Source organism: Symphalangus syndactylus, chromosome 5, assembly GCF_028878055.3.
Source record: "Symphalangus syndactylus isolate Jambi chromosome 5, NHGRI_mSymSyn1-v2.1_pri, whole genome shotgun sequence".
NCBI classification, from domain to species: domain Eukaryota; kingdom Metazoa; phylum Chordata; class Mammalia; order Primates; family Hylobatidae; genus Symphalangus; species Symphalangus syndactylus.
The window spans coordinates 134,293,963-134,537,755 of NC_072427.2; the positions used below are offsets into that span (position 1 = coordinate 134,293,963).

The window sequence follows — 243,793 nt, forward strand, 5'->3', positions numbered from 1 at the left end:
TGATTTCACAAATAAAATATTTTTAAGTATTTCATTGAATTTCATTTTATAATACGTAATAACATAACCAAGTAACTTAGCTTCATAATTCATTTTAAAATGCTTCTTTCCTTCTCTCTGGCCTTGAAATGTTCTTTGAAGCCTTTTATTTCCCTCCCCTCCAACTGGGTACTTTTTGCACTGGGCTAGTTTATCTAATTATGTACTCGTTTAGAAATTACAGGGGCTAATCTTGAAATAAACCCAGCATGGAGATCTGGCTGTGGAATCTTCCCCATCTAGAGATTACCTCAGGCTGGTTCATCTACAACACAGCCATTGTCAAGATGATACAAGTTTGTATCAGACTGACAATAACTCAAGATAGCCATTGGAACAAGACATGCACACTCTGTCCCTTATGCTACTCTTGCATGTTTATCATACCAAGTTTTCCTTCTTAATTCCCTTACCCAGACCCAAATTTGATGAATATGTTAATTTGCTTTATTGCAGTAATCATTTCACAGTGTATACATGTATCAAAGCATCATTTTGTACACTTTGAATATATACGATTTTCATTTGTCAATTACACCTTAATAAAACTGGTTAAAAAAAGAGAACTTAAAACTCAGTTGAATGTCATATTTTAGCTTCATCACCTCAATACCAATTCAGTACTTTGTCCTGGTTCTTAACTTACTCAGCTTTGATAATTTGGCCAAGTCTCTTTCTCTTTTTAAAAAAACATTTGATATCTTTAGGGGTACAGTGGCTTTTGGTTACTTGGATGAATTGTATAGTGGTAAAGTCCATGATTTTAGTGCATTAGTTACCTGACTAGTGTACATTGTACCCAATATATGTTTTTTTAAATCCCTAACCCACTCTTCTTCTCCCCCTTTCTGAGTCTCCAATGTCCATTATACCACTCTGTGTGTCTCTGCATTCCCACTTATAAGTGAAAACATAATGCAATTCTTTTTATGGCTGACTAGTATTCCATGGTGTATATATACCACATTTTATTTATCCACTTACTGGTTGATGGGCACTTAGCTTGGTTCAACATCTTTGCTATTGTGGATTGTGCTGTGATGAATATGTGCATATAGATGTCTTTTTGATGTAATGACTTCTTTTTCCTTTGATACTGCTGGATAAAGTGGTAGATCTACTTTTAGTTCTTTAAGAAATCTCCATACTGCTTTTTGTTATGGAGTTTGTACTAATCTACATTCCTACCAGCAGAGCATAAGTGTTCTTTTTTTTTTTTTTTTTTTTTTTTTTACCACATCCATGCCAACATCTATTGTTTTTTGTTTTTTTTTTTTGTTTTTTGTTTTTTTTTCTTTTGAGACAGTCTTGCTCTGTTGCCCAGGCTGGAGTGCAGTGGCGCAATCTCGGCTCACTGTGAGCTCTGCCTCCCGGGTTCACGCCATTCTCCTGCCTTAGCCTCTCCAAGTAGCTGGGACTACAGGCGCCCGCCACCACGCCCGGCTAATTTTTTTGTATTTTTAGTAGAGATGGGGTTTCACCGTGGTCTCAATCTCCTGACCTCGTGATCCACCCGCCTCAGCCTCCCAAAGTGCTGGGATTACAAGCGTGAGCCACCACGCCTGGCCTGCCAACATCTATTGTTTTTTGACTTTTTATTAATAGCCATTGTGGCTGGAGTAAGGTGGCATCTCATTGTGCTTTTAATTTGCATTTCCCTGATAATTAGTGATGTTGAATTTTTTTATATGTTTTTTGGCCATTCGTACGTCTTATTTTGAGAAATATCTATTCATATCATTTGCCCACTTTCTGATGGGATTTTTTTCCTTGCTAATTTGTTCAAGTTCCTTATAGTTTCTAAACATTAGTCCTTTCCCAGATGTATAGTTTGCAAATATTTTCTCCCATTCTGTGGGTTGTCTGTATACTTTGATGATTATTTCTTTTCCTGTGCAGAAGCATTTTCATTTAATCAGATCACATTTATTTGTTTTTATTTTTGTTGCACTTGCTTTTGGGGTCTTAGTCATAAATTCTTGCTCTAGGCCAATGTTCAGAAGAGTTTTTTTTGTTTTCTTCTAGAATTTTTATGGTGTCGGGTCTTAGATTTAAATCTTTTATCAATCTTGAGTCAACTTTTGTATATGGTGATAGATAGGGATCTAGTTTCATTCTTCTACATGTGGCTATCCAGTTTTTCCAACACCGTTTATTGAATAGGGTGTCCTTTCCCCAATTTATGTTTCTGTATGCTTTGTCAAAGATCTGTTGGTTATAAGTATTTGGCTCTATTTCTGCATTCTCTTTTTTCTGTTCCATTGGTCTGTGTATCTACATTTATACCAGCATCATGTTGATATGGTTACTATAGCCTTATAGTATAATTTGTAGTTGGGTGATGTGATGCCTCCAAGTTTGTTCTTTTTGCTTAGGATTGCTTTGGCTATTTGGGCTCTTTTTTGGGGCTCCATATGAATTTTTGGATTTTTCTTCTAATTCCATGAAAAATGATTTTGGTAGTTTGATAGGAATTGCATTGAATCCATAGGTTGCTTTGGGCAGCATGGTCATTTTTGCAATATTGATCTTTCTAACCCATGAGCGTGGTATGTATTGCCATTTGTTTGTGTCATCTGTGATTTCTTTTAGCGGTGTTTTATAGTTCTGCTTGTAAAGATCTTTTACCTCCTTGGCTTAGTATATTCCTAGGTATTCTGTTTTATTTTATTTTTCCAGCTATTGTAAAAGGAGCTGAGTTTTTTATTTGATTCTCGCTTGGTCATTATTGATGTATTGCAGTGCTACTAATTTGTGTATATTGATTTTGTAATCTGGGACTTTATTGAATCCCTTTATCAAATCTAGGAGTCTTTTGGAAGAGTTTTTAGGTATATGATCATATCATCAGCAAACATATATAATTTGACTTCATCTTTTCCAATTTAGATTCCATTTATTTCTTTCTCTTGCCTGATTCCCTGACTAAGACTTCCAGTAATATGTTGAAAATAAGTGGTAAAAGTGGGCATCCTTGTCCTGTTCCAGTTTTTAGGGGGAATGCTTTCAACCTTTCCCCACTCAGTATGATGTTGGCTGTGGGTCTGTCATACATGGCTTTTATTATTTTGAGTTATTTTCCTCCTATTCCTAGTTTGTTGAGGTTTTTTTTTTATCATAAAAGGATACTAGATTTTATTGAATACTTTTTCTGAAATCTGTTGAGATGATTATATGGTTTCTGTTTTTACTTCTGTTTGTGTGATGAATCATATTTATTGAGTTGAATATGTTGAACCCTCCCTGCATTTCTGGGATGAAACCCACTTGATCATGTTGCGTTGTCTTTTTGATGTGCTGTTGGATTCAGTTTGCTGGTATTTTATTGAAGATTTTTTCATCCATGTTCATCGGGGATATTGGTGTGTTCTGTAGCTTTCTTTTTCTTTTTTTATGTCCTTTCCTGGCTTTGGTATCAGAGTAAAACTTCATAGAATGAGTTAGAGAGGATTCTCTTTTTCTCAGTCTTTTGGAATAGTTTCAGTAAGATCAGTACCAATTTTTCTTAAATGTCTGGTAGAGTTTGGCTGTGAATCTGTATGGCCCTAGACTTTTTTAGTTGTTGTGACAATTCTTAAATTACTGATTCAATCTCATTGCTTGTTACTGGTCTGTTCAAGGTTTTTATTTCTTCCTGATTCAAGCTAGGAGGGTTGTATGTTTCCAGGAATTTATCCATTTCCTCTAGATTTTTCAGTTTGTATGCATAGAGGTATTCATAGTAGGCTCGAATGATATTTTGTATGTCTGTGGTGTTGGTCATAATGTCTTCATTTTCATTTCTAATTGAACTTATTTGAATCTTCTCTCTTCTTTTCTTGGTTAATCTAGCTAATGGTCTGTCAATTTTGTTTATCTTTTCAAGGAATAAACTCCTTGCTTCATTAATCTTTTGTATTGTTTCTTGGTTACAATTTCATTGAGTCCTGCTCTGATATTTTTTATTTCTTTCCTACTACTAGCTTTGGGTTTCGGTTTGTTCTTGTTTTTCTAGTTTCTTGAGGTATGCTGTTAGGTTGTCAGTTTGTGATTTGTCAGACTTTTTGATATGGGCGTTTAGCACTATAAACTTTTCCTTCAGCATTTGCATGAAAGTTTCCTCATGTGTTTGCTGATGTATAAAATAACTCCTTGCCCTAAAATTATAATCCTCTGCAAGTTGATAAGGCATAGAAAAACCTCGGATTACTTGAGAATGTTTATTCTGCCTGGCCTATTTAATTTTGGCTTACTTAAACCCATAATAATAAAATATAATCTTTAATTAAACATGCAAATACTTAATAATGCTAATAACTTTAAGTATTCATTATATAACAATGGTTTGCATTTATTTTTAATATTTTTCAAAGTGAATATATTTTAGTATCATATCAGTGTTTTTAAACGCTTTAATGAGGTATATTTGATATACAAAAAAATGCACATATTTAATGTATACAATTTGATGAATGTGAATGTATGCATAAACCTGTGATATCATCACCACAACCAAGGTACTGAATATATCCATCACCTCCAAAAGTGGGTGTGTGCATGTGTGTGTGTGTGTGTGTGTGTGTGTTTTGGTAAGAACACAACATAAGATCTATCCTCAACACATTTTAAAGTGCACAATACTGTATTGTTAACTACGGCACTATGTTGTACACAAGATCTCTAGGACTTATTTATCTAGCGTGACTAAAACTTTATACCTATTAAAACTTTGTACCTTTATACCTTTTGAAAATAATTTCCCATTTTCCCTTTCCCCTACCCCCTGGCAATCACCACTTATTCTTTGCTTTCATGAGTTTGATTATTTCAGGTACCCTATATAAGTGGAATCATGAGCATTTGTCTTTTTGTGACTGGCTTAGTTCATGTAGTGCAATAACCTCTAGGTTTTCCTGTGATGTCACAAATGGTAGGATTCCCTCCTTTTTTTTAAAGGCTGATTAACATTCCATTGCAGTGTATACTACATTTTCTCTATCCAGTCAACTCTTCATGAGCATTTGTTTTGTTTCCATGTCTTTACTATTATCAATATTGCTACCATAAGAAATAGAAAAATACTTATTATGAGGAATTGGCCTATACTACTATGGAGTCTGAAAAGTCCATCTGATATCTGTAAGCTGGTTTATATATTTTCTATTTACATTGTTAAAACCCCATACAGCTTTTAATTTCTTTCACTGTATTTAATTGAATTGCTTGTCCTATTTAATTGTGATTTATAATTATGTAGTTGAATCTACTAAGCAAGGTATATTTAAGGAAGCCTTGTTTCAATTTTTTTCTCTGCTCGAGTCTCTTTATCCTTCTATAGGATACTACTTAACACACGTGTAACTATATATACTTACGTATTTTTATAACTATATATAGATAATTGACCCTTGCACAATGTGGGGGTTAGGAATGCAGATCCCCATGCAGTCAGAAATCCAAGCATAATTTTTGTCTCCTTCAAAACTTAACTACTAATAGCCTACTGTTGACCAGAAGCCTTATCAAGAATATAGATGGTTGATTAACACATATTTTATATATTCTATACATTGTATATTGTATTCTTACAAAAAAGTAAGCAAGAGAAAAGGAAATGTGAAAGAAAATCATAAGGAAGAGAAAATACATTTACTGTTTATTAGTGAAAGCGGATCAGCAGAAAGGTCTTCATCCTCATTGTCTTTATGTTGAGTAGACTGAGGAGGAACAGGAAGAGAAAGGGCTGGTTTTGCTGTCTCAGAAGTGGCAGAGGAAGAGAAAATCCATGCATTAAGTGGACTCCTGCAGTTCAAACACATGCTGCTCAAAGGTCACTGTATAATATTTTCCCCTTTTTCTTAAATAAATGATAGATTATGGCCAATGTTTTCTACCTTACATTTTTAAGTTTAATGATAGACCCTACAGGTAACTCTGTAGTATTATGGTAGATATAAATATTTAACAAAATGATTAGGGGAAAAGCCTAAAGTAACATCACAAATAAAATTGCAATCACTTGTAGACTTTTGGAATACATGCCAATGGTCAAAAAATGTTACCACATACTATGAAACAGCTGTTTACTAAAAACTCTCATAATTGGTAATCAAAAAGTAATGTTTTAAGCATTTACATCCTAACATAATGATTTGGTGTGTGTGTGTGTGTGTGTGTATGTTTTAGTGGGCTTTCATATATTTTATAAAATTGGTAGGAGTTGCAGGTTGATAAGTAATGTGTTAGTTATACTTTTTCCTCATTGAAATAATGTGATATGTTCTCTAAGTTAGTATTGTCACACAGAATGTCTGATTTCCAAAAAGAGATTACTGATAATAAGAGGATTATGTATTTTATTTCTTTATCTTAATTCACCTGTATGGACGACCGATGTTATGATTTTACTACCAGACAGTAGGTGGCACTGTAAGTATGCATTCATTAGAGACCAAATTAACTTATAATAAACTCCAACACGTAATTCGTATTTAATACTTGAAGTTGTTGCACTTAATGTTGTTCGAAAAATGGACCATTGTCTAATGTCTAGAAATATATTTCTGATATATTTAGAATGTATATCCAAAATTTATTTGAAATACTTTCAGTTATAGCTATTAAAGGTGTGTGTGTGTCTACGTGTGAGAGAGTAGGAAAATATTATGTTACTGATACTTCAATACCAAATTATTGTTTAATTTAGTACAGTGAATAATTTTAATGAGTCAATCATTTCAGTGTTACATTATCCAAAATAAAGACTGAGTATATTCCTTAGGCGCTGACAAATGAGCTACCTTTCCGTCAATTTTTAAATACTGATTTTTAAAAAGGAAATCAGGCCAGGCATAGTGGCACAGGCCTGTAATCTCTGCAGTTTGGGAGGCCAAGGCAGGAGGATAGCTTGAGGTCAGAAGTCCGAGAACAGCCTGGGAAACGTAATGGGATCCAATCTCTACAAAAAAATAAAAATAAATTAGCCAGGTGTGGTGACATGTGTCTGTAGTCCCTAGGAGCCCAATCGCTAGCCACGATGATGCCACTTACTCCAGCCTGGGTGACAGAATGAGACGGTCTAAAAAAAAAAAAGAAAGGAAGAAAAAAATCAAAGCAGATTTAATGTCAAAATTAGAATTTTGTTGGTCTTTTTAACTTTTATTATGATTTTTTTACTTTGAATTTTTAATGGTGCTTTAAAAAATGTTACCACTGACCTCCATGTTGCTAAATCCAGTTTTCAATTCTCAGACCTCATGATATTTGACATATCAACAGTATTTCACACACAGCAGATTTTTTTTTTTTTTTTTTTTTTGAGACAATCTCTCTTTATTTTCTAGACTGGAATGCAGTGGTGCTATCTCGGCTCACTGCAACCTCCACCTCCCAGGCTCAAGTGATCCTTCCACCTCTTCCTCTGTAGTAGCTGGGACTACAGGTGCCTGCCACCACACTTGGCTAATTTTTTGTATTTTTAGTAAAGACAGGGTTTCACCATGTTGGCCAGGCTGGTCTTGAAGTTCTGACCTCAAGTGATCCACCTGCCTCGTTCTCCCAAAATGCTGGGATTACAGGTTTGAGCCGTTGCTCCCAGCCCTACTCTTTTCTCTTGAAAACATCTTTTTTTTCCTCCCTTAGCTTTTAGGACACCACACCCTTCTAGTATTTATTCTACATCACTGACCGGTCCTTCTCTGTTTTCTTTGCTTTTTCGACTTCCCCTGAATCTTCTAATGTTGCATGCCCCAGAGATCAGTTCTTGGTCAACTTTTTTCTTATCCACACTCATTGCCTTACCGATATCATTCAGATTTATGGTTTTAAATATAAGTAAACTTTTCATGTTTTAAGTGGAGTTCAACAGCTTCAGTTGTATGAAAGGAGCTATTACAGTATTTTAAGGGGAATCTGATTGCAAATCCAGTTACATTTAAGTTCCACGACATCATGAGATGTGTTGTGGTAGCCTCTGTGTACCACCATTCCTATGGTGAAGATTCTCAAATGCATATCTCTAGCCTAGACCTCCTCTCTGAATTCCAGACATAAATTCAACTGCCTACTTGGCAATTCTACTTGGATATCTAATTAACATCTCAAATTAAATGTGCCCAGATTTTTTTCCCCACCACCAAACCTCCACCTCAGTCTTATTCAGCTCAGGTAATGTTAACTACATATATTTTCCATTGCTCAGGGCAAAACCATTGAAATCTTTCTTGACTCTTATTTTCAACCTGCCAGGAAGTCCTATTGACTGTACCTTCAACATATACCCAGAATCTGACCACTTCTCACTATCTCCACTGTTACTACCATCCAATCAATTATCACGTTTCACTTGTCATTGCACTAACCTTCCAACTAACCTCTCAACCTCCATCCTGACTGCCTTACAATCCACTTTCAACACAGCAGCCAGAGTTGCTCTCAAAATGGAAGTCAGTTTATTTCACCCTTGCTCAAAATTCTGTAGTGACTCTGCTTTTCATGCAGAATAAAAATCAAAGTCTTTACAACATACTCTAAGGTCTAACATGAGCTAGTCCTCATCACTTCTTTAAGCTCATCTCTTACTACTACTCTTCCCTTCTCTCACTCCATTTCATCTACTTCAACCATACTGGCCTCTCTTATTGTTCTGCAAACATGGCAGGTGCATTCCTATCTCAGGGCCTTTGTACGAAGTATCTCCTTTACCTGAAAGGCTTCCCTCTTATTCTTATTTATTTATTTTTTTGATAGAGTCTCACTCACTCTGTTGCCCAGGCTGGAGTGCAGTGGTGCAATCTCAGGCACTGCAACCTCTGCCTCCCAGGTTCAAGTGATCCTCCTGCCTCAGCCTCCCGAGTAGCTGGGATTACAGGCCACCACGCCTGGCTAATTTTTGTATTTTTAGTAGAAACAGCATTTTACCATGTTGGCCAGGCTGATCTCGAACTCCTGACTTCAGGTGATCTGCCCGCCTCGGCATCCCAAAGTGCTGGGATTACAGGTATAAGCCACTGTGCATGGCCATCCTCTTATTCTTTCTGCGGCTTGCTCTCTCCCCTCCTTGTTCACTTCTCCTCTCACATTGAGGGGTATAGTGAAGTTACTACTTACAGTTTCAAACTTTGTCACTGGCGCCAGCATCCCATCTCTCTTACCCTACTCTCTATTTTCTCCAAATAATATATCATCTTTGGTATAATGTATGTATCATTTTTATATATTATATAAAGATATAAATATATTTTAGAAATAATATAGATACATTTATAGCTAATATAGGAATTATATAATGGCTTATATTTATTATTTTCTGCACTAAAATATAAGCTTCATATGAACAGAGATTGTCTTTTTGAATCACTCCTCTATTAGTGATTAGAACAATGCCTAATTGTAGGTAATCAATAAATATTGTAGGTAATCAATAAATATTTATTAAACGATGAATAAATGAATGAATGAATGGTGGGAAGATAGTACACCATAAACTTTTCAGTATTCAGGGTCTCTAAAGAATGCTTAGAGCCGGGCGCGGTGGCTCATGCTTGTAATCCCAGCACTTTGGGAGGCCGAGGCGGGCGGATCACGAGGTCAGGAGATCGAGACCATCCTGGCTAACATGGTGAAACCCCGTCTCTACTAAAAATACAAAAAATTAGCTGGGCATGGTGGCGGGCGCTTGTAGTCCCAGCTACTCAGAGAGGCTGAGGCAGGAGAATGGCGTGAACCCGGGAGGCGGAACTTGCAGTGAGCCGAGATCGCGCCACTGCACTCCAGCCTGGGTGACAGAGCAAGACTCCATCTCAAAAAAAAAAAGATTGCTTATATTGTTAATTTAGAAATGATCACTTGGATTTTTAAGGATGATTCACTGACAAAATAGTTGTTTTTTTCCTTTAAAGCTGATTGAACCAGTGGTGGACTTAACTAGAATGAAATTTCTAAATATTATACAGCTGGCCTAGTTAAAAATATAATTCACACAGTTTAAGGTATACTAAGAAGGTGTCTAAGATTTGAGAAATATTTAATATATTGAATATCTAGATCGCCCAGTAAGAAAGGAAATTGACATTAATCAGGCTATTAACATACAAGTCTTTCACATACATATTATCATTTACTCCTTGCAACTCTGGGATGTAGGTATTGCCCTAATTTTGCTGACTTGGAGGTTTTGGCTTGGGAACATATAATTACTTGACCACCGTCACATACTACTTGGGAGCACAGTCGGGATTCAAATCCAGTTTTGATTCCTAAGCTCACGGTCATTAATGACGTGATTCTGCCTCACTACACTTTAAGAGGAAATATATTTAAATCTTTAACAGAATGTATTTGTTGTGCCAAGACCAAGTACAGGTAAATAAAAAATCAGATAGACAAACCGGTGATTTATGAACATTTATAGCCCAGAGAGACCTCAACTTCTAGACCCACCTCCAATTTCAACCTTGGTCCAGGATCAATTTTATTTTATTTTATTTTGATTTAGATAAGAGATAGATTAAAAAGAAACACCGATGTTAGGTCCCTTCATACTCTATACCTGGATAACTGAAGGTAGTGTTTTTCAAGTCCTATTGTACATTCAACTCTTTAGTTCCATCTTTAAGGACAAAACAAGGTAATCTATAAAATAAAATCAACCGGACCGGGACATAGTCAATTTGATTATTCTGACCACTCTGGCAGCCAAGCTAGATTTTGGGTTGATTCCCATAAAAAAATTAACCTATCTCCTCTCCTAAACTTGGATGCGAAAAAAGAAATAGAACAAAGTTCTTCTGTCTGAAGTAGATTCTGCTTCCGGTCCCAGCCTCCGGATGATAATGACTCAAAGGGCAAAACATAAGCAAAGTGCATGCAAAGGTCATCTGTTGTTTTGAAATGAAATGAAATCACCTAACTCACACATCTGCTCCCCACCCCTGCTTTCTGGACACGGCTAATGATCAAACAGAGCCCAGATTCTCCCCATACCCGTTTTGTGGCAATACCACCAGGGAAAGTGTTCCCTTGGCACTTAAGCTATAACTCAGAGTCTCAGAAAGTTCTTTTCTCTCTCATGCCCCAGTGTTAGTCGAGTGACTTTTGAAGCTTGAGGATGTTCTGCATGACTTTTATTTTGAGATCACATGTCTTGACACAGCTGGTGAGTGTTAATGACCAGGCCACAGCGCTCAGGTCTGCACGTCCACTCTCCCCATTTCCCAACAAGGGAAACATCCTGGGTTGTGGTTCTCACAACACAAAGGAGACACTAAAGCCTTAGAATAATCCTCCGTGGGAGAGGAGCTATTTTTCAATTTGGCTCGGGACCAAGTGCCAAAAAAAAGTAAAACCATTGATTACATATTACTCCTTTTGGCCAAAAAGCAGAAATTACACAAACACGCAGGAACAATTTACTATATTTCTTTCCCACATTCTGTATTTTCCCCAGATATATTGTTTAAATTTGATCAGTTCTGCAAAAGATCCCATGGGAATAACACTTCCCACATGAACAGCTTCCTTGCTTATGAGAGTCAATTCAGTTCTTGGTGGCCTGAAGGGCCAATTTAAGGTTATGTAAAGTAGCTGAGTAGCTGAGAAAATATAACACCAGAAGTCCTCATGTGCCATTCTGTGGGGGAAGGGAAAAGGGAGAATCGTAAACCCCCAATATCTATGAGGGGGTTCATACTATTCTTGCTCATGCCAGCACAAAGCCCTGGTGACACAACAGAAAAGACAAGGAGGACTGAGATATGATGTGGTGCAGCTCAGATCAACAACCACGTATCATGATTGATATGCTAGGAATTAAGCTGAAGGTTCAAAGGCAAGTTACATTCAATCTTTGCCATGAGCGTCTAGTAGAAAGAAAGGGCTGTAATTTAAACCTGGTACCTCACAAACCAAAAGCAAGAATCACACCTACAACAAGGGGATATTATCTATCACTTTACAATTTCTTTCAACACAGTGATACTACTCTTGTTGGCCACTACCAATCACAGGGATAAAACAAATTAGCAGTTTCAGCCCCATATTAATGAAGCATCCAAAGCAATTGAAATGGAGCAGCAGTTTACCTAACAGTAGGAAATCATTTATTTTGTTATGTAGTTCTGTTATACTCCTATGAAATTCAAATTATGTTCCCTGCCAAACAGAAAAAAATTTGGTGTATGATAAAGTTGGAAGGGTTCGGGGAGGTTTTCTGTTTCTTTGTTAAGTGTTGTCTTAGTTATTATATTATCAAAGTCCAGTAGGGCTCCCCAGCCCTCGTATTTCTAAGACTGAGGAAGATCTGATTCTTATGCTATGAGGAATTACTTTACTTCGCATAAAACCTTGATTAGCTATCTTTTGAGCAGACTTCAACCTATAGCAAAGCCTATTGAAGAATTTATTGAATGTTACTATATGCCACGTTCTATATTAAGTGCTTTCTATATCCCATCTCTTTTACTCTTTGTAACAATTCTGAGAAAGTTAATATTATTTCTGTTATTCTGGAGGAAGAAATTGCTAGAGGTTACCTAACTTGCTGAAGATTACTCATCAATTAACCTGTGATGGAGTGGTGGAGCCAGAATTCAGAGCCAAAGTGTTGTAAATAATGGCCAAATACAATGAAATAGTATTGTGCTCAAATTTTGAAAATTCATCAAAAATATAATTTGTTAACAATAAGGATTTTTTACTTACGTGTAATTGCTGAGAATATATTTGCATTTTCCAGAGTAGCCTTGAATTTTACAAAGCTTTTTTTTTTGAGACAGGGTCTCTCTCTGTTGCCCAGGCTGGAGTACAGTGGTGTGATCTCAGCTCACTGCAACTTCGGCACCCCCAGGTTCAAATGATTCTCCTGCCTCAGCCTCCTGGGTAGCTCAGATTAGAGGCATGAACTCCTGACTTCAAGCAACCCACCCACCTTGGCCTCCCAAAGTGCTGGGATTACAGGCCTGAGCCACTGTGCCTGGACAAATTTTGCAAACTTTAATTCCACTTGAAAGAACAAGATTTTGACAATGTCAGGTGAAATATTTTTCTCAAACAAATGATTTGGGGGAAAAGGCTGGATAGTTAAGAACAATGTGTGTTTTTTTATCTTTCTTTTTCTGGAAATTAACCAATACATTCTCATTGACATGATTTCTGCCAAGACATTTAAAAGTACCATAAATATAGAACATGTATGCTCAGTGGAACAGACAGGGAAAAGAGAGATGTTTAAGTAGTGCTGGTGGAATGGAAAATAAGAAACTAGGCATGCATGTAGAATTAGGTTATATGATTCAATTAGCCTCAAAACATAAAACATGCTTTTTCTCTTGTTATGCCTTAATAACCTTCTTTATTCTTGTTCTAGTTCATAATTTGCTTTTGCATTGTAAAGAAAGTATTTTTGTAGAAATGCAGGTAAGAATTATTTATGCAGTAATAAAATTCTACAGAACAAAATTTATAACACACACATACACATATATACACCCACATGCATATATATATATACATACATATGCATATATATCATTTGAAAAGCATATAATATCAAACAAATCATCTTTGTACATGACCTGAATTATCACCATTTTTTTCTTTCTTTTTTTAGTTTGTTTTTGTTTTTGGGATTTTGTTGTTGTTGCTGTTGTTGTTGTTTTTGAGACAAGGTCTTGCTCTGTCACCCAGGCTGGAGTGCAGTGATGTGATCATGGCTCACTGCAACCTCCACCTTGTAGGCTCAAACGATCCTCCCACCTCAGCCTCCTGAGTAGCTGGGACTACAGGCATGCCACCATGCTTGGCTAATTTTTGTATTTTTTGTAGAGATGGGGTTTTACCATGTTACCCGGGCTGGTCTTGAACTTTTGGGCTCAAGCAGTCTACCCACTTCAGCCTCCCAAAGTGCTGGGATTACAGGTATGAGCCACCACATCCAGCTTGTTTGTTCTGTTTTTAATACCTACTAATGTTGGAATGGGAATGGCTGCAAGCAAACTCAGTCTCAAAGTTTGTTTTGGGAGGTCTATTTAGTTGTGCGTCACTTGGTTTATCATCTCATTTCAAAGCTTTTGTAACATTAAAAAACTAAACTTCATTTTGAGGTTCTATAGCTATGAATACCTGTGTGATTCCAAAGCATAGGGAAAGTGTATGTTTATTTTTATTTATTTATTTATTTATTTATTTATTTATTTTTTGAGACAGGGTCTCACTTCTGTCACCCAGGGTGGAGTGCAGTGGCGTGATCATGGCTCACTGCAGCCTCAACCTCCTGGGCTCAAATGATCCTACCGCCTCAGCCTCCCGAGTAGCTGGGACTACAGACATTCAACACGACGCCTGGCTAATTTTTGTGTTTTTTATAGAGATGGTGTTTTGCCATGTTGCCTAGGCTGATGTCGAACTCCTGGGCTCAAGTGATCCACCTGCTATGGCCTCCTAAAGTGCTAGAATTACAGGCATAAGCCACAGCGCTCAGCCTGTTTATTGTCATTTTAATGGTAATGGTATCAATGACCTTGTAATGTAGTTAGGTGTTTTATGTCTAAGGAGATGCTCCTGTGATATTTAAATTGAGATTAGAAGGAAAGTCTTCAGCAAAATACTAGCAAATCAAATTCAGCAGCACAATGAAAAAGATAATATGACATGGTCAAGTGGGATTTATTCAAGGAATGCAAGGATGTGCAACATATGCAAATAAATAAACATGATATATCACATCAACAGAATAAAGGACAAAAACTATATAATCATCTCAATAGACACATAAAAAGCATTTGATAAAATTCAACAACCCTTCATAATAAAACCTCTCAACAAACTCATAATAGAAGAAACATACCTCAACAGAGTAAAGGCCATCTATGACCAACCCACAGCTAAAGCTAAAATCATACCAAATGGGGAAAAGCTGAAAGCCTTTCCTCTAAGAACTGGCACAAGACAAGGATGCCCACTTTCACTACTACGATTCAACTCAATACTGGAAGTTTTAGCCAGAGCAATCAGGCAAGACAAAATGAAAGACATCTGTACTGGTCTGTTTTCATGCTGCTGACAAAGATACACCCGAGACTGGGTAATTTATAAAGAAAAAGAGGCTTAATGAACTCATTAAGTTCCACGTGGTTGGGGAGGCCTCACAATCATGGCAGAAGGTGAAAGGCATGTCTTACATGGCAGCAGACAAGAGAGAAAATAAGAACCAAGTGAAAGGGTTTTCCCCTTATAAAACCATCAGATCTCATGAGACTTATTCACTCCCATTGGGTACTTCCCACAACACATGGAAATTATAAGAACTAAAATTCAAGATGAGATTTGGGTGGGGACACAGCCAAACAATATCATTCTGTCTCTGCCCCCTCCCAAATCTCATGTCCTCACATTTCAATACCAATCATGCCTTCCCAACAGTCCCAAAACTCTTAACTCATTTCAACATTAACTCTAAGTCCACAGTCCAAAGTCTCATCTGAGACAAGGCAAGTCTCTTCCACCTATGAGCCTGAAAAATCAAAAACAAGTTAGTTACTTCCTAGACACAATGGAGATACAGGCATTGGATAAATACAGCAATTCCAAATGGGAGAAATTGGCCAAAATGAAGGGCTATACGCCCTGTGCAAATCTGAAAACCAATAGGGCAGTTATTAAACCATAAAGTTCCAAAATGATCTCTTTTGACTCCATGTCTCACATCCAGGTCATGATGATGCAAGAGGTCGTTTCCCATGATCTTGGGCAGCTCTACCCCTGTGACTTTTCAGGGTTCAGTCTGCCTCCTGGCTGCTCTCATGGGCTGGCATTCAGTTTCTGTGGCTTTTCCAGGTGCACAGTTCAATGATATATAGATATATCTATATATCATTCTGGGGTCTGGAGGATGATGACTCTCTTCTCACACCTCCAGTAAGCAGTGCCCCAGTGGGGACTCTGTGTAGGGGCTTCAACTCCACATTTCCCTTCTGCACTGCCTGAGCAGAGGTTCTCAATGAGGGCCTGACCCCTGCAGCAAACTTCTGCCTGGACATCCAGGTATTTCTATAAATCTTCTGAAATCTAGGCAGAGGTTCCCAAACCTTAATTCTTGACTTCTGTGCACCCACAGAACAACACCACATGGAAGCTGCCAAGGCTTGGGGCTTGTACCCTCTGAAGCAACAGCCCAAGCTGTATCTTGGCCCCTTTTAGCCATGGCTAGAGCAGCTGAGATGCAGGGCACCAAGTCTGTAGGCTGCAAACAGCAGGGGGGCCCTGGGCCCAGCCCTGGAAACCATTTCTTCCTCCTAGGTCTCTGGCCTGTGATGGGAGGGGCTGGGCTCAAAGATCTCTGAAATGCCCTGGAGACATTTTCCCCATTGTCTTGGTGATTAACATTTGGCTCCTTGTTACTTATGCAATTTTCTGCACCTGGCTTGAATTTCTCCTTAGAAAATGGGTTTTTCTTTTCTATCACATCGTCAGGCTGCAAATTTTTCAAACTTTTATGCTCTGTTTCCCTTTTGAAAACTGAATACCTTTAACAGCACCCAAGTCACATCTTGACTGCTTTGTTACTTAGAAATTTCTTCCACCAGATACCCTAAATCATCTCCCTCAAATTCCAAGTTCCACAAATTTATAGGGCAGGGGCAAAATGCCACCAGTTACTTTGCTAAAATACAGCAAGAGTCACTTTTACTCCAATTCCCAACAAATTCCTTATCCCCATCTGAGACCACTGCAGCCTGGATTTCATTGTCCATATCATTATCAGCATTTTAGTCAAATGCTGATTTGACCAAGTTCTCTATGAAGTTCTACACTTTCCCACATTTTTCTGTCTTCTTCTGAGCCTTCCAAACTGTTCCAACCTCTGCCTGTTACCCAGTTCCAAAGTCGCTTCCACATTTGTGTATATCTTTACCGCAGTGCCCCAATCTACTAGTATCAATTTACTGTATTTGTCTGTTTTCATGCTGCTTTTAAAGACCTACCCAATGTGGGTAATTTATGACAAAAAAGAGGCTTCATGGACTCATAGTTCCACATGGCTAGGGAAGCCTCACAGTCATGGCAGAAGGTGAAAGGCACATCTTACATGGCAATAGACAAGAGAGAAAATAAGAATCAAGCAAAAGGAGTTTCCCTCCTATAAAACCATCAGATCTCATGAGACTTATTCACTACCATGAAAACAGTACGAGGGGAACTGCCCCCATGATTCAATTACCTCCCACCAGGTCCCTCCCACAACACATGGGAATTACGGAAGCTACAATTCAAGATGAGATTTGGGTGGGGACACAGCCAAACCATGTCAACATCCAAATTGGAAAAGAGGAACTAAAATTGTCCCTCTTTGTAGATGACATGATCTTGTATTTAGGAAAACCAAAAGACTACTCCAAAAAACTCTTAGAACTCGTTAAAAAATTTTGCAAAGGTGCACAATACAAAATCAACATACATAAATTAGTAGCATTTCTTTACACCAATGATGAACTATCCGAAAAAGAAATCAAGAAGACAATTCCATTTACAGTAGCCAAAAAATATGAAATGCCTGTGAATTAATTTAACCAAGGAGGTGAAAGACCTTTACAAAAACAAAAACAAAAAACAAAATACACCAAAAAACAAAACCACAGAATGCTGATGAAATAAATTGAAGAAGACACACACAAAACATGAAAAGAAGGCTGGGCATGGTGATTGATGCCTGTAATCCCAGCACTTTGGGAAGCTGAGTCAGGCAGATCACTTGAGGTCAGGAATTCAAGACCAGCCTGACCAACGTGATGAAACCCCATCTCTCCTAAAAATACAAAAATTAGTTGGGCATGGTGGCATGTGCCTACAATCCCAGCTACTCAGGAGGCTGAGGCAGGAGAATCACTTGAAGCTGGGAGGCAGAGGTTGCAGTGACCCGAGATTGTACCAGTGTGCCACTGCACTCCAGCCTGGGCAACAGAGTGAGACTCTGTCTCAAAAATAAAAAATAAAAAAAGGAAAGACATCCCATGCTCATGGATTAGAACAATTAATATTGTTGAAATGACCATACTACCCTAAGCAATCTACAGATTCTAGCAATCTCTATCAAAATATCAATGCCATTTCTCACAGAAATAGTAAATATCCTAAAATTTGTATTAAACCATAAAAGAGCTTGAATAGCCAAAGCAATTCTGAGCAAAAAGAACAAAGCTGGAGGCATCATACTACCAGAATTCAAAATATATTACAGGGCTATGATAACCAAAACATCATGGTATTGGTATAAAAATACACACATAGGCCGGGCATGGTGGCTCATGCCTGTAATCCCAGCACTTTGGGAGGCGGAGGTGGGCGGATCATGAGGTCAGGAGATGGAACCATCCTGGCCAACATGGCAAAACCCTGTCTCTACTAAAAATATAAAAAAATTAGCTGGGTGTGGTGGTGCATGCCTGTAATCACAGCTACTCCAGAGGCTGACGCATGAGAATCGCTTGAACTCAGGAGGCGAAGGTTGCAGTGAGCCAAGATCATGCCACTGCACTCTAGCCTGGTGACAGAGCAAGACTCCTTCTCAAAAAAAAAAAAAAAAGACACATAGATCAATGGAATATAATAGAGAACCCAGACATAAATCCACATATTTACAACCAACTAATTTCTGACAAAGGCACCAAGAATATGCACTGTGGAAAAGACATCGTCTTCAATAAATGGTGATGGAAAAACTGAATATCTATATGCAGAACAATGAAACTGCATCTCTATCTCTCACCATATGCAAAAATCAACTCAAAATGGATTAAAGGTTTAAATGTAAGACCAGAAACTATAAAATAAAGTTATACTAGAAGAAAACATAAAGGAAATACTTCAGGACATTGATCTAGACAAAACTTTTATGGCTAAGATCTCAAAAACACAGTCATCAGAAACAAAAATAGACAGATGAGACTATATTAATTTAAAAAGGTTTTGCACAGCAAAGGAAACAGTCAACAGAATGAAGAGACAACATGTAGAATGGGAGAAAATACTTGTAAACTATTCATCTGACAAGGGACTAATGTTCAGAATATACAAGGAACTCAAACATCACAATAGTAAGAAAACAACCCTTTTAAAACTGGGCAAAGGATAGCCTTGGACACATAGTGAGACCCTGTCTTTGCAAAAATAAAATAAAAGATTAACTGGGTGTAGTGGTACATGCCTGCAGTCCCAGCTACTTGGAAGACTGAGGTGGCAGGATTGCTTGATCCTGGGAGATGGAGGGTGCAGTGAGCCATGGTTGTGCCACTGCACTCCAGCCTGGGTGACAGAATGAGACCCTGTCTTGAAAAAAGAAAAGTGGGCAAAGAAAATAAATAGACATTTCTCAAAAGAAGATATGCAAATGGCCAAGAGACATATGAAAAAAAATGCTGAACATCACTAGTCATTAGGGAAAAGCAAATCAAAACCACAATGAGATGTCATTTTACCCCATTTAGAATGGCTATTAAAGAGACAAAAAAATAACAGATGTTGGCAAGGATGCAGAGAAAAGGGAACTCTTATACACTGTTGGTGGGAATGTAAATTAGTACAACCAGTATGGAAAACGGTGTGGAGATTTCTGAAGAAACTAAAACTAGAACTACCATATGATCTCACAATCCCACTACTAGGTATTTATACAAAGGAAAGGATATCAATATACCAAAGGGATACCTGCATCCTCATGTTTATTGCAGCACTATTTACAATAGCAAAGATACGGAATCAACCCAAGCATCCACCAACATATGAATGAATAAGGAAAATGTGGTATATATGCACAATGGAATATTATTCAGCTATAAGAACAATAAAACTATGTCATTTGCAAAAATATGGAGGGAACTGCAGGTCATTAGGTTAAGTAAAATAAACTAGGGACAGAAAGACAAATGCAAAAAGTCGATTTCATGAGGTAGAGAGTAGAAAGATAGATACCAGAGGCAGGGAGGATGTGAGGGTGGGAGGGGCAAATGAAGAGAGGTTGGTTAATGGGTACGAACATACAGTTGGATAGAAGGAATAAGTTCTAAAGTCCAACAGTAGAGTAGGGTGACTATAGTTAACAATAACATAATGTATATTGAAAAATAGCTAAAAGAGAGGATATGAAGTGTTCCCAACACATAGGATAAATACTCAAGGCCATGGATACCCTAAATACTGTGACTTGATCACTACACACTTTATGCGTGTAATAAAATATCACGTGTACCTCATAAATATGTACAAATATTATATATCAATAAAAAGACATAAAAATAAGTTAGGTGAGAAGATTTTTTGATTTGGTTGTACAGCAGCCTCAGGCTATGACTCAATCATATGGCCATGTGAAAGGAACTGGTTCACAGGTGGGGGAAATAAACCCAACACACAGAAAGATGAAAAGGTGTGTCTGTGTGAGTGTGTGTGTGTTTGTGTAAGAGAGAGAGAATTAATGTGCCCTTAATTCCTGGTTCTATTCCCTTAGGGACCCGAGGCTGCTCTGATGCCTATAACAAAATACCATAAACTGGATAGCTTATAAAAATCAGAATTTATTTCTTAAAGTTCTGGAAGCTGGGAAGTCTACCATCAAGGTGCCAGCAGATTTTGACATCTGGCAAAAGCCTGCTTTCTGATTCATTGACGGTGCCCTCTTGCTGTGTCCTCACATGGCAAAAGGGGTGATCGAGCTCCCTGAGGCCTCTTTTATGAGGACACTAGTCTAGTCCTGTTCATAAGGTCTCTGTCCTTACAACCTAATCATCTCCCAAAGGCCCCATCTTCTAATACCATCACTTTGGGAGTAAGGATTTCAATGCGTGAATTTGAGGGACATAAACACTAGTCCAGTGCAGAGTCCTTTTACATACAGGGATCTTTTCATCGCAAAGGCTGAAGGACAGTCTGAAACTCACATTCTATAACTAAGAAGCAAAAGACTACACACAGGGTATTGCCCCTAGCCTATGAAATAGTTTTCAGACGCATATTAAATGGCTGAGGAGAGGCCATGATAATAATTTAACTAAGAGGTAAAGGCCACATATTCTAGTTTGCCCAGAAATTCTCAGATTATACCACCTGTCCTAATCTCCTGTCTGGATTAGCATTTGTCTCAGTTTTTATTTTCCAATTAAGCATTATTATTAATAGTTGCAGTAAAATAATCCAGCATGGATCTGATGTAGCTCCACTTTTCATTTCTGTTTTCTGCACTGGTCCTAGGTAGTGTGTGAGAAGTATGAGCAGTGAAGATTCTACTTCACGGTGTGATTAAGTGTGAAAGACAGCAAGCAACACACTGTCTGTCTTTTGTAACCCTTCCCACATGCAGTGTAACTAACACTTCTCTTTAAATGGCAGTATACACAATGCCTAAAGGTGCATATAAAGACAAAAAAATCCTGCAAGTCTTCGATGGTGGTAGAGAAGTGTTCACACTCACTGCTCTTGCCACCACTAAAGGACCACCAGTCTATGCCACAGTCTGCAAGAGTCAGGAAGCTGCCAGACCACCAGTTGCTAGGGTTAGGGTGAATTATAGGAAATCATAGCTTAGGTCTGTATCAAATATATGCAGGAAATTGTAATTGGGCAGTCTTCATTTCAATCATATATAATGCACTGTTTCTTATAGTATTTTTTGGTGATTTATTGTATAGTAGAAATTTGCAACTATTTATATATTATTGTTTGGTAGTGTTTTTATATTTTGTCATAATATTTAGGCAATAGTGAGCTCCAAAAGAAAAAAGTGCCTATCTTTTGAAAAATTAAATACTTAATTTCTAATTATTAAGAAAGTTCACAAAGGACATGTAATTTTGAAAAGATGTTAGCTGACATTTACCATCACTGACTACCTGAAACCCGAAAGACACAATCTATGAAAGGAGAATCAGCATCTACTTCAAAACTGAGTCATTATTTTAAGAGTAATGTGCCTGAAAGCAACCATTTTATAAATTCAGCTGTAATATGTGTATTTCATATCACTCACGCAGATCAAATAACTTTTTGTTTTGTTGTGTTTTTGGCTTGCAAGTTTTGTTGTGCATATTTGAAAAGGGAAAGATAGTAGATGCTAAAATATACATAAATGTATTTTAAGTGAATATTTTATTTGTTGACAAATAAGAACAAAGCAGAATGGAACATTCCATATGAGATAATTATAGGTATCTTTGGAGAAACTATACCTTAAATACCTTCTATATATGAAATGTTTAATAAATAAATAGATGCTCAAAATGCAAAGCTAATTCCTTGTATTTCCTTCTATCAATCCTATCCTCTTATTGACTTGAAAATTTTTTTAAATACTGAAAGATCTTCGGAATTTTTAAAAGAGATTATACAAGCTTTTTAGTGTGCCAATAATTTTCTAATTTAATTTTATGGGTTGAATTCTTTATCTATATAGATATTTTTCCTGGCATTAAGCAAGGAATCTAGATAGAAATTATCTTTTAAAGAAGTGAAGGCTTACTTTTTAATCGTAGTTTCAAAATGTCTCTGTCTCTGTGTATGCATACACTCAGGTACCACCTAACAATTTTTCGGTCAATGACGGACCACATATAAGACGGTAGTCCTATAAGATCACAATGGAGCTGAACATTTTCTATCACCTTGTGACTCTGTAGCTGTCCTAACATTGTAGGACAATGCATTACTCACGTGTTTGTGGTAGTGCTGGTATAAACAAACCTACTATGCTGTTAATAGTATAAAAGTATAGCACATAGAATTATGTATAGTTCATAATACTGGATAATGATCATAAACAACTATGTTACTGGTTTATATATACACTGTACTTTGTATCATTATTTTAGAGCATACTCTATTTGTTAAAAAGGAAAGTTAAATGTAGATAGTCTCAGGCGGGTCCTTCAGGAGGTATTCCAGAAAAAGGCGTTATCACAGGAGGTGACAGCTCCATGCATGTTATTGCCTCTGAAGACCTTCCAGTGGGACAAGATGTGGAAGTGGAAAACAGTGATATTGATGATCCTGACCCTGTGTAGGCCTAGCCTAATGTGCATTTTTGTGTCTCAGTTTTTAACAAAAAAGTTTCAAAAGTAAAAAAAGAAACAAAAATATTTTTAATAAAAAAGCTCATAGAAAGAGGATATAAAGGAAGAAAATATTTTTGTACAGCTGTACAATGTGTTTGTGTTTTAAGTGTTATTACAAAAGAATTTTAAAAGGTAAAAAATTAAAAACTTTATAAAACAAAAATTTAAAGTAAGCTGAGGTTAATTTATTATTGAAGAAATAGTTTTCTTTAAATTTAGTGTAGCCTAAGTGTACAATGTTTATAATGTCTACAGCAGTGTACAGTAATGTCCTAGGCCTTCACATTCATTCACCACTCACAGACTCACCTAAAGTAACTTCCAGTCCTGCAAAGCCCATTCATGGTAAGTGCCCTCTACAGGTGCAACACTTTTATCTTTTATATCATATTTCTATGATATAAAAGATCATCGATGATTGTACCTTTTCTATGTTTAAATATGTTTAGATACACAAAACTTAATATTGCCTACAATATTTGATAGAACAACATGCTGTGCCACGTAGTACCCTAGGAGCAATACGCTATACCATATAACCTAGGTTTGTAGTAGGCTGTATCATTTACGTTTGTGTAAGTGCACTTGATAATGTTCACACATGGTTCACTTGCCCCATGATGCATTTCTCAGTATGTATCCCTCTTGTTATGTGATGCATGGCTCTGTGTGTGTGTGTTTGTGTGTGTGTGTGTGTGTGTGTGTTCATGTTTAAAATCAGACTTTTAAATTATGAATCACTTCCGAATTCTTTGGAAATCCAAATGAAGCAGACTAATTTTAAAAAGAAACATGTCAGGAAACTTTTTCATGAATTTAACCAAAGGAAATAGCTAAGGCTGATAATTACATGTAGTTTGTTCATTGCCTAAGCTCAAATAATAATTGCTCATATTTTTATTTTTCCTTGCTTATATAGTATAGATTTGACTGAAGTGTGCCAAAATATGTTGCTGAAGAGGAGCACGCCAAACATCTCGCATACAAACTTGCTCTTATATTTCCTCTTTTATGTAAGGATCAGTGATTAACAAGTCACGGACTTAGTCACCTCAGTTTGTCGTCTTACTCAAGAAGATAATCTGTCCCGATAGATTATCAGTGGGTCCTGGTTCTTTCTGCATCCCCTAGTTAAATCTCCCCACAAAGTTCAGATTTCTTGCATGCTATGTGTTAAGCAGGAACATTTGCAAGTTAGGATAGCATAGTGCTATAGTGGCCTAAAATCTCCCCAGTACCCAATGAAAGTAGGCAATAATAATAACCACATTAAGCAGAGCTAAGAATTCACCAGAAGAAACCAATTAAGGAATAGAGAATGACATCAGGACACACATTTCAAATTCTTTATTTTTGAATAACAGAAACCGAAGTTTCTGATGCCGTGACATTTTTTTCCCAGCACCCTCATCCAAGAGCAGTACTGAGGACAAAAGAGGAACTGATAAGATCCTAAGAAGCATCACCAACATCCTTCACTTTGAAGAGAAGCTGGCTAATGCAGTCAGAAGGCAAGAGAACAGTGCAAGGAAAGAATCCATGAATACGTCAAGCTAAAGCAAGAATAGAAGCGCCTGCATCCCATCTGAAGTCCACAGTAGAGGCCCCATGTATTGGTGAGAGATGGAGCAAATGAGTTATAATTCACAAGAGTCACACACTGATTGGAAATAAGGGCCTCTAATATAGCGTAATTAACAACATCTCAGAAGACAAAAGAGAATCTACGTCCTGAGCAGGTATTTCATTCAGCCCCATCTGGGTTCTCCCCCTTCTTTATTCCACACCTTCAGACTAGAGCAAGTACAGAGACCACCTGGTACTTCCGTTGTTGGTACAAGGAGGTGGGGTGGGGGTGAGCGGGGAGAACTAGTGTGGGATAACTGGGAAGAATATTTTTACTATTCCTCTCCAGAAAAATTTCAAAACTAATCGTTTAGGAAAATGTCTCTTGAGTGGAGAAACCTTCGAGATTGGTTTACAAATCTGTTTCACATGAACAAATAACCAAAAAAAGAATTGTGACATTAGTCCTCCAAGTGTGTCAATACAACATGGAGATATTTTCCTAACCCCAAAGAGTGTTAACGCTCTTTCCCACAGTCACTTTGACTTTTCTGACATCTCATTCTAATCAAATTGTCATTAGCATCTGTTTTAAGCAATAAGACATTCCCACGGCAGCAAAAAGTATAATGAGTTTTTCGTATGGAGAATGTAATGGAAACAAATGAATTGAGGAAAACAATCTGACAACTTGAAAATTCTTGGGTTTAGAGAAAAGAAATACTTTGATCAATGAACATAAACCTTATTTTGTAAAGAGGAATGTGAAAGGAAGAAGAACGAACCAGTAGCAACATTTCAGTTATTTTGAGACAAGCCTCAACTAATGCTTCTTCCTTATTGTCCTTTCCAGAAACTTTCTCAAAATGGAGGCAGCTTTATAGACTTACTCTTTATTGTCATTAGTGGGTTTTTATTCCCAGAAGTAATGTGGCAAGACAAAAAAAATTCCTTAGTAGAGGATAAACGTAGGTGTCAAAAACTATTGGACAATAACCAGTGTCTCCCTCCTGTCTTTTGTCTTTGCTGTTATAGCCACTCAAGGGCTAACACTGTGTGTACCTCCCATCACCACTTGTGTAAAATTTTACCCATTCCCATCACCACAAGAAGAACTGAAAGAGGACAATAACCAAAAGATTGTCAGTCTGTTCTTTTTAGATCAGGTCTTTGATGACTTTCGACAGTTAAGAGCTCTCCTCAGACCAACTCAAACATATGTTATTTTGGCTCCTTTAAAAACCATCCTGTAATATTGTACCCAAAATAATTATGCCCCCAAAAAAGACAAAGGAAGAACTGGTTTAGCAAAAGGCCTTTTAAAAAGCAAAAGCATTCTCTTTAAATGCTCTGAGATGTTGACTAACACTATAGAAAAATTTTGTGGAATCAAGATTTAAAAATTAAAATGTCAGAGGTGGGAAAATATCTCAAAGATATCTTGCATATCTCTAGTTTACTTATGTGAAATATAATTTCTCTTAATTATATTCCTTAATTTATTTGCTTAGCTGACATTTAGAAGTCTATTAATTTCCGTTAAGCACTGGGTATGGAGTTCTGAACAAAATATATGGTCTCTGACCTCAAACAGCTTCAAATCTACTGACAGAGAATAAAACATTGTTATGCAAATAACTATGTAATCTGAATTTTGTAATATTCAGTTATTCCAGTTGCATGGAATTTATTATTTTTATAGGTAGCCATACCATTTATATAGTTCTATGAGAACTAATACTTCTAAGTCTATTTTTACCTCGTGTACTTTGGGCCATCACTTTTCCTATGCTTCTAGGAACCATCTTAACATCATGTTTACACCATCTCATTAGGTCTTTGCCAGAATTTGAAAGCATGTATGTCAGGAGAATGCTCTCTTATTCAAATTTATGTTCCACCCCTTTTGATCTAGCACTCTCCGAATCCAGCGCCATGTGAATTTTCCCAGCTTCTGCCAGTATATGTTGGCTAGGTCCTACAGTTCCTTTGGGGTAGAGTCCCTTTTCTTCTTCTTCAGGATGTTCCATTATGTTCCAGCTGGGCCATTATTGTCCCAGTGGCAAGGAGGGGAAGTTGGGGAGATCCTCATTGTAGCTTCTGCTGTGCTGCAGGGGATGACCTGTCTGCATTATCTTCAAGTAAAGGGGGAATTCAGACTTTTAATAGAAAGGAGTAGATCACTTCTGAGTCTCTCAAAGAAGGGGAATCTGGAGATTCAAGGATTTTGGATGTCACGATTCCATGAGTCAGGACCCCATTCTTTCCCATACAAGGCTTGATCTTGGCACAGCAGGCATAGCAGCAGAACTTGAAGTTCCACTACTCTTATTATGTGCTGGGCTTGGTCTTCAGCTTTTATTGCCCACTAACTGTAGATCAAAATATCTTTTGCATGGTACAAAGGAGGTACCCTGGCTAACAAACTTAGCTTTTAATGCCAATTAATCACCCTTATCATTTAATTTTTTCCTAAAGTGCCCATAGAATATAGCATCCAATTTTTCTGTCCTTATAGCTATTACCCAGTATTTTTCAAATGCCAGAAACATCACACATGCCAGCGTTCTTTCTTTCACCAAAATATCATTGCAGTTCACCATCGATGAGTTTTAGCAGTAGCATGGAGACTTTATGCCAGGGACTATCTGTATTACTTCTCAGCCTTTTGGCTAAGATCAAATGCAGGGACTATCTGTGTTTCAACTATTACCAGTGCTGAAATCCTCATTACCAGCTGAGTGGTGGGTAATTGAACTTCAAAAGTCCATTTTAATGTCTGCTTTCTTGACTCCACTTCTGGTACTATTGGTACTGGTACTATACTTCTGGTAATATTGCGTGGTTAGTTCCCTATGAAGCAGACTCAGAGATTGCAGAACAGGAAGTTCCTTTGGAAATGCTCTCGGAATCAGTATGTACGGAATGGAAAAGCAAGACAGGAGACAGGATTGGGCAGAGGAATAAATTGGGCTGCAACATAGTCTTAACAGAGGCCTCAACTGTTCTGAAACCGGGACAGATAGCCCTTTAGAGTTGTCTCAACTTAGGGCAAAGGGACAGACATTTATGTTTCTGAATCAATCAGTGAATATAGACCACGCTTGGAAGAAATCATGACCATTGGGGAGCTGGGACTCTTCAGAAGAGGCACTCACTAAAGAGAACTGATAGCTGGGCTATCTGCTGGGAATCCTCCCAGCAGTTAGGAAAATAAATTTTTTATTAATGAAGGATATATTGGTGGTACACTGTGTCCATTACTGACAGCATGAGGAAACTTCTGGAAATATCCCATTTCAGCCAGGAATGTGGGTATCTCAGTCATTTGAACTGCTGTAACAAAATACTGTAAACTAGGTAACTTATAAAAGCCAGAAATGTATTTCTCACAGTTCGGGAGATTGGAATTCCAAGATCAAAGCACAGGTAGATTCAGTGTCTGGTGGGGGTCCACTTTCTGGTTTATAGATGGAACCTTCTTGCTGAATTCTTACATGGTGGAAGGGATGAGTAGCTCTCTGTGGTCTATTTTATAAGGGTACTACTCACATTCATGAGGGCGCCATCCTTATATCCTAATCACTCCAAAAGGCCCTACCTTCTAACACCATCACATTAGGGGGTTAGGATTACAGACATTCAGACCATAGCAGTGGGCAAAGGCATGTGGGGTGGCTGGGGCTATCTCCAGTACTCTCTGCTTACACACGCTTTAATATCATTCTCCTTTGCAGTAAATGCATCATGATGGCAAAAGGGTATCTATTTCTATGAAGCGATCTCCTGTTGGGGCACCAAAGGGGATCTGCTTTGGCTCCCTCATTGACATACTTACTTTTTTTTTCTATCTCAAGAACACTTTAAAATATTTCAATCTTGAGAAAAGGAGTAGGACCCTTTGAGTCTAACTTCTTCCTGCACCCCACCTGCATCTTGCCTTCCTTTGGAGTTGATAGCATTACTTATGCCACATTCTCTGAGCACTCTTCACTCTGAGTTGTAGAATAGCTCCACTGTCAAAGTCCACGAGATTTGCCTTGTAATTTGTAAATGGTATTTTGGAGTTTAGCAATGTCCTTTCTCCTTATACAGTCTGGCTCTTAAATCAAGTCTCTCTGTAAAGAGTAAATAATAAAAAAGCTAATGAGATAATCAAAGCTGATTAGGAAGTGCATAGTTCCCTGATGCCCTAAAACCCATTGTTTTAAAGGATGAAGAATCACAAAGAATCGCAGTGTAAATGAAATGAGCGTACTTGTGCTTAAAGTTTTCCAAATATTATACCTGATATAATAGTAGTTTTCCTAACTTTGTAGATATATTGATATAATAGACTTAAAATTTTTAAATTATTTGCACCTTCCCCCTATCTTTGCATTTATTGTTATCCTCCAAGTGCTAAAAACAGCTTTCTATATGCACCACCCTCAAGGGTTGGGTAGATAGGACAGTGTACAGCAAATAAGCTAATTAAAATTCTAAATGAGACTTGTAAATCTATGGCAGAAACAAATAATCTTGAAAACATAGCTTTCATTTGTGAGAGCAAGGCTCTATTGAGAGAAAAAAGGTAAGTGAATTCTGACATGACTGAGCCATTATGACTTGAAGAAGATTATTGTATATATGACATGACACCAAAGAATAAGTTATATTACTCGCAGGAACAGAAAGAGATGAGTTTGACCAAATGAAAGAAGAAAATAGAGGTGATGTATTGAGAGGTTAGAACAAGCTGGTTTCTAAGAAACATCCTTTCCTACCCATTCCTGGAATGAAAGAATTGAAATCCCAGATGCATTTGAAAGCATTAAAGAGCAAATGTTAGCCATTTTCTGGACTCTGGAAAGTGGCCTAGGAGACCATAAACTTCACAGAGAAGTTCCATGTCAAACATTGTGCCTTACAGGTAGATCAGCAGTGATTGAGTAAGGTGACTAGACTGAGGGGTCTGAGGGTAGACTTACAGAGCCATAGTCAGCTCGAGAGATAGATAGACATTATCAATTCTATCCATTACTCCTTTCTTCTTTCTTCACAGGCATTGAAAAAAACATTTTCCCCTACTCTTGCAATTAGGTGGACTATATCTTAATTTGATCAATAAAATGAGATTGGAAGTGTCTTAGTCAGTTTGGCTGCTATAATAGAATACTGTATACTGGTGGCTTGAATGACAAGCATTTATTTCTCACAGTTCTCAGGCTGGAAGGTCCAAGATCAAGGTGCAAGCATATTTGGTGTCTGGTGAGAGCCTTCTTTCTGGTTTGCAGATGGCCACCATTTTGCTGTATCCTCACATGGCAGAGGCAGAGAGGAAGTTGGCTCTGGTCTCTTCTTATAAAGACACCAATCCCATCATGAGGACCCCACCCCCATGGCGTCATCTAGATATAATTAGCCTCCATAGTCCTGACTTCCAAATATTATCACTTTAGGGGAGAGGGTTCCAACATATGAACGTTGGGGGACACAAACATTCAATCCCTGGCAGTAAGTGATGCTGTATCAATTAGGGAGCTGATAGCAAAAAACCCAAGGTGATTCTCCAGTCTCTCTTCCCCTACCATAGTGACAGAGAAGACCACATGGTCTAGATAAGATGACTACAAGTTGGTTGGCAGAATCTTCCTCAGCATGGCCTCTGAGTGACTGCATAGTCACTCAAAGACCCACTACAGCAGAGGCCATGCTGAGGAAGTTTCTACACACCAACTGAGTGACTATGCAGAGTGACTAGGCTTCTGAGTGACTATACAGAGGCTTCCGGAAACCTCAACAGACATGGGATGTGAGTTAGAAATAAACTTTTATGTGTTCAAACACTGAGATTTGGAGATAGTCTCCCTTCCTTTCCCTCCCCTCCCCTCCCCTCCCTTCCCCTCTCCTCCCCTCCCCTCCCCTCCCCTCCCCTCCCCTCCCCTCACCTCCCTTCCCCTTCCTTCCTTTCTTTTCTCTTTTCTTTTCCCTGCAGCATAGCCTCTCCTATCCTAACCACGGGCAAGGACAGAATCTCCAACCTTACAAATGGCAGAAGATTGGAGGCCCTAAAGAGACCTGAGGTTGGAATGAGTAGGATTTGGAGTGTATGAACTTCATGACCAAGGACCACAGAGAAAGCATAGACTCAGCAGTAATACTGGCCTCATGATGGCAATAAAAAGTCTAGCTGTGATCAGCAACACTATAGCTAAGGCAGAGAACCTCTTCTGATTGCAGCATAATATGTAAGTTCTCTGGAAATTTAAGTTTACTTCAAGAAAAGGGAGGAAAAGCACAGATACAAAGGAAAATCTTGAGTGATTGAATTTAAATACTAAGTTGATTGCTTTAAAATCAGAAAAGAAGGTATGCTGTGTCATCGCCACGTTCTGCTACAGAGACTGTTGTTTGTCTGCCCCTATATCTTTCTCTTTCCTGATGCCTTGATCTTATTCAGCACCATCAATGAAGTGGAAGTGGAAGTGTGTAACTTCTGAGAAATTTTCATAAAAGACAGCTGGAGGGTGCCCTTTGGCCTCTCTGCTACTTCCTCCTTCCTGCTGCTTAAGATGCAGATGCAATGCATTTGTAAGCACTGTGGATGGGAGAGCTCAGAGATCTTTGTGGGTCCCTATGACTCCAGGAAGCAGCTGTATCAGGCCCCAGCTGCATCCTCTAATCGTCATTAAACTTGAGAGCATAAACCTGTGCATTTAAGCTTCCATAGTAGGGTCTCTGTTCTATGCAGCTGAACCGAATCCTAACTGATACCCTTTCCTTCTCTTGGTTATATGGCAAGCAATTTCAAGAATCAGAAGCCACAGGAAAGTAGCAGCAGAATTCTAGGTAGAAACCACATTCTGAAGAAGGATCTCAAAGATAACAGTGGGAAAGATTCTTTGTCCTGTGCATTGGAAAAGACAAATTCTCTAAGACAAACATTCACTGTATTTTATTACTATATTATTATTATTATTTTTGAGACGGAGTCTTGCTCTTTCACCCAGGCTGGAGTGCAGTGGTGCAATCTCGGGTCACTGCAGGCTCCGCCCCCTGGGGTTCACGCCATTCTCCTGCCTCAGCCTCCTGCATAGCTGGGACTACAGGCGCCTGCCACCTCGCCCGGCTAATTTTTTGTATTTTTAGTAGAGACGGTGTTTCACGGTGTTAGCCAGGATGATCTCCATCTCCTGACCTCGTGATCCGTACTATATTCTTATAAATAGGAAAATTATCCCTTCCAAGCCAGTTGCTTGCATCCTGAGAAATGTAGAGCTCCTTATGCTAGCATAAAATGGTGCGTTAGTAAACCAAAATTATCCAGCATCAACTAATATGATAGTTGGACTTGCAATCCAGGAAGCACATTTGATGAAGTGTTAACTGTCTAAACAACAGTGAGGCACAGGTAAGTATGGGATTCCTAAATGTGCTTCAGCAATATTTTTGAAATTTTGCATTATTTAACACTGGAAATAATCTTATCTAATTCTTCTATATAGATTGCTAGCCTGCTAGGTAGGAATCTTTATTACACTAGAATCTTGTCTTATCTTTTTGCATACTCTTGTGGTTAAAGTGATAATAAAATTTCCTAACTGCATGAGCAATTGGTTTAATGCAATTGGTTTAAAGCAAGTTAACAGCTTCTAGAAGACTATGGCTTTCCCTCAAAGGAGTCTTTGTGAAATTTACAAGAAAGCTAAGAATCAGCTACTTGCTTCCATAATTTAGACAGGCATTGACAGTCTCTTTAAACTTTATTTAAACATGCAGTGAATAATCAGAATAGAAATGACCAGAGGTATTTCTTTTCCTCTGTGGTGTAAGAGACCGAAATGTGTCTTTCCATCTTTTTTTATCTTCACCCCCAATTCACACACATTTATATGATGGGTCAAAATATTTTAACATATGTGCAAATATGTGTGTGTGTTCTTAAACTTTTTTTTTTTTTTCTTTTAACTTTTGCTGACCTAAGAGATTCTAACTCTGTCTACCAATCTGGCAAGTCTTCTTTCCTTCACCCTCTGTGAATAGTTCTGCTTTTTGCCACCTGGGTTCTTCTGAGCTTTGCAGAATAAGGAAAAAAGTGACAGGTGCAGGACAAATAATATGAAAGACTGGAATGGAGGAAAGAAAGATGGAAAAGAAGAGGGGTCTTTGTATAAACTTCACAGTGTTCGTGAAATAAAAGTAAAGACATAGAGTTATTCTGAAATTACTTTTTGGTAGCTAGATTGTGTAATTGTGAGCAATCAGTCTTAGAGTTTAATAAGGTCATAGACTTAAACCGTTATAACTCTTTAGAGAGTCCTCTCTAAATTAGACCCATACTTCTCAACTATTGAAAACCCATGGATTAACACAAAAATTTTATGACCACCCACTTTCAGGGATTCTGACATGGCCCTTGAGGGCGTAGTTGAAAGTCACTGAGGAATCTATGTTTTCTCACCAGCCAAGGCAATTTTGTCAAATTTACTTTCTGTAGATTGTATTATAAAAATCAATAGAATGCCTCTTAGATGTATATAGGTGTCTTATAACATATTGAATAGTATATGACCTGTCATGCAAAATGTGGATGTCTTCCTGCCTTTGTTACTTTAAATGGAGAATCCTGCTCCAAATCTGAAGTGAGTATTGTAGAGAGGATCCTAGCCAACCACCTGCAAGTTAAAGAGTAAAGTAAGTAAAGTACTCTCAGCTGTAAAATGGAGCTGTTTGGATTTGGGAGCATTAAGCAGGAGAGGTGAAAAGTAAAGACAATACTGGAAGGAAACGGCTGACTATTGAGACAAGAGTTAGAGATAACTCTGATTGGGTAGGTCTCACTGAGTGAAGTAAGCTTTGCCAGCAGCTATCCCCAACACCAAAGGACTGTGGGATTCGCAGAAGTTTAGTAGCTCTAGCTTCTGGTATGCAGAAGAATTCCTCAAAAGTCTGTGTGCACCACATCCAAATGTCAAGTTGCTTCTTTCTACATATATTTGAATCACATACCTTATTCTTACGACAAATATTCTGAAGAATTAATTATTTCATTTTCCTTTTTCTTTTGAGATGGAGTCTCACTCTGTCACCCAGGCTGGAGTACAGTGGCACAATCTCAGCTCACTGCAACCTTCGCCTGCCGGGTTCAAGCAGTTCTCCTGCCTCAGCCTCCTGAGTAGCTGGGATTACAGGCACATGCCACCATGCCCGGCTAATTTTTGTATTTTTAGTAGAGACAGGGTTTCACCATGTTGGTCAGGCTGGTCTTGAGCTCCTGACTTTGTGTTCTGCCCGCCTCGGTCTCCCAAAGTGCTGGGATTACAGCTGTGAGCCACCACGCCTGGCATTATTTCATTTTTCATAGCTAGCTAAATAATGCTGTTCTATGATAAGATCTTTCTAAAACTTTGTGTGTCACTATAAAAGGCACGTCTTGAATTAAAAAATTTGAGAGATAGAGTCTTCATTTTTTTTCCATCCTATGTATTCTCTCAGCAGTTTGGTTCAAAGCATATTTGTTAGGAGTCAATGCTGCACTTGCTGCTAGAGATATGGTAATGAATAGTACCCTAGCCCTGGCATGTAGAAATACTTTTAATGTGTAAATAACATATTTTTTTTCCACAGTTAACTTTTCTGTTAGTTAAATTAGGAAAATTTTTACCTTGTCTCACGAATATCCAGTCTCTCAACTCAGCACTAGAGGGGGCAACACTGCAGAAGAAAAGCTATGAAAATGTGAGCTTCACTATTATTATAGCAATATTGAAAATCACAAAATTTCAGAAAAAAAAATATGGTTGAAAGGTGGTAGAATGTCTAACAGTGTGTGGAGGTGAGTGGCTAACCTGTCAGTAAAGCACCTTTTAAGTGAAGTTAGGGAAAGCTGGAGATACAGCTTTGGAGAAAAGTCTTTTTGAGGGATTTTTTTCCAAGAATAGGGCTTGTAATCTACATTAAACAGTATCTAGGAGACTAGGAGACATCGCTCTCAAAGACTTTACTGCCAATATTTATTGACAAGTGCCACCAATAAGCAATGATAAGACAAGAATAAGTGGGTAGAAACATTTTTGGCCACAAGCAATACAATTTTGACCTGGGCAATGACCAGACCCTTGAAAACACAGTACTTTTAGAATGAATAACTATATAATGCACAGGACATGCTGTGTTATTTTCTGATAAGAACTTTTTGAAAAATTCAAAAAATTTTGAATGGAAGACAAAGAATTATGCAAACATTTCAGTACTGAAGACAGAATTATAACTACCGTGTCCTAAGTGCCTGTCCTTGGCTTTAAATATATTGTTATGTACACTTTATTATGACCCTAATGAGGTAGGTAGTTCCAACTGTATTTCTCATATTGGAAAATAGGCTTAATATAAGCCAAGTGTTATAGAAATAATTATTGGATCATCACACTATAATATATTTATGTAATATATAATACTGAAAATAAGTAACATTAACATTCATATTGGTAGTCAGGAATATGATTGGGATTGATACAAAAGATGGCTAAATTTATTATTTGATTTAATATAAAGACCTAAAAATGTGTATTATCTAAGAAAAATTTGTAGCTTTTGGCTTTTGACATTTAGTAGAAATATTAATCATTCAGAAGTAAACTATATATCTTATTACCAAAATAAAAGGCTTAGGTCATATTGTTCTTGAATTTTAAAAGTGATGGTTTAAATCTTAACATACTTGAGCTAATACGTAGAAGTGCTTATTATCAGAAGTCACTTAAACCCTATAAAGTCCCTGTAATTCCTTATACCGATTCAAGTGGTGTTGATATCACTTTCTTTGCAAGGTTTTATGTCATGAGTGTGTTGATGTGGATAATGGGATGTGATGTACCAACTTAGATTCTTTCCAACTCCCTGGTGTTATTGCTTTTGTGTAGGACTTGCTAAACTAATAGCTGAGAACAAAATGCACTGGGAGTTCACCTTTTAATATGAACAATGTCTGCTATTCCCCACTCGTGTAGTATGAGATACCCACCATTGAGTTCATAAAATGGTGGATTCTTACAGCACCCTGAAGGGTAAAAATTGTCACTTCCTTTTTTTTTTTTTTTTTTTTTGAGACAGAGTCTTGCGATCACTTTCTTGAGAACACAATTTCTAAAGCATATAACTTCTCCCCCAACCCCTAGATTGAAGGAGGCACTAGATTTATATATTCTAAAATATGAAGGGTTCTAAAAATTGGAGAATGCCACTGACTTTTCATCTGGAGACTTGTGAAGGCAGAAACCCCACTGCCAAGGAGATCCTCTGATGCCAGAAGCCAGCAAAGCATGAGAATATCACAGTGTTCCTATGAAGATGAGAGCTGAGGGCCACTATATCCCAGTTCCCAGAGTTCGTGGAGGCTAGTCCTCAAGATTCCACACAAGAGAGCCAAGAGTTGAACAGAGGGACAGGAGCCGCTCAGATTGCTCAGGAGAATGTACACAGAGGAAGGTGTGTGCACCACTGATGAGGGGTCAGGGGGAGATGAATGTTGATTAGAAAATTCCATATGCCACCTACATGGAGACCCCACATCCCTAGAGACAACTGACAGACTGAATCTGATTGAGAACACAGACTCCCATCCCTTTGAAAGCACCTACTATGACTTTTGTCTTTTTTTTTTTTTTTTTTTTGAGACAGAGTATTGCTCTGTCTCCCAGGCTGGAGTGCAATGGCATGATCTCGGCTCACTGCAACCTCTGCCTCCCAGGTTCAAGCTATTCTCCTGTCTCAGCCTCCCTAGCAGCTGGGATTACAGGTGCGTGCCATCACGCCTGGCTAATTTTTTGTACTTTAGTAGAGACAGGGTTTCACCGTGTTGCCCAGGCTGGTCTCGAACTCCTGAGCTCAGGCAATCCACCTGCCTCGGCCTCCCAAAGTGCTAGGATTACAGGTGTGAGCCACCGCACTCGGCGACTTTTGTCTTTCACCAGGACCTTCCATTCCAGGGGTCAGACCAGGGATGGCATCAGCGGCAGAAGCTTGTGAGGAGGAACAGGATTGGAGGTAGGCAGAGAAAATCAGTGAGGCGGAGGAGGACAGCATGGGAAGATGACCTAAATCTGCAGAGTACATGTTTCCATAAGATTAGGTGACAAAACTCAGTGGGCGGGATGGAATTCAGGAAGGACGGAAGCAGTGGGGAGCAAGGGTTAAGAGCACAGGCTGTGGAGCTGAACTACCACATTTTGAATCCTGCTTACTCCATGTACTAGCTATGGGACTCAGAGCAACTCATTGTCCCTGCACAGAGAGTTTTTGAGAGAATTAAATGGATTAGATAGTGTCTTGAATATAAGAGCCACGCAATCCATGTGAGATCTGATGTCAATGGTGATGATGGCACAAGTGGGCACACTGAAAGTAAACTTGACACCAGTTATGGGAAAATACATTCTAAGTTTGTACATAACTGAGTTCCAGTGCTTGATCTACATCTATTTCAGTGTTCCAATAAAGCACCATGTAAAGTTGATTATTAATGAAATGTCCTTTATCAACTGTATAGTGTTTGCAGTTATATGTTAACTGAAACTGAGCTTATAAAAATAATTACAACCAAAGAGTTGTTGTTTTCAAACCAAATAGAAACATTCTTTACTTTTGAAATTAAATCCCCAAAGGAGATTTAAATTTCCCATCTTGTATTGAATCAAATGTCCATCATGTGCACTGTTATTTGTAAGATGAAATGTCCACTCTTTTTGCATAGCAACCAGACTATTTGCATCTGGTCCCTGCCTGCCCATCTAACCTCTCATTCTAATGCCACAGTATCCATTCTCTTGAGTTTACACAGGATCTTTGTTCTGTTTGGTGACACACACACACACACACACCTTTGCTTCAGGCAAATGTTTTCCTCAAATATAATTGAGGAGACACCTTCCATGAATCCCTTATTCATGCATTCATTCTTTCACCTAATAGCTCTTGAACACATAATTGTTTTAGGTATCATTCCATGCCCTCAGAGTAAAGTGACAAGATAGACAAGGTCTCTTCTCTCAAAGATGTGGCACACTAGTGCAAAGAAACATAATAGGAAAACAGGAAAATAAGTAACATTGACATTGATATTGGTGGTCAGGGAAGACTTTAGTGAGTGAAAATTTGCCAGCTGCTAGAACATACATTCCATAATTACAGATATTTTTGTTTATTCTGTTCACTGCTATATCCCTACTGTCAGGAACATCACTGATTTTCAGTAAACACTTTTTTGATGCAAATGTGAATGCAACAAAGAAGTTTGGGATGAATGCAAAAACAGAGCAGAGTGCTCCAGGCAGAGAAAAGAGCAAGTGCAAAGGTCTTAAATAGGTGGAAGGAGGTTGGCATGTTTGAGGAAAAGAAAGAGAAGAGGAGAGACAGAGGAAGAGTAGAAGGAAGTGGGGTTAGACAGGGAGACAGGACTTGGCATGAAGGACTCTAGGAAGCCACTGCGAACAGGGGGAAACTTGCACGTACTTTCCTCGTAAGTTATCATGTTGTGCTATAATTTCTTGATCTACCCTATTGAGTGTGTTTTTTTCACTTTGTTATTATTATTTGCTTTTTATTTTTTTTGTAAGCCGCTTTCATTGGGTTTACATTTTTTTCACTCCTGATTTTGATGTTTAGATAACCCATTTTTAATATTTCCTCATCTGTAATATATGAACATACGCTATAAAACTCATCTAAGGATTGCTTTAACTTTATTCTGTGTTTTGATGTGTAATGTTTTTGTAAAACATAAAGTATGTTTTTATCATAATTAAGATTTCTTCTTTGAGGCTGGGCACGGTGGCTCACACCTGTAATCTCAGCACTTTAAGAGGTCAAGTTGGGAGGATCACTTGAGCCCAGGAGTTTGAGACCAGCCTAAGCAACATAGAAAGACCGTGTCTCTACAAAAAAAAACTTAAAAAGTAGCCAGGTGTGGTGGTACACCTGTAGTCCTAGCTACTTGGGGGACTGAAGCAGGAGGATCACTTGAGCCCAGGAGTTCAAAGTGGCAGTGAACTATGATCACATCAGTGCACTCCAGGCTGGGTGACAGAGTGAGATTCAGACTCTAGGGAAAAAAAAAAAAACAGATTCCTTTGACAAAGTTTTAAAAGTGTACTTTTAAATCTCCAAGTATATGGACTCTTAATTACCTTGGTTTAATTTTTAATTTTGTTATGGTAAGAAAATGTGCTTCTGCAAGATATATAAATTCTGTGGCACTTGTTAAGATTTGCTTTGTAGCCTAATATGAAGTCAATTTTTATACAGTTATGCTTTACTTAACAATAGAGATACGTTCTGAGAAACTCATCCTTAGGTGATTTTCTAATTGTGTGAACATCATAGAGTGATCTTCCACAAACCTAGATAGTGTAGCGTCCTACACACCTAAGCTATATGTATAGTCTATTTCTCCTAGGCTACAAATCTGTACAGCATATTATTATACTGAATACTGTAGGTAATTGTAACACAATGGTAAGTACTAATGTATGTAAACATACCTAAAATAGAAAAAGTACAGTAAAAATACCGTATAAAAGATAAAAAATGGTAGACCTGTATAGGGCACTTACCATGAATGGAGCTTACAGGACTGGGGTTGCTCTGGGTGAGTCAGTGAGTGATGAGTGAATGTGAAAGCCTAGGACGTTATTGCATATTACTGCAGACTTTATAAACACTGTACATTTAGGCTGTACTAAATTTATTTTTTAAATTGTTTCTTCAATAGTAAATTAATCTTAGCTGACGTTTTTACTTTTATAAACTTTTCAATCTTTGTTTAACTTTTTGACTCTTTTGCAATGATACTTAAAACACATTGTATAGCTATACAAAACTCTTTTCTTTCTTTATACCTTTAAAAGCTTTTTCTATTTTAAATTTTTTATTTTTACTTTTAAAACTTTTTGGCTAAAACCTAAGACAAAAACACACACATTAGCCTAGGCCTACACAGCGTCAGGAGCATCAATATCACTGTCTGCCACCTCCACATCGTGCCCCACTGGAAGACCCACTGGAAGGTCTTTAGGAGCAATAACATGCATGTCATCTTCTACGATAACAATGCCTGCTTCTGGAATAAGAAGGAAGTTCTGAAGGAATTGCCTAAGGATATTTTACATTTAGCATTTTTTTTTTTAATAAGAAGTACACTTTGAAGTAACTATGAAAAGTATAGTAAATATATAAACCAGCAATAGTCATTTATTATCACTATCAACTACAATGTACTGTACATAATTGTATGTGCTATACTTTCATAGGACTGGCAGTGCAGCAGGTTTACACCAGTATCACCACAAACAGGTGAGTAATGCCTTGTGTTATGATGTTACAATGGCTACAATGTCACAAGGTGTCACTAGGTGATAGTAATTTTTCAGCTGTATTATAATCTTATGAAACCACCTTCAAATATGCAATCTGTCATTGACCAAAATGTTGTTATGTGGAGTATGACTGTATATATTCTTTGTGTCCCTCAAATAATATTTCTTTATGTGCAATATAGAAATCAAGTATGTGAACTGTTGTTCAAATCACCTCTTGACTCATTTTTTATCTGTTCTATCAATTACTGAAGGAACTGTTCTAGAGTTTATAATCATGATTGTAGACTTGTCACTTTGTCCTGGTAATTGTGTCAGTTTTTGCTTTTCATATAATTGTAATTTATATATTGTCAGGTGCATCTACAGATTTATAATTAACATATTTTTCTAATGAATTGCTCCTTTTATCATGGTGTGACAACCCTGTTTACAAATAACAATGCTTCCTCTCACCCAACTGCCTATTTTGTCACTGCCACTATCACCTGATTAGCTGGCCCACACATATCATTCTGTTTTTCTACTTCCTGTATTTTACTTTGTGTCCTTTCTTCTCTCTTCCTATTGGATAAATGATGATTTTTCAAAATCTCCTTTTATTATAATTGTATGGTGAGAATGTCAGAGGCGTCTAAACCAGAGTGACCCCATCTTGAATAAAGGCTGGAGAAAGCAAGACCTGCTGGGTTACTTTCCCAGAAAGTTAGGCAGTCTTGATCACAAGATGCTTCTTGTTGAAGAAACAAGTTAATGGAAAAAGGCACTCTCAGTTTAAAATAAGTTTTGCTCTGCCTGGAGCAGTGGCTCACGCCTGTAATCCCAGCACTTCGGGAGGCCGAGGTGGGTGGATCGCGAGGTCAGGAGATAGAGACCACCGTGGCTAACATGGTGAAACCCTGTCTCTACTAAAAATATAAAAAAATTACCCGGGCATGGTGGCGGGTGCCTGTAGTCCCAGCTACTCGGGAGGCTGAGGCAGGAGAATGGCATCAACCCGGGAGGTTCATGCCTTGCAGTGAGCTGAGATCGCGCCACTGCACTCCAGCCTGGGCGACAGAGCTAGGCTCTGTCTCAAAAAATAAATAAATAAAAAATAAGTTTTGCTCTAAAGATAATAGTAGTCTCATAAATTCTTTCTGAAATTAATAATTACCAAAGAGAAAATAATATTAACAGTCTGTCACAAGCTAATCACAAGCCTTTATAATAAAGTACACTGTTCTTATCTTTAATATCCCATATAAGCAAGAGTTACATTTGAGGTAGGGGCATTCCTCCTCTTGCTTTCTGAGGACACTCTACTCTGTATTGGAGTAGTTTCTAATAAGCTATTTTAACTTTATTGTACACTGTGACTCACCCTGAATTCTTCCCTGCATAAAATCCAAGAACGTGCCCTTGGGGTCTAGGACAAGGCCTCCTTTCCAGTAGTAAGAATACCTTAAGTCGTTATGCTTCAAGTAGATAAATCTGTAATGTTCATATATTATGTGCAGAGGATAAAGATAAGTGGTATCTTTCCTCTCCTCTCAGACAATATCTAATTGGTAGAATGCATTAGCTCTCATCTCTGCACTCTACTCACAGGTCATTGCTTCTAAATTTAATCTTGCTTTTAAGCACCCGTGTTTCCAAATTAACCATGTTTGTTATGGGGATTGTTATTTTTTTTGGAGTTGATGCTAATTTAGTTGAGCCCACATATGTTACCCATTGTTGGTTTATTCCACCTTGTTTCTTGCCTCTCAATTCTTCCTTCTGAGGTCAATTTCTTTCTTCAATGAAAATTTATTGTATTATGAAATCTCACAGTTATCATCTGAAAATGTCTTTATTTTATCCTCCCTGAGCAATATTTTAGTTAATTTACCTTATGTTGACAGTTATTTTTCCCTTCGAAGACATTATCTTGCCATCTTCTGGTCTCTGTTGTTACTATCGATAATATATTCCTAGTAGTTTAATTCTTGTTTCTTTACAGGTTATCTGTCTTTTCTCTCTGGTTGCTTTCAAGATGTTTTCTCTACTTTTGTGTTGTGCAATCTTTCTTTCATGTGGATTTAATTTTTATTTACTCTACTTAGGAATTGTATGTTTGCTTGTATTTCATAATTTCTGTAAACTCCTTATACATATTGCCTCAGAGAGTCCCTTTCCATTTCTTTCTTCTCTCTTCTTAGGAACTACTGTTAGATCTATGTCAAACCTTATCATTATATCCCTGTATATATTAAACTCTCTGTCAAACTTTCCATTTTTGGTTCTCTCCATCTGTATCCTGGATAATTTATACATTTTGTCAAGTTATTTTTCTACTACATGAAGTTCTTGGTTGCATTAATACATCTTATTGTTTCTGCAGACTGTCTCAGATGAATTTTTTTCCCTTGTACATATCGCAATTATTTTCTTGAGTTTATCTTTAGAGGTGCTTGTTTATTTTCCTGTGGGAATCCCACAGCAACGTGTTGGGTCCTGGTCCTTCGAAGCAGACGTGTGAGATGAGGATTCAGAGATAGTTTCTATTAAGGAGGTTCTCTAGAGGAAACTGGCAAGAGAGTGGAGGAAGACTGAACAGAGATGTGGAGGAAGCCAAGCAAGAGTATGAGCTCAGGCAAAATCGCACAGAAAGTGATGTCAGGCTTAACCTGCAGGGGACTCTAGTAGGTTATGCCTTAGACTCATGAAAACAGAGGCAAGGGAGCTGCTGAAAAACTTAGGGTGGGGGATGTGTCTGGGAGGGCAGTCCTCTGCAAAAGGAGACTCAGTAGACGCTGGCTGTTGGATGGGAAAGCACACCATAAAGGGAGTCCCCTACCCCACCCCCCAAAATAGTGAAAATGGGCCCAGGGGATCTGGGTGAAGCATTGGACATTGAGATTATCCACAACAATGACTCCCAAGGGCAATTTTGCATTCGATTCTGCCAGGCACTGAAGAATGTAACTGGCTAAGAATCAACATTGATGTTTGTTTTCTCAGCTTGGGGATTCTCAGATACCATGTGGGTTTCTATTCTTAACCTGTGAAAAGTGCAGGCCAAAGGAGCTGATTTCTTATTAACGATTTGTTTTCACCAAACAAATGAAGCCAAGTAGAAGCCAAGGTAAGCTTGAAGGTTAGGTCCCTGGGCTGCTAAGCCATTTTTTTCCTTCCTAGCTTCTCTTTATATTGAGGATACAGCTCTTCTGGGAAAGGCCATTAGGCAAAGTTTCAGTTCCGAACCCTAATCCCCCGTCCTATGCAAGGGTTAAAATCCAACCCAGGTATTAGCTAATTTAATTATCCCTCCTCCTCCCTCTGTATCACCCCCTAGGGCTATCATAGTATAAACTCTATACTTACAACCCTTTGATTCTGATATCTAGCTATTTCTTTTTCTTTTGAGGGAGCTCAGCTATGCATCAACCTCTTCTGTAAATCCAGATTTTCTAGGAGTTCATAGTGTGAATGATTTTTCACGTAAGCTTTTCTTCTACATTATGGAAATCCAGAGTCCTAATAAACTTTTGCCTGTTCATTATGAGAATATAAGCCCCTTGAGGGTAGGTACTATGTGTTTTGCTCTCCATAACTTGGATCATGTAAATTGTAAACCTTTGATGAAGATTTGTCAAACAAATGACTGAGTGTCTAAGAAAATATCTTCCTTGAAGAAACAAACATTATTTTGTTAATAGTCCATATGTGAGACCACAAAAATTTAAATATAGATATGTGAAAGAATAGTGCCAGGTACATAATTGTAATAGTGGCTTAATTTCTCGTACAGAATAAGAACTCAGTGATCATTATTATTTCTCAGTCACTAGTTATAAAATGAGTTGAAAGTAAAAATGTCTTGATACTTTACTATACACATTTATTGCTAATATGTTCACTTTCTCATAAACTCCTTAGTCATCAATGTTATTTTAAACAATCTCATGGAGTGCCTGTATTTTTCAGAACCTACATTGTTGTAGTAATAGCCCCATTTCAGAAATTTTGGTCTAAAACCTGAAATACCTTTTATTCCTTTGCTCTGGTATCTCACGTTCCAATGAGACATGAGATTCTGATGTAGAGAGGGTGAAAAAAGGATCTCATTATTTTGATGCTAATGATATGCAGACACTTCTTGATTACAGTGTGTATCATTGACTATAGCAAAATCAATGGAGCTTCAATGACATCAACTCTCATTTCCCAAAGCATGTTATTCTACTTTAATGAGTTCTCCCCTTTAGTCTCTTATCTCTACCCTTATTGTCATTACTCTGGTCCATGAAAATGAAGCAACAATCTCATAGCTGTGAGATGTCTCTACCTTGAGTAGGTCTCTATTCCAGCATCCAATCTGCAGGTCACAGTCAACTTAATCTATCTAAAAACAGTTTTAATTATGTATTTTTCCTGTTTAGAAATCTTCAATTTTTTTTCCTATTTCCTCATGAAATAATGAATTCTTTAATCTGTCAACTAACGTTTTCCTTGACTGCAATCTAACCTATTTCCTTTCTTTCTTTTTTTTTTTTTTTTTTTTCTCTTCAGATCCTCCCCGAACTCTGGTCAAATTGAATCTATCACTATTTTGATTCGACTACAGATTCTTTACCTTTGCTTATGTTAGTTTTTTTGTCTTGAATGCTCTTAACCAAATGTTTCAGTTATGCTCAGTTTTGTAATGGTGGGAGCTCAATAAATATGTGTGATATCAGTTGTTTCTTGAATTAAGTGCAAACCCTTAACTGCATATGATCCTTAGCTCAATTTGCCTAGCATTTAAATAATGAAATCATTGAAGCTCCTATGGTTTTGCTATATTCAGTGATAATCACTATAACCAAAGAGTGTGAAATGCCTTTAACTCCAAAAAAAAATGAACTCCTTTTTCATGCTTTCTACATTAGAAAAAGCTCAGGAAACTATGAATCTATGACTGTACGTGTTTGCACACTATTCTGCTTACAGACTTCAGACTATGTCTGTGAAAGGGCTCTTCTTACTGTTATTTTGGTTTTCTGCTTACTTAGTCCTTCAACTTTGGATCTTTTATCTTGTCTTTCTTTCAAATGAGGTTTTTTTTTTTGTGGGAGGGTCTTCAAATTCAAACTGGAAGTAAGATTCTTATCCTTCTAGTCTTGGTTTGGACCCTGGCAGTCTTGAGTGAACCCTAAATGGCCCCGATTGTTGAGATCAGTGATGGAGGAACACTGGAGAGAGGGTGTAGAGAACACTGTGAGATTAAAGAGTTCTGAGAATGGAAGTGGAGAAAAGTTGATATCCTCAAGAAAGATAAACAGGAAGAACATATCACCACTATAGCCAGAGGATGAGGTGAACACATTTGTATGCTCTATGGCCTACAAATGTATTTTATTTTGGTAGTATGAGAGGAATTGGCAAGGGAAGTCTCTCTTTTACACTCTTTTTTCCTGAAAAATAATATATGATTTCTAGAATAACTGAACAACTGAAACACAGCTTTCCTTGGTTTTCATTTTATTCCAAAGAAATTGGAAATTCCTATTTGCAGAGTGAATGACTGAAAAGAATAATGTCTTGAATTCCGATTTTTTTTTCTGTACTGCTATCCTAAAAGTACTGACACAATTTTGCCCCTTCTAATGGCTAGTGAAAATTACCATTGTCCTACCTGGTAACAGCCCATATAAAGCCGTGCGAGAAGAAAGTAGGCTTTGTGCAAGAAAAACTTTTTTTTTTTTTTTTTTTTTTTTGAGACGGAGTCTTGCTCTGTCACCCAGGCTGGAGTGCAGTGGCGCAATCTCGGCTCACTGCAAGCTCCGCCTCCCGGGTTCACGCCATTCTCCTGCCTCAGCCTCTCCGAGTAGCTGGGACTACAGGCGCCCGCCACCACGCCCGGCTAATTTTTTTGTGTGTTTTTTAGTAGAGACGGGGTTTCACCGTGGTCTCGATCTCCTGACCTCGTGATCCGCCCGCCTCGGCCTCCCAAAGTGCTGGGATTACAAGCGTGAGCCACCGCGCCCGGCCAAGAAAAACTTTTAACAAATCATTCAAATGCAAACTGCAGGACCAATACTGACCTCTTCAAGCTATAGTTCCAAAATACAAAGCATGATTTTGACTTTCTTAAATGTAACTTGCTGGACTGAAAATATTCTAGGGTGGTATTTGTGTAACACATAACAAAATCAAACAGAGAGAAGCCTCAAGACTATTTATAAGGAGTGTTTCATGTTGATTCTGCCCAGTTGGGAAACAGACTTACAGCAATAATGGCCATGTGGGGCCCACCGTCCTGCCAGGAAGAGTTCTTTAACGCTTTATAAAGACAGGAAAAAGATTTGTTGAGAATAACTCTATTTACACTGCCAGTGATAATTGTAGTCAGTGTCTTATAGAGATAGTTATGATTATGCTATATAAAAAGTATCAGCTATTCAGTTAATTTCTGATAATAATTTCCCATTCCTCAGAAATCAGAGAAAACTCTTAGGCAAATGTAGCAGGTATCTCAGCTTGCCCTTACGTGAAGCCATGACCATCCTAGGATATAAGAATATCTGCATAAACCTGAAATACTAGAGGGCCAACACAACAGTCTGTTTTTCCACTAAGAAAGAACTCATTCTATAAAAAAAGGAGAAAGTGGAAATACAGAAACTTGGAGAAGTCCAATACGTTGCTATCAATAGATGATCAATTAGACCAGCCATTCTCAATCTGAGAGCAAGAAAGCTGCAACAAAAAAGTAAGTAAAATCTCAAAAAGCTGTTGTTCTATAACCTTCATGAGACACTGAGTCCTCTTAGAAGTGATTTTATTGATGACACAGGGACAGAATGTTAGCAATGTTGACGAGTTGTGTTATTGATATGGGTAATGATAAAATGCTGGTTTCAGTGCCTTCTATTCTCTGGATATAAAACATCAGAACTCCTGAATAGAAGTCAGAACCCTCAGTCTTGGGCTATGTAGCATCCTCAGGGGTAGTGTCTGGGAAGTGAAACTGCCAATGGTTTGGCATAGCTACCACTCTTAACTTGGAGCAATTAGACGCATTATCCAGTGATCTAGATTAGGAGATAGGAAAATTGGTAGAATCCCCGATGGTAGTCAACAGCATGTTATTAGAACTCTTGTGAGACACCCACTGGATATTCATAAATTTATTCGAGAAGAACTTCTGGGGGTTATATTGTTTGAGGAATAAGTAGGATTACAGATCTTTTTTTCTTAAATAGTTGTTTTTATAACTTTGTTCTTAAATTTGAAGTACTGCGCCTCAGGGAATGAGGGTTACGTATTTAGAATCAGAATAATTATTTCTCTTTTTTCTTTTTTTGAGTCATCCAAGCTCTGTGTGTCTGTGGCAGACGCTAAGATGTACTGCTCAGATCTCCCTTCAAGAGGGCTTTCTACCCAGCTATGAGGAAAATAGTAGCTGACAATCTCCCACAGTTGGCTTTCTTAGGATCGGCCTTAGCTATTAATTAGAGGTCAAGTTCTTCACAGTATGCCCCTGAGGCCAACGACTGAGCAAAGTGGTGTTACAAGGTGGTATGAACAAGGGCTTAACTTTGGACACACTGCTCTGGAGCTCCTGTTGTGTTGGCAGAAACCTTGTCATGTTTGTGTCATGGTTTGAAAGCTCCGAATTCTACTTTCTACGCTTTCTTTTTAAGATATTACTTCTCCAATAAACTGTTTGCACTGTTAACTCATGTTGACATTTGCTTCCTAGAGAATTTAACAATGAAGAAGACTGAAAAAACACATAATGGAATGTGAAAACAAAAGTCTTTCAGTAGAGCTCGGTGATACCAGGCACCTACCAGGCAGTCCTCTCCCTACTTCTGGGTGGGTGGGAGACTTCTGAGCAGTCACACACAGAATGGAACAAGCACAAAGGATGGCCCTGTCGCCCATGCTGGAGTGTAGGGGCACGATCTTAGGTCGCTGCAACCTCTGTCTCCTGGGTTCAAGCAATTTTCCTGCCTCGGCCTCTCGAGTAGCTGGGATTACAGGCACCCACCACCAAGCCCTGCTAATTTTTGTATTTTTAGTAGAGATGTGGTTTCACCATGTTGGCCAGGCTGGTCTTGAACTTCTGACCTCAAGTGATCCACCAGCTTCAACCCCCCAGAGTGCTGGGATTACAGGAGTGAGCCACTGTTCCCCGCCAATTCTCTGTCTTTTGTGGTATTGATTCTGCACTCTACAACAAATACAAAAAAAAAAAAAAGAAAGACATAAGGGCCCACTTCAAATGCTGGTCCTACTTTGAGCATCGTCTCTCCCTTTACTTCAACTCAGAATTAAAACTTTTGATTTTAAGAATTATCTAGCTGGTTTTAGCCACATTATTTTTGCAAGTCCAAAAATAAAATGCATTTAAATGAATTTAAATGCATTAAATTTGTATTAAACTAAGAAGCATTCATAGTTTAATACATATTTAAAGTAAATCATCCTGCAGTGTTCTGAGAGAATCTTAAGAGTTTGGTTATAGACCACTAGTAGAAAACATAGACTGTTTTCAGATAACTTCTACAGTGAAAACTACTTCTGGGTCTGGAATATAAATCAAAAGTCTTAATTCTGAGTTGAAGTAAAGGGAAAGACCATGCTGAAAGTAGTAGCAGCATTTGAAGTGGGTCCTTATGCATTTCATCACCTACAAACAGCAATACTTAACTCTGGAAGGGTGTTGCAAAAGAATAAAGAGAGACTAGCACAGTCGGAAAAAAGTTTTGTGTATTTTCCCATCCTTTGACGAGGTTTTGTTGTTATTGCTTTTGTTTTCTAATGAGGACAGGTATCAGATCCTCACCTTTATAATTCGTATGTCAATTTTCAGAGATGGGTTATGTCCACTGTACTATTTACTGTTTTCTTAAATGGAGTAAGAGAGATCTTACTCCACTTAACTTCCTCTTTGTCTTTTAAAATAATGACTTGAAATATTTTCCCTGGTGTTTTTCCAGGGAAACAAAAAATTCAGCGAGAGATGGAAAGAGAAAGAAAATTGTGGAAAATGTTTTAAGTGAACTTAATGTTTCTTTTAATGCTTTTTACTTTCCTTGCCAAATTTAAGCCCATGACATCTTGACTAAGAGACTAAATATAAGAAAGCTCCAAACAAATGGAGCCTGGTTATAATATGGTCACATATACCTATATTATGTTTTGAGAAGGGATCTTTTCAGTGCAACAAGTATGTACGATAAATAAGCACAAAATAATAATGTCTTACAATTTTATGGTGTTTTACAGTTTGCCAAGGGCTTCCACTTTAATTTATTTTAATCTTTTGTAAAAATACCCAAAAGGCTGAACTGCTGCTTTCGGGGTTTTCAGAGGCTTCAGCAAATGAAGAAGACTGAAAAAACATGTAATGGAATGTGAAAACAAAAGTCTTTCTTGAGACCTTAAGACAGTAGAGCTCAGAGATACCAGACACCTACCAGGCAGCCCTCTCCTCGCTTCTGGGTGGGTGGCAGACTTCAGAGCAGTCACACACACAGTGGAACAAGCACAAAGGATGGGAGTGAAGTTATAGCACTTCCCAAACTTCACCTCCTGATCTTGCCTCTCCCCCTTTAAATTTATCAGGCATGATGCAATATTGTCCACTTTGTCTTTTAAACTGCAGGAGACATGTATTAAGCTCACAGACTGATCTCCTTAAGTCCCCTCTCTCACAACATGGGGTTAAGAGGAAACTTCCCTGACTCTTCCTTTTTGGGAGAGTTCTATTTAAAGACTCTTCTTCAAAAGTCCCCTTCAAAAATCATCTTCTGCATGCTAATCCTTGACTCCTTTGCCCTTGTGGGCAAGGACATTTTAAGAATTATCTAATTGGTTTTAGCCACATTATTTTTGCAAGTCCTGCAGGGTGTTCTGCCTCAGTTTGATATATAGTATCTGTTAGTCTCAGTCAAAACTTCTATTTTGATAGCTTATTTCAAATAAATTTTTGAAAACCTAGTGGCACCCATGCAGTGCTTATGCAGAGAAGTAAATGCCATGAGATCTGGTTCTCTACCAAAATCGATGGTCCCCACTTCAAAATTCATCCTTGATATTAAATACATGGCTTCACATCTCAGAAGATCATCACTCAACATTTTTGAGCATCAACTTTGTATAAGCTAATATAAAATTCTACATTCACTTCTGATCTTCTAGATGCTAAGCCCAGACAAAACAAAAATATTTAAAATAATTTCAAATATTTGAAAAACATTGAAAAGTCACATTTAACAGTCATTAAAAAATGGGACAAAGTTTATAGCAACGTGTGAGGTCTTTTAATACTTTCTTAAAAACAAAGGCCTTTAGCTGTTCCCTTGTCTTTTGAGCGTACCGCTAGATTATATTTTCCAGCCCCATTTGCAGATATGCACGACTGTGTACCTAGTTCTAACCAACAGAATATGTGTCCCTTCTGAGACAAGGTATTTAGGGAGACTGTGCCTTTTTCACACTCTCTTTTCCCAATCATTCTCTGAATGCCTTACTACCATGCCCCAGACATTCTGATTTAATTCAGATGGGGTGTAATCTTGATATCAAAAAACTTAAAACCTCCCAAGTAATTCTAATTGCAAAGCTTGGGAATGACTATCTTAGGGGATAGCAGAGCCACCAGCTGGGGGAGTCAAATGGAGGAAAGCCACATCAAGTCACATGGAGGAAACCCAGCTGTTCATCAGAAACATAAAACTTGATCTACAGTAAGAAGACTTTTGAGGTCTCTGAGAGAGTATTGTACTGATTCATATACTTAATAAATCAGCAAAAGGTACAAGAGGAAAATCATAATGCTAAAGATTACAGGTAGGTAAATGATATGCAGTTGCTTGTATTGCTTTTGCTTCTAAAAAAACTTTATATTAACGTATAGTATGAGAAATAAAGACATTTCTACCATTTAATTAGTAAGTCTATTAGTAGTCATGTGTCAAAAAATAACACAAGCAGATGAGTATAAAAGATCTCTATATAGGCTTATGCAAAATAGGAAAAAAAGTAAACAATTTAAATGTTCACCTGTTGGCTGGCTTTCTACTGATCTTAGAATAAAATCCAGGATCTTTATTATGACCAAGGCCCTGACTATTCTGTCTCATATCACCTCACTTTTCCTTGCACTAACTATATTTCAACTACAGGCCTTCTATTGGTTCCTCAAAGGTACCTCCTTCCTCTGCAGGGCCTTTGCATATGCTCTTTTGGTTTAGAACATGAGTATCTTCCCAAAACCCTCTTAGCCTTTACCTGGCTTTGTCCTTCTCATCCTCTAAGCTGCAGCTCCAATGTCATTTCTATAGGGAAACTTCTCTGATTAGATCTAGTCTTGCAATAATACAATCTCATCCCATTCTGTACTTTCCTTTTTTAGTACTTACCATGATTTCAATTTTAAAAGTCTTTGGTATTATTTATTTAATGGTTTTCTCCCTTGTTAGACTTAAGACTCTAGAAAGACAAGAGGTATGTCTAAGTTGCTTCATGCTATTTCCTTCTACCACATGTGAGTCACATGGTGGGCACTCAGTAAATATTTGTGAAAAGAATACATTAACCCAAGTCTTAATACTCTTTGTTTCAAGAAACAAATGATTTCTGAGGTTTGTGGCTGATAGAACCAAGAATAAACCTGTTGATTTTCACTACTTTATTTTCATCAAGATCTAATGAACTGTACTTTCTCTGGCTTAAGACCGATAGCTGTTTCCCCAAATGAATCATTAGAGAAGGAAATGCACTGTTTAAATGGTTTACATTTGTAATAGAATAAAAAATTGTTATTACGTGACCAAACTCCTGTAATCTCTAGTGCTTATCTAAGCGTATTAAATGCCCTCAGGATCTGGTTCCCAGATTGGTCTCTGTGATCTGCTATTCCAGGAACAACATCATGTTTTTTTTTTTTGTTTTTCTGACTTTAACCTTATGTCCTTTTATAGCATTTCCTAAGGAAGTTCATCTGTATTCACATCCTCAATAGAAATTTTGAATATTAAGTATTAAATGTATGTGTATGAGTTGGTATTCCAAAATTATAAGATACATAATAATAGAGATATACATCTTAATTATGCTTTTTGTTTTGTACAAGTGAGTATCTTTCATTCCCACAAACTGTCATTTTTGGGGAAAACTGCTCTCTAGTTTCTATTGCTTGACTCATGTTAACTGTAGCATGATTTAGAACAAAGTTCATTGCTTCAAAAACAATTTGTCTGTCTCAGGATCCTGTTGGGCTCACATCTACAAGTGTCCTCACTGATATCTCTCCATAAACACAGCTTGTTACTCTTAAGCTGGATAGTTATCTTCACTTGGATCTCTGCTCTCGTTCTAATGAGTTATGGATGGAACACTACCAAGTTTTCCATGAAAGTTGCTATGGGGCAGTGGGAGCTGAGGTGTAGGCTTGCTTGATTTGAGCTTGCTGGCTTTTTCTCCTTTGTCCTCTGGGTAATCTATGTTTGCACTTGGGAGAAGAGAAGGAAGGAGTAGCAGCCACTAAGACTGCTGCCTCTGGAGTGTCTTTATTTGGTGAGGATTCTGCTGCTGTAACTGGAGCCTATGCTAAGTGGGGGAAACACTGCAAAAGCCATATCAAACGTGGTGCTACTACTGCAGTTAGAGAAGAAAGGGTTTTAATACCAATTTAATACCTAGTATGTGTGGCAGACACTGCTAGATCCAGAGTTAGGTGACACAGAAAATGAGATATCTGGGAAGAGTGTTGAAACAGGACAGAATTCTTCAGAAAGGAAAAGTAGAAAAGGATTACTTAGACAGATGAGACAAAGTAAGGACACTGAAGTGGTTAGAGCAGGGGTGTGCCGGGGCTGTAAGTGGTAGAGTTTGGTTGGAATATAAGGAATCAGTAAAGATGGGCAAGCGTTGTGAAGACTTTAAATGACAGAGTGACAACATCAGTGAGTCATGGGAGGTTTGTGTGTGTGGTAAAGCTGTAATTGGAGTTGTATTCTGGAAAGATTAACATGATATGTACTTGTAAAATGGTTCAGGTGGGAGAGGCCAATTAGAAGATTGATACAATAATTAATGATTGATATAATAACTAATAACTAATGATACAATAATATTACTAATACAATAACTAATCTAAAGGAGAAAAGAGACAGAAAGGAAAAGAAGAGATGGAGGCCAGTCATTGCTGAGTGTATTGTAAATGATTGACTATTTGTATAAGAATGGAAGGGGACAGAGTAAGAGACAGTAAGTGATGAATTCAAGACTAACTCCAAGCAAGGCTTTAAGTCAGAGGCATCAGTGCAATACATAGGAAAGTTGGAGGTGGAATTAGTTTAGGAGCGGGGAAAGAGAAGAAATAGACTATGGGTAGTTTAAATTTTTATTATGCCTCCAAGGCACTCTAATATTATAAATTTTATTTAAGAAAAAAGTTTAGATTTTACCAAAGTCCTAATGATATGTAGACATTTTTCTTGACCAATATCAATATTTAGGTTTTTCCTACTGTCCTTCAAAATAATGCCTAACCCTCACTGTATTTGTGAAGCAGACATATTCTAATTACCTGCCTATTTATCTCTACTCTAATGTTCTCTATGTTCCTTGCTCCTGGAAGGCAGCAGGAAAAATTCTACCATATCTGCAGTGCCACTAAGCTGGTGTGGGTGGTGGAGAGGAATGCAATTATTTATCTTTTGTTAGTTTCTTCACCAATGCCACAGGGATTATTAAAAACTTAGCTTATAGAATGGAAGTGAGGTTGGGTAAGACGGTTTGCCTACCTAGTACTAGGCCCATGGTAATTGCTCAAATTGGCTGTCGTTATTGTTACTTTTCATGAATAGAGTAGTAAATCCTTGTGACTTCCAAGTAGAATCATAAAGACAGGATGGTTTTTTACTCTTCTTTTCTGGCTCCTTCTCCAACCAGGTTATCCATATAATTGTGTCATTTCCCAACTCAGTCAATTTTTACCTAAGTGATAAGGATGATTGCTTCCACTTTCTTCTTCACAGAATCTGGATAAAGAAATTGCTGAAGCAATCTGCCAAAGGAAGAGAGGCACTAACTACTTGTGTGGTGAAAAGTTTGATTTTGACTGTTTAAATGGCTATTTCTCTAGTGCATAGCTAACTCAGTAAGGAAACAAAGATCAAGATCAAATTATATTTTCCGTGGCCCAAGAACTATGTTTGGCATAATGATTCTCCACTATTGCCTGTATTTAAAAGTATTTCTGGGAGCTATCGTGGTAAAGAATCAGTTGTGAGACCATTATAGCATCATGTTTCTAAACTGTGATATGTGACTTTGATACTTTATGCAACAGAGTAATCATGAAGTGTATTCCTGGTGCACTGATTTTACTTGAAAATATAGGAAGATATACCTCTTTCCATTAAAGTCAACTCAGATGTATAATTTAGTAATTAAATAAATATTTATTGCATTCAGGCAGAATGTCAGATGCTACAAAATTCTGATTTAGAAAATGGACATGGCCCTTTCTTGGTGGTAGTGGTGGAGTTATAGGATAAAGGGCCAAATTTGAATCTACTTTTAAGTTGAAACACAAGATGATAAGAAACATTGATCTTGAGATGGGTTTCTTTGGATTCAACTGTCAGGTTCATGAAGATATACATTTGTTCTCAAATGTTGAGGGTAGCTCTGTGGAACAGCTTTGGAGAAACATATGTAAAGCTGGAGAAGCATGAGAGAAATATGATCTGAAGTTTTGTTGAGCAGATGTAGAGTTTTTGAGGTTCCTACTCTGCCTGTGAGCTGCCCTGGCTGTTAGAGGTTGGTTGTCTTTAACAAACAGATAGTGTCTTCAATGAAACTAGTGATTAGCTCCTGGCCCAAAGAATACTCTTTGCCTGTGGCCTTTGAACACTGGCAGAGCGTGAATAACTTTCTCAGTCTTTTTTTCTTCACATGTGATAATCTCTGTTTTTTTTCCTTTTTACTTGACATGTAATGATTGTAGGTATTTATGGGCTACTGAATGATACTTTGATACATGTATATAAGGTATAATGATCAAATCAGGGTAATTAGCATATCCATCACCTCAAAAGTTTATAATTTCTTGGTTTAGGGAACTTTCAAAATCTATCTTTCTGAAAATATAAAAGAAAATTAATTATGTCAAACTACATTCATTCTACAGTGCTATTAAATGCTAGAACTTATTCCTCCTATCTACCTGTAGATAGATTTTCTAACCAACCTTTCCCTATTTCTCCCCCAGCTGCCCTTCCCAACCTCTGGTAACCACAATTCTTCTCTCCACTTCTATGATTGCAACTTGTTTTTAGCTCTTACATATGAGCAATAACAATATTTATCTTTCTATGCCTGATGTTTCATTTCACATAAGGTCCTCCAGGATCAACCATGTTGCTGCAAATGAACAGATTTCATTCTTTTTTATGGCTGAATAGTATTCCATTCTCTACATGAACCAAATGTTCTTTATCTATGCATCTGTCGATGGGCATTCAGGTTGCTTCCATATCTTGGCTATTGTGAATAGTGTTATAATAATAAACATGGGAGTGCTGATATCTCTTCAATATACTAATTTTCTTTCTTTTGCTTAAATACTCAGTAGTGGGATTGCTGAACCATAACTAAACTAGTTCTAGTTTTAGTTTTTTTGCAAAACTTCCATACTGTTTTTAAATTACTATTATACTTTAAGTTCTAGGGTACATGTGCACAATGTGCAGGTTTATTACATAGGTATACATGTGCCATGTTGGTTTGCTGCACTCATCAACTCATCATTTACATTAGATATTTCTCCCAATGTTATCCCTCCCCCAGCCCCCCCACCCCCTAACAGGCCCTGGTGTGGGATGTTCCTCTCCTTGTGTCCATGTGTTCTCATTGCTCAACTCCCACTTATGAGTGAGAACATATGGTGTTCAATTTTCTGTCCTTGTGACAGTTTGCTAAGAAAGATGGTTTCCAGCTTCATCCATGTCCCTGCAAAGGACATGAACTCATCCTTTTTTATGGCTGCATAGTACTCCATGGTGTATATGTGCCACATTTTCTTTATCCAATCTATTATTGGTGGACATTTGGGTTGGTTCCAAGTCTTTGCTATTGTGAATAGTGCCGCAATAAACTTACGTGTGCGTGTGTCTTTAGAGTAGCATAATTTATAATCCTTTGGGTATATACCCAGTAATGGGATTATTGGGTCAAATGGTATTTCCAGTTCTAGATCCTTGAGGAATCACCACACTGTCTTCCACAATGGTTGAACTAATTTACACTCCCACCAACAGTGTGAAAGCATTCCTATTGCTCCACATCCTCTACAGCATCTGTTGTTTCCTGACTTTTTAATGATCACCATTCTAACTGGTGTGAGATGGTATCTCATTGTGGTTTTGATTTGCATTTCCCTGATGACCAGTAATCATGAGCATTTTTTCATATGTCTGTTGGCTGCAAATGTCTTCTTTTGAGAAGTGTCAGTTCATATCCTTTGCCCAATTTTGGTGGAGTTGTTTGCTTTTTTCTTGTAAATTTTTTTAAGTTCTTTGTAGATTCTGGATATTAGTCCTTTGTCAGATGGATAGATTGAAAAATTTTTCTCCCATTCTGTAGGTTGCCTGTTCAATCTGATGATAGTTTCTTTTGCTGTGCAGAAGCTCTTTAGTTTAATTAGATCCCATTTGTCTATTTTGGCTTTTGTTGCCGTTGCTTTTAGTGTTTTAGTCATGAAGTCTTTGCCCATGCCTATGTCCTGAATGGTATTGCCTAGGTTTTCTTCTAGGGTTTTTATGGTTTTAGGTCTTACATTTTAAATCTTTAATCCGTCTTGAGTTAATTTTTGCATAAGGTGTAAGGAAGGGATCCAGTTTCAGCTTTCTACATATGGCTAGCCAGTTTTCCCAGCACCATTTATTAAATAGGGAATCCTTTCCCCATTTCTTGTTTTTGTCAGGTTTGTCAAAGATCAGATGGTTGTAGATGTGTGGTATTATTTCTGAGGCCTCTGTTCTGTTCCATTGGTCTATATCTCTGTTTTGGTACCAGCACCATGCTGTTTTGGTTACTGTAACCTTATAGTATAGTTTGAAGTCAGGTAGCATGATGCCTCCAGCTTTGTTCTTTTTGCTTAGGATTGTCTTGGATACATGGCTTTTTTTTGGGTCCATATGAAATTTAAAGTAGTTTTTCCAATTCTATGAAGAAAGTCAGTGGTAGCTTGATGGGGATGGCATTGAATCTATAAATTACTTTGGGCCGTGTGGCCATTTTCACGATATTGATTGTTCCTATCCATGAGCGTGGAATATTCTTCCATTTGTTTGTGTCCTCTTTTATTTCATTGAGCAGTGGTTTGTAGTTCTCCTTGAAAAGGTCCTTCACATCCCTTGTAAGTTGGATTCCTAGGTATTTTATTCTCTTTGTAGTAATTGTGAATGGAAATTCACTCAGGATTTGGCTCTCTGTTTGTCTGTTATTGGTGTATAGGAATGCTTGTGATTTTTGCACAATGATTTTGTATCCTGAGACTTTGCAGAAGTTGCTTATCAGCTTAAGGAGATTTTGGGCTGAGACTATGGGGTTTTCTAAATATACAATCATGTCATCTGCAAACAGAGGCAATTTGACTTCCTCTTTTCCTAATTGAATAGCCTTTATTTCTTTCTCCTGCCTGATTGCCCTGGCCAGAACTTCCAATACTATGTTGAATAGGAGTGGTGAGAGAGGGCATCCTTGTCTTTTGCTGGTTTTCAAAGGAAATTATTCCAGTTTTTGCCCATTCAGTATGATATTGGCTGTATAATTCAGTATGATATTGTCATAACAGCTTTTATTATTTTGAGATACATCCCACCAATACCTAGTTTATTGAGAGTGTTTAGCATGAAGGGCTGTTGAATTTTGTCAAAGGCCTTTTCTGCATCTATTGAGATAATCATGTGGTTTTTGTTGTTGGTTCTCTTTATGTAAAGGATTATGTTTATTGATTTGTGTTTTTTGAACCAGCCTTGCATCCCAGGGATGAAGCCTACTTGATCATGGTGGATAAGCTTTTTGATGTGCTGCTTGATTTGATTTGCCAGTATTTTATTGAGGATTTTCGCATCAATGTACGTCAGGGATATTGACCTAAAATTCTCTTTTTCTGTTGTGTCTCTGCCAGGTTTTGGTATCAGGATGATGCTGGCCTCATAAAATGAGTTAGGGAGGATTCCCTCTTTTTCTATTGATTGGAATAGTTTCAGAAGGAATGGTACCAGCTCCTCTTTGTACTTCTGGTAGAATTCGGCTGTGAATCCATCTGGTCCTGGACTTTTTTTGGTTGGTAGGCTATTAATTATTGCCTCAATTTCAGAACCTGTTATTGGTCTATTCAGAGATTCAACTTCTTCCTGGTTTAGTCTTGGAAGGGTTTATATGTCTAGGAACTTCTCCATTTCTTCTAGATTTTCTAGTTGATTTGCACAGAGGTGTTTATAGTATTCTCTGATGGTAGTTTGTATTTCTGTGGGATCAGTGGTGATATCCCCTTTATCATTTTTTATTGCGTCTATTTAATTCTTCTGTCTTTTCTTCTTTGTTAGTCTTGCTAGTGTTCTATTTTGTTGATCTTTTCAAAAAATCAGCTTCTGGATTCATTGATTTTTTGAAGGGTTTTTGTGTCTCTGTCTCCTTCAGTTCTGCTCTGATCTTAGTTATTTCTTGCCTTCTGCTAGCTTTTGAATGTGTTTGCTCTTGCTTCTCTAGTTCTTTTCATTGTGATGTTAGGGTGTCCATTTTAGATCTTTCCTGCTTTCTCTTGTGGGCATTTAGTGCTATAAATTTCCATCTACACACTGCTTTAAATGTGTCCCAGAGAGTCTAGTACGTTGTGTCTTTGTTCTCATTGGTTTCGAAGAACATCTTTATTTCTGCCTTCATTTCGTTATTTACCCAGTAGTCATTCGGGAGCAGGTTGTTCAGTTTCCATGTGGTTGTGAGGTTTTGAGTGAGTTTCTTAATCCTGAGTTCTAATTTGATTGCACTGTTGTCTGAGCGACAGTTTGTTGTGATTTCTGTTCTTTTACATTTGCTGAGGAGTGTTTTACTTCCAATTATGTGGTCAATTTCAGAATAAGTGTAATGTGGTGCTGAGAAGAATGTATATTCTGTTGATTTGGGGTGCAGAGTCCTGTAGATGTCTATTAGGTCCACTTGGTCCAGAGCTGAGTTCAAGTCCTGGATATCCTTGTTAATTTTCTATATTGTTGATCTGTCTAATATGGACAGTGGGGTGTTAAAGTCTCCCATTATTGTTATGTGGGAGTCTAAGTCTCTTTGTAGGTGTCTAAGAACTTGCTTTATGAATCTGGGTGCTCCTGTACTGGGTGCATACATAATTGGGATAGTTAGCTCTTCTTGTTGAATTGATCCCTTTACCATTATGTAATGGCCTTCTTTGTCTCTTTTGATTTTTGTTGGTTTAAACTCTGTTTTATCAGAGACCAGGATTGCAACCCCTGCTTTTTGTTTGCTTTCCATTTGCTTAGTAGATCTTCCTCCATCCCTTTATTTTGAGCTTATGTGTGTCTTTGCACGTGAGATGTGTCTCCTGTATATAGCACACCAATGGGTCTTGACTCTTTATCCAATTTGCCAATCTGTGTCTTTAATTTGGGATATTTAGCCCATTTACATTTAAGGTTAATATTTTATGTGTGAATTTGATCCTGTCATTATGATGCTAGCTGGTTATTTCTCCTGTTAATTGATGCCGTTTCTTCATCATGTTGATGGTCTTTACAATTTGGCATGTTTTTGCAGTGGCTGGTACCAGTTTTTCTTTTCCATGTTTAGTGCTTCCTTCAGGAGCTCTTGTAAGGCAGGCCTGGTGGTGACAAAGTCTCTCAGCATTTACTTGTCTGTAAAGGATTTTATTTCTCCTTCACTTATAAGGCTTAGTTTGGCTGGATATGAAATTCTGGGTTGAAAATTTTTTTCTTTAAGAATGTTGAGGCTGGGCGCGGTGGCTCACGCTTGTAATCCCAGCACTTTGGGAGGCCGAGGCAGGTGGATCACAAGGTCAGGAGATCGAGACCACGGTGAAACCCCGTCTCTACTAAAAATACAAAAAATTAGCTGGGCGCAGTGGCAGGCGCCTGTAGTCCCAGCTACTCGGGAGGCTGAGGCAGGAGAATGGCGTGAACCCGGGAGGTGGAGCTTGCAGTGAGCCGAGATCGCGCCACTGCACTCCAGCCTGGGCGACAGCGAGACTCCATCTCAAAAAAAAAAAAAAAAAAAAAGAATGTTGAATATTGGCCCCCACTCTCTTCTGGCTTGTAGGGTTTTTGCCAAGAGATCTGCTATTAGTCTGATGGGCTTCCCTTTGTGGGTAACCCGACGTTTCTCTCTGGCTGCCCTTAACATTTTTTCCTTGTTTCAACCTTAGTGAATCTGACAATTACGTGTCTTGGGGTTGCTCTTCTCAAGGAGTATCTTTGTGGTGTTCTCTAAATTTCCTGAATTTGAATGTTGGCCTGCCTTCCCAGGTTGGGGAAGTTCTCCTGAATAATATCCTGAAGAGTGTTTTCTAACTTGATTCCATTCTCCCTGTCAGTTTCAGGTACACCAATAAAACGTAGACTTGGTCTTTTCACATAGTTGCATATTTCTTGGAGGCTTTGTTAATTTCTTTTCACTCTTTTTTTCTCTAATCTTGTCTTCTCGCTTTATTTAATTAATTTGATCTTCAATCACTGATATCCTTTCTTCTGCTTGATCGAATTGGCTATTGAAGCTTGTGTATGCTTCACGTAGTTCTTGTACTGTGGTTTTCAGCTCCATCAGGTCATTTAAGGTCTTCTCTACACTGTTTATTCTAGTTAGCCATTCATCTAACCTTTTTTCAAAGTTTTTAGCTTCTTTGTGATGGCTTAGAACATGCTCCTTTAGCTCAGAGAAGTTTGTTATTACTGACTTTCTGAAGCCTACTTCTGTCAACTCGTCAAACTCATTCTTTGTCCAGTTTTGTTCCCTTGTTGGCGAGGAATTGTGTTCCTTTGGAGGATAAGAGGCATTCTGGAGTTTGGAATTTTCAGCCTTTCTACTCTGGTGTCTCCCCATCTTAGTAGTTTAATCTATCTTTGGTCTTTGAGGTTGGTGACCTATGGATGCGGTTTTGATGTGGATGTCCTTTTTGTTGATGTTGATGCTGTTCCTTTCTGTTTGTTATTTTTCCTTCTAACAGACAGACCCTTCAGCTGCAGGTCTGTTGAAGTTTGCTGGAGTTCCACTCCAGATCTTGTTTGCCTGGGTATCACCAGCAGAGGCTGCCGAAGAGCAAATATTACTACCTGATCCTTCCTCTGGAAGCTTCATCCCAAAGGGGCACCTGCCTGTATAAGGTGTCTGTCAGCCCCTGGTGGGAGGTGTCTCCCAGTCAGGCTACACAAGGGTCAGGGACACACTTGAGGAGGCAGTCTATCTGTTAACAGATCTTGAACACTGTGCTGGGAGAACCACTGCTCTCTTCAGAGCTGTCAGGCAGGGATGTTTAAGTCTGTATAAGCTGTCTGCTGCCTTTTGTTCAGATATGCCCTGCCCCAGAGATGGAATCTAGAAAGGCAGTAGGCCTTGTTGAGCTGCAGTGGGCTCCGCCCAGTTCAAGCTTCCCTGCTGCTTTGTTTACACTGTGGGCATAGAACCGCCTATGCAAGCTTCAGCAATGGCAGATGCCCCTCCCCCTGCCATGCTCCAGTGTCCCAGGTCCAACTCAGACTGCTGTGCTAGCAGCGAGCAAGGCTCTGTGGGTGTAGGACCCACCAAACCAGGCACGGGAGGGAATCTCGTGGTCTACCAGCTGTGAAGACTGTGGGAAAAGCACAGTATTTGGGCAGGAGTGTACCGTTCCTCCAGGTACAGTCACTCATGGCTTCCTTTGGTTAGGAAAGGGAAATCCCCCGACCCCTTGTGCTCCCTGGGTGAGGCAATGCCCCGCCCTGCTTCAGCTCGCCTTCCATGGGCTGCACCCACTATCCAACAAGTCCCAGTGAGATGAACCAGGTATTTTAGTTGGAAATGCAGAAATCACCCATCTTCTGCATCAGTCACACCGGGAGCTGTAGACTGGAGCAGTTCCTATTTGGCCATCTTGGAAATGCCTCTCCATATTTTTTTTTTAATGGCTGTACTAATTTACATTTCCACCAACAGTGTATAAGAGTTGCTTTTTCTCAGCATCTGCTGCAGCATTATTATTTTTGTTCTTTTTGATAGTAGCCATTCTAACTGGTATAAAACGATATCTCATTTTTGTTTTGATTAGCATTTCTCTGATAATTAGTGATGTTAAGCATTTGTCATATACTTGGCCATTTGTATGTCTTCTTTTGAGAAATGTCTATTCAGATTTTCCCCAAATTTCTAATTGGATTGTTTGTTTTTCTACTGTTGAGTTGTTTGAGTTCCTTGTATATTCTGAGTATTAGTCTCTTGTTGGATGAATAGTTTGCAAATATTTTCTCCCATTCTACAGGTTGTCTCTTTACTCTGTTGATTGTTTCTATTGCTATGCAGAAGCCATTTAGTTTAATATAGTCCCATTTGTCTTTTTGCTTTTGTTGCCTATGCATTTGAAATCTTAGTCTTAAAATCTTTGTTGAGATCTGAAGCATTTTCTCTATGTTTTCTTCCAGTAGTTTCATAGTTTTGGGTCTTACACTTAAGTCTTTAGAAAATTTATTTTTGTACATGATGAGAGACTAGTTTTATTCTTCTCCATATGTATATCCAGCTTCCCCAGCATCATTTATTGAAGAGGATATCCTTTTCCCAATGTATATTCTTGGCTCCTTTGTCAAAATTCAATTGACTATAAATAAGTTTATTTATTTCTGGATTATCTAATTCATTTCATTGGGCTATGAGTCTGTTTTTATACTAATACCATGCAGTTTTGGTTACTATAGCTTTGCAATATACATTGACATCTGGTAGTGTGATGTCTCCAGCTGTGTGTATGTGTGTGTGTGTGTGTGTGTGTGTGTGTGAGATGGTGTCTGACTCTGTCACCCAGGCTGTAGTGCAGTGGCACAATCTTGGCTCACTGCAATCTCTGCCTTCCAAGTTTGAGCGATTTTCCCACTTCAGCCTCCCAAGTAGCTGGGACTACAGGTGTATGCCACCACGTCCAGCTAATTTTTGTATTTTTTAGTAGAGACAGGGTTTCACCATGTTGGCCAGGCTGGTCTTGAACTCCTGACCTCAGATGATCCACCCACCTTGGCCTCCCGAAGTGCTGGAGTTACAGGTGTGAGCCACTGTGCCCAGCCAAGCTTTATTCTTTTTGCTCAGTTTTGCTTTGGCTATTCAAGGTATCTTGTAATTATCTATGAATTTTAGGATAGGTTTTTCTGTTTGTATGAAGAATGTCATTTGTATTTTCATAGGAATTACATTGAATCTGTAGATTGCTTTGGGTAGTATGGTCATTTTAATGATACTAATTCTTCCAATCCATGAGCATAAGATGTCTTTCCATTTTGTGTGTTTGTCCTTTTTGATTTATTTCATCAATGTTTTGTAGTTTTCATTGTAGAGATTTTTCATTTCATTGGTTAAATTTATTCCTAGGTATTTTATTATTTTGTAGCTATTGTAAGTGGGTTTGCTTTCTTGATTTCTTTTTCAGGTAGTTCATTATTTGCATATAGAAAGCTACAAATAATGTAATTTTTGTACATTGACTTTGTATCCTGCAGTTTTATGGGATTTGTTTATCAATTCTAAGAGATTTTGGTAGATTCTAAGATTTTCTATATATAAGATCATGTTATCTGTAAGGAAGAACAATTTGACATCCTCATTTCCAATTTGGATACCCTTTATTTTGTTTCTCTTGCCTAATTGCTCTGGCTAGGACTTCCAGTACTTCTGAAAACTGAATCCCCATTGTGTTGGTATTAAGAGATGGGGCCTTTTAGGATGGTCATGGGTGCTCCACTCTCATGAATGGATCAGTACCTTATAAAACAGCTGGAGGCAACTAGCATAGGCCCTTATGTAATTAACACCCTTGAAACGTTTCTAATATTAATCTGATAAGCTATTGTCAGAAATACTACAAACGTAAATAATCTATTCAAAATTACTATTATACCAAAGTGAAAATAATTTTACTATTTTCTGTTTAAATAAATAAAAAATATAGTTTCTGAAATATTAACTGAACAAAAGTATGAGTCACTAATTGTGTGGATGTTTAGATTTTCTGAAATCAATATTTTTAGTAAATTTGAGCAATGTTAGAGACAGGCTAGCCCCCTTTGTTTTACAATGAAGGACTGGAAATTCCCGTCCTACTTACCAACTATATTACTTTTAATACTTGATATCATTTATGTTAATGGTATCCCACTCTTCTTTTTTACTGTTTCACCATGTCAGTATTTAATTTGCACAAAGAAATAAACAGCGTATCTGGAGTTGGCTGGGCCAATTCAAAGAAACCAGTGCTCATGAAGTTAATATCACTAAGATTTATTAACAAAGCAATGAAAAGATAGTGTCATAGATATGCTCTAGATAAGAATACTAGCAGGCAAGTGGATGCTATTGCTTCCTAATGCCTCTTGATTATTTACAGAAATGCATCTGAAATCTGGTGATGAATATAGCCTACTTGGAATGAGGAACCAACCCTCCAGTTTGGAGGAGTCTTAGTTTCCAAGGCTTATTGTCATTAAGCCCAGGGAGGGCTCGATAGAGCCGAGCAAGGTAGTTCTTTGCTATACCACAGGGACATACTTCTGCGTTCTATTCCTTTCTGCATCACTTGGCCTATAACAGCACCACAGAAAAATAAAGTGTAAAAAAAGACAATTGTGGAGATAACTCAGATTTCACTCATCACATATTCATTGATTGTCTGTTGTTTTCCAGATAATGTAATTGATATTGAAGTTACAGGGTTGAAGACGATGTGGTTCCAGCTTTTAAAAAGTTTAAAACTTCATGGGAAAAAAGACACATGAATAAATATGATATAATGTCCAGTTCAATAAAAGACATAACTACCAGCAATCATGGGAGCATAGAGAATATAATTAACAAACTAGATTCAATAGCTGGACAAGGAATTGAAAAGCATTTCAGACAAGTGGAGCAAATGCATGAACAAAGATTTAGGTGACATGAAAATATAATTCATGGACAGTAGGCATTAAGCGTGCCTAGAACATAAGGTAGCTGGATGATCTTAAAAATATGACTGAAAAATTATAGTGAAAACTAAAGCATTGAGCTTTTATTGAGTAGATCAATCTTTCTTCAAATTTAATAGTGCTAAAAATCACCTAGGATTCTTGTAAAGCATATTGATATTTGGTAGGAGAGCTCCTTCTCCTGGATCAGTAGATCTAGGCAGCATTGGGCCCAGGAATTGGCATTTTTGGACAAACAGGCAGATTCTGGTGCTTCTGATGAAGGCCATTGGTGGACCACACTTTGAAAGATTGGGGCAGAGTGTTATGATGAGATTTGTGTATATGACGATGATTCTGGATCTTGTGGAAGAAAGGCAAAGGAGGACAGTTCAGCCATGGAAATGCCAGTTTGAGGTGTAAAATAGTCTCATCAAGAAATAAGAGCATGAATTAAGGCGGCAGCATCAGGGATGGGGAAGGAAAAGAGAGAAGTGATAGGTAAATCTCAGAGGCATTTATGTTCAATTGGATGTGGGTGCTGCAAAACTGATTCTGAGGTGTCTAAATTGTATGACTACTACAATTGTATGACTATTACAGGGCTAGTGGCAGCATGGACAGAGATAGGAAATTACAGTAGTTTGGAGTGGTGGGAGTAATAAGCTCAATTATAGACTAGAGAATTTAAGGTACTATATTAGGACATTTTTCTCCTAACACAGAGTTCCTCTTTGGTGAGCTGAAGCAAAATGAGGAATCCACAGGAATCTTGGCAAAACTGAAGGGAAGACATAAGCTGCTGGCCTAAATTACGGGACACCAGTGCCATCTAGACTCTCTTGGCTCTCTGCAGATCTCCTTTATTCTCTTTCTATTTCTCTCTATCAGGTTCAGTCACCTAGGGAGAAACTGAGCTCTCTTTATCTTCTCTATTTTCTTTGCAGTTCCAATTTCACAATATTAAGGAAAGACCCTGACGGTCTAGCTTTGGCTGTGCACCCGTTACATGTCAAATGAGCTGTATTTAGGTGCCTGGAATAACAAACTAACATTGCAGCTCCTACAGAAACCATGTATTAGGTTGGTGCAAAAGCAATGCCATTTTGGACTATGAATTTTAAATCATAATTAGGCTCAAACACATCTTTATTAATCAGAATTAGAACAATTGCAATCAACACATTTTTGCCAACGAGAAATAAGTTTGTTTATTCTTGTAGCATAAAAATCCATGTTTCGGGATTCAACAAACTCTTGGAAGCGTTTTCTGCCTCCTGCTGGTTGTAAAAGCATTTTCTCTGTGAAAAGTTGAGATGCTTGAAGAAGTGTTAGTTGGTTGGTGAAAGGTCAGGTGAATATAGCAGATGAGGCAAAACTTCATAGCCCCATTTGTTGAACTTTTGAAGTGTTGGTTGTGGGACGTGCAGTCGGGCATTGCCCTTAAGAAGAATTAGGCCCTTTCTGTTGACCAATGCCAGCTGCAGGTGGTGCCATTTTTGGTGCATCTCACCAATTTGCTGAGCATACTTATCAGATGTAGTGGTTTCACTGGGATTCAGAAAGCTGTAGGGGATCAGACCAGCAGCAGACCACCAAACGGTGACAATGACTTTTTTGGTGCAAGTTTGGCTTTAGGAATTGCTTTGGAGCTTCTTCTCAGTCCAGCCACTGAGCTGGTCATCATATAAAATCCACTTCTCATTGCGTGTCACAATCTGATTGAGAAATCGTTCGTTGTTGCATAAAATAAGAGAAGACGCTTCAAAACGACAATTTTTTTGATTTTCACTCAGCTCATTAGGCATCCATGTATCGAGCTTTTTCACCTTTCCAATTTGCTTCAAATGCCAGATGATCATAGAATGGCCGGCTTTGATTTCTTCAGCAACTTCTCTTGTAGTTGTGAGAGGATCAGTTTTAATGATTGCTCTCAGTTTTTCATTGTCAACTTCCAATGGCCGACCACTGTGCTCTTCATGTTCCAGGCTTTTGTCTCCTTTGCAAAACTTCTTGAACCACCACTGCGCTGTACATTCATTAGAAGTTCTTGCACCAAATGCGTTGTTAATGTTGCGAGTTGTCTCTGCTGCTTTACAGCCCATTTTGAACTCAAATAAGAAAATTGCTCGAATTTGCTTTTTGCCAAACATCATTTCCATAGTCTAAACATAAAATAAACAGTAAGTAATAAATCATGAGAAAAAATGATGTATAACATAACCACATTTATTTAAGAATGTATTCCAATATCAGATGGCAAATTCCAACAATGCAAAAACTGCAATTACGTTTGCACCAACCTAATAGATCGAGAGAGGGAAAAAGTCCTAGGAAAAAGATGCTGGACAGGTAATACTCTAGTATTTACCAAAGTGCCTATAGGACTTCCATTTATAGAAGTCGATCTTGAGAGAAGAATAACTAAGGGAAATATTATTTGTTGAATGCCTTCTGGATGGCAAACATTGTATGTGGTACATAGTTCATTAAGTCATCTCAACAATCGTCTTAGGGAGAGACAACATTATCATACCCATTTTCGGCTGGAGAAATTGAGCCTTTGAGAGCAGGTAGTGACAAAATTTTCAGGAAAGTCTATACTTTTTACCATTTAACCATATTAGCTAAAGCCATGGGGGTGAATAAGTTCTCTTCTGGAAAGTATATAAGGTGATTTTCTTTTGAAAGAGAAGTGCGGTGGCTCACACCTGTAATCCCAACACTTTGGGAGGCCGAGATGGGTGGATCATTTAAGGTCAGGAGTTTGAGACTAGCCTGGCCAACCTGGTGAAACACTATCTTTACTAAAAATACAAAAGTTAGCCAGACATGGTGGTGTGCACCTGTAATCCCAGCTACTCGGGAGGCTGAGGCAGGAGAATCGCTTGAGCCTGGGAGGCAGAGATTGCAGTGAGCCAAGATTGTGCCTCTGCACTCCAGTCTGGGTGACAGAGTGAGACCCTGTCTCAAAAAGAAAAAAAAAATAGAGTCGAGAATGGAACCAATATTTAGGAATAAGTACTGAAAGAGGAGTCACTGAAAGAAACTGAAAAGGGGTTAACTATGACAAGGGAAGAAAAATTTGATGTGTTCAAACTGAAGGAAGCAAAACTTTTAAAAAGGAAGAGTTAACGAAGATTATCAAAGTGGTAGAGAGAAGCCAGGCCAAAAGAGGCTGCAGCATTTGGCAATTAAGGAACTATTTAGTACAGTTACACTTCCATAATAATCTTGTTTGCCGTCCTGCTGTGACTGTGACGATTTAGGCACCCACTGTCTCTCACCTGGACTACTGAACATGCTTTCTGTTTTGTATCCTTGTCTTCATTCTTATCTCCATCAATTCATCTTCCATATTGAATGAAAAATAATCTTTTAAAAGCAGGGAACTGATCATAGCACTTCACACTTGCTTGGAAAACCTGAGAAGATATTCCACATTGTTTAGCTTGAAATATATGCCCATCACAATCTCCTAGCAACCTTTCTATTAATAGCTCACTCTAGCAATCTTTCTATTAATAGCTCACTCTGTCTTTATTTATGCCACATTAAACTACTCAAAGTTCTCTAAGCATGCAAGGTTATTTCAGCTTCTGTGCTTTGGCACATGCTCTTCTTCCTGCTAGAGAGACTTGTTGAGCCTCCTTCCCCAACATTGGCTGGTGATGAAAAGATTATATATCTTGATTATGGTGGTAGTTACATGGCAGTATACAATTGCCAAAACTTAAAGAACTGCCACCCTAAAAAGATTATATTTTATTGCATATAAACTTTACCTAAAAAACCTTAGCTAAATAAATGTTCTAAAAGTATATATTGATAATCTCCAAATATATAGCAATTAAAACAATATATATAGCAATTTCTAAATAACCAATGAGCCAAAGAAAAAATTTCAAAGAAAACTGGTAAATATAAAGTCAATGAAACCAAAAGTATTTTTAAAGCTAAATAAAATGGATAAATCTTCAGCTAAACTGATCAATAAAAAAGATTGAAACTACAACTTAGCAATATTAGGAATGAAAGAAGGGATATCAATAAAAATTCTATATACATCAAAAGGATACGAAGGAAATAGTATAAACAACTTTATGCCATGGTATTCAATAACTTAGAAAAATTAAATAATTTAATAAATAATTTAATAAATAATTTAATAAATTAAATAATTTAATAAATAATTTAGTAAATTAAATAATTTACTAAATTATTTAGTAAATTAAATAATTTATTACTTTTTTAGTAAATTAAATAATTTATTAATTATTATTTAATAAATTAAATAAATTAGAAAAATTCAATAAATTAGAAAAATTTAAAAATTAAATTAGAAAAATTCTATATACATCAAAAGGATACTAAGGAAATAGTATAAACAACTTTATGCCATGGCATTCAAAAAATTAGAAAAAATATACAAATTCTTTAAAAGTCACAGGTTATCTAAACTGACAGAAGAAGAAATAGAAAATCTGAGTACCATCATGTCTAGTAAAGAAATTAATAGCTGTTTTACAAGGAAAATTCCAGGCTTTCATGATCTCAACTTTTAATTCTACCAAAAATTTAAGGAAGAAAGAATAATTAAATAAAATTATTTCAGAAAATGGATGAGGAGGGAAGACCTCCAGATTTATTTTATGAGACTAGCAGAATACTAATATCAAAATTGGATGAAGACATTGCTGATAAAACAAACAGAAAACAACCCCTAAACCACAAAAAAAGAAAGAAAAGAAAAGGAAAAAATGTTCTTCATGAAGATAGGTGAAGAAATTATGAACAAGATATAAGTAAATTGAATCCAGGAATATATAGATGATATCATCACCAGGGAAAACTTATCCTTGGAATTCAAGGTTGGTTTAATACTCAACAATCAAACAATTCGTTTTGGCCTATTAACAGAATAAAGGGGAAAGAGCTTAAGATTATCACAATATATGCAGAAAAAATTTTTTGACAAAATTGAATAACAATTCATAATAAACTCAGCAAACTATGAATAACAGGAAATGTCCCTGATACGACAAAGTAATCTATAAAAATCCTAACCATAATATCATATTTAATAGTGAAAGACTGAATCCTTTTTCCTCTCATACTGAGACCAAGTCAATGATGTCCACTCTCATTATTCCTATTCAACATCATACTGGAGGTGATACCTAGTGTAACAAGACAAGAAAAAAATACTGATGGAAAAGAAGCAAATCTGTCTTTATTTGTAGATGATACCATCATGAACATAGAAAATCTTAAGGAATCTACAACAGTATAGAATTTATGAAGTGAAGTTAGCAATGTTGCAGGATACAAAGACATTACCATACTAATAATGAACAATTAGAAAATGATATTTAAAAATACCGTTTACAGTACTATCAAAATCACAAAATATTTTGAGATAGACTTAGTGAGCTATGGTATATACAGGATATATACACTGAACACAGTTGGAAACATAGCTGAGAGATAAAAGAAGACCTAGCTAAAAGAGTGACATGTTGTATTCATGGATTGGAAGACCCAAGGTTGTTAAGATGTAAATCTCCCTAAAGTGATGTACAGATTCAACACAATCGTAATAAAAATATTAGTGGAATTTTGTAGAAATTGACAAGCTAATTAATTTCAAAATTTATATGGAAATGAAAGGTGCATTGAATAACTCAAGTAATCTTGAAAATGAAGAATAAATTTGGAGAACTTATTCTACATTATTTCAAAATTTACTAAAAATCTACAGTATAAAGCAGAATGGCATAGGCAAAAGAATAGACATGGATAAATGATACAGAACAGAAAGTACAAGAGGAGATTTATATGTATGGTCAAGTTATTTTCAACAAATATACCAAGGTAATTTGATGGGGGAACAGATTGCTTTTTCAAAAATGAATTTTGTCTACACACAAAAAAATGAGAAAATGAGCCTCAATGCCTACCTTATACCTTACACAGAAGTAAACCAAAACTAGAACACAGAACCAACACAAAAGCTGTGACCATATAATTCCTAAAAATAAATTTAGGAGAATATATTTATGATCTTAGGCTAGACAAAAATTTTTTAGAGAGGAAAGTCAATGCATTAAGCTATTGAATAAACAAATAAAAATTGCTAATTTGAATTGATCAAAATTAAAATATTCCTTAAAAACACCAAGAGCAAGCCACCAATGGGCAACAAGTGTTCTCAATACATATAGCTGACAAATAACATATGCATAATACATTTTTTAAAAAGTAATAGAAAGAATGAATAAGACCTAGTATTTGATAGCACAGTGGGATGACTGTAGTCAATAATAATTTAATTGCGTATTTACAGATGAGTAAGAGTATAGTTGTTTTGTTTGTAATACAAAGGATCAATTCTTAAGGGGATGGATTTTTCCATGATGTGATTATTATGCATTCTATGCTCAAATTAAAACATCTCATGTACCCCATAAAGATATACACCTACTGTGTACTCACAAAAGTTAAAAATTAAAATTAAATATATAGATATATTTTAAAAGTTATAGTTCAATAATAAAAACATAACCCAATTAAAACAAGATGGGCAAACGTCTGAACAGATGCTTTACAGAAGAAGTGCATTAGTTTTTTATTGCTGTGTAAGATACTGCCACAAACTTAAGTGACTTCTGACAATGCCCATTTATTGTCTTATAGTTCTCTTGGTCCAGGTGGGCTTGAAGGGGTGTTTTGCTTAGAGTCTCTCGAGCAAAAATCAAGGTGTTGACCAGGCTGGGCTCTTATTAGGAGGGTCCAATTTTTATTTGGAGAATTCACTTTTAGGTTCATTCAGTTTGTTGGAAGAATTTCACTCCTCATGGCTGTAAGAATTTCACGCATTTCGTTGCTGCTTGTTGGCTGGGGACTATGTGCAGGTCTTGAGGCCACTCTTAGATCCTTGACCCATGGCCCTCTTCATCTAAGGAACAGAGAACCTCCCTCACACCAAATACTTCTCATTCTTCTGCTCTATCCGAATTTCTCTTCTACCACCAGCCTGAGAAAACTCTGACTTTAAAAGGGTTTATGTGATTAAATTAGGCCTGGATAATCTGCCTACATTTTCTTTTTTTGGCTTTATCAAAGTATAACTGACGAATAAAATTTTATGTATTTAAACTGTACGACATGATGATTCAATATACATTGCAAAATGATTATCACACTCAAGTTAATTAATGCATCGATCACCTCACATAATTGCTTTTTTAAAATGTGAGAACACTTAAAGTCTACACTTTCAGCAAATTTCACGTATACAATGCAGTATTATTAGCTATAGTTATATTGTACATTAGATACTCAGAACATACTCATCTTATAACTGCATGTTTGTACCATCTAGCCAACTTCTCCCCACCTCCCCTGCTCCCTAGCCCTTGGCAACCACCATTCTACTTTCACTTTCTATGAGTTTGAACTTTTCTTGTTCTTTTTAGATTCCACACAAAAGTATTTGTCTTTCTCTGCCTGGATTATTTTACTTAGCATCATGCCATCCAGGTCCACCCATATTGTTGTCACGAATGGTAAGATTTTCTTCTTTTTTATGTCTGAATAATATTTCATTCTATATGTATATGAAATGTATTTACAGACATATACAATGTATATAAGTATATATGTATATGTTTTATTTATCCACTTATTCATCAATGGACAGGTTGTTTCCATAGCTTGGTCATTGTGAATAATATCGTAAAGAACATGGGAGTACAGATATGTTCTCCTTGAGAACTGCTCTTTGTTTCCTTCGGACATATACTCAGAACTGGTATCACTGGATGGTGTGGCAGTTCTGCTTTTAATTTTTTGAGGAACCTCCACACTGTTTTATGTAATGGCTGTACCAATGTACATTTCCACTAACAGTGCTCAAGTGTTCCCTTTTCCCTACATCCATATCAATACTGATCTTATCATTTCAATAATAGCCACCCTAACAGATGTGAGGTGATTATCATGGAAGTTTTAGTTTGCATTTTCTGATGATTAGTAGTGTTCACCACATTTTCATATACCTATTGGCCATGTGTATGTCTTCTTTGGCAAAATGTCTATTCAAGTCCTTGGACTGTGTTTTTTAAATGATATTGAGCTGTATGAGTTCCTTATATACTTTAGCTGTTAACCCCTTATCATATATATGGTTTGCAAATATTTTCTCCTATTTTGTAGTTTGCCTTTTCATTTTGTTGTTTCCTTTTTTGTGTGCAGAAGCTTTTTAGTTTCATGTGGTCCCATTTGTTTATTTTTGGTTTAGTTGCCTGTGCTTTTGGTGTTAAATCTAAGGAATCATTGCCAAGATCAATGTCAATAAGATTTTCCCCTATAATTTCTTTGAAAATTTTTATAGGTTCAGATATGACATTTAGTTTTTAATAAATTTGAGTTTATTTTTGTGTATTATGTATAATAGGAGTCCAATGTCATTCTTTTGTTTGTGAATATCTAGTTTTTCCAACACCATTTGTTGAAATGACTATTCTTTCCTCATTATGTGATACTGACACCTTTCTTGAAGATCAGTTGACTATATATGTATGGGTTTATTTCTGGGTTCTGTCTTCTGTTTCACTGGTCTTTGTGTCTGTTTTTATGCCAGTGCCATACTGTTTTGATTACTGCAGCTTTGTAATATATTTTGAAATCAAGACGTGTGATGTCTCCAGCTTTGTTCTTGTTTCTCAAGATTGCATTGGCTATTTAGGGTCTTATTGTGGTTCCATATGAATTTTAGGATTTTTTTCCATTTCTGTAAAAAATGCCATTGGGGTTTTAATCAGGATTACATTGAATCTGTAGTTTGCTTTGGGTAGTAAGTCATTTCAACAGTATTGATTCCTCCAATCCATGAACACAGGATGACTTTTTATTTGTATATATCTTCAATTCTTCTTGCTTTTAAAAATTGATACATAATAATTGTCATATTTATGGGGTACATGTGACATTTTGATACATGCATACAATATGTAATATTCAAATGTGATTAGGATAATCTATCAACTCAAATATTTGCCATTTCTCTGTGTTGGGAATATTTAAAATCTTACCTTTTAATTATTTTGAAACACACAATAAATTATAGTTAACTATAGTCACTCTACTGTGCTACTGAACACTAGAACTCATTCTATCTAACTGTATTTTTGTGGTCATTAACCAACCTCTTTTAATTCTCCCCTGGCAACTCCCACCTGGTTCCCAGCTCTGGCTACCATTATTCTATTCTCTCGCTACATGAGATCAACTTTTTTAGTTTCCATGTATGAATGAGAACGTACTGTATTTCTCTTTCTGTGCCTAGCTTGTTGTAGCTAACATATTAATCTCCAGTTCCATCTATGTCACTGCAAATATATGTTTTCAGTTTCTTTCATCAATGTCTTATAGTTTTCATTGTACAAATCTTTTGGTTCTTAGTTAAATTTATTCCTGAGTATTTTTTTTTTTTATGTTACCGAAATCGGGTTGCTTTCATCATTTCTCTTTTAGGTTGTTGTTAGGGCATTGGCCACAACTGATTTTTGTATGTTGATTTTATATCCTGCAACTTTATGAACTTTTTTATTTGTTTTAACAGTTTTTTTGGTGCAGCTTTTAGAGTTTTCTGCATATAAGTTCATGTCATCTGTAAATTATACTGCTTCATTTCCAATTTGAATGTTTTTTAAATTTCTTTTTCTAGTCTAATTATTCTGGCTAAGACTTTCAGTAGTATGTTGAATAGAGTGATGAGAGTGGTCACCCTTGTCTTCTTCCTGACTTTAAAGGAAGTGCTTTCCAGCTTTTCATGATGAATACATTGTTAGCCATGGGCTGGCCATATATGACATTTATTATGTTGAGGGATATTCCTTCTAAATATCAAATTTGTTGAGAATTTTTATTATAAAATATGTTGAATATTTTGCAAATATTTTGTATCTATTGAAATGATCATATGATTTTCACCCCTCATTCTGTTAATATGGTTTTTCACATTCATTGATTTCCATATGTTGAATCATCCCTGGGATAAATCACTGTTGGATTTGGTTTGCTAGTATTTTGTTGAGAATTTTATATCTATGTTCAGCAGGAATATTGACTGATATTTTCTTTTCTTGTAGTTTTCTTGTCTGGCTTTGGTATCACGGAAATTCTGGCCTCATAAAATGAGTTTGGAAGTGTTCCATTCTCTTCAATTTTTTGGATGCAGTTGAGAATAATTAGTATTAATTTTTCTTTAAATGTTTGGCAGAATTCCCTTGTGAAGCCATCTGGTACTGACTTTCCGTTGTTGGGAGATTTTTGATTACTTATTCAATCTCCTGACTAGTTTTAGGCCTCCTCAGATTTTCTATTTCTTCATGATTCAGTTTTGGTAGGTTTTGTGTTTCTAGTAATTTATCCTTCTTTTGGGGGTTATCCAATTTATTGGCATATAATTTTTCATAGTAATCTGTTGTGATCCTTTGTATTTCTGTCACATCAGTTATAATGTCTTCTCTTTCATTTTTGAGTCTTCTCTCTTTTTTCTTAGTATAGCTAAGGATTTTAAATTTTGTTTATCTTTTCAAGAAATCAGCTCTTCATTTTATTGGTCTTTTGTTTCTCTTGTCTCTATTTTATGTATTTCTTCTCTGGGCATTGTTATTTTCTCTTTTCTGCTAATTGTGGGCTTAGCTTGTTCTTTTTCTAGTTTCTTGAGGTGTAACATTGGGGCTTTTTTATTTGATATCTTTCATTTTTCTTAATGTAGGTATTTATTGTTACCAAATTCCCCCTGTACTGCTTTTGCTGCATCCCATAAGTTTTGGGAGGCTGTGTTTCCATTTTCACTGGTCTCAAGATTAAAAAAAAAATTATCCTTTGATTTCTTCTTTGACACATTAATTGTTCAGGAGTATGTTCTTTAGTTTCCACATATTTGTGACTTTTTCAAGATTCCTCCTGTTATTCATTTCTAATTTTACACCATTTTGGCTGGAAAAGATAGCTGGTATGATTTCAATCTTCTTAAACTTATTAAGACATGTTTTGTGACCTAACATATAATCCATCCTAGAGAATATTCTGTGTGTACATGAGAAAAATTTGTATTCTATTATTGTTGGATGGAGTGCTCTGTACATGTCTGTTAGATTCATTTGGCCTAAGATGTCAATTCCAGTGTTTCCTTATTGATTTTGTGTCTGAATTATCTATCTATTGCTGAAAGTGGGGGGTTAAAATTCCTTAAAGTTGTTACATTGCTGTTTACTTCTTCTTTTAGTTGGGTTAATATGTGCTTAATATACTTAGATGCTCTAATGTTGGATACATATATATTTACAGTTGTTATATGACCCCCTTATTGTAACATCATTATATTTTTTCTCTTGTTGCATTTTTGAGTTAAAGTCTATTTTGTGTGATAAAAGTATAGCTACCCATCCCTGCCCTATTTTAGTTATCCTTTGCATGGAATATATTTTTCATCCCTTCGTTTTCAGCCTATATGTGTCCTGAAAACTGAAGTGAGTATTTCACAGGCAGCAAATAGTTGGGCCCTTTAAAACATGTATTTAGCCATTTATCGAAGTATTTATTGAAGAATTTAATCCATTTACATGTAAACTAATGATTGCTATATAAAAACTTACTATTGTCAACTCATTGTTTTCTAACTGTTTTATAGTTTTTCTTTCTTGATGTCTTTTTTTGAGATTTGATAGTTTTCTGTAGTGGTATGCTTTGTTTTTTTTCTCTTTATCTTTTGTGAGTCTACTACAGGTTTTTGCTTGGTAGTTACCATGAGGTATACATAAAACATCTTGTAGTTATAATAGTCTATTTTAAGCTGACAACAACCTAACTGCAATTGCTTAGAAAAACCTCTACCCTTTTACTTTCATGACAATTTGTGTTTTGATATCATATTTTTATATTGTATATTCATTATCAAATTTTTTACATTTAGTTATTTTTAAATATTTTTGTCTTTTAACCTTTATACTAGAGTTAAATTATTTACACACCACCATTGGAGTACTATTCTAAATTCGACTATATGCTTTCCTTTTCTAGTGAGTTTTATATGTTCATATATTTTCATGTTAGTATTTAGTCTCTTTTCATTTCAGCTTGAAGAATTTCCTCATAGCTTAGCTCCCACTTATGAGTGAGAACATATGATGTTTGGTTTTTCATTCCTGAGCTACTTCACTTAGAATGACTAGATAATTTCAAATGATCTGTCTTACAGTTCACAGATTTTTGGTCTACTTGATTAAGCCTGCTGTTGATGCTCTCTGTTGCATTTTTCATTTTATTCATTGTATTCTTTAGCTCTAGAAGTTCTTCTTTATTATTTATCTCCATTGAGCTTGTATGTTTTCCTTATTTCAGAGTTATCTATGTTCTCTTTGAACTCACTGAGCTTCCTGAAGACATTTATTTTAAATTCTTTGCCCAGCTATTTATAGATCTCTATTTCTTTTAGATTAGTTCCTGGAAAATTGTGTTCCTCTGATGGTATGTTTCCTTGACTTTGCATGTATCTTATAGTTTTGCATTGGTATCTGAGCAATTGATGGAGCAGTTATTCCTTCTAGACTTTATAGACTAGCTTCACTGGGAAAAGGCATTCACCTGCAGGTTGGTGTGAGGGCACTGACTGGATCCAGTGTGGAAATTATAGCTTTGGGAAAGGCCCAGTGGTATAACCTCCACATGGCTTCATCAGCTGAGGTTAACATTGGCAAAGATTGCAGGATTCTTTAATGGCCAAGGCAATGCATGTCTGCAGCGGTGATGAAAGCAGTTGGGATCTTTGGTGGCTGCTAGGAACCTCATGATCTCTTTTTCTCCTACAGGGGATGTCATGGTTGAGGGGATCCCTCTTGGTGCCAAGCCCAGCACATGGGCACCCTCACAGTGGCAGTGACAATGGTGTCTGATGCACAACTGGGCGTCTGCGGAGCAGCCACAGAGATAGGGTCTGGAGTGCAGGCACTGTGGACAGACAGCAGCTCCAGGGTCCAGGGCTCTGGCTAGCCCACATTGACAGGAATTCCAATGTTTGAGATGCAGGAGCCTGCCAAGTGACCATATAGCCAGGGTCCAGAGTGTGAACACATGCAGATAGACAGTGGCTCTGTGTCCAGGGCACTGCCTATACTTTGACAGCTGTGGCTCTAGTGCCTGAGACACAAGTGTATGTGCAACAGCCATAGAGCTAGGCATGGAGTGTGGGCATGTGCAGAGTGTTCACAGAACTGGGGTCCAAGGTGCATGTGTGTGCAGAGAAATTGTGGCTCTGGGTTCCAGAGCAGGCATGGGGTTGGGGGTAGGGGTGGCAGCCCTGGTCTCTGGTCAACACAAAAGCACATCCTTTTAGACAGTGTGCAGCAATGTTTCCCTCTCCTGGAGATCTGTGGTGGGATGGCTGTTGGTTACTTCAGTGGCAAAAGCTACTGATGTCCTCTGTAGAGTAGGCCAATGGGGTCAGTGCCAACAAACACTACAGGGTTTTCTGCTGTGGGGGTTGTTGAGGTCCTCAGTGGCTAAGACTACCAAGGTCCTTTAGAGGGTAGGCCACTGTGGATCATGATGGGACCCAACATATGGCTGATACAGATAACTCATCCCTGTTTGTTTAATCTTTGTTTATGGCCATCTGCAGACATTGCTAAGCCAATCTCCCAAGTGACTTTTTTTTTTTTTCCACTGTGTTTTTGCTTACTGGATTTTTGAGCGCTCCTAGGTCTATTTTTGTTTGGGGATAGCTGTCTAATTGTTGTGTTTTGTGGAAGTATAAAGGCTGGCATCTCCTACTTTGTCGTCTTGCTGATGTCACCCCTAATATGCCTATTTTAAAGTCAACTAGTTAGTAAACCTAATTACATCTACAAAATCCCTTTTGTCCAGTAACATAATGTAATCACGGGAGTAACACCAGGAGCAAATGTCATGGGAGCCACCTTAGAGTTGCGCCTACCATGAAAAAATATATAAATGACCAGTAACGCCATGAAAATATGTGTTCAAAATCATTCATTATAAGGTAGATGCAAATTAAAACCACAATCAAGAACCAGTCCACATGCAATATAAGGGCTAAAATTTAGAAAAACAACAAGATAATACTAAATATTGGCAAGATTGTGAAGCAACTGGAACTGCCATACTTTTCTGGAGGGATGTAAAATGTTTCAATCACTTTGAAGAACATTTGGGTAATTTCTGTAAAGTTAAATGTATAATTACCATATGACTCAGCAAATCTACTGCTTAATATTTACCCAAGAGGAAAAAACAAAACAAAACACTTATGTTTACAAAACTGTTCACCGAAACTTCATTCATCACTGCCCAAAACTGGAAATAACCCAAACGTATACAGATAGGTGAATGAATAAACAAACTGCATATTCATACAGTGAAATTCTTCTCAGCAATAAAAGGAATAAAGTATTCATATATACAACAACATGGATGAATCTCAAAAATATTATGCTTACCTAAAGAAGCCAGACACAAGGGAGTATGTACTGTATGACTCCTTTTATATGACATTTGTGAACTAATCTCCAGTGATAGACTTCAGGTCACTTGTTACCCTAAGTGAAGGATAGTTAGACTGACCAGCTAAAGGCACAAAATAACTTCTTCGGGAGATAGAAATACTTTATATCTTTTTGGGATCATGGTTATTTCAAAAGACTTTGGATTTTACATGTATCATGGATACTTTTTATTTTATGAAAATTATACTTACAATGTTGATTTAAAAATATATTGTATATATTTCTGAAAGAAACAATGACTTACCTTCTTGTATTATTTAACACTTCTGGAATGTAGCTAATGAAAATTAGAGAAAAAATACAAACAAGCTGTAAGTATTTTTAAAGGAAGGGTACCACTATTTGCAGATGAAATCGTATTTCTGGAAAGTCAAGGTAACGGTGAAATAGTTCTGGAATTACTGAGAAGTCTTAATAAAGTGTCTGGATATAAGATAAATATACATTTTTTGGACAAAATAAATAGTACATCCTTAATAGCGGTATAAAATATTAAAACAAAAATATGAAATTTGTATGATCAATCTTTACAAAATATGCACAGACCTGTATAAATTTAATATTGAGATAAAAGGAAGACAAATAAATGGGAAACTACATTTCTGGGTGAAGAGACAAAGCACAAAAAATATGTTCTTTATAAATTACTTCCTAGATTTAATGAAATTCCAATAAAATCCCCAAAATAGAAGAGCTTTGAAAATTTTGAAAAGAGTGAAAAGGGGACTGGCACTGTCAAGGTTACAATATAATTTAATCTCTGATAATCAAATCAGTCTAATCCTAGCAATATAATAAAAAATTGAAACAGATCAATTGAACAGAATAGGTAGCCCGGAAACAGATCTTATTATGAACTAATTATATGTATATGACAAAAGTGGTATTACACCACAATGCAGAAGAAAAAGATTGTTCAGTAAATGGTGTTGATGTAACAAATAAAGTATTAATGCAGATTTTCATCCCATGGTGTATGCCAAAATAAATTCCAAAATCAAATTTTTACTAAAGCCTTTAAACAAATATAAATGAAGGTAAATATTTATTAACTAAAGCATCGTAATACATTGCAAAGGCAACAAGCAGCAAATTTGCCTACGTAAAATTTCCCTTAGAAGAAAATTCAGTGAAGTGCAATAGACCCTAGAGATGTGACTCATCACTAGCTTCTATGTCTAGCACATAGTGTGTGCTCTAATAAATCTTTACAGAACACATGAAAACTTTTTTCTTACTCTTTTGAAAGGCAGCAGCACTATCATTTTTTAACAATATGACAAATTGGGAAAAATGTGTCATATATGAAGCAGGATTAGTATCCTCTTATTAAACATTTGATTAGTATCCTCTTATTAAACATTTATACAAATGGTAAACTTCATTAAGACCCATGAGGTACACAAGTAGGTGAACAAACTGCCACAAAAGAGGGGATACAAAGATTAATCAACATTGGAGAAATGTTGAATGTGAATAACAGAATTGAATATTATCTGTCAAGTTAAAATATTTTTTTAAAATAAAAAATAGCAATATCCAATGCTGGTTTAAGTGTAAGTGTAATAGGTTATCTCATACAATTTGGGGGACTTAATACGAACTTTATAGAAGGGTGATTTTGCATTCTATGTTGACAGCCTTAAAAATATCTACCACTTTTGATCCTGTAATTATTTTTCAGATAATTTATCTTAAAACATTACTCGTTAGAAAGAAAAAAGTTTATGAAAAAAGGTCATCATATGATCACAGATATTAGTAAAATTGGGCAAATACATGTCAAACAATGAGAAAATGAATCTTATGGTATAGCCTTTCAATGGAATATTATATAGCCATTTAAATTATTTTAAAAATTATTCTATATTTATTTAAATTATTTACCTTTATTGTCCCATTAAGCAGAAGAGGAAGCTGATACACAGGGGGTTTATGTGACTTGTTCAGTCTCTGAACTAACTAGCAGGATGTGATATCGAGTAGGCTGCCTTCCTAGTCCACACTCTTAATCAATGCACCATACCGCCTTTGTTTGTTAAAACATAAAAAAAAAAAAAATGTTTTCAGTAGTTTTATGGGTGTGTGTGCACAGGTGTGTCTGTGGGGGGCTCCTTGATCTCCTGTGTACACTTTCACATCTTCCAAAGTTTCTACAATAAGCATGATTTTTAAACATCATTGTGAATGACCTTAATGAATTGTAATATTCTTTTATAATCCTCAAATAAACTTCATTTTGTGTAGTCATACTCAGAGTTTTCATCTTGGGATTATTGGCACCCCCTATATCCAGTTCTGTCTCCACAGATGCCCTGGGGAGCCTCTGGCCCCGCGTCCAGCTTGCTCACCGGGTCTCCCTGGGCTGCATCCATAGTACCAGGATCCTCACTGCTGAAGAGCGTGCTCTTATTTCCCTGCAGACAGCTCCAGGGTAAAGTTGTCAAGCGTTCAAAGGCCACAGGAACGGAGTCTTCGGACCCTCCCAGGTTTCGGCCCCGTGTGGCCTCGCAGATTCCTAGCGGCCGCGGGTTCAAGTCCCAGTCGCTGGCGCAGGCCAGGCACTCACCCGGAAACGCAGTGACCTTACCAAGAGTGGGGTGCCCGCGGAGAAATCTCCTGGGACTGGCAGGGCTGGAGTCGGACTGCGTCGCACAGGCCAGGAGGCCACCGGTGTTTAGGGTTCAGATCTGGGGACCAGCGCCAGCAGCCCGCAGTCCTGCAGCGGCGCCCCTTGAGGACTGCACGCGGAGCCTCGGGGGCAGCAGTCCGCCCGGCTCACCATCCTGTATTAGAATAGGACAGTTCCTGAAAACAATGCTTATCTCACGCTGACTCAAAACTGCCTCTTGAGAAAATCCGGTGTTAATTAAAGAGGGTTGTCGGGGACAAAATTCACGGCTTGTGTTTTGCGGGGGAGTGGTTGTGGCGTGATCGTAATATAAACACGTTATCTCGAGAGTTGATTATGTCTCTGGTTGGAAACAGGAGAAGAGGGTGACTGTTTATGCAGTCCATGGATGGGAACCAGCGTCTCACTTTCGGGGACCGTGGGCAAGGGTCGCCCTTCGATAGCGCGGCGGCTGGTCCACCAGAGAAACCAAGTTTTCTAGGTCGCCGGGGAAAAGTGGAAAATTAGACTTGAGCCAGCCTTGCTCCTGGGAGACATTCGTGCACTCATAGCCCAGCAGTGGGTGCCTCTACCTAGAATGAGCCCTGCATTTCCCGGATCCGTTCAGGGGGAAGCAGCGAAATCCCCAAATCCGCTTCCTTAAGTGGCTGATAAAGGGGTGCTTACAGAGCATAGAAAAACAAAACAAAAAAAAAACAAAACAAAGAAACAAGAATACCTTGAGTGTTTTGACGTTTGAAAACTCGACTCCGGAGAATCATGGAATCATATTCCAAGTTTCAATGTCTAATGAAGTTTAGGGGACGCCTATTACTTGGGTTTGTAAAATCGCGGCGTCGCGCGCGCCCCAAGTCAAAGCTGAGCAGAGCAGGGATGGGGAGGGTCTGCGGCCCCAGGCGCGGCGCGCGGGGCTTCTGCCCAGTTTCCTGCCTCACAGTCGCGGTGTCCGCCCCGGCCCAGAGCAGTTTGTGCAATTTAGAAACTCGATAGGAGGCAGCAGCTGGTCTCCCACCACCCTAAAAATAATCCGCTCCGGCGCACTGCGTGCTTCGCCTAGGGGAGGAAAACTGTCATCGGAGTAAGTGAATCTGTGTCTTTTACATGAATGCCATTTAAACATTTTTAGGAATAACTGTAAGCTGTCGATTTTGAGCTAACATTTCTGCTACCCAAAAACGCCCTCGCACTCTCTCGCACTCTCTCGGCACTTAGCTTTCGCGATCGCTATTTCTAGAATTAAAGGACGAGGCCCGGCTGGAGAAGTGAAGGGGTGGGGATCAGGTTTCCAGTTTTACTTCAAAACTGCGGGCTCCTACTCAAATCAACTGGAAACAGTGAAAGGAGTTATTATTACCGCCTTTCTTGTAGACAATTCTTGTATTGTTCAAGAAGTAGTTTTCTATCTGCTTAATTTTTGTTACTCTTTGGTTTTTTTAGGAGTTCTGCGTCCGGGTTTGAAATTTACATCTTAAGACAGTGTAGGAAGTCGGTGTTTTGAAGGTAGCTCAAGTGCACCGGCTGGGGTTTGCAGCAGCGTGAAGCTATTGCCCAAGGTATTTATTTTTTGCTTTATTTGTTCAGTTTGGGATTTAAAAAAAAATCCCATTGCAGTATCTGTCTAAGGAATACCTACTGAGTAATTTCAACCCTTCTTTTGGTGTGGGATGGTACTTCACAGCCACTGAAGAGTAAATGGGTGGATTCAGATCAGGCACTAAGTCAGAAGTCAGTGGTCATTTTTGCCAGTAATTTTCCTACTTGGATCTGTCACAGTTACAGCCATTGTAGCTAGCTAACTAGCTATACATCTTCTAGTTCTTATTTCTTGAACTAGGGACTGAATAACTTCAAAGAAGTAATTAGAGCATTTGTTTTTGCAACTGACGTCCACCCTGAAAATGCTCTAGATGATGAGAAAGCCCTAAGTTCTTTAAAGTGTCCTGTTTCTCTTTCATAACATAATTTGGTTAATCTCTAAATGATTAAGGAATGAATCCTTTTATATGTAAGAATGAAAAATTTATTTAAATTTAGCATGTTTTCTCCAGGTGTTTCCAGCATTTTAAGCTCTCTGCAATTGCTATTCGATCAGAACTAATGCTTTCTGCTAAGTGAACAGGAAGGAAGACAAGTTTTCACTTGCTTTACTTGTAGTCTAGTTCCAAAGGACAGGGCTGGCCAAAATAAATGGTGTACCTTATATGCCTCAGCACTTAAATGTGTTTTTAGAATTAAATCAGATAACTACTGTTCCTGTCTTGCAGAAGAACCAACAGACTAGATAGGTCAGGTATTATATTCACCAACTAAATCCAAAATGTGTATGTTCTAGATGTGTGGAATTTCATGTAATAAAAACACTGAGGGTGCGATTCTTGCCATGAAATCATAAGTTAGATAATTAGGAGTATTTCTATTTTATGTTTTCTGCTCCGTAGACATACATTAGAAGCAAAATTTCACTTTGATCTTTGTTTTTAAAGTTTATTCAGTCAACTTCTCCAACTCTATCACCTCTCATAAGCAACTGAGCATATTTCGATGGCTTACGCTTGTGCAAAGGGAAACATTGTATCTCCCCATCTACCCTCCCTTCTCTCTCTTTCCTTGAGGCTTGGGCCTCTGTCAGTGCTTAGCTGAATCTAAACAGCTCCAGAAGGGGTGGAGCTGAAGGATGTCAGGTGACAGTTTAGCCAGCAAGAACAGCAATTTATACCTTTCCCCAAACATTCCCAGTTGAACCTGGTGTCTGGGAGGGAAACATTAAACGACAATTGGAAATTTAAGAATTAGAAACGTGGGTTGAATAAAATGCCTTTGATGAACACAATAGTTATCAATATATCAGCAATAAGTTTACTGCCTCCCTCTTTTTGTCCATGTTGGGTTGTAATGGAGGCCGGCTGTTAGAGTGCCACATGGACTCTGGATGTTGGATAAGGAGACTACGGGTTAAAGGGAAAGGATAAAGGAGCAGTCAAAAGAAAAGGTGAAAGGAGACATGCCGTAAGGTAATGGACAGGTTCAGAGACGGCAGGAAATGTGAAGTTAGAGTTTATGGCAGACGGAAAGATCGTTCTAAAGCGTTTACTTTACCAACTTGAAGTTTACACTTTTGTATGACTGTATCATTGCTTATTTTCCTATCTTTTAGATCATATACCCCTACAATATACCCACAGCTACTGAGACTACTGTAATCTGATTCATATAGTCTAAAACCACAGGCACTGTTTCTGACGTGCACCATTGGATTCCTAGTAACTAGCATGTGGTTAGCATCAATAAGTGTTTTTACAGTTAATTAGTTAATGGCATAGAATTCCAGATATCTGGTATATGTCTGAAAATGTTCTTAAATTTTTCAGGTGATTGTACTTCTCTGAGATTTTCTTTCCAGTTACACACAACATTTATCCAAAGGCGATTTAATTGGTAGATTTCAGGATTGATTAAACACCAGGCAAGCAATGCTTATAGCTAATGAAGGGTGTAATTTGCAAAGCAGCAGGTTATACTTTAGCATCTACCTCAATGATACTAGTTTATAAATGTGGCCAACTGGAATATTATAATATTGGATAAGATTATAAAAGTTGCTAAAGTAAAAATCATTTTCTAGTTTGTGCGGGGAAAGTTTATATGTCTTTCAATTAAGAGTGAGCTTTAAGTTTTCTTCTTATCATTTCTACTAAATAAAGGAAGTAGTCTAAAAAATTTCATTACTAGCTATTAGTTTTTAGTTTTGTTTTTGTCTGTCTTTGCCAGAAGTATATTTAACATACACCTATAAATTAATAACTTCCATTTTGCTGTTGTTTAAAAACTTCAAGTCCCTTTTATTCTTTTATCCAGATTAAAACCTTAATAGCTTGTAAGAATTTACCAAGTGTATAACTTCACCTTGAGGTTTTAAAAATACAACTTTTTAAAAAAAGATGAGGGGAAGACTCAACTAGAGAGAATATGAATTATTTATTATAAAAAGAGCTTATCAGGAACAATATGTGAGAGGCATTCTGTATAAGTATTTAAGATTGTAAATACACAGACTCTTTAGCTGAGGTATTCATATAATGCTTTATAAAACCTTTGCTTGAAATTTGATTTCTCTAATAATTTACCTACCATTGACAATCTTTTCTGTATAACACTCTGTTTTTTCCTAGGAAAAGTATTGTTTGTGACCATTGCTAAATCAATTATCAATGAAAGGAAAGAAAGAAAAGGTACTATGCTAGTTAATAAAATTTTTGCCAGCCTTTTGTAATGCAACTCAGAATCCAGTGTGACATAAATATAGAAAGGAAACTAGGTCTAGTGAGGTTAAAATCTTAAACTGTTACTTGTTTTAAAGAATAGATATGATACTTTCTTTAAAAAGCAGGTTGGAGGTTGTGTAATACAGTGGAAAGAAATAGTTTATAAGTCAGACACTTGGGTGTGGACATGGCTGCTCTACTGGTTGGCAAGTTACTGAACTTATCTGGACCTTCGTATCCTCCACTGTGAAAGATGAATTACAAGGTTGTTCTGAGGATTTAAGATATGCAAAGTGCCCAGAATTTAAATAAGTAGTAGGCATTATAAAATAAGTTTTCAGAATGTCAAAGCTTTTCCTGGAATTTCACAGCAGTATTTTGATGGAGCAGACCTTTGCTCATCTCCCATCTGTTTCGGCACAGCAATAATAGAGAACCATTTAACATGTAAGTGAGAGCACGTCACTCCTCTGCCCTGGAATCCCCAGTGGCCCACTTCACTAAGAGTAGAAGCCACAATCCTGACAATGACTTCCAAAGCACAGTGTGACCTTGTCCTCTGTTTCCTCTCTAAACTCATCTACTTCTACTCATGGAGTACCAATTTCCAGTTAAAAGACATCCTGCGTTTCAAACTTGAGTACAGTGTATTTCATGTGAGAATATTCTAACTATGGAATCTGAGTAGTTTCATTGACTTGTCATTTGAGTTAGGTTTAATTCATCTTGAGCATTTGATTTTTAATATTCTTCAGGGAAACACTGATTACTGTTAGCCATTACTGCAGGCACACTTGTCTCTGTATATTAGTATTTCCCACAACTAGTGAAATGTTTCAGCAAACTCTGTCACAGTTTACTGTACAACTTTAGTTGTTTATTAGTACATTTTCAGTGAGTATGGGAAAATATTTGAAATTATATCATTTTGACTTTTTAGTCATCGGTTCAGTTTTTTTCTCCTTTTTCTTAATATATGACCATTTTTGTTCTTTGAAAGCATTTTAGACAGACACTCGTTTGAGGTACTACTATAGGTAGATATTAATTATCATACATTTTCCACATGAAAGCATTTTTCTCTGGAAGTAAAAGCTATGGAAAAGAAGATTTCATAGGACGTATAAGGCCTTTATAAGAAACCTTCAGGTTGCTTTGGCACAGAGTTTCTTATTTCCTCAGCTTTTAAAATAAACGGGATTAATTTTATGATACAGCCCCCTATTCAAGGCTATAATTTTATGAACAAGAATTTACTAATAAGAGGATTTTTCTTTCTCATTTCTCTCCCTTCTAGAGTAAACCATATAAGAAGAAATGAGCCTTTCATTTTGTGGTAACAACATTTCTTCATATAATATCAATGATGGTGTATTACAAAATTCCTGCTTTGTGGATGCCCTCAACCTGGTCCCTCATGTCTTTCTGTTGTTTATCACTTTTCCAATATTGTTTATTGGTAAGTAATCTAGTGTCTTATGTTATACCACTTGATGTTTATATATCTTGCTAATGGCTGAGATTTGTGATAATGTTGACTTAATTTGTGTAACATGGAAGCTGATGGCTGTGAGAAATGAGCAAGCAAGTATTTTGTGTTTTTCAAACACATATTTTTAACAGGTGATCTTCCGTAGGTGAAATTGAGGTCACATGCTTGCTTAGGAATGGCCTTCAGGTAGCAGCAGCAGTTTTTTAAAAAGAAGGAAAGAGAAATATATGAGATAGATCTACAGCATTAGTTGAGCACTTACTTTGGGTTAGGTAAAGGGAATGGAAAATGAACAAAAGAGTACTTGCCTTCAGGGAATAGTCCAGTGGGGCAGATGTGTTAAAGTCATGAGAAATGACTATGCCACATTGTAAGCCTATTTACAAGCACAGGAACAAATTAACCTGCTGAAACAACTCACTCTTTGGAGGTGGTGGGGAAGATAGTGAGTGACATGTTTGGGGAACTGGAAGATGCCAAGCATGCAGGTTACAGTGGGAGTGATGAGGTTGTGTTTTATGTAGAAAGAGGACATTCACAAAGAATTTGGAACAAAGTTAATATTACAGTTTTGTCTATTATTTTACAGTTTACATATGTACAAAATCTGATAATTAAGGGCAATTATGAATAATTTGTATAACTTACCCAAACAGACCCTTTAACTTTTTAAAAATTATGAAGTATTTTGATACCTAAAATAATGGAGATTAATATAATAAACATCCATTGAGCCTACGCTCATCTAAAGAATATAGAAATAAGAATGAAAGGACCTCTCTCTGCACACCATTTCCTGGTCTTGTGACTCTTTCCATATCCTACGTTCCTATCTTTTCACAGGAGGCAACCACTATTTTGAGTTGATTGTGTTTAATTTTTTCATGCATGACATTTTTCCAATTAAATAAGTGAAAAAGTTTTCAGATGCATTTTCTTAAGAAAACCAGCAAAATTTAATGATCTGCTTTAAGGGAATGTTTGAAAATCATTCATATGCCTTTACTTATTCATTTAACAAATATCAATTGAGAGGATACTATGTGCTTGGCATTATTCTAAGAGGGATTAAAGAACTCATCATATGGTATATACACAGGCCAACATAACTCTTGGTACATAGTTATGTTAAACAAATGTACAGATGCTAAATATATTGAGACCAGAATGGCCATACGTAGAAACATCAGTCTTTGTTTATGTAGTGTTATTTGTAGGCCATGAAGAACGCCCTTTGGCCAAAAGTAGAAAAATTGATTTTTTAACTGTAATTCCACAATTAATAATTCCCCATTTATTGATATCTGGTTAACTTTTTGAGAGCAAGAACAGTGACATTCCATTTTGTATCCCTAGCATCCAGCATAGAGGCTGGCACCAGGGTATTTGAATAGAATAGAATTTGAGGGGACATTGTTAAAGGGAAATAGAAAAAATTCAGACTTCTCATTTATGACATTGGCTACTTGAATTAGTGAAGGATCATAAATCAATCTTAAAAACTATCAGGTACTAGGAAAATTACAAGGTTGCAAAAAAAGACATAGAACTTGCCTATGGGAGTTTACAGCATAAGTTCTAGTAGAATATATTAAATATAACTAATGATGAATAAATCAATGAATAAATTGAAAACAACTAAGACATGAATACTCATTTCAAATAAAAGGGGCATCTGCTGCCTATACAGAAATTCTTTCCTGCAGTATTTCAAGCCCAAACCCCCATTTGTTCTTGAAGTAGGTGGGGCTTTTTTTCTACAGTCAAAAAATGAGAAAAAAGGGGAACAAAAGGAGACAAAAGTGGGACCTCCTAGCACACCACATATGAACCAGTATTACTCTACGTAGTAACTAAACTATATAGTAGTTTAGGGAGGAAACCATCAGAATTTTACTAACATACAACCTTGAATTTTTTTCTTCAGTGGCAAGCTAAGGGGGGATCTATAATGGTTTTGAGATCGCTTAAAAGCTCATCATCAAGAACTGTAGCTTTCTTTGAGAAAAGTACCAGTACTACTTGTTGAATAATAGTGCCTGTCTAGTCATACATAAAAATTTTTCTCATATGATGTGCATATGATTAAGAGTTGACTCAACTAATGAGTCCTGTATTTTGTAACCAAATATGTCTTTTCTTGATTTGTCCCCTTGTAGATTTCATGTCTTCAAAGATTTTCTACACCAAATTTCATGTATTATTATCATCAACTTATTTCCTTTTGAATTAATCAGAAAGCTGTCAGGAAGAGCTTCTGATTAGCATGAGGTAGAACCATGTTGTCATCCAGAGTTGGTATTATTCCTGAGTAATGCCACAAATGTTAATGTGTTAGCCCGGGTAGTCTTGTAAAAGTGAATTGTAATTTTTCTGAATAATGAAAATAGACTAGGATTTCCATTGCTACTCTAGAAAGTGTTAAGGTTTCAGGAACCCCCCCACCCCTCCTTAAAGCTTATCATAATTTAAATTATGTTTATTACAATTGAGCCTTCGGCTTATCTCTTTTTTTTTTTTTTTTTTTTTTTTTTTTAACTTTTCTCTCTTTTTTTTCCAGGGTGGGGGAGCCAAAGCTCAAAAGTACAAATTCACCACAACACATGGCTTCATTTTCCGGGACATAACCTGAGATGGATTCTTACATTCGCTCTCCTGTTTGTGCATGTCTGTGAAATAGCAGAAGGCATTGTTTCAGACTCGTAAGTGATCTAACTTAAATAATACCACTGCAATATACCAGTGGGTAAATGATTACACAAGTTCACATCTTTGTAACTTGTGCTCATAAATGTGCTTTATTGTTTTTTTTTAGACTTTTTAAACTTTGTGAATATCTTTTTTTTGTTTTGATTTTTTATTATTATTATACTTTAAGTTTTAGGGTACATGTGCACAACGTGCAGGTTTGTTACATATGTATACATGTGCCATGTTGGTGTGCTGCACCCATTAACTCGTCCTTTACATTAGGTATATCTCCTAATGCTATCCCTCCCCACTCCCCCCACCCCACAAGAGTCCCCGGTGTGTGATGTTCCCCTTCCTGTGTCCGTGTGTTTCTCATTGTTCAATTCCCACCTATTAGTGAGAACATGCGGTGTTTGGCTTTTTGTCCCTGCGATAGTTTGCTGAGAATGATGGTTTCCAGCTTCATCCATGTCCCTACAAAGGACATGAAATCATTTTTTACGGCTGCATAGTATTCCATGGTGTATATGTGCTACATTTTCTTAATCCAGTCTATCATTGTTGGACATTTGGGTTGGTTCCAAGTCTTTGCTATTGTGAATAGTGCTGCAATAAACATATGTGTGCATGTGTCTTTATAGCAGCATGATTTATAATCCTTTGGGTATATACCCAGTAATGGGATGGCTGGGTCAAATGGTATTTCTAGTTCTAGATCCCTGAGGAATCGCCACACTGACTTCCACAATGGTTGAACTAGTTTACAGTCCCACCAACAGTGTAAAAGTGTTCCTATTTCTCTACATCCTCTCCAGCACCTGTTGTTTCCTGACTTTTTAATGATGGCCATTCTAACTGGTGTGAGATGGTATCTCATTGTGGTTTTGATTTGCATTTCTCTGATGGCCAGGGATGATGAGCATTTTTTCATGTGTTTTTTGGCTGCATAAATGTCTTCTTTTGAGAAGTGTCTGTTCATATCCTTCGCCAAATGTGCTTTACATTTTTTGCTTTCTGATCCATGTAGCTCTTGCAGGAAGTTCTTATGTCTTTTTCAACTTTTTAATGTTAAAAATAGGTATAAATGGAAAGATTGTCTACATTTACACATAGGTCTAATAGCTATATACTTACGTTAATATATTAATTATTTCTCGGATTTTTCCATTTATTTTGCAAAGAAGCAAAGATAGATGAATCAGGGTGAATGAGTCTGAGAATCAGTGAGGATAGAGCCATAAATTGATGCAAAGCACAAAACTGTTTTAAAATCAAGATTTGTACCATTCAGGACATAGGCATGGGCAAGGACTTCATGTCTAAAACACCAAAAGCAATGGCAACAAAAGCCAAAATTGACAAATGGGATCTAATTAAACTAACGAGCTTCTGCACAGCAAAAGAAACTACCATCAGAGTGAACAGGCAACCTACAAAATGGGAGAAAATTTTCACAACCTACTCATCTGACAAAGGGCTAATATCCAGAATCTACAATGAACTCAAACAAATTTACAAGAAAAAAACAAACAACCCCATCAAAAAGTGGGCAAAGGATATGAACAGACACTTCTCAAAAGAAGACATTTATGCAGCCAAAAAACACATGAAAAAATGCTCATCATCACTGGCCATCAGAGAAATGCAAATCAAAACCACAATGAGATACCATCTCACACCAGTTAGAATGGCCATCATTAAAAAGTCAGGAAACAACAGGTGCTGGAGAGGATGTGGAGAAACAGGAACACATTTACACTGTTGGTGGGACTGTAAACTAGTTCAACCATTGTGGAAGTCAGTGTGGTGATTCCTCAGGGAGCTAGAACTAGAAATACCATTTGACCCAGCCATCCCATTACTGGGTATATACCCAAAGGATTATAAATCATGCTGCTATAAAGACACATGCACACGTATGTTTATTGCAGCACTATTCACAATAGCAAAGACTTGGAACCAACCCAAATGTCCAACAATGATAGACTGGATTAAGAAAATGTGGCACATATACACCATGGAATACTATGCAGCCATAAAAAATGATGATTTCATGTCCTTTGTAGGGACATGGATGAAACTGGAAATCATCATTCTCAGTAAACTATCACAAGGACAAAAAACCAAACACCGCATGTTCTCACTCATAGGTGGGAATTGAACAATGAGAATACATGGACACAGAAAGGGGAACATCACACTCCGGGGACTGTTAGGGGTGGGGGGAGTGGGGAGGGATAGCATTAGGAGATATACCTAATGCTAAATGACAAGGTAATGAGTGCAGCACACCAACATGGCACATATATACATATGTAACATACCTGCACGTTGTGCACATGTACCCTAAAACTTAAAGTATAATAACAATAAAATAAAAGATTTGTAATAAAACCAATTTTTAAAATTTTGTTTTAAGTTCAGGGGTACAAGTGCATGTTTATTATGCAGGTAAACTTGCGTCATGGAGGTTTGTTGTACAGATTATTTCATCACCCAGGTATTAATCCTAGTACCCATTAGTTGTTTTACCTGATCCTCTCCCTCCTCCCACCCTTCACCCTCCGAAAAGCCCCAGTGTGTGTTGTTTCCCTCTGTGTGTCTATGTGTTCTCATCATTTAGCTCCCACTTATAAGTGAGAACACGTGGTATTTGGTTTTCTGTTCCTGTGTTAGTTTGCTAAGAATAATGGCCTCCAGCTCCATCCATGTCCCTGCAAAGGAAATGATCTTGTCATTTTTTTTCTGGCTGCATAATATCCCATAGTGTATACGTACCACATTTTCTTTATCCAGTCTATCACTGATGGACATTTAGGTTGATTCCATGTCTTTGCTATTGTGAGTACTACTGCAGTAAACATATGCATGCATGTTTGTGTCTTTATAATAGAATGACTTATATTCCCATTACCCAATAATGGGATTGCTGGGTCAAATGATATTTCTGTTTTTTGGTCTTTGAGGAATCACCACACTGTCTTCTATAATGGCTAAACTAATTTACACTCCAACAAACGGTGCATAAGTATTCCATTTTCTCCACAACCTCACCAACATCTGTTATTTTTTGACTTCTTAATTGTAACCATTTGACTGGTATGAGATGGTATCTCATTGTGGTTTTTATTTGCATTTCTCTAATGATCAAGGATGTTGAGCTTTTCTTCATATGATAGTTGGCTGTGTGTGTGTCTTCTTTAGAAAAGTTTCTGTTCATGTCCTTTGCCCACTTTTTTATGGGGTTGTTTGTTTTTTTCTTGTAAATTTGTGTAAGTTCCTTACAGGTGCTGGACATTACATCTTTGTTGGATGCATAGTTTGCAAAAAATTTCTCCCATTTTGTAGGTTGTCTTTTTCCTCTGTTGATAGTTTCTTTCGCTGTGCAGGAGCTCTTTAGTTTAATTAGATTCCACTTGTCAAGTTTTGCTTTTGTTGCAATTGTTTTTGGCATCTTTGCCATGGAATCTTTGCTCATACCTATGTCCTGAATGGTATTGCTTAGGTTGTTTTCTAGGATTTTATAGTTTTGAAAACTCATATTTTAAAGGAATTTTATTATTTTTATAAAATAAGATGTTTCTATTAGGCAGTTAAAATATAATGAATTATATTTATAAACGAACATAATCTGGTGAAAATATTTTTCTTATATAGTAACAAAATAAACTCAAGAATAGGAAAATTTTGATTATGAAATTATGCTAAATGGTATAACTTTCATTGAGGAGTTAATATTAGAAGGCCTCTAAATTTTTTGATAGGAAAGTCTAACATTTATTTTCTTCTTATTGAACTGGAACCTCCCTGATATCTGTTTATGTTTTCTGTTGCAATTAACAAGGAATGAAACTTCTAAGCATTTGTCATGGAACCAACTATTTTGTAATGTTTTATGAGGGCTTTTTGCAGATATGTGCATGTCTTAATTTCTGATAAAAAGAAAAATTAGAGACTCTAGTAGATGCCATCCCACCAGACATTTGGAAGCTTAATTGGATATTATCTTACTGGTAACTGTTTAAAATGCTGGTATATTTATACTAGCATAGCCAATTCTAGGCTTAATTTTTATACAGTAGCATTTAGGCTACTGTATCTGTTTATATGTGCATGTATAAAGTAGAAGATAGATCATCCAATATTTTTTTGAAACTTGACATCATGTGGACAAGGAGAACTCCTCTGGTTGATATGTAGATTCAGTCAGGTCCTCACAAAACACAGACTGAACTCACAATAATAATGATATATCCTAATGGTAGAAACTTGTTTGTAGTGGTCATGATAAAAGAGGTCCTAAAAACAGGTAAAAATACACCCTTGATTCTGTGTTATGCTCTTCTACTCTTTAGGTATAGACTTCTCCTTACCCTTTCTATCCAGGCCTTTTGAAACGTCATCTTCTAGTTACTTCTTTTTTTTTATAATAAAGTAAAAAGGTTTAATTGACTCATAATTCCACATGGCTGGGGAGACCTTAGGAAACTTACAGTCATGGCAGAAAGGGAAGCAAACAATTCCTTCTTCATGTGGTGGCAGGAGAGAGAAGTGCGGAGCAAAGAGGGGAAAAGACCCTTATAAAACCATCAGATCTTGTGAGAACTCACTGATAATGCTGAGAACAGCACGGGGGAATTGCTGCCATTGTCTAGTCACCTCTCATGAGGTCCTTCCCCCAACACATGGGGATTACAATTTGGATTACAATTCAAGGTGAGATTTAGGGTGGGAACATAGCCAAACCATATCATAGTTCAATTTAATTTTTAAATTTAAATGTGATTCTATATTTTTAGCAAATAAAGCTTACATTTTCTGAAATCAGTTACTTTAAAAAATATGAACTATTTTTTTCTAGAGCAGTTTTAGGTTTACAGCAAAATTGAGTGGAAAATAGAGAGATTCCCTATATACATCTTTCCCCCACGTATGCCCAATCTTCCCCGCTATCAAAACCCCCAATATATATCCCATATAATTTCATAGTAATCTGCATTTAAGGTGCCTCTAAGTTTTTTCACGGCCAAATAGATCATTTCATTTTAGTGCTGAATGATATTCTATTGTCTGGATATACCACCATTTATTTATCCATTTGCCCACTGAAGGGCATCTGGATTGCTTCTAAGTTTTGGCAATTATCAAAAAAACTGCTAGAAACATTTCTGTGCACATTTGCACATATTGTGTAGAAATAAATTTTCAACTCATTTGTGCTGGAAAGTCCTATTCCACCTTCCTGCTCCAGTGGCCTATAATTCTGTGACATTATCTATGCTGAGAGGATCTTGTCTTAGTTTTACAGGTGAGACCTAAGATTATCTGTGTATAACATGACCTCCCCAGGTATGCCATTCATTTAACTTCTTTCCTTCCTCCTTTCAGAGGTCTGCTTTATTGAAAACCTCATTTGTAAAGAAAAAATTTGAATTTTTATAGTGCTATATATATCTGTTTATTGACTACTTGGGCAGTGTTATACTTTTATAATTATCCTAACTTTACAATACATATCGGAAGAATGGTATGGTTCCATATTATATAGAAATATAACATTAATAACCTGTAGAATAAAGATAATTTTCAAAACTTTCTGTCACTTATCTGGATTAAGAAAATGTGGCACATATACACCATGGAATACTATGCAGCCATAAAAAATGATGAGTTCATGTCCTTTGTAGGGACATGGATGAAGCTGGAAACCACCATTCTCAGCAAACTATTGCAAGGACAAAAAGCCAAACACCGCATGTTCTCACTCATAAGTGGGAACTGAACAATGAGAACGCTTGGACACAGGAAGGCGAACATCACACACTGGGGCCTGTCTTGGGGTGGGAGGAGCGGGGAGGGATAGCATTAGGAGATACACCTAATGCGAATGATGAGTTAATGGATGCAGCACACCAACATGGCCCATGTATACATATGTAACAAACCTGCACGTTGTGCACATGTACCCTAGAACTTAAAGTATAATAAATATATATATATATAAATTAATACCCAGTACAAAACCAATTGACAATATCTAAAATTTTATAATAAAGAAAGAGGAATGATAACACACTCTTCTAGTTACTTCTAAACCCAAACATTTAGTTTTGCTTTTTCTCTTGCCCCATCTTATTCTGGAAACTGCTTGTGTAAGAATCTTCATGATTATTAATGACAACTAATGGAGACTCTTTTGTCTTTATCATCATTATTACTTATGACACTGCTGATCACTCAATCTTTCTTTTTTTAAATAAAACCTGTATGAATTATTTACTTAATATATGACAAATGCTCATTACAATTAGAAAAACAATGCAAAGGCTTTCCTAATAGAATATTTGATTTTGTTTTTTAGTAATACAAGCATTTAAAGCTAGTAATTTTTCTTTTGGAACATCCTTTGTTCTGCATGAGTTTTGTTCTCCTTTTTATTTCCACCTGAGATTCCAGTTTAGATACTGTCTTAGGTTTAGGAATCCTTTTCAGTTTTCTCTTTGGTTTAATTTGATTGGTTTATTATTAAAGCATGTAGTTTGTGAAATGATTACTCTTTGCAGTTTAACATTTTTATTATAGTCAAATACTTGATTATTTTATAAATATTTAATTAGTATTAGAAAGTAATATACACACTTTGTAGGAGACAAAATTTTATTGCGTTTACTGATTGTATTACTGAAGTTCTATATGTTGCTTGTTTTTATACTATTTAATCTGTCAAATTCTAAAAGCAGTGTATTAAAATCTTCACTATTACTGTGTTTTTATCAGGTTTTTATTTTTATCATTTTCTCTCTTTTGAAATGATTTCTTTCACCTTCACAATAGAATTCTTTAAAAATTTCTTTCCAATATTCTGACTAAAGATTTTCTGCTGTAATGGGACATATGTGCTCCTACCAAGCCATCGAGGTCTGCAAATCATACTCCAAAAAGAGCATAGCTTAAGGGAAAAAAATAGAATTGGAAGACCATTCAGAACCTATGAAGCTTTGTAAATAGAAAACTAACAAAATAACAGCAATCGTATAAAAATACTCGCATGGTTAAAAGACATATTAAATCCCTAATAAAGGAGTGCCACAATAAGTACAAAACTTTATTGTAGCTGCTATTATCTTTATTAAATTTTTGTTATTGCTTCCTGTAATAATGGTTTGTCATTCTTTTTGTAAAATCTTAAATTGATTTTTAAATTTATTTATTATAATTATTTCTTATCAAACCTCTTTAAGGTTATAAACTTTCTTGTGAGTATGGTTGTGACCACATTTTACAGGATTGGATAGGGAGGGTGCTCACTTTAAAATTTCCTAAATGATATTAGTAAGTGAATTTTGGTTTCCTTCCTTCCTTCCTTCCTTCCTTCCTTCCTTCCTTCCTTCCTTCCTCCCTCCCTTCCCCTTTCCTTTCTTTTCTTTTCTTCTTGCTTTCTTTCTTTTTCTTTCTCTCTCTCTCTTTCTTTCTCTTTCTTTTCTTTCTTCTTTCCTTCCCTCCCTTCCTTCCTTCCTTCCTCCCTCTCTCCCTTCCTTCTTTCCTTCCTTCCTTCCTTCCTTCCCCCCTTCCCTCCCCTCTCCTCCCCTTCATTTCCTTTCCTTTCCTTCTTTTTTTGAGACAGAGTCTTGCTCTGTTGCCTAGGCTGGAGTGCAGCCGCATGATCTCTGCAATGTCTGCCTCCCGGGTCCAAGCGATCCTCCTGCCTCAGTCCCCCGAGTAGCCGGGGTCACGGGCATGCGGCAACACACACGGCTAATTTTTGTATTTTTAATAGAGACGGAGTCTCACCATGTTACCCAGGCTGGTTTCAAACTCCCAGCCTCGAGTGATCCGCCCACCTCGGCCTTGCTAAGTGCAGGGATTACAGGCGTAAGCCACCACGTCCAGCCGGATTCTTTCTTTGATTCAATAGAGAATATTAGAAGCATTTCCTAATTTCTGTACTGACAAAATAGTTGTCTATTTTTTCCTCTGATGATTTTGATCTATTTACAGGAGGTGGTAGGTGGTTTTTAAGCGCTACCATACTACTCTCACATTTTTATTACCATGTCTATATTAATGATTCCAAATTATATCACTGACCATGTTCCAAATCTCTGCAGACACTTACAATTCAATTTCCATGCTTATTAGACACCTTCACAATCCATAAATGTCTAGAGAAACTTACTAGCTCCTCTTTCCAATCTGCTCATCCTCTTAAAATCTTATTTGGTCACACAGCCATCTATACAGACACCCTAGGAATTATCTTCTACTTCTCTATTGCCATCACCCTCATAGCCTAATGCTGGTAAACTCCTGTCTATTTTAACAATCAATCTTTTCCAAATGTATTAGTTCCTCCATGTTACTGCTGCCAAAGCTGAAGTCAGACCTTTATCATCTGTCACCTGACTTTATACCCATAGTTTCCTAACTGCTTTTCTTCCTTCCGTTTCTCCCCCTCCACTACAAACTCGTGTATTACCAACCAACTTCCTTATCCACATGACTGCTAGAGCGATCCATTTAAAACAAATCTGATCATACCGCTTACCTATTCAAGTGTTTCAGTTTTCCACAGGTTGAGATGCTAGCCTCTTACCATGGCATACAAAGCCTTCCATGATACATTCTATCTTAATCTTTCTGTTTCAAGAATATTAAACTACTTGGAATTTTGAACATGTTGTGTTGTTTCATGCTTCGATGTATTTGTACATTCTGTTCCTTTTTTAAAATGACCCTTTTCCTGACCAGTGGATTTCTTTTCATATTTCAGTTCCCATTGTCAGCCATACCTCTCCTGGAATGACTTTCTCAGTGTTCTCCTTTCCCCCAGTCTTGAACTAGTCACTCTCTTCTCTATACCATTTATGTACTAATATCTTCAAGTAATTTGAGAAAAGCAAAATGTTTCACTCTGTGGCATTATTAATGCCAATGGAGTTGAGAGCCGTCCACTATGCACATCTGGTCTGGAATCACTGGTTCACCTGGTGATTTCTGTTGCCTTCAGAGTGCAGTCTGTTCTCCTTGCAGTCTTGCTGAATTGCTTGCAATACCCTTGAACACATTGGCCCCTCTGCCTGGAACTGTCCTCCTCTCTTCTTCCTCTGAGTAGCCATTCCTCATTCTTAAAGTGTCAGTTTGGAAGTCACTTCCTTCTCAAAGCTTTCTCTGTCCCAGCCGTGCACTCTATGTTCTCACACCGTCCCTTCAGCTGTGTTGTAATCTCCTATTTGCTATTGGTATCTTCAATATACAAGATTTTTTGACTACGGATGTTACATCTTGCTTTCTTCTTTGTTGTATCCAAGAACCTAATACAGTATCTGGACCAGCAATCACAGATGCATTGAATGAATTAATGAGAATGGAGAAATCCCTGAAGACTATCAAGTTGGGAGTGCTGTCAAAGGAACAAACACCCTTTTCACACACATTGGAGTTCAGATTGTGTTAACTGTTTTCACTTGCTTTAGTTGTTAAATTATTTCAGCAGCTCTGCCCTACAGTATAGGAGTAGTTATACAATTGTTTCTTTGTAAGCATTTTAAGGTACAGTTTGGTTGTTTACTCGGCCCTTCGTGTTAAGATAAACCCTTTCCGCAGAACAATGTCTTTCAATATATTCTTCCGTTATATATTATCTTGGAAACTACTATTGCATTCTGTATTTTAAACATCTTATTGCTAAGATAGAGTTCTTATGAAAAAATTGGAAAAAAATGAGAAATTATCTGGAACCATCAGCTTTAGGCATTGACGTACTGCTCTTTGTAGGCGGCGGGAATCAAGGCACCTCCACCTCTTTATGCCGGCCGTGATGGGATTCGTTGCCACTACGACATCGATAGTGTATTATCATAATATCGAGACATCAAATTTTCCTAAATTACTTTTAGGTAAGTATGATCACTTTTGTTGTTTCTCCTTAAAGAGCTATTTGTTTTTTCTCCCTAAAGGGTTATTTTTCTTTTTCCTCGGGGTAAATACTATCAGAGTGTGTGGGGAGTAGAAAGTAAGGGAAAACCACAGTGATTAATTCTCCTGTAGCTGCCCAGTAAATGTGGGGTTGAAGATAAGCTGAGTTGCTCTAGGCTGTGAAAATTCCATACCTCCAGGTCATCTCTTCTGCAATAAACGCTCTCTGTGGTGTGTCTGTATGTAGGGGGGCGGGGGGGTGGGGGGAAGAAAGTGGAGGGAATGTGCTGGCCTCCTGGCTTGCAGAAGTTGTATTTTAAGAATCAGAACTCTTGTGAGGAGCTGCGGCACCATGCTGCCCTGTGAACAAGTCATCTCCTCTAGTTCCAGGTGTTTCTGCCTCTGGCTTGGAGTCCAAGGACATTTTCCCAAGGTTCAAGCCTTTCACTGATGCTGTGGGAATGCCACGTTTTACTAGAATTACTATGTAGCAGAGTATGTTTCTAGCATAATGAAAAGTATGTTGTCCCGAGGAGCAGCTGCCTTTAAATCACGGCCTTTCACACCTGCATTGTGACTAAAATTGTCTTATTAGCCTCTCTTGCCTCCTCGTTCTGTGGAAATCAGAGGCTGTCTAAAATATTCCTAATTTTATTTTTGCCTTGGGTCAAAGTTATACAACGCATCTATATTAGTTATGTTCAATACTCTGACCCGTCACTGTATTCCTTGGAGTACACTTTCTTTCTTAAAGAGATAAAGGTATGGAACAAGGATTACAGATGGGCTATGAACTTCCTGAAATTGTAGTTCGAATTATGTGTTTGTGTGAATGATGCTTACTGTTTCTGATTTTATTTGACTGTTGTATAATGAAAATGATGTTGACTAATGATATAGAAATTAGGAGAAGAAATAATGAAAACACACACACAGTATTTTATTCATTTGTCCAGAGGACACAAAAATCGAAAATGGATGCATGAAAGATACTGATTATTTAATTATATGTTGTGTCACATTATATAATTGTTAAAGGCAATCTAATAAAAAAGGTAGAGAGGGTTAAAAACTTAAAAGGCTGGGCCGGGCGCGGTGGCTCACGCTTGTAATCCCAGCACTTTGGGAGGCCGAGGCGGGCGGATCACGAGGTCAGGAGATCGAGACCATGGTGAAACCCCGTCTCTACTAAAAATACAAAAAATTAGCCGGGCGTGGTGGCGGGCGCCTGTAGTCCCAGCTACTCGGAGAGGCTGAGGCAGGAGAATGGCGTGAACCTGGGAGGCGGAGCTTGCAGTGAGCCGAGATCGCGCCACCGCACTCCAGCCTGGGTGACAGAGCGAGACTCCGTCTCAAAAAAAAAAAAAAAAAAAACTTAAAAGGCTGTCGACTTTTGAATTATCTTAATAGAAAGGTCTTTTTGTACAAAATGGGAGGCAGACATTATTGCAGAAAATGCCAAAAAAAAAAAAAAAAGAAATTTCCAACAGGTAGCTGCAAAAAAATACATAAAATTGAGAATTTAATAAGCTAAATATATATTTTTGAAAAGTTGATGGTAAAAAGAAAGGTTATAACTAGAAAGGAATTTAGATATTAATAATGTTTTGAAGGAAATGCAATCAGAAGAGGGCTATTATTGTTATTTAGGTGCAAGACAGCACAATTTGATCATATTGCTGGAAGGACATGGAGATAAAATATAACATTTCTTGTTATTTTAACAGAGAAAAATTTGGACCTAGGAAAGTTACTCATTTTAAGGCCACAAAGCTAGTAATTTTGTCTCAACATTTCATTATGAAAATCACCAAATGTACAGAAAGTTGAAAGAATCATGTGAATTCCCACTTACCCAACATCTGAATTCTTCAAATTACATTTGTTCTCTTTGCTTTATCACATAGCTACATCTTTTCATCCTTCTATTAATACCTCTCTCCATCTTAGTTTTGATGCATTTTAAGGTAAGTTGTAGACATTAGTATACTTTACGTCTGAATGCTTCATGCATATCTTTTTGTGAGACAAAATTCATATACATGAAACACAGTGATCTTAATTTGCTAAATGCACGTACCTGTGTAACGCTATCATGACATAACTATCCATGCAAATTTTCTTATACTCAGTTTCACCTTTACGAGGCAATATCTGTTCTGATTTTTACTCCCACCATGGATTAGGTTTGCCTGTTCTAGAACTTCATGTAAATTGAATGACACAGTATAGATTTTTAAGTAAGGCTTCTTTTTCTAAGCATGATTTTTTGATGCTCATCTGTGATGTAGCATAGATCAATATTTTCTTATAATTGTTGTATTTCATTGTATAACTATATCATAGTTTTTTCAATCCCTTGTTAATAGACATCTGTACTATCTCCAGGTTTTAGCCATCATGAGAATAAAAGCTGCTATCAACATTCTTAACAAGTATTTTGTGGCTATATGCATTTGTTTCTCTTAGGTAAATACCTAAGAGTGAAATCTCTGGGTCATAGGATAAGTGGGTAAATGTTCATATTTTAAGAGACTGACATCTTTTCCCAAAATGGTTGTATCATTTTTTATACTCACTAACAAGGTGTAAAAGTTCCAGTTCCACATGTTCATCATTTGGTGATCTTGGTCTTTCTAATTTAGTCATGCTAGTGGGTGTGTACTGATAACACATTGTGGTTTTAATTTGCATTTATCTGATGACTAATTATGTTGAGCACTTTTTGATGAGTTTGTTGGCCATTTTTTATCTTTGAGATGTGGCTATTCATATCTCTTGCCCATGTTTCATTGGGTTGCACTTTTATTATTGAGTTGCAGGAATATTTTGCACATACTAGATATTAGTATGTCATCAGTTACATGTTTTGAGAATGTTTTCCTTCTAGTCTGTGGCATACATATTCATTTATTTAATAGGGTCTTTTAATAAGCAGAAGATTTTTAATTTTGATGTAGTATAATTTATCATTTCTTCTAGTCCTTAGTTATTGCTTTCTTAAGACATCTTTGTCTTCCCTCTAAATATGTTTTCCTCTTATTCTCCTGTTTGCTTTTAGATGCTTTATGGTTTCCATTTTTATTTTTAGGACTATGATTCATTTTAAATTAATTGTGTATATGGTGTAAGATAGGTGTCAAAGTTCTTTTTTTTTTTTTTCCAAGTGGATATCAATGTGTTCCAGCACCATTTGTGGGATAGACTTTCTGTTTCTCACGAGATTGCATTGGTATTTCTGTAAAAAAAATTAAATCAAATGACTGTTTAAATTTAATCTATTTTGGCTCTATTTTCTGTTTCTTTGATGTATTCATAGATTTTTATGTGACTAACATTTTCTCTTGCTTTGGAGTTCTTGAAGTCATAAATTGTAAGTCACATAACATTTTCTTTGTTTTTCTCCAAAGTTTGCTTTGGCTATTCTAGTTCTGTTGGGTTTCTATATACAGTTTAGAATCAGGTTTACAATCTCTCCAAAAAAAAAAAAAAGCTTGGTAGGACCATTATGGGGATTGCATTGAATTTGTAAAACAATTCAGGAGATAATTGGCATCTTCACACTATTGGGTTTCACGCTCCATTCTTCATTTATTTAGGTCTTTTGTTTCCCTTTACAATGTTTTGTAGTTTTCAGTGTAGAGGTCTTTCATGTCTTGTTAACTTTATTTCAAGTATTTTTCTTTGTTTTCCTTCTTTTATTGTATGTGAAATTTATTTCATATTTCATTTTTCAATTGTTTCTTCCATTATGTGAAATGCAATTAAGTATTGATGCAAAAATTCTCAACAAAATACTAGCAAATCAAATTCAACAACACATTAAAAAGATCATTCATCATGATCAAGTGGGATTTATCCCTAGAATGCAAGCATGGTTCAACATTTGCAAATCAATTAATATTATGTGTCATATTAACAAAATGAAGAATGAAAAACCATACAGTCATTTCAATTGATGCTGAAAAAGCATTTGATAAAATTCAACATCCCTTTATGAAAAAAATGCTAAAACAGTTGGGTATAGAAGGAACATACTTCAACATAATAACAGCCACATATGACAGACCCATAGCTAGACTCAAATTGAGTGCAAAACAATTGAAAGCCTTTCATCTTAGATCAAAAACACAACAAGAATGCCCACTTTCACCACTGTTACTAAACATAGTACTGGAAGTCTTACCTAGAGCAATCAGATAATATGAAATAAAGAACATCTAAATTGGAAATGAAGAAGTCAAATTGTCCTTGTTTGCAGATGATATGATCTTATATTTGGAAAAACCTAAAGATTGCACCAAAAAACTATTAGAACTAATAAATATATTCAGTAAAGTTATAGGATACAAAATCAACATGCAAAAATCAGTAGCATTTATATACACCAACACTGAACAATCTGAAAAAGAAATCAAGAAAGTAATCCTGTTTACAATAGCTACAAATAAAATAAAATACCTAGGAATTAACCAAAGAAGTGAAAGATCTCTGTAACAAAAACTATCAAACATTGGTGCATGAAATTGAAGAAGACACAAATAAATGGAAAGATATTCCATGTTTATGGACTGGAAAAATAAGCATTGTTAAAATGCCCTTACTACTCAAAGCAATCTACAGATTTAATGCAATCCCTATCAAAATACCAATGACATTTTTCACAGAAATAGAAAAAACAATTCTAAAATTTATAGGCAGCCACAAAAGACCTAGAATAGTCAAAGCTATCCTAAGCAAATAGTACAAAACCAGAGGAATCACATTACTGACTTCATACTACAGAGCTATAGTAATCAAAATGGCATGGTACTGGCATAAAAACAGACACATAGATAAGTGGAACAGAATATAGAATCCAGAGATAAATCCATACATCTATAGTGAAGTTATCTTTTAAAAAGGGCTAAGAACATACACTGAGGAAAGGACAGTCACTTCAATAAATGGTTCTGGGAAAACTGGATATCCATATGCAGAAGAACAAAGCTAGACCCTTGTCTCTCACCATGTGCAGAAACAAAATCAAAATGGATTAAAGACTTAAATCTAAAACCTCAAACTGTGAAACTACTACAAGAAAATATTGGGAAACTCTCTAGGACATTGGACTGGGCAAAGATTTCTTGAGCAATACCCCTCAAGCACAGGCAACCAGAACAATAATGAACAGATGGGATCACATCAAGTTAAAAAGCTTCTGCACAGCAAAGGATAAAGTCAACAAAGTGAAGACACAATCTACAGAATGGGAGAAAATATTTGCAAACTGCCTGTCTGACAAGGGATTAATGATCAGAATATATAAGGAGCTCAAACAACTCTATAGGAAAAAAAAACTAGCAATACAATAAAAAAGAGGCAGAAGATCTGAATAGACATTTGTCGAAAGAAGACATACGAATGGCAAACAGGTATATGAAAAGGTGCTAAATATCACTGACCATCGGAGAAATGCATATCAAAACTATAATGAGATATCATCTCACTCCAGTTAAAATGGCTTGTATACAAAAGTCAGGCAATAAGTAATGCTGGCAAGAATGAAGAGAAAAGGAAACCCCTGTACACTATTGGTAGAAATGTAAATTAGTACAACCACTATGAAGAACAGTTTGTAGGTTCCTTAAAAAACAAAAAGTTGAGCTACCATACAATTCAGCAACCCCACTCCTAGGTCTATACTCAAAAGAAAGGAAATCAGTATATCGAATAGATATCTGCACTCCCATGTTTATTGCAACACTGTTCACAATAGCTAAGATTTTGAAGCAACCTAAATGTCTGTAAACAGATGAACGGATAAAGAAACTGTGATACATATACCACAGTGGAGTCCTATTTAGCTGTAAAATAAGAATAAGATCCTGTCATTTGCAACCACATGGATGGAACTTGAGATCATTGTTTAAGTGAAATAAGGCAGGCACACAAAGACAGACGTCTCATATTCTCACTTATTTGTGGGAGCAAAAAAATCAAAACAATTGAACTCATGGAGACAGAGAGTAGAAAGATGGATACCAGAGGCTGGGAAGGGTAGTGGGTGCTGGGAGAGGCAAATTGGGATGTTTAATGGGTACAAAAATTAGTAAAAATGAATAAGACCTAGTATTTGATAGCACAACAGGGTGACTACAGTCAGTAATAATTTAATTGTACATTTAAAAAAGAACTAAAAGAGTACAATTGGATTATTTTTAACAGGATAAATGCTTGAGGTGATCAATGCCATATTTACTCTGATGTGATTATTACTCATTGCATACCTGTATCAAAACATTTCATGTAACCCATAAATATATACCTACAAATAAAAAATAAAATAAGATAAAATGATTTTGTATATTGACTTTGTATCTTGCAGCCTTAGAAATTCACTTATTACTTTTAGTTATTGCTTTGTAGGTTTCCTAAGATTTTCTGTATAAACAAACATGCCATCTGCAAATAGAGACACTTATTTTCTTTCAACCTGCTTTATGCCTTCTTTTTTCTTTTTTTTTCTTGTCGTATTGCTGTAGCTAAGACGTCCAGTAAAATGCCAAATAGACATAAGACTGAAATCCTGTCTGGTTCCTGATTTTAGGGGAAAATGGTCAGTCTTTCATAATTAATTGTAATGTTAGTTATAGGTTTTTCATAGCAGACCTTTATTTGCCTAGTAAGTTTTCTTTTATTTAAAGCTTACTCAGGGTGTTATTAAAGTCTTGAATGGGTGTTGAATTTTATTAAAGTTTTTTTCCTGTATCCATTAGGAAAATTGTATTTCTGTTAGTATGTTAAATTGCATTGATCTGTTTTTCAGATAAAGTAACAATGCATTTCTGAGAAGAACAACGCATAGTCATAATATATTATGCATGCTTGATATCACTAGATTTTATTTAAGGCTTTTTACGTCTATGTAATGCAGGATATTCATCTGTTATTTTCTTGTAATTCCCTTTTTCAGACTTATACATGCTGCATTAAACTGCCTTCATAAAATGAAAGTGTTTTCTCTCTATTTTTCTGAAAGACTTTGTATAAGGTTAATTTTATCTTTTTCTTAAATGTTGAATAGAAATCACTAGTGAAGTCATCTGGACCTGGAATTTGGGCTAAGGGAGGATTTAAAATTATAAATTTATTTCTGTATTAGACAGAGTGTTATGTCTAATACTTTTTTATATCTAGTAAACTTTTAGGTCTAAATTTTATTATAATTTAGTAAATACATTGTCTAATTTCCTTAGTGACTATATAGACTTTTCAGAGTATCTACTTCTTTTTATGTTAGTTTTGATAAGTTACATTTTTAAGTAATTTTCCATTTCATGTAAATTTTTGGATATATGGTCATAATGTTATTCAAGATATTTCCTGATTCTCCTTTTAAAGTATGTTGGGTATGTAGGGATAGTGCCTCTTTCATTCCTAGTATTGGTTTTTGTGTTCTTCTTTTCTTGAACTGTCTAGCTAGGGACTTATCAATTTTATTAGTCTTTTCAAAGAATGGCATTATTGAGTTTGTCCATTTTATCAATTGTTCATTTTTCTATTTTATTGCTTTCTACTCATCTCTATTGTTTTCATCTTTTTTTTTTTTTGGTCCTTTTTTATTCTTTCCTGAGCTTTAAAGGTAGCTATTCAGTTTTGAACCTTATATTGTAAAATAAATATCTAAAGCTGTAAATTTTCCTCTGAGTCTTATTTTAGTTGTATTTCTTGAATTTTAAATATGTAGTATTTTTATTATAGTTAATGTATTTTAATATTATCTGACTTCTTTAGTGATTTTTTCTTTAACATGTGGATTATTAGTAATGTGTTGTTTAATTTCCAAATATTTTGAAGCTTTTAGATATCTTACTGCATGAAAAGATCAAAGGTTACTTTCTTATCTCTGTGTCTGATGTTCCTGCCCTTTATGACTCTCTTGCCTTGAGTGTGAGTAGGACCTGTGCTTGGGTTCTAGCCAATAGAGTATGGCATGGAGGAAGGTCTCATATCAGTAGAGTCTTTACTGAGCCAGCAGACCCGGTCAATACCTAGAACCTGGTGAGAACCTGGAGCAGAGAACCCAGCCTCGTGAGAACCTGGAATAGAGAACCCAATTGACCTTGGCTCAAAGTCCTGAATCCTAGGAACTGTGAGATAATAGATATGTGCAGTTTTAAGCTGCTCAGTTTGTTATAGTTTGTTAAGTAGCAATAGAAAATCAATAGTCTGACCGTTCTTGATTTTTTAAATTTAATTTTATTGTGGTCAGAAAACATACTGTATATGATTTCTGTTATTTCAAATTCATTTCTCTTTGTTTTCTGACTAAACATATAATCTATACCAGTACCATATTCAGTTAATACGAAGGTACAATCTGAAAATGTTAGAAGTATTTTTAGAGTACCAAATCTCAAATAGTTTTATAAATATCAAATAGTACGAGGTATTTGATAGTGTTCTAATACATCTTCTAAATCTTCATTGATCATATGTCTATTTTTTAATGTATCTTTCTAAAAACTGGACCCTTTTATTATTATTAAAAGTCTTTTTTATTTCTGAAAATAATTGTCTTGAAGTCGGCTTTGTTTGATATTAATATAGCCACTCCAAGTTTCTTATGCTTAATTGTTTTCATTGTATATCTTTCCCATCTACTTACTTTTAAGCTACTCTTTCTAATACTTAAGGTGAATCTCTTTAGATAGCATATAGTTTGGTCTTTTTTTTTTTTTTACTGAATCTGTTCTGACTCTACATTTAAGCTAAAACAAGATATACATTGAGTTCATATGCCAATGTTCAGTATTTTTCACTAATGAACTGATCACTCAACTTTTCTGGTTCTGATAAATGTTGTCCAACCTGGATTATCTTATGTGTGTCTTAGATTTCTTCTTTCTTAGTCCATATTCATTTGTACTGACATTTATTCAAAGTTCAAAGTGGATTGTATCCTTGCCAAAATATTTCTAGGAAAGTCTCTGCTTCTATCTCATATTGGCTGCAAAATGCTGGTTGTAGTTCTGTGGCAGTGTAATCCTCACCTTTCTGAGCCTAGTACTTGACGTCTCAGTTCGCTCTATAAGATCACTGTTCTTTGTGCTATGTGAATGGGTGTGGTGTTTTAGACCATTTGACTAAGAAAAGTCACTTACTACTTCAATAAGAATCTGTAAGGCAGAAACTCAGTTACATAGATACATGAATTCCATGATAATTCCAGGGTAATACCATGAGACATATCCTTGAGTTTGCAACACACCTATGAAGTAGGTTATACAGATACCAACTTGTGAATTATTCATATAATTAAGGCTCTTTGAAAACAAGACCAGAAGATAAAGCTACTTTTTAAAATTTATAGACTTACACATACATTTTGAAGAGTCTAGTTTATCCTATTATATATTCTTTACATCTTCCCATCTATCATGTATTGTCAGGATGGAAGCACTCAACATTTTCAAGTTATTACTCCTTCAACTCAAAACTCCAGAAGTACACTAAATCATATACGTTGTTTTCTTACCAAGTAAAACCATGTGGAAATATAGTACATAAAATTGCCTTTGTTATTAAAAAGCATCATAATTACATTCAAATGCTAGTGATGTTTAAGAAAAGATTGCATCTTTCTCTTTTTGTCTTTTTCTTTTCAGCCCTATTCCTGTATTGGGTAATGGCCTTTATTACAAAAACAATAAAACTGGTTAAGTACTGTCAGTCTGGCTTGGACATATCAAACCTGCGTTTCTGCATCACAGGCATGATGGTCATCTTGAATGGGCTCTTGATGGCTGTGGAGATCAACGTCATTCGAGTCAGGGTAGGTAGCTAATGGCTTTTGTTTAGTTACTTGGATTCAAGACCCCAATATGAAAGATTATAGTTAGCCAGAAATCATTAGTATTTACAAGGATGAACACATGTATTTGATTTGTATATATAAATCTAACGTTGAGCTAATCACTAAATTCAGGCCATTAATGTTTCAGAAATCTCAGTGTGACCCTAGAAACTATTTATTCATTCACAGATATTGATTGATCAAATGCCTGCTATGTGTCAGATATTATGCTCAGTTTATATTACAGAAGAAATTGTTTTTAGGAGAAAGTTCAGTCATCCATGATTGGTCTCAAAGCACACCTGGGTTAAGCAAAATACTGCATTCTCAGAAATTTAAAACTGAAAAGAAAATAATCTAATCCAGTTTGCTCATTTCACTGATGAAGAAACATGTAGAGATAGCTTTGGCTATATATCCAAAGTAATATGGTCAAGACACATACCTGGTTTGTAATTGCAAATAAATTGTACTTTCCACCACTTAATACTGTCAGTTATGTTGTGTGAGATACTAGAGATAGATTTTCCAGTATTCATTTTTTATCAGAGAACTTTGAACTTGATCTGTGAGTAGAAAGATATATGCTGCAATGAATGTGGAGAGTAGTCAGTTAACATCAGGAAATCATAGATCAAGAGGCTCAATAATGGTGTTGATAATACATTTTAAAATCTAAACAATGTAAAAACCTTCATTTGGTTGACCCTATCATAGGATATCATGAAACACTGACTCTTAGTAGAAACTATCTTTTAAAAGGTTAAGTGATCTTTTAGAATTGACCCCAAGAGGATTGAATGCAAAATTCTGGCATTAACTAGTTAATCTAGTCACAACAGAAGGAAATATCTCAAAGAATATTTCAGAAAGGGATGGAAGGAGGCATTAAAATATAAATTTTGGTCACCTGAAATGAAAATGTAGAAAACGTTGAAATTTTATTTTTAATATGTGGAAAATAATTGGACTAATTGTTATACTGTGGAATTTTTCTTGCCACAGAGATATGTATTCTTCATGAATCCTCAGAAAGTAAAGCCTCCTGAAGACCTCCAGGATCTGGGAGTGAGATTTCTTCAACCATTTGTGAATTTGCTGTCAAAAGCAACATACTGGTGGATGAACACACTTATTATATCTGCTCATAAAAAGCCTATTGATCTGAAGGCAATTGGAAAATTGCCAATAGCAATGAGAGCAGTAACAAATTATGTTTGCCTGAAAGATGCATATGAAGAACAAAAGGTAATTTAGCATCTGTCTTCCATGTGCTTAATTACAGAGAATGGTACTGTTGGCATGAACCCGGTAGGCGGAGCTTGCAGTGAGCTGAGATTGGGCCACTGCACTTCAGCCTGGGCGACAGAGTGAGACTCTGTCTCAAAAAATATATCTATATCTATATATACACACACACACATACATACACATATATACACATATATACACACACATATATACACACATATATACATATATACACATATATACACACGTATATATATACACACACATATATACACACGTATATATACACACACATATATACACACGTATATATATATACACACATACACATGTATATATATATACACACACATATATACACATGTATATATATATACACACACATATATACACATATATATACACATATATATATACACATACATATATACAAGTATATATATACACACACATATATACAGATGTATATATATACACATATATACACATGTATATATATATACACACAGATATATATACACACATATATATACACACACATATATATACACACGTATATATATACACACACACATATATATACACATGTATATATATACACACACATATATATACACACACATATATATATATAAAAACACAGAGCTTAGGCCAGGCACGGTGGCTCATGCCTGTAATCCCAGCACTTTGGGAGGCCGAGGCGGGTGGATCACCTGAGGTCAGGAGTTTGAGACCAGCCTGCCCAACATGGAGAAACCCCGTCTCTACTAAAAATACAAAAATTAGCCAGTCATGGTGGCGCGTGCCTGTAATCCTAGCTACTCGGGAGGCTGAGGCAGGAGAATTGTTTGAATCTGGGAGGCAAAGGTTGTGGTGAGCTGAGATTGCACCATTGCACGCCAGCCTGGGCAACAAGAGTGAAAGTCTGTCTCAAAAAAAAAAAAAAAAAAAAAAGACACAAAGCTTAAATCATATCTGTGGTTAAGGAAGAGCAGATTTCCTTCATCTGTCTTCTTCTGTACTTTTGAATCATGTTAATTGGGCCTGGAAGACTGGAAGAGCCAATGAAGTGTACTTATATTAGTTGCTCCATTAATACATGAGGAAGGATAGAGTGAGTACTATCTTTTCTCTGGGACATGCCACCAAGTGGAAAGTAAGAATTAAGTTCAATGATCATGTATAACTAATCCATTACCATGTAATATTAATAACTCATGAAATTTTTGTTATTGTCTTTTCACAAGCATAATACATTTGTTATATAAAGAGGTAAAATAGATACCAACTAATAATCACTTTTGAGAAATTAAAAGCCTTACATTAATTACTGACTAAAATTTAGCTTCTATAGTTCAAAATGAGAGACTAAATTAAATAAAAGGGCATCGTCTGCCTCTTCCATGTATCATCCTATATGGCTGCCAAAATTGGCTTCTTCTGGCACTTTTCGTAACTATTCATTATCGTTTTAAAAAATTTAAAGGTGAGAGTCTTTGGATATTTTCATTTTGTCTTTTATCATTGTAAATAGTCATGCATGCTACCCACAGTGGTAGATGTGTTTTCTATTGCCGTCATCTACAAATATCATCATCATTTAAAATATTAGGATTCTCAAGAACACTGGAAGGAAATAGAGTATGGTAAAACAGCTAATGAGTTTTTGGCTGTTCTAAATCAAGATCAACGAAGCATTTATGGTAAATGATGAAAATAATCTCTGTTTTGTGTCAGAAATATGTGTTATGAAATTAAATGGCAGGAAAAGGTTACAAGAAATGAATCTGAGTCATTTCTCTGGTTTCACCTCTGGGAAAAGTATTGCATAAAATTTTTAAAACTGCTAAAGTAAAGATGTTTGCAGTCTAGCCTAAGCATAGCTTAATTCTTCTGAGTTCTCTTTACAACAGAGATTGGCTTGAACTTGGTGTGTTAATGTCTACATAAACTTTGGAAAACAAATTATTTATTTTAACAGGGGGTTGCATAGGGAACATAATTGAGCTCTATTCCAGTGAGTTGACTTCCTTGTCACAATGAAAAAACTTTATCTACCTCCTCCCTAAGTTTTAATTATGATGATTGCTCAGGTCTTAAAATTTTATTTACAACAAACAACTGTAGCTGTGTGAAGCCATGAGTTGACTTAAGTATAAATGCTGTTCTTCATTTTGCATTTCTTTGAGGAATAGGAAACACAAGTCTACCGTAATTTTTTAAAGTATTGACTACCATTCAGGGAGATAAGAAATACCGTGGAGGAGAAACAGCTTGAAGTTGGGATAATCTGTTTTGTTTAGTTTGTAATTATTGGATAGGCAAACCTGTGGTGATGTAGTAACTCCAGAAATCTTGACCAGTCTGCCTATAACCTTGATCTTTGTGCTTTACTCTTTTGCTTGCTATGCAATGCTGTTTGGCAATTTTCATGACAAATATATATTTTCCGAATCAAAGAAAATTGAAAATAAATTAGGCTTTAAGAATCCTGTGTCATCCTTTGATAACTAAAATAATACAGAGTCTTAGAAAAACTGTCTTGTTTACTTCTCATTCTCTCTATTTTATTAAAATGCATTCAGTAGCTACTATTTTCATAGAAGGCAAGGATACAGAATTATGCATGCTATACTGAAAGGCACACATTAACATCAATTTTTAAACCCTTAAAATATTTTTTGAAGTATAAGAAGGAATTTCCATACACGAGATTAGTTACTGCTAAGCAGTTTTATTTTGTTACATCTGTTTTTTTTTCTTTTCTTTTTCCTTCAGAAAAAAGTTGCAGATCATCCAAATCGGACTCCATCTATATGGCTTGCAATGTACAGAGCTTTTGGGCGACCAATTCTACTTAGTAGCACATTCCGCTATCTGGCTGACTTACTGGGTTTTGCTGGACCTCTTTGTATTTCTGGAATAGTTCAGCGTGTGAATGAAACCCAGAATGGGACAAATAACACAACTGGAGTAAGTTCCTGGTGATTTTCAATGGAAACATATTATTGACGGATTTCATTGTAATTGTCACTTTTTATTAATGCAATTTTATGAGTTGTTCAAATAGGCTTTTTTTTTTTTTCAGAGAATTGAATGCTTTCTAAAAGAAAGAAAACAGTAATTTTCCTTTTAGAAAAAAATCACGTGTTTATGTATTTATTCATTGAATGAATCTGGCCACCAAAATTATTTCTCAGATTCAGAGCCTATAAACATTTAATAAGCATTTACGGTATGCCAGAAACCTTGTGTAGAAATTGCACATTGATTGTTTTATTTAATCTTTATAGGAATTCTTTAAAGAATTTTTATACATGACGGGTGGCTGAGTCACTTCTTTAGAGGCCTGTGACCAATAATACTAGCAATGTGATTTTTAATATTGTACATTTCTCTTTTCTTATATAATAAAAACCACCACCCTGTTTCACAATGATCAGGGCAAGTCACATTATGATATTTTATTAGACATTATGTTACTAGATTGGGGTATATAGTTAAAATACTGCGTGTTTACTATCATAAATATATAATTTTTATTTTCGATTTTTAATAAAGACTGCATTGTGAACTTCCTACTTTCTTTCCAAGTATTGATTTTCATAGTTCCACATATAGAAACTATCGCCAGATGAATCCACTTTCCTTTTCTATTCTCTCAATCTCATTTCCTGTCCTCTTTCCATCACCTATTAAAATGTTATGCAATATGAGAACTGACATTAAATGTTGCCTCTTTGGTGGAGCTTTTTCTGATTGTCCTAGTTGGAATTTGACTCTCCTTGATAGTCCTTTAACACACTCTTTACATTATGTTGGCACTTACTGAAGCCTATTACTTAGAGATATGTTTATCTTCCTAGGTTGTAAGCTTATGAAACAATTACGGTGAGCCATTCATATTTGTGTTCACAATAGTTAGCCCAGATCCTTGCACACATTAGTGTTCAATTATAATGGAAATGAACCAGATATTTTTACCACTGAATACACTTGGGTGATGTTTTGTCCCTACTAGCCTAATTACATACGGATATCTAAATTCCACAGAGTTTATCCATTATCCTTCTCCCTTGCATATATTAGCCACATGTTTTGCTAAGAAGGAATAGGACTTGCACATTTGTATATATTCCTACAAAAAAAGAGGAAGGGACCAGAAGTAGAATTCTGCTAGGTCTAAATCATAGAAAATAAAGAGTGACCAAACCGATGTAATGTACTTAGTCAAATGTTATCTTTCCTTCTTTTCTAACAATCAAGTTACCATATGCTATTGCTACAAACAAAAATCAATTTTGGATATCCTTATGCTGAAACCAGTTGTATTCCTACTAAAACAAAATTTTGTAAGTCATGTTTTGTTACTGGTAGTGTTGCATGGGTGATACAGCCAAATTACCTATTTTATAATTTATTATTTATCTTATTAATATAGATTAAGATATCTGAAAATCAGAAAAAGGCAACTGAGTAGAATTATTTTAAACTAATAAGGCTACCAAAATTGTGTATTTCTTCCATTGGTCTTGCTGGCCAACTATCAATTTTATAGCTACTACTTCCAAATTAGAGTGTAAACTAACCTGTCTTTTTATTTACTGCTTACCATTTTACTAAGGTTGGATATACCTTTGCTGGAAATGCATTCTAATTTTTTAAAAATAAATTTTACCTTTTTTCTTCAATTAGGCATTTCCATCACTCATTAATCAGTTAGGGATTTTATGGATTTACCTGGTTTGTATTGTATTTCACTGCTGTATAATAAATACATTGAATTTTTATATTTAAATATTATGTATCTTTTAATAAATGCAAACTGTACACCTAGTCTATAAAAAGAGTTTTTTTTTTGTTTTTTTTTTATTATTATACTTTAGGTTTTAGGGTACATGTGCACAATGTGCAGGTTTGTTACATATGTATCCATGTGCCATGTTGATTTCCTGCACCCATTAACTCGTCATTTAGCATTAGGTATATCTCCTAATGCTGTCCCTCCCCCCTCCCCCAACCCCACAACAGTCCCCAGAGTGTGGTGTTCCCCTTCCTGTGTCCATGAGTTCTCATTGTTCAATTCCCACCTATGAGTGAGAACATGTGGTGTTTGGTTTTTTGTCCTTGTGATAGTTTACTGAGAATGATGTTTTCCAGTTTCATCCATGTCCCTACAAAAGACATGAACTCATCATTTTTTATGGCTGCATAGTATTCCATGGTGTATATGTGCCACATTTTCTTAATCCAGTCTATCGTTGTTGGACATTTGGGTTGGTTCCAACTCTTTGCTATTGTGAATAGTGCCGCAATAAACATACGTGTGCATGTAAAAAGACGAGTTTTAATATGTCACTTTTTTTCTTTTGGGACAAGATTTCGGAAACCCTCTCATCAAAGGAATTTCTTGAAAACGCTTACGTTCTAGCAGTTCTTCTCTTCTTGGCTCTTATTCTGCAAAGGACATTTTTGCAGGCTTCCTACTATGTAACCATAGAGACTGGCATTAACCTCCGTGGAGCTCTGCTGGTATGTAAAGGCTGTGAATAATATTTGTTTCCTAAGAATGCTATATACCATTCAGTGATAAGAATAGTAGTAGCTTCAGTTTTGTTTTTTCATTCCATTTTCATTTTGGTATTACAACAACAACGTTTCTATAATCTACTTAATGAAAGAAACAGAGCTAATTAATAAACCTACTGAATTAAAAATAACTTTAAAATAATGTTAAGAAAAATATTTTGAAATCTTACATTTATTTATCTCTTTGTTCTAGAGCTTATGCTTAAAGTTTAATGCATGTTTTTATTATATCACTAGAAAAAAGAAGTCTGTATTTTGTTGAGGACTGAAAATAACTATACTGAAACAGAAATAACTGTAGTGGTTGATTTAAGAAGATGACCTTATAGAATTTTTCTTTCCTTTTTTCTCAAAAAAAAATTAAATGTTTGTTATTTATTGTCAATGAAAATAATCATAGTGTCAATTTTAAGTTTAGAGCCTTATGTACTCTTTTTTTCTTTTTTGGTAGGCCATGATTTATAATAAAATCCTTAGGCTCTCTACGTCTAACTTATCCATGGGGGAGATGACTCTGGGGCAGATCAACAACTTAGTTGCCATTGAAACTAATCAACTCATGTGGTTTTTGTTCCTGTGTCCCAATCTATGGGCTATGCCTGTTCAGGTAGGTAGATCAATATAAGTAAGATTTTTGTTTGCGGAGGAAATAAAACAAAAAGAGCAGTAATGTATTTAGCTCCGTAAAAGGTGTATAGTTTTTGAATGTGCAAATATTATACTCTTTTATAGAAAAGGAAGCTGAGAATCAGAAATATTATAGCATAGGTTAAGAAAGAGAAGTTTGAAATTATACTGCTTGGGTTCAAATATCTGCCCTACCCCTCATTTACACAAGTGCTTAACTCCTCAAAGCCCTAGTTTTCTTAACTGTAAATCAGAATAATAATAGTATCTTTCTCGTAAAGTTGTGGAAATTGTCAAGGTTAAATAGGTTAATATGTCTATAACATCTAGCGTAGTGCCCAGCATTTCCTGGGCATCCAGTAACTGTTAGTTGTTAGTATTATTGCCTCGATTCATGTAAGTCACAGAGCCATGGTTTGACCCCTTTTATTTTGGCAAGCTCTCTTATAGCATTTCTAAACGAGAGCAATTGCTTTAATCAATCCCATAGTTTCAATAGTTAGTATATTGCAAAATGTCAAACTGCATAAAATGGTAGGAACAGTGACAAACTGGAGTGCTATTTAGCTATTTCCTATGTAAAATAACATTTTAGTAAAGACACATGTTTTCTTCTTCCCCTAACTGGGTAAAAATGGCAAAAGAAATATACTCAGTTTTTTCCTCTGTATAAACTGGACATTTTTAATTATCTCAAGTTTTGCATTCTGTAGATGAAGCTTAAGTGCTAGATCTTATTTGAAAAAATCTATCTTCTAAGTCCCTGTGTTCCACATTTATTAAAGTGCATACAAAAAACCAAACACCGCATGTTCTTACTCATAGGTGGGAATTGAACAATGAGAACTCATGGACACAGGAAGGGGAACATCACATTCCGGGGACTGTTGTGGGGTGGGGGGAGGGGGGAGGGACAGCATTAGGAGATATACCTAATGGTAAATGACGAGTTAATGGGTGCAGGAAATCAACATGGCACATGGATACATATGTAACAAACCTGCACATTGTGCACATGTACCCTAAAACCTAAAGTATAATAAATAAAAAATAAAAAATAAAAAAAAGTGCTTGAAGTAATAAAGAAGATGCTAGTTTTTAACTTATTGTTTGCCTTTTCATTTTTTAATAGAAAACCAAGGCAAATAAAAGTATATATTATGCACAGTGCTTGGCACAAAGTAGGATTTGAGATGTACTTTGTCTCATTTTATCAAAATGTACTTATATAAAGGTGAATTAGGTAGCTGCCTAGGTGGTATAATTTCAAGTGCACCAAAAATCTCTGAATGACTGCATCATGGGTGACCTTAAGGAATTTTTTGTTTTTATTGGATATCTCAAACTACCTAATTAGCTAGGCAGTAAACGTGTCATTGGCCCCAGGAAGCTGCTATTAAGCTATTATCATTGGCATATAGGTATAAATTATATACTTGAACTGCATGGATACAGTTCATTAATTGATGTTTTGAGCCATGATAAATCAGAGAGAGAGAGAGAATAGGATAGCAGGGGTAAATTCTGAGTTTTAAAGGAAAAAGAAGACAGTGACAAACCAGAGAGGATAGGTCTGAATGGTTTTGCCCTTGGTTTGGGGAAAGAGAAGTATATTAAGATAGGGCACCAACTTTAGCTTTTTAACAGTTTTAGTTACTGTCAGCCTTCTTGTCTGTTAGTGACGTCTGGAGTCATAAGAAGTGAGGAGCTCAGCTCATTCCTTTAGTCCACAGACAACCATCCTCTACTCACATGATGCTGCCCTCTACTTTTCATCCTCTCAGCCATGAAAAGCTAGTACAATTCCAAGAGAATATAGAATGTCAAATTTATGGTGGGTGACAGCATTTTCAAGAAAAAATTTATGCCCTTTTAAAAATCTGAAGACTACTTAAAAGGTTGGAAGCATCATGGGACCACTTTGCGACTTCATGCAATAAATTGGTTTGACATCAGTTGTACAGATTATCATACTAAAAATACATTCCTAGCACTTAGCCTTCTCCAAATAAATCAGAGTAAAACCCAACTGTCACAGTTGGGTTGACTTGATGGTTAATTCCGTCCCCCTAGAGAACCCTAATACAGTTGACTTCCAAATAAACAATATAATAATTAAGAAATACTACATTTGCACTAAAAATTATTTCCTTTCATGCAATGGCTCCCACACCCCCATTCATTTTCCCTTTTCCATGTGTTTTTCTCTCTAGATCATAATGGGCGTGATTCTGCTCTATAATTTACTTGGATCAAGTGCATTGGTTGGTGCAGCTGTCATTGTGCTCCTTGCGCCAATTCAGTACTTTATTGCTACAAAGTTGGCGGAGGCTCAGAAAAGTACACTTGTAAGTAACATCTTTTGCAAACTTAATTACAAAAATGAGAAATGCTGTTTTAATTTTATAATATAGGAAATTAATACATACCACTCAAGATAATTTGGAAACAATTATATTTCACTTCAGTTCTTCGGCAGCAAATGTGTATTTTCCGTGTTGTGAAAACAATTTTTTAAAGTGGATTGGAAATTTAAAACTTGATGATCTTAGACTCAAAATACTAGAATCACAGTTCCTGATGTTTTAAAGTACCATGAGGTGATAAGGCTTTCAGTCTTCTTAGATCACTTGTCTAAAGAATCCTCTTTTTTTTCTTAATATTCATAATTTATTTAAAAGTAGAATAAATTTTAATTCTAAAATGATTATTACATCTTTTTAGAACTGAAACTACATTTCAGTGAGTGTAGCTCCACTGTAGTTCATAAGGTTTATACTTAACAAATATTTAATTAAGTAAATTAATTTATACCAAACAAAAACAAACTAAAAAAATGCATACATATAATGAGACAGTTTATGTATGGTAAGCATACTTTGAGGCTATTAAATGTCAGTTATTGACACGCAAGAAATGGATCAAGGTACATGTGAAGGGTCAAGTTTGCTGCTTCTGAAATTATATTTCCCTAGGGTAGACTCAAACCGTGTGAGGATCTATGGAGTCACACTGACATGTTTCAGTGGCAGCTGCTCTTGCTGAATCTATTTCTGGTCAACTTGGCAAGCAAGAAAAAGCCCAATTATTGACCTTTTCTGGCTTCAATTTGCCATGAAATCATTTTATTTGAGCACAAATTTGCTGCTTTTAGAGAACTATTTGCAAATACTAAAATTGTTGACAGCATGTTTACTAATAAAGTTTGATTAAATATGAGCAAGGCTGTCTGTAAATCAGGCATAAAATGTGAAGATGCTGCCACTGACGGGATTGTTTCTGAAGTTCGTGTTTCTACTATGACAAGCGAGTTGCATGTCATGCAAGCGGTTTTTATCACTTGTTTTTCTGCTGCTTTCGGTAGGTTACTCATTTCTGTCTGAGCCATCTATCCTTTTTACTCTAGCACACAAATACAGAAAGGTGTGGAAGGGGAGCTTAGGAGAGATATGATGATTCCCAAACATCTGTCTTTCATTTAGCTATTCATACCATATTCATTCACCCATTGAGCAATTATTTGATAGGCATTTAACACTCTGTAAAGACAAAACGTTGAACAAAAACCAGGCTGTTTGCTACTTTTGCTTTCTCATATCTGTCTTTTGACCACTCTACTGCCCCTTTTGATAGTTAATTAGTCATATATTACCTTGTCAGTAATTCTAGTATAACATGTGGTGATGACGGAAGCTGAAACAGCTGGCTAAAATGAAGCTTTTGTATCTGCTACAAATCTCTCTATGATTATTCCAAGTTTTTAGTAAATCTAACTTAGGCCTTAACCAAGAACTTACAAAGAGGTATGTGGAAATCTCTTGATAGCTAAGATAATAGGCTTAGTTTCAATAACTGTATTATGAAGATGCAATATGAATGCACATAACACTGTACCCTCATATTTTCAAATAAGAAGCCCACTAACTTTTCTTAAATTTATTATTTTTCTTCTTTTAAGTATGAGTAATAGAGCTGACTGCAGAAGAAATTAAGTTAGATGTTAGGAGTCATTATAAGTCTCCTTATTAGTTATTTAAATTTATGTCTATATTATCTGCAGACATAATTCAAGGAAATCATGTGAAACTTTAGAAAATTGTTTTTAGCTTTTATGTAAACCAAAGCAACAGAGACATACATGCTTTTAGGTGGAAAGAAATGTTGAGGCCATCTCATTAAACTCTTTATTTCGTGAAGCACAAAGGGTTTAACTGCTTCTCCTGGGAATTTCACAACCTAATTAGTGAGTGGCAGGGCCAGTCAGAAATAAGGTCTCCTCAATCCCTGTCCATTACATGGTTCTGCCTTTCTGATTCACTTGGATGCAGCTGGTATTATTTTTCTTCCTTTGTTTTATAGGATTATTCCACTGAGAGACTGAAGAAAACAAATGAAATATTGAAAGGCATCAAACTTCTAAAACTGTATGCCTGGGAACACATTTTCTGCAAAAGTGTGGAGGAAACAAGAATGAAAGAACTATCTAGTCTCAAAACCTTTGCACTTTATACATCACTCTCCAGTAAGTTGCTGTTGCTCTAAGAACAGGCCACTTTAAGGGCAACCAGAATAACCAACAGTCTATTCAGTTTAGATTATGATCAATGAAACATTCTAGTTCTTCAAGGACACCTATTTATTTTCTAAACACGTGCTGTCCAATAGCCACCAGCCACATGAGGCTATTTACATTTAAATTAAAGACCAAAGTAAGCACAGGTTTAGAGTCAAGTAGACCTGAATTTGATTCCTCACAACTAGTGTGCCCTTGGCCATGTTACTCTACAAACTGAAATCGTTGGTTTTCTTCATCAGTAAAATGAAGATGGTGATAATAGTAACTAATTAAAACCCTCATATCAGTTCAGTTAGGATAAATAGTTGGTTTTCAGTAACAATTTGTTTACTGAAATTGATTTGGCTACATTACGATTGATCTTCTTATCCCCAAAGATCCTTTAACTCTTTTTCCATTTGTCTCAGAATACTTGTGGGTGGCGCTTGTGGCTGCAGCTTTTACCCCGAGAAAACTTTGCCACAAAATATCTTGCTTTTATTATTGTTTTGCATCACTCTAGGATATCGACTTTGGAAATGAAAGACGTCATTCTATTTGTAGCATTCTGTTTTTAGTAGTTGTGTTTCCATTTACAAAATATAGTAACTCTCAATCGCTAAAAATGTCAAATCCTAGAAATCATAGCATTCTTTTTTTTTTTTTACTATACTTTAAGTTCTAGAGTACATGTGCACAACGTGCAGGTTTGTTACATATGTATACGTGTGCCATGTTGGTGTGCTGCACCCATTAACTCGTCATTTACATTAGGTATATCTCCTAATGCTATCCCTCCCCTCACCCCCACCCCAGGACAGGCCCCGGTGTGTGATGTGAAGGGTCCAAGTGTTTTCATTGTTCAATTCCCACCTATGAGTGAGAACATGCGGTGTTTGGCTTTTTGTCCCTGCGATAGTTTGCCGAGAATGATGGTTTCCAGCTTCATCCATGTCCCTACAAAGGACATGAACTCATTATTTTTTATGGCTGCTTAGTATTTCATGGTGTATATGTGCCACATTTTCTTAATGCAGTCTATCCTTGTTGGACATTTGGGTTGGTTCCAAGTCTTTGCTATTGTGAATAGTGCCGCCATAAACATATGTGTGCATGTGTCTTTATAGCAGCATGATTTACAATCCTTTGAGTATATACCCAGTAACGAATGGCTGGGTCAAATGGTATTTCTAGTTCTAGATCCTTGAGGAATCGCCACACTGTCTTCCACAATGGTTGAACTAGTTTACAGTCCCACCAACAGTGTAAAAGTGTTCCTATTTCTCCACATCCCCTCCAGCACCTGTTTCCTGACTTGTTAATGATGGCCATTCTAACTGGTATGAGTGGTATCTCATTGTGGTTTTGATTTGCATTTCTCTGATGGCCAGTGATGATAAGCATTTTTTTCATGTGTCTGTTGACTGCATAAATGTCTTCTTTTGAGAAGTGTCTGTTCATATCCTTTGCCCACTTTTTGATGGGGTTGTTTGTTTTTTTCTTGTAAATTTGTTTGAGTTCATTGTAGATTCTGGATATTAGCAGTTTGTCAGATGAGTAGATTTCAAAAATTTTCTCCCATTATGTGGGTTGCCTGTTCACTTTGATGGTAGTTTCTTTTGCTGTACAAAAGCTCTTTAGTTTAATGAGATCCCATTTGTCAATTTTGGCTTTTGTTGCCATTGCTTTTGGTGTTTTAGTCATGAAGTCTTTGCCCATGCCAGTGTCCTGAATGGTATTGCCTAGGTTTTCTCCTAGGGTTTTTATGGTTTTAGGTCTAACATTTAAGTCTTTAATCCATTTTGAATTAATTTTTGTATAAGGTGTAAGGAAGGGATCCAGTTTCAGCTTTCTACATATAGCTAGCCAGTTTTCCCAGCACCATTTATTAAATAGAGAATCATTTCACCATTTCTTGTTTTTGTCAGGTTTGTCAAAGAACAGATAGTTGTAGATGTGTGGTATTATTTCTGAGGGCTCTGTTCTGTTCCATTGGTCTATATCTCTGTTTTGGTACCAGTACCATGCTGTTTTGGTTACTGTAGCCTTGTAGTATAGTTTGAAGTCAGGTAGCATGATGCCTCCAGCTTTGTTCTTTTGGCTTAGGATTGTCTTGGCAATGTGGGCTCTTTTTTTGGTTCCTTAAGGACTTTAAAGTAGTTTTTTCCAACTCTGTGAAGAAAGTCATTGGTACCTTGATGGGATGGCATTAAATCTATAAATTACCTTGGGCAGTATGGCCATTTTCATGATATTGATTCTTCCTATCCATAAGCATGAAATGTTCTTCCATTTGTTTGTGTCTTTTTTATTTCATTGAGCAGTGGTTTGTAGTTCTCCTTGAAGAGGTCCTTCATATCCCTTGTAGGTTGTATTTCTAGGTATTTTATTCTCTTTGTAGCAATTGTGAATGGGAGTTCACTCATAATTTGGCTCTCTGTTTGTCTACTATTGGTGTATAGGAATGTTTGTATTTTTGCACATTGATTTTGTATCCTGAGACTTTGCTGAAGTTGCTTATCAGCTGAAGGAGATTTGGGGCTGAGACGTTGGGGTTTTCTAAATATACAATCATGTCATCTGCAAACAGGGACAATTTGACTTCCTCTTTTCCTAGTTGAATACCCTTTATTTCTTTCTCCTGCCTGATTGCCCTGGCCAGTACTTCCAACACTATGTTGAACAGGAGTGGTGAGAGACGGCATCCCTGTCTTGTGCCAGTTTTCAAAGGGAATGCTTCCAGTTTTTGCCCATTCAGTATAATATTGGCTGTGGGTTTGTCATAAATAGCTCTTATTATTTTGAGATACGTCCCATCAATACCAATTTATTGAGAGTTTTTAGCATGAAAGGCTGTTGAATTTTGTCAAAGGCCTTTTCTGCATCTGTTGAGATAATCATGTGTTTTTTGTCTTTGGTTCTGTTTATATGCTGGATTACGTTTATTGATTTGTGTATGTTGAATCAGCCTTTGCATCCCAGGGATGAAGCCCACTTGATCATGGTGGATAAGATTTTTGATATGCTGCTGGATTCGGTTTGCCAGTATTTTATCGAGGATTTTTGCATCTATGTTCATCAGGGATATTGGTCTAAAATTCTCTTTTTCTGTTGTGTCTCTGCCAGGCTTTGGTATCAGGATGATGCTGGCCTCATAAAATGAATTAGGGAGGATTCCCTCTTTTTCTGTTGATTGGAATAGTTTCAGACGGATGGTACCAGCTCCTCCTTGTACCTCTGGTAGAATTCGGCTGTGAATCCATCTGGTCCTCGACTTTCTTTGGTTGGTAGGCCATTAATTATTGCCTCATTTCAGAGCCTGTTATTGGTCTATTCAGAGATTCAACTTCTTCCTGGTTTAGTCTTGGGAGGGTGTATGTGTCCAGGAATTTATCCATTTCTTCTAGATTTTCTAATTTATTTGTGTAGAGGTGTTTATAGTATTCTCTGATGGTAGTTTGTATTTCTGTGGGATCATTGGTGATATCCCCTTTATCATTTTTTGTTGCGTCTATTTGATTCTTCTCTTCTTCTTTATTAGTCTTGCTAGCGGTCTATCAATTTTGTTGATCGTTTCAAAAAATCAGCTCCTGGATTCATTGAGTTTTTTTTAAGAGTTTTTTGTGTCTCTGTCTCCTTCAGTTCTGCTCTGATCTTAGTTATTTCTTGCCTTCTGCTAGCTTTTGAATGTGTTTGCTCTTGCTTCTCTAGTTCTTTTAGTTGTGATGTTAGGGTGTCAATTTTAGATCTTTCCTGCTTTCTCTTGTGGACATTTAGTGTTATAGATTTGCCTCTACACACTGGTTTAAATGTGTCCCAGAGATTCTGGTATGTTGTGTCTTTGTTCTCATTGGTTTCGAAGAACATCTTTATTTCTACCTTCATTTTGTTATTTACCCAGTAGTCATTCAGGATCAGGTTGTTCAGTTTCCATGTAGCTGAGCGGTTTTGAGTGAGTTTCTTAATCCTGAATTCTAGTTTGATTGCACTGTGGTCTAAGAGACAGTTTGTTATAATTTCCGTTATTTTACATTTGCTGAAGAGTGCTTTACTTCCAACTATGTGGTCAATTTTGGAATTGGTGTGACTCAGAAAAATGTATATTCTGTTGATCTGGGGTGGAGGGTTCTGTAGATGTCTATTTGTTCTGCTTGGTGCAGAGCTGAGTTCAATTCCTGGATATCCTTGTTAACTTTCTGTCTCGTTGATCTGTCTAATGTTGACAGTGGGGTGTTAAAGTCTCCCATTATTACTGTGTGGGAGTCTAAGTCTCTTTGTAGATCTCTAAGGACTTGCTTTATGAATCTGGGTGCTCCTGTTGGGTGCATATATATTTAGGATAGTTAGCTCTTCCTGTTGAGTTGATCCCTTTACCATTATATAATGGCATTCTTTGTTTCTTTTTATCTTTGTTGGTTTAAAGTCTGTTTTATCAGAGACTAGGATTGCAACCCCTGCCTTTTTTTGTTTTCCATTTGCTTGGTAGATCTTCCTCCATCCCTTTATTTTGAGCCTATGTGTGTCTCTGCACGTACGATGGGTTTCCTGAATACAGCACGCTGATGGGTCTTGACTCTTTATTCAATTTGCCAGTCTGTATCTTTTAATTGGAGCATTTAGCCCATTTACATTTAAGGTTAATATTGTTATGTGTAAATTTGATCCTGTCATTGTGATGTTAGCTGGTTATTTTGCTCGTTGGTTGATGCACTTTCTTCCTAGCATCTATGGTCTTTACAATTTGGCATGTTTTTGCAGTGGCTGGTACCAGTTATTCCTTTCCATGTTTAGTGCTTCCTTCAGGAGCTCTTTTTGGGCAGGTCTGGTGGTGACAGAATCTCTCAGCATTTGCTTATCTGTAAAGGATTTTATTTCTCCTTCACTTATGAAGCTTAGTTTGGCTGGATAAGAAATTCTGGGTCGAAAATTCTTTACTTTAAGAATGTTGAATATTGGCCCCCACTCTCTTCTGGCTTGTAGAGTTACTGCCAAGAGATCCGCTGTTAGTCTGATGGGCTTCCCTTTGTGGGTAACCCGACCTTTCTCTCTGGCTGCCCTTAACATTTTTTCCTTCATTTCAACTTTGGTGAATCTGACAATTATGTGTCTTGGAGTTGCTCTTCTCGAGGAGTATCTTTGTGGCATTCTCTGTATTTCCTGAATTTGAATGTTGGCCTGCCTTGCTAGGTTGGAGAAGTCCTCCTGGATATATCCTGCAGTGTTTTCCAACTCCCTGTCACTTTCAGGTACACCAATCAGACGTAGATTTGGTCTTTTCACATAATCCCGTATTTCTTGGAGGCTGGTTCATTTCTTTTTACTGTTTTTTCTCTAAAGTTCTTGCTTCATTTCATTCATTTGATCTTCCATCACTGATACCCTTTCCTTCAGTTGATCAAATCGGCTACTGAAGCTTGTGCATGCGTCATGTAGTTCTCGTGCCATGGTTTTCAGCTCCATCAGGTCATTTAAGGACTTCTCCACACTGGTTATTCTAGTTAGACATTCGTCTAATCTTCTTTCAAGGTTTTTAGCTTGTTTGTGATGGGTTCGAACTTCCTTCTTTAGCTTGGAGATGTTTGATCGTCTGAAGCCTTCTTCTATCAACTTGTCAAAGTCATTCTCCGTCCTGCTTTGTTCCGTTGCTGGTGAGGAGCTGCGTTCCTTTGGAGGGGAGAGGGGCTCTGATTTTTAGAATTTTCAGTTTTTCTGCTCTGTTTTTTCCCCGTCTGTGTGGTTTTATCTATCTTTGGTCTTTGATGATGGTAACGTACAGATGGGGTTTTGGTGTGGATGTCCTTTCTGTTTGTTAGTTTTCCTTCTAACAGTCAGGACCCTCAGCTGCAGGTCTGCTGGAGTTTGCTGGAGATCCACTCTAGACCCTGTTTGCCTGGGTATCAGCAACAGAGGCTGCAGAACAGCGAATATTGCTGAACAGCAAATGTTGCTGCCTGATGGTTCCTCTGGAAGCTTTGTCTCAGAGGGGTACCTGGCCGTGTGAGGTGTCAGTCTGCCCCTACTGGGGGTGCCTCCCAGTTAGGCTACTCGGGGGTCAGGGACCCACTTGAGGAGGTAGTCTCTCCGTTCTCAGATCTCAAACTCCATGCTGGGAGAACCACTACTCTCTTCAAAGCTGTCAGACAGGGACATTGAAGTCTGCAGAGATTTTTTCTGCCTTTTGTTTGGCTGTGCCCTGCCCCTAGAGGTGGAGTCTACAGAGGCAGGCAGGGCCTGCTTGAGCTGCGGTGGGTTCCACCCAGTTTGAGCTTCCTGGCTGCTCTGTTTACCTACTCAAGCCTCAGCAATGGCGGGCACCCCTCCCCCAGTCTTGCTGCCACCTTGCAGTTTGATCTCAGACTGCTGTGCTAGCAATGAGTGAGGCTCCGTGGGTGTGGGACTCTCCGAGCCAGGCACAGGATATGATCTCCTGGTGTGCCATTTGCTAAGACCGTTGGAAAAGCGCAGTATTAGAGTAGGAGTGACCCGATTTTCCAGGTGTCGTCTGTCACAGCCTCCCTTGGCTAGGAAAAGGAATTCCCTGACCCCTTGTGCTTCCCGGGTGAGGCGATGCCTCGCCCTGCTTTGGCTCACACTTGGTGGGCTGCACGCACTGTCCTGCACCCACTGTCTGACAAGCCCCAGTGACATGAACCCGGTACTTCAGTTGGAAGTGCAGAAATCACCCGTCTTCTGCGTCACTCACACTAGTAGCTGTAGACTGGAGCTGTCCCTATTTGGCCATCTTGGAACCCCCTTGAAATCATAGCATTCTTACGTGTGATGTTAACGTCTTTCTCAAACAGCATTGGCCGAAGATTCATTTGATGAATTCGGTTTTTTCCTAAATAGATGATTCAGATGATCGCAATGATTCTCGTTAGTTCTGTTTAGAAATAACTCCAAGAACAGTTTTTACATTTTATTTTCACATTAAAAATCAATCAGATTTGCTTCAGCCTCAAAGAGTGTGTCTGTAAAACTAAATGAGTACTGTCAGTGAGATACACTTTATTTTTTTCTAAATGGGAAAAGGGTTAAAAATATTTGCAGTTTTTTAACTTGTCTCATTGGGAGCTTATGATATGATATTTTCTTGAAGATTGTCAAGAACACTTAGCCATTTTTGAAAACTGAGGAGAAAAAATATCGTTTTTAGGTGAAGGAAGCAAAACTTCGTTCACATAAAACCCTTTTTTCCAATATATTTTCAAAAATTTCAAAATACAGACTTCTTTCATCCTCAACTCTAACTTTTAAAAGAAACTGTTTCAAAAATATTGCTTTTTTTTCCCTCAAAGTATGGCTGAGTATTCTCATGAATAATAGGGTTTATGTTAGTATACTTTACACGAACTTAGCAAAACTACTCCCACTAATATTTGATTTGATTTATGTGTCAGTTTTCCTCATCTTTGTTGCTCCCAAGACCTTTAACAAATTAAAATTTTAGAAGTTTACGTATTGTTTCCTCTTGAATTATAAACTCCTTTAGAGTTTAAAGATTATAACCATTTCTTTTGCGAAATAGATTTAGAGAAAATATTTGGCTTATATAGCCCCTTTATTCTAGCCCTAATGCTTGACGCATTAGACATAAAGTTGGAAGGAGTTTTATCTTACAGCAGTGCACCACTAACATGGTGTCAAAATGTTAGAAGACAGGATGATCAAGATTCACTTGCTTATATTGTACTACTCTAAGTTGGTGACCCCTTCAAAACATCCTTCTCTTCAGGGGACTGAAATTCTCATGAGAAGGATGGATGCAGCCAAGAATAACAACAACAACAAAGATATATTGAGAGTATACTTAGCCAATTATTGCCATAAGTGGTTTTTCATATACCATCTCATTTAATTATTACAACAGCCCAGTGGTTTTGATTCTATTATTTATTTATTTTTATATATTTTTTGAGACAGGGCCTCATTCTATCACCCAGGCCAGAGTGCAGCAGTGCAAACATAGCTCACTGCAGCCTTTAATTGCTGGGCTCAAGTGCCTCTGCCTCGCAAAGTGGTGGGATTACAGGCATGAGCCACCATGCCCAGCCTAGATTTTATTATTAACTCCACTTTAGAATTAAAAGATTGACATATAAAGAACTTAGGTAACCTGAACTTCTTTCAAATCATCCAGCTACTAAAGGACTGAGGTGAGATGTGAATCCAGCTTGTGTGTCTCTAGAGATGAGAGTTGTGTTGGTATTTGAGTCAAATACAAGAAGAGAGAGGGTAGAGGAGGTCATCCTAGGGGAGAGCAGTAAGAAGTCATGAGGGGGAAAATACATTATCTTGTGTTCCTGATGGGCAGCTGGGATTCTTGAGTCAATGAGGCAAAATTCCAGTTTGACCACTTCAAGTTTTATCATTTTGTTCAGTACAATCTTGGTGGTGGTGAGTTGAACAGAGCTGGCTATAAATCCTAGCTCTGACACTTTGTAGTAGAATGGCCTTGAGAAAATTACTTATATCCTCCTAGCCTCAGTTTCTTCATCTGTAACATGAGCTAGTAATAATATCTACCATGTAGGATTGTAAAGATTAAAGAAGAGAATGGATAATACAAACATTTATTGAGTGCACACTCCATCTCAGACACTATGTCAAGTGCTTGATATTCATCTGCTATAAAGCAGGTTAAAAGAAAATAATACACTTAGAATATAGGGTGAAAATACAGCAAAAGAAACTATCATCAGAGTGAACAAACTACACAATGGGAGGAAATTTTTGCAATCTGTCCATCTGACAAACGTCTAATATCCAGAATCTACAAGGAAGTTAAACAAATTTATGAGAAAAAAACCCTATTAAAAAGTGGGCAAAGGATATGAACAGGCACTTCTCAAAGGAAGACATTTGTGTGGCCAATAAACATGAAATAAAACTCAACATCACTCATCATTAGAGAAATACAAATCAAAACCACAATGAGATACCATCTCATGCCAGTCAGAATGGCAATTATTAAAAAGTCAAGAAACCACAGATGCTGGTGAGGCTGTGGAGAAACAGGAACGCTTTTACACTGTTGATGGGAATGTAAATTAGTTCAACCATTGTGGAAGACCAGTGCGGTGATTCCTCAAAGACCTAGAACCAGAAATACCATTTGACCCAGCAATCTCATTACTGGGTATATACCCAAAGGAATGTAAATCATTCTATACATACATGTGTATGTTTATTGCAGCACTATTCACAATAGCAAAGACATGGAATCAAACCAAATGTCCATCAGTGATAGACTGGATAAAGAAAATTTGGTATATACCACTGGAATACTATACAGCCATAAAAAGGAATATACACCACAGAATACCATGCAGCCCTAAAAAGGAATAGGATGATGTCCGTTTCAGGAACATGGATGGAGCTGGAAGCCATTATCCTAACCCAGGAACAGAAACTAACCCAGGAACAGAAAACCAAACACCACATATTCTCACTTATAAGTGGGAGTTGAATAATGAGAACACACAGACACAGGGAAGAGAACAACACACACTGGGCCCTATGAGTAGGGCAGTGGGAAGGAAAGTAGCTAATGCATCTGGGCTTCAAAGGTGTAGCAAACCACCACGGCACATGTTTATCTATGCAACAAGCCTGCATATCCTGCACATGTATCCCGGAACTTAAAATATAATAGGGTGACAATAGTCAGAGAAAGAAGGTTGAGGCAGAAATGTGGCTCCTCATCTGTGTTATTACAAAACTCAGATCAGTGTTTGGATTCGCGGTACTGTACAAGAGTCTATATTTGACAACTAAATCATATCTGGACTTGCAAAAGCACAGTCTAATTCTGTTCTATGTACAGTGGTAAGGATAATCCCTGAGAGTGGATGATTTTTAAAACCCGAGTCCTCTACTGCTAAGAAAATTAGATTCTAGCTTCTCACTCTGCTGTTGCCTAGCTCTGTTACCAACAATTCACTTCATCTTTGGTTTCTTGGTTCCTAAAATTCTATAGTTTATGACTGTATGACTATAAATCATCAACTTGGCTTTTTATTTTTACTGTTATTTCCAAACACTAGTATTTCAGGCTAAAATGTGAGTTTTTCTTATTTCAACTAGGCATATCATGCTGATCCAATGAAAGTTAAATATATTCCAGGAGAGATATTTAGATACACAGAGAGTCCAGGATATGGAGTTATTTTATTAACTGAAAAGGCCATAAATGAATATTAATATCACTGCTGGAAAGAGAACTTGAAGTGATGTCAAATTCTTGTTTTTAATCTGTGTAATAACCTGATATTTAAATTAGTTTAGTGGACTAAACAAAAGACTGTAACCCTTCTCTAGAATACACATTTGTTAAATTCTAATAATCTTTATCATTAAAGGATGATTTTATATGAATTCTTTTGTTTGTAACATTTCATAAGAAAAAAATTCAATAAAGAAAAACATACTGGTTAAGACTAATGTATGGGAGCTCATAAAACTGCACACAAGTAGATATTAAACGGGAAATGTTTGTGGACTCCAGACAAAATGACATTTAATACTCTTTGTCCTTCCTGTCTTCAAAGAAAGTTAAAGCAATAATAGATGATTAAAGTTACTGAAAATGTTTTCACAGTTCAATGAAACTAATGCACTTTATTTCTTTCCACAGTCTTCATGAATGCAGCAATTCCCATAGCGGCTGTTCTTGCTGTAAGACACTTTTTCTCGCTTTTGGAAATGAAACCAAGTCAGTGTTTATAAATGATTTATGAGCAAGAATGTGTGGGTAGTAATATATATTACCTCACCTCTGTGACTTCTCTCTATTGCAGTCTCCACTGCAAGAGTTCTAATCCAGTGTTTCTCAGTGAAGACACTATGGACATTTTGATCCAAATAAATTTTGTTCCAGGGGCTGCCCTCTGTGTTAGGACGTTTAGCAGCATCCCTGGCTTCTAGCTACCAGGTGCCAGTAGCAACCCCAGTTACGACAATCAAAACATTGCCAAATGTACGCTGGTACATTTGCAAACACTGCAAAATGCACAGTGGTTGGGAATTAACTGTTCTAATGTCAATGATCTGGTTCCCAGACACTCTTACAACAAGATGGAGCTAGATCAATAACCAGAAAATCTTAAATAATTGCATTATATTTCATACTAAAATGACAAACTCAGCAACTGCTATTATTTGTAGAAATGTAATTAGCTGGGCATGATGGCGCATGCCTGTAGTCCCAGCTAACTGGGAGGCTGAAGTGGGAGGATCACCTGAGCCTGGGGAGGTCGAGGCCACAGTGAGCCATGATCACGCTACTGCACTCTAGCCTGGGCAATGAAGTGATGCCATGTCTCAAAAAAAAAATGTAAATAAGTCTTCTTTGGATATTAATGCTGACAGTTTTAGTAAAGATCCACAGTGAGGACCCCAAAACAACAGAACATTCTTTTTTCTCCCGGAATATTTAGTATTGCTTGGAAAGGGCTTGACTGGTTGTTGAAAACTCTGGGTTCTCCATCCCTTTATTCCCCCTACTTAGTAACTTGACAGGGTCAATTACCTCACCTGTAAGTAGAATTTTTTTCTAACTTTCTCATAAATTTGCCACTATAATTGCAGGTAAGCCTTTCAGGACTCACCAAAAGCAAGCATTGTTTTAATTAGGGAGTTTGGGATGAAGTCATTGTTATCATAGTTACAATGGACATACTGGCATAGCAGAATATGTTAGGCTTCTAAGACTGAATGTACGCATGTGAGAAACTTTTTCCAGCTTTCTCTAAAGAACTCCTTTCTTTGCACAGACATTTGTGACCCACGCGTATGCCAGTGGAAACAATCTGAAACCTGCAGAGGCCTTTGCTTCACTGTCTCTCTTCCATATCCTGGTCACACCACTGTTCCTGCTCTCCACAGTGGTCAGATTTGCAGTCAAAGCCATCATAAGGTATGCACTGAAGTGTCTGACATTTTTTGCTTATTGATAATATAAATGATGTGTGCTAATAGGAGTATTTGAAAAAATATAAAAAAGAACATTAAAATCACTGCCAGGAGACAACCATTGTTAAAATTGTGGTATGCTACTTTTCAGTCTTTTATTTATTTCATGTAAAAATAATTTTTCAAAACAAAAATTTTAAATTTATCTAGGATTTGTCTCCTGATTACACTTTTTTTAAATTATTCTCCCCTCACTTAAGTTTTATAATACCCCATGTTTACTGACTATGTAGTATTCTATGTTGGAAATATTCTAATTTATTTAACAATTATCTTTTTATTGAACATTTAGAATGTTTCTATTTTCTCCCTAACATCAATAACATTGAAGTTCATGCATCTCTGTTTATCTGTAAACTTTTCTCTGATGATTTTCTCAGGTTGGATTTCTAGAAGTGGGGATACTAGTTCTAATAATATGCACATCTTTGAGGTCCTTGATGAATATGTTGCTTTCCACTGAAGTAGTGGTAGGTCAAAGAGGGCACACATTTTTAAGATTTTTAAAAATGAATACAGCCGTAATGTTTTCCACTGAAGCTGTGCCAGTTTATATTGGCAACAATAGTGACAGAGAATGTTCACATCATCACATTTACTATTTTAATTTTAGTTTAATCTGGAAAAAAATCCAGGCTTACAGTCTCTGAAAATGTTAAGAATTGTAAAACCATTTTGTATTTTGCTCATTTAAATATGCTTCTATGGTGTTTCCAATGAGTGCAGATTTTGTCTCTTTATAATTTTTCATAATGCACAGCTCTAAAAATAGATGTGATATGATAAGACCATTTTTCCACCATTTTTACTTATAAAAATGTGTTACCAAACTAGATGATACACTGCCTATACCGTAGTCTATATGTCTTATGCTCCCATAAATAAGGCAGTCTTAAAAAGAAATTTTTCTTTTTAGATATATGCTCTTTATAAACTATAAAACCTCAGAATGCTTTGTAAACAGTCATTAGCATATTTATATCTGGCTTTTGAAAGAAATGCCAAGATGTTGCAATATTGAAGAAAAATTGGAAAATTGAGCCTTTAAACATATGAAGTATCATGTTGCAATTGACGGAAACATAGAACATCATTTGTAAGACTTTTAAAATGAGATAATTGTGCTGGTGTCTATATCTTACTGAGAAAACTAGAATTTATTATTCAAAATACCAGAATCTTCAGTTTTAAGCCAATAGTTTGCATTGGCTTAACAATCACTTAATGCCAAATGAAATTAAAATGCATATAAATCATCTTATAAGCCAAATTCTTACAGAATATGATAGTATAACATAGTTTCAATGTTAACTTCTGAGACATTCATTAACAACCAGTTCTAGAGCTGTTAGTGTCTAGAGCTCAAGCCTTCTGGCCACATCTGCCCTCATTTTCTTATTGTTCTGCCTTCTGAAACACTTGTCCAGATCACTGACTACTTTTTGTAGCACCACTTCCAAATTAGGCAGTGCTCTGGAAGGGAAGCTACTTCAAACAATAAAATTGATAAATGGCCAGAGTCTGCTATTTTGGTCCTTATTTTCATTTTCTCCACTCAACAACTGTCCCTTTCATGGTTACACTCTTATTTGGAATTTGACTTTGTACTATAAGTGGAGCTAGAAAGCAGTTGATAACTTGCAATAGATAACACCTCTGAAATCAGGAGGTTACCAAACATTAAAAGGATTTTGACTTGATTAAAAAAAAAAACTGAAAACAATCTAGGGGTGTCCCTCCAATCCATGGTATACAATTCTGTGGTAATAAATCCTAGTACAGTGGAGGATGGATATCCCTGTATATTTCTGCATAGCACTCTCCCTTCTGCACATCTCATGGAACAGACATTTGCCAGTTTGATAAAGACCAGTCTTTCTTCAGGGCTCAGTTCCAGATTTTCCAAGCCATAGGCCAAACAGAATCTGCTTATAAAAGCCTGATTCTCTCAAATGAGTTTCAGTGGTTGAATTGCAGGTCCTACAGAGATGACTGGTCAGCAGAGAGCATTAATCCTTTTTCCCACTGTGTGCTAGTTCTGGGAACCCAAATAAATGCTCTCCCAGTGTTGACTAGACTTAGAGCATTTTCTTCTGTGCCTGGGAACCCGTGACCAGCCTTTAGTGCCAGTTGGCCCACAGTGAGTTGAGCAGCCTGTTTATAATCGGAGACTTTGGTCAGCTGATTTTGAAATCTCCTCTTCAGGAACTGTGGAAATTCTAAATCCCTTACTGCACTCTTAAATACATTTAGAAACTTGGTCGGTTAGAATGGGATACAGCACACTGTCAAACTTGTGTTATACATGCATGTAAGAGACTTGTAAACTTCTCTACCAGAGGAAAATTCCATACCATGTTCAATTCTTGGTTCCAAAACAATTCTGTGCTTTCTTTTAATAAGGTTTGGCTTATTAGCCAAAGTTGTCTTCATGACATTCAATGGCTGAGACCTGTATATACCTCATGAAATGGAAGAATGAGGCAGGTGTGATTCAGATTGTCTCCTCACACCCCCCAGCACCCCACACCATTTGATTTTTCTGGACATTTTATGATGATGTGTACTTGTCTACTTTCACAAAACAGAATAATGAAAAGTAACTATTATCTAAAATAATAAAATGCTTGAAGAAGAGTGATTTCTTTTTTAGAATGCTTGCCTCACTTCTCCACTTTGCTTTATTTGTAAGGAAATAATATATGTGTTTTGCTCTTTTGAAAATAATATGTATGTCCTTTACAAATAATTTGAGTTTAGGTTTCTGTACATTGTATTTGATGCACAATTCAATACCTATGTCCAAAGAGACTATTTGCCAAGAGAAAAACAAATCCTTCACTTTGTTGGGAAATAACTTTTTGTCTTTGCTCTCATGTACCTCCCAAAGGAATGTATGCATGGTTAGTCCACTGTATCACCTTCAGTCAAATAAATTGTTATTGATATTTATCATAAAGCATATACTTTGGCCTGGTCTCTGTATTTCAGTTTATAAAATTTTATAATTCCTACAAAAAAAAAAAAAACCCCATGTGACTGCTGGCAACAAAGTCAGTTTTCCCAGTTAATATAGCACCTGTCCAGGGTACTTAAGCTGTGTCTACTCACCCAAAGTCTAATTGGAGAAGTGAAAAAATAATGTATGACTAAGACCTTAAATATTTTTGTGAATGATCTAAACAAATGAGAAAATAGTAAAATACTGATTTAGAAAGGTGGTAGAGGCAGAGTAGCAAATTGATTGGTATAAAATATACCTGCTTTCAAATCCTGGCACTGCCAGGAAATACTCACTGTTTGACCTCAAACATGATTTAGTGTCTCTGTAGCTCAGCTTCTTCAATTGTCAAATGAACACGATAATATTACCTGCTTATGGTGGTTGAGAAAATTAAGTGAGATAATGCATAAAAAGTACCCACCATGTTGCCTAAATATTTTAGGTATGTTACAAATCTCCATTTTACCATCTTACCACCATTTTACTCACCTCTACCCCATGCCTCAGAGCATCTTCTGTGGATGTGCATTCATTTATTGATACAGGTACCTTGCTAGGCATTAAGAATTCCAAAGATAAAAGACCGAAATCTGCAGGGAGTCCACAGCCTAGTTAGAGAGACCAGGAAGGGAAACTAATTACTGTATGATGGGTTATGGCGTTATAAAGCTATACACAGAATGCTATGGCCCATAATGGCCATCCTTTAAGTTTTTGAGAGAGAAGGGAAACTATCTGGTCAGCAAAGATTTAAAGGAGGTGGTGACTCTTTCATAGAATCCTTAAAAATAGGTAAGACTTGGCAAGTTGGAGAAAAAATGTAAAACATGTTTTAACAGCGGGAGCAGTATATTCAAGGGGAAGAAGTGGGTAAGTAGGTGAGAAATCTTGGTATCTTCAGGAGATTAAAAGTAGTTCAGTGTCATTGGAGGAAGGGTTCTGATATGGGAAGTATCAAGGCATGAAGCTGGAGAGTAAACTCTTGAGCAGCTTTTAGACGATGCTAAAGATGCTGAAAGGCAACTGGATGCCATTTGTCACTTTAAGAAGTGGGTTGTTACATGCACAGATTTGCATTTTAAAAATATAAACCTGGAAGCATGGTGGAAATTACTTCACCCTTGGTAAGGGTTTGTGCATTTTCCATAATTGTTTTGCCTCTGTGATTTCTGAAAGGACTTCATATGAATAGAAAATGCTTTTTGTATTACCCATTTATTATTTCATCAGACATTTCTTGAGGAATTACCATGCCATATTTTAGGCATTGGGATAGATTCTGAAGATGAAAATCTTTGCTGCTAACGAATTCACAGTCTAGTGGGAGAGATAGAGATGGAACAAACAACAACAATGACAAAACAGCAGTGCGGGAGATCCTCAGCCAGACAGCCTAGAATGACTGGGGACATGGGAGGGGAAGGGAAGTAAGAGGTTCACAGATGGGTTAGTATTGGCATCCATTGATGGTCCTTGTCATTGATGTTTCAGAGTGGGGTGTTATGAAAAGAGAACGTCGTCCCCATTCCCAATCAAGGTCAGGGATCATTGCTTCCAATGCTCAGGAAGAGTGGGGCTCATTTATTCCATAAAAGCTTTGAGTCTATACTGGAAAGATCCGTGATTTGAGTCTATAGTAGGAACGGGAATGGAGAATTGAACCAACCAACTTTACTTAATGTCAGAATCATTGGTTTATTCCTTCTTTGATTTATTCAACAAACATTCCTTGAACGACACGTGCCAGGCGTTGCTAGATTTGGAGTTATAAAGGCAGATGAGACTGGCTTCTCCACTTTGTTTTTTTGTACAGAGACATAGTGTGAGATTGTTTAAAGGTATTCCTTTGATTGACAGAGCTGCACTTCTTAAAATCAAATCTTTTCAAAACATAAGAACAGAATGACAATTACAATCTGTAAAAGTGAAGAAGAAATAACTGCCATTTAAGAGGAATAAAATAATGTTTCATAAGGCATTTATAACTGTTTTTCAAGTCTATGGGGTCAGACTTTGCTATCAAAGACTCAAAGAAAGTGTACAAACTGAAGCTCTCCCTAAATAATTACCTCTTTTAGTTCTCTGCAAGTGCAATTTGACAGCTAATAGATGGTCTCAATGGATTTTCATCTTCCTTCATGTTTCTATGGCATGAAAAGCCAAAACACTTAAAGATCATGGGCAACAGACTAAATTAAATTTACCTTTTTCTCATTTTGTTATTGTGTCACAAAAAACAAGTTCTGAAGACTTGTCTGGAGGAACTTGACTAAAGTTCAAATAAAATTTTTTAAAAAGAACAGTTTATTTCATACACACATTTTCTAGTTTCCCATCAAAGGCAATACCTCCCCTGTAGTTGCTGCTGCATGTGCCAAGCAAGTGTTCCCACTTGCTGCATCCTAGCTTGCCAAAAGGAGCACTTCTTTTCCTTTGCAACTTCACTGAATTTCCTTTTGTATGTTATTTTATTTCTAGGATGATGTTTACAAACCATATTATCGTTCTCTTTGTTTTACTTATTTATTTTTGCTCCTGATCCTATGACACTGGTTTGAGAAAATTAGAATGGGTAGAGTAGATGAGCCAAGGAGTCCTGTGCCCAGCCTAAGGAGGTCACATTAAAGAATGTTTGCAAACCAGTCTTCTAGAGCAGGGCCTCTCAAATGGTAACGGGCTTATCAAGTGCCTCTGGGTATTGGTCAAATGCATAATGTGATTTGTATTTGGAGGCAGGGCTGAGATTTTCGGTTTTTAATAAGCTCCCAGTTGATGCTGATGCTGGTGGTCCTTGGCTGAAACTTTTGAGCAGCAAGACTCTAGAGGCCCCTCTCCTTGCCAGGTTCAGAAAATGTGAATAATGCATAGTGCTTAAGCAAGATACACAGTGGCCAAGGATCCCAGATCCTTGCATATTACATGCTAAGTGGTTTTAGGCAGGTTACTTAGCTTCTCTATACATCACCTCCCCATCGTTTTTAAAACTAGAATACTAAGAGGACTTTCCTCATTGTTGTTATTTTTAACCACCCTGTTCCAAGTTCCTAAACAACTTCACTATTTTTGACAAGGAATATAATTGCAAAAAAAATGCAAAGAGGGTTCTGTTGAATTTAGGGTGACAGGTTGTCCTGATTTTTGTGATATTTTCCTGATTTTAGCACTGAAAGTCTCATGTCCTGGAAACCCCTCTGTCCTCGGCAATTTAGGATGTTTGGTCGACTTGGCTGAATTCCCAGCTGGTCTTGAAAAATGACTCTCACAGGCATCCTACTCACCATAATAATGTGTGTTAAAGTCGTTATTTAGGTAGCACTTTGGTGGTGGTGGTTTTATTGTTAACTCTTATTCTGTGTTTGTTGCTTTTTGCAGTGTTCAAAAGCTGAATGAGTTTCTCTTGAGTGATGAGATTGGTGACGACAGTTGGCGAACTGGTGAAGGTTCGCTTCCTTTTGAGTCCTGTAAGAAACACACTGGAGTTGTAAGTGTTTTATTTTTGTCATGGAAGTTGTGAATAGAGGACATTCTCAGCAGAATGGACAGATTAATACAAGTGAGATTAGAAGAGATTATAAGCTTTATTTTTTAACCCATGTGAAGAAAAATTGCTATTTGCTTCTCTACAACCTCACAAGTCTAAAATCAACAGACGAATGTATAAGTCTTGTCTTTATAAATCCAGAAAAAAATATCCTAAGAGACAATACGTGTTTAATTCAAAAGGAAATTGAGAGTTTGGTTACTCCAAATTTATATAAAAATAACACAAAATAAGCTTACTACTCATGCACCATTTTCTTGTAATACCATTTAGCTATACTACACTTTATAGTTTAAAACATATTTTCTGATGCATTTTATCTTTTGATCCACTTACATCGTCTCTTTTTATTTTCCAGTTGAATTACATTACATTGTCTCTTTTTTTATTTTCTAGCTCTTTTTATTTTGCATGTCATGAGGCTTAAATAAAGTCGTAAGATTACTAAGTGGTAGAGCTAGAATTAAAACTTGAATCTTGTAAGTTGTAGACCAGTTCATTTATCCATGATACAAATATTTACTTAGTATCTGCATAAAATCTAGAAACATAGTCAGTATTATTTTGTCATGCATTACATGTAATATGAATAAGCTTTTTTTAAATATATGCTTGTGTTTTTAGATTTTTTGGCTGCCCTGTGCTTTGTGCCAAGACTTAGGGTTGTAGCAATGAACAAGACATGTGATATCCTTCCTGTCACAGAATTCGCTTTCTTGAGGCAGGAATTGATAAGCAAATTAAAACAATGACATAGTTTCACTGTGTGAAGAAAATAAAAGAGGGTATTAGAGAGTGAATTGGGTACTTGAAGCAGGGTGGTCATTTCCAAAAAGGCCCTTCTGGAGAGCCAGCATTTGAGCTAAGACCTGAATAAAAAATAGGTACCTTTCCTGAAAAGTCATGGGAAAAGAGCATTCCATGCAGGAGAACTAGTAGATGCATAGATCTTGAGGTAGGAATTAATTTGATGTGTTCAAGGAACAGAGGGACACTGTGGCTGGAGCCTGGTGAAGAAGAGAAAGATGAGATGATGTGAGAACAATGATTGAGGGCCCTTGTAAGCCATGGAAAGAGTTTGGATTTTATTGACATGCAATAGGAAATTATTGGAAGGTTTCAAAGTAGGGAGTAATATAACTTTGTTTATTATGTTGTTGTTTATTATGTTTGTTTATTATGTTGTTGTTTTCTGTGTAGAGGGAAGTCAATGGAGGACAAAGAGTAAAATAGTAGATCAGTAAAGAAGTCATTATAATAATATAGGCAGGAGAGGATGATGGTTGGAATTACAGCTTTTGGTCCAGTTGCAGTGGATATTGTGAAAAAGGAGATCAAATTCAGTGTACACTTTAGAAGTTGAGCTGATAAAGACTTGCGATAGATTGGATGGAGGAGATGAGGGAGAAAGAGGACTCAAGGAAGAATCCTAGGTTATTGGCTTGACTTCTGGGTAGATGATATAGCCATTAACTGAAATAGGGAGGCTGAGAAATGAGGAGATTGGTGTTGAGGTAGAATCACGAGGTACATTTTGCACATGCAAGTTTTGAGATACTTCTTAACCCAAGAAGAGACATAAGCATTGGAGATATAAATTTAAGAACCATTAGCCATTAGCCATTAGATAATATTTAAATCAATTACTGGATTATACCATTTTCTCGAAGGAACTGTCTAAAAAATTCTGAAGAAATTCTTAAAAATTAATATATTTCACAAAGTAGAAAAGCATTATTCCACCATGAGTCATAAGTTAATGTTAGTTATAATTGTTACTATTAGAAAAAATATATTTACCATTTATGTGAAACAACACAATCAGTCTCCTGACTGGAATTGATTGGAACTTGGAAAGCTTTTCCTAGGAAATCAATCTATATTATATATTTTTTACGTCATGTTTAAAACTACTAAAAAATAGTTAAGGCAATCATGTGGCTATATTTAGACTTGTTTTCTTCTGCTGTTCTGGAGGTGTTTGTTTTTGTTTTTGTTTTTTAACTTTCTGTTAAGTTGTTTTACTGAACAGGTGTGATTTTGTCTGAGAAGGGACCACCAGCCATGTTTATATATGCTGGAGGAGCAACGCCTCAAAATGCTTGTTTGTTAGTGTGTGGACATGGACACAAAGACAAAAATGCATTAAAGAGCGTCTAAACTTTTAGGCAGTAGGGGGTCAAATATTTGATTAGAACCAGTCTCGTCACTCTTGGGATGGTCCTAGACTACCAAGGAACTTGTCTTTCAGAGATAGGGGGATGAGCAGAGTGAGATGACCTCAAGAAACGGGATATAGGAGTTCAAGTTCATGGAGTTAGGGAAATCTGAAGAATTTTTTTGTATGAGATGTGGCATAGAAGAAAAATTGAACTGAGAAAAGGTTTTGGAAAGAAAAAAAGAATCCCCTTCAAACGCATCCAATATCTTCAGGGTTATTGAAACCAGACTGGACTTCTTGATGTCTTTCAGGGTCATTCATCACTGCTGATGGGCCAAACCACAAATGACAAACTTTTTAAAATGGAGTGAAAAAAGCTGTGTGTTTGAAAATAACACTAATGGAAACTCCTTCTTGAGAGTGCTTAAGATACTATGTATTCTGTAAAAGCTTAGAGTTAAGTGGTTTTGGCTGTAGAATCTCCATGGAGAATTAGTGACAGTCTAGGGCCAAAGTCTCTTCATATTACATCTGTGGAACTTCAACTCAAATCTCTGTCAACACATCTACTCTTCCCACCCTCTTCTTAGTTTTGTGAAGGGCATGAAGTCATTTCTTTTGGACCTGTGGGGGCAATAATGTTACAGAATTTAAGACTCTAGAAGACAGTACATTTTATATGTAGGTGTAGACCTGTTTTGTATAGAAAATATACTTAGCCTAAAGGATAGTGGCTTTCTACAACCTCCCTCTCATGCAGTGTACTTCCAGGAGTATTTGTGAGGGCTGTAGGAAGGAAAAACAAAACTAAAAGTACATGAACATATTCTCCTCCTCTCTCTGTTTTAAGTCAAAATACATTAGTATTTTTGTGTGACAAAACCACTGCTAGTGTCTTACTTTCTAATCTTTTCAGTGGCTTTTTAAATTGTGTATTTATCTGCATGTAGCCTAGCAATGTACTATTTGATAGTTTGGGTGTTCTCCTGATAACACCAGTTGATGGAAATTGGAAGAGCAATATCTTGTTTGGATTAAGTTACTGATTATTTGAGTACATTCCTAATTCCCATAGTAGAACCCAATGGATTTTTCAAAAAGCTAAACCTGCAGTTCCAGGCCAAAAAATAACCCCCTAAAACCAACAACTTTCACAATTCTAGAATCCTTTCCTTTCTAGGTAACTTAACAGTTTAAAGTGTTTATTACTTAGCCTTCATATTCTCTATAAGGTATTTGAGTAGGAAGATAATTATGGCTGAGTGCATTTGTTCATACCTGTAGTTCCAGCACTTTGGGAAGCTGAGATAGGTGGATTGCTTGTATCCAGGTGTTTGAGACCACCTGGGCAACATAGGGAGAACCTGTCTCTACAAATAGTAAATAAGTTAGCCAGGCATGGTGGCAAATGCACCTGTAGACTCAGCTTCTCAGGAGGCTGAGGTGGGAGGATCACTTGAGCCTGGGTGGTCAAGGCTGCAGTGAGCTGTGTTCATGCCACTGCACTCCAGCCTGGGTGACAGAGTGAGACTCTGTTTCCAAAAAAAAAAAAAAGTTAATTATTTATGTTGAAATACTGACTCAATATATTTCTGGAAGAGATTTTGAGCTTTAAAATTTTTCCAGATTAGATGTTTATGAGCTAAATATTCTACTTTCTCTTTAGGCATTTATCTCTGTGTGAAACTGAACTAAAAAATTAGAGAATGACAAATTTCTAGGTATGACTTACATTCATCTTAAATACGTGAAGACTGTCACACCTCAGCTGGCATCCTCTTTATAATGGATGTCTTAGTCCGTTGACTAGGAATAGGGCTGTAACATTCGAGATAGACTAGAGCATTTGATAAGACTTGTGGATCTCCTGATGAAACACCGTAATATCTTTGGACAAAAAAAAAAAAATCTAGATCTTTATGCTTTCGTCAATACATAGCAGATGCTGGGTGCTGTGTAGCTCAATCTGATTTATGTGAGTGTATCAGATTAAAAATCCTCATGATTCAGAGAATAATCAATAATGTATGGGTGAAATGTTTACAAGCCTGATAGCTGTATTAGTCTATTCTCACACTGCTAATAAAGACATACCTGAGACTGGGTAATTTATAAAGGAAAGAGATTTAATGGACTCACAGTTCCACATGGCTGGGGAGGCCTCACAGTCATGGTGGAAGGCAAAGGAGAAGCAAAGGCATGTCTTACATGGTGGCAGGCATGAGAGCATGTGCAGGGGAACTCCTCTATGTAAAACCATCAGATCTCCTGAGACTTAGTCACTATCACGAGAACAACACGGGAAAAACCCCCACACCCATGATTCAATTACCTCCCACTGGGTACCTCCCACGAAAGCCAAACCATATGATAGCCTAACGAATGGATTCTAGTTTGACCTGAGTTAATCTGATCACCTTTTAACACCACACAGTTGTTTTTATTGCCTGGGCATAATCCATCCATATCATTGGAGAAAGATTATCCAAAACTTAGTTTGGGACTCTGTACTTTAACTTCCATCATTTGCAAGTATCCTATTTTCATATTTTCATTTTTTCTCAAGAGGCATGTGAATGAGGTTTAACTATAGCTTAAGAATTTTTCACTTTTTTTTGTTTTTTTTTATGAAGGAGTCATTGAAATAATTAAAATATGACATCCACTTGTTTCTTTTTCTTGGAACTTAGGTAGCAATGTGAGTAAATGTTCAGTAAAACTTCATTTTTTAAATAAAGCTTCAACTTGTGTTCTTTTCCATTTGGAATGCATCAGCCAAAAACTATAAACAGGAAACAGCCTGGAAGATATCACCTGGACAGCTATGAGCAATCAACACGGCGTCTACGTCCCGCAGAAACAGAGGACATTGCAATAAAGGTTATTTTTATTTTCTGGATTCTTACATGAATAGAAACATTTATGTTACTACTTTATGGTGAAGTTCTGCGAAAGTGTCCTTATTCTTTTTACAGTTGTCATTAACCCTAATAACATTTAAAAAAAAATGCTGAGTTGTAATTGTCAGTTCTTCCTCATCTCCCAACCACAATTTTTGCTCCAGCAGCACGTTTCAACAACCAGAGAATGTGACTTTCTTCTGAATCTGCTTTAGAAGCTAGTGTCGCATGTATTTTCTCTGGTATTCCTATGTTTATCAACGAAATAAACTGATTCATGAGAATACCAATATTATAAATTCAAATTTCAGGAATATAAATTAAATAGTCATTGTTTTCAATCAGGGGAGACTCAGACTAGTGTATGCATTCACCAGTTTCCCGGTACTGCCCTTCATCTCATTTCAAACTTGGCTATTTGGACTCTCCCCAGGCATTGTGCTTAAGTTAAGGCGGAACAGGCAACCGAGAGTTGGGGATAAGAGGGAGTAATCAGTGTTGTGCAGGAATTGGGAGAGCTGCCGGCAGCAGTCAAAGGCCTCCATCCATGGGAGTTGCCAGAGTCCTGGAAACTTAGCAAACTGGCTGCACTGGCTACTGGAGGATATCCAATTCCCCTGCACAGCCTAGGCCAGTCAGAGAGAGGGGGAGGCTCAGTATGGGGTGTATAGTAGAGCCAAGAGCTATGTTTAGGTCTCTCTCTCCTTGACACCTGACACAATACCTTCCCACAATAGCCACTTCATAATCGGAACAAACATGTGATTGAGTGGAACAAGCTAGTGCTAGCCCTCCATTTTCCACTAATTTGATGCGTGATATTTGGGCAAATTACTATGCCTCATTGAGCCATGGTTTGCCCATCTTGAGGTGGACATGCCATTTTAGTGTGGTTGTTTTGGGGTTAAAAGGATATGTCACATATGAATTTTAAAGAGAGCTCTAGTGATTCTTGACTTTGGCTATGCATTAGAATCACCTAGAAAGCTTTAAAAAAGTGTGTGTGTGTGTGTGTGTGTGTTGTTCCCTAAGCAATTATAATGTTCAGGCAGAGTGTGAACTAGGGGCTATGAAAAGATAAGGAATGAGAGATTGGAAAGGGTCCTTTATGCTGTTGTTTCCCAACTATGCCCAGATAACAACTAATGTATTGGTGAATAAAAAACAGGGCCAGTTTTTAATTGACATTTTCTGTTCACTATAGTAGGAATCTAAAAATATGTCTTTTCCATGTGTTTCATTAATTTTCATTTTGAAAGAAAAAAGAGAGACTATTATGATTTTTTTTCCAAAATTGACCATTCATGCATTAAGCAAAATAGCTGCTTATCAATGGCTTTGACTTTGCTGTGCTTCTGAATGGGCTCCGCAGTTTCAGGCTCACTTTCAAGCCCAAATTAATTTTTTATTTATGGTGAAAGCTCACAAATTGGTAATAATATATTTATTTTTTGAAATATTTTTATTATGAAATACAATATACTGCAGAGAAGTACATATTTATATCAGCAGCTCCCTCAGAAAATGCTCCAACACATATATCTGCTGTCTTCTTATATTTTTCCCCGAGATATAATTGCCACCCTGTCTTTTATAGTCATCATTTCCTTGATTATTCCTGCTATGCTTGCCTCCTTGAAAACATATTTTTAGTTTCTTAAAAGTTTAAATATGTGTATATGTGTGTGTGTTGCTTCTTTTGCTCAACATTTTGTATATGTAATTCATCCATATTGTGTAAATGCAATCCATTCACTCTCATTGCTGTTCTATTGTACAAATTGTTCCATTCTATAAATATACCAGAATTTAATTATCTATTCTACTTTTGATGGACTGTTGGGTATTTTTCAGTTTGGGGCTATTGTGAACAGTTGCTGCGTTATACGGTATGTGCATCCTCAACCTTCCTAGATAATGGCAAACTGCTTTCCAAAGTGATGGTGCCAATTTACACTTTCACCAGAAGTGACTGAGAGTTCCAGGTGCTCTACGTCTTCACCAAAAAAATGCTTCTCATTCTTTTGCCAAGTGTTGCGTGCTGGGAGAGATGTAATTGTATCTTGCTGCGGTTTTTATTTGCATTTTTCTGATTACAAATGAGGTCAAGCAACTTTCGATATAAGATATATTTATGAAAATGGCCACTGGGGTTTGGGTTTGGATTTCTCTTTCGTGAATTACCAGGTTGTTTGTCCTTCTCCTCTTTAAAAATTCTTGGTACTACTTTGACAGTCACATATGTTGCAAAATTCTTCTCCCACTCTATGTGACTTGGCTTTCCACTCTATGATATCTTTCATTGAACAGAAGTTCTTAATTTTAATATAGTCTAGGATACAACTTTTCCTTTATGGCTAATGCTTTGGTTTTTGGTCTTATTTAAGAAAACTTTTCCTACCCAGAGGCCATGAAGTTGTTCTATATTAGCTCCTAAAAGCTTTGAAGCTACACTTTTTACCTTTAGTCCTTTAATACACATAAAATCAATTTTTGTGTTTAGTATGAAGTAGGGATGTGATTTAGTAGGTAAATCAGTGATGAATAATTTATTAGTAAATCATAAATGTAGCAGTAGTACATTTAGTATTAGTCATTTTCCCAAATTTAGTAGTAAATCAGTAAGGTCTGATTTAATGTTTTCAAGTGTGATATCTAGTTGCCTAGCCCCATATATTGATCATTGTCCCCACTGATCTTCAGTGTGATGTCAGTTATACATCAAGGATCTATATGTGTGTGAATCAATTGATAGCCTTTATTTATTTTTCTCAGATTTATTTGTCTGTTCAGTACCCCACTGTAATGATTACTATAGCTTTCTAATGAACATTGATACCTTTTAGAACAAGTCTTTATAACTGTTTTTTTTTTTTTCCTTCTTAGCTATACTTGGCCCCTTGGGGGAAAGAGGCTTAGGTGTTCTGGGGCTCATACCTTTGAATTTGTATATTTTCCTTATATTTTGACTTGGAATTTCCTAAGTGCTTCTTTTAGTGAGATTTTTTACAAGCCAAATTTTGTTCAGCATTGTTACTTATTTTCAGCAGGAGAAAATGGACAGTGGTCTGTGTGTGCCCTGCCTTTAAATTTAAAAAACAAAACAAAACATTATTTTCATTGAGGTGAAATTCACTTAGCAGACAATCATTTCAAAGTGAACAATCCAGTGGCATTTAGTACATTCACAATGTTGTGCAACCACTACCTTTACCTAGTTCCAAAACTATTTCATCACCCCAAGAGGAAATCTCAAATGCATTAAGCAATTGCTCCCATTTCCCACTCCCCTTGCCCCAGGCAGCAACAAATGGATTTGCCTTTTCTGGATATTTCATATAAATGGAATCATATACTAGGTGACATTTTGTGTCTATCTGGCTCCTGCTTTTAAATTTTAATTCATTCTTTCCCTGTATGCCTGATACTCCTTCTTATCAAAGTCACCTCATCCCCAAGATACCCTACCCCCTACCCCCATCATTATAGAACCAGCTCTAATGTGCTTGATGTGCTTAGGCATGCTCGTATCTTTGTAAAATATGTAGTATTGTCATAAGTGTCTGTGTGCTCTCAATTTAAATGTTTCTTGATTGTTTCCTTCTGCTAAGTGCACCATTGTATCCTCTAGAATGTGTCGCTGCATTTTACTTATCCCCTAGTGATGTACACCGAGCTTGCCTCCATCTTTCCTCTATCACAAACCCTGCTATGATGATCATCATTCTACCTATCCTTACATGATCCTTTGCAAAGACTGATTTACATATTAGCTGATTTTCCAAGTTCAGACATCTAGTTGGGGAAGTCAGGATTTTAACCCTGCTGGTGGGGAATTTAGTGCATTTTGTAAAAGGCGGGAGGGAATGAAAGTGTAAACGGTAGCAGGAGAAATTAACTTTAGCCTTCCTCCTCTTCTATCTTTCTTGTATGGATGTTGTTCCTTCTTTTACTTCAATGTAGCACCAAATCAGAAGGTGACATTGCATTCTTCTAGTTCTTTCCTGCTACTTTCAGACCATAACCTTTCCCTGTCACGCTCATAAAGCTGTGGTATTTTCTACTTGTTCTCACATATATTATCAGAGGACCTCATAATCACTCTTCCACCTTCACTGTAGATGTGAGTATGTTTCCTAGTCCACCGTTCCGTCTTTGTATGTGCCACACATGGTAAGGATTTAAACTTCCAAGGGCACAGTCTATCCAGTATCCCAGCCTGAAAATCCCCTAATCTACTGTCACTCCATTTGTACAACCTCACCTGTATCACTGTGTCACCTTCTCCATAGTATTCAGCAGCCTGGTTATACATGTGTAGAAGGCATGAGATTGGATTGCTGCAGAAAGGTACTAAAGGATTTTTAGCATTCTTCATAATATCACGAATTGAAAGACCCTCCTTTCACTTTCACTCTTTTTAATTTTTCATTTATACCACTGAATAGCCAAAACTCTAAATCAGAATTTCACCACTGTGTGTTCTACCTTGGGTTGAGTCTTTTAGCACTTACAAATTTTTATTTTAATTCATTGATACCACATGTATAATTTAATTTCACACTCATATAATTTGTATTCACACTTGGTCACCACCTGGAACTGCATCCCCTCTATCTTACTCTATTAGACTAGTCAGTCACTGACAACAAAATCCTGGTACCCAAGTTTTCTCTTAAAGAATTTCATGGTCACTGTTTTTTTTAACACCATTGAAACCTTCAATATCCTGAGCCCCTTCTTTTTCTCCCAGTCCTGTAGTACCTTTCTGCAGCAATCCAACATTATGCCTTCTACACATCTATAACAAGGCTGCTGAGTGCAATGGAGAAGGTGACACAATGATACAGGCCAGCATGGCCACAGATTTATTATCTCCAACCTCAGCTGACTCCCCTCCCCCAATAGCTATCTGTCATCCTTTTACATGTCTCTTAGCAGCATTATTTTCCAAACCTACAGTAGCTATGCAGCTGTCACCACTCTATTCCCACCTCCTTCTCTCTCCTTTTGCCTCCTCTTTCTCCAGATCACCTTAGCTCCCAATTTGCTGAGAACATCAACGGTGTCATGTAGGGCCTCTCAGTTTCATGCTGGCCCTTGTCCACAAGCATCTATTTTTGTGCCTCTTTTAGCCTCCTCACCTACCCTAGGAGAGAAAATGGAATCTTCAGCCTCTGAGGCTGTATAATTTCTTTGCATGCCATTTGTCACTTAACCATAATGACAGCCCCAGCCAGCTCTGCCCCAGCTAGCTCTATTCATCATTTCCTCTGACATATTTTATGGTTTTTTGATCTTAGGCCTATTCTCACTATATTTCTTTACCTACAAATGCTTTCATTGACATTCAGTATATTTTACAAAACTAGTTAAAAGGTCTCTTTTTCCAAAAAGTTTTTTTACTCATCCCAGATGTAAATGATTTTCTTTATGAGCTGCTATTGTACTTAGTGTCTGTGTGTCCCATCTATCTGGTACTTAGCCCATAATGTCATGTCTTGTACTCACTTCTTTCCATGGTTTACTTACTCAACTGATTGCAAGCTTCAAGAGAGCAGGGAGACTGCATTATGCCTTCTTTGTAATCTATGCCAGCTTGACACAGTCCCTCACACAGAGTGAGGAAGATCAGCCATATTTATAAAGCAATCAGTAATTCGAATCCAGCCCTTCCATGCGACCCTCCTTCCATGACTAATTTCACACATAACTATGTTATGGATATTACTAAATGTTGTGCCATATATATTACAAGCTAGAGAAAACCTGCATGGACAAATGTAAGCTAGCCTTTTCAAGCAGAGTTTTTCACTCTTTAAGTTATTCATTTTATGAAGAGTTTTTAGGGTTATATGTAGTTGTAATTCAAATATCACAAATCCATTCTGCAAAATTCCTAAACAATAGTGTGCTTAGAAATTTCATTTCTGGTTTTGAAATAAAACATTAGTTTATGAGCAAAGCGTGTCTTCAATTTCTCCTGATTTTTAGGAGCCTTTCCTCCCCTCATCTGTGTCTACTTCATCCTTCTAATTCTTGGGTCCTGTTATTGTTTTATTTCCTATTTTTATAACTGGTAAAACTATTAAGTCCACTTGAAGCTTGTTAAAACAAATAGATTGTGTGGGATGAATAGAAGGTATTGTGATTTTTCCTGATTGTTGGCGTTTATACCACAAGCAATGTTGCCTCACTTCTTTTATTATGCTTTACTCTTTTTTTTTTTTTAACTTCAGTGAATAGTTGGCCTACACAGTTCAGGAAACTCATTAATTACAGAATTTTCCTCCTCAGTTAATGAAGTCATTTTGCTGGAATAATTTGTGGTTATTTCTTTTCTTCATTTTAATCACTAGGATTTGGGGAATTGTCTGGCAGTGAGAAAATAATTAATGTAGAGATTTCATTGGAAAATGTTTGGGATAATTGTCTGTCCATATGTAAACGATCCGGTAATCCCAAATTGTCAGAGATTTTAGCATTCTTCATAATATCGCAAATTGAAAGATCCTCCTTTCAGTTTCATTCTTTTTAATTTTTCATTTACACCGCTAAATAGCCATAACTCTAAATCAGAATTTCACCACTGTGTGTTCTACCTTGGGTTGAGTCTTTTAGCACTTACAAATTTTTATTTTAATTAGAATTGTTCATTGATACCACACATATAATTTAATTTCTATATTTTTATTTTGTAGGTCACAAATGGATACTTTTCATGGGGCAGTGGTTTAGCTACATTATCCAATATAGACATTCGAATTCCAACAGGTAAGAGTCATTTGTTATGCATTTTTGTAATTGTTCATGACCGTAACCATAGTTTTCCAAGATAATTGAGCCTAACAAAAAGATACTTTTTAAAGACATAAATATTATTTATGGTTACCTATTTGCACTATTCTGCTTGCGAGCACTGTGTCACTGTGGGAATGGCTGGAAATGATGAGACCTGCCTTTCACCGTGGAGTCTATACCTTTGGACAATTATTTACTGTTCATTTGCTGATTTGGGCAATTTAAACAGTGGGGTGGTTGATTTCACTTTTTGTTTGAGAAACACTTTAAAGAAAGAGTATATGAGAAACTTATTTTCTGTTTGTGAGAAATACTGATGAAGTTTTCAAGATACTTAAAATTTAAATATCAATAATTATATGTATTTAATATTTTTAAAAAGTTTTATCGAAGTGTAATTGATCCACAAAAATTGCACATATTTAATGCTTACATTTTGATGAATTTGGGCATATGTATATACCTGTGAAAACCATCACCACAATAAAGGTATTCAATATGCAATCGCTACCAAAAATTTCCTTGTGTTCTTCTGTTTTTATTTTATTTTTTTGTGGGAAGAACACTTAACATGAGACTTATTCTCTTGACACATTTTAAAGTACACAGTACTATATTGTTAATTGTACATACTATATTGACCAGCAGATTTCTAGAACTTATTCATCTCACATAACTGAAATTCAATAGTAACTATTAAACAACAATTTCCCATTTTCCCTTTCCCCCAACTCCTGGAACCCACCATTCTATTTTCTGCTTCTGTGAAAAGAAGTGTCTAAAATTTTAACTAAATTAGTTAAAATACCTAAAAGAGTCAAAATTTTAGATACCTCATAGAAGTGGAATCATACAGTAGTATTTCTCCTTCTGTGACTGGCTTATTTCATTCGGCATAATGTCCTCTAGGTTCATCCACGTTGTTGTGAATGGCAGGATTTCCTTCTTTTTGTAACACTGAGTAATATCCCATTTCATGTATATACCACATTTTCTTTATTCATTCATCTGTCAGTGGACATTTGGGTTGTTTCACTACCTTGGCTATTGTGAATGATGCTACAATGAAGATGGGGGAGCAGATATCTCTTCGAGACCCTAATTCTGATTCGCTTGCATAAATACCCAGAAGTGAGATTGCTGGATCATATGGCAATTCTATTTTTAGTTTTTCGAGGAACCTCTATACTGTTTTCCATTGTTGGCTGCGCAATTCTACATTACCAGCAACAGTGTGTAAGGGTTCCAGTTTCTCCACATCCTCACTAACACTTGTTATCTTTCATGTTTTTTTATTACAGCCATCCTAACAGGTGTGAGGTGATATCTCATTATGGTTTTGATTTGCATTTCCCTGATGTTTAGTGTTGTTGAATGCCATTTTATATATACCTGGTGGCCATTTGTATTTCTTATTTGGAGAAATATCTCTATTCAGATTCTTTGCCCATTTTTTAATTGGATTATTTGTTTCGTTTCTGTTTTAGCATTTTTTTGTATTTTATATTTTGGATATTAACCTCTTATCAGATAGATAGTTTGCAAATATTTTCTCTCATCCTGTAGGTCTCCTTTTCATTCTGTTGTTTCCTTTGCTGTGCAGAAGCTCTTTAGTTTGATGTGGTTCTGCTTACCTATTTTTGGTTTTATTGCCTGTGCTTTTGTGTGAAATCCAAGAAATCACTGCCAAGTTCAATGCCAAGAAGTTTTTTCTTTAAGGATTTTTATAGTTTCAGGTCTGACATTTAAGTTTTTAATCCATTTTGAGTTGATTTTTGTGTATGGTGTAGTATAGGCTCCAATTTTATTCTTTTGCATGTAGATATCCAGTTTGTTGAAACCCCTTGCTGAAGATCAGTTGACTGTATATGTATGGGTTTATTTATGGTCTCTCTCTTCTGTTCCATTGATATATGCATCTGTCTTTATGCAAGTACCATACTGTTTTGATTACTGTAGGTTTGTAATATATTTTGCAAGCAAGAAGTGTGATACCTCCAGCTTTGCTCTGCTTTCTTAAGATACCTTTGGCTATTTGGGGTCTACTGTTTCCATATGAATTTTGGAATTGATTTTTCTATTTCTGTAAAAAATGCCATAGGGATTTTGATAAGGATTACATTGAATCTGTAGATTGCTTTGGGTAGTAGGGACATTTTAACAATATTAATTCTTCCAGTCCCTAAGCCCAGATGTCTTTTCTTTTTTTTTGTTTGTGTTAATTTCACCAATGTCATAGTTTTCAGTGTATATGTTTTTCACCCCCTTGGTTAATTTTATTTCCAAGAACTTATATGCTAACAACAAACTATCTCAAATTAAGAAAACAATACTATCCACTATAGCATCAAAAAGAATAAAATATTTAGGAATAAACCCAGTAATTTTTCCTTAAAATGTCTCTATAATTGAATAGAAATATTTTTGACCTGGCCTTATGTTCATTAGATGAAGATTTTTCTATTATAAATGCAAAACAAATTTATAATAGGAAGAGATTTTTCTATTATAAATGCAAAGACACTCTCTTCTTCAAAGAGAAATTGGAGAAAAGAGTTATCCCAATTATTTATTTTAGTCAAAACTGCCCGTTTTATTCTGAATGAATTGAATATTAAAGTTAAAACTAATCTCGATAATCTAGGCAATTATTTCATTACTCTCTTTACTGATATCAGCTATTCTCATAGTTTTAAAAATAATAGATCATTTTATATATATATATATATATATTTTTTTTTTTCCTTTTCCAAAAAGACGTATCAGAGAAAGGGGCTGTTTAGAATACCTTATTGCTAGAGATCAAAACTGGGCCATTGATTGTAAAACATTAGCTTTTCCTAAATGTGTTTTGATGTTATTTCACTAAGAATCCATCTCTCTAGTTATCCTTTGTTTTGCTTTCCTAGGTCAGTTAACCATGATTGTGGGCCAAGTAGGATGTGGGAAGTCCTCTCTTCTCCTTGCCATCCTCGGTGAGATGCAGACATTGGAAGGAAAAGTGCACTGGAGCAAGTATGTATATTTTTAGTTGGCTTCCGTTGCTATGTCATACATCTGATAATCTTGCACGGAGAGAACTTAGACAAGTACATTTACATGTTCTGACTCTGAAGACCACTCAGAAATAAGCACAGCTTTAAAAAAAATTGATGGAAACCTTAAAAGTCATAAATAAAAAGTTACAAAACAATTTATTACAAAGGTTGTTTGTATATAACAATTTATTACAAAGGTTGTTTGTAATATAAACTAGTATATTGCTGAGACAAAAGTAAGGATGGGATTGTAAAGATAGATTTTTAAAGTTAAATGGGTAACACTTAAAGAAATAACTTAAAAGTTTATTCTATAATAAAATAAGTTATGGAAAATGTGCATTATTTATAAAGCTTAAATAGAAACAGTGCCTTCAAGTTTCAATGTTCAGAGAAGAAATATCAAATGATCTTTTCCAAAATCTGTATAAGAAAGTGAAAATCAACTATTTATCCTTATACTTAAACTAGATACTAGAAGTGTCTAGTTGGAGATATGAATAGGTTTGATTAGTGCAATTCTAAAGACATGGAAAAGAAAGTGCATCTTCCAGACATTCTAATGATTGTTTCCAGCATGATGTTTCTTCTAGATATTTGAATGGTGGTCAAAGCACCTTGTGGTAATAAAGTGATTCACAAAATATGTTACATAATTGGTTAATAAAGAGTAAATTATACTTATTTAGTTTGGCCTACTTAGTAGACTCCTCATAAGTAGTTTATGGATAAATTGGCTACAGCTGACCTGAGAAATTAGGCTATAGACCAGTGGTTCTCAAACGGGTGTGATTTTTGCCCCCAGGGACATTTGGCAATGTCTGGAGACATTTTTGGTTTTACACTGAAGCATTGGGTTGCTACTGGCGTGGTGGATAGAGGCCAGGGATGCTGCTAAACATTCTACAGTGCACATGACAGCTCCCATACCAAGGGATTCTCTTGTCCCAAATATCATAATCTTTCATATCATTTTGTACCTACTATCATGAATTCCACTGTGGCTGAGTTTGCTGTTTACATACACAGACATCTCTCAAGAATGAGAAGACTATGGGCCTTTTAAGAGCAGATTCTATTTTAAACTCCAATTAAGAAAAAAATTATTGGTTGTGAAATTCAGACTGAAATTAGTAGAAGTGTAAATCCTGTTTTCAGTGTCATTGGCAAAAGAAGAAGACTGAGAATTGTTGAGTGTACATTTTATCCTTGTTGAGCAAATCTAGCAGATAGTAGCCTTGCAACTGTTTAGTGCATACCCAGCAGAGAGCTCAGTAAAACATTGCTACCTCAGTTTGCTTCATGGCACTAGACAAGGTTTCCCCTGCCACTATCCTCAGGCAGTAGATGGTGTCAGTCACTAACCTCAAGCACTAGATGATGTTCCCCTAGCCACTGTCACTTCTATCTTGAATGAAGAAGTAGATCCCACTGGATTTAATTATATTGTGTAGCTTGTACAACCATAATTAAGTTATTTGGGTTTTGTTTTTATCCTGATTTACCATCATTAAAACAGAGAGAAAGAATGACAGTGACAGAAAAGGCTTGAGATTTTATTTTCATACTACCAGGAAGATCTCCTAATCTGGCCTGCTCCAAGCATAATTTAACTTTCCAGGCCCCAGCTCCACTTGGGCTATATTGATCCCCAGTATTATCATTCATAATTATCATTGTGTTAATGAATAAAGAAATGATGTGAGGATGCAGAAAATATTCTTTATAACCTATTTATTTTCTTGCTTTCCTAAGTATGTATACGATTTATATTGTATCTTATTTCATAAAGTTTTGCATTGTTTTATTTAAAATAACATAGTATAGTAGAGTTTGAAAGATAAAGGTAAAGAAAATTTTTAAATATTGTTTAAATAATCATCTGAAGTTGCAATAGACAGAAATGCATGTACTGAAGTCCTGTATAATTATAAAATATGGGCCACAAATTTTTCTCTGAACTTCATGAAAGCTAGGCAAAGAAGGAAATGTGAGGAAAAAAACAGCAAACATTTACTCAGTAGAGATTGATTTTCTCTTTTTGGAGAGAACTGTGAAAGAAATCTGCCCAGCTGTGGTTTATGCCTGTAATCCCAGCACTTTGGGATGCTGAGAAAGGAGTATCGCTTGAAACCAGCAGTTCGAGACCAGCCTGAGCAACACAGTGAGACCCTATCTGTACAAAAAAATTTAAAAGTAAGCAGGTCATGGTGATGCATGCCTATAGTCCTAGTTACCTGAGAGACTGAGGCAAGAAGATCTCTTGAGCCCAGGAGTTTGAGTCTGTAGTGAGCTGTGAATGTGCCACCACACTCCAGCCTGGGTGACAGAGTGAGACCATTTCTCTTAAAAAAAAAAAAACAAAACTGAAGAAATATCTTGCATATACCTTATAAAAAGTCAATAAAAGGTTAATTCTTAATGTCTTCAATATTCCTAAAATTTATTCAAAAGTAAATTCCATGTACCAATTATTACAAATAAAATTCAGAATATAATACTAGATTATGGATTATATAATAAATGTTATTTGAAGGTTTAGAGGGCATGCAGGAGGGGGTGAAGGATGTGGTATGGGTAGTATCAGAACAACACAGTCTAAGTATGCAGATCTTCAACATCTAGTTTGATCCAGGAATGAAATTAACTACATTTGGAAAAATACATAAATTGTACATCAGTTGGACCATCTTCTGTGTTTAGTATGGAATACAGATATTTTGTTTCTTAGTCCTTTTTTTTTCATTCAATATTTACTGAGTACCTCCTTCATGCCAAACACTGATTTAAGTATCAAGGATATAGGAGTGAACAAGACAAGTCTCTATCTCATGCGGTTACAGTCTAGAACGTGGCCTGTGTATAAGTAATCAACAAGAAAAAGATGTAATATTAGACTTTGATAAATGTTGTGACAATGATAAAACAAGGCAATATAGTAAAGGTACTATACCTGTGAGGTGTGTTTGAGGATCCTAAAAGGGTCTAGAATGACTGCTAAATACTGACTGATGCAGGTGCAAGCTGAGGCTACCTAGAAAAAGAGGAAAGCATTCTGGGTATGCTATGGAGTTGAGATTTTGTTCTAAGTTCAGTGGGAAAATATTGCAGAAGTTTAAGTAGAGGAGTGATTTACATTTTGCGAAGATATGATGTACAATTTGAAAAGATGATTCGGACTTGTGGTGTGAAGAATCAATTACAGAGGCAAGAGGGAAAGTGCGGGAAACCATTTAAGAGTTCATTTCACTAATTCAGATGAGAGACGAAGGTAGTTTGATGTAACATGGTAGCAGTGGAATGAACCAAACTAAATAGATTCAGCATATACTTTGGAGTCAGCCAGCAGGATGAAAGTGTAAGAAGGAAATTGAGATAATTCTGAGTATTTATAAAATTCCTGTAGCCTAAAAATTATCTTTTTATGAGCATTTGCCTTACTAGACAAAAATGCCATCTCTTCATGGCAGAAAGGACTGAAGATTTCTTCAAAAATGTTTAAGTTGGTTCAACACACAAACAAATGAAAATGTAATCTTCTAATAGATTGAATAAGTTAATGCAAATTCTATTTTTATTTAATTAAAAGAATTACTTATCTTTCTTTCATGATATCCTTAATATCTGATCAAACATATTTTAGGATCAGGAATATTCAGAGGATACTGACATTCTTTTAAAGAGTTATTTGTAATTACTCTTTTCATTCCAGAAACAAAAGCTGTATGCCCAGTCCAATAAAGAAAGGCATATAACTATTCATTAAAGCTAAGCTAATTTAGAAATTATTGATATTCATAAGCTGCTGTTGTGTAAATGCTTAGAAGTCCTTTACTTCAACAGACTGAATTGGTTTTTTTTAAAGCTCAAAACAAACCAAAACAATAAACTAAATGATATGGTAAGACACCAAATACTTTGCTATCATTCTTTCACCATTACATGTGTCTCTGATTGCATAACATTTATTTATTTATTTATTGAGACAGAGTCTCACTCTGTTGCCCAGGCTGGAGTGCAGTGGCACGATCTCCGCTCACTGCAAGCTCCACCTCCTGAGTTCAGCCATTCTCCTGCCTCAGCCTCCCGAGTAGCTGGGACTACAGGCGCCCGCCACCACGCCTGGCTAATTTTTTGTATTTTTACTAGAGACGGGGTTTCACCGTGTTAGCCAGGATGTTCTGGATCTCCTGACCTCATAATCCGCCCGCCTCGGCCTCCCAAAGTGCTGGGATTACAGGCATGAGCCACCATGCCGGGCCATAAATTTTATTTTTAAATGTGTCCTCATACACAGGCATGAACAAAATCCAGTAAAGTACTCTGACCTACTGCAGCAGGAAATATTTACTTTGGGCTGGATAAAAGGCATTGTTGTTCATCCAGCACACACCTGTGTGGGTAGAACGTGGAACACACAGACCCCGATAGTTGTTTCCTTGGGAATTGCTTCCTTTGACCTAGTCTGACATATTGTAGACCCAGAAGGGAAAAGATGAGAGAGAGGAGAGAGGAATGAAAAAAATTCTCCAAAATTGTCAGAATGCCAATGTGCACATCAGTCTTGCATCCAAGTGTGCTTCATATTTGTTGAAAAACAAATGTTCTGCCTGACTGAAGTCCTTTCTTGGTTGTCATGGTAAACAATAATGTCTACTGATATCTTAGGAGCTAGAACTAAAATGCCTTATCTGATGAATAGTTTCAGTGAGAGAGTCCAGAATGCTTTTTAATTGTGGTGGTAATGATGTGAGAAACAGCTTGTCATTTATCTTTGTTTTCCTTGTTTTTTTTTTTTCTTTTCCCTCTCACCCATGCCATCAACCATCCTACTCTTCAGGCCCCTTCTGTCCTGACATTCTGTCTCCCGCCATCTTAGTGTAATCAGCTTTGTAACCGTGCTTCAATTATTTTCAGACAAATGGAGGAAATATTCCTTTTCATGTGACTTTGGCTGGCATGAAGGAATGATAAATTAAGTCGGCTTTCCTGGGTCAGATGTAATATATCATGTTTGTGCCAACATCTAGTTTCCCTTCTTCCAAATGTGATTCCTGATTTAAATTTGCAAAAGTCACTCTCCCATTCCATAATATTATTAACCATAATACTTAGAAGTTGCTAATACACTGTATCGACTTTAACTTTTACTCTGGAAGGAAAATACACACAAATTCTACATGGAGAGGTTTTCAGAAGTGAAACTTTATTCTATTTTCTAGAAGGGGGTTTTCTATCTGGCCTCTTCGCATTCTCCTGTTGTCTTGAGTGCTGTTGAGTACCACACTGAATGGTGCAGGATGAGTCTAGGCAGACCTAACTCTACTTCTTTATTTTGGAAAAGAAATTATATAACCTTCCACAATTGAATTTGATTAAACATATTGATATGTGAGAGGGCTGGAATAGGTAGTCTCTGGAAGTTAAGGATTATAACATTATTCATAAAAATGTTAGTGAAATAATGGGTTAATTTGCTCTTGGAAGATGATTACCTACAAATGAGTCTAGATTTACCTCTTTTTTTCTTTCTCTGAAAGAAAAGGAAAATATATATAAATCCTTGAAGGAGAGGTTTTCAGAAGTGAAGATCCCCTATGTGCTGTTTTGCTTTTTTCAGGACCTTACTGCATTAATTAACCCTTTTCTCTTATAAATGTCTTTATTTACTGCTCTTCACACTCCATTATCCCCCACCTGTTTTTTAAATAATGGTCTTGCTTATCTCTCAATCAACTGGAACATTTCTCTTTTTAACGACCTAGTCCACCCACACTTAACCTCTGTTCTTCTCTTTTACTCTGTGCATTGCAACCTGGATGAAAGGCTCTCACCAATGACTGCCTAAGTGCTAGCTCCCAATAATTTGTCCTCAGTCCTACTTCTCCATAGATTTTGAAATTCTTCACCCATCGATGACTCCTTGAAATCAACTTGGCTTCTTGGTTTCCGTGACACTTGCATTTATTAATTTGTTAAAAAATATTTGTTGCACACCATTTATATGCAAATCATTGTATTAGTTCTAAGTTGGGGGAGAAATAAGTGAACAAGAGAAGGCAGGCCCCTATTTTCATGAAGCTTACTGTTTAGCAGGGGAAACCAAGAGGAAGTAAGAAAATAATTTTATAGTTATTTGATTAATGTTTTATAAATACTGGGAAGAAGTACAGTGTTTTATAAGAACGATTATAGGTGACTTGACTGAGTCAAATCTGTGAGATTGGCAAAGGATTTCTTTTATGATCTCCAGTCTTGTTCCCGCTAGTTCATTTGTTACATTCTGTGATCACAGTGATATTTCTAAATTGAACCTGTCTCTCTTGTTTAAACATTTTCAGTAGTTTTACTTTTAGGAAAAGTTCAAGTTCTATAAAATGGTTTATGAGCCCCTTCATTATCTGGCTGTGCTTGCTTTTTTAAGTTCATTGCCATTTACACCTACATTTCAGCCATGTGAATATACATGACTTCTTTGTGTAATCAGGATACCTCATGGCCTTCTAATACATATTTTCTCTGGTCTGAAGTACTCTTGGCTTTTTTTTGTTTCATCTAGCACACTCTTAACTTTCCCTCTGACATCAGCTCTATTGTTTACTCTGATTTGCTAAAGGTGGCTTGGTTCTCTGGTTCTTTGTTTCTCTGTTTTTGGTTCTTGGTTCTTGATCAGTGCCCTAATACCATCTTTTACCCCACCTGTCTTAGCCCTTATTCCCTTATTATGCTCCCAAAAAATGACAGTGGCATGAAAGAAGGAGTGAATCTTTCTTGTTTGCTGTATCTCTAGCATGTGTGGCACTAGGAAGTGATCAAGGCATATTTTTTAACTGATCCTGAATAAACAGAGTCGGAATTTAATCAACCTTTATTGAATAGATTGATGAATTCTAAATCCATATCTCTACCTTGGGCTGACATTCTCAAATGTCCAACAGGTATTTACACATGTCTAATGGGCATTTCCACTTGAATGGCCAGAATACAAATTAACACATTCATTTCTGCCACACACTCACTCTTCCTCCCCTCTTCCCTCTCTTCCTCAAATGAGTTAAAACTAGTGAGGTCACCTATTGGATTTATACCACAGAAAACAAAGTCCAAATTTCTTGGTATCTAAAGCATACTGTGTGGAAAATATTTTTCAGAAAAATGATCATTTCCCTATTTTTTATCAGTAACTTAAATCAGGGAACAATTATTATTGGGAGGAAATTTTGAGTCTGAGATTGCTTTTTTTGCCTCTATCAGCCATCCCAAGATGTCATTAGCAGTGTGCAGTCGTGAAAATGATCTTTAGTGACTCTAAACCAAATATCATTAGGTAGCATAATTAGGTAAATTTTCTCCACAAAAACATACAAGAAAACATACAAAAAATCTTTCATGTTTAGCACCCAAAAAGTATTTCTGCTGCTACCTTAGGGAAGCTAATTTGGAATTTAAATTTATTAAATTCAAATTTTAAAGGTTGGAAGGCCTTGGAAATGCAGAGTCCTTATGAAATGGGAAACTGTATTCTAGAGGGATTCCCCAAGTTTACAGCTGTTTGGAGCCGGGTTGGCAATAGAACCCAGTCATTGTATGAACCAAATTTTTATGACAGAGAGCAGTGCTATCTATGTTTTAGAAGCTTCCTAAGCAATTATTTCCTAGCTGATGAAGACATAAAGAAGAATACTACTTATCTGGTTTGTCTTTGAAATTAATATCAGAAACCATTTGCGAAATGTGCTCTTTAATATGTCCAGTGTATTGAATCTCTTACCTCATGTGTATGCACATTGGTTCTATATTTCTACTTCATAATTAATGAACATTGTTTGCCATACTTGCAGTGTAAATGAATCTGAGCCTTCTTTTGAAGCAACCAGAAGGTATTATTTCTATTTTAACCTGAGTTTAATAAGAATAACTTCCTTCCTCAGACTTTAATCTCTTTAATCTCATTTTGTTTATTCTGATGATGTATAGTTATTGATTAAAGTGTGCTAGCATATTTCCAACAGCAGTGGTTCGCAACCTTGACAAGCTGCTAAAAGAATTAATTTACCAAACAAAGTGGCTCCTTGTGTCAGCTGTTTTCCCCTCACTGAGTCACACGTGTCCCAACTTTGGCTGAAACTCAAACTATCCTCAGTAAACTGGGTTTGGGATTTCATAAAATAAAAATGTAAGAATTAATACATATATTGATTGTGAGTTAAACAGTGATGGGGTCCACCTGTAAGGTAGAGAGGAACAGCCAAGTGCTTTATCTACTTAAAAGGAAAAACAAAAACAAAAACCTTGAAGAGCCGAGTGGGGTGGGGAGGGAAAGCAGACATGTCAGAGGTTGGGAACCATTGTTTTACTGTACATATGATTATCTCAGAGACTGCTAGCATACTATATATTATCATGCCTCCTACACTCCTAAGATGTAATGTTTTAGAAAGATCATTGAACATTTCTAACTACTCTCTTTTTTAACCTTGCTCTCTTTTAACCCTATTTCCTTCATTAGTACTTTACAGATCATGAACTAACTGTGGAAATCTGACTTTTAAACTGACCTGCCCTCCCCATCATTTTCTTCAGCTCACATGTATTTTCCTAACTATTGGAAATTAAAGTCTGATGTATAGACATCTGGTAGAATTTGCAAGTCGAAAGGGGGGAGGGAGTTATTTTTAAAATATAAACTATTTCAATATATTTTGAAATATGCAGTTTTTACATGCATGATTTCAATATTGAAAGCTTCAGGGACTCCTTAAGATATTCTGTGTTTTGAAATATTTACATATTATCTATTGCCACAAAATATGTTAATGTGAATAAGCCACAAAGCCACACAATAATTATAGTACCAATTAACATCTTAAAGTTTGAACGTAGTATTTATAGTTAGTAAAGTGCTATTAGTATAAAGTAAAATCTCTGTAGCTATAATCTTTTAATTATTTTTTTAAAATTATAGTCATTTTAGAAAAGGAAATTTCAATTAGTTGTTTAGAACATAAAACACTTCTTTAGCATACAAAACCAAATTTTATACATGTGACATTTTGATTAAATCCTAATCCCTTTAATTTAGGTGGCATATTTAATCATTTCTTAATAAGGTTAGTGGTCTTTAAATTTTTCTCTTTTAGAAGTTTTCCATTTCTGTATCTGAGATAGTTTACTAACTTTATTTCCCCTATTTATAGTAAAATACATACACGCACAGTACCTTTGCATAATCCTGGTGTTTTTTTTCTTTTTTGTTTTTCAGTAGGAACAGGTACTCTGTGGCATATGCAGCTCAAAAGCCTTGGCTATTAAATGCTACAGTAGAAGAAAATATTACTTTTGGAAGTCCTTTTAACAAACAGAGGTAATTTTGAGCATATAAAATTTAGAACCAAAATGGCAACTCTTTCTGACTCGTGTGTTTGGGAATGAACAATGGTTTCTGGACCCTTTACATCTGGTATTTTCTTTCCTGCTGGCCCCGTTTTCATCCTAATCACCAAGGTCTTTTGAATCATTTCTTTGAGGAGAAGCCTCACTAGAAGTTCCAGCCCATCTTGGACCCTTATTGAGAACAATTTGTACACCAAAACTAAACAGCAATTGAAGTGTGTATGTGCGTGGGGTGGGGAGTGTGAGGGTGAGGATGTATTGCTTAGGTTGTTGGTGAGAAGATAGAGAAGGAAAAATTCAAGTAAATTTCACAAAGGAAGTTTAATTGTGAAAAGAAGAAGAATATAGGACCTGAGGGGTCTGGTGACTGGGAGCAGCCAGAATACACCATCTTTCAAGCATGTTTTAAATACCACCACCACATAAGAAGGTATGACCCTTTCCCTGAGCCACTCTTACAAGTGTGGGTCTTAGGACCATACGCTGGGTCTTGAAAATTAAGGAGAATAAGGTAAGTGGAGAGGCAAGAGGAAGTGGGAGGGAGGAGAAAAGTAGACCATATGAAAGACAAAACCTTTAGGACCCAGGAGCAAACCAGACAGATTCAGGAGGCTGAGACCAGATAGTTGGGGGGCCTAAAAGCCAATTGGCTATAATGATGTGCATTCTATATATACAGATTCACATATGTGCATATACACATGTATATATGGAGACATTTAGGAGTCAGTTGGAGTAATTATCCAGGCATGCAGTGTGTGTTGCCTACACTTAGGAATGACAGTAGAAATGTAAAAGAAGGGATGGTTGAGAAAAAAAGATTGAAGAACAACAATGGACAGATATCAACAGGAAGAAGAAGAAGAGGGAAGAATGAAGAATGACTCTACTATATTAAGATGAACTGATTAAGAAAATAAAATCATTGCCATTTCCCCAAGCATCTTCAATCCCCAGGCTTCCTTGTACTTCCAGTTCATCTGATTTCCAGTCCCAGCCTTATATGAACTTGAGGACTGTCAGTCCTCACTATCTCCCCTGTCTCCTCTCTTCAGCATGCATGACAGTATGGAAGGGCACCCACTCACAACGTCTGCTTTAGCCGTAATGAGCCTCCTGCAGTCTCTTACATTCATCATGAACTTTTTTACTTTCTCAAGTTCCTTAAGCTTCCTTACTCATTTTCTTCCTGAAAACGTACTACTCAACTTTCTGAACACAGTTTAAACTTTGCCTCCTCTGAAACTTCTCAGAATGGCCAGTCATTTCTTCGTCTGTGTTCTAGAAGTGCTTTGTACCCACTGCCACTATAATACCTAACAAAGTAAACTTTCATCGTATGTTTTCGTATCAGTCCTCTGCTCCGTGAACTAGCTTTTTAAGAGTGGGAACCCAGCTGGATGTTGTGGCTCACGCCTGTAATCCTAGCACTTTGAGAGGCTGAGGCAGGCTGATTGCCTGAGCTCAGATGTTCAAAACCACCCTGGGTAACATGGTGAAACCCTGTCTCTACTAAAATACAAAAAAATTAGCTTGGTATGGTGGCGCACATCTGTAATCCCAGCTATTCAGGAGGCTGAGGTGGGAGAATCGCTTGAGCCTGGGTGGCAGAGGTTGCAGTGAACCACGATCGTGCCACTGAACTTCAGCTTGGGTGACAGAGTAAGACTCTGTCTTAAAAAAAAAAAAAAAAAAAGAGTGGGAAGTAGTACTTATTTATCTTTGTATCCAGAAATGTAGAGCAGAGGCTGGCATATAATAAGTGGTTCAGCAAATGTTTTATTTCAGCTTCCAAAGTATTGAATTTGGCACTTAGTTTATGGACAATGTATTAATTGAGATCTAAAAATTCAAAATCATTTCTCCCAAAGGTACAAAGCTGTCACAGATGCCTGTTCTCTTCAGCCAGATATTGACTTATTACCATTTGGAGATCAAACTGAAATTGGAGAGAGGGTGAGCTATATATAGTTTCATTAAGCAATGAACAAAAATCTAGAAAAGGCTTCTGGTTGTCTTTAATCACTAATAGAGAATCATGAAATTTGAGAGCTTAGGAGTTGTAGGTTGTCCCAGTAACAAGTTCCAGAAAACCAAGGACGGGAATCCTTTGATGCCACTCTTTCTTACGTATTAATATTTATTGAGTAATCACTGTATACCTAACATGGTACTAGTCACTTAAGAGTTCTCAAAGAAAAGTGAAACATAGTTCCTGGCTTTGACCAAATGCATTTTTGCTTACGTAGAGCTTGCTGTAATGGGTTTGAAACTTAAGATTGCTTTCCATAACTTATCCCAATCTTGTTGAAAATCTGCTTATTCTTATTAAAGTGCTCTTTTTTCTTTGTGTAACCATGTTTTGCATTGATGTCATATTATGCAGACAAGCTGAAAAATATTTATACTTATAATCTTTAGAACAGCAATGTCTACAATGTTTTGTCCTGGGCACAAACTTTATATGTATTATCTACTTTCACAACAAATCTGTGTTATGGGTGTTATTGTTATCTGCATATGAAGCTACAAAAATCAAGGCTGAGAGAGGTTAAGGAACTTGCACAGTTGCCAAGGTAGTGGTGTAGCCAGGATTAGTCTGGCTCTGTGACCTTTGTTCTTAATGGCTGTTCTTTTTTGCTACATACCGCAGTGTGTATGAGAATGAACTTAAGTTCAGTGAGCCTCAGTTTCCACATGTGTAAAATTAAAACAATACCTACATCTTGGAATTGCTATGAAGAATAAGAGAAATTTAAAAATGTAAAGCCATTTGCACAAGTCTGGCACATACTAAGAAGTCAATTAATACTAGTTTTTTTAAAAAAAATGTGTAACTGGTACTTTATTATGAAAGCATACTCTTGGATAGTACTGTTTCACATAACCCATAATATCAAATTTGAGTTGTATGTTAAGTAAACTACAGACACAACTCAGTAAACAAGAAAAAATCTTGGAATTGCTCGCATTTCCTAGCAAGTGTTTTGGTTATTAACGCTTCTGTACAGCAGAGATCTCTGTTAGAGTGAAAGGAAGATTAACCATATCAGCCTGAAGCCATCTTGATTAATTTGAGAATTGTTGGCCAGTAGGCAGTTTCCATGTTTTCTTACCAATGTTACTACAATTTAATTAACAAGTTACTATCAATTTAAGGTTTTTAAAAAGACATTTGTATTTTAAGGTCATATTACCAAAAGATCATTTACTAATATAAAAAAATGGGTATTTGGGGCTGTCTCTTCTCTAGGGCATCAACCTGAGTGGGGGACAGAGGCAGAGAATCTGTGTGGCACGAGCACTGTATCAAAACACCAACATTGTCTTTTTGGTAAGAATATGGCCTTCCCTTTTATTTCTATTTCATTCTTCCATCTGGACAAATGAGTCTTTAAAAAGGTAAGTCAAGTAACTCAAGGAAAGATGGTTTAACTTGTGAAATCATAAAGTATATAGGGGAAATAAATCCTTGCAGTACAGATCAGTAGATCAATAGAAGAGCAACATATCTTGAGAGTTGGGAGGATCCAGATTGGTGTCCAAGAGACTTAGATGCCCTAAGTTGTTGCTTATCTGAGTTTCTTAACCAGGAAAGGATTTGGATGGTATTGGATGAACGAGGCAGGATCATAAGTCTTCTTATTTATATTTGATGGCAAAGATAAAAAAGCCGGAAAATATACTCTTGGTAGACATAGGGCTAAGTAAGCATATACCCCATTCCAGTGCTGTGCGACTCGGGCTGTGGTTAAGCTTTATCTGTGATGCTCCCTACAACTGTAGAAATCTTGGTTCTGCTCTAGACCTGTGGCATAATCTGTAAAGGTAGAATCTAAAATTTATGTCTTTAAAAACGTCATGAATGATTTTCATGATATCCATCTTGGACTAATAATTTATTTCTACCTGTGGATCTCGAAATAAAATTTGATGGTTATGTTGATTATAATTTTGCTCTATTTTGGTCTCTCCAGCAGGAGGTACCTCAAATAGCTTACAAGTAGACAATGGGGAGATGCTGGCAGAGTATGTAAATGCATCCCTGCCTTCTCCTTCTGCACAATTATTAACCACTTATCAATCTGGTTCCCGGAACATTTTTAGTCTTCACTCCATCTAATCTCTAGAGCCTCTTGAAAAAGTAAGTTGGTTTTGGAGTTTCCCACTGAATTTGGATCTGTCACTGGGGATGGTAGCAGAATTTGGACATACTAATTCATCTCCCTAAGAATACCTATCTCCAAAGTTATTCCCCCCAAAACCTAAAAACACCATGAAAGCCATTGAAGGCTCTAACAGTAGCCTATATAATTGTAAAATTTTTTTTTTTTTTTTGAGATAGATTCTTGCTCTGTTGCCCAGACTGGACTGCAGTGGTGCCATCTCAGCTCACTGCAACCTCCACCTCCCAAGTTCAAGTAATTCTCCCACCTCAGCCTCCTGAGTAGCTGGGATTACAGGTGCATGACACCACACTTGGCTATTTTTTTTATTATTATTTTTAGTAGAGACTGGGTTTCACCATGTTGGTCAGGCTGGTCTCGAACTCCTGACCCCAAGTGATCCGCCCACCTCTGCCTCCCAAAGTGCTGGGATTACAGGTGTGAGCCACCACGTCTGGCCGTAAATTCTTTTTATAATAATGGATGGATCCACAACTAGAAATGACTTCTTGAACCTTGGGATCAATTACTGACTGAACCTGAGGAACTGCCTCAATTGTAGAATCATGGAAATCAAAGAAGTTGTAGGGCTAAATTATTGTCAATTCCCACCCTTTCATTACAGGATGACTTTTAGCATTAACTCTAACAGCTTCTGGATGACTATCCCTGAAGATACATTGCTCACCTTTAAGGCAGCTTTTCCTGGTTGGACAGTGTATAAATTTCCTGTTACTGCTATAAAAAATTGCCATAATTGGTGACTTAATCAATGGAGATTTATTATATTATCTTATAGTTCTATAGATTAGAAGTCCATCAAAGTGTCAGCAGGGCTGTGTTCCCTTCTGGGGAAGGGAACAGTCAATATCCTTGCTTTTTCCAGCGTTTACAAGCTGCCTACATTCTTTGTCTCACGCCTGCCTTCCTCCACCTTTGAAGCCAGCAACATGATGTCTCTCTGACTATTTTTACATAGTCACGTCTTCCTCTCTTCACAGCCGGGAAAGTTTTCTGCTTTTAAGGATGCATATAGTTAGTTTAAGCCTGTCTGGATAGGCTCTTCATCTCAAGATCTTTAGTCTTAATTACATCTGCAAAATCCTGCTGGACATATAAGGTAACACAGTCACAGGTTCTGGGGATTAGGACCTGGGCATCTTTGAGGGCCATTATTCTTTCTACCACAGACAGCTCTTATTATTGGAAAGTTATTATGGTATTGAGATCTGCTTCTGAGTACTATCTGTTCATCAGCCTGCACTCTACTTCTGCAGCAAAATATATATATATATATTTCAACATTCTAATATTAGTGTCATAACTTGTCTAAATTTACATTTCTCTAGGCCAAGCAAGCATAGCGTTTTCAGTTCTTCCACGAATAACATATTTTGTATACCTGATGTATAGTGTTTATATAAGTGTCCCTTTGAAAAATTCTGTGCTAGATGCACACTGATCAGCTCAGATAACCTTCAAACTATTGGATCTTATGATTTTGGTCTTATTACTCCATTGCAACTTATTGAAAAACATTTTAGCAGCAATGGAATGCTGTTGATGTGTTTTAAAAATTCCTCAAAAATAATAATATCTCATATTTCCATTGTTTAAAAATTCACAAGGTACAGTGAATTTGATTCCCATCACAGTGCTGAGAGAGGGTAGATGGTATCCTCAAGCTAAATGGGGAAACTTATCCAAGGACTGATGTCTAGTGAATGACAGAGTTTGTGCTAGAAATGCAGGTCTTTTGAGTATTGGCTTTGTAATCAGCAAATATTCTCTGGTATTTTCTGAAATTATTGCTGTATTTTCCTTTTCTCTCCTTTCCTTTTACCGTTTCTTCTTTACTCACTCACTCCCTGTTATCCTTTCTTTATTCCTCCCTCCCTTTCTTCTTTCCTCCTTTCTATCTACTAAAATTCAGTGAACATCCCCAATGCCATCTGTTGTGCTGGTTTGTAAAGAACATAGAGTTGAGAAAAAGGCATTACTTATATCTTTAAGGATTTTACTTGTACATGTCACTTGAATAGTTTCACATTTTGCTCTAAATAAATTTTTATCATGTTAGCCTTGATGCAGTATAAAAGTTAGATGAAAATGTCTTAATTATGTATCAAAAATATTATTTTTGAAAACTTCATTGCATCTGCAAATGTGCTGTATCAATGAATATATTATTTCCAAAAATACATCCGTACAAAGAATATACTATTTAAGCACATTTATTGAATATGTAAGAGAATATATTAATGAAGACTGTACATACATATATTAGAATAAATAAAATAAGCTTGAAAACAAAGAATTGACCATTCATTGAATTGGCCATTTGGCAAATTGTCTTGCTTTCTTTAAAGGAAGTATTTCCCCATAAACTTATTATATACATTGAATCTGGAGACATGATTCTCAAGCCATTAAGCCTCAATTTTTATTAAGTTGTATAAAAGGTTATATTTGACAAAAAAACACCACAAGTCCCCACCATGAAGCTATGGCATATAAATGATAGTTCTGTGACCTAGGCATGATTCTAAGTACTTTATACACATTAGCTCACTTAATTCTCATAATAACTCTCCTAGGTTTGACATTATTGTTATTACTATTGTTATTGTTATTACTGCTATTCACAGATGAACGTACTGAGGCTTTTGGGGATAATTTATCCAGCATCACACAGATAGTAACCGTGAAGCAGGGATAGAAAGTCAGGTGGCTGGATTCCAGAGCTCGTGTTCTTAGTCACCACACTCTTCCTTATTAAGAGATGCTTGGAAGATGCTAAACTCTCACTGTGATACACTGAAGGGGTAAGCACAATATTAATCCACCATGGCTTTATTTATGAGAAAATAATACTAAAGCAACACTTCTGAAATGATTTATAGACTTTGACTACATAATTTTGTTGCATCTTTGCAGCAATCCAAGGTGCTTTCTGTCAGGCCTCTTTATTATCCCCATTTTACAAATGAAGTGACTGAGTTTGAAACACTGGCCAGCCTCCAAGAGTGGTCATAACTACAATTTGGACCTTTTAATTTAGAGATAATTGACTTTCAATTATGCCTTACTAACTTCTAACATGTAAAATCAGAATTTAGGCTGGGTGCGGTGGCTCACGCCTGTAATCCTAGCACTTTGGGAGGCTGAGGCAGGCAGATCAGTTGAGATCAGGAGTATGAAACCAGCCTGGCCAACATGGTGAAACCCCATCTCTACTAAAAATACAAAAAAATTAGCCTGGCATGGTGGCGTGTGCCTGTAATCCCAGTAAGTCGGGAGGCTGAGGCAGAAGAATTGCTTGAACCCAGGTGGCAGAGGTTGCAGTGAGCTGAGATCATGCCATTGCACTCCAGCCTGGGCGACAGAGCGAGACTCCATCTCAAAATAAATAAATAAATAAATAAATAAATAAATAAATAAATATCAGAATTTTAGGGACAAATTAAATTATTATAAAAATTTATTTTCAATTCATGTCTTATGTTTTCTGTGAAAAATTCCCAGGAAGAATCATTTGGGATAGTTTGGCTTACGTCACAAATTATTCTTGGGGTTTTGATGGAATCAGAAGCAGAAAGTTATTTCAAAAGCAATCAGATTCCCCCTGTGAAAATCATCTGCTTTTCTAAAACCAATAATTTGCTGATATCAAGATTTGCTAAATCTTGATAATTATATGCTTGCTGCATTGTTGGTGATGGAAATGGAGACACTTTTGTCAGTGTAATCCTGATATTTTTCCATTGCTGTGGAGATATCACTTTATATTGGTTCTTTGACTTTCATTTTTAAGTAACTGCAAAGTTACATTATAACTTCTATGTTAAAAGAAATTTCATATATAAGTGGTAGAATTTTCCACCAGTTATCGAAATCTAATCATTTTAAAATTCAAGTAAGAATATTTTTTTCTTGTTATTAAAAGGAGCTAAATGACAAGGAGCTAGTGTCTGTGATGATTTTGAAAAGCAACTCACTGGGCAGTTGAAAGCCAATTCCTGTACAAAGTACTTATTGCAACATTTCAGAAATAATTGAAGTGCATTAAGATGATCCAGAGGGTCTGAAAGATTTGAAATAGCTCCCATGTCATCCAAAGAAATTTCAGGACAATCAAGATAATTGTATCTATTTCTATAAAAGTCATTTGAGGACACTGATTATATCACCCATTTATTCATAATTACAGTATCCAGCAGACTGATTTTTTAAAGGCTCCTATAATTCTTAATTACCTTTTAACGATCAAAATGCTTTGTTAATATTTCTTTTGCATAAGGATTCTCCTAAATGCTTTAATAAGGTCACATTGCTTATAGTTTCTATCTGTGCAGACAAATAGATGGAAAGTTGAAAAATTACTGAGCTAATCATATGACAATCTATAATGATTATACATAAATTTATTCTAACTTCCAAACTTCAGTTTCTCTCTAAATAGCAATTACTTTTGTGTTGTTCATTATTCAGATTATTAAGCAATGCAATCTATCTGTAGAGAGACTATGACTGTGCTCAACTGAGAATTTTGCAGAACTGTAATTTTTAGATATCTCAACATGTAGCCTGTGTGTAGTAGCATGAGAAACCAGCTCCTTCTTTCTTGGGCCCAGAAGACAAAGTAGAAGTTTGTTTGCATATTACCTATTGGAGAAGCAACAAAGAAAGAAGGGTAATGAAGAAGACATTTATAAACTTCTTTTCCCACTGTTCTGTTAACTCTTCCCCGTTTTTACCTGAAACATCCACCATTTTTTACTGCTTTGTCCCTTCAGTGCTCCCTCAGTTTCTTTCATTCCCTGCCATCCCTGGTCCTTCTAAGGGGTGATTATTTTCCTGTTGCACCTCCTCCCTTCAGGTCACTTTGCTTTCTAACTCATAGTTTGAGGATACATTCCAGTTTTCTTCAGTTGTTTCTAGCTCTCCTCTTTCAAAGATCCAAAATGTGAAACATGTAGTTTGATGCGCTATATAACATTTTAGGAATGAAATATATATGAAAATAATTTATAGTGATATCATCAACAAAAAAAGACAATGTAATTTCTTAAATTGTTTTCTAAATATCTTAATCACTTGGTGGATAAAAACATTCTCCCTAGAACAACTGTCATCAGGAAGCGTTAGGCATGCTATTCTTATATATTATAATAATAATAATAATAGCTAACAATGTCAATTATATACCCAGTACCATACTAAGCACTTCCTGTATATTACCTCATTTAATTGTGAAAATATCCCCATTAAGTAAGTCCTGTTGTGATCCAGTTAACATTTTCTTTTTTCTTTCTTTTGAGACAGAGTCTCGTTCTGTCACCAGGCTGGAGTGCAGTGGCGCAATCTCGGCTCACTGCCTCTTCCTCCTCCAGGAACCTCTTCCTCCTGGGTTCAGGCGATTCTCCGGTCTCAACCTCCCAAGTAGCTGGGATTACAAGCCCATGACACCATGCCTGGCTAATTTTTGTGTTTTTAGTAGGACAGGGCTTCACCATATTGGCCAGGCTGGTCTCGAACTCCTGACCTCAGTTGATCTGCCTGCCTTGGCCTCCCAAAATGCTGGGATTACAGACGTGAGCCACCGTGCCTGGCCCAATTAACATTTTCTATACCTAGTTTTGTTATCTAGAATTCAAGTACAATTATCTTTTTCATTCTTTGTTTTGCTCTATTATTATAGATTGCTGAGTAATACGGTTTTTGAACTTGCAGATTCTATAAGAATTCAAAACATTTTGAATAGTGTTATATACTTTTAAAATAATTATGCAAAGTCTGTTTTTCTTTTCGCCTGCAGGCACTTCTAACTTTATTTCATTGTTTGTTTGTTTTTCTCCTGGCCCTTTTTTATTTTATTTTGTTTAATTTTTATTTTAGGTTGAGAGGTGCACATGCAGGCTTGTTATGTAAATTGTGTGTCACGGGGGTTTGGTGTACAGATTATTTTGTCACCCAGGTAATAAGCATGGCACCTGACACTCTTTCTTTATCCTTTTTTTAAATAAATTATATCTGGGGGAAGATTTGCCCTTAGTTATTTGTATTACTACTTTCGAGAGGAATTGAGTTATGTAACAAGTATAGAAAATGTCCATCTTTCCTCCATTTTACTGATTGCAGGATGATCCATTCTCAGCCCTGGACATTCACTTGAGTGATCACTTAATGCAGGAGGGGATTTTGAAATTCCTGCAAGATGACAAAAGGACACTCGTTCTTGTGACTCACAAATTACAGTATCTAACGCATGCTGACTGGGTAAGAGTTTAGAATAGAATTTTGCTCATTTTTATATTATAGTCATATAAATAGAGACAGTAAAAAATACTTTCTGAAATAAAGGTAGTTCATTTTGCCAATCAAGGCTTTTTGTCACATTTCTGGGAATATCCGCTTTCCTTAGATCATAGCCATGAAAGATGGAAGTGTCCTAAGAGAAGGAACTTTGAAGGACATTCAAACCAAAGATGTTGAGCTTTATGAACACTGGAAAACACTTATGAATCGGCAAGATCAAGAATTAGAAAAGGTAAGTGCTCATAGTTCAGAAGAGTTCAGAGCCCAATTCAGAAGAGTTAGAAATTAACTAAGAATTACTAAGAATGTTTTTTTTTTAATTACCATTTAATGCTTGGTAATATAATTGTCTTTATCTGAAATCCAAAGTAATTGTATCTTTACGTATTATTAATGAACAGGGTACTTTGAACCTATAAAATTCGAATGCTATCTTTGGATGAGGTGCTGTCAGGTTTTTAGAGGGTGTTTGTTTAAATTTCAACCATAGTGCAATTATATGTGTTTAAAACTTAGACAAACTACTTAACTGAAGCATGGCATTTCCTTATTTTTTCTTATTTATACCTCATTTTTCTCATCTATAAAATTAGAATATTTTCACTAACCACCTACAAATAGAGGGTCATGGGAAAGTCAAAAGCCAAGGTGATCTTGAAGGAAGAGCTCTGAGTGGTGGGCAAAGTTGTAAGGCGTGTCTGGGATAAGGCTTCTGGCGTGAAAGAAGGTAATCAGAAGGAAATAAAAATAAAATTTCACATTTGTATTTTTTTTTGTATTTTTTTTGAAGTCCACAAAGCCCTTTTTACATGATCTGTTTTAATTCTCACAAACTCCTGACAAATAAGCAAAGAAAATATTGTCTTACTTAGATATATGAGAAAGCTGAGGCTCAGAGAAGTTAAGTAACTTACCTAAAGTTGTACAGCATATATAATATGTGGTACCAATGGGATTTAAACACAAGTGCACATTCGGTGTAATTACACTATAATGTTATGGATGATGTAAGTATAACATAGAATGAGGTGATCACAGAGTTGGATACCCGACTGAGTACAACAAAAGAGGAAAAACTTTTGATAGACAAGTGAAATTGTAAATTAAATTTGCAAATTTTTGAAATGTTTTGTTCTTGAGTTGGGAGTACAAAGTGTCCAGCACTTGGTATTCTTAGCCAGGAATGAGCATTTACAAAATGAAATATTTGTACCAGTGAATTTCTTTAAAATATTAGTAAATTTAAATATATTATTTTAGAAAAGAAAATAAAGGATCTGTCTCCATAGAGAGAGGAAGATACAAAGTCAGATAAATCCTAGGATTTCTCTACCTTCTTTGGATTTGCTAACGATCTCAAAAGCAAACCATACAAAGAAGAAAAGATACATGCAAAAATATACAAGCAGAATAGGACAAATCACAGAACCATTGAAATGAGGATATTTGGCAAAAAAAAAAAAAAAAAAAGGCAATAAACAAACAACAAACCCCAAAACATTATGAGGCACAGTTGACAAGTGCCTGCTTAGGAATTGTGCTGTGGGAAGCTTGATTCTAAACGTACCGGGGATAACTCCAAATGACATTTTTTTCAGTGATCTAAATGCCAGGGACAAAAGAAGATGACGTAAACTTAAGGAGTGGGACAATTTATGGTTTACTTTGGAAAGAAGAGCTGGAAAATAAAGAGAGCTGTTGGCTCAATATTATAGTAATACTGTTAAGCAAGCCAGGAAGAAAGTCCATTAAGTTGTATTTAGAAATGAAGTGATCACTTGAGATAGCGTAGCTGTATAATTAAAGACACATTACAGTGTTATGTATGAACTGAAGGAGGTGTGGATGGAGCAAGTTAGGGTATGGACAGGGTAAATCCAGTTACGAGGTAGAATGGCAGCCAGTAGAAGACAATGAATCACGCACCTGCCCAGAATCCTTATCTCAGGATGGAGGGAGATTACTGCCACGTAGCAAAAGGCAGGCACCTGAATTCATCTGCAGCCAGAGAGAATCACACTGTGAACAAGACCACTACAATACCTTGGGGAAGTTTTTGTACAAACAGATTTCTGTTTAGTTTGTTATAGGACAGGACAGGGTGTTTCCTATCAACCTGGGCCAATTTTGCCTCCTAAAGGACATTTGGCAACATTTGGAGACATTTCTGGTTGTCACAATTGGGGCGGGGGGATGCTATTAGCATGTAGTGTGCTCAACATTCTGCAATGCTCAGGGAGACCCCACAACAGTGAGTTGTCCAGCTCAAATGTCAACTGTGTCAAGGCTGAGAAAGTCTGGCCTAGAGGCAGAACAGATCAAGCAAGTGGAGAAGGAAGGTGAAACCGAAGGATGCACAACATTTCCTAGTGCAGTGCTTGAAAAAGAGCTGTCAGTTTAAGGATTAAGGGGTAAACAGGAAAGAATATGATTAAAAGATAGTAATGAAAACTACAAAGAAGGAGAGGGAGTTAACACTTTTAGCTGATTTAAATATTAGCTTAAATGATATGAACCATTATCTTCTTAATGCTGTTAATTAGAATAAACTGGTATTATTTAACACTCCTCACTTCCCTCTCTACTCTCCTCACCTGGCCTGGCCCAGTGAATATTTATTGGATAAATGAAACTAAATTTTTATTTACTTAGTACAAGTATCATCACTATTGAAAACATTTAACCTATAATAAGCTTAATATGAGCATTTACTCTTAGGAAAAATTGCTTTAAAGTTTGTTTGGGGTTTTTTGTTTGTTTATTTTTTAAGTCTCCAAGGTCTTAAACCTTTTGGTCACAGCATGGGGAATCGAACTGGAATCAAATCTACTTTTCAATATGAAGGTTTATTTTATTTCATTATATGATATGCACAAGACAAGGATCCTCTTTAATTTTGTGTTTAATTTAGCTTCATTTATAAATGTTGGTCTTCATATCGTTATGCAAAATTTAAAACTGGGGTCAAACTGTCTCTAAAAATGGGATTCAGGAGACATTTTTGTTTTCACTCTTTTAACCAAGAATCCGAAGTAGTACAACCCTCTAGAATAGAAAGTTTCCTAAATCAGACATGTTGTATGAGGCCAAAAAAAATCAACCAAGGTCACTACCTAGCGACTAATCACAAAAGGTTTATTGGTTTATTGATGTAACAGAAAAAGTGTGTAGGTTTTTTTTTCTTTGTATTGGCATATATAGAAAGCTCCCAATTTACCATAGATTCCAAAAGTCTGTGGGTTAGTTGTTTAGAATTCAGAATGCATTTCCCCACAGAAAAGGGGAAATGGTTGGTTTTCCGGAGTAGCCGGTAGAACCTGATTTAACCCACAATGTAACTGAACTGATAACTACGACTGCAGTCCTGAGGTCAGGGGAGCTGGTGTGTTGGAAGCCAGGGCACGGAGAAAATGAAATGATTCTACCCTTCTTAACTACAAGATAAAGTTAACAGCAATTCTTAAAAATCTGCAAAGTTTGTTTTTGGCACGTTTCCCTTCTCTCTCTGCATATTTTCTCCTCCTAGGGCTTTCTCTTACACTGCTAGGCACCTAGAATCCACATTGCCTATTTTCTTCAACGTTCTCTACCTTCTTTCAGATCCTATTGAATTCCCTTTCTTTTGTGCAGCTCCCTTAGTGAGATGCTGAAGAAACTTGTTCTGATTTAATAATTCATAATAGTGGATGACTGACAGCAGTTTAACCAACTTGGAACCATGTGCTCTTTTGAAGGAAAATACATATTAACATGAATGAATCCTTAATTAGAAAAATCACAAGGATAGTCTGAAGGTGATGTAAAAATAAGTATAGTATAATGTTTACTGTAGGATATGGAAGCTGACCAAACTACTTTAGAGAGGAAAACTCTCCGACGGGCCATGTATTCAAGAGAAGCCAAAGCCCAAATGGAGGATGAAGACGAAGGTAGATCTTTTTTCTTTTATCTGGAACATTCTAATGGGATAACAGGATGTGAGTGTTTTTTAATGTGTGAGTGTCTCCAGGAGGAATAATAAGCCTCTTTGCAAGGGGAAAAAGTTAAATCAAGTAATACTGAAAATGGAAACAACAGAAGTCAAGGAAAGGTGGATGTAATCCATCAACAGCAACAGTCATCTTGAGGGGCTCCACAGAATGTGTCTTACTACAGTTGTTATGTGTGAGAAAGACTTGAAAGAAAATGGTAGTGGCTTTTAAATAGATCTAGACTTTTGTTCAGAAAAATTGAAATTGTCTAGTATAATGACCAAATCTACTTAAGAAAATTTCAATCCTTCAGAAAAAACTAGTAAAGGGGAAATATGGCATTTTGACATAGCTATATTTGATTCATTCAGTTCGTCTTCATGAGGTTTTCATGACAATATAGCCATGAAGGATAAGCAAATTAGAACGTCATTTGTTATGTTTCAGTTTTCTGGATCTGATAAGGTATACTGGGAAAAAAAGATTGACAGGAAATGTGAGGAATGAGATGAAATAATTACACTGCTTTGACATTCATTGCCAAGAATGCTGTGAGATAAAACCACCTTTTAAGTCAATAGAGTAAATGCCTTATGCCTCGTTTCCCTGTGTAATTTTTGCTTATGACTGCATTTCCACTAACCAATTAAAACAAAAGAGAAAATGTTCATTTCAAGCCAAATAGCACCAAAATGTGCTACTTTTATTTTTCTGTGTTTCAACAAATATTCATTGAGTGAATGAATTCATGAATGAAGGCTAAATTTTACTTTCAATTTCTATGATTAGAAATGTTCTTAAAGAATTTTTGGTGCTGTAAACAGACATCAGCTTCTAGAACTCTAAACAAATTATTTATAATGTGCTGTAAGAGTGGAGTTGTACCCAATTATTCTGTTCAGTGTTTAGTGGGGATGCTGACTGTGCCCTTGGCTTGCTGTGTTAATCCATATTCTCAGGTATAAAATAAGGTAATAGCACTTTGCTTACAGGGCAGATGAAGCAATGTATGTTGAAGAGCCAATTACAGTACATATTACTTATTAGTTTGTTGCTGCAGGTCCTATCAGAATGCTCAAGCCAACAGTAGGGGAAGAAAAGAAGTAGAGGGTCCTTCCTTTCTCTTAAGAGACTTGGAGTTGCACGTATTGTTTCTGCTTACTTATTATTGACTCTGTCATTGCTTGGAAATATTAAGTACTAGGAATGTGAGGAAATGTTGTCTTTAGCTGGGCAGCCACGGACAACTTTAAATTTCAATTAATATAGAAGCAAAGAATGGGTATTGGGGAGACAGCTAGCAAAGTGCAAGTGTCCACCTCTTTGATCATGCGAATTTCTAGTCTGTTCTTCTCACACGAAGGACATACCCCTGCCAAAGGGGAGATCATCTGAGACGTAGTCATTTACTGCATCCAGCTCAAATATCAGGATCTTTGGTGATGCTCAGTCTTCTCATCATAAAAATATTTGGATCCCTGTGGTCTAATAACCTAAAAAGTAAAGACAAGTCCTTCCTCCCCACAACCTGATATGTACATAGTATAGTAGTGAAGTATATACAGGATAACTTTAATGAATAAATTTCCTTTAGAACAGCAAAAGATGGGAAACACAGCCACTGGACCATAGAAATGATCAAATTTTGATTGTCAGGAAATGCAAAACCTGCTTTAGCAGTGGAGTCATTCTTAAGGAAGCCCATCTTAGAGTTTCTAGATGGTTCAAACATCTGAGAGGAATTCCCGGCCCATTATCCTTTGTGTTCCCTGGCTTTGCCCACTGGAAGTTCCCTTCTTGGGGCCATAGACAGCATGGAGTATGCCCTCTTGTGCTATGCACGGATTTCAGAGCTTATTCCTTCCTGGTGCAGCTTTATAAATTCAGAAATTTGCAGGTCAAAATATTGTAGATGTTTGTAAGCCAGGTAGGTGGTTTTTGTTGGCAACACAATTCCTTCAATAACTTTGTAAATTTCTTCCAGTCAATTTGATGTGCAGTAAATCAGCAAATAGTCTCATCCAGACATAGATTTTATATTTATTTTATCACTCATTCATTCATTCATTTTTCACCTATTTTCAGAAAGAAATGAGGTTTGCCCTGCTAAAAGCATTTAAAACTTCAATACTAATGCTTACATTTTTATAAATGTATGAATGTTTATATACTATTTGTGGAGCAATAAAAATTATATCTAGCTGGTGCCCATCTGAAGCTTAAACAAAAGTTTTTTGTATGTAGAGGAAGAAGAGGAGGAAGATGAGGATGATAACATGTCCACTGTAATGAGGCTCAGGACTAAAATGCCATGGAAAACCTGCTGGCGCTACCTGACATCTGGAGGATTCTTCCTGCTCATCCTGATGATTTTCTCTAAGCTTTTGAAGCATTCCGTCATTGTAGCTATAGACTATTGGCTGGCCACATGGACATCGGAGTACAGTATAAACAATACTGGAAAAGCTGATCAGGTACAATTGGTTTGGTTTTGTTTTTAAATCATCAAGGAAATATTGAGATTAACAGTGATACCTTCTTATCTAGTTAGATGCTTATATCCCAAATGCCATAGGACTTCTGTGATAATTTAGTAAGTTAATAATTAAAACAGGACCTGAAATAGAATAAACTATCAAAAATGTTAAAATAGAAGCTATTATTAATACTTTTAAAGTTTATCATAAGAAATATTTAAATATAATGTTTAGACTTGTATTCAAGGGAGTTTATACATATATTTTTATATATGTTATACATATATACACACATATATATGACCTTTTTGTATTTGTTCTTATGGTATTTGATGTTAACTACCTACATCAGTGTATTAGCTGGTCATTTTGAGACTAGGAATGAGAAAACTGAGCTCTACAACATAGAAAGCCAAGAATATGCCCCAAACCTGAAAACAAACTCCTTCTCTTCATCTGCTTTTAAGCAAGCCTTGAAGGCTAGTGAAGGGAGCAGGTGGAGGCTTGGGTATACTATCCTCGGCCTCAAAAAATTGCATTCCTTCAACCATCTAAATGCATGCAAAATAACGAAGTCAACAATCTTGTCTGACATTGACATTTGGTTTTCTAGTAAGAAAGAACTCCATTGATAATTTCCTATGTGCTTTTTGTGTTGGTTGCTTTTTAGACCTACTATGTGGCTGGCTTTAGCATACTTTGTGGAGCAGGCATTTTCCTTTGCCTTGTTACATCCCTTACTGTAGAATGGATGGGTCTCACAGCTGCCAAAAATCTTCACCACAACCTTCTCAATAAGATAATCCTTGGACCAATAAGGTAAAACAGTGGTTATTTCTCACTCCCACACATAAAATAATAAAAACATGCATTTTTCAATTTAAGTGAAATGTGAAAGTTTGAAGAATTTCTTTAGTCCTTGAGCAAATGAATAGGGAGCGTCTCATTTTCATGACACTAAGATGCCCATTAGCAATGCCCAGGTTCCAAATAGTTTAGTATTATCATATACTTCCATCTATTTATTGCCTAGGTTTTTTGATACCACACCCCTGGGACTGATTCTCAATCGCTTTTCAGCTGATACTAATATCATTGATCAGGTGAGTAACTGGGTTACTTCCAAGTTCAAAAATTAGTTTCGCAATGTAAGCTAAATGGCATTGTAAGATAAAGCATAATTCCTATTAACAATAGAGGATTTCTGAGATTTAAATAAAGGCCCATTTGTATTTATATCAATATAATACATGCAACTGATATCTAGAATGAAATCTTGAAGGAAAATCTTAGACTAATTTGTACATGTAGAAGAAGATACTTGGAGAACCATCATGAAGTAGAGAGAAATAGTAAAGAATGAACACTTAAAATTTTTTATTATAAAAAAATTGTTTTGATTAATGTCGTATCAGCATTCACAGTATAAAGTTCTTAAAAGTTTAGTATTCATGCAGAATTTCTCTCAGAAGTGAAGGATGGGATGCCAAGCTGTCTTAAAGTCCTTTGCTTTTATTAAATTGGTTCTTGAAGCTTCAGATGGTGTGATACTTTAGGAAAAATTCTAGGAATGCCAAGTTTAGCCTAAGATCCTTAGGAATCTAAAAGTTTGTTTGAAATAAAAGACATCAAACTCTGAAATTATATCACTCTATAAGTGGAACCCTTTGGATGACTGAGAAAGGAATTCATCAAATCCAGCCCTTGCCTTTTCTGACTTTCCAGAATAGCATTAGGAACACCGAAATGGCCCTCAATTTAGAAAGAGGGTTGATGCATGCAGCTGACTGCAGAGTATGTTGAGAAGTTTTGATGTTTTCATGGCATTGGTGTTAGGTCAGACTACACCTAAAACCTTTCTAAGGAATACACATTAGAAAAGAAGAAATGAACCACTCATTATTTAGAAGATGACATGATTGTTACTTAGAGAATTCAAAATAATTAGTAAAATAAATAATCAATTAGAAAAGTCAACAGAGTATCTACATAAGATATATCATATGAAAAGCAGCAACTTCCTCTACACCAATTTAAGAAAATAGTGAAAAACAAACTCCATTCATAACAATAAAACATATAAAAACAGAAATAAACTTAATGTGAAGAAAATACGTTCAACAATCCCAGAAGTCATAACAATCCTGTACAGAGAAAGAATTTCCCTATTAGATATTTTTTAAATACTACAAAATTCAAGCACTCTGTTAATTGCAGAAGACAAGTAGGTCAAAAGAGCAGCATGGAGAATTCAAAAACTCCATCATATGTAGAAATTTAACAGTATAAATGTGGCATCTTAATAAGGATTAATTTTTCAACAAAGGATATTGGGATAATTAGCTATCCAAAAAATACAAAGCAAATGCATACAGCATAGAGGTGGCCATATTAAAACATAAAGCTATAAAGTAATGTAGGAGAATAGTTTTAGAATCTTGGGGTGGGAAAGGTCTTTCTGAGTAAGACAAAGAACTCAGAAACAATAAGGAAAATAGGTTACTTTTGAGCTCACAAGTCAACAGAAATGGCTATAAAAAACTTTAAATTGTGATTGAGCTAAAAGCACCAAAGATAAATTTAAATACAATAGATAACTGGGAAGAAAATTTGCAAATATTTTTTAAATAAGCATAATGTATACACAGCATTTAAAAATCAATAAGGAAAAATTAATTCACTCAAAAAAGCCCAAAGGATATGAGGAAGCAATTACAGAAAATTAATTTAAATGTATTACGGTAGAGGAATAGCTAAGTAAGCTAATACTATGCAACCATTAAAAAGAAATAGATTTGTATACACTGCTGTGGGAAGATTTACAGTCTGCCTTGCTCAGTAAACAAACACATGAATGAATAATATTTATAGTACAGTGTCATTTACATAAAACACCCGAGATAAATAGGTAGATAGACAACTAATCAACGACATGTTGATAGATAAATAGACAGACATAATAAACTATGGGAATTGAGTGAAGAATTGCTTAGGATGAACATGCTTATACACTACTTTGGTAGTTAACTGTATAACTGTCAACATAAAAATAGATATTTTTGTTACATTGTAGCCAATATTTCATTGGGCTAATCATATTTTCCTTTTAAACTACGCTAATAGCACATCCCTCCAACCTTGGAATCTCTAACTCGCTCAACACTGCTCTGCCTGTCTGCCATTGGGATGATTTCTTATGCTACTCCTGTGTTCCTGGTTGCTCTCCTGCCCCTTGGTGTCGCCTTTTATTTTATCCAGAAATACTTTCGGGTTGCCTCTAAGTAAGTAAAACAGCGTCCCACTCATTTTCAAAAGCTTATCTACGGTCAGCCCTCTCTATTCATGGGTTCTGCCAACAATGGATCAAAAATATTTGGAAATAAAACATTCCATGAAGTACCAAAAAACAAAACTTGAACTTGTCATGTGCCGAGTACTACATTGAATACACACTGATGAAGTGATGTGTGATGTGTTGCTATTGAATTAGGTAGAATAAGTAACATACTGATGATTTAAAGTATATGGGATGATGTATGTAGGTTATATGCAAATGCCACCCATTTTATATAAGGGTCTTGTGCATCTGCAGATTTTGGTATCCATGGGAGGTCCTGGAATCGCTTCCCCATGGGGACAATTGTATTTGATTTACTGTGATCTACATTTGCTGTAGTGTTTTTCAAGATAAGATGTGGAATTTAGAAATGCAACCTATATGTAACATGATGAAATCTATCCTGACATTATGATTCATTTAGGTATCAATTAATATTATTATTATAGCTATAATTGGTTGTCTGGGCCTTACCTAGCCCTGGACATATATTAACATGTGGATTATCTATTGAGTTTTGAGTTCTAAGACTGCCAAATTTTTCATTCCATGGTCCTTTTTCTGAACATGACATTGATAGAAAACAAAAAATCAAACATAGGCCGGGCGTGGTGGCCCATGCCTGTAATCCCAGCACTGAGAGTCTGAGGCGGGTGGATCATGAGGTCAGAAGTTCGAGACCAGCCTGACCAACATAGTGAAACCCTGTCTCTACTAAAAATACAAAAATTAGCCAGGCGTGGTGGCACCCACCTGTAATCCCAGCTACTCAGGAGGCTGAGGCAGTAGAATCACTTGAACCCGGGAGGCAGAGCTTGCAGTGAGCCAAGATCACACCACTGCACTCTAGCCTGGGCGACAGAGTGAGACTCCATCTCAAAAAAAAAAAAAAAAAAAAGAAAACCACAAACATAATCCCAAGGAGTAAGTGATTTAATATTATTATACTCTACAAATGGGAAAAAATTATTCGTTTAGGATTTGTCATTTACTGAGATGTTGAATAAATGAAATAAAATACCAGCTGTTTTAAAATTTTCAGTTTAACTTTGAAACCCCGCTATATATAGTATAGTAAAGTTTGTTATTTCAACAAATACTAAGCACTCATTGTGTCGCAAATAGTTGTGTTAAGCCACGTGACAGGTGAAGAGATCGATATGACAAGGACCTGTTCTCAAGAAATGTATAGTCTCTTAGGAAGATAAAACATATACAAAGTAATCCTAATATGTGGATAAGTGCTAGAATAAAAAGGTAGGTATTGAGTTTATTCAGGAAATTGAAAATGTTAATATGACTTGAGTGCAAGGAAGGTGAAAGAAAGTAGGAGGAGATAAGAAGAAAAGAAGAATTGTAGTTGGGAACCTCTGAATATATCATATAACATTTCATAATTTGAAGAAATAGTTGTTTCTCCCTCTTAGCTATGAATTAGGGTCCTTTAAATATCAGGAATCCATATTTAGTCTGTTTTTTCATTCCTAGACTCATCCTCTTTGCTTGCAGGAAATTCTGATCAAAACGGAGAAGCCAGTAATCAAATTCACATTTCATTTCTTCTGACACTATTGCTGGTCTACTTGCTGGTGGGGCAAAGAAGTTCAGAGTTATTTCATTACTGCTGATCATTTCCAAATCTGTCCTTGCCTTCTCAACACTGATGTCAGTCATGTCTTACTTTAATCACATACTCATTTGGTCCTATTATTGCCCTTTATCAATACAAATGGAGTGCAAAGTTTGGGAAAATATTCCTAGTCCATTACAAATTTGAATGGTGAATTCTGTTCATCATCAGTGAGAATAATCTGTTAGAGACTAAAGTATAGAGAGGATGGTTATTTTAAAGAATTAATATTGACAATGGATTGTACGCTATTCTTGTTTGAAATTATCTGAAAGTTAGCAAATATAACCATATGATACCAAACCTCGCAGACAAGGATCCTTCTAGATGTTGAGGTTCTTTAGAACTCATCCATGTTGAAAAGCTCAGGCAGCTTAACATGCCATTTTTGTATACACTAAAGAGAACTTAAGTGGGGAACTAGCTACAGGAAATGCTCTAAAAAATGAATATTTAAAATCATGGATCAAATGCATGCTTAGCTTTGTAAGTAACTGTTTCCTTCTTGCAAGAATACAAGATCAAGCTGTGCCCTCACCTCTTTGGTTTTATCAAACATAGTTTTATAAACAAAGCTTCCTCCTTCCACAGTATTTTTCCTTCACTTCAAACCTCAATGTAGTGACCACCTGTTGCTTGTGTCAGATTTACAAATAGCCATTTGGTTTTATGTTTAAAAATAACAGACTATTCACATTCCTTCATATTCCTTCTCCCACTTCCTTCTATCTTTCTCTCCCCCAATCCCCATGTGAAAATTCTGAATGAGGGAATCCAGTTTAGAAACTCCACTTTGAAAATACTTGCATTTGTTTTGGGAACTAGACTACATTGGCAGCCAGGAATGGCGTAAGTTAATTGTTGAAGATTATGGAACCATGTTCATCCGTTCAGTTGACCCTCACAGGTGAATGCCAACACTACTTCTCTGATCTTCTCAACCCCAAAAACCTAGAGAAGGGCAGGAAAAAAGGTCTGAAAAGTAAAAAATGGAATGCATTGAAACATGTGGTATAACTGTTAGCCTATCTTCTATAAATTCTAGCTCATATGGTTTAAAGAAAAGTTGTCATGAATATATCTTTATCAAAAGAGTCAGATTCAAGCATTTCCATTCATTCAGTATGTGTCTGTGTTTTATGTACCTGTGGTTCCTTAGAGAAACTGTGAATGGAAGTTCCATGAAGGCAAGGATTCAAACTCACTGTGCCCCAAACTAAACTCATTATCTTTTCCCTCCAAATGTCTTCTTTCTGTGCCCCTGACCACCACTCTGGTAAACAGCACTGTCATTTTTCAAGTCTGTTAAACTAGAAATAGCCAAGCTATATGTGACTCTTGTTTACCATGTGAAAACTAATTGATCATTACAGAAAATAGGGCTTCTTCTGACTGTCTCACATTCCTCTACTTCTTATTTTAAACTTGACCAGCATCACATTAATTCTGAACATTTTTTTAAAAACCTCTTATATGAATTAACCGATCTTCCTCACTCACCCATTCTCTTTCATCCTGTACATTGTCTCCCAAGTTATGTTGATTAAAGGATTAAATGACACCTCTGATTACCTTCTTTCTGTTTTATTTTTGAGATAGTGTCGGGCTTTGTCACCCAGGCTGGAGTGCAGTAGAGTGATCTTGGCTCACTTCAACCTCTGCCTCCTGGGTTCAAGTGATTCTCCTGCCTCACCCTCCTAAGTAGCTGGGATTACTGGTGTGCACCACCACGGCTGGCTAATTTTTTGGTAGAGACAGGGTTATGCCATGTTGGCCAGGCTGGTCTCAAACTCCTGGCCTCAAGTGATCCACCTGCCTTGGCCTCTCAAAGCGCTGGGATTACAGGTGTGAGCCACCGCACCCGGCCAGATTACCTTATTTCTAGTCTTCAGTGATTTTTTTTCAGCCCATTAAGGATGTTTCTACAATTCACTGTCACCCTTACAAGGCCGTATCCTTTACACAGCCGCTTCCCACTACAACAGCCCTAAAGGACTCTGGGCACCAGACAGATTGAACTTGCGAGATTCTTCAGACATGAGTGCTTGTTCTTGTTATTCTTCTTCTTGTCTATTTTGTTGAAGCCCTCATCAAGCTTAAGGTCTCGCCTAAATTCTACCTGCTTAAGGAAAATCCCACCAATGTCCTAGGTATGAATTAAGTGCTCATTCCATTGAGTCCTGTAGCAGTTTACTTTGGCTGTTACACAGAGCTGATAGTTTTGTACAACACATTATGTTCAGCCTCTACCTGTATTCATAATATACCCATCTTTCTCTTCCTCTTTAGATTGTAAGCTGTCGAAGTTTTGTTAATTGAGTGCTAGGGGAAAATAATTTCAATGATGAAAACAAATACAGTGACAAAAATAACTTTCTCTTGAAGAATAAACAAGGTAGTCTTTGAGTCTGGATGCACATGAAGTTTATTTTTGCCCCTCTCTCTACCAGGGACCTCCAGGAACTTGACGATAGTACCCAGCTCCCTCTGCTCTGTCACTTCTCAGAAACAGCAGAAGGACTCACCACCATTCGGGCCTTTAGGTGAGTAAACACATTTTTATATTAGCTGACTAGCCAATTACATCATCAACAAATATTTTTCTACAAATAACTGATCATTGCTTTCATTTTGTTTGAGCTCCCCATTGTGTGCCTGACGGTGTACTAAACCAGGAATAAGAAAAATGTGGTGTAATGATCAGAGTTAGAGTTTACTCATCCAAAATGCTAACTATAATAAAGGGTGAAGCAACAGATAGGAAAAATACTAGCTGTGTGACTAGGATAAGGCATCTGAATTCTCTAACCTTGGTTTCCTCATCTATTAAATGGAGAAAGTCAATTTTGCTTCTTAGGGTCATTGGACTAGCTAATATTATCCCTGCAAAGTATTAACCACATTGACTATTGAAGAAGCATCCAATAAACAAGTTAAAATAAATGTATAAATAATAATAGTAACAATAATTCTCACAAAAGAAATACTATGACACCAAAGTTGTTTTAGAATTTAATCCTTTTTCTTCAAGGTTTGTAAACAGAGTAATAACCTAAACTTTTGATCAAGAGTGTTTACTTTCAAAAAATTACCTATCCCAATTTTCCTGTTCAAGTCAGATTAGCAAAAAAGGTGATATTACTGAATGTTTCATTTAATCTAGAAAATTGATATTTTAGTGTTATATCGTTCTGAAACCCTAATCGCAAGTATATATAGATTTTAACCAGAGATTTTTCTAACCTAAGAAATTTATTTTTAAATATGGAATTGGGTCACAGAGTAGAATATGAAGAGACAACTATCCACAACATTATGTTCCACAGCATGTGTACATAATCTATGTAGGTGGCATCATGAAGCATTCACACTTTCTGCACTGGTATGTTTTTCCATCATAATGTGCAATTCCTTTTATTGGAGATGTCAAAATTATTTACTGGCATTGAATGTAGATATTAACATGAAATTTATATTCTAATAACCAGTAATGATCACTGGTATTAATATGTAAACTATATTAAAGATTACTTTTTTCACCAAATAAGTCCTTTCAATTCAATTTATTTAAGAAACATTTGAGTACCGAACATATGCCAGGTACTATTCTTGCTGCAGATATATAAAAAGACACGGCCTTTGATTCCCAACCAGCAAAAAGTGGCACTGTTGCCCTCCCTCCCCACATCCTCCCCACATACACCTGCCACGTTATCCTTTTTATTTCCTTTGTGATATTTATCTGAGTATTTTAAATCATCATTTTTATTTGTTTACAAGTTATCTGTCCTTTCCAACTGGAATGGAAGCCCTATCAGGTCATCCCCTGCTTTTGTTGTTGTTGTTGTTGTTGTAGCATCATTAGCTGGGAGAAGTGCCTGGGACTAAGTAAGTGCTCAATAAATATATATTGACTCAGTAGCTAACATGGGCTGTGTTAAGGAGCTCACAGCCTAGTAGGAGAGAGGGTTTAAGAAAAAAAATAGCAACACAGCATGATACATAGTCTAACATCACAAGAAACAACTGTGTCAGAGAGCAGGGTAGCACTCTGTCTAGAAGGAATGGGGAGATAATTATTGAACAACAAATCTTTGAATGAGGAATAATTGACCTGGCAGATACAGGAGACAGAATATTCAAAGAAGATGTAACAGATGTGTGAAAACATAAAGATTTCTATTTTATATGGAAATCAAAAGAGTCCAGTACTGCTGGAACATAGATTAAGTACAGAGAAGGTGGCTATGGCGATGAGGCTTGAAACCATAGTAGAGGTCAGTACATAAAGGGCATTGATAAGTACCTTTAAATAACTTAGACTGGATTCTTTCAATGTGTGGTAGTCACTGAGGAATTTTGAGCAGGAAAGTGATATGATCAGAGTTGTGTTCACCACAATAACTCTGGGATACTACTATGAACTGGGGATGGTTAATGCCCAAGGCAAGGAGACTCCAGGAGGCTGTTGCAGTGGTCCACATGAGAGATTACAAAGGCAGGATAAGGAACTAAGGACCGGGAGAGAAAGCACAGATTTAAGGTATATTTAGGAAGTGGGAACAATGAGATTTAGGGGCAAACTGAATGTGAAGAGTAAGGTTGAGGGAGAAGTTGAAGGTGATTCCTTCTAAGTTTCTGATTCCCATGAGTAGGTAGTTTTCCAAGTTAGGAAATTGAAGATGATGTGGAGGATTGGAGGAGTTCATGAGTCTGGTTATGAACAGGTGTAGGTAGTAATGAGATATCCAGCTGGACATTTTTTTGATCATTTTAGTATACAGGCCTGATGTCTAAGAGATATCTAAGGGCAGAAGATACACGTTTGAGTATCATTCTTTTATGGATAATAGTTAAAGTTTTGGCCATGGATTTGATTGCTGATGGAGATGGTGTAGATTCAGAAAAGAGGGGCTTGCAGAAAAATTTCAGACTACCATCACTTAAAGAACAAGTAGATAAAAAAGATCCTGTGGAAAATATGATCTGCCAATTTCTGCCTCATTAAACAAAGCTGATCTTCTTAGGTTAAGAGTAAGATAGGTTATATTACTTGTCCCTCCCAATATCCTTTTATATTTGGCTAACCAGTGCCTATCTCATTGCTGAAATATCAGTCCATGATTATCATCTACTGTGGGAAGCCTTCTCTGAATGTTAGAATGTAGAGTCCATGTCCTTCTTAGATCTCTATGTTAAGTTGCATCCTAAACTTAGCACCCTGCATCATAATCAACTGTTTGTGTGTTTGCATTCCTCTACAAGATTGGGAGCTACTTAAGAGCTGGTAATGTGTCCTTCATCTTAATCTTTAGAATATTGACAGAGTCAGTCACATGGTAGGTGTCCAGATGTTTTGTGAATAAATTAAAGGACACTTCGTTGCTCAACCTACTACTTTCTGCTAATATCTCCATGTCTCTTTACTTCAACATCTATCTGCTTCTAGGCCTCCTAATTTGGACAGACTGTTTGAATTCTGTTCCCAGTCAGCTTGCTCAGTAAAGAGGAAGGGTTGATGTTGCCCCTTGTCGTGGTCTCAGTCTTTCAACTAAAAATCCTATTGAGCATCTCCTGCTCCTAGCCAACCCCAACACAGGCCAGCCTGATGCCATCAAATCCAAACCAATGCCTTGTTTATGGGAGGAGGATCTACGTCTTGGCAACCTTGATGTTGTGACTACTATTTTAGCAAGTTGGTCCCTGTAAAAATCAACTATCCTATGAGTGAGAAGTTAATGGTGGGAAAGATCAGTTCACTGGGCTCTCTCCTCATGTGCATACTCTCTGTGTGTGTGTGTGTGTGTGTATAATGTTATGTATGCTATATGTATAAGTCATATATATATATCATTTTCAGCCCCTCTTTTATTCTTCTGGATATATATATATATATGGAACAGATGGATGGAAAAAGACACATTTGATTCCTGACCATAAGTACCAAATGGATATATATATATCTCCAGATAGGAGAGGCCAGCACCCAAGCACTTTGCCTCCCTAGAGGCCATTAAAGGCCATTAAGGGGTCAGCTGAAATTTTTGATAGCCCTTTATCCAAATGGCACCTTCTGGTAAGTAAATCTTTACCTGTAGCAGCTCTACCCAGGTCAAGGACAGGTCTGGAAGGCCTAAGGGACTGCTCTACCTGTGTTTGATGCATATTACCCTAGGCAACACCACTGTAATGCACCTTAATTCAGTCTTGTCCATTTCCTTCCAAGACCTCAATGACATATAAGTGCCAAATGTTAATACTTAATAGGGCAGAATCCATCTTCCTACTAAGGGAGGAATTCAGACCAGTTGAGAAAATAAGCCATCTAAGTAGTAGGCAAAAAATCAGGATAGTGGCATCATTGGAGTTAATCAAGTGAGCATTTTAAAAAAGAAATTGAATGGTCAATAGTAACAACAACATAAAAGAAGAATAAAAAAGATTTAAAAGTGTCCATTGGATATGGCAACCATGAAGCTATTGATAACCTTAGCAAGAACAGTAATGATAAAGTGGAGAGAATCAAAGGCAAAATTCAGAGGGTTAAAAAATTAATTGGAAATCAGAACATGGACATGGCAAGGATAAACTACTTTTTGAAAGAGTTTTACTGAGGTGGGAAGGAGTTCAGGAGAGCTAACTAAAAGAAGGAGCTTTTTACTACTGTGTTTTCATTTTTAAGAGGATAATGAACTAGATATTTTCAAAGACTGAAGGGAAGAAGTGGAGATATAGGCAGGATGGGACAGTTAACGGAGAAGATTATTACAGCAGATTAGCAGGAATATGTTAAATGCCCAATGTTAAAAGACCAGTTCAGCTTGAAGAGTATTTGGTACATAGCTCCTTTACGAAGGTAAGAAAAGGATCTGAATAGATTCAGGAAAACTGGCAGGTGAAACAACAGGAAGTTGATGAGTTCAACATATAACAGCCTCTGTTTTCTCCTTGAAGGACAGGGGAGGTCATCTTCTGAGAGGGATGGAGGCAAGAACAAGGCAGAGCATCATGAAGGGAATGAGGAAGATTTAGAATGAAAGAGGAAATTGACTAAGAGTCAAGATTCAGATTTTTCATCTACCTTCTTCCCTAGACACATGAGCATAATTTAGCATTACTATCCTTAATTTTACATTAGGAAAACTTCTAGGTAGCCGTAAGTAGAACAAAATATTATGTTAAATTTCAATGCTTGAATTATAGTTGGAAGAAACAAAAGACAACTCAACTTCTATCTGGAAGTACCTGCATGATACTGATCCAGGTTCAGATCCTCCAGAGCTCGTTTTTTAATGTTTTATTTATTTCAACAGGTTTTTGGGGAAAAGGCAATTTTTTGCTACATGGATAAGTTATTTAGTGATAATTTCTGAGATTTTGGTACACCCGCCACCCAAGCAGTGTACATTGTACCTAATGTGTAGTCTTTTATTCCTCACCCCTCTTCCGTCCTTCACCCCAAGTCCCCAGAGTCCGTCATATCATTCTTATGCCTTTGCATCCTCATAGCTTAGCTCCCACTTATAAGTGAGAACATATGATATTTGGTTTTCTATTCTTGAAGTACTTCTCTTAGAGTAATGGTCTCCAATTCCATCCAGGTTGCTGAGAATGCCATTATTTCGTTCCTCGTTATGGCTGACCAGTATTCCATGATGTATACCACATTTTCTTTACCCACTCACTGGTTAATGCGCACTTAGGCTGGTTCCATATTTTTGCAGTTGCAAATTGTGCTGCTATAAACATGTGTGTGCAACTGTCTTTTTCATATAATGACTTCTTTTCCTCTGGGTAGATACCCAGTAGTGGGATTGCTGGATCAAATAGCAGTTCTACTTTTAGTTTTTTAGGGAATCTCCATACTGTCTTCCATAGTGGTTGCACTGGTTTACATTGCCACTAGCAGTGTAAATGTGTTCCCTTTTCACCACATCAATATCTATTTTTTTTTTTATTTTTAAACTCTGGCCATTCTTGCAAGGGTAAGATGGTGTCTCATTGTGGTTTTACTTTGCATTTCTCTGATGATTAGGGATGTAAAGCATTTTTATTAACTATCATAAATATCAATATTTTTAAACCCAAAAGAAGTCTTGAAAATGTGGGGATGGCCCTGCTGCCATGGATAAAATTCTAGAATCCTTACATTTGGTACTTGTGGTCAGGAATTGAATGTGTCTTTTTCCATCCATGTGTTCCTTTCTTTCAAGCTATCTGGAGTCCCCAGAGTCTTGAACTCTTTGGAAAGTTAATATTTACTGATGAGGCTGCTTTTCCTCCCCTGCATTGAGGGTTCGTGGTGTACTCACATGAAGCAATGAACTCCCTCAAGTAGTTTACCACGAAAGCATCACAGTTAAATTAGACTGAGATTTTAGTGACCTTTCCTATTTTTTTCTTGTCTGACAGAATAAAGGTCTAAGAATGTTCAGAAGATGAGCTGGATATGGATGAAAAGATACAGGCTGAGTGTGTCAAAGTTTCCATTAGGAAAACAGAAGGTTTCTTGCCAAATAGAAACACGCAGAAAGAATGTTCACTGCATTTTCACCCCTCCCCTCTCACTGCTGCCTCAGACTATTGCCAACTCCATTTACAAACTCTTTAAGAGTGGATCTGAAACAATATCCCAAAACTAGAGGAAGAGTCAAAAGTGTTCCAGATAAAGCACTTTGTCAGAATCAAATGTTTGAGGTTCATCTCAATGCAGTCCACTGGCTTTGGTCCACCTGGCCTCATCTCCAATCTCTCCATCACACAGTCCTCTAGGGAGAAGAACCTGTCTCAAGCCCTGGAACATGTGGCACTTTCTCATTTCTGTGCCTTTTCTCATATTGTTCCTGCTGCGTAGAATGCCTTGTTCACCAAAAGCATTCTGCTTACCCCTTAAAAACCTCACTCAGATTATCTTCCTTGTCCTTTGTGACACCGTGCTTAACCCTTCCTCTCTCTCCGCCCTTCACTCCATTTCCTACCGTGCTGATCCTCTGGTTGGTGCAAATCATGCCCTTCCTTTATGTTCATGTAGCATTTTGTGCATAAGGTCCTTATAGCTAGATAGTGTGTTGCAATATTTTTACTTGTTAATGCTGTGTTTCCTCCCTTCACTAGACAGTTGGCCCTTCAAGGGAGTAGGTCATGTCTTGTTCCTGTATCCTCAGTGTCTAGCATAATGTCTTGCTTAGAGTGGATGATTGCTAAATGCTCCTGAATGAATGGATGAAAATCTACCAAACATGTACCTAGCAAGTACAAAAAAGAATGAGGCAAGGTGGATGGATCACCTGAGGTCAGGAGTTTGAGACCATCCTGGCCAACATGGTGAAACCCCGTCTCTACTAAAAATACAAAAATTAGCTGGGCATGGTGGCACATGCCTGTAGTCCCAGCTACTCAGGAGGCTGAAGCAGGAGAATCGCTTGAACCTGGGAGGCAGAGGTTGCAGTGAGTTGAGATCGCACCACTGCACTCCACCCTTGGGTGACAGAGTGAAACTGTCTCAAAAAAAAAGAAAAAAAAATGAGCCTTACGTGTGTGTATAGAGTGAGATGATAGATAGATAGATAGATAGATAGATAGATAGATAGATAGATAATCTTTATGGTTCATGTTCATTGTCTCAGTAAGTCCTATAACCCTTTGAATGTCCCCCCTACCCTTTAGTTATTCTCTATATTCATCCCTAAAAGGGTCAGCTGGAGGGTAAGCTTGGACTGCTTAGTCCCACAGCAGGGTGTTGCCATTCAGGCCAGGTCCTCCTGTGCATGGCAGCATGGCATTTGGGTCATGGATACTCAACTCAAAGTGAGGTAATTATTTGGCTATGATTGCTGAGTTCTTGATTACTGTAGATTAGAGCTTACCGTCCGACTGAAGTATCTATCCTTTTTGACATGTTGGAATGATCAGATTGATTGGATAGATATCAAGCGTCTGCTTTATATTGGCCTGTATGGATTACTTCAGTGGGCCAAATGGACAGCCCACCCAGGATTTCTTCATTCTTTGACATGTGATTATTTATTATAAATTTTTACAATTTTACTTAAAAATTGTGGAGGTGAGTGGGGGAAGTCTTTTATCAAGAAGGAATCACTGCCATCTGTCAGATGAAGTTTGGTTATTTCTTGCAAACATAACCCATAGATGGGAGGTCTCTATAAGACAAGCCGTGGCTGCAGAGAGTGAATAAATCACATTTTGATTTGGTATTTTCCCCACCTTCAAACCAGTTATTTTTATTATATTATCCATCCTTCCAATGTTTCTGTTATTCAGGAAAAATAATTGAGAAATAAAAAGAGACTATTGTTGTGATTTAGAGAAGATTTTTTCTACCATGTAGCATGAATTTCTTTGAGATTTGGCTCAGATGTTTAAATGGATAGGGCTTTTAGTAACAGTTTTATTTACAAAATAGGTTACACAGAATTTGCTGTGATTTTATTGAGCACCAAGAATTAACTTAATTTGTTGAAGATCAATATCCAAACGATATATATCATAGAACCCTGAAAGTACACAGACCAAATTCCTTTTATGCAGTGACCATCCTTACAAATACTTTAGAATTTGGAGGTGTAGAACATTTGCCATCATCTCTAGTGTCCCCCATCCTCTACTTGTTGCCACCCCAGTTTTTTTCTTTGGTTCGCAGAAATATTAGGCAAAAAGATAGTTTTAAAAGTATATTTTTGCCATTTGCAAATGCATAGTTCTCTGTCTTCCCTGGTTCTGATCCAGCACTTCCCACCCAACTCTAACTGTGTTGTTTGGAAAAGTAAAATAAATGCCACAAAATGTCGGTAGAGTTGCATTTCTCCACAATTTATCTTGGTTTTTGTAAGGCCCTTTTAATGTAGTAGGCTATACCTTATTCTCATGGCTACAATAATTATGTGGAAATTTATGAACTGATCTTTAATACAATGTTGTTATTAGAAGGACTCTTTTTCCTAGTAAGGGTGTAAGAAAGGAAATAAACACCTGACCACACCATCTCCACTACGAATGCAAAGAGCAGTAGCAGCTGGGCTTTATTTTGAAGTAGAAATCTATTTACTGATCATTCGATGCCATCAGTTTGTCAGTGTGTTGAGTAAATAGTGTAGTAGTAAGTGTGACTGTTTTTTATTACCTCTCCTGTTGTGTGGCTAACATCGTGTTTTTGTTTTCTGCAGGCATGAAACCAGATTTAAACAACGTATGCTGGAACTGACGGATACCAACAACATTGCCTACTTATTTCTCTCAGCTGCCAACAGATGGCTGGAGGTCAGGACGGTACGTTCATTTCATGAGTTCGAAATGGAAACCAAATAGAGAAGACGCCTGCTGCAAAGAGGCAGACAGTTGTAAAAATTAGTCTTCCACTGAGATTCGGCACTAGCTTCACATTTTCTGGACTTTAAAATAGCTTAGGTTTGTTTATGTTACAGATGAAGTTTGTCATAATGTTTTAGCTAATGACAAGACAAATAGCCCGAAAGGCAAAACTTCATTTTGTGTTCATTAGTTTCTAGATCACATAAGTTAATGGAATGGCAAATATTTGTATAACTTCAATTTTTTTTTCCAAAAGAGCACATTTGGCAAGTGAACAGATGTATTCATTTCCTTCACTGAGTTGGTCCTGCCTGGAAGCATGGCAACTTTCTACGTTTTAAGCCAGTGGAGGGTCATGTTAGTACAAAATGTAGAAAACTACAGTTAATCATCTGTTGCCTTCTGTCTTGCATAATGTAGAAGAACAAGCACAAGCTTTGGCATCACACAGACTTGGTCTAGCAAGTTAATTTTAGTCCCAGTTCCTCATCTGTAAAATAAGAATTGTACCTTGTACCTTGTATGGGCATTGGATTAAAAGTAACATAAAGCCCCTACTACACTGATTGGCAAATGCATTCAAGAAATGTCTTTCGAATGCATGCATGAATGAATAATGAATGGTACCTGCCCTGGTAGGGGGTTCATAAGCCAATGAGCTGGAGTATCAAGTAGGAGAGAGGAGAAAGACATTCCAGAAGGCAAGGAATATAGTTTGTAGTCTGTGCAATCGGGAACATGGATAAGCTACTTTTATGGTAATGGTGAGTTGAGTGTAATTTTTTAAATAGGTATTTGCCAGTTTTGAAAAGAAAAAGCACATTTATCTCTACTATTGAGAGAATCTTATTTACACTAATTGCGTTTCACTAACACATAGGCTTTCTTTCAAAACACAACAGAAAAGAGAGGGAAGATGGTAAAGGGAATTTAACGGGGTAGAAATGAAGGAGCCCAAATTAAAATCTGAGTAGTTGATTGATGGATACAGATTAACTTAGAATCTTGGACATCCTTGTGAGCTTTTGTTATCATGATTTCTCACTGGTTTACAGAGATTCTCTACAACTATATTAGTCATTATGTAGAAATTATTCAACAGCACAGCATAGTTATTTTTCACAAAGTTTTGTTGGAAGTATTGGTTGCTGATAAATTCCCTCCAGGTAGCTGTGACAGTTGGAAGAAGGCAGGGCAGAGTTTCTTGGGAATTATATACAGATAAATAAAGGCAAGTGAAGTGTTACTTAGGATTTATCACAAAACCAAAACATTATTCCCAAACCCTATCCAAACCATAATTCCTTGCTTTAATTCCTTGTTTTGATATGTGTGTGTGTGTGTGTGTGTGTGTGTGTGTGTAATTTCTGTTGTTCTATAAGGGAAAAAATCATATATGAATAATATAATTACTGATGAAATAGCTTACTGAAAGAATATCCCGAAAACATAAGGGAGAAATGTTAGCAGTTACCTTTGTATCTGGTTTTCCTGAACTTGAAGACCAAGTATGTCTTTTAGGGGAAGCATATTTGCCTTGGACTTGAGGTGAGAGTCTGACCGACTCCTGTTTCTGCTCTTTAGCACTTCCTGCTGTCAGGTTAATGGATAAGTGTTGAACAAGAATCTTCAAGCAAACCATATGCTCTGTTCTCATAGCCAGAAGACTAGATATTAGAGCCTTAAGACTGCCAAGAAAGGGAAGGTCAGGAAAAATTAGAAAGGAACAGCAGCCAAACTCAAAATGGTTTAGTTTAGTTTGACTCATAACCCAAAACTTTAACCCCCCACGTGAAAAAGCAGTTGAACCTGTCTAAGTATCATAGTCTCTATATCTTGAATTCCACCTGCAAAAAACAAAATACTGACACTTGAAACAGGAAGGGCAGAACAGGCCATTCATTTGGTTACTTTGTAATACATTTGTTACTATGTCTCCTCCTTGCTTTCTGTGTATTAGAATCCTTCCAAGATTTGCAATCTAGTCTTATTACTAGAACTCTCCCTTAAAAATTAATACAAAAGATTAAGGAGTATTTTATTTTCATTTCCGATGGGCAAAGATATATTTTGGCAAGAAACGTTTGTTGATTTATTGCAAGGTTCCAGGCATATCTGCTGACAGAAGTCAAGGTTCAAGGTCCTTTGTGTATGATTTGCCTCCATCCATTGTATTTATATGTCAGTAACTTTATATGGATAAACACGTGTACACACGCACACATACACACCCCTCTAGACAATCTCAGAGATCCATTGTGAGACGAGTCAGATTCACTATTGCTCTGCTCTTCTGAGTGAACTGAGAGTTTTCATTGGAACCAGGTGTATTTAAATATAAATACTATAATCCAAGAACATATGCCACAGTAGAAGTGTTAAATAAGGTAAATGACTTCTCCTGGGAAATAACCATTTCTCTCAATTGTGCACATATAAATGACCTCATTACTACTGTGTTTCTGTGGGCCTGTCCCCATCACTGGAGACAGAATTTTAGTTTGGAATAACTGGATCTTGTGTGAGAAAAATGAAGTTGAGATACAGGACCTTGGAGACTAGGGTGTGAACTCTTCTCTACACCCCACTGCTGGATATATTCTGCCTTGTAAGTCTTTTTTATAAAAAAGTAATGAAAATTTCTATTTGGCCCAGTAAATCTGCCTTGATCTTATCTATGGTATCAACACAATCCCCTCTTTGTCGTATTACTCTGTAAGTTCACATAAATATCTGCTTCTAGCAAATATTCTTAGAGTTCCCAGAGCAGGAATGCAACCAAAATGGTATACAGAAGGTCACTTCATTGGGCATAAATTAGAAGAGGCAAGCAGGATTTCTTCACACAGATTTCACCAACTCTAATTCATGGACTCAGAGCCATAATGGAAACAGGAGAAAACATGATATCATTGCTTTCTGTGGCTATGTTTCCCCTCCCTTCGTCTTTATGCCTAGTTTTAACTTTCCAAAGCCATGTCACTGCTATTGACAGAAAATCTCAAGAAAGAAGAGAGAGAAACCAGAGTAGAAATACCTTTTGTTGAATTTGGGAAGTTCTCTGAACCTCATCCAACTTTTGTTTATCTCTTTTTTTTAAATTATACTTTAAGTAGAACGTGCACGTTTGTAACATAGGTATATGCATGCCATGGTGGTTTGCTGCACCCATCAACCCGTGATCCACATTGGGTATTTCTCCTAATGCTATCCCTCCCCTAGCCCCCCAACCCCTGACAGACCCCAGTGTATGATGTTCCCCTCCCTGTGTCCATGTGTTCTCACTGTCCAACTCCCACTTATGAGAGAGAACATGCAGTGTTTGGTTTTCTGTTCCTGTGTTAGTTTGCTGAGAATGATGGTTTCCAGCTTCATCCATGTCCCTACAAAGGACATGAGCTAAACCTTTTTTATGGTTGCATAGTATTCCATGGTGTATATGTGCCATATTTTCTTTATCCAGTCTATCATTGATGGGCATGTGGGTTGGTTCCAAGTCTCTGCTATTGTGAACAGTGCTGCAATAAACATATGTGTGCATGTATCGTTATAGTAGAATGATTTATAATCCTTTGAGTATATACTCAGTAATGGGATTGCTGGGTCAAATGGTATTTCTGGTTCTAGATCCTTGAGGAATGGCCACACTGTCTTCCACAATGGTTGAACTAATTTACCCTCCCACTAACAGTGTAAAAGTGTTCCTATTTCTCCACAACGTCTCTAGCATCTGTTGTTTCCTGACTTTTTAATGATCGCCATTCTAACTGGCATAAGATGGTATCTCATTGTGGTTTTGATTTGCATTTCTGTACTGACCAGTGATGATGAGCTTTTTTTCATATGTTGAGATAGAGACATAAAAAACCCTTCAAAAAATCAATGAATCCAGGAGCTGGTTTTTTGAAAAGATCAACAAAATAGATAGACTGCTAGCCAGACTAATAAAGAAGAAAAGAGAAGAATCAAATAGATACAATAAAAAATGATAAAGGGGATATCACCACTAATCCCATATAAATACAAACTACCATCAGAAAATGCAATAAACACCTCTACGCAAATAAACTAGAAAATCTAGAAGAAATGAATAAATTTCTGGACACATACACCCTCCCAAGACTAAACCAGAAAGAAGTCGAATCCCAGGATAGACCAGTAACAAGTTCTGAAATTGAGGCAATAATTAGTAGCCTACCAACCAAAAAAAGCCCAGGACCAGATGTATTCACAGCCAAATTCTACCGGAGGTACAAAGAGATGCTGGTATCATTCCTTCTGAAACTATTCCAAACAATAGAAAAAGAGGGACTCCTCCCTAACTCATTTTATGAGGCCAGCATCATCCTGATACCAAAACCTAGTAGAGACACAACAGAAAAGGAAAATTTCAGGCCAAGATCCCTGATGAACATCATTGCAAAAATCCTCCATAAAATACTGGCAAACCGAATCTAGCAGCACATCAAAAAGCTTATCCAACACGACCAAGTCGGCATCATCCCTGGGATGCAAGACTGGTTCAACATACACAAATCAATAAACGTAATCCATCACATCAACAGAACCAATGACAAAAACCACATGATTATCTTAGCAGATGCAGAAAAGGCCTTCCATAAAATTCAACACCCCTTCAAGCTAAAAACTCTCAATAAACTAGATATTGATGGAACATACCTCAAAATAATTATTTATGTTTTTAAAAAAATATAGAGCTTTCTTTTCTTTTCCCAGTCATGTTAAGTAAGAGTTAAGACAATCATGATTTATCCTCTTTGCGCACTTTTCCCTATGGAAGATCTAGCCTTGCCCACCATATTCATTTCATATTCATTTTGAATTGGGAAAAAAATAAAGGCCATAACACACTCAAATCATAAAAGGACAAGAGACTAAAAGAATAAAATAATTTGGCTGGTAGAAAGCGGCTAGACTGTTGCTGGCTACCGGACTTGCTTTGGCAGCAGAGGGAACTGTTTTTCCTCTGGGTGCCAAGTGAAGCCGGCCGCAGTTGAGTGCGATGTGTCACTATAGCCTAAACTCTGATTGCTGCTTGCGTCCCCTCTTTCAGCACTGTGTTTTCTCTTCATCCCTTTGCACTGAACAATTCCGGTTCTTTGGCATTGGTGTTTTCAGGTGCAAAAATGGTGTAACTTTATCTAAAGGCTGTGTTTCCAAGGCTTTGTCTTGCTGTGTGGTGGAAGGATAAAAGAAAATTCACATGAAAAAGCCAAAAATAAAGACTTTAGAGTCAACAGGCTAAAGTGAAAATGGTCTTTAGGGTGAGCTTGCACAAGAGTCTATTTTGTGAGACAACACTGCTTTTTTGTGTGTTCACAATTCGATGACAGACAGGGATGCAGTGATCTCGTAATTTGGAGGCCCTAGTATATTCTTGCAGACACCCAGTGGTACCATAATGTACTCCTGAGTGTTATATGAAGGAGAGGGATCACATACTTTTTGGTTGCTATTAACTATTTACAAGGCTGCTTTATAGAGAATTACAGTTTTTATTATAATTCCAAATGTAGATAGATGTCTTTGAATCACTAGAAATCTGAAAAGAGACCTCTCTTTCGACATGGGAATCTTCTGGTGGGGAGTACTGAATTCACAAAATTGATGGAAGTTATGATTTACTACTCTTCAGATAAAAGCCCTCTTTTGAACGTAGATAATTCATCTATGTTGTAACTTCTGTTTCCTAAGTTGAATCTCTCATTTCATTGTATCATTTGGATGGAAGGTGGTTTTCACTGAGTAGATTGCTTAGGATGTGTAAGGCTATAGCAGTAGAATAAATGCTATTAGTGATCCTTAAGTATTTGCTGTCTTCTGTGAAAGTTATGCAGACCATCTGCTCCTCCTTTCTTAGTTTATTGCCTCTAAGCCGTTTTGCTACTCACATATTTGCAGAGGAATGGAAAGATGTAACCGTAGGGTCACTTTGTGATTCATTAAGCTTGTTAACAGTAAAAGAAGTGAACATTGGAGACCTAAAAAAAAGCATTTTTTTTTTTTTTTTTTTTTGAGACAGAGTCTCACTCTGTCACCCAGGCTAGAGTGCAGTGGCGTGATCTCAGCTCACTGCAACCTCTGACTCCCGGGTTCAAGCGATTATTCTGCCTCAGCCTCCCGAGTAGCTGGGACTACAGGTGCCCACCATCACACCCAGCTAATTTTTTGTGTTTTTAGTAGAGATGGGGTTTCACCGTGTCAGCCAGGACGGTCTCGATCTCCTGACCTCGTGATCTGACCGCCTTGGCCTCCCAAAGTGCTGGGATTACAGGAATGAGCCACTGAGTCTGGCCACAAAAGCTTTTATGTTAGCTATTAATTTCACATTTCTATACTACTGTAATATTTGAAGAGAAGTGACTGAAATTTAGTGATTTTGCTGTATATTTTTTGAAAAGTGTAGTACACAAAGGAGCTTCCTCCCTTATGCAAATCAAGATAAAATTCTGATCAGTAGTCTCTAAAATAATTCCAGTACTTTAGAAAAAAAAAAAAACAGTTTTTAGCAGTGGTAGTAATCCAGCAGTGAGCTGGAAAGTATCTAGTTAGCAAAATTAAAAGACAGCCTGAATGGCTTTTTCTTTAAAAAGAAAGTTTAAAAATATTTTTATAATAAAATAACTTTGTTATAGATACTAAACTATAGATATATTGGCTTTGAAGCTATAATATCTATTTGAATTTAGTTGATTGTAGATTTTGAAAATCAGTTCCTCTTCTGAAAATTTTTGCTATAAAATGTACCTCAAAAAGCTATGCCTTTCTTTTGCTGAAGGGTCAAAAATAGTATTTCTAAAACATTTTAATATATGAATTTGAGCATATTTGGATTGCTGGCCTAATAACTAATAATACCTAGTGATCATATTGAAAATTATACAAGTAGTTTTGAAAACATTAACCACGTGAAAGAGGCCCAGAAAATATATATTGACTACAACTTATTGATGAGTCTTCTCCTTTTTCTCCCATCATCTGTTTTCACTTCTTTTGCTGGCCCTTTTGCCAGAATAAGACTACCTACCTGTTACCAGAATTATCATTTTAATTCAATAGAAAATAGTTTAAATTATCTTCTAATCGAACCTACCATGTCATTCTTTACAGTGGGTGAATTCAGGAGCCCAATATAGAATACAAAGATTTCTATAGTAAACTAAGCTTAATAGAAATTGACTGCATGTTTTACATTTCCTTTGTTATATTTATATTCATATTACCCCACTGTTTAATTTCCATTTATTTAGACCCAGTGATTTTTGATATTTCAGTCAGCTATGACCTTGTTCTATTTTGTCCAAATCTGTTCTTTATAAAAAACACAGCAACAGCATTCTGTGAGTTTTTTTCCCACAATTAAAATAGTAAAGTATATATATATATATAATAATTTGGAACTGAATGATGAAATTCATGGCTTAGGTAAAAGTACTTTTCACTTGAGAAAAGGACATAACTCATAACACTTAAACATAGCAAAGCTTTTCAAGAGACAGTCATATTACAGTTCTAAATGGACATGGGAGTTAAAAGATTATAAAACTCGGTGTTGGACTTCCCACCTTATCAAAAAATGTACGCTTGTAGTATCTTTACGTGTTCAGCTCTTAAAATCTGGAAATGAGATTGGTAGAGACTTAAATGATTCATACAAATCCTAAAAGCAAAGTCGGGAGAAGTTCTAAGTTGGAAAATAGTCAGCTCATAGAAAAACTCAGTGAACGTTTTATGAAGGGGTGAATTTATCTAGTCATTTACTCCACAAACAAGTACTGAAGCTTTACAATCAATGTATTTAGCATTATTCCTATTGCTGGAGATAATAATGGTAAAAATTCAAAGGCCCTGTCCTCATGGAATGTAGATTCTATTGAGAGTAGATAGACAATAACCACGTAAACAAATAAGCAAATAAGATCATTTCATACACTTCGGAGTGCTTTGAGGAAAATAAAACAAGACGATGGGATAGAGAAGAGCCACAGGACTGGAGTTAGGAACCAAGAAAGGAAGAATTTTTCAAGGAGGTGATGTTTGAGTTGAACCTCAAATGATGGGAAGGAGCCAGGCAGGTATCAGAGACCTATTGACAAGCATTTCAGGCAGTCATTGGCAGAAGCAAAGTTGATGTATTCCCAAGAATAGGAAAAAGGCTAGTGTGGTTGGAGTATAGTGAAGGAGCAGGAAAGTAATCTCAGATGAGGTCACAGTAGACAGGGTACAAAATCCAGACATATAGTCTGGATAAGGCTATATATATATAGGCTATATATATAAGGCTTTGTCATCCATCTGAGTTTGAATGTATTATAAGTATAATAGGAAGGCACTGTTAATTCTAAACAGGGGAGTTATATGACCTGACTTACATTTTTTTAAAGAATGCATGAATGAATGGATGAAGTCAGCTGGCAGGAGGTAGAGAATAGAAGTTAATGAAAGAAGTACCTTGCCTCAAACTCTTAACATATACACCACTCACAGAAATTTCTCAGAAGCCAGATGACATTTTTTTTTTAATGTCAAGCCAGACATACCTTGCTGGAAGGATTTTCTGGTACTAATTTACTTTCTGCAACTTATTACAGAAACTCTATGAGACTTTTAGAAAAAATACTATGGAAATAAAAATGTATAACATAAATTTGAAAGTATTAACTTTACATAAAATGGCTGAAAGGAAAAAATTCATATTGCTGTAAATATTTTAGAAGTATTTGGGAGCACTTTGGCATGTATAAACTGCAGAAGAACACTCCAGACTGGTTATTCTCTGCATCCACGTAGTTAATTCAAATAAAGAGGAAAAGAGAAAGAACAGTCTAGCAGGGGTGTGGCAAGTTGTTAACAAAAGGATACATCAGAAGAGGCAATCAAAAAAGTATTTACTACCTCTGTGGAATTTATTGCCTCAAAGGATTAACTCTGTGTGATTTTTTTCCTTTAATCTTTGTAAAGATCATGAGCATCAATATGGAATTAAATTTTAGTGCCTGCTTTAACCTTTGATGTTTTATGATGCATACAAATTTTTAAGTGTGCTTTAAACATTTGAAAATTATCCAAAGGGGAAAAAAAGACATTCTGGTATGTGGAGATGGGGAAATGTAACTGGTATTTAACATTTTTATTCCTTTAAAAATCCTTGTGAATTAAGTATCATTTCTATTTTCCAAGGAAGAAATTGAGTCTCAGAGGATTTTAAGTTGCTTGTCCAAGCTCATTAACTAGTAACTGGCAAAGTCAGTGTCTGAACCCAGATTTTGATTCCAAGACTGGGATCATTGGTTGTTCTCCAACAGTTTGATCTTTGGAGCTGTTTTTAAAAGAGACAGGAATGTACACATGTGAGCTCATTTGAGAAACATCTTCATTCTTTGACTTCAGCATGTTCAACATTCCATTACTGTCATTAATGTGTTATCATCTAGTTGTGAGATTTGTTTTGAGGCACCAGAGACAAATCTGTCTAGAGAAGGAGTTTATCAGTGGGATGAGACTTGAGATAATTCTAGAAAGTGAGCATATCTGAAATTCTACCTGCTTTGGGGATGTGTGACACATTAACATGAGAAGTTTTTAGAATTTCTTTTTTGAATGATGAGACAGAACAATACCTAAGAACGTTGGGAAATGGGATAAAAAGAAAGCGTTAGGAAATGGACAGATGTTCCCATCTTTTATTTGAATCTACGGCTGTTATTAAAGAATTGTTTTAATTTTGGAAAGGAGTTTATAATTGAATCATACACCATTTGAATACATTAAGACATGTCCATACTTGTATTGTCTGAGCAAACATAGTGCTTATTCTTATTTACATGAAATCTGTAGGTTTAGTGTCCCAGACTCTGAGCCCAGGTAGTTGACAAAAAGTTCAAATACTAGGTTGGAGCCAAAGTAATTGTGGGTTTTACTATTACTGTTGCATGAACCTAATACAAATCCCAACAAGTTAACCACAGACAAATTTCTGCAAGGGCCTCACTACACGACACAAAGGAGCTAATCACAATCCTGACATAAGCACACATGAAATCTGAGCTAGAAAACCAGGTCCAAAAATAACTGCTTGTCTGGCAACATAATGCAGTAGAAAGTCGGAAAAAAAAAAAAAAAGTAAACCCTACATCTGATCCTCGTTGTGCCACCAATTGTAGCTTAACTTCTGGCAAGATGTTTAACTTCTCTGAACTCATATCATATATTATATATATATATATATACACACACATACACATACATACACACACACACACACACACACACACACACAGACACATATATATAGTGAGAGCATGGAATCACTCTCCATTCCAGCTCTAATATTGCAAGCTATTATTCTTCTACATCTTAGGTATTCTTCCTCTGAAACTTAACAGGACACACATGGAATGATGTGTATTCTCTTAGTGATCACCTCTGTAAATTGAAATATTTGGTTTAAGAACTTGGGAGTAACCTTTTAACATTTTCTCTTGCTTTTTCAAAGGATTATCTGGGAGCTTGCATTGTCCTCACTGCATCTATAGCATCCATTAGTGGGTCTTCAAATTCTGGATTGGTAGGCTTGGGTCTTCTGTATGCACTTACGGTAGGTATGGATAAAAATATTACAGGAACACCGCATGTTCTCACTCATAAATGGGAGTTGAATGTTGAGAACACATGGGCACAGAGAGGGGAATGACACATACCAGGGCTTGTTGGGGGGTGGGGGGGAGGGGAGGGAACTTAGAGGGTGGGTCAGTAGGTGCAGCAAACAATCAGGGCACACGTATACCTATGTAACAAACCTGCAAGTTCTGCATATGTATCCATTTTTTTTTTAGAAGAAATAAAGGGAAAAACATCTCATTTTGTGCAATGTTGGAGGGTCTACTATAGTTATTATCAACTCTTATTCATGAACGTTAGAGGAAAGGTTTAAATTTATAACAAGATTACATCTTGCAAATAATAGCAGATTGGGGCCCAAACCCAACTTTATAGGACAGTTTGGATTCATTTCTAGCATTGTGAACCAATTTTTAAGAACTTCTCAGATCTTGTGGTCAGAGTACTCTCCAAGCTGTTTGGGATCCCTGTCCTGAGTTGTACACAACCCAGTTGGGGACTAGCCTACAATGAATGTGAATATACATGAGATAAATGCAAACAGAAGAGTATACTACTATCCATCATGCAGGGAAATCAGGACAGTTCACAAAATAGTGACACTTATGGACCCTTGAAGGGACCAGACACCTTCTTTGCTGATATATCGCATGACATTCTCCTTGGCCTCTAATATTCTGTAGCACTTATGAGTTGTATCACACATGTACACTAATAGTCCGAGTTATCTCGTTCCAAAATTTCCAGTGATTAACAACAACTTCTTACTTTATTAAAAAAAATTTTTTTAATCACCTGACACAGATAACCAATTATTTGAATTGGGTTGTGAGGAACTTGGCTGACCTGGAGGTCCAGATGGGTGCAGTGAAGAAGGTGAACAGTTTCCTGACTATGGAGTCAGAGAACTATGAAGGCACAATGGGTATTGCTCTAAATATTGTTTGTTTCACTTAAATATTTATTTTAAACAAATATTAGTATGTGTTGGGCACATTGTTGTTTCTGCTTTTGCTTTCCACTTCAATATCCAGAAAACTCTCTCTCATCTTGGCTTTGCTTGATTATGTACACCTGAAAAGATGTGACTATTTAGGCCTGAAAGTTCTTGGATAAAACCAGAGTCCAAACAGATACTTATTTAATGATATTTAAAGAGACTTATAAAAATATTTGGGCTTTATTACATTAATTGCTGACCTAAACTATAAACTATTATATTCTCTTTCCCAAGACGTTATTAACTTAGATGTCAAGAAATTTGGATCTTAAAATATGGACTGAGATTCCCAACTTCTTTGCTAGGATAGTACTGTCAGGAAATTCAATACTGAGGACAGAATAATCTTCATTAAGTGCAAATCTCCAAGCTTAAAAGGCATTCCTTTACCTAAATTTTTCAAAAGCCATCTAGCTCTTCAAGGACAAAATCCAGAAAACTTGCTGCGATCATAAGCCCCTTCATTAGCCAACCCTTGCCCATCTATCATGTCTCATTTCTTGTCATCCACCTGCACCCCTTTTACTCTGGCCACACTAACATGCTAGGCTTTCTTTTCCTCTTTATTCTCCTATGTACATATATTTAAAATAAATTTCCCATCTCCCATCCTTTAAGATTCATCTCAGGCACTGTTTCCTCTTGGAGCCCTCCTGGACCTCCGAGGTTAGCACCATCCATGCTCTCAGAGCACTGTAGTTTGCCTTCATCATGGGGCCTGCATGTAGTACTGTAGGTGCTGACCTACTGGACACTTCCCCAAGGACACAGCAAGCACCTCGAGCTGTGTCTTTTGTCTCCATATTCCCAGCACCTTGCACAGCACCTCTCACATTTAAAGCACCTAAGTGTTTAATGACCAACTGACTGAACAAATAAATCAATTCAGAAATGAACTATCTCTGTCCACTTTGAATAGAATTGAGTGACGGAATGATGATGATGGTTAAGGCTCCAAAGACAAACACTAAAAAAAACTGTCTTAAAAGGGCTTAATCAAAAGGTGTTTATTTGAATATGATTTAAATTAAAAGAAAAACTGTCACATAGTTTGGTTCAGAATTACTTTAAATTTAGAAAAAAATATATATATGTATAAATGTATTTAAGTATGTATACATTTCTTTCTACATCAATCTCTATCTGCCTATTATCTATTTCCCGATCCCATCCTCCAGATCCTTCTCAAGTTCCAGAACATTGGCCACAAGAAGGGGAGATCAAGATACACGATCTGTGTGTCAGATATGAAAATAATCTGAAACCTGTTCTTAAGCACGTCAAGGCTTACATCAAACCTGGACAAAAGGTATGAAATCACTGCATTTGATTTGTTGTATACATAAAACCTCTGATGGAGTCTGCTTTTTTACTACCTAAGCTCTTCATACCTCCCAGCCAAGTAAGTATATTCTCACTGGGCTCACATAATATTCCCTACCTGGTGTAGGTCAAATTATCTGCATAAAAGAAAAAAGGGAGAGATAGGATCAGACTACAGTACATGTTCTCCAAGTCACACTGTAATTCACTAGTCTCCCATGAAGATCAGAAAAGTCAACAATTGGCATGTTTTTAAAAATTTCTGTCTTCTGACTCCTGGCCATAATAGCCATCCCCTTGGGAACCTTTGCATTCATATTAACTCTAGTCCCCAAATGACTTCTTTTAGTTATTGTAAAAAGAACAAGTGAGCAGAAGAAAATGGAATCATTCTACTTTTTGTTATAAAACTATCACTTCTAGGATAACATGGAATCATTATTTGTTAGTCCAATAATATACTAAATGTAAAAAAAAAAAAAAAAGCCATGAAGAAAAAGCAAGGTAATCACATGAAAATAAAAATAAATAGAATGAAATCATAGAAGATTTGGTAAGAACTGTTTTTATATTTTTATTTTTTATTTTTTGAAGCAGGGTCTCGTTCTTTCACCCAGGGTGGAGCGCAGTGGCGTGATCATGGCTCACTGCAGCCTTGACCTCCTGGGCTCCAGCTATCCTCCCACTTGAGCCTTCCGAGTAGCTGGGACTACAGGCACACACCACCACACCCAGCTAATCTGTGTATTTTTTGTGGAGACAGGTTTTCGCAATATTGCCCAGGCTGGTCTCGAACTCCTGGCCTCAAGTGACCTACCCGCCTCAGCCTCCCTAAGTGTTGGGTTTACAGGTGTGTGCCATTGTGCCCAGCCTGTTTTTATCTTGATAATAATTCATGATGTAGACCTAAGAAAAAATGGTAACTATAATGTAATTATTTAAACATAATTACAGTTTTATCATAATATCTTAAGTTAAAAAAGAAAACTTAAGCTAATCTTCTGTCCTTTGTCTGAGTCCTCTTTGAGTGACACCTGTTCTCATAGGTGGGCATATGTGGTCGCACTGGCAGTGGGAAGTCATCGTTATCTCTGGCTTTCTTCAGAATGGTTGATATATTTGATGGTGAGTTGCTAACTAAATTTTTTCAGTGGCCATGTGGTGCTTTCCTTTAAAAAACATCAATTTACCTAATCCTGCAGAAATAAAAAGCAAATATTTATAAGGAGTTTGTGCTCTACACACATGGTTCAAGGCAGATATCCCAAATAAACAGCTCAAAAGTAAATAAAGGACATAGAATTGGGGAAATAAAATGATGAGCCTTAAACTCATGTCTATACATTATTGCTAGAGCATTTTAATAAACTTGTAAAATGAAAACAACGCCACCCACCTTGAATAGCAGTAGGTGGAGGTGGAATTTCAAGAGAAAGAAAGAGGGAGGACAACTGCCTTGCTTCCTTTAGACTAAATATATGTCTCTTTCCAACAAAGGAAAAAAGTACAAGGAGATAAGTAATCTGCATTTTAGATTTTGGTACATGACTCTTAACCATCATCTGCTTAACAACATGGTTTAAGGACATTGACCGTTTTGTAAGGAGGCAACCTTTGCTGCAAAGTGATAAAGCTTATGATAACAACATACACAAAACATACACATTCATCCACCATATTATTAATAATATGATACACAAGAGCATAGAAATAACTTAATCTTTTTTTAAAAAAAAGTCACATTATTTAGTCTATCAAGTGGCCTATAAATAGGCCAGCACATAAAGTATCTTGAATGAAAGAGGATCCAGCAATGAATTTGACCAAACTTATTGTACTTGACAGTACAAGGAGTGCTTACTATTATTACCTGTAATGATTACGATGATTATAGTACTTTGCATGTTTATTGTACTTGACAGTTTATATTATTGAATTTAATCTACACAACAGCTCTGTGAGATAAAGACGTCAGTTTATGAACAACAACATGGAACTATAGTAAATGTAATTTCTTTGGGATTCAGATTCAGGAACAAGGTAAACTTCTGTCACTAAGTTAGCAGCTTATTTTTTCCATGGCTAGTAATAATGCACAGATGCTTTAAGGACTTTCAGTGGGATTAAAGTTATAAGGCAATTAAGTGATCAAAAATCAATTGACATTTCTCATTAAAACACTATGTTTATGACTGATCATTTTAGGTTAGCCTGATCCTCATGAGTCCAGACACATGATTTCAGGTCCCATGTGAACTATCAATGATGTATTCTCTTTTTAATAGCCATAGGCTATTAGGATTTTAATACATAATTTATTATTTCTGATCTGTTATTCCTGAAAGACATAGATTAAGCTAATCACCCTTGCCTGCTCTAAATCTATCTGGTGAAAGGACTGCAGCTGCCATTCTGAGCCTGACATCTTATCTCACAGGGCAATATGGTCTCTGCACAAAAGTTATATGATTAACTGCATATATCATGGTAGAGAAACAACATTAACACTGCACTAAAATCTCTGTAAGTCCATATGCAGTATGGAGAAATTTATTAAAACCTGATATTCATATCACAGAATTTACTTCTCTATTTGTAATGCATTGTACTATTAAATCAGTACAGGAGTGAATGACAAAGATCCTGGTTTTTAAAGAGCCTATATTCTAGTTGGGGAACAGACAATAAAAAAAGATAAGTAAAAGTGTGTAGAATATCAGATTCTGATAAATCCCATGGAGAGAAATAAAGTGAGGAGGATAAAGGGAATGCTAGAAGGAAAAGGACTCAGTAAGGGATAAAAATACTTTTTGGTTGGTATGATCACATAAACAGAATAAAAACTCTGAATTCCCTTAGGAGAAATATATAAGAAAGAAAAATCACCACCAAACATGTATATATTTTAGAGACATATGATTTTTTTTATTATACTTTAAGTTCTGGGGTACATGTGCAGAACATGCAGGTTTGTTACATAGGTATACATGTGCCATGGTGGTTTGCTGCACCCATCAACCCATCATCTACATTAGGTATTTCTCCTAATGCTATCCCTCCCCTAACCCCTGACCCCTCGACAGGCCCCAGTGTGTGATGTTGCCCTCCTTGTGTCCATGTGTACTCATTGTTCAACTCCCACTTATGAGTGAGAACATGCAGTGTTTGGTTTTCTGTTCCTGTGTTAGTTGGCTGAGGATGATGGTTTCCAGCTTCATCCATGTCCCTGCAAAGGACATGAACTCATTCCTTTTCGATGGCTGCATAGTATTCCATGGTGTATATGTGCCATATTTTCTTTATCCAGTCTATCATTGATGGGCATTTGGGTTGGTTCCAAGTCTTTGCTATTGTGAACAGTGCTGCCATAAACATAAGTGTGCGTGTGTCTTTAAAGTAGAATGATTTATAATCCTTTGGGTATATACCCAGTAATGGGATTGCTGAGTCAAATGGTGTTTCTAGTTCTAGATACTTGAGGAATCACCACATGCTTAAATGGAAAAGTGAGTCTCCTGAATTTCAACCCTTAACTGGGAAATAACTTTCAATTTGTAAACAAATATTATTTTACTTGTGATTTTACTATGTGTGTGTAACTTCTGTTTCTCCTTAACAGGAAAAATTGTCATTGATGGGATAGACATTTCCAAATTACCACTGCACACACTACGTTCTAGACTTTCAATCATTCTGCAGGATCCAATACTATTCAGTGGTTCCATTAGGTAGGTAACATATTTAGCAAACATCTGTATGCCTCAGGATTTAGCCTTTGACTCATAGAAAGGCTTTACTCAGAGTCATTTTTCAGGTATGAGTGAACTGATATCAAGACAATAAAATCAAATATGCCATCCAACAATTTGGAAAAGCCTAGAGTTGTAACTTAACCTATAAAATTATGTTTCCAGGAGATCTTCATCCTTTTCAATTTGATTCTATAAAAGCCACTTTTTCCTCTATACTTGAGAACAGTGATGCTTGGCAGACATTTCTAAGGTGTTCTATCTTATAGATATCCAGTCTAACTTGTGTGTCTGGCCTGACCTCAGCAGATATTCTGACTTTGGTTAATCCCTTTACCTACCCCTCCACCCCTTACGACTTTACTTCAGCCAAAATTGCTATGAATAAAGCTGCTACAGTCTTCATATCTGGTTCAGGGTTTCCCACCAAAAAAAAAAAAAGGTGGGGGGGATATCAACCATCCGCTAGGTGCTTTAAATATATTATCTGATTAAATTCTCAAACCGTTACTCTAGGGTAGATATTATCTCCATTTTATAGATGAGGGTTTTGAAACTCAAAGAAGCTGTAACTTAAACCAAGTTTGTACACCTAGTAAGTGGAAGAACTGCTATTCCAACTGAAGTTTGCCTGATTCCAAAGTCCATGTTGGCATCTGTATTAGTCTGTTTTCACACTGCTGTAAAGAATGATCTGAGACTGGGTAATTTATAAAGGAAAGAGGTTTGACGCCCAGCTCTTCATGGCTGGGGAGGCCTCAAGAAACTTAGAATCATGGCGGAAGGCAAAGGGGAAGCAAGGCACATCTTCTCATGGTGCCAAGAAACAGGGAGAGTGAAGGGGGAACTGCCACACTTTAAAACCGTCGAATCTCATAAGAACTCACTGACTATCATGAGAACAGGATGGGTGAAACTGCCCCAATGATCTAATCAGCTCCTACCAGGTCCCTCCCTGGACACGTGAGGATTACAATTCGAGATGAGATTTGGGTGGGTACACAGAGCAAAATGATATCAGCATTGTCCCCCAGATCACATCTCTCATTTGACCATATTTTGTTCTATCTTGCTCCTAACCTCCATCTACTTAATTACAAAGAAGTGTTTGCCACCTCCTTTTACTAATTACTCTTTATTGTAAAGAAAAAATGTATGTAAGATTGCCTAGTATTTAGCTGTAAAACTACTTTAAAACTTCTGGATGTGTCAAGTAATTTAGCAATACCATAGTGAATTTATATCTCCAAATGTATTTATTATGAATACTACTTGATACGGTTTGGCTATGTCCCCACCAAAACCTCATCTTGAATTGTAGTTCCCATAATCCTCAAGTGTCATGGGAGGGACTCAATAGGAGGTAGTTGAATCATGGGGGCGGTTACCCCCATGCTGTTCTCATAATAGTGAGTGAGTTCTCATGAGATCTGATGGTTTTATAAGGGGCTTTTCCCGCTTTGCTTAGCACTTCTCTCTCCTGCCACCATGTGAAGAAGGACATATTTGCTTCCCCTTCTACCACGATTGTAAGTTTCCTGAGACCTCCCCAGCCCTGCAGAACTGTAAGTCAATTAAACCTCTTTTCTTTATAAATTACCCAGTCTCGGGTATGTCCTTATAGCAGCATGAGAATGGACCAGTACACTACTATTGTTGGTGATGCAGCACAGCTTATCTAAAATAGTGTCATATGTTCCCATAGAGATGTATGTATGTAGCATCAGTCCTGCAGGGATATTTTGCTAGATACTACTTGGGTTATACTAAGCATAGTTTGGAGCCAATGGATCTAGGTAACAAACTTGGTAATATGATATAATGTATATAAATTTTATAATGATATCATCAAGACAATTTTTTATACTATTAAGATCATGCATTCATTCATCAAGCATGAATTCAGTGCTTGAACTGCTTTGAGCACTGTTCTAGGTGCCGAATATACAGCAGTAACCAAAACAAATGGAACTTACATTGTAAGGAAAGAAAAGCAATAAGCAAATATACATAAGAGTTTCTCTATTTTCACTTATTGACTAATTAACTAATTTTTCCCTGCAGATTTAATTTAGATCCAGAGTGCAAATGCACAGATGACAGACTCTGGGAAGCCTTAGAAATTGCTCAGCTGAAGAATATGGTCAAATCTCTACCAGGAGGTCTAGGTATATTTTCTAAATAGCATATTTATTTTTTATATATGCCATTAATCCTACATATGTCTATCTACATTTTATGCCATAATCACATAACTTCAGTGTTAAATCCCCTTATATTTAAAATAATATCCTAAAAGTCATTAGAATATTTCAAAATCTAATGTTTTTGCATGGGGTACAAGAGGGTGAACCCAATAACAAATTCTGTTCTATGTGACTACTCCAAAATGTTCCAATTAATACATTTATCTCTGCCATCTTTTCACAATTGGTGGGTACAGGTCATTGTAATGGATGTTTCCCTGTAGTTATTCTTTCTCAGTTGACCTATCTGATCACCTACCATCAGGAAATGAATGGGAGGATTGCAGGAGCTGTTAGGTTTAAGTCTTTGGCACCATTTAGGGAAAGGCAATTTTGCCACATTAGTAGCCATTTTCTCTGCTGCCAGGAGGGAAAATTCTTTTTATTTATATAACATAATTTTCTTTGTGTTTGAAGACATTGTTCTGTATTGCCTTGAGGCAGTATCAATTTTAAACACTTGTGTAAAAAACACAACATGTACTCAATCACTGATAAAAATTCAGTCCTAGAGGTTGTACAATGCCTGACAAATAAATGATGACAGCATGAATGTGATTATTGAAACCACAGAGAGTTCATACTATCTTTAACTCATTAAAAGGAACATGTATAATTTTTGACTTTGCTTCCTTAACATCTTAACTCATCTAAGAAAGCAATAGGAAAGATAATAGTTGATCGATATTCTAAATTTAATATACAATATATAGTTGCCAAATTGTGGTGTTTGGCATCTAGTTTTTAAAAAATCAACCGACAAAATAAAATTATGATGTTTATCTGTTTATTTGAAAAGGAGGGCCAACTCAAAAACACTACATTTTATTATTTTAATTAAGTTCCAAGGAGAAAGTATGCCACAAACAAAAGTTAAGACAGCATGTCTTTAAGGAATGTTTTATTGACTTGCCAGGGTCAGGTTGTGAAAGTAATTCCAGAACTGTGGATGAACTTTTGATAATGATTTTTTGTTTCCTTTCTTTTTTTTTTTTTTTTTTGAGACAAGTTCTTGCTATGTTACCCAGACTTGAGTGCAGTGGCTATTCACAGGCATGATCATCGCATACTACCTCTAATCCCTGGGGTCAAGTGATCTTCCTACCTCAGCCTCCTGAGTAGCTAGGACTATAGGTGCCCCACTATGCCTAGCTCCCATAACAGTTTTTTGATGTCTCCTGTGGAAAGCCCAACAAGTCTACTTGAGAAATTAATACATGCTTATAGAGCTTTCTCTCTTGGCATTTAGAGATCCCCTCTCTCACCATTAATATTTGGAAAAACAGACAGTTGCATCTTTCTAGTCCTCTTCATTAACATGAGACCTGCATGCACCTGTTTAGATTGTGGGCATAGTGTTTTGGGGTTATGGTACAGCACAGGCAACAGGGGACTGTATTTACATTATGTAACCGACTGAATATTGTGCTCATCATCTTAGTAAAGATGACCAGTTGCTTAATGAAGATTTGGTTCAGGCCAGCTTTGGTGGAAACATTCCTTATCTCCAGCATCCTCTTATATGTAAATTAGAATTTGGAGAATAAATACCTATTTTCCAATCATGACAAATTGTAAGACTTTGATACCATTAGAATATAATCAATAGAAATTTCCCCCAGGACATCAGGGAAAGGTGTTTGAATTCTAAAAAAAAAAAAAAGACATTTGGAAACAGAATTTTTCTTAAACTCACAACAGTACAGTTTATGAAGTGTAGATGGAAACCAAAAAAAAAGAAAAAGATAATGAGGACATATTCGTTTATCCATACAACAGTGTGTTATTCAGCTCTTGTGTAAGATACCACAGTACTAGGGACATTCTGACAAAAACAAACCCAGTCCTTATCCACTTGGTACTTACAGTCCTGAAAGATGGTATAATGAAAAGAGAAGTGAAATTAGAGTTGAGAATATTCTGTATCTTACCAAGTAAGCTAAATGTGACTTTGGGCAAGCCATTTCATCTCTCTGGGCCTTAGGTAATTATATTCAGTAATCTCCTTAGGGAATTGTATTAAATAATTAAATAATTTCCAAGGTCTTTCTGTCTTCAAAATGTTTTATATCCTACTATCAGAGGTAATTCACTACCTATTGTCATAAATGAGATAATTTAAGGAACATCTTCATTTTCCCAAAGTGGAGTTCCTCTTTCTTTGTGTTCTAGTATGAAGTCCTTGCACCAGCACTAAGTGATATCCATCATGCTGTCATACAACGTAATGTGTTTTTCATGATTTTGTCCAAGGTAAATGTTAGTAGCATTTCTTTAGTGAAATCCTTGCTTCTTTCTCTGATTTAGATGCGGTTGTCACTGAAGGTGGGGAGAATTTTAGCGTTGGACAGAGACAGCTATTTTGCCTTGCCAGGGCCTTTGTCCGCAAAAGCAGCATTCTTATTATGGATGAGGCAACAGCTTCCATTGACATGGCCACAGTGAGTGCATTATCTAAGCTTTTAAAATTGACAAATCGGAGAAATGTGCATGAAAATTACAATTTATTAATTATTTCCTGACTGGGTTCTTAATCCTCAGTACTATTGTTTTGAGAATCTGCTCAATCATCTATTTGATGAACTCATGATAGCACATTGAGAATTACAATAAATAGGGCCCGGCATATGGTTTAAAGGCATTCCTATTACCAATAAACATAAAATAAATTTGCCACAATTTTGAAAAATGTTCAGAACAGTAAATTTCCAGAGCTTAGTTGATGAGAGGTACTGTACTATATTCAAGTACTATGCCAGAAAATCTCTGTTTAATAGAATCTATTGCTAACCAACACCACTCATTATTTCCTAAAGCAATTTGAAGAAGAATGATTCACTGCACCATCTTCCCTATGTGTTTATGGTAAAAAGCCATAAATTTTGGCTTTTGAAAGATATTATTTGAAATTATCAAATGTGTCCAAGAAATATCTGTCCAGAAGGCTGTGATTGAGTAGGGAAAATGTTTCCTTAAATCACAAACTGCATATGAGCTAGCAATTAATGTTCTTCTGAAAGTTTTTTTTTCTATTATTAATTTTTTTTTGCACACAAAACAATAAACATTTTCTAAAAATACATACAAACAAAAAGATGCATATCAAACATATTAGGAAGGGTGCACATGAGAAGACGGGGAATAGAAATGGGGGTGGGAATTAAATAAGAGATGGACTTTGTATGGATCAATGATAATAACTAACTCAATATTTGACAAAGAAGAAGGAAGAGGAAGAAAAAGAAAGTGGGATAAAGGATCAGAAAGGAGGAAAATAGAAAATATTAGAGTATGACTCCAGGGTAGACCTGTTTTGTTGTCTCTGGGTTGGTTGGTGGGGTGTCTGTTGTATTTTTCATATGTTTCACCATGTTGGCCAGGCTGGTTTCGAACTCCTAGCCTCAAGTGATCAACCCGCCTCGGCCCCCCAGAGTGCTGGGACTACAGGCGTGAGCCACCACGTCCAGCCCCCACATTGCTTCTGGCCTCCGTGGTAGACCTCCCAGACAGAGGCGCTCCCCACATCTCACACAGGGCGGCCAGGCAGAGGCACTCCTCACTTCCCAGATAGGGTGGCCGGGCAGAGACGCTCCTCACTTCCTAGACGGAGTGGCGGCCGGGCAGAGGGGCTCCTCAATTACCGGACGGGGCGGCCTGGCAGAGGCGCTCCTCACACCCCAGACGATGGGCGGCCGGGCAGAGACGCTCCTCGCTTCCTAGACGGGGTGGCGGCTGGGCAGAGGCGGTCCTCACCTCCAAGACGGGGCAGCCGGGCAGAGGCGCTCCTCACATCCCAGACGGGGCGGCCGGGCAGAGGCGCTCCTCGCTTCTTCCCAGATGATGGGCGGCCGGGCAGAGGCGCTCCTCACATCCCAGATGATGGGCGGCCGGGCAGAGGCGCTCCTCACGTCCTAGATGATGGGCGGCCGGGCAGAGGCGGTCCTCACTTCTTCCCAGACGATGGGTGGCCGGGCAGAGGCGCTCCTCACATCCCAGACGGGGCGGCCGGGCAGAGGCACTCCTCGCTTCTTCCCAGACGGGGCGGCCGGGCAGAGGCGCTCCTCACTTTCCAGACGAGGCGGCCGGACAGAGGCGCTCCTCACCTCCCAGAAGGGACGGCAGGGCAGAGGCGCTCCTCACGTCCTAGATGATGGGCGGCTGGGCAGAGGCGCTCCCCACCTGCCAGAAGGGGTGGCTGGGCAGAGGCGCTCCCCACCTCCCAGACGGGGCGGCCAGGCAGAGGCGGTCCTCACTTCTTCCCAGACGATGGGCGGCCGGGCAGAGGCGCTCCGCACATCCCAGACAGGGCGGCCGGGCAGAGGCGCTCCTCGCTTCTTCCCAGATGATGGGCGGCCGGGCAGAGGCGCTCCTCACATCCCAGATGATGGGCGGCCAGGCAGAGGCGCTCCTCACTTCCCAGATGGGGCGGCCGGGCAGAGGCGCTCCCCACGTCCTAGATGATGGGCGGCTGGGCAGAGGCGCTCCCCACCTCCCAGACGGGGCGGCCGGGCAGAGGCGCTCCCTACCTCCCAGACGGGGCGGCCGGGCAGTGGCGGTCCTCACTTCTTCCCAGACGATGGGCGGCCGGGCAGAGGCGCTCCTCGCTTCTTCCCAGACGGGGCGGCTGGGCAGAGGCGCTCCTCACATCCCAGATGATGGGTGGCCGGGCAGAGGCGCTCCTCACTTCCCAGACGGGGCGGCCGGGCAGAGGCGCTCCCCACATCCCAGAAGGGGCGGCCGGGCAGAGGCGCTCCTCACATCCCTGATGGGGCGGCCGGGCAGAGGCGCTCCTCACTTCCCAGACGGGGCGGCCGGGCAGAGGCACACCTCACTTCTTCCCAGACGGGGCGGCCGGGCAGAGGCGCTCCTCACATCCCAGATGATGGGCGGCCGGGCAGAGGCGCTCCCCACTTCCCAGACAGGGCAGCCGGGCAGAGGCGCTCCCCACCTCCCAGAAGGGGCGGCCGAGCAGAGGCGCTCCCCACCTCCCAGAAGGGGCGGCCGAGCAGAGGCGCTCCCCACCTCCCAGACGGGGCGGCCGGGCAGAGGCGCTCCCCACCTCCCAGAAGAGGCGGCCGGGGAGAGGCGCTCCTCACATCCCAGACAATGGGCAGCCGGGCAGAGGCGCTACTCACCTCCCAGACAGGGCGGCCGGGCAGGGGCGCTCCCTACCTCCCAGACGGGGCGGCCGGGCAGAGGCGCTCCTCACCTCCCAGAAGGGGCGGCCGGGCAGAGGCGCTCACTTCCTAGACGGGGTGGCGGCTGGGCAGAGGCGCTCCTCACCTCCAAGACGGGGCGGCCGGGCAGAGGCGCTCCTCACATCCCAGACGATGGGCAGCCGGGCAGAGGCGCTACTCACCTCCCAGACAGGGCGGCCGGGCAGAGGCGCTCCTCACATCCCAGACAATGGGCGGCCTGGCAGAGGCGCTCCTCACCCCCCAGACGGGGCGACCGGGCAGAGGCGCTCCCCACCTCCCAGAAGGGGCAGCCGGACAGAGGCGCTCCTCACATCCCTGATGGGGAGGCCGAGCAGAGGCGTTCCTCACATCCTAGATGATGGGCGGCCAGGCAGAGATGCTCCTCACCTCCAAGACGGGGCGGCCGGGCAGAGGCGCTCCTCACATCCCAGACGATGGGCAGCCGGGCAGAGGCGCTAATCACCTCCCAGACGGGGCAGCCGGGCACAGGCGCTCCCCACCTCCCAGACAGGGCGGCTGGGCAGAGGCGCTCCTCACCTCCCAGAAGGGGCGGCCAGAGTCGCTCCTCGCTTCCCAGATGGGGCGGCGGGGCAGAGGCGCTCCTTGCTTCCCAGACGGGGCGGCCGGGCAGAGGTGCTCCTCACTTTCCAGACGGGGCGGCAGGGCAGAGGCGCTCCTCACATCCCAGACGATGGGCGGCCAGGCAGAGGTGCTCCCCACCTCCCAGACGGGGCGGCCGGGCAGAAGCGCTCCTCACCTCCCAGAAGGGGAGCCAGGCAGAGGCGCTCCTCACATCCTAGATGATGGGCGGCTGGGCAGAGGCGCTCCTCACATCCCAGACGGGGCGGCCGGCCAGAGGCGCTCCTCACTTCTTCCCAGACGGGGCGGCCGGGTAGAGGCTCTCCTCACTTCTTCCCAGATGGAGCTGCCGGGCAGAGGAGCTCCTCACATCCTAGACGATGGGCAGCCGGGCAGAGGCACTCGTCACTTCTTCCCAGACAGGGTGGCCAGGCAGAGGCACTCCTCACTTCTTCCCAGACGGAGCGGCCGGGCAGAGGCGCTCCTCACTTCTTCCCAGACGGGGCAGCCAGGCAGAGGCACTCCTCACTTTTACCCAGACGGGGCGGCCGGGCGGAGGCGCTCCTCACTTCCCAGATGGGGCGGCTGGGCAGAGACGCTCGTGATTTTCCAGACAAGGCGGCTGGGCAGAGGCGCTCCTCACATTCCAGACGATGGGCGGCTGGGCAGAGGTGCTCCCCACCTCCCAGACGGGGTGGCCGGGCAGAGGTGCTCCTCACCTCCCAGAAGGGGCGGCCAGGCAGAGGCGCTCCCCACCTCCCAGACGGGGCAGCCGGGCAGAGGCGCTCCTCACTTCTTCCCAGATGGGGCGGCCGGGCAGAGGCGCTCCTCACTTCTTCCCAGACGCGGCGGCCAGGCAGAGGAGCTTCTCATATCCCAGACGATGGGCAGCCAGGCAGAGGCACTCCTCACTTCTTCCCAGACCGGGCGGCCGGGCAGGGGCGCTCCCTACCTCCCAGACGGGGTGGCGGCTGGGCAGAGGCGCTCCTCACCTCCCAGAAGGGGCAGCCGGGCAGAGGCGCTCACTTCCCAGACGGGGCGGCCAGAGTCGCTCCTCGCTTCCCAGATGGGGCGGCGGGGCAGAGGCGCTCCTCGCTTCCCAGACGGGGCGGCTGGGCAGAGGTGCTCCTCACTTTCCAGACGGGGCGGCAGGGCAGAGGCGCTCCTCACATCCCAGACGATGGGCGGCCAGGCAGAGGTGCTCCCCACCTCCCAGACGGGGCGGCCGGGCAGAAGCGCTCCTCACCTCCCAGAAGGGGAGCCAGGCAGAGGCGCTCCTCACATCCTAGATGATGGGCAGCTGGGCAGAGGCGCTCCTCACATCCCAGACGGGGCGGCCGGGCAGAGGCGCTCCTCACTTCTTCCTGGACCGGGAGGCCAGGCAGAGGCGCTCCTCACTTCTTCCCAGACGGGGCGGCTGGGCAGAGGCGCTCCTCACTTCCCAGACGGGGCGGCCGGGCAGAGGCGCTCCTCACATCCCAGACGATGGGCGGCCGGGCAGAGGCGCTCCTCACTTCCCAGACGGGGCGGCCGGGCAGAGGCGCTCCTCACCTCCCGGACGGGGCGGCCGGGCAGAGGCGCTCCTCACATCCCTGATGGGGCGGCCGAGCACAGGCGCTCCTCACATCCTAGATGATGGGCGGCCAGGCAGAGACGCTCCTCACTTCCCAGACGGGGTGGGAGCTGGGCAGAGGCGCTCCTCACCTCCAAGACGGGGCAGCCGGGCAGAGGCGCCCCTCACATCCCAAATGACGGGTGGCTGAGCAGAGGCACTCCTCACATCCTAGATGATGGGCGGCCAGGTAGAGACGCTCCTCACTTCCTAGACGTGGTGGCGGCTGGGCAGAGGCGCTCCTCACCTCCAAGATGGGGCGGCCGGGCAGAGGCGCTCCTCACCTCCAAGACTGGGCGGCCGGGCAGAGGCGCTCCTCACATCCCAGACGGGGAGGCTGGGCAGAGACACTCCTCACTTCCCAGACGGGGCGGCCGGAGAGAGGCGCTCCTCACTTCCCAGACGGGGCGGCCGGAGAGAGGCGCTCCTCACTTCCCAGACGGGGCGGCCGGGCAGAGGCGCTGCTCGCTTCCCAGATGGGGTGACCAGGCAGAGGCGCTCCTGGGATCCCAGACGGGGCGGCCCGGCAGAGGCGCTCCTCACTTCCCAGATGGGGTGGCCGGGTAGAGGCGCTCCTCACTTCCCAGACGGGTCGGCGGCTGGGCAGAGGCGCTCCTCACCTCCCAGATGGGGCGGCCGGGCAGAGGCGCTCCTCACATCCCAGAGGATGGGCAGCCACTCAGGCTCCCCACCTCCCACACGGGGCGGTGGCCGGGCAGAGGCTGCAATCCCAGCACTCTGGGAAGCCAAGGCAGGCGGCTGGGAGGCGGAGGCTGCAGGGAGCCAACACCACGCCACCGCACTCCAGCCCGGGCAACACGGAGCACCGAGTGAGCGGGACTCCGTCTGCAGTCCCAGCACCTCGGGAGGCCGAGGCGGGCAGACCACTCGAAGTCAGGAGCTGGAGAGCAGCCTGGCCAACATGGCGTAACCGCGCCTGCAGCCAAAGCAGAAGAAGCAGGCAGGGGTGGTGGCGCGCGCCGGCAATCCCAGGCAGCCTGCATGCTGGGGCAGGAGAATCACGGGAGCGGGAGGCAGGGAGTCTGCAGCGAGCCGAGTATACTCCAGCCTGGGCCACAGAGGGAAGAGAGGAAGGAAGGAAGTGAGGAAGGGAGGGAGGAAGGGAGGGAGGACGGGAGGAAGGGAGAGAGGGAGGGAAGAAAGGAAGGTTCTTCTGAAAGTTAACTTATTAAAATTTGACATCAGAAAGGACACATTGAGGGTTATTATAAGGGTAATACTGCCTCAACAGAGAAGAGAGAGAGAGAGTATGAATTAAATGATTGAAAGAAAGAACTCCTTCACTTTAAAAATTGAACCAAGATTTCCTCTAGGACAGAGATAGAATCTGTACCTGGAACAGCCTTTAAAATATAATTATAACAGTGCTTTGTGGTGCGGATAAAAACATTTGCTGCCTAGAATGTTCATTTATGTGTCAAAGTCCAAATTTTTGGCATCAATTTTAGTTTTTCCCTTTTTTGACTCAAAGGTTAACATCATTACAGAATTCTGCTGGTTTCAAATACATACTTTTTGTGGTATAACTCAAGTGAGCATTTTGATACCCATTTAATTTCATTTTCTTCTTTGCATTTCCTGGAAATAAATCTATCACCCACTTCTGGCTGATCACTGACTGACTTTCATTTGTGTTTTGAAGACACATACAGAATCCAGCATGAACCTGCTGCTGGGGACTGCCGCTTCTTATGACTTCCACAGAAAATGAGGGATTGAGAATACTCTCAAGAGATTCAGTGGAATATTGTTCTTGGGGCAAAATATTATGATGACAAAGTAATCCTGAGAAAATTTACACTTTTTTTGTTTTGCAGGAGAATATTTTGCAAAAAGTAGTAATGACAGCCTTTGCAGATCGGACCGTGGTGACAATAGCTGTAAGTATGAGAGGACAGTCAGTACACCTCTTTGGTTTTTGTTCTAACATGTTATCCTCTTTAGGTTTTAGCAAAATATACTTGTGTTGAATTATGTATTTCTCTGCTAATGCTTCTGTATCTGTGCAAAAAAGAAAAAAAATATGATGTTTTGAAAGCATTGTTCTTTTCCAAACTGTCTGCTCTACCTGACTTCCCTAAGTGACAATGATAGGACATCCTAAATCTAAGGATTCCAGCAGGTCATGGCCTCTGCCTGTTCACCAGATAAAATGGTAGTTCATATAAAATAATTCTCTTTTCTATAATCTGATGGTCTGATGAGCAGTTTCAGAAAGAAAATTCCTAAATTTGATTGCTTATTCTGCTACTATCAATACCTAATTTCTATGTTTCCATTCATTCATCTACTAAAAAATAGGCAGTGAGATATCTCACAGTAGGGTCAGGTAATTTTTTTTATTTTAGATAGCACCAATCAAATAGAAGAAGTGCTTAAATAGTTGTAATTCATGTCATAGCTGACTTACAGTAGTCCACAGTTTTGTCTTTTGCTCTTTGCAAGTGGATTCTTGCTCATATTTAGGCTTACTGCTTAATAAAAACTATTTTTTAATGAGTCACTTGGACATTTTTCCTTCTGCTGATTCTCTTCTTTTCTATTTTTCTCTCCAGCACCGTGTCTCTTCTATTATGGATGCAGGCCTTGTTTTAGTCTTTTCTGAGGGTATTTTAGTGGAGTGTGATACCGTTCCAAATTTGCTCGCCCACAAGAATGGCCTCTTTTCCACTTTGGTGATGACCAACAAGTAGACCATCATGATCTATTGCACCAAGTCTGTCATTCTCCGGTAGTTATCTTAGCAATATCCCCTTAGTAAGGCATGGCTAATGCTGTGAATAAAGGGGAGGGCTGAGATGAGGGAACTAACTGCAGGGTGTTATTACAAAATCAGCTCAACCAAGTGCTTTCGTCATGCTCACTACAGAATGGAGCTCATGCATGTTTTCAAATATATACATGCAAAAGAGAGTATTTATGAAACCTATTAACTGAATTTACCTCTTATTCTAAGGACCAATTTCACTAGTCCTTAGGGATGTTTTGTAAGCATCCATAAAAATGCCATACACATTTCTTACCTGCCCTGGAGAATGCATTGTTTCATTTACATAGTTACTTGAGTTTCACTGGTGAGTAATGGGAGTTGTGTATGGAGTGCTTGCTGTGCTTCCACTTTCTTGGATGATGCATGGGAGAAGCAGAACCCTTTGGAGTGCAGCTTTTTTCAAGATGGCAGGAAATGACGTCCCATCAGGGCCTACTTCCTGCAAACTGCCATCTACTTTCTCGAATTTTTCCAGTGAACTCTGTGGTTCCTCTTTCCTGGAGGAGAGTCACCCAATTAACTCAATTCATATTAAGGTGTGAATGATTTAAGGGGTAGGGGAATTGGTTAACTTGAAAAAGAATTATTCAGTGTTTTCAAGAATTTTCTTGCTGGAAAAGGTAGGGAGATATTTTGGAAGAGAAAGAACTTCCTGTTGCCCCAAAATGGGTGGAGAGAGGGAGAGAAAACAGACCACTGCCTATTCAAAAGAAGAATTTTCCCTACTCTGCATGAAGCATGGCATTGTTGGATGGTTCTATTTATATCTGGAAGATTACTTGAGCATAATTTGTATTTTTAACAAAATGTTAGGTTTCCTAATCAGGTTACCTCTTACCTAATTTCTCTTCTACATTCACTAAATACTTTTCTGTAGACTTATATTTCTTTCACTCATTCTTCATTTCAAAACCACTCATGTGAACGTGGCCAGTAGGATACCTAGAATTCCCTGCTCCCACCCGCCCCTAATACACATGAAGCTGTCATGGAAGAATCACTATAAGATTTTTTAGAGGACCAACTCCTCATAACAGGTCTATAAAAGGAAGAGCACCACCATGCTTATGGTAGACTCCTTGTAGAATTAACTTAAACTCTTAAAATTAACTGTTTTTCCTTTCCTGCCTAAGAGCTTATTACATTGGTTAGCTGCCACTAAAATTGTGGAATGCCTTAAAAAGATAATTTTCTCCAGCTTCTAAAAGGAAGCACTCACACAGCAAAATAGTCCATGGTATTTATTTCTGAAAGTGATTACACGATTAATTTCTCTGGAACATTTTGAAAATTTTATCAACATGATTACAATTGACACCACACTTTGTCAAGGAAAAGTTATTTGGATTAATGGAATAAAAACCAACTATATTTATTTCTGTTGACCAAGACTTTTCAATGCTTTTTATTTTTATTTTTTCTAGTAAATATTATTTTAGAATATCAGTGCAATGTTTATAATATTATATTTATGGGTTTAGAGGCCAAATTCTTTTTTTAGACATCCATGATATGGCTATTGAACAGCTAATATTTTTCTGGAGGGAAAATGCACAGCAGATATTATTGGATAGCTTGTTAAGTTTCTTTTTCTAAATGCATGGGTGTGCAAATGGCTCTGGTCCTTTCTCAAAGATAAATAAACATTAGCCTCCAAAATCTTGTTAATTCATCAATGTATTAGGTTGGTGCAAAAGTAATCGTGGCCTTTGACATTAAAAGTAATGGCAAAGACCACGATTACTTTTGCACCAACCTAATACGTAATTTGTTACCAATATTCAGCGAATGATAGGCTTGTCATGGGTGTTGAAAACTGGCACATGTTCTAAGCTGGCATCATTATCACATTTCATATATGTTTCTTTTCCCCTTAAGTCATGAGTCACAACTATAACTGCTGGCTTTTTTGAAAGCATAAACACTGAGCCCACACTATCTACATGGCCCAGGGCAGAATGTAGGCCCTCAACTCTGGGGATGGTTTTAGGTAGGACTTTGGAATGTTCAGAGAAGCACTTTGGAAGACTGTGTATCAGCTAAACAGATGGCATTTCTAGGTTTAGAACTATGGACAGGGACTCCCATCAACACACTAATATTCTGACCTGTATAGCTCAGGTTCAGTATGGTAGCCCCTGGCCATGTGTGGCTATTATTTGAAATGTGGATAGTTTGAATTGAGAAGTGCCATAAGTGTAAAATCTGTACTGGATTTCAAAGACTTAATACTAATAGAAGCATGTAAAAGTTCTCATGAATCATTTTTATACTGGTTACATACTGAAATGATAATATCTGAATAGATTGGGTTAAAATGTATTAAAGTTGCTTTCATTTGTTTATTTCTACTTGGAAAATGTAGCTCCTAGAAAATTTAAAATTACATGTGGCTCCCATTATATTTCTATTGAACAATACTGATCTTAGCAAGAGTAAAAGCCCATCACACAGATCTTTCCTTTCTAATTCATAAACATAAAAAATAATAGTAGTTGACATTTATTATTTGTTTGTATATGTCAGACAAAGTGCTGAATTTTTTTACATGGATTATCTCATTTGAACCTCATCACCCTTCTCTGAGGCAGGTACTATTACCATAATTTTACAGATGTGAAACTGGAACTATACAATGTTAAGTATATTGCTCAAGATTGCACAACTAACAGGTGGTAAAGCCAAAATACACAAGCCCAGTTTATCTTCAGAGCCTGTTCTCTTAACCATAACACTGACATGGCAGGTGAATGCTCCTCTAAGGTATCAGAGAGCCTTATGAAACAGTTAGATGACAGGATGGAAATATCTCACATTTTGAAATTAGTAAACCTAATTTTGATATTGGTTCTGCTACTTATAATCTATGTGACCTCCTGATTTTGCTTTATCTCTGTGAATGCTCTGCCCTATAAAGTGGAGAGAGATAATACCCACAGCTGAGGAATGTTCTAATGATTCACTAAAATGTGTGTGGAGCACTTAATATATGTCATATGCTCAGGAAGTGGTAGCTTTTATCATTGTTAGTTACTAATTAATCCAAAGGGCATCACGTGGAAAGAAGGAATGGGTCAGTGGCAGTGATCTCCAAAGACTGAGACTGCATGTCCAAAGGCCTGGGTACTCCATTCTATTACTGCATGCCAGAATGGACTTCCCCATATTGTCATCCCGGAACTAAACCACACCTTCCAGGGTTCTTCAAATTGTGTTATAGCCCAAATAATTAGTGACTCTACACAAGAGATAATTATTGTTGACATTAAAGTATAACCCAACTGGTTTACAATGGCCTCTCTTAATTTAATTACTCGATAAACATTTTTACCCTACTTAAGGTTTCATGAAAATGATGACGCTGATACATTAGCTACACTCAAGTTAGTACAGCCCATAGAAAACCAGCCATATTGGCCATTGCTTAAAAATATGTAAATAAATGATAATTTAAATAAGGAAAAAAGGGGAGGTGTCTGTGATCCCTACCTCTTGTCACTCACCAAGATAAACAAATGTCCCAGAATAATTCGTGAAATATACATATTCCATTGTTTTGGCTTGTGCCCTGAAATGTGTAACAAATACATGTTTTCTTTTCACTCACAGCATCGAGTACACACTATTCTGACGGCAGACCTGGTTATTGTGATGAAGCGAGGAAATATTTTAGAATATGACACTCCAGAAAGCCTCTTGGCTCAGGAAGATGGAGTATTTGCTTCTTTTGTTCGCGCAGACATGTGAAGGAGTGTCTTAAAACAATGCATGTATTTAAAATAATGCAGTCATAACCTAATTAATGGATCATCAGCTTGACCTCTGTAAAGTGGCATCTTTAAACTTTTACAGATTTTTGCACAAGAAGTGGACATTTTTCCTGTTTTTTAAAACAGTTTTTCAAGATATTATTGCTTAATATGTTCATTATTGATGTTTTCATAGTGATCCATCCACTCTACCTTTAAGAATAGCTAGGTTGTATTAAAACATGTAAGCTACTTTAAGTGATAAATCAATAGCTAAAGTTTTCTCCTAACTTTAGTCTGGTAAATATCTCTCAGGCATGGAAGTTTCAATGCGTAGTCAGTATTACTATACTCTTGTTTGTGAGAATATATTTTCCTTATTGTTGGAGTCTCCAGAGGTTATTGGAAGGAATAAAAAAGGACGTGTTTTCTAACGAAACTCTCAAATTCATTATCTACTTCATGAGAATTTATTTGTATTCATTAACATTAGTAATACCTATTTTTCTTAGGAGCCTCCTTTTTTCCCTCTTGTTTCTTGTCACCAAGAAGTTATCACATTTATACTTATTCTATAAGGCCAAAGCCTTAGCTAGAAAGATCATGAAGAGTTTGGATATTTTAAAAACTATACTCAAATTTTCATTTTTTCCTGTCCTGTAAAGAGAGAATTCTTAAGATATCAGGCATAATGTACCTTTTCCAGACTGAAGTTCAAAGAGTGATTAGGTTCAATCTTTCAGTGGCAGGCCAGCTAAACTTTCTATAGTTTAAAGATTAGCTGTGGTCATGATCTGTAGCCCTAACATGCCACATTACTCAAGATTTACACAGGCAAGTGACTTCATTTGGCACTGCTAATAATGGCAGATGAACATTCCTCTCAAGTGTCAGATATTTCCCATGAAACAGTCCACTGGCAGGCTGGAGATATCTTACACTTTGAAGTTATATATATATAAAACAAGTGTCTATTTCTAGCTGAGAGTTTACCTCTTCTAGACATTTATGCCCAATGGTGTCACATGTGATCATTTGCTCCTGCTCTAATTTTAATGTGCATATAAAAAATATACCAAAAATGTTATTGTAATTTGAATAAGCATGTAAAGAGTGTATCAAAAATTGATGGGATATTAGTGTTAGGTTTCGCTTAAATGAAAATTAATAAATTCAAAAATACTAAAAGTTACCTTCTTTGTCATGTTAGCAACCAGTTTCTACTATTCTGTGCCCATCCAGTGTCAATATCATTGATTTCCTTTTCATATGAAGATCCACATGCATTGTAAGATTGTGAAAATTTATAAAATTGATGAATTAGGAGAAATTATGCTGCTTTCCTATAGTTTCTGTGTTCTGCTTATTGTGCATTCACTCTTGGAAAATATGTAATAGTTGTGTATCCAGAATATGTGTCTTCACCTGAATATTTAATCTTTATATTTACAAAAAAAAAGTTCCACAAGATGGACAAAAATGGTCCATGATATTTAGCTTAAATTGTAACCTTTTGTTGTGTATATAAAACTTCATTGGAAGAAAATAACCTTATTGTTTTCTTAAAGCTAAACAGAATAGGATTGGTACTCATTAATTATGTCTTGCAAATATTTTCTAAAAATTCAACCACTCTTCTAAAATGGTGTTTAAATATTTTGTAGGGCAGAATATGCACATTTCTTGTTAGCAAGTAATAATTCATTCTCATAGAGAAATGGGTTTTTACCCATGGAAGTAATCTTTTAATGATATTTTCTAATTATATTGCTGTACAGGCAACATCAGTAGAAGCCTATCTAGTTGCACTAAACTAAAGATCACATTTACCATTCTTACAGCCAAGTGGTTGCTGGTCCCCTCATAACTTTTAGTTACTTAAGTTGAGTAAATGTCTAATTGTTTACAAAACTAAATTGACTAAATAAGGTCAAGGATAATGTTTTTCATTGGTTAACCATTTATTATACATATAATCTATTGAATATAAAAAGATTCATCTTGAAATAATATTTGACTATATAGGTACATACCTTAATTAAATCAGATTTTACATTTATAAATTTTATATTAGTCAAGTCAATTTTTAAATCATAATTCCTTAATCTTATAAGAAGCAATAAATGCATAAAGCATTATATTAAAATACCAGGGTTACTTATGTCACTGACAGGGAAAAGACTTTGTATAAACAATTGTGCACCATCTATTTTTGTACTCTTACTCATGATCCATTTAAAAGTCTATTCAGCTCTAGATTAGATACCAGAAGACCCTCTAAGTAACTGATACCTGAGATTCGGGACCATGTCTTGTTTGCCATTGTGCCCTTGGAATTTAATACAAGTGCCTAACCCACAGTAGGGTTGATTGACTCACTCATTAGTTTTACTGCCATGTGCCTATAACTATAGGTTATTCTCTTTCCTTTTCTATGTTGTGTTTATTCTATTTATTCTCTACAATATATAAAATGTATTTGTTCTCTACAACGAACGTGTTTATTCTATACAATATATAAAAACATATTGGACTACTATTATATAATTAAATTGCTCTTCTATTTGCTTAAAGAGGGTGATTATTTTTTCACTTACGCTTCCACTGAGCAGCAACCAGGACTGGTCAATAGATGGAAATCAATCCCAATTTAGAGACAATACCTAGCCCTGCTTTGACAATCCTGTTTCATATTTGCCAGAGTCATGCACTTCCTTACTTTTGTATATAGGCTCCAGAGAAGTTTCCATTAAGTGAAACAGCTATATTAATTTTTTAAATATACCTTTATTTAAATAATTGGATGTCTGGACTTTATCCTAAGGTTTATTGATCAATTTTTATGGTTGTCTTCCAATATATCTTTTATCATTTATTTTGTAACACATTCTTTGGAGGTCTGTGATTTATGGTACTATGATAATTCCCTTATTGACTTATTATTCAAAGTTAGATGCAGTCTTCTAATCTTAGCTATTTGGCATAAGAAGCAATGGCCAAGGGGATGTATCCTGTACCTTATGTTTAATTTGTTCTTCAGTAACTACATATCATTTATATCAGATTATCTTAAGTATTAACAGGATTCACCTGGATCAAATTCTCCAGTGAAAGAGCTTGTATCGGTATTTCTAGTAAGTGCTGCCAAATGAGATTCATAATTAACCAAGTTTGGGAATCACTGAGCTACATCAATCATTACACTAGTTTCCCTTTGTTGTGCTGAACATAGAACCATAAAATACTAAAGGTAATTTTCACATGCTTCCTTTCCCTGCTGACATTACCTTATCCTGAATTGCTAAAACAAGCCTCTCGGTGTCACTGAATTAATTGCCTTAGTTCATCATAAAGGAAACATTGTTTAACGAACTGAATCTTAGCTGAGAAGTTATCAACAGGGACTCAAAGACTTATTTTCTTTAGTTTTGTTGTGTAATCAGCAACAAAGGATCTGAAGATAAAACTTTTTTCACAAAGATGCAAAGTGTTTCAAACATTAATTGTATGTGCATGTGACCAATTTGAGATTTCACTACTGATGTTTCACAATATGGAAGGAAGGTAAATTATCTGTGATGATTATTCTCTTTCCCATCTTATGTTTTTTTGCAAGTGTCATCATTGCTGATATATGAAGGCTGATATATTCATTTTACATATCTAATAAATCAGATTTAAGTTATTTTTTTTCTATGGACAGTAGCAAATTGCCCTTAGCCAGTCACACTATAGTCACCAGTGCCCTACTTCTAAAATGACAAAGATAAAGGGAGCCATATCTGGCTAAATAAGTTAATTAGCCATAAGGAATGGACTGTATGACTCAGTGCCACCAACCATCACAGACCATCACCAATTACACACTCCATATTCATGACCAAGAGTTTCATTTTCAGGCCATTATTTTTGCTAATCTGTCCACTGTGTAAAATAAGTAGCTTGGTGGCTGGCAAGATGGCCAAATAGTAACAGCTCTGGTCTGCAGCTCCCAGCAAGATCAATACAGAAGGGGGGTGATTTCTGCATTTCCAACTGAAGTTCCTGGCTCATCTCATTGAGACTAGTTAGACAGTGGGTGCAGCCTACAGAGGGCGAGCCAAAGAAGGGTGGGGCGTCGCCTCACCGGGGAAGCTCAATGGGTGGGGGAACTCCCTCCCCAGCCAAGGGAAGCCGTGAGGGATGGTGCACTTCAGCCCATATAATATGCTTTTCCCATGGTCTTCGCAACCCACAGACCAGGAGATTCCCTCAGATGCCTATGCCACCAGGGCCCTGGGTTTCAAGCACAAAACTGGGTGGCCGTTTGGGCAGACACCAAGCTAGCTACAGGAGTCTTTTCTCATACCCCAGTGGTGCCTGGAATGCCAGTGAGACAGAACTGTTCACTTCCCTGGAAAGGGGGCTGAAGCCAGGGAGCCAAGTGGTCTAGCTTAGCGGATCCCACCCCCACAGAGCCCAGCAAGCTAAGATCCACTGACTTGAAATTCTCGCTGCCAGCACAGCAGTCTGAAGTTGAGCTGGGACACTTCAGCTTGGTGGGAGGAGGGGCGTCTACCATTACTGAGGCTTGAGTAGGTGGTTTTCCCCTCACAGTGTAAACAAAGCTGCTGGAAAGTTCAAACTGGGCAGAGCCCACCGCAGTTCAGCAAAGCCTCTGTAGCCAGACTGCCTCTCTAGATTCCTCCTCTCTGGGCAGGGCATCTCTGAAAGAAAGGCAGCAGCTCCAGTCAGGGAATTATAGATAAAACTCCCATCTCCCTGGGGCAGAGCACCTGGGGGAAGGGGCAGCTGTCGCACAGCTTCAGCAGACTTAAACGTTCCTGCCTGCCAGCTCTGAAGAGAGCAGTGGATCTCCCAGCACAGCGCTCGGGCTCTGCTAAGGGACAGATTGCCTCCTCAAATGGGTCCCTGACCCCTGTGCCTCCTGACTGGAAGACACCTCCCAGCAGGGGTCAACAGACACCTCATAAAGGAGAGCTGCAGCTGGCATCTGGTGGTGCCCATCTGGGATGAAGCTTCCAGAGAAAGGAACAGGCAGCAATCTTTGCTGTCCTGCAGCCTCCACTGGTGATACCCAGGCAAATAGGGTCTGGAATGGACCTCCACCAAACTTCAGCAGACTGCAGCTGAGGGGCCTGACTGTTAGAAGGAAAACTAACAAACAGAAAGCAAAAGCAACAACATCAACAAAAAGGATGTCCACACAGAAACCCCATCTGAAGGTCACCAACATCAAATACCAAAGGTAGATAAATCCACGCAGATGAGGACAAAACAGCACAAAAAGGCGGAAAATTCCAAACTCCAGAACGCCTCTTTTCCTCCAAAGGATCACAATTCCTCACCAGCAAGGGAACAAAACTGGACAGAGAATGAGTTTGATGAATTGACAGAAGTAGGCTTCAGAAGGTGGGTAATAACAAACTCCTCCGAGCTAAAGGAGCATGTTCTAACAAAATGCAAGGAAGCTAAGAACCTTGAAAAAAGGTTAGACGAATGGCTAACTAGAATAACCAGTTTAGAGAACATAAATGACTTAATGGAGCTGCAAAACACACAAGAGAACTTCGTGAAACATACACAAGTATCAATAGTTGAATTGATCAAGCAGAAGAAAGGATATCAGAGATTGAAGATGAACTTAATGAAACAAAGTGTGAATACAAGATTAGAGAAAAAAGAACGAAAAGGAATGAGCAAAGCCTCCAAGAAATATGGGACTACATGAAAATACCAAACCTACATTTGACTAGTGTACCTGAAAGTGACAGGGAGAATGGAACCAAGCTAGAAAACACTCTTCAAGGTATTATCCAGGAGAACTTGCCCGACCTAGAAAGACAGGCCAACATTCAAATTCAGGAAATACAGAGAACACCACAAAGATACTCCTTGAGAAGAGCAACCCCAAGACACATAATCATCAGATTCACCAAGGTTGAAATGAAGGAAAAAATGTTAAGGGCAGCCAGAGAGAAAGATCAGGTTACCCACAAAGGGAAGCCCATCAGACAAACAGCGGATCTCTCTGCAGAAACCCTACAAGCCAGAAGAGACTGGGGGGCAATATTCAACATTCTTAAAGAAAAACAACCCAGAATTTCATATCCAGCCAAACTAAGCCTCATAAGCAAAGGAGAAATAAAATCCTTTACAGACAAGCAAATGCTGAGAGATTTTGTCACTACCAGGCCTGCCTTACAAGAGCTCCTGAACGAAGCACTAAATATGGAAAGGAAAAACCAGTACCAGCCACTTCAAAAACACACCAAATTGTAAAGACCATTGACAGTATGAAGAAACTGCATCAACTAACAGCCAAAATAACCAGCTAGCATCATAATGACAGGATCAAATTCACACATAACAATATTAACCGTAAATGTAAACAGGCTAAATGCCCCAATTAAAAGACATAGACTGGCAAATTGGATGAAGAGTCAAGACCCATCAGTGTGCTGTATTTAGGAGACCCATTTCATGTGCAAAGACACACATAGACTCAAAATAAAGGGATGGGAGAATATTTACCAAGCAAATTGAAAGGAAAAAAGCAAGGGTTTCAGTCTTCATCTCTGACAAAACAGACTTTAAACCAAAAAAAGATTTAAAAAAAAAAAAAGATAAACAAGGGCATTACATAATGGTAAAGGGATCAATGCAACAAGAAGAGCTAACTATCCTAAATATATATATACCAAATACAGGAGCACCCAGATTCACAAAGTAAGTTCTTAGAGACCTACAAAGCGAGTTAGACTCCCACACAATAATAGTGGCAGACTTTAACACCCCACTGTCAATACTAGATCAACGAGACAGAAAATTAACAAGAGTATTCAGGACTTGAACTCCGCTCTGGACCAAGCAGACGTAACAGACATCTACAGAACTCTCCACCCCAAATCAACAGAATATACATTCTTCTCAGCACTGCATCACACTTATCCTAAAATTGACCACATAATTAGAAGTAAAACACTCCGCAGCAAATGCAGAAGAATGGAAATCATAACAAACAGTCTCCCAGACCACAGTGCAATAAAATTACAACTCAGGATTAGGAAACTCACTCAAAACCACACAACTACATGGAAACTAAACAACCTACTCCTGAATGACTACTAGGTAAATAACAAAATTAAGGTAGAAATAAATAGGTTCTTTGAAACCAATGAGAATGATGACACAACATACCAGAATCTCTGGGACACAGCTAAAGCAGTGTTTAGAGGGAAACTGATAGCACTAAATGCCCACAGGAGAAAGCAGGAAAGATCTAAAATTGACACCCTAACATCACAATTAAAAGAACCAGAGAAGCAAGAGCAAAAAAATTCAAAAGCTAGCAGAAGATAAGAAATAACTAAGATCAGAGCAGAACTGAAGGAGATAGAGGCACAAAAAAACCCTTCAAAAAAAATCAATGAATCCAGGAGCTGGTTTTTTGAAAAGATTAAGAAAATAGATAGACTGCTACCCAGCTAATGAAGAAGAAAGAAGAGAAGAATCAAATACATACAATAAAAAATGATAAAGGGGATATCATCACTGATCCCACAGAAATACAAACTACCATCAGAGAATACTATAAACACTTCTACACAACCTAGAAGAAATGGATAAATTCCTGGACACAAACACCCTCCCAAGACTAAACCAGGAAGAAGTTGAATCCCTGAATAGACCAATAAAAAGTTCTGAAATTGAGGCAGTAATTAATAGCCTACCAACCAAAAAAAGCCCAGGACCAGACAGATTCACAGCTGAATTCTACCAGAGGTGCAAAGAGGAGCTGGTACTATTCCTTCTGAAAGTATTCCAAACAATAGAAAAAGAGAGACTCCTCCCTAACTCATTTTATGAGACCAGCATCATCCTGATATCAAAACCTGACAGAGACACAACAAAAAAAAGAAAATTTCAGGCCAATACCACTGATGAACATCAATGTGAAAATCCTCAATAAAATCTGGCAAACCGAATCCAGCAGCACATCAAAAAGCTTATCCACCACGATCAAGTCAGCTTCATCCCTGGGATGCAAGGCTGGTTCAACATACGTACATCAATAAACATGATCCATCAAATATACAGAACCAATGAGAAAAACCACATGATTATCTCAATAGATGCAGAAAAGGCCTTCGATAAAATTCAACAGCCTTTCATGCTAAAAACTCTCAATAAACTATGTATTAAAGGAATGTATCTCAGAATAATAAGACCTATTTATGACAAACCCACAGCCAATATCATACTGAATGGGCGAAAGCTGGAAGCATTCCCTTTGAAAACTTGTGTAAGTTTTCAAGACAAGGATGCCCTCTCTCACCACTCCTATTCAATACAGTATTGGAAATTCTGGCCAGGGCTATCAGGCAAGAGAAAGAAATAAATGATATTTAAATAGGAAGAGAGAAAATAAAATTGCTTCTGCTTGCAGATGACCTGATTGTATATTTAGAAAACCCTATCATCTCAGCCCAAAATCTCCTTAAGCTGATAAGCAACTTCAGCAAAGTCTCAGGATACAAAATCAATGTGCAAAAATCACAAGCATTCCTATACACCAATAATAGACAAACAGAGAGCCAAATCATGAGTGAACTCCCATTCACAATTGCTACAAAGAGAATAAAATACCTAGGAACACAACTTACAAGGGATGTGAAGGACTTCTTCAAGGAGAACTACAAACCACTGCTCAAAGAAATAGGAGAGGACACAAACAAATGGAAAAACATTCCATGCTCAAGGATACGAAGAAACAATATCGTGAAAATGGCCATACTGCCCAAGGTAATTTATAGATTTAATGCCATCCCCATTAAGCTACCATTTACTTTCTTCACAGAATTAGAAAAAAATACTTTAAAGTTCACATGGAACCAAAAAAAAGCTCATATAGCTAAGACAATCTGAAGCAAAAAGAACAAAGCTGTAGGCATCACACTACCTGTCTTCACACTATACTACAAGGCTACAGTAACCAGAACAGCATGGTACTGGTACCAAAACAGATATATAGACCAATGGAACAGAACAGAGCCCTCAGAAATAATGCCACACATCTACAACCATTTGATCTTTGACAAACCTGACAAAAACAAGAAATGGGGAAGGATTCCCTATTTAATAAATGGTGTTGGGAAAACTGGCTAGCCATATGCAGAAAACTGAAACTGGATCCCTTCCTTACACCTTATAAAAAAATTAACTCAAGATGGATTAAAGACTTAAATGTAAGACCCAAAACCATAAAAATCCTAGAAGAAAACCTAGGTGATACCATTCAGGACATAGGCATGGGCAAAGACTTCATGACTAAAACACCAAAAGCAATGGCAGCAAAAGCCAAAATAGACAAATGGGATCTGATTAAACTAAAGAGCTTCTGCACAGCAAAAGAAACTATTATCAGAGTGAACAGGCAATCTACAGAATGGGAGAAAAATTTTGCAATCTATCCATCTGACAAAGGGCTAATATCCAGAATCTACAAGGAACTGTAAACAAATGTACAAGGAAAAAAAACAAACAACCCTATCAAAAAGTGGGCAAAGGATATGAACAGACACTTCTCAAAAGAAGACATTTACGTGGCCAACAAACATGAAAAAAAGATCATCATCACTAGTCATTAGAGAAGTGCAACTCAAAACGACAATGTGATAGCATCTCACACCAGTTAGAATGGCAATCATTAAAAATTCAGGAAACAACAGATGCTGCTGAGGATGTGGAGAAATAGGAAAGCTTTTACACTGTTGGTGGAGTGTAAATTAGTTCAACCATTGTGGAAGACAGTGTGGTGATTCCTCAAGGATATAGATCCAGAAATACCATTGACCCGGCAATCCCATTACTGGGTATATACCCAAAGGATTATAAATCATTCTACTATAAAGACACATGCACACATATGTTTATTGCAGCACTGTTCACAATAGCAAAGACTTGGAACCAACCCAAATGCCCATCAATGATAGACTGGATAAAGAAAATATGGCACATATATACCATGGAATACTATGCAGCCATCAGAAAGGATGGGTTCATGTCCTTTGCAGGGACATGGGTGAAGCTGGAAACCATCATTCTCAGCAAACTAACACAGGAGCAGAAAACCAAACACCACATGTTCTTACTCATAAGTGGGAGTTGGACAATAAGAACACATGGACACAGGAAGGAGAACATCACATAGCGGGGCCTGTTGGGGGGTGCGGGTTAGAGGAGGGATAGCATTAGGAGAAATACCTAATGTAGATGACGTGTTGATGGGTTCAGCAAACCACCATGGTACACATACCTATGTAAAAAACCTGCATGTTCTGCATGTGTATCCTAGAACTTAAAGTAAAAAAAAAAAAAAAAAAAAAAAAAAAGAATTAAAGGTCATCAGTGTACACTGAAAAAAAGATGGTGGAGAAATAGTTTCCACCTCTTAGTGAGAGAATGGTAAGCACATGCAGGAATTGAAGGAATTGATGGCAGCCATTTTGCAGGCAAGCTACCACAACTACTATGGACTGGGAGATTTGAGGGAAGTAGCAAGAAACATTATTTTCTAACCACCTAAAATGTACAAAGGACCACTGAGGGTTCACTTTTTGTTCATTCCTCAATGCTTCTTTTCAGATCCTCTCTACTGCATAGAGACAAATGTAAGTTTTCAAGTCCAAAATAATTGAGTTGCTTAATGCTGTAAGAAGTTGCATTTATTCAAAATACAAACATAATTCAGCTTTTGGTGGGATTTTTTATTTTTTGTTGTTTGATTATTCACTTTTTACCTACCAAATTGCAAAACTTAAAAATCATATTAAAAATTGAAGAGTGTACTATAAAGGAGATATTTTCATATTTTATAGTTTGAAATGTAAATCAACAATACTACAATGTGACAGTGAGTGTAAGTGACATTAACTAGGCCAAGCACGGTGGCTCATATCTGCAGTCGTAGCACTTTGGGAGGCTGCAGTGGAAGGATTGCTTGAAACCAGAAGTTCAAGACTAACCTAGGCAAAAAGGCAAGACCTTGTCTCTACAAAAATAAAAAATTTTAAATAAAAAATTAGCTGGGCTGTGTGGTACACACCTGTAATTCCAGCTATTCAGGCAGCTGAGGCAAAAGGATCCCTTGAGCCCAGGAGTTAGAGACTGCAGTGAGCCATAAGGGTGCCTGGACTCCAGAACAAGACTTTATCTCTAAAAAAATAAATAAATAAAAAGAAAGATATCAACTAAAAAAAAAATAACTTGTTCGTATATATCAACAGTGCAACTTTGATGCAGTAGCTTAATGCTATTTCATTCCCATCTTTCTCTAAGAGAATGATTAAAGTATGTACTGTTTATACAACACTATCAGTTATTATTAAGTGAAAGGCCATTGACCTTTAATGTTATCAGAGCCAAGTGGATTTAGGCCAGCTCTTTGATATCTAGGCCAGCTCCTTGACTCACAGTAGTTTCTGTTTTCTGTTTCAACACTCATGAAGTAAAAAGTAATTTTTAAAATTCTTAAACTTTTTCAGACAGCCAAAATGTTCATCAGTTATTTGAACTTGGATGTAAACAGAATTTCCAGCTATTTGAATCAATTAAAGTGTCTGTTAAATCTATGTTATAGATTACAACCTAAACCTATCCTCCAACCCCTCAGTATGTGTGTACATGCTGCACACACATATACACTCACATTTTAGCTTAACTTGCTGCCTTAAATAAGGCTACAGTTGCTATGAAACTTTATATCACTAATGCACAGATAAATGCAGGTAGTTAAAATAGACGGCATAAAGAGAAATATTCTTACAGTAATCTGTAAGTGTATCTTTCAGACCTAAATCACCTTAGAAAGAAAGTTCACTTCTAAATAGATCATAAAATGTGTTTCCAGTGATAGGATATTCAGCCCTTCTTCTTTATTTATGTATTTTGAGACAGAGTCTTGCTCTGTCGCCCAGGCTGGAGTGCAATGGCATGATCTCAGCTCACTACAACCTCCGCCTCCCAGGTTCAAATAATTCTCCTGCCTCAGCCTCCCAAGTAGCTGGGACTACAGGCATGTGCCACTGTATCCAGCTAATTTTTGTATTTTTAGTAGAGATGGGGTTTCGCCATGTTGGCCAGGCTGGTTTCAAACTCCTGACCTCAGGTAATCCACCCGCCTCGGGTGTAATCCCTCCCAAAGTGCTGGGA

General features: G+C 37.3%; 1 protein-coding gene across 1 annotated transcript; it reads left to right on the forward strand.

Moving 5' to 3' along the window:
- Window positions 1-5,013: 5,013 nt before the first annotated feature.
- Window positions 5,014-234,153, forward strand: ABCC9 (ATP binding cassette subfamily C member 9). The gene is made up of 46 exons (XM_063639618.1): window positions 5,014-5,157; window positions 5,735-5,848; window positions 24,514-24,850; window positions 30,655-30,907; window positions 34,287-34,397; window positions 39,965-40,007; window positions 83,872-83,987; window positions 86,604-86,663; window positions 87,994-88,155; window positions 90,749-90,890; window positions 100,654-100,775; window positions 110,445-110,611; window positions 111,638-111,880; window positions 114,662-114,856; window positions 117,263-117,415; window positions 117,924-118,079; window positions 120,313-120,447; window positions 122,459-122,621; window positions 133,291-133,331; window positions 134,429-134,571; window positions 141,004-141,112; window positions 146,109-146,213; window positions 152,935-153,007; window positions 155,944-156,049; window positions 163,914-163,952; window positions 165,335-165,436; window positions 167,337-167,421; window positions 168,719-168,799; window positions 175,773-175,910; window positions 176,056-176,181; window positions 179,782-179,878; window positions 182,165-182,394; window positions 183,068-183,216; window positions 183,431-183,500; window positions 185,521-185,678; window positions 189,815-189,907; window positions 198,548-198,650; window positions 209,209-209,310; window positions 210,138-210,258; window positions 211,512-211,642; window positions 212,703-212,781; window positions 215,276-215,384; window positions 217,470-217,573; window positions 219,959-220,092; window positions 226,879-226,941; window positions 231,441-234,153. Exons 9-46 carry the CDS (start codon window positions 88,014-88,016, stop codon window positions 231,576-231,578), a joined length of 4,647 nt encoding a protein of 1,548 aa, XP_063495688.1. The 5' UTR covers window positions 5,014-5,157; window positions 5,735-5,848; window positions 24,514-24,850; window positions 30,655-30,907; window positions 34,287-34,397; window positions 39,965-40,007; window positions 83,872-83,987; window positions 86,604-86,663; window positions 87,994-88,013; the 3' UTR covers window positions 231,579-234,153.
- Window positions 234,154-243,793: the final 9,640 nt, after the last annotated feature.

What these genes read in the sequence shown, in the direction of transcription:
- ABCC9 (XM_063639618.1), top strand. Translation starts at nt 88,014, where the DNA reads ATGAGCCTTTCATTTTGTGGTAACAACATTTCTTCATATAATATCAAT. An exon ending in TTTTCCAATATTGTTTATTG is followed by an intron (nt 88,156 to 90,748) that starts GTAAGTAATCTA and finishes TTTTTTTTCCAG; the next exon opens with GGTGGGGGAGCCAAAGCTCA. An exon ending in TCTTTTGAAGCAACCAGAAG is followed by an intron (nt 163,953 to 165,334) that starts GTATTATTTCTA and finishes TTTGTTTTTCAG; the next exon opens with TAGGAACAGGTACTCTGTGG.